We start from the raw sequence: 288,358 nt of genomic DNA on the forward strand, positions 1-288,358 counted from the left end.
AGAACTGCCCGACAGGGCTTTCTGGGGTGTGATCTTTGTGGAAGCAGATTGCCAGGTCTCTCTCTCACAGAGCAGCTGGGTGGGTTTGAACCACCAACCTTTCACTTAGCTGAAAGCTTAACCATTGTGCCACCAGGGCTCCTTAAAAACTCCCTACACTTCACTAATTTTATTTTTTAGAGGTGCTTATTGCTTAATAAGCACAGCTATTGAATATATTGGGGAAAACTTGTACTTTTCTCTGACACTTTACAAAACGTTATTAAGAAGCATTAAAGAAAAATCTGGGGCTTCCTGGGGGAGGGTAGTGTGTTCTTTTTTGGGACATCGAAGTTCCACGTTGGGAACCCTCCCAGACCTCCCCCTGTGTCTCTTCATTTCTATCCTTTTTGTTATAATAAAACTGTAATCACATATCTGGACACAGGCTCCACTCTATGGATTCTGGTTGGAGGCCCATGGGGCCTGTGCATCAGCCCTGCCTTCCAGACCCACTGGGAGGGCAGCCTCTCCCTCAGCTCAGGGTGGCCCCATTCTCCTGGTACACTTGAGTGGTGACCCCACCCCTTTCGCCCCACGTGGCTTAGTTCTCCTGGCCCACTGACACAGAAGCCTTGCCCCTTCAACTTTGGACGGTGGCTGTGTTAGCTGGTGTCAGAACAGAATTGGTAATAAATCGGTTTGGATCAATTAACACCACACACACACGCACACACACACACACACACACACATCTAAGCCCATGAACATGTGATATGAGTTCTTTCAGGATAATATCCCCTCAGGGAGATGGCAAGACCAACAGTGACCAGCATGTTTGCTACCCTGTACAGATCCAAGTCTCTCACCCTTTGGGTTGTCTTAAGATTATACACTTTGTAGTTGAAAAGAGAACATGAAAATGCCATGACTTGTAGCTTAAGAGGAAAAAAAAAAAAAAGCCCCTCTCTAGAATTCTAGGTAGGAATGTAATCCAGTCAAAATTCCAGGCCTGTGCACAAGGCTGTGACCCAAGGTTTCCACCAACTCGATACCAAGCTAGACACCTGAGCTCCTGGTCAGGAGGGCAGTGAGAAGAGGTTGGCACAGAAGGTGTCAGCTATGTATCTTTTGAATATCACTGACTGAATTTCCAAGTCAAGTTAGAAAGGATATTGGTTCATCTCTGGATTTTTGTGTTCTTTGTGCGTCTTCCCCTCTCCATTATGGATAACTGAGGTTTTAATATACAGTGGTGACATTCTAGTAGATGAAGGAAAGGGGCAGTCTCTGAGGGCCATCTGAACTTCTGCTTAGTATATTTACTCTTGCTGTTTTCCTTCCTCCTCATTTGTAATTCAGGAGGCTCTCTGAAAAGAGAGAGAGACAGCGAGGCTTCTCAGATGGATCGGAGGACCAAGAGCTGGGATACCAAGTTCTATGATAAGGTCTGCTATTGAATTTGCTCTGCTACCTTTAGGCAAATCATTCGATCACACTGTGCTTTGGTTTCTTCCTGTGCTTGTTAAGTGTAAATAACATGCATTGAATATTTTGTGATTACTATAGAGTGTTTTAGATGTGTGGGTGGTCTATTGTTCTAGGTTGGCTGCTCAGGTATAAGGCAAAAATCTGCTCGTTTGAGATGCTGGGCTTCTGGGAGTCAACTGACCTCAAGCCCTTCAGGCTGCAGCAGCATCTAGTTGCTTCTTGTTCATCTGATACATTTTGCAGTCTCTGAGTAGCAGTGCAGCAGGCTTACTCTATGGTTGGGGGGGGGGGGCATACCTTTTTTTTCTCCTTTGTCTTCAGAAATGAAATATGCCATTTTATGCACTACTACTATTTCTACCCCCCCACCCCTCCCACTTTGAAAAGGTGAAGGCTTTCTTTTGGCAGTGATACCAAGAGACAAGAGGCAGAGGTGACATAGTAAACAAACTGAGTTATTTGGACTTGTTACTATAATTCCTTCTTGATGATTTGAGCCCAAGACCACTAGAGGTTTGAAGCAGATTTAGTAAGGTGCAGGCTCTTTGGGGTTTTGGCAGGAAGCAGTCAGGGAGTATTTTTTTTTTTAGTCAGGGAGTATACAGAACTGGAAGGAGAGGACAAAGTACCTCTCTGCCCCACCCTTTTTTTGTTAGAGGCTATGTCACATTAGGTAACAAGATATCCATGTTAGTGAAATGTGCCAAGCTGAGATTCTTAGAAGCTAATAGAAATATTTGTGGATAAGGTACTATTTTGTTTCTCATCAGTGGATGACCTCACCACCGTTGCAGAAATGAAAAGCTCTGAAGTGCAATATGGCATGAACTGAGGGGTTTCTTCCTTTTGTTTTGAACTAAAATAAAATGTATTTACATTATTTCTGGTTCAGTTAAGTTAAAATCATTTTGTAAACAAACCAACCCAAGAAGGCGTTATTAAAGTTAAAAGGACGCGTGAAACATGTTACTCCTTAGTTGCAGCTTGAGTAGCAGCAGAAAGAACGTTAGACACAGTGTAACCCTTCAGTTTTGAGAGGTTGCTAGGTCTCCTCGGGCTATAAACGATCAAAGAAACATCCGGGTAAATACTGCTCCCAGAGCTTACTTCGCCTAAGAGTGTTGGTTCCAACTTTGGTCTGTGAGTTCAAAGAAAGAGCACCTAGAGACACTAATTTGGGGTCTTCATCCTTGGGCAGAGTCATCAATACATCAAAACATTACCTGCGGGTGCCCCAGCTGCAGTAGCTTTCAACAAAGGCAGAGCTTTCCTCGATGCCTCTTAGAAACATGTAGCCAGCAACTGGCCAGACTTGGGGGAACCGAGGTGGTGGTGGTAGCGATGATATTCTCTTTCCCTAGATTCCTGTCTGCTTTGCAGCTCCTGCGAAGCGAGGTGGAGGCCCTTGGGATAGGGTTCTGGCTTGTCAGCTCGTAGTCGTGCTCGTAACAGCTAAGAACTGGCATCGTTGGTCCATGGGAAGGACTTGGGTCTGAATCTTTGGATGCACGAAGGCGATGAGACCCACCCCAGTCAATCTGCTCCACAAAGTGCAAGTCCTTCCTGGGGGTGGAATGACGAGCCCACTGGCAAAGGCTAAGGCGAAGACAGACCTGAGGTCTTGCAAGCACTACCTTGGAAGGAGGGGAGGCTTCAGTTACCGCTTTCGGAAGTGAGCTCCCCTCCCCTAAAAAATTTACATGGTCTCCGCCATTACGTGGGGCCGCGCTAGAGACGGCCGGCGGGGGCGCGCGCCAGGCGAATGCGCGCTCCTTTTGTGCCACCTCCCAGCCGGCCTGCTGATTGGACCGAGGGAGCGCGCCCCGGCGAGAGCGCGCCCCAGCAGCTCGTACGTGCTCCGGGTGGAAACCGGCGCCGTGGGCGGCGGCGTTCCGCGGCGGAAAGGAAGGAGGCGGTGGGAAGGCCGTGCGCTGGCCGCTCCTCCCCGCCCCCCTGCCTCGGCCCTGGAGGGGCTGGATGGGCAAGTTGAGCGCGATGGCTCGAGCCTGGGCGGTGGCGGTGGTGGCCGGAGGCGGCGGCGCCTCCTCCTCCTCGCCCCGGCGCCGGCGGTGATCGGAGTGAGCGGCCGCGGCCCCCGATGAGACTGTTCGCGGGCTGGCTGTGCCTGAGCCTGGCGTCCGAGTGGCTGGCGCGGAGGATGTGGACGCTGCGGAGTCCGCTCCCCCGCTCCCTGTACGTGAACATGACGAGCGGCCCAGGCGGGCCGGCGGCGGCCGCGGGCAGGAAGGAGAACCACCAGGTACGGGAGCCGGGCCCGGCCGGGGTCGGCATCCGGCGGGGGAGCGGCGGCCCGGCCTTCCCGCGCTCGGCCCGGCCATTGTGCGGCGCAGCGCGGCAACAGCGCCGCGGGCCCTCGCCCCGCCGCCGGCGCCCGGAAACTTTTCCCCGCGACTTCCCCCCGGGCCCCGGCCCGCGACCCCCGGGCGCCCGGCCCGGCCCTGCGGCGCCTTTTGTTCCCCGGCGCGGGCGGAGGCCGGCTTCCCCTTCCCCCTCCGCGGGCCCGAGCGTGGGCGCCCGGAGCCCTGCATTGTTCCCGGGCCCCCGGCGGGGCTGGCAGAGGCCCCTCGGCGCCCGCTCCCGGCGGCAGGACGCGGAGAACTTCGGGGCCGGCGGATGGCGAGGGGCACCCGCCTGACAGCGAGGCCTGGGATGAGGACAGCCCTCATAGCCTAAGGGGCACAAAACGAAAAGCCGGCCCCTCTTTTTGTCTCGTTGAATCTCTGAACATACAAAGGGTTGTGAGAAATTGAAACGTGCGTCGTGAGCCGTTTAACTCTCCGGGCTTATTCGGGTGACATTTTCCCTAAGCGCTTACGTGTGTGAAAGGTCCTCACGCCCATCCTACTGAGCCTTCCCCTCCTACCCAAGAGAGATCTCCTTTAAACTTCGATTTAGGCATCTGACCAGAAAGATGCATAAAGAGGAAAATGATGTCAGCTGTTACAGGAAGGGCTTTTAAAACAACACCTGGCAGGACTGAATTCTTTTTAAGAGTTATAGTTGTGGGTCGTGAGCGATGCGATAGGATCGGTTACCATCTTATTATTAGCTCCAGTTTAGTGCCATTTCAAAGAAGGATGTGCAGGTCAGCAGTCGAATTAAGAGTGAAATATTTTGTGTTTGATCATACTGTAAGTTTGCGGTTAGCATTACATTCATTTAAAAGAGGCTTTTGGTCGCGGCCAGAAAGTTGACTCACAATAGCTTGCATTTATAGTACATTTTACCTATTCTGAGAACTCCCCATATAACCTTGTGCAGGGATCATTTTCATGGATTTCTTATTTTTCTTTGTTACTTTTCTTATTCGAGGTATTCAGAGAGTTTACGCCAGGTTGATTTTACGTGTTTTTTTTTTTTTAAGATAACATTTGTTTATTATTTATTTATTTATTATTATGCTTTAGATGAAGGTTTACAGAACAAACTAGCTTCTCGTTAAACAGTACCCATATTGTTTTATGACATTGATTACTAACTGCATGACATGTCAACACTCTTCCTTCTCGACCTTGATTGGATACCCTATTAGCAGCTTTCCTGTCCTCTCCTGCCCTCTAGTCCTTGCCCCTGGGCTGGCGTGCCCCTGTAGTCTCGTTTTGTTTTATGGGCTTGTCTAATCTTTGGCTGAAGGGTGAACCTCAGGAGTGATTTCATTACTGAGCTGAAACGGTGTCTGGGGTCCATAGTCTCAGGGTTTCTCCAGTCTCTGTCAGGCCAGTAACTCAGGTCTTTTTTTGTGAGTTGGAATTTTGTTCTACATTTCTCTCCAGCTCTGCCTGGGACCCTCTATTGTGATCTGTCAGAGCAGTCGATGGTGGTAGTTGGGCACGATCTAGTCGTACTGGACTCAGTCTAGTGGAGGCTGTGGTAGTTGTGGTCCATAAATCCTTGGGACTAATCTTTCCCTTGTGTCTTTAGTTTTCTTCACTCTCTGTTGCTCCCGAATGGGTGAGATCATTGGAGTATCTTAGATGGCTGCTCATAGGCTTTTAAGACTCCAGGCACTACTCACCAAAGTAGGATGTAGAACATTTTCTTTATAAACTATGTTATGCCAATTGAGCTAGACATTCCCCGAGACGATGGTCCCGACAGCCCTCAGTGATTTCATATGTTTTAATGAAAATAAAGAATTCTAGGAAGGAAGTAAAGCAGCTCATTCGGAAAAGTAACATACAGTTTTGATTAAGCAAATATTTGTAGTAGTGCTTTTTCGGTTTTAAAGGATATCCTAAATGTCTATAAGATTTTTGGTAAACCCCCAGCTATCACAATTTGTTAGGCGATCAACTCCTATGATATCATTAGGTGTGTACATGAAGTTCGTAGGCAATCTTAAATTGTAAAGCCACGTTGATTGATTTGGATTTATTACTTTTTTTTCCTAAATTTTATTTTGTTGTTGAGAATATACACAGCAAAACACACTAGTTCAGCAGTTTCTACATGTATAATTTAGTGATGTTGATTACATTCTATGAATTATGCAACCATTCTCACCTCCTTTTCTGAGTTGTTTCTGCCTCATTAACATAAACTTAATGCCCCCTAATGTTTCTGTCTAATCTTTGGAGTTGCTGTTGTCAGTTTGTTCCCCTGTGGATAGTTCTTAAAAGAGCATAATGCTCAAGGCAGACCTTTTTTACTAGTTAAGCCAAACTGTTGTTCAGTTTTAAGATGACTTCAGGGAATATTTTTGGTTTAAGGTTTAAAGATTATCTCAGGGCAATAGGTTCAGGGGCTCATCCACCCTCTGGCTCTAGAAAGTCTAGAGTCCATGGGAATTTGAAACTTCGTTTTACATTTTCCCCCTTTTGATCAGGATTCTTCTATGCAGTCTGATCAAAATGTTCAATATTGGTAGCCAGGCACCATCCAGTTCTGGTCTCATGGGAAGGGAAGCAGTTATTCATGGAGGTAATTAGCCAAACATTCCACACCCTCTTCCTGCTTCTCACTCTTGTTCCTCTGTTGCTCCAGGTGAATGGAGTTAAGTTGTTGTGCCTTGTTTGGCCACTTGTAAGCTCTTAAGACCCCAGGCACTACTTAACAAACAAGGAGGTAGAAGAGAAGCAGTAAACAGATTATTAGGCCAGTTAACTGGGGTATCCCATGAAACCATGACCCTAAACCTCCAGACAAAGGAACCAAATCCCATTTCGCTGTACCTAAACAGCCTCAGCAGCTACTCTTTTTGTTGTCGTCGTTGTTGTAAATATATCACACAACTTTTGCCAATTCAACTTTTAACAGGTGTATAACTTACAGCAATTATGATAATAAGCCGTGCAACTCTACCCTTAATGCCATTTTTCCCTCACTGTTAGTTGCTCCCCCCTATAACCACTAATGATAAATTTTGGTCTCCATTCATTTGCCTTTTCTTGTCTTTTTATATAAGTGAGCTCATACAGTATTTGTTCTTTAGTGATTGGCTTATTTCACTCAGCATAATGTCTTTAAGCTCCATCCATACTGTAGCATATATCAAGATTGCATTTCTCCTACTGGCTGAGTAGTATTCCCTTGTATGTATGTACCACATTTTGGTTATCCTTTCATCTGTCTATGGATATTTGATTATTTGCATCTTTTTCAGCTATTGTGAATAGTGCTGCAGTGAACATTGGTGCACAAGTCTCTTTTTGAGTCTTGCTTTCAAGTCTTTCGAGTGTATACCTAGAAGTGGAATTGCTGGGTCATGGGGTAGTTGTTTTCAGTTTTTTGAGGAATTGCCGCACTGTCTTACACAATACCTGTACCATTTTATATTCACACCAGCAATGGATAAGGGTTCCAATTTTCCCATAATCTCACCAGCATTTATTTTCTGTTATTATTTTTTAATTTTACCCATCCTGTTGTTAGGTGATGTCGAGTTGGTTCTGAAGCACAGCAACCCTATAGACAAGGTAGAACTGCCCCAAAGGGTTTCCAAAGAGTGGCTGGTGGATTTGAACTGCTGACCTTTTGTTTAGCAGCTGAGCTCTTAACCACTATGCCACTGGGGCTCCTTACCCATCTAGTGGGAGTGAAACAGTATCCCATTGTGGTTTGATTTGTGTTTCTCTGATGGCTAATGATGCTGAGCATCTTTTCATGTGCTTGGTGGCCATTTGAATGTCCTCTTTGGTGAAATGTCTATTCAAATCCTTTGCCCATTTTATGATTGGGTTATTTGTGTTTTTGTTAAGTTGTTGAAGTTATATGTATATATTGGTTATTAGATTCTTGGTTTCTGAAGATATTCTTCCAGTTGGTAGCTTGTCTTTTCACTTTTTTTGTAAAGTCTTTTGATGAACAAAAGTTTTTAATTTTTACAGGATCCCATTTATTTATTTTGTCTTTTGCTGTTTGTGCTTTTGTCTTTATATTAGGTAATCCAGTGTTAAAAGCTAGGCCTGACAGCGTTGCTCCTACTTTTTCTTTTAAAGAATTTTATGGTTTTAGTTTGCACATTTGGGCCCTTTATCCATTTTGAATTTGTTTTTGTGTATGGTATGAGGCATGGATCCTGTTTCATTTTTCTGCATGTGGAAATCCAATTTTCCCAACATCATTTATTTATTAAAGAGACTTTTTTCCGTATTGAATGGACTTAGTACCCTTGTCAAAAATCCTTTGACCATAGATGTGTGGGTTTATTTCTGTATTTTCAATTCTGTTCCTTTGGTCTATGTGTCTACTGTTATACCAGTACTAGGCTGTTTTGATTACTGCAGCTGTATAAAACCCACTGCCATTGAGTCGATTCCGACTTATAGCGACCCTATAGGACAGAGTAGAACTGCCCCATAGAGTTTCCAAGGAGTGCCTGGTGAATTCAAACTGCCGACCTTTTTGGCTCTTAACCACTACGCCACCAGGGTTTCCTGTGGCTGTATAGTATGTTTTAAAATCAAGAAGTGTGAGTTCTACTTTATTCTTTTCTTTCAATATTGTTTTAGCTTCTTGCTATTCCATATAAAGTTGAGAATTAGTTTTTCTATTTCTGTAAAGAAGGCTGTTGGGATTTTGATCAGAATTTCTTTGAATGTATAGATTGCTTTGGGTAGTATTGATATTTTAACAATATTAAGTCTTCCAGTCCATGAACATGGAACATCTTTCCATTTGTTCCAAGTTTTTTTTTTTTTTTAAATCTCTTTTAGCAGTGTTTTATAGCTTTCATTGTATAAGTCCTTCACATCCCTGGTTAGATTCATCCCTAGGTATTTTATTCTCTTAGTTGCTACTGTAGATGGAATTGTTTCCCTAATTTCTCTTTTAGGTTTCTCATTACTATTGAACAGAAATCCAGCTGATTTTTGTTTGTTGACCTCGTACCCTGCAACTTTGCTAAATTCGTCTATTTAGCTCTAGAAGTTTTCTTGTGAACTGTTTGGGTACTGTAGTTTATTCTTATCAGGAATAGTAAAGTTACTGTATTGATAACCGTGCCATCAAAATGATACATATCCGTATGGGATACGTGTAATGGTGTAGAATGATGAATTAGAAATGTTATGTTTAATAAACACTTAATAGAAATAAGGTCTTGGATAGGGAAAACAAAAAACAGCTTGTCTTGGAATTATGGTTACGTCTCTTAGTTGTAGGTGTTTGTTATAGCGCTTACTGTAATTACCTCTAATGGTAAATACTTTCAGTGCTCATAAAAGGACTGGATTTATTTTAAAATTTGAAAAACTGTTTAAGCAATTTGGCAGGTATGAAGAATTACGGCTGTAGCCTCAGAATCCTTCCTGAGGATACTTTCTCATTGTGTAGCTTTTTAACGTTGTCTGTCAGGGTTCTGTGGAAAACGAACACTGGCTTTGGATACTGTTCTGCTTCTGAGGTGCTTGTGTGTGTGTGCACATGTTTTAGCTGGTTGCATTAACAATTTGACAAATGTCTCCATTGTGAAGATTAATATGGTGCTTTCTGAATTTTTAGGGAGAATTGCCTCTTTTACTTAGAATAGTGAATCCAAACATTATTTTGAGATGAGTACATTCATGTTATGAAAATTAGTTGTCCATGAATAAAGATTAAAATGAACAAAAGAAAACTACGCATGGAAACCACAGTTAGATAAAGTAGGAGACTGTCCTCAGCGGGATTTGTTACTTGCTTTATGGTCGAGGACTCTGGTTTGCATTATAACTTTGTTACTTGTGAAGTAACTTTACCCCACCATTTTTTTTCCTCTTCAAATTAATAGTTTTATAGAAGGTTTTCTGGTGTTCATTTGGGTATGTGGATTCCTTAGCCAGCCACATCTGGTTCTTTTGGAGTTGCATGAAAGTTGGATTATGGATTCGATCGAACCATACGTAGTCCAAGTTTTCCTTCTGGTTATTTTATTAGGGAATTATGGTGGAGGGTTCTGTTAAAAGAGAAATTTTGGGCAACGTTTATTCATTAAAAATTGCTATTTAGTTAGTACAGCCTGGAGATGCAAGACCCCTTTGGAATAAACTAAACCCGTTGCTGTCCAGTCAATTCTAACTCATAGCGACCCTATAGGGTTTCCACGGCTGTAAATCTTTTACAGAAGCAGACTGCCACATCTTCCATGGAGCAGCTGGTGGGTTCGAACTGCCGATCTTTCACTTAGCAGCAGAGCGATTAACCACTACCCCACCAGGGCTCCTTTTCCTTTGGGCAGTAGCAGCTCTAAAACCACAGTAACAGCACCATTTTAATAAATTATCTCTCACTTTGGGCAGTCGAGAAGCAGGGGGCTTCTCTTGGAGCAGGGATATGGCCTGCAGGGCAAATTTAGCTTGCTGGCTTTTTGTACAGCCAGTGGACTAAGAATGGTTTTACATTTTAAATGGTTGTAAAACCAAAAACCAAAACAGTGTTTTGTAACATTTGCAAATGTCATATATGAAATTCAGATTTCTGAGTCCACAAGCACAGTTTTATTGGAATGCAGTCATGGACATTCATTTATGTGTCACCTGTGGCTTCTTTGGTGCAGCGGTGGCAAAGCTGAGTAGTTGGAATGGAGACTGTACGGCTGTAACCCTGAAGTATTTACTGTCTGGCCCTTTACAGAAAAAGTTTGCCAAACCTGTCTTAGAAGTTTTCCAAGAGGAAATTCTCAGCTTCTTTAATCAGCCACATAGGCTCATTGGGGAGAACTAGAGCAAGGCAGTGAGAAACTAGGAGATGTCACTTTTCAACATGAAAAACAGCTGTGAACTTAAAAAGAAACAACAAAAACCTTTGAATGAGGTCTTTCTGATGCATTCATTGCCCGTGTGGTTGAAGTTAATGCAGCTATTATGGAGCTTTTGAAATTCCCAGGGGTTCTTAGGCCCAGCTGACTAGGTTCTTGGTAATAACAGCCATTGAATGAGCAGCTTCTCAATTGATAGAGTGAAGGAAAAAAAAAAGTTATAGAACTTGCTGGAACCTAACCATGACCATTTCTCCAGGTGACGTGCTGCAAAGTTTATTCTAAGCACAACTAGCATTCATTACCAATCCGAAACCAAACCCGTTGCTGTCAGAGTTGATTCTGACTCAGCGACCCTGTAGGACAGAGTAGAACTGCCCCATAGGGGTTCCAAGGAGTGGCTGGTGGGTTCCAACTGCCGATCTTTTGGTTAGTAGCCGAGCTCTTAACCACTGCTCCACCAGGGCTGCAGCATTCAATAATACCCTAAATTATGAAGGTGTAACGTAAAATTATAAGTACATGTACATCAGTGACTTATTTTGGTTTCTCACCTTCTTATATAAGCTCAGAACTGTGCTGTGTCACAAGTGATGATGGCCTCAAGATAGAACTGAAAGGTTTTGGGTTTTTTTCCCTCCCAAAATGAAAAAAATACTTGGACATTTCTGCCAGAGGCCAAAGGTTATGCTTTGTGGGGGCGGCTGAAGTTAGGCCTGAGTTAATAATGCTCCAGGGCGGTCAGCCAGCTAGCCAGAGGACACTGATGGATTCGAGTGCTCCTCTGAACTGCCTTTGGGAGCCTGGAGGCCTTTGCAGCCGAATACCAAAGAGACTTTGGAACGGGCTACTTTCCTTCCTTATAACCTGTGTCGAAGCCCTGAACAAGTGTTTGCCTCCGTTTTACAGAACACTAGGATCTCTCTCCTGCTGGATATACCTGGGGCCTTTATACTCGCCTTTGAAAATGCCCTAGGAGACTCTGGTAACTTACAGTAAAAGGCTCTATTGTTTAGGCCCTCCGAGGATTTGTTAAAATTTTGGGATCATAAAATACCCATAGCGTTTTACGTATTTTGAAATGAGGATTGCCAGTGGATATTTATTTATTAATTACATCAAAGCTGAAGCAACTCGTCTGTATAAATCATTTCCTCATATAAACGAGAGGGTGCCTTGGCAATCTATACGTTGAGATCTCACATAAAGAGGTTGACTGTTGGGTTGGGTATGTATCATTTGTAGAAAAATGGTGAATGGTTTGAATTTTTGCTCTTGTGCAGTGCTTGGGGAGTCCCTGGGTGGTGCAAACGGTAAACACGCTCGGCTACTAACCAAAAGTTTGGCAGTTCAAGTCCACACAGAGGTGTCTCAGAAGAAAGGCCTGGTGGTCTATTTCTGAAAAATCAGCCATTGAAAACCCTGTGGAGCACTGTTCTACTCTGACACACACGGGGTTGCAAACGGACTCGACATCGGTGGGCGTGCTGTGCTTAGATGCCAGAGGGGGATTAACTTGATTGCACTGGAGAATCTTAGAATGTGATTTTTGAATCCTGAGCTGTCAAGGTCAGCGTTGGTGGGTCCGACCCACCCCCTGTACTATAGTAAAAAAAGGTTCTGTAGTCAGGTACTGCCAGCAGTGGAGCCTCTCTGACTTTTTTCCGTGGCGCTAACTGCCTCGGGACTTTGGTTACTCATCTCCTTTGAGAATAGCTGGGTGCTCAGGCACTTGTTGTTAGCCGGCGTTCAGTTGGCTCCAACTCATGGTGACCTTACGTATGACAGAATGAAAGGTTGCCTGGTACGTTGCTGTTCCTAGGCATTCCCCTGACCTGTAGTTCTGCTCAGACTGGCCGTTGTGGACCTTGGACAGGAAGGGAAAAAAAATGAACAATTAACTGAGTTTCTATTGTGTGTCAGGCACTTTATGTATATTATCCCCTTTAAACCTTATAACGATTCTCTGAGGTAGGTGGTGTTGGTTGTTTGCTGAGTCAATTCTGACTCATAGCTACCCTGTGTGACAGAGTAGAACTTCCCCCTAGGGTTTCCTAGCTGTAATCTTTACGGAGCAGATTGCCAGTCTTTTCTCCTGTGGAGCCACTGGTGGGTTCAAATCACTGACCTTGCGGTTAGCAGCCAGGTGCTTAACGTTGCGCCACCAGGCCGCCTGGAGTTAGGTGGTACCATCCCATTTTACAGACAAAAGATTGAGGCTAAAAGATGAAGAAATTTACTCAAGAGCACAGAGTTAATGGATGGCAGAGTTGGGTTTTAAACCGAGCTGTGGTTTCAAGGCTAGGCTTTCTCCACAACATCATGCTGCCCCTCCTAGGAAACCTGCTGTTGTCTGACTGTGAAAACAGAAAACTGCCCCTGCTCCGGTGGGCTCGCACATAGATGGTGCAGTTATGTGACCCTGTGCAAAACACTAGTTTAGACAAGGATGGGACAGCTACCTAAAGTCTGTCATTCATCTGTAGTTTTGTGCATGTTTTTTGTCAAGCTTAAAGTTGAAAAAATTTTTACCTAAAATCAGTAAGTTTTTTTTTTTTTTTTTTTAATAATAACCTTATAATTCTACCAGAGGAAGTTCTGATGCTCCAGTGGCAGAATTCTTACCTTCCATTTGGGAAACCTGGTTAGATTCCCAGCCAGTGTATCTCCTCCACAGCCACCATCTGTCAGTGGAGGCTTGCGTGTTGTGGAACTTCCAGACTAAGGCGGACTAGAAACAAAGGCCTGGGGATCTACTTATGAAAATCAGCTGGTTAAAACCCTATGGATCACAATGGTCTGATCCACGACCCATCATGGGGATGGTACAGAAACGGGCAGTGTTCTGTTCCATTGTGTGTGGGAGTCACCATGTGTCAGAGGATGACTTGATGGCAGCTAACAACAACAACAGCAACAATTCTACCAGTGTACAGAAATCCATCGTATTTTGGAAGAAAAGGCCATTATATTGTATAGGGCATGTTTAACTAGCAGAAGAACTTAAAAAGATAATTTCTGAGAAACTTTTAATTATAGCCCTCAATCTGATGAACAAATGTGATTTTGTAGGAAAATCACATTTCTACTCGGAAGAAGGGATTCATCAGTCAAGGCTATCTAAAGATTTAAGAGATGTTCATGGGGTTGATGAAGACATCTTTAAGACAATAATAACCTAATATTTTATTATTTTGATTAAACAGTACTGTCAGGTATACATTCAGAACTCCTACTGTCTCCCTGATTTGACTGTTTATTATTTTCTTAATTATTAGTATCTTTGCAGTCTTGTTATAGGTAGGGAGAACATTGCTGTTTAATTTTAAAGGTTATATTTAATTATTATATCCTATGGTGATGACTGAATGTAATAACTTTTTTTTAAAAAGTATTTTATTGTGTTTTTGAAAGTTTACATAGCTCTCAAAATTTTCACATAAATTGTTCAGTGACATTGATTACATTCTTCCCAATGTGTGAACATTCTCAGTGTTTCCATTCTAGTGGTTCTGTTTCCATTAATCTAGTTTCCCTGCCCCCTTACATTCTCATTTTTGTCTTTAAGGAATTGTTGACCATTTGGTACTCTGGTTTGATGAAAGTTTGTTCTTTTAAAAATTTCTATAGTTTTCTAGATTGAATAAAATTCTAATAAATTTTAAAGGGACATGCTAATAAGACCCTTTTCTAGAAACCGTGGTCTCCAGATGAGGAGTGCAGACCTAGAGTAGAGCCGGAACATAGTATTTCCAGTGTGACAATTTAATGAGCATTACTGGGGCCTTGTGATGCAGTGGTTAAATGTTCGGCTGCTAGCCAAAAGGTCAGCAGTTCGTATCCAACAGCTGCTCCTTGGAAATCCCACAGGGCAGTTCTACTTTGGCCTGTAGGGTCGCTATGAGTCAGAATCGACTTGACGGCAGTAGGTTTTTAATACTTTTTCTTGTCTGTGAACCTTGTCTCTGTAGTCTTTGCAGAGCACATGCCCTAAGAACTCACCTGCTCGGAAATGCACGTGAGCAGATAGACGGGCCACCTAGTACTGTGAGTTCATTACTGCTTTTCCTGTAAGCCGGACTGCCTGGAGAGGTGACTCCAGGATTGCCAAATGGCTGCAGGGCTTTGGGCATTGATTTTCTTTTAGTCAGTATCCCCTTCAGGGTGGAGTGGCAGTTCATTTAAGGAGCTGAATGTCCTGGCCAAAATCATAATCCCATTACTATTTCTTTCTCTTGGTTTCAGATTTTTCCCCCCTCTGGAATGTTTTCCCCCTCAGTGAGTTCATCTTTTAATTTTGACATTGGAAGTCCCTGTTGTTGTTGTATGCTGTCAAGTCAATTCTGACTCCTTTCAACCCTACAGGACAGAGTAGAATGGCCCCATAGGGTTTCCTAGGCTAGAATCTTTATGGGAGAAGATCACTAGGTCTTTTCTCTCTTGGAGTTGCTGGTGGGTTCAAACTGCTGACCTTTTGATTAGCAGCTGAGTGCTTTAACCATTGCACCACCAGAGTTCCTTCTTCTAAAGTCCTTACCTGATTCCAACTCATAGTGACCCTATAGAAAAGAGTAGAACTGCCCCATAGGGTTTCCAAGGAGTGGCTGGTGAATTGCCAACCTTTTGGCAGCAGGCGAGCTCTTAACCACTGTGTCAAATCCTTAGCAGCAGTAAAAAACAAAAACCGACAAAAACAACCAAACGGTTGCCGTGAAGTCTCTTCCCACTCATGATGACTCCACGTGTGTCAGAGTAGAATTGTGCTCCGTAGGGTTTTCAGTGGCTGATTTTTCGGACATAGGTTGCCAGGCCTTTCTTCCAAGGCACCTCTGGGTGAACTTGAACCTCCAGCCTTTCTGGCTAGCAGCCGAGCAGATTAACCATTTGCACTACCCAGAGACAAGCCCTTAGCATGCCACTGTCAAATCGGGATAGTTAGGAAACATAGTGGAGCGTCAGAGGACTGAAATTTTCAGGGCAAGCCCAGGCGGTGGATCTCAAGCAGGGGCAATTTTGCTCACAGATATTTGGCAATGTCTTGAGACATTTTTGATTGTCACAACTTGGGGAGGGAGTGCTGTTGGCATCTGGTGAGTAAAGTCCAGGCATGCTACTAAACATCCGGTGATGCACAGGACAGCCCCAAGTGGGGACTCAAAGGATTATCTGGTTCCAAATGTCATTAGTGCCACTGCTGAGAAGCCCTGGCCTATAGTAACTTAGTTACTCTCTGGAGCAGATTATTTTTTTCTAAACAGATCCAGTGTAGTTAGTTGGACAGAATAGCCCTGCTTTCTTTTCTAAAAAGGAATCATAGTATTTCTCAAAGAGATACACTAGATAGAGTTAAGTGAAAAGAAGCTTCTTGGAAAAAAGTTAAGACAACATGTAACTGGAACAGGGGCTTGAGCCAGCTGGAGCTGCCCAGGAACCCCAGGCTACCCGTTTGTTCAGAAGCCACAAAATGGTAAATGAAATATCAAATGTAACTTGGCCTGGCACAAAGTAGGTACTCAGTAAATGTCTCCCTTCATTGCTTGCTTGCTTGTGGTGACACAATTTTGTGGCAGGTGGGTAGCTTTAACCACTGTTTGCAGAATTGGGTTTAAGCAAGGCCTTGCAAAAGCTTGGAGTTTTAGAAATTGACAGAAACCCAGTGACAGCTGTCTCTGTGGTTAGTCTTATCTTCCTGCCAGGATTTTGCTAGAAACGCCAGATTCTGTCTGTTTAGACCTCCTGTGATTCTTGACAATGATTCACTCGGTGAACATTTGTTGAGGGTCTACTTTGTGAGGCTCAGGACTGGGTGCTGGTGGACATAGGGTAAATAAGTTGGTCATTGGAGCCCCTACCTTTATGAAGCTTTCAGCCTCGCTGGGAAGATAGACACTGAGAATGCAATATGTGCACTTATTTTATTCAACGGTTATAAATATTATCAAGGAGACCTGTATATGGAGCGTACACCAGCGCCAACTGCTGTTGAGTTGATTCCAACCCATGGCAATCCCATGTGTAGCAGAACAGAACCATACTCCATAGGGTTTTCATGACCTTTTGTAAGCACATTGCCAGGGCTCTCTTCTGAGGCACCTCTGGGTGGATTTGAACTGCCAACCTTTTGTTAGTAGCTGAGTGTTTAACTGTTTATGCTACCCAAAGACTCTATGGGGTGTATGAGAGGGTATTATACAGGGGGCCTAGCCTGGTCTGGAAGTTCAAGGACAATTTAACAGAGGAAATATGTAGGCTTGGGTCAAATGAACCAGGTGAACAGGGAGTGAGCTGGGGAGATGGGGAATATAGGGGCCAGAGCAAGCACCATGTGAGACAGGCTTAGGGAAGGAGCCTTCCAGAAAATGAAAGAAAGGTAGAGCACTGTGACAGAGTGAGTGACGAGGTGTTGTGGGGTAAGGAGTATATTGAAGTGAGGCTGCAGGTGCAGAATGGGCAAACCTCTTAAATCATGCTGAGCATTTTTTATATTATCCTAAGACTCTTCTGAAGGAGGATAGTGAATGATCAGATTTACATTTAAAAAATTACATTTTTTCCCAAGGCACAACAATTGGTCACTGTTCACCTGGAGCAACAGAGGAAGGAGAGTCAGGAATAGGAGGATGAAATGAGATGTGTGGCTAATTGCCTGTTTGAGCCACTGCCTCCTTTGCCATGATGAGATCAGAAGAACTGGATGGTGCCTGGCTACTATTACTGACCATTTTGATCAAAGATATTATAGAAGAATCCTAATGAGAAGGGAGAAAATGCAGAACAGAATTTCAGATTCTCATGGACTGCACACTTTCTGGAGCCGTGGAGGCTGAATGAACTCCTCAAAACTGTTGCCTCAAGATAACCTTTAAACCTTAAACCAGAAATATCCCCTGAAGTCTTCTTAAAACCAAACAGTAGTTTGGCTTAACTTGTAAAGAATGTCTGCTTGGGCATTGTGATCTTTTAAGATCCATCTAATGGCATCACATTGACAACAGCAGCTCGAAAGGTTAGACAGGACATGTTAATGGGGCGGGGGGGGGGGGGACATTTCAGCCAAGGAGGGCGAGTAATGGTTGCACAACTGAAAGAATGTAATCAATGTCACTGAATTGCACATGGAGGAACTTGAATTGCTGTATTTTCTATAACAACAACAACATATTTAAAAAATTACTTTAAATATTAAAAAAATAAAGCTCTGAAAGCAAAACACCTGGCATACAAATTCCATTTTTAAAATTATTCATGATGTGACCTTTAACTAATTATTTTAATCTCAGTAAGCCAGAGTTTTCCTGTGAGTAAAATGGAGCTGATGAATGAGATGATCCATGGAAAATTCTGTGTATAGTGAGATCATGATCCATAGTGCTGAATTCATGTCAACTTTTGATATTATGGTTTTAGTTATATAATTATGGCACCCTAAACCATTTCATTTTTTATAGGTAATTTTCTTTTGTACTTTATTTTAAGGAATAAAATAAATGGTACTTAAAAAATGAAAAATAACGTTTTTAAAGGAGGTTGCTAGGTCACTTAAATTTTCAAACCGCTTTTGATTTCTGGAAGATCAAACTAACACATCTGGATTTCTCCGTGTGTATGTGTTATTGAGGTATAAGTCACATACCATGAAATTCAGTTTTTTTTTTAAGTGTAGGATTCAGTTGTTTTTAGTATTTGCACCGAGTCGTACAGCCATCACCACTATCTAATTTCAGAACATTTCATCAACCCCCAAAGAAACCCCATTCCCATTAGCAGTCGCTCCCCATTCTCCCAGCCCCTGGCAACCACTAATCAGCTTTTCTGTCTCAGTGAGTTTGTCTCTTCTTGATATTTCATATAAATGGAATCATACCTGTGACCTGTTGTAACTGGCTTAGCATAATGGTTTCAAGGTTCGTCCATGTTATAGCATGTATCTGTACTTTTCCTTTTTATGACCGAATAATATTCTGTTGTGTGGCTCTAGCACACATAGTTTCACCATTTTTCAGTTGATGGACACTTGGGTTGTTTCCACTTTTTGGTAATAATGAATAACGCTGCTGTGGAGTTGACACTGTATCATGCAAATGGTCAGGAAGGCCGTGGATTTCAACCTTTATCTTTAAAGAAAAGGGCTTCTCTCCTTTTTGTTCTGTAGCACATTCTGTTCAGTAAGCAATTTCTTTTCTAAAAGACTTTTGTGTGGCAGTAAAGGCTCAACCACGTGTGTTAATGTTGACGAATTGAAAGAAATGCTGTTGAAAACTTGAGTCTTCCTGTTGGCACTTGAAAGCAATATTTGCAGTTAATGGTGCCAATTCTTGCTTAGTTCTGGAAGTCAGAGTCCATTGTCCTGGTTGTCCATTTACAAGTGGATGGCATGGAATTAGCTCCTCCATTTCGCTTGACTGTCTTCTTGTCCACATTAATAGAATATACTTGGTCGCCTATTACTGAGGTGTAGTGGCTTTCATCTTGAGTGGTCATGTCGGAGAATAAACAATAAGTGAAAATCAGAGTGGCCTCGGTATTGCAGTTCAGAATGTGATGAAATGTTCTGAAATCAGATAGGAGGTCACAAGTCTAATTAAAATTGGTTTATGACCTGCACTGGGGTGTGACTTCAGGCACAGTAAGTATTAAAGAATTAGTGAACGTTTAAGCAAGAGCATTTTCAGACCAAGGAAGAAGGCGTAGGCAGGGAACTAAGAAACTTCTTAGTTTGTCACATAAAGTGGGAAAAATAAAAATAGTTTTAAGTAAGGTCCAAGCAGTTTTGGTAACAATGTTTAAATGGTAAATTAGCACAAATCAATCAACAACTGAAAAGGTTTGGTTTATCAAGTTCAGGGTACAGGGTTTATAAAAAGAGGAGTTAATCTGAAATTTTAATGCACCTGTTTGTATTGGTTTATCACTGGTTCCTTTTAATGTTAGTGTCAGGAATGTTACCTAAGAGTTCATTTAACAAGTTTAGAGTGACTGGAAAATTGGGCTCACCAATTGTGCAAGCAGTTACGGGACACATTGCTGCTGATACATGGTCATATGTGTCAGGGGAAGCAAGTTACTTTTGGCCAGTAAACTCCTTATTGGGAAAAATTAGTTTCTTAGAAGATAATGGATCTGCGCTACAGTAACTAGTCTACAGTTTCATCACTGTACTTAGTAGACACAATATGTTATTTATCAGGCCATGTTAGAGGAATCTCATGGCAATTATATTATAAAATAAGCATAGGATTCTCACTGTCTGGCGGATACCATATTAAGGACTACCTATATTGTTACTAACCCTTATAATAACCCTACCAAAGTAGACAGACACTGGTGACATACCTAGTGTACGAATGAATGAAAAGAGGCTCAGAGATTAACTGACTTGTCCAAGGTCACACAGGGATGGCAGAGCTAAACTTGATCCCAGGGCTGGCTGATGCACCATTACAATCTACTTCCCCCTTCTCTGGTATGCTAGCGCCAAGGAAAACATTATGTTATGGAAGATTAAATTCCATCGGCAGTTAAAATTCTTGAATTTTGTTATTAAAAGTGTGTTCTGGCTCTTAGCATGTTGTTACTTGTCTTTTCATTGATTGCTGTGTGACTTTAAATTCTTTATCTGTCTTGAGCACATTTTGCCCATCTATGGCAATGTCCTAAGGAGCACTGATGGCTCAGCGGTTAAGCTCTCGGCTGCTAACTGAAAGGTGGTTGGTTCAAACCCACTAGGCACTCCATGGGAGAAAGATGTGGCAGTCTGCTAAAGATTCAGTCTGGAAACTCTATGACGCAGTTCTACTCTGTTCTATAGGGTTGCTACAAGTCAAAATCGACTGATGGCAATGGGTTTGGTAACAGTGTCATATAACGTGTTCGTGAAGCATACTTCGAACTTCCTGGAGGTCTTTATATGATCTGCACAAAGAAAGGCAGCTTAACCTGGTCAGTGGAGTTCAATTTTGTTGCTTACCCTGCCACTATTTGGTGGTTTTGAATTAAATCACTGGATTATGTAGCTCTTATCCTCTTATTTAAAAACAAGGCCAATGATACTAGCTACTTGCTTTCCGATGTCAAATCTCAGGGCCAACAGAATTTTTCTAGATCTTGGGGTGGGGTGGGTGGGGTGGGTGTGAGTGAACTGTTGGGCCGGAGTCAGAGCACATGGGTTGATGGCCCAATATTACTAAGCCACATCACCCTGCAGTCCTCTTCACTGTCCTTCCCAATGATGCTTGACTCACCTACCCTGAGGGTCATGAAGAGAATGAGATGAAAAATCGTCTATGAAGATGTATAAGAGATGATTATACACAGAACAAAGTACCATGTGATTATAATATTTGGAAATCTTAGATTGGTTTAGTCTTCCTTTTGGGTTTTTGCTTGCTTGCTGTTGGCCTTGTTAGATGACACTTCAGTTGTGTGTTTTTATTTTTCTTCTTTTTTTTTTTTAGTGGTACGTTTGCAACAGAGAGAAATTATGCGAATCACTCCAGGCTGTCTTTGTTCAGAGTTACCTCGATCATGGAACACAGGTCTTCTTAAACAACAGCATTGAGAAGTCAGGCTGGCTATTTATCCAATTATATCATTCCTTTGTGTCATCTGTTTTTAGCCTGTTTATGTCTAGAACATCTATCAATGGGTAAGTGACTCTTGGATATTGTTTTTTCTTTATCCTTAGATTAAAAAGAAAAATGAAAAAGAAAAGTTACCTTGTTCAAGATGTTGACCACCTCAGCTACAATAGAATGCTAGGCTGTCGGTAGCGGCCAATGACCCAGCCTCTGCCTTGAGACTTTGTAACCCCCAGCAAAAAAAAAAAAGTCACAAGAAATTGAAAAACAGCCTCATTAGCCTGTATTTCCGGGACAGTAGTCACTTAGGGTGGTGCTTCCCAGACTTTGATGTGCACAGGAATCACCTGGAGATATTGTTAAAATGCAGGTTCTGGTTCAGGAGAGTGGGGTGGGGGGTGACTCAGAGTCTGTATTTCCAGCACACTCCTTAGTGATGCTAAAGCTACTGGTACCAGACCACACTGAGGAGCAAGATGCTTGGAACCAAGCTCTCAGCGTAGTCAGGCTGAAGACTAAGATTCCCTTTGCCTTAAGCACACTTCCCAGGAGCAAGCTTTTTTTGGGGTGGGGAGAGTCTAATTAGCCCAACGGTGGGTGAAGACTTGTTTGGAGTGAAAGGTCCTGCACCCATTTTTACGTAATATCTAGACTCACAAAAAAAACCTGTTGCCGTCGATTCAGACTCATAGTGACTCTATATAGAGTTTTGTAAATTTTTTGCGGAGGTTCTCCCTCACATGAATCCTTAGGAAAAGCTTTAGGAGTATTTTCTATCCTTTCTTGGCTAAATTTTCAAACACCCCCAAGGCCCTAGAATCCAGAAACCCAAAGAGAAAGGCAGTAATGCTCAGTGCCCAAAAACGCTTGTTAAACCACTTAGAGTCGTTGGTTGGACCCACTTTTCCACTTTTTTTTTTTTCTCCCTTGAGGTTTGGAGCCAGCTTCTATTGAATGTCTGGATTCCCAGTGAATCATCTGGCCCTTAAGTATGTTTTTAGGCACCACGAGCCATTCCTTGAGGTTTCTTACTTGCTTTCCTTCATTGTTTATATGAAATTGCCTTAAGTTCGCTTTATCAAACAGTTGTTGTTTTTGTATTGGTAGTTGCATTTTTACAACTTGGTCTGACATTTTGTTCCTGAAGTGAGCTGCACTGAATTTCTGTTCTTTATTATTTATGCTTTCTTTGGAAAGCACTTGAGTCATCATAGCTATTATTCTTATCCTTTTTGGGATCCTGTACCTATTTGGGAAACGCTGGTGGCTTAGTGGTTAAGTGCTATGGCTGCTAACCAAAAGGTCAGCAGTTTGAATCCACCAGGCAGTTCTTGGAAACTCTGTGGGGCAGTTCTACTCTGTCTTATAGGGTCACTATGAGTCAGACTCGATGGCAATGGGTTTGGGTTTTTGGGGGGGTACCTATTTGAGGAGTTCCTAGGTGCAAACAGTTAATGTGCTGGGCTGCTAATCAAAAGGTTGGCGGTTTGAATCCACCCAGAGATGTCTTGGAGGAAATGCCTGCTGGTTTACTTCTGAAAAAAATTAGCCATTAAAAACCTTAAGGAGCACAGCTCTACTCTGACACACATAGGATTGCCATGAGTCGGAGTCGACACGATGGCAGCTGGTACTGGGACCTATTCGAAAGTGATAAAAGATAGGAATCGTCTCTTCAAAAAAGTACTTACATTCAATATTTTGCATATAATTTTGGGGCATTCAGCCTCTGACCTGTCTTCCCCACCTCTGTCCCTTTGGCCCTGGTTAAAATTTCTTGCTCCGAAATTTCATAGTTCAGTCAGAGAGGCAATGCAATTGGTTTTTGACTTCTCTTGTCTACAACTCTTCTGCTTTTTTTCTTTTTTTAGCACCTTGAACAAATAAAAACAAAACCTATTGCTGTTGAGCCATAGGCCCCTCCCAAAAAACCCACCTCTTGCCCTCTGTCTTATTCTCAGTTGAGAACTTAGTTTTGAATACTTACCATCCATGGCAATGGTAGATTATTATCAGGAGTGGTTGTGTTTTACAGAAATAATTACTGTGGAACCTTTTTGAGTTAAGATACTTATCACACCTCTTTTATGTTGGAAAGGGGAAGGCCAAGTAAGGAGAAACTTGATAGCTGTTTTCAGAGTTTATTTTATAAGGAAGAGGCACGCCCCCTCTATAATCTGTCCCTAATAGACTCAATCTAAAGAGAACGTAGATTGTGGCCAGAGAACCTAGGGCAGTTGTTTAACACTGAAAAGAACATATGGACATATCTAACTTTAAAAAAAAATTTATTGTGTTTTAAGTGAAAGTTTACAATTCAAGTCAGTCTCTCATACAAAAACTTATACATACCTTGCAATATAACCATAGCTGCTGTCCCTGTAACGTGACAGCACACTTCTCCTCTCCACCCTGTATTCCCCATGTTCATTCAGCCAGCTCCTGTCCACCTCTGCCTTCTCACCTCACCTCCAGGCAGGAGCTGCCCACATAGTCTCGTGTGTCTGCTGGAGCCAAGAAGCTCACTCTTCACCAGTATCATTTTCTGTCTTATAGTCCAGTCCAATGCCTGTCTGAAGAGTTGGCTTCGGGAATGGTTCCAGTGTCTTGGGCTAACAGAGGGTCCAGGAACCATGACCTCTGGGGTCCCTCCAGTCTCAAACAGACCATTAAGTCCTGTCTTTTTACGAGAATTTGAGGTCTGCATCCCACTGTTCTCCCACTCCATCAGGGATTCTCTTTTGTGTTCCCTGTCAGGGCAGTCATCGATGGTAGCCAGGCACCATCTACTTCTTCTGGTCTCAGGCTGATGGAGTCTCTGGTTTATGTGGACATCACTAACTTTGAGGGCTAAAGACAAGTGAGAGAGCCATACCTCTCCGTTGTGTGTGTTTACCAGAAACCTTGTATTGGAATAAGTCAGTATCTTGGTATGCTGGGTGGGGCAATTGTTCATTATGTGGGACTGTCCCACACACTTCAGGAAGTTTAATTTTTTGGCCTTGCTAACCAGATGCCTGTAGCCAACTCCCTAGTCACTGTGACTATCCAAAACCCTTCTATCTACTCCCAGTGCCCTCTAGAGGGCAAAACCGGACCTGGCCGAGAAACACTGGGCTTGATGAATTTTGGTTTATTTTCTGACAGTTTTAATCTTTTGAGCCTCTGTTGCCTGTGATATTTGGATATTGGACGTTGCTTCTCTCTGGTGCCTTAAATGTAGACCAGTTAGATGACCTCTTGAGCTCTGGCCTTAGATGACCTTCAGCTCTTGAATTTTCTGATTACCATGTCAGGGTTCTTCACACCCCAAAGAGATGGCTAAGGAAGCATGTTATTTCATAGCTGAGAAAGTGTAAGCAAAGTAACAATTTTGTAGCTTACTCTTGGTCGTGTGGCAAGCCAGCATCTGTGTTTGCAACATGCATCCCACAAGCCAGGCTGCCTCTAACCTCTCACTGCTCCTGCTCCTTACTTCTACTCTTACTCCTGTGTAGCTGTGTCAGTAAGTTGTCCTTTTTTCTCAAATGGGCTTTCTTTGGATTGTTTTTTCTGTGGATGATATGAACAGTTGAAGACTAAAAACATCTTCTTTTATGAGCTGTGGTTTCTCTGGTAAGCAGTGGTAGAGGACGGCATCGTGTTTATCAGTCTCTGGATTCTTCTTTCCTACCACCCTCCCCCTCAGTTTTTAGCATTTCTGGAGACAGAAGATTTACTATAAATATGTCATGAGGCTTGGTTAAACTCTCATATGGCCTTAATAGGAAAAGGGGAAGGAGAGTTTGTTACAGGAATCAGAGCTCCTCATGAACTCCATCAATTCCCCCCCGCCCCCCGCCCCGAATCTGGTCTTACCAGGGTTACATGTTGCCTGTATCTTCCCAGTCACTAGGTAGGAAACATATCGTACCTTATGGTTCTTTCCAGAAAATAGCAATACAGTACATATTTCTGTCTCACTTCTTAGTGATTTTCAAACTGTCTTCCAGAGTCTAAGGAGGCAATGCCTCAGCAGTTGTTTTGGCTGCAAAGAAAGGCCTAGACGTGGGCTGGCAGTGGCTCCGGGGCCCTGAACCTCATTTCAAAAGACCAGCTCCCCTTTTATCATTGCATTTAGAGAAAGGCTCTGCTGCCTAAAAGGAGTTTGAGAATCCCCACCCTGGACAAACTAGGATTTACGAGCTAGAAAGCAAGTCCTAAACAGGAAAAAAAAAAAAAGTGTTTTATTTCCCAGGATGATGCTTCCATGAGACTTGGTTTGAGTGATAGGAGCTTTTCTGGGCCTTCTTTTTGATCTCCATTTTAATTCCTCTCAATCTCTTTTTTCAAAGGCATTACTATGGTTTTGATAGTTTTTGTTAAACATCTTTAGAGCTAATAGCACCCAGCCGATTGTATAACATGTAGACTGTGACAAACTATACAAGTATGACTCTGTTTCTTTAAAGTAAATTAGCTAATACCGCAAGGGCCACTCTTTGCTTCTTTTCTCTAGTTTCTCTTAAAAATCTAATATACTAAAACTATTTTTCTCATCTATTGTTTAGTTTTATATTCCAAGTGGATTTTTTTTCCTGTGTTCATTTTTCTGCCTAGTGTTGCGGTCTGCTTCTGTCAGCCAGGCTGTCATCTTTTTTTCACTGATACATGTTTTCTATTACCCTTTCCATCTTTCCTTTCTATTTTGACTTAAGTTCTTCTGCCTTCACATTTATGGTTTAATATCTTAGACATTTCGTCTTCCTTTCCCTTCCCTTCTCCTCTTATTCTTTTTCCCTTTCTGTCTTTTATTCCCCTCCCTCCACCACCCCTTTTGGTTCATTATTTGCAACCCCAAAGACAGTGATGTCTGGAAGTATCTTCCTATATTACTGATTTTGCTTTTTCATCATCAGTAAAAATGATACCAGTTCAAAAGGCTGTTGGTGCTGAGTCACTACGCGCCTTGTGTTTGTGTAAGTTAATTTATGTGGACACTCCCATTTTTGTCTTTTTTGTTGTTTCAGGTTGCTAGGAAGAGGATCGATGTTTGTGTTTTCACCAGATCAATTTCAGAGACTGCTTAAAATTCATCCGGACTGGAAAACCCATAGACTTCTTGACTTAGGTGCTGGAGATGGAGAAGTCACAAAAATCATGAGCCCTCATTTTGAAGAAATTTATGCCACTGAGCTATCTGAAACAATGATCTGGCAGCTTCAGAAAAAAAAGTACAGGTATAATTTTAGACATGGTTTGGGGTGCATTTCTTGGTTTTAGGTGTATTTCTTCTTGAAACTATATAAAGTATATGAATCACTTCCATGATTAGGAATTAAAGGAAATCTTCCCGTATCACATTTAAGTGAAAATTTAGAGAGAAATAATCTTTCCTTGGCAATATTGTTCTGGAGTAGAGCTGTTGGCACTGTAGGAGGAAAAGGACTAGTGAGAGAGCTTGGAAAAGGGAGATGAGGTGCGGTGGCTTGGTCCCTCTTCGTAGTCTAGCGTTCTTCAGTCTTGGTTTTAAGACCCTATGGTACTTGAGAGACTGAGGAAAAAGGCTCTTCTTTATTTAGTATGGCTACTATTGACTGGGAGAAGAAGGTGCTGAGTATAGAATGGGGAAGTGGGGCTGGAATCTGCCTCCTTCTTTGTAATTGGAAGCCCAGCCTAGCCTTAGAGAGAAAGGAGAAGAATTTTGCAGTCACTCACTTTTCTATCCACAGACATTTCCCCTTATAAAGACTAACCCTTTGGAGCAGAATTGTATTAAGTGTTGGCAAAACATGGAAATTTTTAGCCTGGGGAAGGGAAGACTAAGTGGGAGGTGGAAGGAAAGATTACTGTAAGCAGATATTTGATGGGATTTTATATGGAAGGAAGGAGTAGGTGTAGTCTCCAGTATAATCAGGCACAGGTAGGTCCCAGAAGCTGAGTTTCAGGTAAGAAAAGAAGCTTGAATCATCCAGCTCCTTGTCACTGTCAGTGTTTAAACAGTTGTTAGGGATGTTACAGGAGAAGACTTATGTTGGTGTGAGGTTGAACTATGTGGTTCGTAAGGTCCCATTTAGCCCCAGTACTCTGTCTCAGGTTAGATCCTGGTGAGTCTGTGTGGTAGTCCTTGAAATGTATTCCTTTGATTAGAAATTAATTCACCATTTCAAAGCTTGAAATGCTTTGACTTTTGTTATAACAGTGTCTTTAAATCACGCCATTCTTAACTCTGACCCTTGAAATGGGTCTGGGGAGGAAGGTGTTGGAGACATGTCTTCAAATGACTCCCTCTACACCCCCTTCTTTTCATTGTTTGCTAGTAGAGCCCTTCTAGAGACTAAATGTCTAAGTGGAATTTTCAGTGATACTCCAGATGTTTGAATTTGTCATTTAAATGTATCTAGAGCTTTTTTTTTTAGAGCTTACGTGAAAAGTAGCCTAGTAAATTTATTTACCATATAAAAATGTGTAGTTCGATTTTTTTCTGACATGTAGTATGTACAAAATTCTTTTGCGATTTGACTTAGATGAGAAATTTATACTGGTGGCTTGTCTTCCACTAGAATGAAGTAAAAGCTTATTCATAAAAGTGGCAAATTTTGTAACCATTGATGTGGTTTGAGATTTTAATGAGGAAGCATCTTATTAACCAGCCCTAGTGGTGCAACGGTTAAGTGCTCAGCTGCTAACCGAAAGCTTGGCGGTTCAAACCCACCCAGTGGCTCCGTGGAAGAAAGACCTGGTGATATGCCCCTATGAAGATTGCAGCCTAGAAACCCCCCAGGCGGTCCTGCTCTGCCACCGAGGTCGCTGTGCGTTAAAACAGTGTCTTTATTGTTGGGGTTCAGGGCTGGCAGCAAGGCGCACTTTCAACTTAATTCCACTTTTTTTGCGGGGGGGGGGCTTCTTTTTGAAGGTCACTGTTTTTCTTAGTATCTGGGTCCATGAGAAACTGGCTTTTCAATAAAGGCTCTGGATGGCATAAGGTGACGAAACAGAAAATGACCGGATTTTTCCTCTGTATTGTAAGATGTCATTGAAACCAGAAAACGCTACTGTAAAATTTAAGTGTATGGTTTTGATTTTTAAAACAAAATAATAACTTTTCTTTATATTGTTGGCACTTTGGTTTTTATTCAGGATCTAGGAAAATAATGATCGTCTTGTCATTTCTCTAAGGAAAAAATATTTTAAATTCTGCTGGGAAGAGAACTATTTGTTTTCTTGAATGCCCTGCTTTTGGGGTTAGAAATGCTGTTTTTGGAAAAGTGATAGATATAGGAAAGGGTTATACAATTCTTGATTTTTGCAGTAATGAACAATTCCATAATTTGAATACCAGTATAATTAAAAAAAAAATTCTCTTTTGGCAGGGAAAAATTTGGTAGCATATTTACCTTTCTTGGAGCCCTGGCGGCTCAGTGATTAAGAGCTCAGCTGCTAACCACAAGTCAGCAGTTTGAATCCACCAGCTGCTCCTTAGAAACCTTTTGGGGGTGTTCTACTCTGTCCTGCAGGGTTGCTAGGAGTTGAATCGACAGGACGGCAGTGGGTTTGGTTTTTTACCTTCCATAGTCTGCTTAATGTTACAAAGTTAATGTTAAATTTAGTTTACAGTATCTGAGTGGTGGTTAGTAATGGGGGAGGAAACAAATGTGCTGGCAAGATGCTGAGTGGAAGTGGGAATGAGTTTGAAATTAAATCCCAACAGACAGATTACATACAAATCATCACAAAATAGTTGTATATATATACTTTGGTACCAGAGAATAAAAATCTTTAATGTACTTTTGAAAGGATTTTATCCATTACCTGTATAGGTTTGGAATTTTTCTTAAAAGAAAATATTATAGTTAAGAATTCTATTTGTTATGTTAATACCTTCATTTTCTTTTTTTATCTTTTATCATCTTTTAAAAAATAATTTTTTTTTTTGTTGTTGGAAATATATACAGCAGGGCATATACCAATTCAACAATTTTTACATGTACAATTCAGTGATTTCGATTATAGTCTTCAAGTTTTGCAACAATTTTCACCCTCCTTTGCTGAAGTGTTCCTCATCCATTAACATAAAGTCACTGCCCCCTAAGTTTCTTATCTAATCTTTCAAGTTGCTGTTGTCAATTTGATCTCAATAGACAGTTCTGAAAAGAGCGCAATGCTCAAGGCAGATATTCCTTATTAGTTAAGAAGAAGACTTCTGGGGATATTTTTGGTTTAAGGTTTAAAGGTTATCTCAGAACAATAGTTTAAGCTGTTCATCCATCCTCCATGGCTCCAGAATATCTGAATTCCATGAGAATTTGAAATTCTGTTCTGCATTTCCCCCCTTTTGATCAGGATTCTTCTGTAGAATCTTTGATCAAAATGTTCAGTAACGGTAGCCAGGCACCATCCAATTTTGTTTTCTCGTTTTAATGAAAAGGTATTGGAGACTGGAGGGCAAATTGCCATTTACTCTTAAGCCACTATGTTGGAAGCATTTATTCGAAGACTGATAGTCATGTTCATTCTCAACTTATATGGAGAGATTGACCTCAACAACATACTTGGAGAGTTTCCAAGTTGTAATTTTTACCCTGAGAGTGATTTGCAGTGTGACCTTGAACAAGTTGCCTCTTTTATTTTTCTCATAAAAAAAGGAAAATTCTAACAACTTGTTAGAATTTCTGGGTTAGTAGGCAGTGTAAGTGGGGCTAGTAAATTTGTCTTCTTCACTAGAACTGGATTTATACATAAAAGTCACAAAATAGAAGTAAAGATGAGGTTTGTTGGGCTTCTATAGGTATAAATTTCACTGTTCTAGCACGAAAGCCATAATTTTCTTACAGGAGCATATATTTTTATCTTTTAAAATTACCAACATGGAGACTACCTATCTTCAACTAATTATGAGGTGTATTTACTGGGATTATTCTATATTAAATCTGATACACGTTTGGCTGCTGCTTCATTGCAGAAAGACCTAAGTTTTTTTGTTTTGTTTTATTTTTCAATCACGTACACATTCCCCGCCTCGCCCCAGTTTATGATTTTAAATTGGCCATTTAAGGAGCCCTAGTGGTGCAGTGGTTAAAGCGCTCAGCTGCTAAAACCAGTGTCGGCAGTTTGAACCCACCAGATGCTCCAGCGCTGTGTGGGAGAAAAGACCTGGCGATTTGCTCCATAAAAATTTCAGCCTTGGCAACCCTGTGGGACAGTTCTCTCCTGTATCCTACAAGGTTGCTAAGAGTTGGAATTGACAACGACTATGACAATGCTTGACTTATTTCAAGCAATATTTAGTGCCATAAAACGCCTGTACAACAAAGACACCTGACTAGTCCCCTGAAGTTTGTTACAGTGTTGTTTTGTAGGAGGATTGTTTTAGTTTAAAAAAAATCTAGATTGAAGAATGTTTTGTTTTCGTGTTTATTCTGCTGTTCAAAAATGCTATAAGATATCATTATGCTAATGAGTTTTCAAAAGAGCTGTCGTCATGGTTTTAGAATTTTCCAGGATGCCTCCACTGTGTCTGCTCAGCTTTTCAAAGACTTGTTTACCAAAGAGCCTTTTTCATGTTTCTTTTTTCGCCTGTATCTATCATAACATGTCTCACCTACCACATTCCCATTTATAACCAAGCAGGAGTCAGTAATTTATAGAATTGTCTTAGTGGTGTAGTTAACAAAGAGTCTGTTATAAGAATTTCCCCTTTCTGCGGAAAAACGTTGTAAGGACTAGAAATTTTTTTTTTTTTCTCCTCACTTTTATGTGATTGAAAGCAGAGGGTGGTGTTTTAACCATGGCCTTCATCCACAATTTAATATGCTATCTTATGCCTTATCTTTTCCTATATAGTTCTTCAGATATGGAGATTCCAGAGTGTGAAATAGTATCTCTCTAGGGAGAGGAGATATATTCAAAAGGCCATAGGTTGTAAATGGGAATTACCCTACACCACCCCCAGCCATTCTTTAGAATAGGAAGGGCCTAGGACTGGAAAAGGAGCCCTGGTGGCGCCGTGGTCAAAGTGCTAGGCTGCTAACCGAAAGGTCGGCAGTTCCAACCCACCAGCTGCTCTATGGGAGAAAAGACCTGACAATTTGCTCCCATAAAGATTTCAGACTGGGAAGCCCTGTGGGGCAGTTCTACTCTGTCCTATAGGGTTGCTATGAGTCGGAATCGACTTGATGGCACAGAACAACAAGACTAGAAAACATGAATATTTGATGTATTAATAAATTTCAATGAATGTTAAAAAGCAGGACTCTTTACAGTTCATTAACTTATGTTCAGGAATTGGATGCTCTAGTTTAAAAACTAATTTTATCACCTTGTATCTTCACATTTCTTAATATAAGAATGACAGGTTTTAGAAGGGAAATTTTATATGCTTTGAGATTTGGAAATAGGTGAAATGCTTGGTATAGGAAATAACGGTTGTTACATGGTTGTTAATATGGTCTCTTGCCTGACCATATTATTACTGCAAATATAAATAATAAATGAAGATTTGCATTTGTTTTCGCTTAGGAGGCAAAATTAGAGTCTTAAATGGTGCCTCAATTCTTTTCAAAGTTGTCTTTAAGGGGGGTGGTATTAACCCAGCTCTTCCTGATTTTTTCAGAGTGCTTGGTATAAATGAATGGCAGAATACAGGGTTCCAGTATGATGTCATCAGCTGCTTGAATTTGCTGGACCGCTGTGATCAGCCTTTGACTTTGTTAAAAGATATCAGAAGTGTCTTGGAGCCAACTAGAGGCAGGGTCATCCTTGCCCTGGTCTTGCCCTTTCATCCCTATGTGGAAAACGGTAAGTGTGGCCAGCGGACTGTTACCCTGGATAGATGTTATTGGTATTTATGCTTTTATGCTGTGCACAATGAAGCATTTTCTGGTATTTCTTAGACTAGCCTGGAATTAAAAATAATACAGTTAGCTCTTGTAAAATATCACCTAGGTTAATGTTCATTTTAATGAGAATTTTATAGAACTCAAGCACTCCTCTGGCAGTGGTAAAAGTTAATACTCAGCCGAGTCTTCCTGCTTGAGATTGAAAGCCTAAAATGAGTCTGTATTCTCTGGTTTTTAATAGAGCCTGAGCCATTTATTTATTGGCTTGGAAGCTAAGTCAGGCAATAAATGTTGCCTTTTAATCTGCTCATATATACTTGCCGAATATTGTAGCTGTTTTCTCTTGCATTTTACATCGCTTGTCCCAGATTCTAAAAATGATAAATGCTGTTATCTGTTTTTTCCCCTTTTAAAGACCATTTGCATTCCAACATGTAGCATTTCTTTGTGTGACATTTGCTTTTTCGATTGCATGGTCTTTCTCTTCAGCAGTGTTGAATGGAGATTGTATTAGAAGAAATAGTTTGATTTCATATCACTTCATATTTACTCTGACTTCTGGCTGGAGTCACATTGATTCATAGTTTTAGCTTTTGTGGTTTGTATTTCAGGTCATGTTGAAAGTTATGACTAAACCTCGACTTTGCGTTTTCCTGAGTTAATATACATTAGGGTAAATGTTATTATATAAGTAATACAGGTTCATATTTTAAAATCTTTACTTTTTCTATTTTACCACCTAGTTCAGGCTTGGGTTCAAAACCTCAAAGAGCTTGCAGATATTTTAAAGAAATCTATTAATATTTTGCACGTGTCATAGCTATGAACTCTCTTGTGAAACTGTTTTAAGGACTAATGCCTGCCTATAACCATGGAGTTTTGTGTGGATTTTTGTTGTGGTTCACTTGCTCCTCAATTTCTTCTTGTTTATTTTTTTTTTTTCTTCATGTCGTAGTCCGTCTAGGTTGAATGTCTTAACATTTACCGAATGGTTTTAGATTTGTGTTGGCAGGAGAGTGGGGAATTCTGTAGACATGGGATGGTGGAACAGAGGAGGACGGAGCAGACATCCCATCCCTCATCTCACTTGTCTTCCCCACTTTTACTTTCCTATTTGAATTATTTGTCACTGTTGTGTCAGTGTCCACACGTTGTGGTATTATGCTGCACAGCGGAAAACTTAGTAAGTAGTGTCTTCAGTGATAATTCGGTGCCCTGACCTTACTTCAGTGCTGTTCCCAGCGTAAGTAAGCCTTGGTCCCATCTCTCCCCATTTTGCAGTCACAAGTCCTCAGCTTGTAAGGTCCTGCTTCCTGTGTCCTGTTGGGCCACCACATGATAGAGCTTTAATGCTACTTCCTGGCCTAGCAGGAGGTGGAAGAGCAGGAGAAAGAAACATCCATCTGAGCATGACTTTTATTTCCTTGTGTTTCTGGCCCTAAAATTGGAGAAGTCAAATTGGACAAGAGGGCAGTTTTCACTATGGGTTGAAAACAAGTTCCTCCTGGATTGTGGACAGACAGAGTGTTGCTTGTTGAATGGAAGGAATCTGACATGTGTCACACTGCAAATCTGAGACAAGAAGCCTTGTTGCTGTTGGTGACCTTCAGTGACCCGTCAATTTTGCAGACTGCTCTGCGACACACTGTTATTGTTTCCTTTCTCCAAGTCGCTAATTAGGTCCTGATGATTTCCATGTGAAACTGTGAGAGGACTGTGAAGTGCAGGGTGATCTTGCTGTGTGAGTTCATGAATACTGGGCTGTTTTGAGGATATTTGAGTGTGCTTCGCATACTTGGCTCCATTTATTCTTTAACAAAAAGCAATTGTAGGTGAATTGATTGCTTGTGTAATTTTTTGTGTCTGTCTTGAAGTTGGACCACAGCTATTTTGTTACTTAGGTTAATTTGGGGGGGGGGGGAAGAAACAACAAAATGTAAAATGTATAATTCTAGTTTCGGTTTGTTTAGTTAACTCACCCCATTTTGGTTAAGTGTTGTCAAATCTGGCTAGAGTTGTTTCAAGCTCCAAAAAAAGGAAAAAGTCTCCAGTCAAAAAAAGAATTACACGCAGTGAAACCCGTGACAGCCAGAAATTGGAGGGACTGCCTTGGTTTTCCAGGTCTTGCAGGTGTTCCGCCTTTGACAGGGTGGACTCTCCCCCATTTTTCTATTGCTCATTTTAGTGGAAAATATTTGCATTTTCCTTCTCTGACAGGTTCCGGCCTTACACAGATTCTGGCCTTTGCAGATTTTACCATATCATAGAACTGAAAGTTAAATAATGTGTTTAATTTTTCAAAATTATAATTTTTAGCAAAAACCAGCTCATGGTAAAAATAGTTAAAGCAGCTTGCAAGAGGGAATGAAACAATGAAAGTTTCTCATCACCCCAGTCCCCCAATCTTGTTGAGGTTTCTTGAATATTCTTCCAAAGGTAGAGTCTATGCAAAGAGAAGTATGTGTGTACATAAAAATGGTTCATACGAAATGGAAGCTCATTATAAATACTTTTGGTGTCTCTTTGCACTTAAGTACAGCTAGGAAATTGTTCCTTATCAGCACATACATAGCAGCGTCATACGGATATGAGCAATGGTGTGCTGGAGCTGGAGCTCTGGTGGTGCAGTGGTTAAGAGCTCCAGCTGCTAACCAAAAGGTTGGTAGTTCGAATCCGCCAGCTACTCCGTGGAAACCCTGTGGGGCAGTTCTACTCTGTCCTACAGGGTCGTTAAGAGTTGGAATTGACTACAGCGGATTTGGTTTTTGGTTATTTATTTTGTGCTGGAGCTGGATTGTACTAGTTCATGAGAGCTGATTGTTGAGTTCACAGGAATTTAGTAGACTGGTTCGTAAACAGCTATTATTAAAATTGGCCGTTTACATCATGGAAATTGACAAATGCTACACATAGCCTCCCCTTTCCCCAGTGGGTTGTTAAACATTTACCAGGACACATTGGATGTCTGGAAATCTTACCTGAGGAGGCCCCTACTGTTGGACTTTTATATACCAGCAGTTTGCTTTATAAAGAATACTGAAACGAGCAACCTCGTGCAAGTCTGTGTGTGTATCCAGATGCTTTCTGCTTCAAGAAACAGAAGGAGCAACTAGAAGTAGCTTTTAAAAATTAAGGATTTATTTATTCAAATATAAAAAAGTGGCTCCAAGGTTAGTTAATCAGTGATACAGCTGTTCCAATAAGGTCTAGAGCTTGTTTTCTTCTCTTTATCTTCAGTGTGTTGACATTTCTGTTCATAATTACGTGACTGATAGTGCCAAGCTTCATATGCAGATATGACAACATTTTGAAAAGAAAAGGATCACTTTCTCCCATACATCCTTTCTTTATTGGTGAGGGAAACCTTTTCCAGAAGGCTCCCCAGCACCCTGCACCTAGGTCCCACTGATAAGGATGGGGCAGGGTTTATAAAGGTGAAACTGCTGGTTAAAGAGGAAGTTTTCCAAATAGCCTGTTTTCCTAACACCATTTATGGAATAATCTGCCTTTCCCCCAGTTATTTGAAGTGCCACCTTTATCACAGGCAAAAGTCCTGTATGTGTTTGATTCTGTTCTGTTAGATTTGTTTCTATGTGTGTGCCAACACCAAATTGAATTACTGTAGCTTTATCATACATTTTAATATTATAGCACTTGTTAGTTGCCGTTGAGTTGATTCCGACTCATAGCAACACTTCGTGTGCAGAGGAGAACTGCCCATAGGGTTTTCAAGGCTGTGACCTGGTCCCCTTTACTCACTTTAGATTATTCCTGGCTTATTTATTTAATGGATCAACTTTAGCATCGGCTTTTTTAGTTCCCCTACATTAAAGTTTTTCAGGGAGTATTAGCCAATAATAGCATGTGTCTTTCCATTTTTAAATTCCTTATATTCTTTAATAATGTAACATTTTCTTCATAAAGGTCCTGAACAATTTTTGTTAGGTTTATTCTAATGGTTATGTGTGTGTGTGAGAGAGAACTATCGTAAACAGGAGTTTTTCTTTCATCATATTTTTGAGTGGTTATTATGAATTTTTTTTTTTTTATTATGTATACGTATAAAAGCAATAGATTTTTGGGCGTGCGTGTACCGATTTTGTAGCCATTTACCTTACTGAATTATTTTAGTGTTTCCAGTGGTTTCTTTACCGATTCTTCTGGGTTTTCTGGATATGCAGTTATGTCATCTGCAAATAGTTTTCCATTTTTTGACTTTTTTTTTGTTGTTCAAGTGCATTTGTAGTTACTTCCAGAGAATATTCAAAAATAGTGAACATTTTTGTCGTGTTCCTGACTTTAATGAAAACGTTTCTACTTTAAATTAAACATGCTGTCTTTTGGGTTGAGGTACATTTTTTTTTATCCTATTTTATTAAGAGCTAAAAAATTGGTAATCAATATTGAGTTTTGTCAGGTGTGTTTTCAGCATCTTTAGAGATGGTCATTCATATTGTTTTTCGCCTCTGACTTATTAATAGTAATTTTCTAATTACTTATGTATCTGGACTTGAGACAGCATAGTCTTTTAACGCACTGCTAGAAATGGTTATAAAAATCCTAGATAAAAATACTAGTATCAATATTATTGATAAATAATACTTGGTCTTTACCTGATCTTTACCATGTTTTGGTATCAATGTTCTGCTGGCTTTGTAAAAAATAATTTGGATTTTTTTTTTTCCCCTCTATGCCCTGGAGCAATTTAAATAGCCCTGGAGTTACCTGTTCTTTGAACTTAGGTAGAATCCTCCTGTGAAACCATCCAGGCCGGTGCTTTCTGGAAGGTAGCTCTTTGGCAACATCCTCACTTTCTTCCAGGGTCATTGGTCTGGTTGAATTAGACGTGTTTATTTTAAAGCTCCCATCAGTCTAAATAGAAATAAGCAGGACTGTGTAGTGGAAAAAGCCCGGGCTTTCAGCTCTGACTTGCGTTTGAAATAAAGGTCAGCATTTACAGCCTGGGTTACTTGGGCCTCTCATTAATCTTAGTGTTTTAATCTGTAAAAACGGGGCTAATACCTGTCTTGGCAGTTGTTGAGAGGATTAAATAAGCTAATGCATAGGACAGTGCCTAACCCCTGTCTGCCTCAGTATTGGTATTTGATAAGTGTTAGTTTTGTTTCTTTCTTCCCTATTCTGTTACTTTGTTTTTATTTGTGGCTTATTGATCACACTTGCTCCTAGTTCTTCTGATTGAAGTATTTATCAGTGTCTTTTAGATCTGCCTGAAACTCTTAATAACAACAATCCGAATTTCAAGTCTTCATTCTGCATTTAACTTTATCTCAAAATCTGTGCATTCTCCATCAGCTTCTGTGACTTCACACTACAGAAACTTAACCATATGTCTCTTAGCCGAGGGTTTCCGATTCTCTCAAGTCTTATGTAGGAGTGAAATGAGAAATTACTTACCCTGAAAATCCCGTTATGTCTTTTGGTATGTGGTTTAAATGCTCTTGCCTGGAAGGTAACGTGTGTAGATACCAGAAGCATGTCTGTCTGTCCATTCCCCTCTTGTAGTAGTTTCAGCATTATTCCCTTTTTATTATCATGAGAAACTTAAATCTGAACTGGAAGCTATCCTGTTTAATCTTTTCCAGTAGAAATTTCTCTGGGTGCTCAGATAGCAGGAAAATTAATACTGTTAGGGAGTCAACAAACAGACCTTATGGAGAGGGGCGAGGGTGGATGGCTGGCCTCATTGCAAGATCTGTAGGGGGTGACGTGTGCCTCACTTCTCAGTTGAAATGCTGAGCAATATTTTTCTATAGCAACGTTGTTCATTTGCAGTCGTGTGAAGCATCTGAGGGTCCACTGTGTACCAGGAATGCTAAGCAGTGGAAATACAACGATAAATGAGAAAAGTGCTTCTGTCTTAACATTCTTACAAAATAGTGCGGAAGGTAGATGTGAACAGATAACAGCAGAACAGTGTGATAAAAAACATGACCAAGAGTGTGGGTTTAGGGGGCGCTAGGGGAGGTTTCATATAGGAGGTGACATTTGAGCTGGGTCTGTAGTCTGTAAAGCGTTTTTTACCAGGCAGAGTGGGACAGCCTGTGCAGAAGCGTGAAGGCGTGAACAAGGTGGGGTTGGGGTAGGGCAGGTTCAGTGTGGCCCACGGATAGGGTGCAAAAGAAACGTTGAATTGTGTAATAGTATTGCACTCAATAAACACGGTTAGCTAGGTGGATGGATAAAAGAATGAACATATGTACGTCAGGCACTTTACGTATAATCTGGGAGAATAGGACGTCTTTCTTTGAGAAGTTGCATTCCAAATTTCAGTTTAAAAATCAACCTTTGAACACTGGAAAGGCTTATTCTGAATCAAATACTGGTTTATCTTAGGGATTTTGTCTCCTAGTTAGTTACACAAAAAAGAGTGTATTTTCAGCTCTGGAGCTGAGCACCAAAATGTAATGACTCCAGAAACGTGAAGCAAATGTTCTAATTAGTTAAACACTTCTGTTCACCGAGATGGAGTTAGTGTTTGCCTTTTTTTTTGCCATCTAGTTTAGAAGTTCATTTATGTCGTCCAAGCCAGTGTTCCCCAAAGTGGGGTGGGGGCGTATACTGCAGGGACTACACAAGACAATTTATTTTGGAATATAGGAAGAAAATATTAGCATTTAGGTTTATATTGCTTTTTATGCCATTGTTTAATTTCTGTTTTTGTGTCTAAGATACACATACGTGTACACACATATGTATGTACATGCAAACACATTTACACACATATACATACATATTCACGTGCACACCCACACATACGCACATAAAATGAGGTTACATGCTCCCTCTGTTTCCACTTTTTACTGGCCTGTGTGTTCAGAAAAGTTGGAGATCACTGAGTTAAGCCATCAATGCAAAAAACTTTCCAATGAATAGAGAGCCTTTTAAAATGCTACCTTATTTAATAGCGGTTTGAAAGAAACACTTTAATGAAATAGATGTTACAGGTTGTAATTCATGTTTAATAGTGAATGTACGCTTGTGGGTACTTTAGATTTTTTACACTGACGTAGCTTTCAAAGAGCAACCCGTATCATGTTTTCTTAGTGAAATGCTAAAGAATTCCATGCGTACCCTTGCCCTACCCAGTGCTGTGGAGTCGATTCCGACCCTTGCCCTACCCACCCCTAAACTGGCCACAAATTAGTACTGTGCATTTCACACGGCCTTCCTGGTGCTGGTATTTGGTACCACACTGACATCTAGAGTCAGCCGTGGTTTATTTCTTCTGAGGCTTTCTCTGTTTACCCTTCAGTCAAGGTCTACTTTGGATTTTCTGTATTTTTGCTATTGTATTCTCTCTCCTATCATAGTCTCACTCCTTGCTGATAGCGTGATGTGAGTTATTTTGCATACCTTGCCAGGAAAGTGTGCTCTGTGCTGTTGCCCCATGGCAATATCAGAGGAAAGAATTTTTCGCCCTGGTTTAATTTGGCCACTTAAATCAGTCTTTACTCCGTCCCTCTCTCCCACCTCCCTCCCTGCTTCCTTTCTGTTCTCTTCCCTTCTTTCCTTTCGTCCTTCCACCCAGCCTAATCCAATTTTCCCACTACTTCCACAGTCCAAAAAGATAGTTCTTCCACTCAAGGCTGAGGCACGTGTTGTGACTTTGAATCTTCTTCAGGGTAACGGTCATCACAGGCCTCATATGTTGCACGAAACATAGGATCTATATTATAAAAATTGAAGTTTTTGAAGATGGTGGCTGCTTAGATTTTTTCCTGGTGAATTCTGGAAGTATTTTTCAGTTCTATTTTGTTGGGTTTTAATATTTTTTGATAATTGCCGATTAGTCATAGTTTTCTATACTCAGGCATCCTTTTTCGCAGCCAGTTGCCCAAAAGTCCTGATTGGTGTATGTCCGTTAACAGTGCCATGGTTTTTGGAGTTGGACTTTCAGTGGCTTAGTTGAACATTAAAATATTTCTGTTGTCTTTCCTGATTTTAAAGTGCTCTTCCATTTTCGTAAGTGTTGCTGTCTTTCTCCTGCAAGGGTCAATACAAGCCACGTTTACGGTGATGTAACCATACAACACCATGCTCCAAGTAACATATAAACAACCGCTTTGTCCTACATTCCGGGTCTGAATTACCCTTCCAGTAATCTTAATGACCAGGTTTTCACTTTCCCTATAGTTAATGCAGAATGTGAAAACTGAAAAAAATAATCTTCTTGTTCCCATGTCATTGTCAAAGCCCTGGCTTAGGAATTTACAATTCTACTTCTAAGCCTGTCTTTAGGTCACTTACCCTTGCCTCCTTGCTGAAAAAGGTGCTGCAGCCTCAAGAAAAAAGTATGAACCAGCAGTTATAACTATACAGGATGGCATCTTATGCGATTAGACCATTTTCTTTGTTTTTACGTATACATTAGAGGATAGAATGACTACTTGGACAATATTCTCTCCTGGGGGAATAATTTTTTAAAAAGCTGGATTAAAAAAAATCTCATATGAGAATCCTGTGGCATTTGCTCTCGTGGCTGCTTTTAAGAGGAAAACACATACACTAGCATATAAATTTGTTATTTTGTATAGTTCTGAATTTAAATCTGAGCAATTTGATCATGCCTAGTGGAAACAGACTGTCCTATTCCCTTGAAAACACTATCTAGTTTGAAAGACCTGTTTATATGACTTTAAAGGAACACTGTCAGAATGTGTTTTAGATTATGCAAATATTTATGCAAATAGTAAAAAAATTTTTTTTACATATTTTATAAAAATTTTATCTTAAAAACGATAGTAAATACTTTTTTCTATCACTCCAATGCCAGACACTGAAGAAACTCATTTCCTGTTTTCATTAGCTGGGTCTTTTCTAATGTGAATTATTTTTCCCTTATTGGAAATAAGCACTTTTCCTATCTGATTTGATGCACAAATGTTTGTGACATCTACTTAATGCCTGCTACTGCATGCAAAATGCTCCACAAAGTAGCTTTTTATCCATGAAAGCATCCTCATCTATATTGAAAACATTGCCTGTGTCCAGTGTGTTTCCGAGAGGTCCCCATGCGCTGTGTTTTTTTAGTCAAACATCCGTTATACCTGCATTGCATCATTTTGCTGTTGTTACACTTACAGGCTGGTGGCTTCTTTCCACGTATCTCTTATGGTATAATTCTTGTGCAATGTCCTGAAAAATCCGCCGAGCACTCATCTTCTATAAATCAAAACGAGAAAAAACAATCTTTTAGGGCTGGAAGTGATGATGGTGCAGCATTATCCGAGCTTGTTCTTTCTTTACTGCCACCAGCCTTAGAAACTAACCTCCCCCACCTCCAGCCCCGCACCTCCACCTACAGTTAACGCTTGTCTTTTGTGAGTGGTACATTCACTAGAATTTATGGTTGAGAACCATCAAATTTAAATCACAGTTTATCACTTGAAGGTTACATTGAGTTTTTCAGCAATAGGATATGTTGTTATCTGTGGTTGAAAGTTACCATGATGACCATGGTATGTTTCTTAAAATATTTCTGCTTTGAAACCATTACAACTGGCCATAGTTTTAAAATATTTTACAGGTATTGGGCTGTACCTTTTGTGACTCTTCTTCCGTTTCTTGGCTCCTTAAGGTGTTAGATTTTGACTGCCAAAAAAGGAAAGTTTTATAACATTTTATGCACTCAAGACAATTGTGGCAGATACCTCATGCCATAATAAGATTAAATACTTAAATGATATACAGTAAGAGTTAATTTTCATATCATTTCTGAGGTGCTTTTATTCCACTGATAAAATAATTTAACAACCATACTGGTGTTGACTGTAAGATTTGAAGTGATCCTAATAGAACGCGTGCGTAGCAGAAGATACTGTTTCTCAGTAAGTTTAGGCCTTTTCGGATATTTGAAGCGAGTTTCTAGTCTCTTTGTCAAAGCCCTTTTTGCTGCCAAAGACTCTTCTTAGGGCTGTCATATGATAACACATAACTCCCTCCCAATCCCCAGCAGAAAGATAGCATGTAATACGGTTATAACAAAAAGTGTCTCCTATTCTTCTATCCTTCTGCTTGGCTTTAAAGAGAAGATACTGCAGATCATGTATTTTGCTTAATAATTATTTTGTGATAAAAAAGTATGCTTTCTTCTGCAGCCCTCTCCTGCAGGTAGTGTGCCTACAAATCCAAAGGAAGTTGTGAATTAGATGAGCTCTTTTATGAGGCTCACAGTGTCTGCAGAGAGAGAAATTATTTCCTTATGGTAATATTCAAGGCTATAGGCCATCCAGAGCAAGGGATTTGACTTACTGTGGAGAGGATTATGAAGATCACACCCACAGCAGTGACATAGATGCAGAGCAGCGACAAGACCACTATCAGCGTGTTCCGTAGCTCCTTGCTGAGAAGCTTCGTTTCTTTATTAATTACAAAAACAGAAAGAGCCGTAGTCACTATTGAAACATATTCTTGTAAATATATATATGTAAAGTACAATTGTAACTACATGTTAGAGGTGACATAGCCGGTATCTTGATTCAAAAGACACTCAAGTATATCATAGTTAAAACCAGCTCATCAGCTCCTGAAATGTGCTATACCAAAAATGTGACTTATTTTTAAAAATAAAAGTATTTAAAAATTCAGTGAACCATTTGTCATAATGCTAAGAATCACTGTTTCTATGGAGAGTATTACTTAAGGTTAGATAAACATTTTAAGACTGTTCAAGGGCATTTAACATTTCTTTTAATAGAAACGGTGTGCAGGTGTCACCAAGAGGCCATTTCTGGAGTTAAGATCTTTCCACATGTATTTGTTAATAGAATGCTGACATTTGTACTCTTGGAACTGTGTTGAATGCACAGCGAATAGGGTCTCAGTGCTCAGGGCATGGTTAAAAGTGCACATTCTTCTTTACAGTAAAGTTTTGGAAACAGAACGATCAAATCCATCCTCACATCCTGAATTTCTCCCTCGTTGCAGGAAGTGCCCTGTGATGGGGTCCAGATTAATTAACATGTCATGCCTTCAGGTACCCAATTATTTGAAGTATAAAATACAGTTAGATTTATGATTATTGTCTAAATAATCTGTACTTTTCAACAGAATATCTCAGAGATGGTCATCCTGGGATGTTCTAAAACTAACAAATTGGCCATATCTATAAAACTTTAAGAGAAGTTCCTAGTGCTAAATTAGGAGCTCTGTAGAACAGCAGGAAATTGCCAGGCCTGTCTTAGCAATACTGTAATTCTTGCTCCTAAAAAGGAATCCCTGTTTTATATAAATTTGCAGTTTTGAGATGGCCATCTCTTTAAAAGCCATTTTTCTTCTCGCTAAATTTTTTTTTAAAGAAGACTAACGCAGCCTGAAACATACAAATTTGCAGAGTTGTTTTGTGTTTGTTATAATGCCGGTAACCGTAACCAGGTGCCGCTGAGTCAGCCTTGGCTTACGGCAGCCCCATGTGTGTCAGGGCAGGGTTTCAATGGCTGTGACCTTTCAGAAGTAGATCACCAGGCCTTTCTTCTGAGGATCCTCTGGGTGGATTCAAACCTCCAGCCTCTTTGTTGATAGCTGAGCACTTAACCGTTTGCACCACACAGGGGCTTCAGGCACTATTAAAGGTACTTTGTGTATTAAGTCATTTATAGTTTATCTTACAGGTTAGACGAAACTAAGACAAGTTAAATGACATTCAAATATCCAAAGCCCAACCCTATTAAAAGAACAACCCTAATAATTGAAAACAGGAATTATAATACAAGATGATCTTGTATATCCCCAAAGTCCTATTTTAAAACCGAATGACTGGGTTTGGTTTTGAGTTCATGATTTAATGATCTCAGTGCTCATCATTACCAGAGTCCTTTTTAAGGCAAGAGATCCACATAAAGCAAGGGGCTCCTGCCCTTCTTTTCCTTCCCCTGGAATGATGTGAAGCTTTGCCTCTAAAATTTCTTTATTTCAGACTACGCAAGGGAATGAGTTGGGGCATGACTGGTAGGACTTAGCTAGAATATTCCCTTCCACAGCCTTTTGATGTCCTCACTTGAGTGAGGACAGTCTTGGGTTGTAGCAAATCCCAGGAAGCCAGAGCCACCTTGACCCTTTTTTATTCCCTGCCATCCAGACAGAACGGCAAGGGTCAGGGGTTCTCCAGTGACTCCCAAGCTTGTGTTTATTCTCCATAATGCATCCTTTTCTGGGTCCAATCATTGGTTACTTCTCCAGTACATCATTCTAGGGATACAGTGCCAGACCAGCTCCTGAGAAAAACCCCAAACCAAACCTGACTCATAGCAACCCTGTAGGATGGAGTAGAACTGACCCACAGGGTTTCCCTTTGGACTTGGTCGATTCATTACACCAAGTCACTGTAATATATGAAAAGGAAGATCACAGCCTTCACTAGTAAAGTCTGGACGCTGAGAGAGAATATAGCACCCGACATAACACTGACTTTGTGTCTGTGGAGGGAGATGATGGGGGTGGAGTAGGGAAATGGAGTTGGAGTAGGAGCAGTTCTGTCATCTAAACCTCAGGTAGACCTGTCCCCAGCTCATGCCTTTCACTGACTAGGGTAGTAAGCCAGGAAATTTATCTCATAATTTCTGCATGTAAGTGGTGTAATGAATTTAAAGGTCTCAGCAAAATGGGATGTACTGAAATAAAGCTTTAACCGACTGACCTCTCACCACCAATAGGGTACCTCCTCCGGTTTGCTTGGCTTTCGGTTCCACTGACCTTGGAAATGCTATTCCACAGATGTAAATTGCACTGTCATTCAAAGTCACCCTGTTTACAGTGAGGGAAACTTGGTTCTGTGCCAGGGACTCTCTGACCATGAACTTGTCAGTCTCACGGTGGCATCCATGTGAGCACAGGTTCTCTGACTGGTGAGCACCATAGCGGAACCACAGACTAATTGGTGGCTCTGTAGAGCATCCGGCCGGGGAGAAGGTACACTCGATGGTAATGGCCTCATAAGTGTAGTCCACTTCGAGATGAGATGGTTGTGTGACAGAGACAGTACAGGCGCCCTCAGCACCTGCGGGAGAGAACAGGTGAGCGCCGTTTAGCTGGCTTTGCACTTCAGTTTGCCTAGGCTTCTGTCTTACCTGCATTTTCAGGGCAGGATCTCAGCCATTCCTTTCTTTTTCTTAGCTTACTTCCAGCACTAACAAGGACTTTAAAACTAGACACCAGTGGTCCTGGTGTTTCCTGACCTTAGCCTGCTGGTTTGCAGTGCTGTCTGGTGATGAGGCGGGTCCCGTGAAAGCAGACCTGGAGCCACAGGTTTGGGAGCCAGTGTGAACTTCGGCTACTTACAAGCTTTCCTTAGATCTTGTGCGAGTCTCTTAGTCTCTCAGAGCCAGTGTCCTCGTCTGTACCCCTTGCCTCACTGGAGTGTTGTATTCAGCGTGATAGTGTTTATCAAAGCTCCTGACACAAATGTTCCTGCCTTGATAGAGCCACCAGAGCGGCAGGGATATTTTGCCCTGTGGGGTTGGGATCGCCAAGAAGTCAGAGCAATTCACAATTGGTCTTTTGTGAGCCTGGTGTCTCTACAGGAGACCTGAGGCAAGAGGTGCACCTGTGGAAACACAGTTCTGACTTAGCCTGCCACGGCTTTGATTACTGAGCAGAGGCCTAAGGAACTGGCCACGCCATGCTGAGCAAGTTTTATTTCTACCTGGCACTCATACACTGCTTTGCATTCCCTTGTGGCTTTTATCTTATTTGGTTAATGGTATTGTGTTAAAGAGCACAGACTTGTGTTCGAATCCGAGCTCTGTGATCTTAACTTCTCTGTGTCTCAGTTTCCTCATTAGCAAAATGCAGATAGTATTATCCACATCAAGGTCCCTGGGTGGCAAAAATGGTTTGCACTCAGCTGCTAATCTAAAAGTTGGCGGTTCGAACCCACCCAGTGGCACTGCAGGATAAAGTCCTGGTGGTCTGCTTTCATAAAGATTATAGCCAAGAAAACCCTATGGAGCAATTCTGCTGTGTAACACATGGGGCTATGAGTCAGAATTGACTCGATGGCAACGGGTTTGGTCTTTGGTTAAGTGATAGTGAGCCTGGCCACCACTACTGAACATTCAAATCAAAGATTCTGTAGAAGAATCCTGACCAAAACGGGGGAAATGCAGAACAGAATTTGAAATTCTTATAGACTCTAAGACTTTATGGAGCCGTGGCGGGTGGATGGAAACCCTGGTGGCATAGTGGTTAAGTGCTACGGGTGCTAACCAAAGGGTCGGCAGTTCGAATCTGCCAGGCGCTCCTTGGAAACTCTATGGGGCAGTTCTACTCTGTCCTATAGGGTCGCTGTGAGTTGGAATCGACTCGAGGGCACTGGGTTTGGTTTTTTGGTTTTGGAGGGTAAACCCCTGAAACTATTGCCCTGAGATAATCTTTAAACCTTAAACCAAAAGTTTCCGATTAAATCTTCTTAAAACTGAGCAACAGTTTAACTTAACTAGTGAAAAAGGTCTGTTTTGAGCATTATGCTTTTTCAAGAACTATCTATATGGGATCATATTGAGAACAGCAACTCAGAAGATTAGATAGGAACCTTAGGGGGCAGTGAGTTTGTGTTAATGAGGGAAGGAACAACTCAGAAATGAAGGGTGAGAATGGTTGCACGACTTGAATATAATCAATGCCACTAAATTGTACATGTAGGAATAGTTGAATTGGTATATGTTTTGCTGTGTATATTCTCAACAACAACAAAATAAATACAATTTAAAGAAAAGTTAGAGGTTTCTTCTGCTGGCGCTGCCACTACCCCTGTTCCCAGTGGCATATGCTCCTGTTAGAGGTAATTGCTGGCCTCCCTTAGCGAGGTGGTAGCTGAGTTGGGACTAGACGCCTAGTCCGGGGCTCTTGCACCCTGCCGTGCGGCTTCCCAAGATATGGAGGTTGAGTTCACCACCTTGGCCTTCTAATCCTTGGCCTGTGAAGCCGGAAGGCCATTCAGGTGTTTATTAACAGGGAGGACCTGCCTTTTTTCATGACGCAATAATGCTCATTATCTGTGGGAACATTTGAAATGGAATGGATTCTGCCAGCAGGTGACAAAGTTAAGGAACAGTGTCTCCATCACAAATCCTCTTTCAGATAACGATCTTAAAAGGGAAGCTGACTTTCAACACTTTCTTCTGAGAAGAGCACAGGGTAAAAGAAATATTCGCGGCTTTGGGGTTTCATATCTGTACTTTTTTGCGACTTCTGCATACTTAGCCTGAGTGTGGGAGAAAACCATCTGGGAGGGTTTCCTAGGGAACTGCTTGTCCCCTGCCCACACTGGTTAGGCAACACATTAGCAAAATAGGGAAGCTTGGATAAAGTCTTACACCACTGCCTGCTCTTGCGAAGAATTTCTTTTAAGAGGTCTCATGGGATTTTTTTTTTTTTAACTAAAAACACTGTACTCTCTGAAACAAAGTTGAAAGGTTTTATCTGTTTGGTGGAGGGAAAAATAGCATTTTACTATTTGTAAAAGCCAAGTTAGTAAGCAGAGAACTACTTTTTTGATACTTAAAAAAAAAATTTATTATGGAAAATTTCAAACATAGAAGGAGCTGGAATAATACAGTGAAGCCCATGCCATTTACCCAGCTTCAACCCAATCTTGGGTCCTCTTTCTCCCAAGAACTCCCCCACTCCCCGATTACTTCAGGGCGAAGTCCAGATACCTTTTTATCTACACATCTTTCAGAAAGTATCTCTAGAAGAATGCTTCTTTCAAATGACACCAGTTAAAATAGTTTATCTTCAAAAAAGTAATACATACAGATTAGAAAAATAGAATACTATCGAAAGTAGAGGCAAGAAATCACCCATAATCCTACCACCCAAAATAACCACTGTTAACATTTTGGTGTATTTCTTTATAGATTCGAGAAAATTTTTACCCCTTTCTCTGCCCTATCACCCAAACTCTCTGGGCAAATCTGATATTGTTAGACTGTGATATAGGATGTGCTTTCCCTTCCATAGAGAAAAAAGGGGTATAGGTGGAATATTTTCACATATATTATGGGATGGTTAGTCTCTATGAAAGGAGCCATGTTTTTTTTTTTCTTTTTTAAAGGCCTGACGATCAACTGCTTTTCATTTATAGAGATTTGCCTTCTCAGAAACATTGTTCTTTGAAAATATTCAGCCAATATTGTTCACTGCCTAGTATGTGCAGAGCCAGTTTGCCTGTCTGGGAAAGTAATTTGTTGACTTGGTTACGTGTGATTTTAGGAGTATCTCACCCCTTTGCCTGGTGAAGTGCTCTTTTCTAAAGCAGCCTAATAAAAAGCAGCCTAATAGCAAGGGGAATTTTCAAGGTTAACACAAAACTTTTTGTCACCCATTCTGTAAAAACCTTATTTTTCTGGGGAAAAAAGAAACACTGCCTTAGACAATTTCTAGTATGTTGTACATCTAAAAATTCATCTGTAGGAGCTTAAGGTATACATGCATTAGGCGAAAAACAGCGATACATTTAAATAAAATGGAGGATTAAAAAGAAGAAGCTTACCGACATAAAATAGAATCAGATTGATTTCCAGACCAAGTATTATCTTGCCTCTGCTGGCGGTCTCCATTTCGTTCCGTGTGTGTGCATGTGGGAGCGTGCATTTGAAATGAGAGGTGGTTTTTGTGTGTTTGTGCTTTTTTCTAGAAAGGAAGGAAGAACTGAAGAGAGGAACTCTTATTAAGGAACCATAATCAGGAACTTTTCGAAATTGTGTAAAGCTTGTTTATAGCTCAGCTTCACCATTTAAAGTTGAGATTTTAACCAGGAGCACATTTCCAAGTGTTCACGGGATTTTTTTTTTTTTTGGATTTGACAAATCCTCGTAGATGTTAGATGTTTTGAGTGAGATTTTGATATACACGAAGTGCACTTTCCCAGCCAAGAGTATTATTTGACAGATAATTGGCACTGTAAATTTCCAGAGCAGTTCAGCCCGTCATCCTCGGGGGCACCTATGGTGTGCCAAGTGCGGGTGGGCCAGTAACTGCTGGAAATCGAGCAGAAGCACAAGGAAGTGTCTTCATGTAGAGACCAGAGAAAACGGATTAAACGAGACATCGTGGTACAGCGAAGACATAAGTTGTGTACCATGAACTAGTTGTGTCCTAGTTTTGAGATTGAGAACCTCTTTTTAACATGTGGGCCGACTTTTCTGCCCCTACCCCACACCCACCAAGAGGCTTTGTTGGTGAGGTTCTTTTTTGCAAGCAGCAGGAACTGACTCAGGTAGACTTGAGCAAGAAGGAATGTATTGAAACGAGTTCAAGTAGCTCAGAGTCACTGGCAGGACTGGAGAATCGTGTCTGGCATCCTCAGCCAGGAAGAATGGCCCAAGTCACGCTATAAAACTCCACTGAAGAGCAGGCACACTGTTGCCACCAAGCATCAGATGCCAAACACTGTCATGGACCAGGCACCACCATCAGCATCCCTCAGCTCTGTCCTAGCAGCTTGGTCTCCCCGCTACTGCTCCATCCCTCAGAGCAACCTTGACAGCCTACTTCTCTTGGTCATCAACTCCTCATTCCAGGTCTGGGGCTGTCATGGATTGAATTGTGTCCCCCAAAAGTATGTGTCAACTTGGTTAGGCTGTGATTCCCAGTATTGTGTGGTTGTCCTCCATTTTGTGATTTTCCTATGTGTTATAAATCATAATCTCTGCCTGTGGTTAAAGAGGATTAGGGTGGGATTTCATACCCTTGGCTCAAGTCACATCTCTGTTCCAATGTAAAGGGAGTTTCCCCAGGGTGTGGCTTGCACCACCCTTTGTCTTACAAGAGATGAAAGAAGGCAAGCAGAGAGCTGGGGACCTCATACCACCAAGAAAGCAGTGCCAGGAGCAGCGTGCTTCCTTTGGACTGGGGGTTCTTGCATGGAGAAGCTCCTACTTCAGGGGAAGATTGTCGGGAAGGACCTTCCTCCAGAGCCGACAGAGAGAGAGAGCCTTCCTCTGAAGCCGATGCCCAGAATTTGGACTTCTAGCTTACTAGACTGAGGAAATAAATTTCTCTTTGTTAAAGCCACCCACTTGTGGTATTTCTGCCTAGATGACTAAGACGGGCTGAGGCCACGTGCCACACGGCTCTTACTGCAAGGAGGCTGGCAGAGCTTCTCCCCAGGCTTAATCTACCACCAAGTCTCCAGGCCGGAGATTCCCCACACACACAGGAAGAGGGTTCAAGTGCTAGGCCACCAAAAGTCTTTCCACTGTAGTGTTTGTATCTTTGGCAGCTGTTGATTATCTATTTCTCACAAGTTATTCTTAGTCTGAATTTTGTGGCAATTTCAAGTATATGTGTAGTTTTTACATCCCCATGGCATCTAAAAGTGTGCGAGAATTTTGTATATGTTACCATCTTTGTGGAGTCCCTGAGTAGTGCAGAGAGTTAAGCGCTTGACTACTGGCTGAGAGGTTGGCAGTTTGAGCCTGCTCAGAGGTGCTTTGGCAGACAGGCATGGTGATCTGTTTCTGAAAGGTCACAGCCTTCAAAACCCTATGGAGTAATTCGATTCTGAACACACAGGGTGGCCACGAGTTGGAATTGAGTCAGTGGCAACTAAGGACAACACTTACCTTTGTGTTTGTGTACTGTAGTCGATGCTTGATTTGTATGTGAATTTTGAAGACCTTACCTACTCCTGCCCACCCCACCCTGGTTTGAGAACTACTGATACAGACTTTAGTCACTATTCTAAGGAATGTTAGGTTGACTCATCCATTCTAGTGTTCTGCCTCTGGTCCTGGAGCTTTGCTTTTCTGAAGTTGTTCTGAAAAGTTAGGGAGTGGATCAACTTCCCTTGAAAAACACACTGGGGATCTACATTTATGAATGAAAATGCTTCATGAACCTGGCCCTATTTTCAGACTGATAAACCTCCTTAGGTAAAAAGTTGCATAAGTTGACCACAGCGGTGGTACTTTATTGCATATGTCCTAAAACCCTCTTTCAAGTTTTATCTATTACTCTCTGCTTTGATATCCCCATAATTAGTGATGAGTTGTTTGAACCCATTGACCATTACATCCCAGCCAATCTGAGCGTAATACCTGAGACTAAGAGAAGGTGAGTGTTGGTTCGGGTCCATTAATATGCCTGGGATTATAGTTCTGGTCTGACACTCAGTACTCTTGCACGTTTGGGCAAGTTTTAGCCCTTCTCAGTCTGTATCTTTTTGCCCACCTACCTCACGGGGTACCTGTGAGATAGAAAGGAGACAATTCATAAAATCACCCACTGTGTCTCCCTCCTCAAATAACTTGTTTGTTCAAGAATTTAACTTAATGTTCTTATTTGTTTTAGTAGGTGGCAAGTGGGAGAAACCATCAGAAATTTTGGAAATCAAGGGACAGAATTGGGAAGAACAAGTGAATAGTCTGCCGGAAGTTTTCAGAAAAGCTGGCTTTGTTATCGAAGCTTTCACCAGACTGCCGTACCTGTGTGAAGGCGACATGTACAATGACTACTATGTTCTGGATGATGCTGTCTTTGTTCTCAAACCAGTATAAACACATGGAGTCCGAAGTCTTCAGAGTCCGCCCCAAGAATATACCCTCCAGAAGAGGGTCTATGTTCACGATTATGTGAAGGGGAGGGCCTTTGGGGACTGCCATTCTAAGTATCATGTAGGAATTTAAAAAGCCAAAATACTAATTATTTCTTTGTAGTGTGTAAAAGGAATGTTTTTAAAAAAACAAAAACCCAACTCTTTGAAGATTTTTATCAGCTCTTTACTCAGCAATGCAGGTCACACTCCAATTATGATGGAAGATATTTTTTATACTTAATTGCAGTAGGGACTCATTCCCAGACAAAGCAATAGTCATGACTTCACATGGAACCAGCACATGGATTGTGTTCAGCAAAATGAAGACTGGCAATAAAGCTGTCCATTCAGTTCCAAACATTGGTTATGAGGTATTGCCACTGATACTCTTCCATGTTTAGAAATTCTTTCTCTCTGTCGTTATTCAAGAAACTGTTTTTAATCATGCTAATAAACTTTTTCTGAGATGACTTTGGCATCATGTTTGAGTTAATACAAGGCTCCCCTAGCATTTTCAGTTGCTTGGGCTTCAGGAGTGTCCAAATAGTAGCAGATAACTTGAATACTGGGGTCAGGCGTTTCCTTGCTCCGAGCCCCTGATAGATCCATGGAAAGTCCCCATCAAGGCACCGCACACAAGTGCTCATTGCCCGGTGAAGCTTGGGAGAAGAAGGCTTCAGACAGGGGGAATTATTGCAAAATGTGAACACTGAGGCAGTCTGGACACCCTAAAAAGAACAACCCTATTCAGATCTAGTACTTCAGGTTCCACCCACATTCCCCAATTCGTGTTGCTTTGAGAAATGCAAGCCACTGGGTTCTGACTTCGTGATAGCTTATGTCCTACACACTCAGAACTTTCTTTTTCTGGACAATCTCAGGTTCTCCGAATTGAAACATTCCGTTGTGTCTGCCAACAAAATGCAGCCTAAAAATGTTTTAATTCAACTTCTTACTCTGCACTTGTATACCTCTTTCCTAGAACTTGGCTCTTCCCGAGATCCTTAACTGAGTTTACCATTTGCCAAGAACACGGTTTGATGAAGACCATGTCAGACTCATGCATTCTAGAATCCGTGAGTGCCTCCAGCCAGATACCCAGAAATGTTGCAATGAGAGGAACTCATTAGCAAGATCAATAACCATTATGGATATTCCAAAGAGCAGAGCACTTAAATCCCGAATCTGAAATCTCAGTAATAACAGAGACACCGATTCGAGATTGTGGTTATTAACAATATGTTATTCTCACAACTTTATTTCTTTTCTTCATCCAGGTGTTTCATTAAAGTGTTCTCATTTATATGCTCTTGGAAGTCATCAACACGTTTACTGCAACACCTGGGTATAAAGGAGAATTAAAGCCGCGAGAAGAATTTATTATTCACTAGGAACAGCATTTCCACGTCCTCACACCAATATCTTCCACTGTTATTGTGTAGTCATGATAAGAGTTGGGTTAATGTGATTTATGCAAAATTGTTATTGGTGTGTTCTAATGCTTTTTTTCAGGAATTCAAATAAGTGAAGTGCAAATACTTAGCACCCTAGATTGTAAAAATAGAACGAGGAAATGAGTAAACTTAATGTAGTTCTTGTACAGTTGAGTTTTGCTTCTTTATAAAGCTGTCTGTTGTAATCAGGGGTTGCATTTAGACTGTCGAATGAGAGTGATGGATGTTCAAAGAGGCAGGTTGCCCCAATGTGTCTCCTAAATTTCAAATTGAAAATGAATTTGATGGTGGATTTAAGAAAAACAAAACCACTCATACTTTACCCAGAAATGCAGAGAAAGCACATCTATGAATTTCAGAGATAAAAATGGTTTCTCCAGAAAATCTGAGGTCCTCTGAAGGCCAGCTTAGTAAAAGGGCCATTTTATGGTGAAAATGAAATGAGCAGATCTACTCCCATTTCATTTCTGGTCTTGAAAAGCTTGATGGTATGTCAATATTCCACTAGATGGCAGTGTTGCTTACTGAGTGTCAATGGCTTTTCTTCCCCCTAAATGGAATCATGTTTATTTTTTCCAAAGTGCAATAAAGCTGCCTTCTTGTCTGCACCATTCCTTGTGTAAGTGCTTCGTATCAAGTTGAGATTGTGCTGGAGAACAGCTCTATTTGTGGTCAAAATAAGCTAACCAGTTGACCTCAGAGGTCACGGAGAAAAGAAATATAAGCCGCACCTGTGATTCATAGCTCCTTGCACCTGCAGTTGTAAACCCCTTGGGTGCTTAGAATGCTTATTTCATAAAAGTGAAGGAACGAAGGTACGATACCCTTAGTCATTTCTCCCTTTTGCAGAGCAGTTAAGAGCAATACGGTATTTTCTGCCATTCTATGGGACATGTTAGGAGCCCTGGTGGTGCAGTGGTTAAGTGCTTGGCTGTTAACCGAAAGATTGGCAGTTCGAACCCACCAGCCTCTTTGCAGAAGATGGAGAAGTCGGCTTCCGTAAGAGTAACTAAAAGCCAAGCCAGATCTGTTGCTATCAAGTCAATTCTGACTCATGGTGACCCTGTAGGACAGAGTAGAACTGCCCCATAGCATTTTCAAGCCAACTGCTGTATCTTTCTCCCTCAGAGCAGCTGGTGGGTTTGAACTGCCAACCTTTTGGTTAGCAGCTAAGTGCTTTAACCACTAGGCCACCAGGGCCTTGGAAGCCCTACAGGGCAGCTCTACTGTGTCCTATAGTGTTGCTGTCAACTTGATGGCAATAGGTTTGGTTTTTTGGTGTTTTAATGAAGCACGATGCAAAACATGAGAATTGGCACCACTTGGTTACCGTTAAGGTCTACCATCAACCTTTTTCTCTAAAAAACTACAGCATATTCGGGCTTCCAGTAGCTAACGTGATCCACCAGGTTTGCAGATGCCTAAGTATCCAAAGGAGCCCTGGTGGCACAGTGATTAAGAGCTTGGCTGTTAACCAAAAGGTTGGCAGTTCAAATCCACCAGCTGCTCCTTAGAAACCTCATGGGACAGTTATACTCTGTTCCGTAAGGTCACTATGAGTTGGAATAGATGGTAATGGGTAATCATCCAGAGGAGTCCCTGGATGGCGGTTCGAACCCACCTAGAGGCACCTGAAAAAACAGGCCTGGCGATCTGTTTCCGAAAGGTCACAACCTTGAAATCCCTGCAGAGTATAGTTCTACTCTGCACACATGGGGTCACCATGAGCCGGAATCGACTCGACGGCAACTAATAACAAGAAGTATCGAAAAATGACCTTCTATCCAACGGACCCATATTACAGCTGGAAAACTGCACTGAATTAGGGTGGTTCTTGCTGAGTTGTACTGTCTAGGAATCCACTGAGCATAAAATCGGGCCCATCATTGATTCACCCCAATCAGGATGCTCACATACTTAACCTCTTCTCAAAGACACAACATCATAGATTGGCAGAAGGGAGTTCACACTGTACCCATGCTAAGAAACATTTGTGATCTAGATGAAAAAAATGCACCCAGAATCATTAAGGAAATATTACTGCAATATAAAATTGAACAGCCTGCCTTTTTGCAACTAGCAGATGATAAGACAGTCAATAGCGAGGTAACAGTGAATAGCACAGTAATGACAGAGGAATTTCACATATATCACAGCTATCCGCACAGGCAGTTGATCATGCTTTGCTGCTTTTATCAGTTTTTCTAACTGTGTTCTTTGTCTTCTGTGTAGGAATTGATTCTAACTTATCACTTGTTTTTAAGAATTAATTTTGAAAATAAAGTTTATTTTGGAGTAATTTTAGATCTATAGGAATCTTGCAAAGATAGTACAGAGAACTCCTTGATATTCTGTGCCCGCTACTATCTACCATCCGTTGCCGTCGAGTCGATTCTAGTCATAGCGACCCTATAGGACACAATAGAGCTGCCCCACAGGGTTTCCAGGGAGCAGCCGGTGGGTTCCAACCGCCGACATTTTGGTTAGCAGCCTGAGTTCTTAACCCCTGCCCCACCAGAGCTCTATCCTTTACCTAGTTGCCCATAGTGTTAACGTCTTACATAACCATGGTGTGTTTGTCAAAACTAAACATTGATAACGTTGTTATTAACTAAACTCCAGACTTTATTGGGGTTTAGTTTTTTCCACTAATGATCTTTTTTTTCTGTTCCACAAACCAGTTCAGGATACCACATTGCATTTTGTTGCCTGCATTTTAAATCATTAATCTTCACTAAAATATAGTACCATCATTTGTTTTTATGTACAACTTGTACAGCATTGGGCTTCGTTTACTAGTAAATTGTGCCTTGTAGCTTGCTATGCTTGTTGGTATCACTGAGATGGAGTCAGTTTTCACTGATATGAAAATACTTCTTTGTAGTATGGAATTGTATATTTTTGAAGAATTAGGAGAATATTATTACATAATTAGTACTTATGATTTCCTTTTGTATTTTGGAGTCAGGACGCTGTATTTTCATGAATTAAATAATGACAAGTTTTCCTTACAAAAGCACTTTAAAATTTCTTTCAATACATGTAAAATGAAAAATAAAGATCCCACCCTTCTCCAAAAAATATCATGTAAAATTGGGATGTCTTATACTTCTGGAAAATAACTAAGAACAAATTGTTGATAGGTGTCATCCAGTCAGTTCTGACTCAGAGACCGTTATATACAATAGAACAAAACACTGCCTGGTCCTGCACCATCCTCACAGTCGTTGCTATGCTTGAGCCCATCATTGCAGCCACCGTGTCAATCCATCTCGTCGACGGTCTTCCTCTTTTTCGCTGACCCTCTACCTTACTAAGCATGATGTTCTCCAGGGACTGGTCCCTCCTGATAACATGTCCAACGTACGTTTCACCATCCTCCCTTCTATGCCCAAATGTTGTTTTCTTATATCCAGTTTAGGAGTCAACACAGGATATTGATTTTAAATGCCTTTGAATCCTGAACTCTTCTTCAAATGGTAGAGTTGAGGTGGTTGAGGATACGTTGACAATCTTCTTTATATTCAGCAAGAACAAAACGGCTTTTCCTCTACTTGATTTTGCCACCTCCATTTTATTATCTATTACTTATAAGGTGGCTGTGGCTGTGATCATAAACTCCGACTGGTTTTTTCATTACAAGTGACATGTTCATTGCATAAAAGGTAGAAAATACAGACAGGCAAAAAGCAGAAAATGAAAATAACCTTTACTCAGCCCATAATTCCATGAGCACCACTATTACTGACCAAAGAGTCTAAACATCCATTATAAAAATGGAACATCTTAAAAATCTTTACTATGGATAGTTCCAAGCACATAAAAAAGAAAGGAAGGTAATAATAAACCCTCCTTGTCCGGCTTCAACACTTATCAACACGTGACCAATCTTGTTTCATCCACACTTCTGCCACTCCTTGGTCTCCACTAGCTCCAAGCAAATCCCAGACATATTTCATTTTTGTAAATATATATCCATAAGCGTTAAGGACTCTTAAAAGATAGGCACATTACAATTATCACACCTAAAAAACCTAACCGTTGAATAGCCAGTGACCACATTTCTCCAACTGTCTTATAATTTTTTAAAAATTGTGGTGTACATATATGTGAGAGCCCTGATGGCAGTGGTTAAGAGCTATGGCTGCTAACCAAAAGGTCAGCAGTGTGAATCCACCAGCCGCTCCTTGGAAACCCTATGGGGCATTTCTACCCTGTCGTATAGGGTCACTATAAGTCGGAATTGATTTGATGGCAACAGGGTGTACATTATATATATATATATATACACACACACACACACACACACCTTGTTGCCATCAAATCGATTCTGGCTCATATATATATACCTATGTTTATATATAGATATAAAACGTTTGCCATTTCCACATTTTTATTTTTTATTGTGCTTTAGGTAAAAGTTTACAGCTCGAGTTAATTTCTCATACAAAAACTTATACATGTTTTGTGACAGCTGCAATCCCCACAATGTGACAGCACACTCCCCCTTTCCACCCTGGGTTCCCTGTGTCCATTCAACCAGTTCCTGTCTCTTCTCATCTTCTCATTCTGCCTCGGACAGGAGCTGTCCATCTGGTCTCCTGTGTTGGATTGAACTAAGAAAAATAACACTCACGTGTGTTATTTTTTGTTTTATGGTCCCGTCTAATCTTTGTCTGAAGAGTGGGCTTTGGGAATGGTTTCAGTTCTGGGCTAACAGAACATCTGGGGGCATAGTTTCAGGGGTTCCTCCAGTCTCTGTCAGATCATTAAGTCTGGTCTTTTTATGTGAATTTGAGCTCTGCTCCACACTTTTCTCCCCATCTGTCCAAGACTGTCTATTGTGTTCCCTGTCAGGGCGGTCATTGGTGGTAGCTGGGTACCACCTAGTTCTTCTGGTCTCAGGCCAGTGGAGTCTCTGGTTTATTTGGTCCTTTAGTCTCATGGGCTAATATTTTCCTCCTGTCTCTAGTATTATTCATTCTCCTTTGCTCCAAGTGGGATGGGACCAATTGATGCATCTTAGATGGCCACTGGAAAGCTTTTAAGACCCCAGACACCACTCACCAAAGTGGGATGCAGAACATTTTCTTAATAAACTTTGTTATGCCAGTTGACCTAGATGTCCCCGAAACCATGGCCTCCAGGGCCCGGCCTCAGCTACTCTGCTACCTCAAAGTGTTTGGATGTAAAAATATGCAATGCTTCATGAATGTGTGTGCCATCCTTGTGCAGGGGCCATGCTTATCTTCTCTGTATCCTTCCAATTTTAGTACACACTCTGCCACAGTGAGCACCATTTCCACATTCTTTACATGTACTGTTCAGTGACATTAATTACTTTTATCTTATTCAACCATTCCCACTATCCATTTCCAAATTTTTCCATCACCCTGAACAGAAGCTCAGCGCTCCCTCAACGACTCCCTCTTTCTCCCTCCCTCACTGGTAAAATTTGGTCCCTATATATTTGCATATTCTAGATAGTTCACATAAGTGGGATCATACAATATTTGTCCTTTTGTGACTGACTTCACTCAGCAATTTTTTTTAATAGTTTGAAACCGGATCCAAATAAGGTTCCTAGATTGCAGTTGGTTGCTGTGTCTTTCGCGCTTTTTATTCTCACTGCCTGGCTGCTGGATCCCAAAGAGGCGAGAGGGGGTGAGTTTTTGTCTGCGTCTGGCACGCTTCGAGCCTAGTGAAGAAGCCTCAGGCGGAACGGTGACCCCTACCGCTCCCTGTGCTTCAGTTTCCCCAGTGGCCGCCGCAGGGAAGGCCAGGTCGCGGAGCTGGAGGCAGGTGCTGGCGCCCGAGCCAGCGGTGGGTGGGGGCGCCCGGGCTGTGTTCCTGCCTCCTCGCCCCGCGCGCTGCGCCCGGCTCGTTGCGGCGGACCCGGCACCACAGGTGAGGCGCGCGCGGGTGCAAAGCGCAGGGGACACGGGCCGGCGCAGCTCAGCTTTCTGGGGCGCGGCCTTGGGGCTCGCCGCTGGGCCTCCCCAGGGAAGCGAGAGGCACAAACTCTGTATGAAGGTGGGGGTAGCAGCAGAGAGAGGTAGGATAGTGGGCGGAGGGTGGATACCCTCGTGGGGTGCTCGTGGGGGCGTCCTGGCGCGCGGGGTTTGGGAGGGCTGATGAGACTTTGAGGAAACGGATCCGGACCTACTTAGTAACAACCATGACGACAACTTTGTAATAATAATAAAAGCAATAGCAAAAATATAGCATCCGTGATGATAATAATAATAATAGCTACTATTCATTGCGTTCTTACGCGTGCCAGCGCTGGGCACAGTTCTTTATGTGTTTTACACATAAGTAAAGTAGTTTTTTGCGGGGGAGGGTACCTACCTCAGCTGTTGGCGAGGAAGAAACAGGAAAACGCAAGTAAAGCAAACAGGACTGAGGAAACATTGGATAGATTTCCCCAGCCCCCAGTGCCGTCGATTTAGCAGCTCTAAAAACATTTACACAGTTTTTTGAGGAGAGCCCTACCGCCATGCCCATTGTACAGAGAAGGAAAAGCAAGCCCAGAGAGGTTAAGGAATTTGCCCAACAGCACACAGTGGACCAAGCTGGGGCTCCTAGGAGAGAGGACAGGAGGGGTCCCGTTGACATCTGGAGTTCTAGGAGCCGGGCTGCTGAGCAGAGGGGCTGGAGAACAAAACCTGTAGCGGCTTGGAATCATTTAGGTCTGGGTTTGCCACCTGGCTCTGCCGCTTATTAGCTGTGTGACCTTGGACAGGTCACTTGACCTCTTAGTACCCATTTCCTCATCTGTGAAACAGAGACAATGGTAATATCTGCCTCAAAGTTTCTGCCCAAAGGAAGTGAGACAATGCATGTAAAGTGGCATATACTTAAAGTCAAAAAGCCGGTTGCTGTGGAGTTCACCCTAACTCCTGGCGACCCCATGTGTATCAGAGTAGGACTGAGCTCATAGGGTTTTCAAGGGTTTTCAGTGGCTGAGTTTTTCCGAAGTAGATAGATCACCAGGCCTTTTTTTCTGAGGCACCTCCGGGTGGACTCAAACCTCCAGTTTTTCTCTTAGCAGCTGCGTGTGTTAACCATTTGCATCACCCCGGAACTCCAGCGTATACTTTGTTCCCATTAAATGGTAGCTGTGATTAGGATTACCAGGGAGTCAGGCAGCCTGCTTTGGAACCTGCCATCTGCTTGCTGTGTGACTCTCCATGTCCACTCTACTCAACTGTGAAGTGAAGGAAAGTCAGCCTTCAGGGCTGATGGGAAAAGCAGAGAAAAGGGAGGGTCTGGCATGATGGTGGGCACAACGAAGATGCTCAGTGACACCGGTTTCTTCCTCTCTCTCCTTTCTTCCCTCCTCTTCTGGTTGAATCCAGAGCCTTCCATTTTGCTAATAAGAAACCTGAAGCCCAGAGAGAGGGAGGGGGATGCCAGCACCCAGAGACTCATAGGGGCAGAGCTCAGGCCTCCAGACCTCTCGGCCAGAAAGTTGTCACGCTCTTGACTTCTGCAGCCCTTGGGAGCAGGACCATTCCTCCATCAAACGTTTAACATAAAACCCAAATCCACTTAAATCAACCTGGTATTCTGCAAGCCAGACAAGTTAGCCTATTTTGCATTGACAGTAATGAAAATGGTGTCTTTTGTTTTTTGGTGGAAAATCTCCAAGTAAATATCTTTATGTGCATACGTATGTGTCAGTGATGTTGTTAGGTGCTGTCGAGTAGGTTCTGACTCATAGTGACCCTATGCATAGCAGAACGAAACACTGCCTGGGCCCGCATCATCCCCACAATCGTTGCTATGTTTGAGCCCATTGTTGTAGCCACTGTGTCGTTCCATCTCGTTGAGGGTCTTCCTCTTTTTTTGCTGACTCTCTACCTTACCAAGCATGATGTCCTTCCCCCCCAGGGACAGGTCCCTCCTGATAACCTGTCCAAAGTACATGAGACTTCATCTAGCCATCCTTGCTTCTAAGATACAGACCTTAAATGGTGTTGCTTTACAAACAATAAAACTTCATGTAATTGAGAATTGTTGGGATGTGTATGGGATGGGATGTACCAGCATCGAGGGAGCCTCCCGGCAAGTTTTATAGAAGATGAAATGTCTCTCATCCACCGAGTAACCAGCTCATCTAGGTTTGCTTGGGACTTTCTGTGTCCCAAGTTCTGTGTCCCTCAGTCCCAGGCAACGCGGACTGTTTAGTCACCCGACTGATTGATTCGAACTCTCATGGTTTCTTTGGAAACCATGTTCACTTCAGGCCTCTGCTACTGGTTCTTGCCCCTGGCCTCATGTTGGAATCTCCTGGGGCCAGTGTCTGAGTCCTACCACAGCTCAATTAATTGGGCATCCCCGAATGTTTTAAAGGCCTCTCAGGTGCGGTTTGTGATTGGCTATTAACCTCAAGGTTGGTGGTTTGAACCCACCCAGAGGTTTCATGGAACAGGCCTGGTGATCAGCTTCTATAAAGGTTAAACCCATTGCCACTGAGTCGATTCCGACTCATAGTGACCCTATAGGATAGAGTAGAACTGCCCCATAGGAATTTAAAAGCTGTAATCTTTATGGGAGCAGACTGCCACATCTTTCTGCCATGGAGCAGCTGGTTGGTTCCAACTGCCGACCTTTTGGTTAGCAGCTAAGTGCTAACCTGCACCACCAGGGCGCCTTCTGTAAAGATTACAGCCAAGAAAACCCTATGAAGGACTTCTCTGTAGCGTGGGTTGCCAAGAGTCAGAATCAACTTGATGGCAACGGGTTTGCTTTTTTTTGGTTTTCAGGCGCTTCTGGAGTACATGGATAGTGCAAACTATTAACGCGCTGGGCTACTAACCATAAAGGTTGGCAGTTCGAGTCCACCGAGAGGTACCTTGGAAGAAAGGTCATTGAAAAACTTCCTAAAAATCAGCCATTGAAAACCGTATGGAGCACAGTTCTATTCTGATACCTGTGGGGTCACTGTGAGTCAGAACAGTTGTCAGATGCTTTTATGTGCAGCCAGGGCTGAGAACCATGAAGCTGTGTGAGCTGCTTCCTTTACCATTGCTTCACATTGATTCGTTCCTGTTAAAACCCCTGCTGAAAATTTGCATTTCCACCCCGGATATACTGAATCAGAATCCACATTTTAACAAGATCCCCCAGGTGATTATGTATGATACATTTTGAGAACCACTGCTATAGGGTTGCCATAAGTAGGAATCGAATTGGTCCCTAACCAGCAGCATTAGTGTTGCCTGGGGACTTGTTAGAAATGCAAATTCTCAGCAGGGGTTTGAACCAGAAGGAACTGGTTCCAAGCCCTGTCCCACACCGACAGCCTGCACAGTGAGGGAAAGAAGAGACCCCTGGGCTGCCAGGTTCAATATGTAGACCTTTTGTGGTGGTGGTTGCCGTTTTCATTTTAGGCTCCACCAAAGGAGTCCTTGGCTGCTTGATTTCCACCAGTCTGCAGGGGTGAGCCTTTTGGAGGGGAAGAGGTGGGGCCCATGGAGAAAGCTATCAACCCCCAAACCACCACGGCCCAACCCAGTCTTTTCAGTCCTTTTGGCCAGTCTCCTAAGAGAGTGACCCCGCACTGGCGATGGCTGGGGTTTCACTGGAACTAAGGCATTCTGTCCAGCAGAAAGCAGGGCGTTTGTTTCAGTAATCGTAAACCTCTCCGTAGAGTTAACAGGGAGACTGTAGCAATAAGCACAAAGAGGCCGCATTGTCTGTGAAACCGGAGAATTGTGAACAAGGCCAATGCCCCGGGCCAGCTGACCAAAGGGAAGGGAAGAAAAAGGGCCGAAGTTTCCCCAAAGCCAAAGACCTAAACCCAGGAAGAGCTATCATCGTCGTCTAACAAGCCAGCTTGGGGTGGGGCTGGAGGGGCTCAGTGCATCTACAGAGCACTCCGGGATCTGGGTTTGCTCCAAACCTGTTAGAATGGGTGGCTCTTTGTGTCTGGAGGCTTCAGATTTTCAGTTTGTTTTTGCCCTGGCAGTAAAATGAGCAGAGCTGTATCCAAAGTTGGTTGTGGGATTTCCCCTGGGAGAAAAAGAATCTATTTGCATAACGAGTTAGACAATACTAGGGAGATCCATGTTTAAGAATGCTGGGACCCCCCCATAAAATAATTTCCAGAAACCAAACAAGTGCATTATGGGGTTCCCTTCAAGTTCCTGTTAATACCGAAAGAGGGTGATATCAGGTAACGGGTGTGGGTCTGCTAAAACAGCAAAGCATAATTGCCAGTCATCATCTGACTTGACCCACCAGCACCTTTTGACCTGGCTGATGGGTCCCTCCTCCCTTTCCTCCACTTAACCCCAAGAACACCACCAAAAACCAAACTCATTGCTGTCGAGTTTATTCCAACTCATGGCAACCCCAAGTGTTACAGAGTAGAACTGCTCTCTAGGGTTTTCTCAGCTGTAGTCTTTATTGAAGTAGCCCTGGTGGCTCAGTGGTTAAGTGCTCGGCTGCTATCTGAAAGGTCGACAGTTCAAACCCACCAGCCTCTCTGAGGGAGAAAGATGTGACAGTTGACTTCTGTAAAGGTTACAGACTTGAAAACTCTATAGGGAAGTTCTGCCCTGTCCTGTGGGGTTGCTATGAGTCAGAATCGACTAGATGGCAACTTTTTTTTTTTTTTAATCTTTACTGAAGCAGATTGCCAGGCTTTTCTTCTATGGCGCCACTGGGTGGATTCAACCACCAGCCTTTGGGTTAGTAGAGAAGTGCAAACTGTTTGTGCCATCCAGGGACCTCTAAGGACACACCACTGGCTTCTGGTTTTCCTTCTAGCCCACCGGCCACTCCTTCTGCTTCCCTTTCCTGATGCCAACTTATCCACCCAGCCTCTTTTATTAAAAACGATCTCTTATTTTCCTGTATCTTTAAAAAAAAAACTGCTACGGAAAATTTCAAACACATACAAAAGAAGACATAGAAGTGTAATGAACACCCATGTACCCAACACCCAGCTTCAGTAATTGTCAACCCATAGCCAGTCTTGTTTCATTTATCCCCCCATCCATTTACACCCTCCTGTATTATTTTGTGGAAACCCTGGTGGCGTAATGGTTAAGAGCTACAGCTGCTAACCAAAAGGTTGGCAGTTCAAATCCACCAGTCACTCCTTGGAAACGATATGGGGCAGTTTTACTCTGTCCTGTACGGTCGCTATGAGTTGGAACCAACTCGACGGCAATGGTTTTGGTTTTTTTAGGGGGTATTATTTTGAAGAAAATCCCAAGCATCACATCATTTCTTCTGTAAAAACGTAGATAAATATGTAGTTCTAAAACAGGGGTCGTCAAACTTTTTCTGTAAAGGGCTAGACAGTGAATCTTTTCAGCTTTCTGGGCCACACGGCCTATGGCGCAGCTACTCAGTGCTGCTATCGTAGCACAAAAGCAGTCATGGACGCTATGTGAATGAATGGGTGTTGATGTGTTCTAATAAAACTTCATGTACACTAAAATTCAAATTTCATTTATGAAATTTTCGCGTGTCATAAAATATTACTCTTCGGATTCTTTCAACCATTTTAAAATGTAAAAACCATTTTAGCTTGTGAGTCACACAGTAACAGGCAGTGGTTCTATTTGGCTTGTGGGCAGGGATGGATTGCCCAATAAGCAGGGTATGGACGGGCTTACTTGTGCTTACTTACTAATCTTGTAGTACACAATTTCACCTGTTTTTCATATCAAAGATGTACTGAAACCCGCATGAAATGGTGCACCACAGATTAGTAAGTAAACACAGTTAAGCCCATGTATACCTTGGTTACTGTAAGCCTGTGCATGCCTTGCTTACTGGTTAATCTGCCTTGCTTGTGGGTCATAGCTCGCCGACCACTCCCCTAAAAGATAAAGACTTCTTTAAAAATATTGCCACAATTCCATTATGAAACTTTAAAACATTAATAATAATTCTTTAAAGTCATCAAATTTTTAACCCACCAAACCCACCGCTATCGTTTGGATTCGACTCATAGTGACCCTATAGGACAGAGTAGAACTGCTCCACAGGATTTCTGTCATGGATTGAATTGTATTCCCTCAAAATATGTGTCAGTTTGGTTAGGCCAAGATTCCCAGTATTGTGTGGCTGTCCTCCATTTTGTGACTGTTAATTTTATGTTAAAGAGGATTAGGGTGGGATTGTAACACCCTTACTAAGACCACATCCCCAATCCAGTATAAAGGGTGTTTCCCTGGGGTGTGGCCTGTACCACCTTTTATCTCACAAGAGATAAAAGGCAAGGGAAGCAAGAAGAGAGTGGGGACCTCATACCACCAGGAAAGCAGGCAATCAAGATGGATTGTTAATTGCTGGTGATTGGAATGTGAACTCATAGTGACCCTATGGAATCGACTCAATGGCAGTGGGGTTTTTTTGAATGTGAAAGTTGGAAACAAAGAAGGATTGGCAGTTGGAAAATATGGCCTTGGTGATAGAAATGACACCGGAGATAGCATCATAGAATTTTGCAAGACCAATGACTTATTCATCGCAAGTACCTTTTTTCAACAACGTAAACAGCGACTATACATGTGGGCCTCACCAGATGGAATATGTAAGAATCAAATTGACTATGTCTGTGGAGGGAGATAATGGAGAAGCTCAATATCACTCAGAACAAGGCCAGGGGCCAACTGTGCAACAGGTCATCAATTGCTCATATGCAAATACAAGCTGAAGCTGAAAAAAATTGGAACAAGCCCATGAGAGCCAAAATACAGCCTTGAGTATATTCCACCTGAATTTAGAGACCATCACAAAAATAGATTTGACACATTGAACACTAATGACTGAAGACCAGACGAGTTGTGGGATGACAGGAAGGACATCACAACATGAAGAAAGCAAAAGGTCAGTAAAAAGACAGGAAAGAAAAGGCCAAAATGGATGTCAGAAGAGACTCTGAAACTTGCTCTTGAATGTCGAGAAAGCTAAAGTGAACAGAAGGAATGATGAAGTAAAAGAGCTGAACATAAGATTTCAAAGGGCAGCTCCAGAAGACAAAGTATTATAATGACATGTGCAAAGACCTGGAGTTAAAAGCCGAAAAGGAAGAACACACTCAGCATTTCTCAAGCTGAAAAAACTGAAGAAAAAACTCAAGCCTTCAGTTGCGGTATTGAAGGATTTTATGGGGAGAATATTGAACGACTTAGGAAGCATCAAAAGAAGATGGAAGGAATACTCAGAGTCTCTGTATCAAAAAGAATTGGTGGATGTTCAACCATTTCAGGAGGTACCGTATGAACAGAAACCGATGGTACTGAAGGAGGAAGTCCAGGCTGCACTGAAGCCATTGGTGAAAAACAAGGCTCCAGGAATTGATGGAATACCAATTGAGATGTTTCAGTAAATGGATGCAACACTGGAAGTGTTCACTTGTCTATGCCAAGAAATTTGGGAGACAGCTTCCTGGCCATCTGACTGGACAAGATCCATATTTGTGCCCATTCCAAAGAAAGGTGATTCAACAGAATGTGGAAATTATTAAACAATATCATTTATATCACATGCAAGTAAAATTTTGCTGAAGATCATTCAAAAGCGGTTGCAGCAATATATCAATAGGGAACTACCAGAAATTCAAGCCCGATTCAGAAGAGAACATGGAACGAGGAATATCATTGCTGATGTGAGAGGGATCTTGGCTGAAAGCAGAGAATACCAGAAAGATGTTCACCTGTGTTTTATTGACTATGCAAAGGCATTCGACTGTGGATCATAACAAATTATAGATAACATTTCGAAGAATAAGAATTCCAGAACACTTAAGTGTGCTTGTGAGGAACCTGTACATAGACCAAGAAGCAGTCTTTTGAACAGAACAAGGGGATACTGTGTGATTAAAGTCAGGAAGGGTGTGCTTCAGGGTTCTGTCCTTTCACCATACTTATTCAATCTGTATGGTGAGCAAATAATCAGAAGAAGAATGCGGCATCAGTGTTGGAGGAAGACTCATTAACGACCTCACATACTTTGGACATGTTATCAGGAGGGACCGGTCCCTGGAGAAGGACAGAATGCTTGGTAAAGTAGAAGGTCAGTGAAAAAGAGGAAGACCCTCAGCAAAATGGATTGACACAGTGGCTGCAACCATGGGCTCGAGCATAACATGGACTATGAGGCAGTGTTTCATTTGGTTGTACGTAGGGTTGCCATGAGTCAGAACTGACTTGATGGCACCTAACAACAACTACAACAAGGCTTATTTGAGTAAACCAAATAAGGCCCTTATACTACAATTGGTTGATAGATCTCTTCAGTTGTTTTCTTTTAATTTCATAGGGTTTTTTTCCCCCCTGTCTCTCTCCAGTACATTTTTTGAAGAAGCCAGGTTGTTCTTAAGAGTTTGTTTTTCATGATCTTGATTTTGCTGGCTGCATCTGTTCTATCCAGCGTCTTAAAAATGTAGTGCCCTGGGTCTCGGTCCTTAAAACTCACCTAGTTTCACCCTGTACTGATTTTCTTGGTTATTTCATCTAGCATACGGGTTTAAATATATCCTGAGTGCTATATGAGTCGGAATTGACTCGAGGGCACTGGTTTTTTTTATATATATATCTATATATCCATCTCTCTCCAGTTTGGATCTCTCCCCTATACTGCAGACCCAAATATCAAACTGCTTTCTCACTATCTCTGCTCTGATGTTTATTTAATAGGCACCTCGAACTTAGCATGTACAAAACTGAGCTCTGGGGCTTCTCCCTGAAATCTGTATCTCCCATGTTTCTCCTCATCTCCCATCGTTCTAGGTGATCAGGCCCAAGTCCTTGGAGTCATCTATGATTTCTATCTCCTTTTTATTCCCCACATCTCCAACCACTTCTCACCACTATTTATGGTCTGAGGCCAAGGTATTATCTCTTACCTAGATTGGTCATTCTGCTTCAGCCAATGCCCCCTTCAAGGTATTTTCAACCCAGCAATCAGTGAAATTGGTACAGTTAAAATAAAAGTTAAAGCATGCCACTCTTTTGCTCAAAATCCTTTGGTGGCTCCCCTTTCCCTCCAAGTAAAAATTAAATCCTTACAATGGCCTTAAAGGCCCTACTCGCTTTGGCTCCGTACCTCTCCCACATCATCTCGTACTGCTCTCTCTGCACTTGCCCTGCTCCCACCATACTGGTCTTCTTGTGATTTATTGAACATTCATACTACTCTCCTCTTTCTGGAACATTCTTTCCCCAGATATTCCCATGATTCATTCCTTCACTTCCTCAGGTCTCTACTTAAATGTCATCGTGCCAGGTCTTCCCTGACTACCCTGTCTGCAACAGTACCCACTCCCTTCTGTGACTCTCTTTTTCCTGCCCTGCTTTATTTTTACTAATATTAACTTATTTTATCCTCCTATTCTATGATGCAGGTATGATTATTAATTGAAGCACAGAGAGACTAAGTAACTTGCCCAATGTCACATAGCTAGTATAAGTAGCAGAGAGATGGAATTCAAACCAGGTAGTCTGACTCCATAAACCAAACCACTTGCCATTGAGTTAAATCAGACTCACGGTGACACCGTTTGTGTCGGAGTAGAACTGTGCCACATAGGGTTTTCAGTGGCTGTGATCTTTCGGAAGTAGATCATCAGGTTTTTCTTCTGGGATCCCTCTAGGTGGATTCAAACCACCAACTTTTTGGTTAGTAGCTGAGCACTTAATTGTTTGCACCAGTCCATGCTTTTACCTTTTCTTTTCAAAATAAACTTTTGTGAGATATAATTTACACACAATAAAATGCACTCATTTTAAGAATGCAGTTTGGTGAGATTTGTATAACCACCAACACATTTAAGATACAGAAGTTTCTGTCATTCTAACAAGTTCCCTTGTGCCCCTTTGTACTAAACTGCCCCCAACCCACCCCAGTAGAGTCCAGGCAACTTCTTATTTGTTTTCCATTACTGTAGAGTATTTTCCAGAATAAGAGTTTCATACAAATAGAATCATGCAATATGTACTTCTTTTGTTACTGGCTTCTCTTGCTTGGCATAAAGTTTTTAAGGTTCATCCATGTTGTTGCGTATGTCAATAATTTATTTCTTTTACTACGCACATAATGTGTCTTTCTTCTTTGGGTGTTTAAAAAAAAAAACCTTTGTATTTTGAAGTAATTTTAATTCACAGGAAGTTGCCAAAAAATGTACAGAGTGTTCCTATATACTCTTCATCCACTTTCCCCCAGTGGTTACATCTTGCATAACTTAGTACAGTATCAACACCAGGACATTGACATTGGTACAACTCACAGAGTTTATTAAGATTTCACCAGCTTTATCTGCACTTCTTTGTGTGTGTATGTATATATAGTTAAAAAAAATTTTTTTTTGTCGTATCTCTAGATTTGTGTAATCACTACCTCAATCAAGATATAGAACCCCTTAATAGTCATTCCTCCCTTTGTCCCTGGAGACCACTACTCCATTCCCATCTCTATAATTTCATTATTTCCAGAATGTTATATAAGTGAAATCATACATTAGGTAACCTTTTGCGATTGGCTTTTTTTCACTCAGCATAATTCTCTTGAGGTCCATCCAAGCTGTTTCATGTATCAATAGTTTCTTCCTTTTTATTACTGAGTAACATTCCATGTATGTTATGCTGTACCACAGTTTAACCGTTCACCCACCGAAGGACATTTAGATTGTTTTCAGTTTTTGGCTGTTATGAATAAAACTACTATAACATTTGTGGATAGCTGTTTATGTTTTTATTTCTCTGGGATAAACACTCAAGAGTGCAATTACAAACACATGTTTTGTTTTATGAGAAACCACTCAATTACTTTTACAGAGTGACTGTACCATTTATATTCCTACTAGCAATGTGTGAGTGATTCGGTTTCTCGGATTCTCTCCAATACTTGGTTTTATTGCTATTTTTTTTATCCTTGCCATTCTGATAGGTCTATAATGATATTGTAATTTTTAATTTTCCTAATGACCAACAAAAACTTTATGGATCACAATGGCCCAATACTCAATCCATAACGGGGTGACACAGGGCTGGGCAGTGTTTCATTTTGTTTTGTGTGGGGTCTCTATGAGTCAGAGGTTGACTTGATGCCAGCTAACAAGAACAACAACAAATGATGTTGAATATCTTTTCATGTGATTATTTTCCATCTGTATACCCATTTGATGAAATGTCTGTTGATGTCTTTTGCCCATTTTCTGATTGGATTGTTTGGGGTTTTATTATGGTTCATTTTTGAGAGTTCTTTATATATTCTAGATACATGTCCTTTGTTAGACTTTTTTTCATTGGTTTTCAGCAATTTGACTATGATGGGCCTTGCCCTGGTTTTATTAATGTTTCTTTTGCTTGGGGTTTGCTGAGCTTCTTGAATCTGTGGGTTGATAATTTTATTAAACTTAAAAAAAATTTGGCCATTATTTCTTCAAATAATTTTTTTTCTGCCACTCTTTCCTTTCGTGGGACTCCAGTTATGCTTATGTTACATAGCTTGATATTGTACCCAAGCTCTCTTCACTTTTTTGTCTTTTTCTCCTGTGTTTTTATTTTGAACATTTTCTATTGCTATGACTTCAAGTTCACTGATCTTCCTTTATACAATGTCGAATCTGCTGTTAATCATATATAGCATATTTTTTAATTTCGGATATTGTATTTTTCATCTTTAGAAGTTCCTTTTGGTTCTTTTTTGTATTTTCCACATTTTTCATTAACATACTCATGCTTTTCTCTACCTTCTTGAATGTAGAGTATGTTTATAATAGCCATCCTTGCCTGCTAAGTCAACCATCTGTGTCATTTCTGGGTCTGTTTCTGCTGATTTGTTTTTTCTCCTGGTAATAAGTCATATTTTCCTGATAATTTTTGATTGGATGCTGGACATTTTGGATTTTACATTGCTGGTTGCTGGATTATATGATATTCTCTTAAATATTGTTGGGGTTTGTTCTGGGATATAATTAAGTTACTTGGAATCAGTTTGATCCCTTCAAGGCTTGTTTTTAGGCTTTGTTAGGGAGGATCCAGAGCAGACTGTAGTCCAGGGCTAATTTGTTATTGAGGCAATACTCTTCTGAGGACTATCCCTGATAGGAATAATTTTCAGCACTGTGTGACCTCAAGGAATTGTTCTGTCTACTGGCGGTTCTTTCTCCAGCCTCAGGTGATTTCATACATACATGGGCCATTCAGCCAAAGACTTAAAGGTACCCTTCTGCCAGTCCCCAGAACTCCTTCCCTGTGCAGTTCCGTCCTCTCCAAATGTTCTTCTCTATGGGTTCTAGCTACCTTGACTCCCAACTCTGTCTCTTCAACTCAGCAAGATTCCAGGCTCTGGTTGGATTCCCTTCATTGTGCTGTGGCCTGGAAACTCCAGGCAGTGGTAAGCTGGAGCAATTGTAGGGCTCAGTTTACTTGTTTCCCGTCTCTCAAGGCTCTCAGTCTTGTGCTACCTATTGTCCAATGTCCCAGACCTTTGTTTAATATCCTTTTGTAGGTTTTCTAATAAGGCAGGAGAGTTTATCCATGGCCAATTCCTCCATCATGACATTTTTTTGTGAAGTTTCAGTTTGAATCTTTTTTCCATTGGCTTATTTGTCTTCTTCTTGTTGAATTCTAAGACTTCTTTTCACATTCTGATACAAGTCCCTTGTCAAATACAACAGAGTCTATGCTTTTAACCACTTCTTTTTGCTAGACTGAGAAGAATAGGGTGCGGAGGGGGATGTACACAGGCCATTGTAGTCACCTAGGAAAGACATGATTGTGTATTAGACTAGTATAGGGGTTTAGCTGGAACAAGGTAAAAATATCTAAAGAACAAGAACAAAAACAAACAAAAAATCCTTAAGGAATGCTGGGTCTATTAGTCTTCCGAATGTTCTTAAATAGTTTTTTTTTTTTTTTTTAAATACAAACCTGAATCACTTCTCTGCTTGTATTAACCACAGGAGAATATCCCAGGACCCTAGGATGTACTCCCTTTTCCTGTTCCTTTTTCTGAGCCATGCAGTGGCGAATTGGAGAGTTCCAAATTCCAGGCAGGGTAAGTCCTAAGGGAGAGATCACCCTACGTGTTTTCTGCACGTTAGAAAATGAAGTGTGTTTGGTATAGCTCAATTTATGTGCATGACGTTTTAGAGTGCTTTGGTGTGTGTGTGTGTATGAAGGATTTTCAGGATTATTCTAAAAGAGTTTTTGAAACCAAGGTTTTCTCACACTGGGTATATGTGGACACAGGTATGGTTAAAATTCACTAAAAATTTCCATCATGAGTGACTCTTTTGGGCTCTTTTACTAACTCATATTTGTATTTTTCAAGGTCACATAATTCAATTCTAGTTACACATTCAATGGCTTTCTTACAGATTTGCATCCATTGTTGCAAAAAATGGCAGTAAGTATTCCATTTTCTTTTAATCAAAATCCCTTCTACTGGAGCATGCCAACTTTTGGCTGTTATAGTTGACGTTATCGCTTTGCCTTTTAGGAAGAAATAATAGAGGGAAGCTACCTGAATGGTAATGAACCCACTCTGTCCCCACTTGCTTCTTCCAAGAATTTCAAACAGAATGTGGCTGTGATCTCTCTGGAATGATTCCTTTTTAAGTTGTCTTTTCATTTTATTCCCATTGTAGCATTACTGGATCTCATACAGTTTCAAAGGTAACCCATTCTAGAGGGGAGGGGAGGAGAGGAGATGGGATAGATTTTTAATAAAAATTATTAATGGAAGTTTCTTAGGTGTACAAAGTGATGCATGCTCATTACAAAAATGTCAATCGATGCCCAAGTGTTTTCAAGTAGACACATTTGTTCCAGGCATATTTATTCTTCCTCTGTACTAGCAGAAGAACTAACATTGATCAAGGTCTTACTATGACAGGTGTGTTTGTTCTAAGTGCTTTACCCATATAAACTCATTTAATCCTCACAAGTACCCCTTGAGGTAGGTCCTGCTGTTATCCCATTGCATAGATTAATGAAAGTGAGGCACAGGGAAGTGAATCATTTGCTCAAGTTCACAGAGCTAAGAAGTGGTGGATGTGGCGTGTGCGCTGAGCAGCCTGGCTGCAGGGCCCACTTCCTTCACTGTCATCCTGTACGCTGCCTGCTGCACACTGACTGTGTTAGGCCCTGGGGACATGGGCAGGGAGATAGAGACTGCTGTGGGAAGACAGATGTTGACAAGTAATTCTAATATGAAGAGCTCCATGAAGAAATGGGGGCCATGACAGGGGTACCCCATTATGTTAAAATAAAAGATTGCCATAAATACTCTTCTCCCCAAAATAGCCCCAATTGGTAGTTTTGGGTATATCCTTTCAGCTAAAGATTTTATTTTTTCCTTTACTTATATACAACAAAAATGGGATTATAAAAGAAAAGGAAACAAAAAACCCAAACCTCGTGCTGTCGAGTTGATTCTGACTCATAGCAACCCTACAGCAATCTTACAGGACACAGTAGAACTACCTCATAGGATTTCCAATTAGTGGTTGTTGGATTCAAACTGCCAACCTTTTGGTTAGCAGCCAAGCTCTTGACTACTGTACCACCAGGGCCCCAAAAGACAATTAAACCTGTTGCCATCAAGTTGATTCTGACTCATAGCAACCCTATAGGACAGAGTAGAACTGCCCCATAGGGTTTCCAGGGAGCTCCTGGTGGATTTGAACTGCTGACTGTTTCGTTAGCAGCCATGGTTCTTAACCACCACGCCACCAAGTTTTCTAAAAGGCAATTAGCGGGCATTTATTTACTGCGTCAGACAGCATTCTAATCACGTTACATGTGTGTGAACTAATTTAATTTTCACAATTATTATCCATATTACATAGAAAGGAAACTGAAGCACAGAGAATTTAAGCAAATATGCCTAAGGTCACACAACTAAGTGGTAGAGCCAGGATTCAAATCCAGGTTTTGAGGCCACACTTCTAATGGTGCCTATACCAGTCTCTCGTGGTATATACATGGCGCCTGATTTTTAAACTTAATATAGTACAGACATCTTTCCAAATCAATATGTTTGGATTTAAGTGGGTTGTTTGGAGAATTAGAATATTGCAGACAGCTCGGAAATTGATCACTGTCTTTGAGAGAATGGGATCCAGGCGGAGTCCTAAGATTAGAACTTCCCATGGTGTGGCCAGCATAACAAATAAACTGCTTTGAAGCACAAAGCTCCTGGTATCCCTGGCCCATTCCTTTTATCCTCTCTGGAGTTCCCTGGGCACTCAGCTAGCACAGCACTGCTTGTAGGGTAACCTGTAGTCACAACCTTCACCCGTTTGTCTTCGGTGGAAGATCCCATGTGTGGACAGCAGACCTGCCCCGCAGAGTCCTGGCCTATCTGAATTCGAGGAATGTCGCCTTCACCCTCGCCAGCCTGCAGGTGAGTACTTGAGCCGTGTAGGTATGTTCCCCAATCAGTGCTCGGGGATTGCAAACTCAGGGGCCAGGTAAGTTGGAGAAGTGGGCAGAAATATACTTCACTTTCAGAATCACAGAGGCTCACCTCTGCTTTCAGTGACATCATTTCGCTAACTTGAAATCAGTCATGGTGGGAATATTTACACCATGAGAATTGGTAAATGCTACAGATGCATAGTGGTAAGAACTCAGCTGCTAACCAAAAGGTCAGCAGTTCAAATCCACCAGCTGCTCCTTGGAAACCCTATGGGGCAGTTCTAGTCTGTCCTGTAGGGTCGCTATGAGTCAGAATCGACTCGATGGCAACAGGCTTTTTTTTTTTTTTTCGACAGATCAGAACCGGGCAGTGTTTCATTCCGCTGTACATAGGGTCTCGATGAGTCGGAACTGACTCGACGGCACTTAATAACAGATCAGGGCTTAATTTATTGCTTTTTTGGTGGTCTAGATTTAAGAAAGTGTTAATGATGCAGACTAAACTTAAAAGCATGCTATGCCTGCAGCCATTACATTGTGAATAGCATGGAAAACCGAGGAGCTGTTCTTTCAGCATTCACAGACTGTTAGCTGAGTGGCACACTATTAGTCAATGTCACTGAGTTGCAGATGTGGAAGTTCTGTTGACCAATGTTGGTGTGTATATTTTCACCACGATAAAAAAAAGGGCTATTATCTGATTGAGCCAAGAAGTCACTCCCATCGTTGAGAAACTAGTGAAGTTCTGACATACGTCGTTATTTCAGTTTCTTCTCACTCTTTAATGTAAACAGAAATATCAATCAACATTCACGTCAGAACTACAGTCAGAGCACTGCTTGTTAGCCATTTACCAGGACACCACTAGTTGGAGGTGACTGAAGACCTCATGTGGAAACCCTGGTGGCATAGTGGTTAAAAGCGACGGCTGCTAACGGGAAGGTTGGCAGTTTGAATCCACCAGGTGCTCCTTGGAAAACTGTATGGGGCAGTTCTACTCTGTCTTATAGGGTCACTATGAGTTGGAATCCACTCGACAGCGATGGGTTTGGTCTTTTGATTGATGGCTTTATGGCATCTGTGTTCTTTCTCCTGTACATCCGTCTGTGGCAACCGGAAGAAAGGCAATTCCTTGCCTTTCCTCTTTAGCCATGGCGTTTTTGATGAGATATGCATACTTTGATCTGAGATACACTACCTCACTTTATGTATGTATATATGTATATATGTATATATAAACTCCTGGCAAGTCCATATGTGTCAGAGTAGAACTGCTTGTGGCCCTTTGCAAATGGATTACCAGGCCTTTCCTCCGAGGTGCCTCTGGGTGGTCTTGAACTGCCAACATTTTTGTTAGAAGCCAAGCACTTAGCCATTTATACCACCTCGGGGACTACACACACACACATTTTTTCATTCAATATCTGTTTATTTAGTATCTACTTTTGGAGCCCTGGTGGCACCATGGTTAAGAGCTCAGCTGCTAACCAAAAGGTGGGCAGTTCGAATCCACCAGCTGCTCCTTGGAAACCCTATGGGGCAGTTCTACTCCACCACATAGGGTCACTGTGAGTTGGCAATGTTTTTTGTGCTAGGAACAGTTCTAGACACTGGTGACTCAGTGGAGGACAAGGCAGCCATGCTTACCACCTGCACGAACTAGATTCATTCTAGTGGGGAGACGTTAAGTAAATAATTATTCAACCCCTTTATGATAGAGAATAATGGCTGATGCTTATCGAGCACTTACTGTGGGTCAGGCACTATTGTAAACACTCTACACACTCATTTAATCCTCCTAACAACCCTACATGGAAAGTCCTATTATTGTCTCTTTCAGATGAGGAAAATAGGCCCAGAGGTGGTGTTGCAGATTTAGTGAGTAAAAATATAGGACACTCAGTTAAATTTGAATTGTACATAAACAAGGGATAGATTTGCTTTTTTTAGTGTAAGTATGTCCCATGTAATGTTTTGGACGTGCTTATACTAAAAAATTATTTGTTGTTTATCTGAAATTCAAATTTAACTGGGCATCCTATGTTTTATCCAGCAACCCTAGTTAAGTAACTTGCTCAACGACACAGTCAGTAAGTGGCAAGGCAGAGATTTACACATGGTACTCTGATTCTGGAAGAAAGGCTTGGTGATGTACTTCTAAAAAAAATCACCCAGTGAAAACCCTATGTATCACTATGGCCTGATACCATTGTGCATGGGGCTTTCATGAGTTGGGGCCAACCTGATGGCAGCTAACAAGAAATCTGGTTCCAAGACTTGTTGACCTGGCAGAGACTGGAGAAATATGGCCCCCGGACAGCCTTTCAGCTCAGTAATGAAGTCATTCCTGAGGTTCACCCTTCAGCTAAAGATTGGACAGGCCCATAAAACAAAACAGACTAAAGGGGCATACCAGCCCAGGGGCAAGGACTAGAAGGGAGGAGGGAACAGGAAAGCTGGTAATATGGAACCCTAGATTGAGAAGGGAGAGTGTTGACTTGTCGTGGGGTTGTTAACCAGTGTCATAAAACAATTTGTGTACTAAATGTTTAATGAGAAACTAGTTTGTTCTGTGAACCTTCATCTAAAGTACAATAAAAAAACGAAAAAAAGAATCACTATTAAAAAAAAAAAAAAGTCTGGTTCCAGAGCCCACGTCTTGCCCCTGACACCACACTATTCTACCTTCCTAGAGCACCTCATTTAAGGGAGATTTAGAAAAGAATTCCCTAGATACCAGAGAGGTGTGTTTGTCCATTCTGCCTGAATTTTGCTCCTGTGCTGGTAGCGTGGAGCATGGGAAGAGTTTTATCCAGCACCCATTTGGTGTACTGAGCTTTCTGGGAAGATGCCAGCTGCTCTGGTCTAAAAACTCAATCATCTACAGAGATCAGATAGGCGGAGTAATGAGGAAATCAGGCTGGCTGGGAGCTGGGGAGTGATTCCAGGGATCAACTGCCCCTTGGCCCTTCTGATTATCATCAGGTGGGGATGCATGCCCAGAGTTGCTATCATATCTTTGCATTTTCCAACAGAAGTTGGACATCCGGATTCTTGTGTGGAATCCTCTGACTTTTAAATATTGGCAGCTAATGAAACATTTTGGAGCTACCCGTGCCCTACCTGTTGCCGTCAGGTTGATTTTGACTCATAGTGACCCCACAGGGCAGAGTAGAACTGCCCCGTAGAGTTTCCAAGGAGTGCCTGGTGGATTCGAACTGTCAAGATCTTGGTTAGCAGCCAAAGCTCTCAACCACTACTCCACCAGGGTTTCCATTTTGGAGCTAGCCAGAAGGAATTTATCTGCAGGGTGCCTGTTTGTAGTCTCTGCTGTGAAGTAGGTGCAATGGCTGGGCCGCTGGCCATGGTGCTGACCATGAGCTCCCAGCCTGTTCTGACCAACTGTCCTGACTGCACATCCAGGCAGCCATGGAAAATCACCTGGAGCAGCGTTTGTACCAGCCCCAGAAGCTACTGGAGGACCTGAGGGAAACAGATGCCCAGCAGTTCCGTACCGCCATGAAATGCCTCTTAGAAGACAAGAAGGACCGCTTGGTGAGATGTTCTTGGCACCTTGGGAGTAGGGTAGTCCAGGGCTTGTGGTTGTTTGTTGAATTGAATAAGTTTGACTCAGACTTGGCCCTTCTATATCTCTCCCTCCTTTTTTCTCCCCCCTCAACCCCCTTGGAAGCTTCAGGTCCTTGGTTCTCACCTACTTCAAAGCTCAAATGAAGAGCCTTATGGTTCATGTTCTTATGGGTATTAAGAAGTGAGGGGGAACTGAGGACCTTCCAGTAATTTGGTTCATAAACATCCATGAACAATAAGTTTGCACCAGTGGGCACTGGGTTCAGAGATGAAAGACTGTCTGCCCTTAAGGGGCTTACAGTCTGGAGAGGAGATAAAAAACAGAAGGAGATCAGTTTTACAAAATGAAATTAGCGACATAAAAAAGCCTGTGGATCCAAAAGGTTCTCAGGACCTGGAAGGGTGAAGTTCGGTGTTTTTTTTGTCGGAGACAGTGTAATGTGGAGCGGTGTTTTCCAAAAGGGGTTGAAACATATGAACATTTTGATAATTATGTGTTTATTTTAATGTCAATTATTTAAATATAATGAACACCTCAAACCTGCGAGTTTGGTAGGGATGAGTTATTTTCCTTTGAAGTAAATTTAAGTTAAAAAACAGTTCGTAAAGGAAAATGTGATGTAAATAATAGTGAAGGCAGTGCAAAGATGTGGCAAAAATGGGCATGGTGGGCTGTGAGAAAGAGGTCAATTAATGTGTATTGAGGGCTTATTACATGTCAGGTATTATTCAAGGGAGTGATCAGCAAACTTTTTCTGTGAAGGACTAAACCCGTCACTGTCAAGTTGATTCCAACTCATAGTGATATTCTAGGACAGAGTAGAACTGCTCCACAGGGTTTCCAAGGCTGTAATCTTTACTGAGGAGCCCTGGTGGCACAGTGGTTAAGAGCTCAGCTCCTAATCAAAAGGTCGGCAATTTGAATCCACCACCTGCTCTTTGGAAACCCTATGGGGCAGTTCTACTCTGTGCTACAGGGTCATTATGAGTCAAAATCTTCTAGGCGGCAATGGGCAATATTTACTGAAGTGGATCGCCACATCTTTCTCTTGCAGAGCAGCTGGTGGGTTCGAACTGCTGACCTTTTGTTTAGCAGCTGAGTGCTTAACCACTATGCCACCAGGGCTTCTTGTAAAGGACTAGATAATAAATATTTGAAGCTTTATGGGCCACACTGTCTCTGCTGCACTCACTTGCTTAGAGCTGGCATTGTAGCTCTAAAGCAGTCATAGATGATAGATAAACAAATGGGCACAGCCATGTTCTAGTGTCTTAGTTACTTAGTGCTGCTGTAACAGGAATACAAGTGGGTGGCTTTAAGAAACAGAAGCTTACTCTCTCACAGTTTAGGAGGCTGGAAGTTTGAATTCAGGGTGCCAGCTCTAGGGGAAGTCTTTCTATGTTGGCTCTGGGGAAGGTCGTTGTCTCCTTTCAACACCTGTGGGCCCAGTGTTCCCTGGAGATCTCCATGTGTCTTGGCATTAGTCTTCCCCTGGGTCTAGAATGTTCTCAGTGCAGGGACCCTGGGTCCAAAGGATGTACTCTGCTCCTGCCTCTTGGTGGTAAGAGGTCCCCTGATCTCTGCTTGTTTGTTTAATCTCTTTTATATCTCAAGAAATTGAAGATACAACTTAATCTTATAGATTGTATCCTGCTTCATTAACATAACTCCCTCTAATCCTGCCTCATTAACATCATGGAGGTTAGAATTTACAACGCAGAGGATAATTACATCGGATCACAAAACCAGAGGTCAGATGAGAAGATTGCAGAGAGAGTGAGCTTTGCCAGAACATTCACTTATATACTGGATGAAGGCCACACCCTCAAGGAAACTCCTTTTCCAACAAATCGGCTGCTCACATTAGATCACAAAATGAAAGATGATTACATAGTGTCTGCCAAACTACTGAAAACCATAGCCTAACTAAGTTGACACATAACATTAATCACCACATCTGTGATATTGAAATATATAGCATGTAATATTTGCTGAGTATTTACTAGGTACTGGGCATTTTACGTTTATTATCTTAATGAATTCTTACATATATCTAAGAGGTAGGCACTAGTTGTATCTCCATTTTACAGAGGAGAAACCTGAGACTTAAAAAGGATAAATAATGTATGCAAGCACACAGAGATAATAAGTGGAGGGCCTGGGATTTGAACCTAGGAATGTCTGATCCTAAGACTATTGGGTTTAACCTATAGGTTTAACAGTTGTGAGAATTAAATGAGATGGTGCATGCTTGCTCCATGCTTGGCATGGTGCCTTGTGTGTAGTCAATGCTCAGTAAAGTAGTAGCTGTCATTTTTCGAGGGTGTGTTGGGTAAAGGTCAGAGGGATTGGTCAGATTGGAACTTAACCTTGTCAGCATTCCTGGGTTCTGTGGTCTAAATGAACCACTCACTTACTCATGCTAACAAGCTCTTTTTTCAGTAACTTCTAGGTACCACGTACTCCATAGGCACATGGCTTGGGCCTCGAGAACTTTTTTGCTTAATTCTGGCTACACATTAGAATCAACCGGCTGTTTAGGTTCCACCCCAGACTAATTAAATCAGAATCTAGGGGTGTGGTGCTGGGAATCAGTATTTTTAAAAAGCTCCCCAGGTGGTTCTTTTTTTTTGTGTGTGCTTTAGGTGAAAGTTTACAGCTCAGGTTAATTTCTCACTCAAAAACTTATACACATACTGTCTTGTGACATTAGTTACAATGCCCACAATATGACAGCATGCTCCCCATTTCCATCCCAGGTTCCCTGTGTTCATTCGTCCAGTTTGTGTCCCTTCCTGCCTTCTCATCTTGCTTTTGGACAGTAGTTACCCATTTGGTCTCATATATTTGATTCAACTAAGGAGCACGTTTCTCAAGTGTGTTATTTTTTTGTTTTGTAGACCTGTCTAATTTTTGTCTGAAAAGTGGGCTTTGGGAATGGTTTCAGTTCTGGGTTAGCAGAATGTCCAGGGGCCATAGTTTCAGGGGGTTCCTCCAGTCTCTGTCAGACCACTAAGTCTGGTCTTTTTTCTTGAATTTGAATTTTGTTCTACATCTTTCTCCCACTTTTTCTGGGACTCTCTGTTGTGATCCTTGTCAGAGTGGTTGTTGGTGGTAGCCAGGCACCATCTAGTTCTTCTGGTCTCAGGCAGGTGGAGTCTCTGGTTCATGTGGCCCTTTAGTTCTTTGGGTCCCCAGGTGATACTGACAGGTAGCCAGGAGTGAGAACCACTGGTTTGCAGACAAGGCAGGCCCATACACATCTTAATGCATCGTAGAACTTCATTCCAAATGCTCCAGGAGCACATAGTAGAGGGAGATTTGTTTTGACCGAGGTTGGAGGGGATGAGAGAAGATTTCACTGAGGAGCCGATGATTGAACTTGGCCGTAAAGGATGAGCTAGATTTCTCTAAGGAGTCCCTGGGTGACAGAAATGGCTAAGCATTCAACTACTAACTGAAAGGTTGGTGGTTTGAAGCCACCCAGAAGTGCCTTGGAAGAAAGCCTTGATGATCTGCTTCTGAAAGATCACAGTCATGGAAAACCCTATGGAATGCAGTTCTACTCTGACACACGTGGCGTTGCTATGAGTTGGAATTGACTCAATGGTCTGGGGTTTTCTGGTCTTGGATTTCTCTAGAAGGAGATGGGAAGCGCATTCCAGCTACAACAAGGCCTGAAGGGTAATAGTTGTAGAGTGTCTGGACGGTGAGAAGTCACCTAGTGTGAGTGGAACAGGTGAAGGGTTTGACTTTGTAGGCTGCGGAGAGTTCTAGAAGGTTTGACATAGGAGTGTGATGTTGGCTAGTGGTTCTAGATTTCTCCACTGCTGCAAAGTGTGGTCTCGTTCAAGGGCTTCCAAATTGAGAGGCAGCTCTCAAGACAACCCTGGTGTCTTTCATTCCTTCAGGAGCTGGAGGACATTGTCATTGACTTGGGAGAGATTCGGGAACAAGCCTTGCAGAGCCCTGGTGTGAACCGCAGCCTGTTTCTTGTCACACTGGAGAGATGTTTCCAGGTGCTGAATGCCTTAGAGTGTGTGAAGATCCTGGGCAGGGTGCTGAGGGGTTCCTCAGGCAGCTTTCTCCAGCCAGACATCACACAGAGGCTTCCCCGGGACCTTCGTGAAGACGCTTTTAAGAACCTGTGAGTACTTCCTTTCAGCCCCTCTTAACTTCACTGCCTACCCCTCAGCAGCTGTTATGAGAACTCAAGGAGGAAATATATGGCAGAGGGGAGAAGGCAGAGGGGGACAGGTTCAGATGTGAAGGCTGGAGCAGAAGCTTAAAATTTGTATTCAGATATGGTCTGATTAAAACAATTCCTCCCAAATTTCAATCCTTCTTGTACCATTTTCACAATTTTAGCCATATCTGAACCCTGGTAGTGCAATGGTTAAGGCTTCAACCGCTGACTGAAAGGCCATTTGAACCCACCAGTGGCTTCGTGGAAGAAAAGACCTGGTGATCTGCTTCCATAAAGATTACACCCCAGGAAACCCAATGGGGCTGTTCTATTCTGTCCTAATAGGGTTACTATGAGTCAGAATCTACTTGACAGCACACAACAACATCAACATACACCACCTGTACTATTGCTGCTTTTCTTTATATTGACTCATTCTTTTTACTTAAAATATTTATTTAAAAAGTAAACTTGGTATCATTACTGTAAATGGGAAGCCAATGTCATTTGTAACCATAAAAGTAAATACAATGAAAACAAACATGTCACTAAATCCTAGCTAGATATGTTGCCTGCTTGAGGCTCTGAGCCTAGGACCTATTTCCTTACTTAAAGAAGGAGACTTGTTGTTGTTAGCTGATGTTGATTAGACTGCGACTCATAGTGACTTTATGTATAACAGAACAAAATGTTGTCTGGTCCTGCACCATCTTCATGGTCGTAGCTATGTTTGAGTCCATTGTTTTCACCACTGTGTCAATCCATCTCACTGAGGGGTTCCTTCAACTCCACAGATTCTCCACTTTACCAACCATGATGTCCTTTTTAAGTGATTGCTCTTTCCTAATGACCTGCCCAAAGTAAGCGAACCAGAGTCTCACCATTCTAGCTTCTAAGGAGCATTCTGGTTGTATTTCTTCTAAGACTGATGTGTTTGTTCTCCTGGCAGTCCACAGTAGATTCAATATTCTTCCCCAATACCACAACTGGGAGGAGATTAGCATGTGTTAAAAATCTACTGGAGTCCCTGGGTGGTGCAGATGGTTAGTGTTCTCGGTTACAAACCAAAAGGTTGGCAGTTTGAGTCCACCCAGAGGTGACTAGGGAGAAAGACCTATTGATTTACTTCTGAAAAATCAGCCACTGAAAGCCCTATGGAGCGCAGTTCTACTCTGACACGATGGGGTCACCATGAGTTGGAATGCACCAGATGGTAACTGGTTCTGGTCTAGTAAAGGCCTACTATCACTAAACTGAGACTTCCTGCTTGAAGGAAAGCAGAAGGGTTGACAGAGCACTGAAAAAAGGAGTAATTTTTTCCTTTTGGGATGGTAGGCTAATTAATGTTTGTTAGCACTTAGCTTTATGTAAAATTACACTTTGGGGATCACCTAATTAGATGACTGTATCTAGGATGGATGTCAGAGGAGACTCTGAAACTTGCTCTCGAATGTTGAGCAGCTAAAGCAAAAGGAAGAATTGATGAAGTGAAAGAACTGAACAGAAGATTTCAAAGGGCGGCCTGAGAAGACAAAGTAAAGTATTATAATGACATGTGCAAAGAGCTGGAGATGGAAAACCAAAAGGGAAGAACACGCTCAGTGTTTCTCAAGCTGAAAGAACTGAAGAAAAAAAATTCAAGCCTCGAGTTGCAATAGTGAAGGATTCCATGGGGAAAATATCAAATGAAGGAGGAAGCATCAAAAGAAGATGGAAGGAATACACAGAGTCATTATACCAAAAAGAGTTAGTCGATGTTCAACCATTTCAAGAGGTGGCATATGATCAGGAACTGATGGTACTGAAGGAAGAAGTCCAAGCTGCTCTGAAGGCATTGATGAAAAACAAGGCTCCAGGAATTGATGGAATATCAATTGAGATGTTTCAACAAACAGATGCAGCGCTGGAGGTGCTCGCTCGTCTATGGCAAGAAATATGGAAGACAGCTTCCTGGCCAACTGACTGGAAGAGATCCACATTTATGCCTATTCCCAAGAAACGTGAGCCTATTGAATGTGGAAATTATAGAACAATGTCATTAATATCACACGCAAGCAAAATTTTGCTGAAGGTCATTCAAAAACAGCTGCAGTGGTATATTGACAGGGAACTGCCAGAAATTCAGGCCGGTTTCAGAAGAGGACGTGGAACCAGGAATATTGTTGCTGATGTCAGATGGATCCTGGTTGAAAGCAGAGAATACCAGAAAGATGTTTACCTGTGTTTTATTGACTATGCAAAGGCATTCGAGTGTGTGGATCATAACACGTTATGGATAACATTGCGAAGAATGGGAATTCCAGAACACTTAGTTGTGCTCATGAGGAATCTTTACATAGATCAAGAGGCAGTTGTTCGGACAGAACAAGGGGATACTGATTAGTTTAAAGTCATGAAAGATGTGTGTCAGGGTTGTATTCTTTCACCATACCTATTCAACCTGTATGCTGAGCAAAAAATACGAGAAGCTGGACTATATGAAGAAAAATGGGGCATCAGGATTGGAGGAAGACTCATTAACAACCTGCGTTATGCAGATGGTACAACCTTGCTTGCTGAAAGTGAAGAGGACTTGAAGCACTTACTAATGAAGATCAAAGACCACAGCCTTCAGCATGGATTGCGCCTCAACATAAAGAACAAAAATCCTCACAATTGGACCAATGAGCAACACCATGATAAATGGAGAAAAGATTGAAGTTGTCCAGGATTTCATTTTACTTGGATCCACAATCAACAGCCATGGAAGCAGCAGTCAAGAAATCAAAAGACGCATTGCATTGGGCAAATCTGCTGCAAAGGGCCTCTTTAAAGTGTTGAAGAGCAAAGATGTCACCCTGAAGACTAAGGTGTGCCTGACACAAGCCATGACATTTTCAATTGCATCATATGCATGTGAAAGCTGGACAATGAGTAAGGAAGACTGAAGAACTGATGTCTTTGAATTGTGGTGTTGGCGAAGAATATTGAATATACCATGGACTGCCAAAAGAATGAACAAACCTGTCTTGGAAGGAGTCCAACCAGAATGCTCCTTAGAAGCAAGGATGGCGAGACAGCATCTTACATACTTTGGACATGTTGTCAGGAGGGATCAGTCCCTGGAGAAGGATATCATGCTTGGCAAGGTACAGGGTCAGTGGAAAAGAGGAAGACTCTCAGCAAGGTGGATTGACACAGTGCCTGCGACAATGGACTCAAGCATAGCAATGATTGTAAGGATGGCGCAGGACTGGGTGGTGTTTCATCCTGTTGTGCATAGGGTTGCTATGAGTCTGAACCAACTCAATGGCACCTAACAACAACAACATCTAGGAATCGAAGGGCTCTAAACAGCTCCCTCCTTTTACTAATTGTATCTCTTTAATCTAACCCTAACCCAATGCCATCAAGTCAATTCTGACTCATAGCAACCCTATAGGACAGAGTAGAGCTGCCCCATAGGATTTCCACGGAGTGGCTGGTGGATTAGAACTGCTGACCTTCTGGTTAGCAGCCATAGCTCTTAACCACTGCACCACCAGGGCCCCTGTAGCTCTTTAGGGCCTTAAAAATGATTTAGGAGAAGGAAAAGACCAACAGGATGACAGTGACTTGGAAGATTCTATCATCTCTCTTTATAGCCAAAGGACCACAGGAGAAACAGACATCTGACCTTATTTTGTCTCCAGGATGTCCTTTTTTTTTTTTTCGATCAAGATACATATCACATGAAACCCCTTTGCTCTGTAGGTCATTGCATAAACCTTCTTAATTTCAGCACTTTTCTCCCACCCCATTCACTCAGATTATGGGAGTGGAAGTGGAGTGAACATCATTGAGGGAAGCAGTTTATTGACCATGGTGCATCTGGTTGCAAGTGACAGCAAACCCATTCCTACCGGAAACGGCTGAATCATGTAATCAAATAGTTTAGGTGTAAGGCTGAAATCAGGCACAGCTGGATCCAGAGGCTCCATTTATGCCATCGGGAACATCTTTGGCTCTTTATCTCTCAGCTCTGCCCTCCTCTGGGTTGGCCTCACTCCCTGGCAGGCAGATGTGGTGGCACCGGCAGTTCCAGGCTTACCGCCTTAGAGTGCCAAGGCTAAGGGAGTCAACGAGCCTCTCTTTCCAACAGTTCCAAAAAAAGCCCTAGACCTGATTCTCATTGGTTCAGACTGGGTCCTGTGCCCACCCTTGAGCCAATCACTGTTGCTAAGGGTATCTAATATGCTGAATGGCTTAGATGTGGGTCACAATCAAACGTGGACCAAGAATGGGAGTAGGGCGGTTTACCCAAGAAAAATTGAGGAGTTGTTGTGAGAGAAGAGGGGTGGATACTGGGCAGGCAAACCCCACAGATGTTCACTACAACAACCAGTGTTATTCAGACCCTGAATAAGAACCAGGGGATAGGTCCGAGTCTTGCAGACACAAAGACAATAGAAAAATACAGATGTAACATTGTCTGACTCCAGATTTCCAGCTCTTGAGTAAAAAAAAAAAAAAAATTTTTTTCTGAAATATATCCTACTTCCAATGAAGCCATCCTAATGTATATCCTTCACAGATGAAGAAACTGAGGCCCAAAGGGGGACCGCATCCCTGAGGTGACCCCATGGGACTTGAATTAATCTTCACTCAGCCCAGGTCTCCCAAATCCCAGTTTTGGCTTCTTTCCACCCCACCCTGCCATGCCTCTTCTTGTGAGAATGATGTCATTAACCCCCTACCCACTTCCCAAATGAGGAAACTGAGGCCTGGGATGCTGAAAAAACTTGCCTTAAGTCAGACTACTAGGGGATGATAACCAAAAAACCAAACCTGTGCCATTGAGTTGATTCTGACTCATAGCGACCCTCTAGGACAGAGTAGAACTACCTCATAGGGTTTCCAAGGAGTAGCTGGTAGATTTGAACTGCTGACCTTTTGGTTAGCAGGTGAACTCTTAACCACTTCCCCAAAAGGGGCAGATAAATTTCTTCAAAAAATTTAAAAATATGAAGTTTAAGGAAAATCTTGCCCATTTGCAAAATCCTGACTCTATCATTGCCTGGTGGCATATTGGATAAGCGCTATGGCTGCTAACCAAAAGGTTGACAACTCGAATCCAGCAGCCACTCGTTGGAATCCCTATGGGGCAGTTGTACTCTGTCCTGTAGGATCATTACGAGTCAGAATCGACTCTATGACAATGGGTTTGTGTTTTTTTTTGTTGTTGTTGTTCACCTACTTTCGCTCTTACCAAAAAAGAAAAAAAAATTAGAGAAGAAAGTTTGCCTGTTCCCCAGTGAGGTGGGTAAGTGGTGGTAGGGATAAAGTTTAAGTTTAGAAAAGGTTGGCGAATTGGTTATTTGGTGAATTGTTTCTACCGGTGGATGGAGTATGGGTGAGGAAAAGCTTCTAGGATGAGGAGACTCAATTGAGTTTTGAAGGGTGAGCTGGGGGGTCATCAGGACCAAATGCTGCTGGAAGATGAAGTCATATTTGGACCAAATGAGCCCTCTGGACACGGCAACAAGGAGATCATTGGTGACTTGGGTCACAAGGAGTAGTATGGTGATGGGGAAACCAGATTGCAGTGGTGTAAAAAGTGACCAAGAGGTGAGACACTGGAGACAATATGTGAGGACCACACTCTGGAAGGTTTTTGGCTGTGAAGAGAAAGAGAGAAAAATGGGAATACAGCTCCAGATAGCAATGAAGTGGGGGTGCATTGGCTGTTTTGACCCTCCCTTCCTTTAAGCAGGGCCCACCTGTTTCCTCCTGAATTGACACCTGTGTTTGTGTCATTCAGATCTGCGGTGTTCAAAGATCTCTACGACCAAACCTCGGCTCATACCCAGCGAGCTCTCTACTCCTGGATGACTGGGATTTTGCAGACATCTTCCAACGCCACCAGTGAGCCCCTCTTCAAGATAGGATTACTCTTTGGGGAAGTCCATCCTCTAAAGAAGGGTTTCATCTCTGAAAACAGGGGTTTGATCTCTTTGTCTCTTATGATTTTTAGTCCCTACTTCCAAAAAGGGGTTGAGGTGGCTTATGGGATAAACACAAAGCCCATTTTATCAACACTCTTTTTACATGTTGATGTCTCTGAAATAAGGGATGCGTCTGTATCTTACAATCAATGGTGTGTCCTAGTTTCTTATTAGAATGTAGATAATGATGATATCCTAGATTCGATGAGAATCTTTAGCGTTACAGGTTTAACATCTGTATAAGTTAAGATGGGACAAGATAATTTTATTAGAAAATCCAGACAATAAAGCACAAAATTTAGGTCTGAGCTTCTTAAACACTCAAAGCAGACTTAGGTCAGGATTAATGTATGTCACAGATGTTTATTAAAAGCCTATTATGTGCCAGCTACTGAGGATACCTTGGTGGCACGATGGTTAAGTGCTTGGCTGCTAGCTGAAAGGTTGGTGGTTCAAATCCACCAGCTACTCCTCGTTTATGAACACCAAAATTTGAATTTCATATAGTAATTTTCATGGCACAAAATATTCTTTTGATTTTCCCTTCAACCATTAAGAAATATGTTTGGAATTGAATTGTGTCTCCCAGAAATGTGTGTGGTAAATCCTAACCCCTATAGTGGTTATGGAAACCCTGGTGGCGTAGTGGTTAAGTGCTACGGCTGCCAACCAAAGGGTCGGCAGTTGGAATCCGCCAGGCGCTCCTTGGAAACTCTACGGGGCAGTTCTACTCTGTCCTGTAGGGTCGCTATGAGTCGGAATTGACTTGATGGCACTGGGTTTGGTTTTGGTATAGCGGTTATAATCCCATTTGGGCAGGGACCGATTACATAATGAGCAAGGTGTGTAGGGGCTTACTTGTGTTTACTTACTAATCTACAGTGCACAATTTCACCAGTCATTTGCCACATCAAAGTACCCTCCATACCATGGTTACTGGTTAATCTGCCCCAGCATTTGGGAATGGGTTTTCTTTGTCATGTTAATGAGGCAATATTAGTGTAGGGTGTGTCTTAAGTCAATCTCTTTTGAGATACACAGTAAAACCAAAACAAAACTTGTTGCTGTCCAGTTGATTCCGACTCATAGCGACTCTACAGGACAGAGTAGAACAGCCCCATAGGGTTTCCAAGGAGTGCCTGGTGGATTCGAAGTGTCAACTTTTGGTTAGCAGCTGTAGCTCTTAACCACTACGACACCAGGGTTTCCAGATACACGGCGTTCCCCTTTATCTGTGGGGGATATGTTCGAAGTCCTCCAGTGGATGCCTGAAACCTCGGATAGTACCGAACCATATATATGTACTATGTTTTTTTCCTACACATACATACCTATGATAAAGTTTAATTTATAAATTAGACACAGTAAGAGATTAACAATAACTAATAATAAAATAGAACAATTATTAAGTAAAATAAATGTTACTTGAACACAAGCACTGTGATACGGAGACAGCTGATTTGATAACCGAGGAGGCTGCTAAGTGACTGATGGGTGGGTAGCGTATACAGGATGGATATGCTGGACCAAGGGATGATTCACTTCCGGGTGGGACAGACCAGGAAGGTGCAAGATTCATCATGCTACTGAGAATGGTGCACAATTTAAAACTTATGAATTACTTATTTCTGGAATTTTCCATTTAAAATTCCATTTAATATGGTAACTGAGACAGTGGAAAGTGGAACCATAGAAAAGAGGGGGACTACTGTATAAAGGAGAGCCCTGGAGGCACAGTGGTTAACAGCTTGGCTGCTAATCAAAAGGTTGGCAGTTGGAATACACCAGCTGCTCCTTGGAAATCCTATGGGGCTGTTCTACTCTGTCCTATAGGGTTGCTGTGAGTTGGAATTGACTCAATGGCAACGGGTTACTGTATAAAAGGAGCAGGTTAAGCAAGCAAGCACAAACAGAGGAAAAAGATACACGCCACATGATTACGAAGGAACCTAGGAATAGAAGCTGAACAGAGGCATAGACCTTCCCCCAGAGAAGAGAGACAGAGAACTTTCCCCTGGAGCTGGTGCCCTAAATTCAGACTTCCATCCTCCTAAAATGTAAGAAAATAAATTTTTGTTCATTAAAGCCACCCACCTGTGGTATTTCTGTTCTAGCAGCACTAGATAACTAAGACAAAATATAAAAACCATTCTGAGCTTGCAGGCCATACAAAAAGAGGTGGTGGGCCAGGTTTGGCCAAGGGCTATAGTTTGCTGAGCCCTGAATCAGGGAAGACTTCCCTGAGGAGGTAACATTTAAAGTGAGACCCAATTTTAGCCTCCATGTGAGGCTCTGGAGGAAGGATTTTGCACGTAGAGGGACCAGCAAGTGCAAAGACCCTGAGGTAGGAGTGTGTTGGGGAAACATGAAGCCAGAGTGATTGGAGTGTAAGAAGTGCCAATCAGTCCTTTTCCTAGAATTAAGCTCTGAGATTTGTACATCAGGAATGTTAAACAGCATAATAATCAATATCTTAAACACATAGCGGAACTTTCTCTGCCTGATGCATAATTATGGCTCCCCAGAATCAGCCTTAGTTTCACACTGTGTCACGCTGAGGTGGTCACTCAACCTGTCGACACTTTCCTGAGTGCTTATTGTCAGAGTTTAATTAGGGGTCTTTCCTTCTCAGATTCCTGTGTGACACGTTTCGTTCTTAAAGTTAATTATATTTGGAGCGTAAAAAATTTTTTCCATTAAAAAAAAATTGTACTTTAGATGAAGGTTTACAGGACAAACTAGCTTCTCATTAGACAATTAGTACACGTATTGTTTTGTGACATTGGTTGCCAACCCCATGATGTGTCAACACTCTCCCCTTCTCGACCTTGGGTTCCCCATAACTAGCTTTCCTGTCCCCTCCTGCCTTCTCATCCTTGCCCCTGGGCTGGTGTGCTCATTTAGTCTTGTTTTGTTTTATGGGCTTGTCTAATCTTTGGCTGAAGGGTGAACCTCAGGAGTGGCTTCATTACTGAGCTAAAAGTGTGGGGGTTAAAAAAAATTTTTTTTTCATGAAATTTCTTGAGGTAGCTCGAGATACTTTGAATGTTGATAATATCCCAAGTTAGGGGATTATTGGTCTGCAGAGATACAGTTCATGCTTAATATTTAATTAAAAGTGAGCAACTCAGCTTGGTTCTTGGTGAATTTAGTGGTTCAGAACTGAGCTAGTAACTGCGTGTATAATCCAAAAGTCTGCTCTCTGAGTCCCCCACCCCCTGTTTTATTCGTTTCCTGTTGTAGCTGCTGGAACAAATTTCCACAAACTTGGTGGCTTAAAACCACAGAAATTTATTCTCTCACAGTTCTGGAGGCCAGCCACACTGTTGAGCAAAAAGCTTTAGGTGCCAGTTATCTGTCATTGCCTACGTGTAACATAGTGTCTCACACGTAGGAGGCACTCAATAAATGGTTGTTGAATGAATTTTTTTACCGTCCAAATAGAATTAACTTTAGTCTAAAAATAAAACATGTTACTGAGGAATCTGAGAAGTCTGAAATAAGCATCGCTGAGCTGAGTTAAGGTGTTGGCTGGGCTCCTTCCAGAGGCTCTAGGGAAGGATCTGTTTTTTGTCTCTCTTCCAGCTTCTGGCAGTTGCCAGCATTTCTTGGCTTGTGGCTGCATCACACCCTATCTCTGCCTCTGTGGTCACGATGCCTTCTTTTCTTCCATCTGTGGTCAAACCTGTACCCGCCTTCCCCTTAAGAGGATTTGGAGAAGAGAACACTTGGGATATCTGTGGAAAATGATGAGTAGTTCCGTTTGGCTCAAGTATAGTAAGATGTTGATAATTAATAAGGATGACAATGATTATTATTGACAGTAATAAAAGAGAGTCAAACATATTTCCAGTTGTCAGGTTATTATTTAGGAACGAATTGAACTAAAATATAAAACTCTTTTTTGTGATCCCAAGTAGTAAAAATGAATCTGCATTTCTAAACAAGTTCCTAAATGATGCTGGTATTGGTGATCTAGGGACCACACTACTGAGCAGAGAGCTTCAGGTAGTGGGTATCTAGTGACTGCCTACGCGTAACATACCGTCTCACAGGTAGGGGGCCCTCAATAAATGGTTGTCGGATAAATTAATGAATACAAGAAGGAGGTCCCGACATCAAAGATGCTTTTGAGTATCACGTGCCAGTGTAAAAGCTTTTAAACTTCTGTTTGTTATTTTTTGTAGGTGACTCTGTTTCATGGGTCAGTGCAGAAAACTTATGGATTTTGGGCAGATACATGGTTCACCTGTCATTTGAAGAAATTATGAAAATTAGTCCTACAGAAGTAAGTTGGAAAAGTACATTAATTTATCTCTTATAGGGTAACCTCTAATGTTCATTCAGTCAAGGTCACCTGGAAATTGTACACCTGCCTCAGCCGAATGTATCTTGAGCTTCTAAAGAAAACTCTTGGAACAAAGTCATAGGATTGTGTTCTGGTATAGAAGAGCTAAGAAAAGAAAAAGAATTGTGAGTAACTAAGATAGCTCTGATGTGAACAAACATGGTATAAAGGGAACATTGGCTAGGCATCAGAAATCATTTAAGGGTATTTTTGTACCAAAGAAAGGCCAAGGACAATAGCTATAGAGCTTACGGTCCTTGGAAGCAAGAACCCAAAGCAAAAACAACAAAGATTAATAGCTACTTCTATTTACAGCTACTTCTATTAATAGCTACTACAACTTGCTCAATGACTGGATGTTAACTCTAGAGTTTACAGTGGAGAAATATAGGCACATGTTCTAAGGTTACTTAGCTTATGGGTCATTGTGTCTCTTTCCTTCTCCTGATGTTGACTCAATGACACTAAAATCTCTTGGGTGTCATGATTCTGGAATGCAGCCTCCAAAGAATGCTGCCAATAGGGAGCATTCATAAAGAGTTCTGGACTTACCTATAAGTTTTTATCATGTATGCCCTGACTTTCTCCTGGCCAGTGGCAGAAGGGTTTGCATCAAATGATTGACTCGTTCACGCAAGGACCAGTTGATGCTGCAATGTTTGGTTAGTATGAAACCAGAGGCTGAACTAGCTTTCTCTCTTTTACCTAGGAGGCTGGGGTCATTTCAGGTGTCTCTCAAATTTTAAAACCCTCAGTTCTAGGATTAAACTCCCATTTGACTCTCCCATTATTGTATGATATTCAGGAAGTAGACAGAGGTATATTCTTAGGAAGCTGGGCCCCCTTAAGAAGAAGTTCTAAGATCAAGAAGCCACTTGCAACTTTTCATCCTCGTCTAAAAATATAAACGAGAGAGATGAAGTCACAGAATATCAACACTGAGAGTACAGTCTACAGGGAGAGGCCACTTTATGAGCCTCCCGGAGCACAGAATTGTAGTGCATCAAAATATATAATGCAAAATCTGTTAGAAATACGAGGAAAAAATGGACATGAACCCTCTCTAGTAGCAGAGAACTTCAACTTCAATATAGAGAATCTAAAGAATATATTTAATGAAGTGGGCTGTATATGTGTATGTATCTATACACACACACACACCACATAGGTATAAAGCCTTGTATCTTACAAAGAGAACACATTTTCTTTTCTGTCACCTGAGGGCCATTTGTAAACTCACTCATCTATGAAAGAAAATCTGGTTCTCCAAAGCAGAAATTTTGTTGACCACCATCTCTGACCTCAATATAACACATTCAGAAATAAGTATGCAAATATTAGCATTGAAAAAGTTCGACTGTGCTAATATTAAAAAAAAAAAAAAACTTTCCTAATAACTGTGGGGTTGAAGAGGAAACCGTAACGGCAGTTACAGACCATTAAGAAATCGAGGACCATGAGAACTGGGGTTACCTAAGAATCTGGGACCGGGTACAGCACTGAGCAGCAGGGTGGGGCCTCATGGGGCTGTGCCAGCCCTCCTCACTGATCTTCTCACCCCTGCCCCCCAGATTGGGCTGTTTATCAGCTATGACAACGCCACCAAGCAGTTGGACACAGTTTACGACATCACCCCCCGGTTGGCCCAGGCGTTTCTGGATAGGATCAGCTCCTCCAATTTCGACATGAGGAATACCTCTACCATCCACAGGCAAGGGCATGGGCTCTGGGTCCTCCGAGCTGTTTCCCAAGAGGAGATCGAAGCACCAGCTTCCTCTGAGTAGCCGAAGACCCTGGGAGGGGAGTGAGATGGCGGGCACATCTCTTTGAACATTTCCACACCTCGCTGCGCAAGTGGGAAACCCTGGTGGCCCAGTAGTTATGTGCTATGGCTGTTAACCAAAAGGTCGGCAGTTCGAATCCACCAGGCGCTCCTTGGAAACCCTATGGGGCAGTTCTACTCTGTCCTGTAGGGTCACTATGAGTCGGGATTGACTCGGCGGCAGTGGGTTTGGTTTTTGGTTTCTGTACATGTGATAGGAGACATTCCCTTTGAAGGGGTTAGGAAGATGGGAAGGGAACCAAGGCTTTCTGAGCATCTCCTGTATGCCAGGCATGTTAGACAACCTAACCAAGTGCCCCAAACACGGAAACAGAATGTGTCACATACCTGGTACTTGCTACATTGCAGGGCAATTTTTTTTTTTAATTTTAAAAATTATTTATTTATTTTTGTTGTTGAAAATATACACAACAGAACGTACACCAATTCAACAGTTTCTACATGTAGAATTCAGTGACATTGATTATATTCTTCAAGTTGTGCAACCATTTTCACCCTCCTTTTCTGAATTATCCCTCCTTCATTAACATAAACTCACTGTCCAGAGCAAATGCTTATTTCCATTACATTGAGTCAAGTCTCGTAATTGTACCAACAGTCTCTTCAAGGCCATCCAGGCTCTTACTATCAAACGCATCCAAATTTCTCTAGCCTCTACCCATTACCCAATTCCAAAACCACTCCCACATTTTAGGTATTTGTTAGAGCAGCACCCCCACTTTCTGGTACCAAATAGATTATGGCCCCCAGATATATGAACTCAGATAGGGAGTTCCTCAGATGGCGTCAGGCTCTCAGATGAGGAGCCCGTACATGAGATTAACTGTAGAATTTAGAGATTGTAACATGATTGCTGGGAGCCATTTCCAGCAGGGAAGGGCCAGGAGCTGTGTACTGGTGACCCCGGAAAAAAGTTGGCTCCGTGGATGCCATCTGTTGCTGTTGAGTGGATTCTGATTCATAGCGACCCTATAGGACAGAGTAGAACTGCCCCATAGGGTTTCCAAGGAGCAGCTGGTGGATTCAAACTGCTGACCTTTTGGTTAACAGCCAAGCTCTTAACCACTGCGCCACCAGGGCTTCATGAATGTCAAGCAGGGTTTTAATGTCAGGGGTGGGGATGGATGTGTGGTGGGCACTGTCCAGCCATCTTCTCTCCAACTCTCACCTCAACCTACTGTCACAGTGCTTCCTCTGACATCACCATATTACCTTAAATGTTTTCAGTGGACAGCTTTTAGGGAATATACTCATATGAAACTATTATACCTTGTTTCCCCATCCCTTGTAATTTTCATCCATTAACATTGGTCACATTTTTCCATCGTTGCAAAAAAAAAAGCCAAGGGGTTAGGAACATGGGCTTGGAGTCACACTTCCTGGATTTAATCCTGGCTGTGCCACTTGAAAGTTGTGTGATCTTGTGCCTTCATTTCCCCACCTATAAAATGGGAGAGAATAATCTGCCTGTCTCGATAAGGACTTGACGCATGGTAAGTGCTCAAGAAATATTAGTTATTCCTAGTTATTCCTACTGATACTCAGCCTTCACTTCCCCCAAGTCTTCTCAGGGTTAGACATATTCCTTTTTTTTTTTTTTTTTTTATCAGACACACTTTCAAATTCTTTCCTTGACCTTGTTACTGTCCTGTGGACATGTCTGAGCATGTCAGTGTCTTTCTGAGAAGGTGGAGCCAGGTCTGAACATGGCCAACCAGGTGGTCCAGCGATGCTGAGTCAAGTTCACATTAAATCAACGAGCCTCCATCAACGAATGAGTGCTTAGTGTCCATCAGGCATTATGCTGACCAGTTGGTATGCCTCTTCTCAAGATAATCCTCATTCCTTCATTCATTGTATTCATTATGATGTACTGTGATGAACAAGGCAAACTTCCCTTTTATAAAAGGTTCAGAGAGGCAGGGCCACCCTGTACAGTAGTGCAGGATGTGCACTGCACAATTGTGTATGACAACCTTGAAGAGAATTTAAGTAACTTGCTAGAGGTCAGACATCTCATAGAACTGGGCTTCGAATTCCAGGCAGCCTAAATCTACGCTCTTAAATGCTGGGTACCTTGCTTCCAGCTAGACCAGGCTTCAAATCCCATCTCTGCCTCTACTTCTTCCTCCTGTCTATTATTTTTATTTCCTTCTGAAGTCTTTGCATCATCTGGGAGGGTAGGCAGTAAAGGCATCCTGGAAATAAATCTTTGTTTCAGAGATTCCCTCAGGGTGAACTCATTATCCATAAGTGGAAAATGGGGTGTTTTCTGTGACTAACTCAGCACCATTCTTCCCTCCTGCCCTTTATCATCCCAGGAGGACAGGTGGATAATAAGATGGATCTAGATTTAAGTCCCAGGCCCGTGACTTGCCTTGGACAAGTCACTTGATCTCTCTGAGTCTTAGTTTGCCCTTCTGTGAAATGTGGCTAATGAGAGCCCCTATGTGGTAGGGTTATTTTGATAAGATAACCTAGGTAAACGGCTCAGCAAATGGTTAGCTGCAGTGGTCATGATCCTCACTGGCTCTGACTTGAGGTAGGGGGAGTGTGGTTGTGGCCCCCAACTCCGAGTCCTCCACCAGCATCCCTTGTCTTCTCACACAGGTTGGGGCTGCTGGTTTGTTTCTACGATGACCTTGACTTTCTGGACACCGCTGTGGCCCGAGTCCTCCTTCACCAGATGGTCAAGTGCAGCCACCTGAGGGGCTTCCAGGCCGGCATTCAGAAGGTGCAGATGGGCTGCCTGGCCCTGGGGCTTCTGCCTTGGTTCCACTAGCCAGAGAAACGGGGACAACAGCCTTGTCTGGTCTTTGAGAGAAAATGCATGGGGTTGATCAAGCCTAGGTCCGTCTGCAGCAGGCGGTATCTTGAGCACTGGGATGAGCTTAAAATGAGAGAAATGACAAAAAAAAAGCATAGGGAAAAATTTGCAGAGATAAAAAATTCAGCCAGAGCAGCTGTCTCAATGCTAATGTGTGTCAAGGTCACCTGGAATCTTAAGAGCAGCTGCTGATTGGCAGCTCTGCACTTCCAACAAGCTTCCAGGTGAGGGGGAAGCTGCTGGTCCAGCGATCATTCTTTGAACAGCAAAGAGATAAAGTAGTGGTTCTCAGCCCTGGATATACAGTGAAGCCTGTGAGAGCTGGAGCTGGCCCGGACTGCCTTGTTTTTCTGGGTCTCGCAAGTTTTCCGCCTTTGTCAGGTGCAGTCACCACTCTTCTATTGCTCTCTATTTGGTGAAAAATACTTGCGTTTTCCTTCTCTGACAGGTTTCTGTCTTACACAGGTTCCAGCTTTCACAGGTTTTACTGTACATAAGTCACGCCCGCGCCCGTGTTCCATCCCCCCAGAGAGTCTGATGTTAACTGGTGTGGGAGGTGGCCTGGCTACGGAGTCCCTGGGTGGTGGGAAAGGTTACCGTGCTCAGCTGTTAATGGAAAGGTGGGTGGTTCGAGTCCATCCAGAGGTACCTCAGAAGACAGGCCTGGTGACCTACTTCCAAAAAACCAGCCCTTGAAAATCCTATGGAGCACAGCTCTACTCTGACACACATGGGTCCCCATGAGTCAGCACGGACTCAAGAGAAACTGGGTTTTGGTGGTCTGGGTGCGGTAAGTTTTAAAAGCTCCACAGGTGATTCCAATACAGCCAGGGTTCAGAACACTGGTTAGAGGATATTTATTGAGTTCTCGAGCAGCGTTCTGGACAAATCTCCAAAGGCGGACTCTCTCTCATTTTCCCTCCCCCATCCCATCTCTCTCTTTTTTCTTCTTCCAAAGTCTCAGTTCTACCCCCCTGCCCCACTTCCTTTTGGTACCTTCTCATTTCTTTTCTACTGAAAGCATGACATGAGAGCACTATTAAGGAAAATTTTTGATGAAGCCATCAGTAACTGCACAGTAGTTTTTCACCCACAACCATGAAGTCCCCAATCACACTTGACATCTGATATGGCAGCCATCTACCTTGGCCAGTGTTCATTTCTGTTTTCAAGAAAAAGAACCCCTCTCAAGCAAAAATAAGAAAATAAGTATATTTTAAGGCTACAAGGGTAGCTATGGCAGCCCTGAACAAGAAGAAAGTCAGAGACAATTAGATATGAGAGAGCCCTTTGGGATAATTTAGTCCAGTGGTCCTGGGACTGGAGGGTGCATCGGAATCACCTGGCGTGTTGCTAGTTGGCTCCGACTCGTGGCGGCTTTATGTATAACAGAACGAAATGCTGCCACCAGCTGTCTGTCAGTGTGTTGTATTGTGGTGGCTTGTGTGTTGCTGTGATGCTGGGAGCTACGCCACTGGTATTTCAAATACTTATTGCAGTGCCACTCATGGTGGACAGGTTTCAGCAGAGCTTCCAGACTAAGACTAGGAAGAAAGGCCTGGTGATCTGCTTCCCAAAATTAGCTGATGAAAACCCTGTGGATCACCTGGAAAACTAAAAAACCAAACCCATTGCCGTCGAGTCAATTCTTACTCATAGTGACCCTATAGGACAGAGTAAAACTGCCCCATAGGGTTTCCAAGGAGCACCTGGAGGGCTTGTTAAAACTCAGATTACTGGGCCCCATCTGCCTGTCTGGAGTGAGGCCCGAGAATCTGCATTTCTAACAAGTTCCCAGGTGCCGCTGATGCTGCTGGTCTGAGGACCACACTTTGAGAAGAACTGCTCTAGTCCACCCCTTTGTTTTACAGTTATGAAAACAGATCTAGGGAAGGGGAGTTGCTGAATTTAGACAATCAGGCAGGTACTGGGACAGTTGTTTCTTCTACTTCTCTCTGCTGCCCCCCTGTGGCCATTTCAATATTGCCTGGAACAGTTGTGTGCATACGTCTGAATACATTGTGTATGATTCACATAAATTCAGGCTTTGAAACATGTACCGTTCTTGTATTCTGGGCAGAGGTCATGTTAGAATAGACAAATTTATAACTTTCTCTACCGGAAGCAGTTGGAAACACACTTGACTAGGCAGGTGTATTACAATAAAATAACTAGTAAGTTGGTCACAGAAACATGTAAACGTGTACACCAAACCAAAAACTCATTGCCATCAAGTCGATTCTGACTCATAGCGACCCTATAGGACAGAGTAGAACTGCCCCGTAGGGTTTCCAAGGAGCGGCTGGTGGATTTGAACTGCCGACCTTTTGGTTAGCAGCCGAGCTCTTAACCGCTGCACCACCAGGGCTCCAAAACGTGTATAAGACGTAATTTTAAGTGAAAAATATAGAACCATTCATTTTACCACTATGCAAAAATTATATATTCTACTTATATAGGCATAAAAAGTCTTGCTAATCATAGCTATGAGGTAGGATTTTCAGGAGACTTACTTTCTTGTACTGTTGAGAAGGATTTTTACACAGATTATATATTATCATGAAAAAAAAAACGTCACGGGATATTTCCTGAAAGAGAAACAACCACATATATGGATATAAAGTTCAAGGTCATGAAAGGAAAATAGTGTGGTAGAGTTAAGAGGGAAGCAAACAAAATTTCATTCTGCTGTGCTTTAAAGTCGATTTAATAACAAATTAACATTTAAATGAAGCAGAAAGTGAATTTGCAGCACATGAAGCCAAGGCTAGAGAAGGTGTTTTCATGGGGCGGCTCAGTGTCTGGATGAGGCGAAAATCCTTCTTCCTTCTTGTCTGTGGGCCCAGAGCCTTGGATGGGGGCAGGCTTGGGGGAGGGTGTTGTAGAATCCTCATACCCTGGGATGGAATCGGGGAGCAACTGCCTTGGTTTCTGTCAGCCTTCATTCTCAGCTTGCTCCCCTTCCAGCTCAAAGCCGACCTCCTGGACATTGCCACCAAGAACCAGACCCTCAATGAGACGCTGGGTTCTTTGTCGGATGCCGTTGTGGGGTTGACCTGTGATCAGCTGGAATCCCTCTCCCCTATGGCTGTGCACCGCGCCATCTCCACCCTCAACCAGGTCTCAGGCTGGGCCAAGAGCCAGGTCATCATCTTGTCTTCGAAGTACTTGGCCCATGAGAAGGTCAGTTGGAGCTGTAAACTCTTCTTTTTCTTCTTCTTCTTCTTTTTTTTTTTAAGAGCTAAATAGAGAATTTATTGTGCGCACCTTTCCATTAGGTTGCATGGGGAACCTCTGGTTTTCCACATATGACGCAGAAAAACCAAAACAAACCCATCAGGGCTCCCTAACTATCATACAGGAAAGTCATATTTATGCTTACGAGCCTTACAAAAATCAAGGGAAAAAAGACAAAAGTTTACAAAACTAACACATTCAGGAAGCACCACCTAATAGAATGCTCAACTTATACAACAGTGACCCTGCATATCCAGACTGCGGAACTTCACGCATTTGTGAACTCTTCTTTAGTGTCCTGAGACCACAGTCCCAGCTGTCCCCACACAGCAAGGGCAACCAGTGAGTGGGAGGATTGTGATAAGGACTACCTGGGTTTGAATCCTCACTTTGCCGTTGATAGCTATGTGTAACTGGAAAATTTGCTTACCTTCTCTTTGCCTCACTTTTCCTGTCTGTAAAATGGGTTAACAGGAGCAGCTACTCCATAGGGCTGGTGCAAGGATTAGGTGAGTTGGTACCCATAAAGAGCTGGGACAGAATCCGTCGTAGAGAATGAGCTCAGTAGGCGTTAGCCATCACTGAGCTGTTGATCAATCCCTAGGTGGGATCTATCCTACGATTTTCTTCCTTGTTGAGGCTGTGAGCAAATCTCTCATCCTGAGGTCACAGCCTCGGGCTATAGGAAGGAACTGTCACCACATAAGGTCCTGTCTGGAGGAGGCAGGAGCCTTAGTCCATGCTCTACTGCTCCACCGGGTAGGAAACGGGCCTTCCTACTGGGAAATTAATCTCCTTGTACCTCACTCAGTTGAAAGGGCTCTAGGCCCCTGAGATGTGAACCCTTAACACCTCGGAGTCCTGCTCTTTCAGTTCACACTCAGAGCTGCTTCTCAGGATGTAAACTGGTTCATGAGGATTGGATTGGGACCATTTCCAATGTGACCTTGTTGGGTGCCATCAAGGAGTTTTTGACTCATGGCAACTCCATGTGACAGAGTAGAACTGCCCCACAGGGTTTTCTTGGCTGTAATCTTTTTTGCTTTTTTTTAACCCCAAAGAGACAAAAAATCAGATTTAATTTAAAGAAAAAAAAAATCCAAAATTCTCTGCAAAAAGAGGTCTGCATTTCCATGATTACATTTCCTGGAAGGGTTGGAGAAAAAGAAGAATGTCATTTAGCTTAAGAATTTGCGAGTGATCTGCAAATCATTTCAGGAGTGGAAGACTTTGGGCATTTCTGAAAATGAAAGATTTATGCAGGTTTCTCTTTTGAATATATTCTACAGTAAAGAGGCAATGGTACAAAGTCTCTGCTTTTCCACACAGGAAAAATCTTTTGTTTCAGCCAACTCTCAGTGGAGGGCCAACTGGTACACCATCTCCCGCAACAAAGAGCATTGGGATATTCTGTTTCGTTGATTTACGTATCTCTTCATATATTTCTTCATCAGTTTCTTCCCCATCTCCCAATATCTCATTTAAATGTTGATCACGAGCATGTAATCTTCCTCGAAGCCCTCGGTTGTTTCACATTTTCATATAAATTGCACTTATCCAGGCTGAGGCTGATGAGATCCAGGGGCATCTCTACTGTGTTGGTAGTTGTTGCTGGTCTACGTCGTCTGCCATGTTTCAAACCCTCTTGGCTATAATCTTATTTATTTATTTATTGTATTTTAGATGAAGGTTTACAGAACAAATTAGCCTCTCATTAAAGAGTTAGTACACATTTTGTTTTATGACATTGGTTAACAATCCCATGACAGGTCAACGCTCTTCCTTCTCAGCCTTGGGTTCCCTGTTACCAGCTTTCCTGTCCCCTCCTGCCTTCTAGTCCTTGCCCCAGGCCTGGTGCGCCCTTTTAGTCTTGTTTTGTTCCATGGGCCAGACCAATCTTTGGCTGAAGGGTGAACCTCAGGAGTGACTTCATTACTGAGCTGAAAGGGTGTCCAGGGAGCATACTCTCAGGGTTTCTCCAGTCTCTGTCAGGCCAGCAAGGCTGGTCTTTCTTTTTGAGTTAGAATTTTGTTCTACATCTCTCTCCAGCTCTGTCCAGGACCCTCTATTGTGATCCCTGTCAGAGCGGTCAGGGGTGGTAGCTGCACACCATCTATTTTTACTGGACTCAGTCTGGTGGAGGCCATGGTAGATGTGGTCCATTAGTCCTTTGGGCTAATGTTTCCCTTGTATCTTTAGCTTTCTTCGTTATTCCTTGCTCCCGAAGGGGTGAGACCAGTGGAGTATCCTAGATGGCCGCTCACAGGCTTTTAAGACCCCAGACGCTACTCATCAAAGTAGAATGTAGAATATTTTCTTTATAAGCTGTGTTATTGGCTGTAATCTTTATGGAAGCAGATGGCCAGGTCTTTCTTCTGCGGAGCTGCTGGGTGTGTTGGAACCGCCAATCTTTTGGTTAGCAGCCGAGAGCTTGGCCCTTACTGTGTGCCAGGTTCTATTCTAAGAGCTTTCACCATTTATCATTCTCAGCAAGCCTATGAGGTCAGCACTGTAATAATCTTCGTTTCCGTGGTCACTCACATGAGGCTCATAGTGCATAAGGGAATTGCTAAGGCTATGTTAAGCGTTATAGGTGAGATTGAACCCAGGCTCTCTGACGTCAGAAGCTGCTTGCTTAACTCCCCTGCTGTACTCTTTCCAGCCTGACCACGGTCCACCCTTCTCACTTTCTGACTCAGGGCCAAGATTTGTCCCTTCTAGCCTCATGGTGCCTTTATTTTGAAGGCTTAGTGACCTTTTACTGTTTTTGGACTTTGATTGGGGCCACCCGGGGCCACCTTGACAAATATCTGTGAATTTGATTCTGGGGAGCTGAGGTAGACTCGTTCTTTCCCTCCCAGAAGACCCTGGACATAGTGGTTTGCCTCTTCCTGAGCAGCCAGAGTAGGCAACCTTTACTAAGAAGCCAAGAGCTCGAAAGGTCTTGCCTTCTTTGGGGACAGTACGAGACTCTTCGTTCTATAGGGAATAAGTAAAGGAAACCACTCAAATGTCTTTTTGTAGAACCAAGACCTATCCTTCATTATGTGGAAAACTATTAAGCATCTTCTTGCTAAAGGAGGAAAAACAGCCAAGTGTACTCCCTGATAGGGCTCTCAACTACAGTCATATTTGTCATGAAAAATCAGACTTGTATCCTGAAACATTTCAACTCAGAGCTTCTACGTGGAGATAGACGTGAGAGCTCTGCCAAGTCACCTGCGTGTCAGGTGAGATAAATGAGAAAGGTAGGGTGTCTCAAGGTTCTGGAGAAGGGTGGTAGGTGAACTGAGAACCCATGATCCGTCTGAAGGACTGGCTTCTGCTCAAAAAACCAAAAATCATGCCAGTTGCCACTGAGTCAATTCTCACTCATGGCAACCCCATGTTGTCGGAGTAGAACTGCACTCGTAGGGGTTTCAATGTCTGTGACCTTTCAGAAGCAGAATGCTAGGCCTTTCTTCCAAGGGCCTTTCTTCCAAGGCACCTCTAGGGGGATTCAAATCACCAACCTTTCATTCAGTTACCAGCTGGGCACTTAACCATTGCACTATCCAGGGACTCCTTAAAACAAAACAAAACCCAAACTTGTTGTCGTCAAGTCGATTCTGACTCACAGCGACCCTGTAGGACAGAGTAGAACTGTCCCATAGGATTTCCAAGGCTGAGCCTTTACAGCTGGAAACCCTGGTGACATAGTGGTTAAGTGCCGCGGCTGCTAACCAAAGGGTCGGCAGTTCAAATCCGCCAGGTGGTCGTTGGAAACTCTCTGGGGCAATCCTACTCTGTCCTGTAGAATTGTCAGAATTGACTTGACAGCACTGGGTTTGGTTTTGGGTTTAACCTTTACAGAGGAAACCCTGATGGTGTATAGGTTAAGTGCTATGGCTGCTAACCAAGAGGTCAGCAATACAAATCTGCCAGACGCTCCTTGAAAACTCTGTGGGGAAGTTCGACTCTGTCCTATAGGGTCGCTATGAGTCGGAATCAACTAGACGGCAGTGGGTAACCTTTATAGAAGCAGACTGCCACATCTTTCTCCCTTGGCGTGGCTGGTTAGGTTGAACCACTGACCTTCTGGTTAGCAGCTGTGTGTTTAATCACTGTGCCACAGGGCTCCTTAGGGACTCCTTCTTGTGTTGTTATGTGCCATCAAGTTGGTTCTGACTCATAGCAACCCTATGTACAACAGAACAAAACATTGCCCGATCCTCTGCCATCCTCATAATTATTATGCTTGCAGCCACTGTGTCAATTCATTTCATTGAGAGTCTTCCTCTTTTTCACCGATCCTGTACCAAGCATGATGTCTTTCTCCAGGGACTCATCCCTCCTGATAAAAAATATCCAAAGTATGTGAGATGAAGTCTCACCATCCTCGTTTCTAAGGAGCATTCTGGCCATACTTCTTCCAAGATAGATTTGTTCATTCTTCTGGCAGTCCATGGTATATTTAATATTCTTCACCAACACCATAATTCAAAGGCATCGATTCTTCTTTGGTCTTCCTTATTCATTGTCCAGCTTTTGCATGCATATGAGTTGATTGAAATTACCATGGCTTGGGTCGGGTGCATCTTAGTCCTCAATGGGACATCTTTGCTTTTAACACTTGAAGAGGTCTTTTGCAGCAGATGTGCCCAATGCGATGTGTCATTTGATTTCTTGACTGCTGCTTTCATGGGCTTTGTGGATCCAAGTAGAATGAAATTCTTGACAACTTCAGTATTTCCTGTTTCATCGTGGTGTTGCTCACTGGTCCAGTTGTGAGGATTTTGTTTTCTTTATGTTAAGGTGTAATCCATACTGAAGGCTGTGATCTATGTCAGTAAGTGCTTCTGAAATCAGACAACCAAACCTTTTGCCGTTGAGTTGTCTCCGACTCACAGTGACCCTGGAGGACAGAGCAGAACTGCCCCAGGGTTTCCAAGGAGCAGCTGGTGGCTTTGAACTGCTGACATTTTGGTTAGCAGCCTAACTCTTTTTTGTTTTTTATTGTGCTTTAGGTGAAAGTTTACAACTTAAGTTCATTTCTCATACAAAAATTTATATATATATTGTTACGTGATACCAGTTGCAATCCCTATAAGGTGACAGCACACTCCCCCTTCCCACCCTAGGTTTCCTAGCTCCATCCAACCAGCTCCTTTCTGCCTTCTCATCCTGCCTCTGGACAGAAGCCGTCCATTTAGTCTCCTGTATCTGCTTGAACTAAGAAGCACTCTCTTCACGAGTATTATTTTCTGTTTTGTAGTCCAGGCTAATCTTTGTCTGAAGAGTGGGCTTCGGGAATGGTTTTAGTTCCGGTTTAACAGAGCACCCGGGGGCCATGGCTTTAGGGGTTCCTCCAGTCTCAGTCAGACCATTAAGTCTGGTCTTTTTACGTGAATGTGAGTTCTGTTCCACGCTTTTCTCCTGCTCCATCAGGGACTCTCTGTTGTGTTCCCTGTCAGGGCAGTCATTGGTGGTAGCCGGGTAACATTTAGTTCTCCTGGTCTCAGGCTCATGGTGTCTCTGGTTTACGTGGCCCTTTTTCTCTTGGGCTAATACTTTCCTGGTGTCTTTGGTGTTCTTCATTCTCCTTTGCTCCAGGTGGGTTGGGACCAATTGATGCGTCTTAAATAAGCACTCACAAGCTTTTAAGACCCCGGATGCCACTCACCAAAGTGGGATGCAGAACATTTTCTTAATGAACTTTGTTATGCCAATTGACGTAGATGTCCCCTGAAACCATGGTCCCCAGACCCCAGCCCCAGCTACTGTGTCCCTTGAAGTGTTTGGTTGTGTTCAGGAAACTTCTTAGCTTTTGATTTAGCCAGTTGTGCACTTCTGTATTGTGTGTTGTCCTTCCCTTCACCTAAGATGATTCTTGTCTACTATCTCCTTAGTGAATTCCTCTCTCCCTCCTTCCCACCCTCGATACCATCAAAGAATGTTTTCTTCTGTGTTTAAACCTTTTCTTGAGTTCTCATAATACTGGTCTCATACAATATTTGTCCTTTGGCGACTGACTAATTTCACTTAGCATGATGCCTTCCAGATTCATCCATGTTATGAGATGTTTCATGGAGGCATCATTATTCTTTATCACTGCATATTATTCCATTGTGTGTATGTACCGTAATTTATCCATTTGTCTGTTGTTTCCATTTTTTTGCTGTTGTAAACAGTGCTAGCAGCCTAACTTTTAAGCACTGTGCCACCAGGACCCCAAACTGCTCCTTAAAAAAAAAAAGCTCTTGCCAATTACTGGCAGGTGGGAATGTGGGCCCCGTATTGTGTGATCTTTAGTTTTTTTTTTTTTAAATAATCTTAAATATGGATTTTTATGGGAAATACTCCATTTTTTGTTTTTTATTGTGGTAAAAAAATATATGTATAACAAAACATTTGCCAAGTCAACATTTTTTTACATGTACAATTCAGTGACACTGGTTAAGTTCACCCTGTTGAGCAAACATCACCACTATTCATTTTCAAATTATTCCACCACCATTAACAGAAACTCACTGCCCCTTTAGCAATGACTCTTCCTCTCTGCCTTCCTCCCACCCTTGGTAACCACTAATAAGCTTTGGTCTCTATACACTTGCCTGTAAGTGTATAAGTGGGATCATATAATATTTGTTCATTTGTGATTGGCATATTTCACTCAGGATAAAGTTTTCAGGGTTTATCCATGTCATAGTATATATCAGAATTCGTTTCTCTTTATTCCGTTGTAAGCATATGCCACTGTTTATCCATTCATCTGTTGATGGACATTTAGGTTGTTTCCGGGAAATCCTTCAATTTTTAAATACTGCCAATTAGTTCAAATTAAACAAACAAACAAAAAAAATCCCACATCTCCTGGCCAGGTGTATCATTGCCTTTTTTTTTTAAAGGCTTTTTTCCTCTTGTGGTGAAAATATACACAACAAAGCATTGGCCATTTTAACACTTTCTACATGTACAATGTACAACAGTGACACCAGTTGGGTTCTTCATGTTGTGCAACCATTATCTCTATCCTTTTCCAAATTATTCCCCAAGCATTAACATTAACTCGATGCCTTCCAAACAAAAACACCCCCTTTCCCCCTCCTTCCCACCGCTTGTGACCACTAATAAAATTTGGTTTCTGTATATTTGCATATTTCATGAGTGAGATCACACAGTGTTTGTCTTTTTGTGGCTGTTTGTCTTTTATTTTGCTCAGCATGATGACTTCCAGGTTCATCCATGTTGTGGCATGCATTAGGACTTCATTTCTCTTCCTGGCTGAGTAGTATTCCATCCTGTGTATCTACGACATTCTGTTTATCCATTCATCTGTTGATGGACATTTTGGTTGTTTCCACGTTTTTGCTATTGTGAAAAGTGCTGCAGATGGACATTGGTGGGCAGGTTTCTGTTTGCATTCCTGCCTTCACTTTTTCTCGGTATATAACCAGGACTGGGATTGCAGGGTCATATGCCAGTTCTATGTCCGACTTTTGAGGGAACTGCCAAACTGTTGTCACCACTTTTTGATATTGGTGCCGTGGCCTGGGATAGCATAATAACCCCCCAGCAGAGTGTTTACCCCACTTCTCAGTCTTGGGTATTTACCTCTCTTTCCCGGTAGAAGGAAGGAAGGTCTGTGAGGACAGCACCTGTCTTGCTCACTCTTGTGCCCCCAGCACCCAGCCTGCTCAATACGTGGCAGACACTGGGCTTAACAAAGGTCTGAGAGGGGAAAGCCCAGAGCAGAGTCTTACCCTTGCTCCGGTCCTCTCCCAGGTGCTATCCTTCTACAACGTCAGCCAGATGGGCGTGCTGCTGGCTGGGGTCAGCACCCAGGCCTTGTACAGCATGGACCGCAAGGACCTCGTGCAGTTCATGAGAAGCACTGCGTCCCAGCACCTGTCCCATCTGTCGCCTGCCCAGCAGCAGGGAGTCCTCAGCAAGGTGAGAAGACGCCTTGTTCTCAGGCACGTGGCTCGCTGAGGACACGGTTTTTGGGGTTTTGTGAGTGGGCTGTAACTTTGGGCCGTTAAGTCAGTACCAGGATTATCTCAGCCTTCAGGCTGTACAGGGTTGTTCTGAACCTGTAGATTGTCATCTCCTGATGGTCTCCTTCCTGCCTTCCCAGAAAGAGCCCTTCAGGCCAGACTACATTTCTTCCAGGCCCCACCCCTTTCCCTAACCAGGCTAATCTGGATGTTCTCAGAGTACTTCTGGAAGCCCCTTCCATGGTGCAAAGTCACGCCGACATTCCTCCTTCTCACTCGGCAGTGGATCTCACTTGGCAGTGGGTCTTCGAGCCATCCTACTCTCTCACACCCGTTATGTTCAATTGCAAAATCTGCTAAGAAGCCAAACCTAGGGTTTTGGCGGAAACCACCAACAGCTCACAGAGAGCAGTAGTACATACAGTTACGATAGAGAGTTTGGGTCTGGGAATCAGACAGGCATGGGCTTGAATCTCACTTACCGGTTTTCAACCAATTACTCTTTAAGCCTCAGTTTTCTTATCTGTAAAATGGGAATAACTATAGCCTCTCCATCATAGGGTTGCTGAGTGGATCTGATGGATTTTGTTGCCTGCGAAGTGCTGGGCACAGTGCCTGGCTCTTACCCAAAGCTCAATGCAGCTTTTACAGGGCTTTCATTGTTTCTTCTCAGTTTTGGCAGATGACCGAAGCAGGAGATGCTGCCTCAGCCCTTGGAGATATACGAGGGGTTTTCTTTAAGGAAGTGTCTCTGTTCGATTTGTGGAGGGAACCTGGATTCAACTCTACAGTTCTAAAGGAAAAGGAGCTGCGAAGGAGTCAGGTATGACCTTGATTCCCATAGATCGCTCCTATATTTCTGACTTCCTGGCTTCTTGGGGGAGTCCCTGGGTGGTACAAACTCTCGATGCACTCAGCTGCTAGCTGAAAGTTTGGTGGTTTGAATTTACCCAGAGGTGCCTTGGAAGAAATGCCTGATGATCTACTTCTGAAAAATAAGCCGTTGAAAACCCTATGGAATGCAGGTTCTACTCAAACACGTAGGGTTGCCTTGAGTCAGAATTGACTCAGTGGCAACTTTTTTTTTTTCTTATCTTCCTGAGAATGTCAATTTTAAGGTTAATTTGGTAAAAGAAACTTACTTCTGTGTGATTAAATCCAGGAGGCAGACTAGCATGGTGTTCAAATGTTAGACAAGACGAGAGCATGGATTCCGGCTTTGCTATTTATTAGCTTTGGGGGACCTACTTTTAGCTGCACTCTATTCATTGAGGTATTACAAAGCCCTGCTCAGGTTCAAGCATACGGAGCATAAACTCTATATCCCTTGATGGGGGCAGTGACAAGGTTCTGGACGAGCATGTTAGGCAGGAAATACGGTTGCCGCCATTTTGGAAAATACATTCTTCCATAGATGACTTCAAGATGTGTTTTCTCTGTAACTGAATTGATGGAGTTGCCATTTCCTGAAATGGGGAAGACTGTTGGAGGACCCCAGAACTTGACCTTATGCCTGAGGAAATCTCTGGGGCCACACAGAAACACCCAGAAGTCACCTCTTCTGCTAGTTCTTTTGCCTGGGTCTTTATGATGCTTAAGGACCTCCTCAGTCAGCTGCCACGTCACAGATGCCTCTGCCTCACTCTAGCTCATAATTTATTCCGCTTGGGGAATTATTTTCAAAGTTTCAGAGTCCATAAAATAGACGGATGTTGTATTTGATCGCGCCTGTAAGTTAGGTATTCTGTAAAATTACATTCGTTAAAACAAATGACTCCCCTGACTACTATGTATTGTTCTCCTAGAGCGCTCATCTGGGAGGATTTGAGGGGAGCGCGGGCTGTGAGCCGGAGTTACTTTACTGATGGTATTTTCTAGTACGTTCTGGTCTATTCATCCATCTCTTCTGCTCTTGCTTTCTGGGATGTTGTGTATTCAGGAACCAGTGGGTGGAGATGTAAATAGAGGCTACGGACAGTCCCAAACTGGTCGAGGGCTTAAAGCACAGGAGACAAACCTCCAGCCTTGCTGCCCAATACCTTTGCTCCTCCTTCACCTCTCAGAGTATGAGGGTCACCAGGGGTGTAAGTGCATGGGCTCTGGAATCACATGGATACTGGTTCAAATCTCAGCTCTGCCACTTAGCAGTTGTATTTTCCTGGATAGGTAACAAGGAGCCCTGGTGGCACAGTGGTTAAGCACTTGGTTGCTAACTGGAAAGTCGGCGGTCTGAACTCACCAGTTACGGCGAGGAAGAAAGATGCGGCAGTCTGCTTCTGTAAAGATTACAGCCTTGGAAACCATATGGGGCCGTTCTACTCTGTCCTGTAAGGGTTGCTATGAGTCAGAATCGAATCAATGGCAGTGGGTTTTGGTTTGGGTAAATAACAAATGGGCCCTGGAGACACAGTGATTAAGCACTCAGCTGCTAATTGAAAGGTCAGCAGTTCAAACCCACCATGGGAGAAAGATGTGGCAGTCTGCTTCCGTAAAGATCACAGCCTTGGAAACCCTATGGGGCAGCTCTGTGAGTCAAAATTGCATTGAATCGAATCGACTTGATGGCAACGGGTTTGGTTTTTGATGTTGGGTAAGTAACATAACCTGTTAGGCCTCTGTTTTCCCATCTGTAAAATGGGCTCGTAGCATCCTTTCCTCAAGGGCCTCATAGTGTTGGACACACAGTGAGTGCCACATCCACTCTGGTAACTATTCTCTTTCCTTAGGCTTTGTTCCTGTATGAGCTTCTGTCAAAGACAACAAGAAGGCCCGATGAGCTCCTGAGGTAGGAGAATGTAACTGGGGCTGAAGAGCCCTTGGGAGCCTTATGCCAGAGAAGTCTCATTTCCCAGGAGGGAGAGCTGGACAGTTATGTCTGTAGCCTGTTTCATATGAAACCTGCCTTCTCTTGCTCCTTCTTTGCTCTCTTCCCTAACCCTTCTTCTTTCTCCCAGGTCTGCTGTTTTGTTTTCCAGCGCAGGGCAGCTGGTCAAAGGTGTGCAGTGCTCACACATTGAGACCATGAGCTCGGACACCTTCCTGGCCCATTTCCAATATTTTGAGAACAACCTCTCCTTGCTATCACCATATCAGGTACTGTTAAACATTCTGCCGCTTCAGATTTCTCTGTCTACCCAGGTGCTGGGCTGGGTTGACTGTGGCATCTAAAGATACTTATGCCACTTGTCCAGATGCAACTAATGATTTGGGACCAAATGTTGAGGCAGGTCTTCTCCAGTTTATTTTTTTAAAGGTCTTAATACCCGTATTGCTGCAGTCAACGTTCCCACAGGTTGATCATTCCACACTCAGATTTGAACGTTAAAATGCATTTGTAGGACTTACTATTTTGCATGTTCATTATTATGTCCTCCTGGGACGGAATGTAATCCCTCCTCTAACATTCCTGTCCTTTCTAGAGGTAGCCCTGAACGTGAGCAATACTCTAAGAGAATTTTCTTTTTCGTTTAAAACTTCATTTACCAAACTGTTACAAATCCCAAAAAACCATTGCCATTGAGTCGATTCCTACTCGTGGTGACCCTATAGGACAGAGTAGAACTGCCCCATAGGGCAGCTCTCAAGGAGTGGCTGGTGGATTCGAACTGCCCACCTTTTCGGTTAGCAGCTGACCTCTTAACCACTAGGCCACCAGGATTTTCCCAAACTGTTATAGAGACTCTTTAACCCTTAGGGAGACCAGAGGCAGTAATTGACTTTTCATAGTATCTAAGCAAGTAAAAAGATCCCTGTGGTGCAGTTTGTGCTCGACTACTAACCTCAAGGCTGGTGGTTCGAATCTACCAGTGGCAGAAAAAAGACCTGGCGATCTGCTTCTGTAAAGATTAAAGATCCATTGTTGTTGAGCCAATTCCGACTCATAGTGACGCTATAGGACAGAGTAGAACTGCCCTATAGGGTTTCCAAGGCTGCAGTCTTTACAGAAGCAGACTGCTACATCTTTCTCCTTCAAAGCAGCTAGTGAGTTCAAACGAATGACCTTCTGGTTAGCAGGCAACCGCTTAACCATTGCGCCACCAGGGCTCCTTTTCGTAAAGATTACAGCCAAGAAAACCCTATGGAACATGGGGCACTTGGGATCACCAAGCATTGGAACCCACTTGATGGCAACGAGTTAAGGAAAGAGCATTTGGGCTTTGAGTGTAAACTCCTGGCTCTACAGAATCCTGAGAGTGAGCAAGTGAATATACCAGGTGTCTTCCCAACTCCATTCTAGCTCAGAATTAGAAGTTTCCCACTAGTGAATTCTCTCCCCAGAGGCAGGAAGTGTAAAGCTTGTTGTATTATACTGTGGGCTCATTAGGGGAATATGCAGTTTTAATGAAGCCCTGTCACTGTCTGTTATATCAGTGGTTCTCAAGAGTAAGCCCACATCAGCATCACCTGGAAGGCTTATTAAAACACAGATTGTCTCCCTCCCTCCCCCATCTCAGAGTTTCTTTATAGTAGATCTGGGGTGAGGCCTGAGAACTTGCATTTCTAACCAGTTCCCTGGTGAGAACCATTGCATGCTAATAAAAGCCCTGGCCAGACAGGGAAGGTGATACTGGATTAACTGGAAGGAGGTCAGACCCGCTTTGAGGAAGACCTACATGTTTGAGTATGAAGAGTTGCCCCGCCCCTGCAATGAACCCAGACTCTCTGCAGTTCTTGGAACCTTTCAAATACCAGTTAATTAGAACAATTGCATTTATTTTCATTTTTGCTGAAAATGCATAATCATAAAAAAAAGCAACAATACAGGTAAAGTAACATTTCTCGTAAGCCTGCCCAAAGGCAGTAGTTCTCAATGGAGCAGGAGGCAGTTTTGTCCTCCAGGGACATTTGAAAAAGCCTGGAGACATTTTTGGTTGTCACAAGGGCAGAAGAGGGGGCAGGGGAGGGGAAGATGCTGTTGACATCTGGTGGGTGGAGGCCAGGGATGCTGCTAAACATCCTACAATGCACGGGACAGCCCCCCAAAATAAAGAATTATCTAGTCCAATATTATCAGTAGTGCTGAGGTTGAGAAACCCTGGGTTAGAGGTAACTACAGTGAAAAGCTTGTTTATTGACTTTGAGACCCTTTTTTAATATATAAATCAGATTTTTATGTAATTTAAAAAACATAATTAAGCTTACACATACTGGTCTGTTTCACTTTGTATATAAAAAGAAGCCCTGCTGGCGCAGTGATTAAGTGCTCGGCTGGTAATCGAAAAATTGGCAGTTTGAACTCACCAGCTGCTCCGCGGGAGAAAGATGTGGCAGTCTGCTTTAGTAAAGATGACAGCCTCGGAAACCCTATGGGGCAGTTTTACTGTGTCCTGTAGGGTCTCTGTGAGTCAGAATTGACTCGACGGCAAAGCATTTAGTTTTTTTTTTTAATATATATGAAAAAGGGCATGTATATCATTCCATATTAATTTATGTAAATCTACCTTATTAAACCGAAATAGTTGCATAGTATTCCATTGTATGTTTAAACCATTGTTTATTTAACCGATCCCTATTGAGGGACATTAAAGTTATACCTCACTTTCTTGCAGTTATAAACTGTGAGGTACATCCTCAGATGTAAATTTTGCCTCTGTTTATTTTGTCAGTTTCCTCATCCATAAAATGGGCACAATAACGGTACCTACATCATAGGATGTTACGTTAAAGAAATGAACGTGTATAAAGCACTTAGAACAGTGCCTGGCACACGAAAAGCACTATTTGTGATGATTTGGGACCAAATATTGAGCCAGGTTTATAATAATGATACAGTAATAATAGGAGCCCTGGTGGCCAGTGGTTAAATGCTCAGCTGCCCGCCAAAAGGTCGGCTGTTTGAATTCAGCAGCTGCTCCATGGGAGGAAGATGTGGCAGTCTGCTTCCCTAAAGATCTACAGCCTTGGAAACCCCGTGGGGCAGCTCTACTTTGTCCTATAGGGTCGCTATGAGTCAGAATTGACTTGATGATAATGGGTTTTGGAGAGTAATAAAAATTATTTGTAACCATAATTATTATTGAACTCAATTCCTAGAACTGCTTCATTCTTTCAGGTTAATTGCTTGGCGTGGAAATACTGGCAAGTTTCCAGGTCTTCTATGCCGCCATTTCTTTTGGCCACACTCCCGTAAGTGAACATCGATCCCACTTTCTGGCTCAGTAGTAAAACTGGTGGGAATCACTCAAGTCAAAGTGATTCTCTCCTCTTGGGTCTTCATAAGGAATCAGAGGTTGAGCAGAGGATGTCTTAAGACAGTTAATTTCTTGAGGACCAGGATTTAGACTCTGAGCCCCACATAGACATTTCAGAAGACCCTCTTGCTTTTTTTTTTTCCTGGAACTTAAAAACCAAAGCAAAAGCAGCTAAGTCTGAATGAGTGCCAGCGAAGCAAGTCCTGTCTGGGCTGGCCTCAGCTGTGTCCATGATCCAGGGAAACCAGGGTGGATGTGAGCAGTGGGCATTTCTCCTGGATACTCAGACTCCAGGCCTATGGGGAAGCCCTGCTTTTCAAACACTGCCTGGACACTGTTTCTCTCCTTTTCTCCTTCTTCATTTCTTTCTCCTGCCTCCTCCTGTTCTTGTCTTCATTCTTTCAATCAGATGAGAGCTTACTCTGTGCTAATTCTCAGAGATAACAAAATTTTTTCCAGTTTAAGAGGTTACGATCTCATGTGGGAAAAATAGATGAGCAGGAAGCCAATTATAATATCAAGTTGATATTTGGTTGAAAATGACAGAATCTTAACTCAAACTGCCTTAGATGATAGGAGGGAATTTTTGGTTCAGATAACTGGAAAGTTCAAGGGTGGACTTCAGGCATAGCTGGATCCAGGGGTTCAAATGATGTCATTTGTCTCCCTGTCTCTTGCCCTAGTTTTCCACTGTTGACTTCACTCTTAGGCAAGTTCTTTCTCTCTGGTGCCCCCTGGCAGTTCATCTTCCTAGATTCATATTCAAGGAAAAGGGAAAGACTTTCTTCCCATCATTCTTAATAAAAGTAATGAGTTCAATGTTTCTTGGCCTAATTTGAGCCACTTTGCTCCCCTCAAACCAATCACTGGAGTTGGGAGGATGGGTAGCTTTGACTGACTTGTGTTGCACCCCCGTCTGTATTGCACCCCTGCAGCTGGGCATGGAATTGGCTCCACCCTCTTAGACTTAAAGTGAAGGGGGTGGTTCTTCTTGAAAATCAGCTGTAATGGACACTGGGCACAGAGGAGGGACTATCTCCTTCAGACTGGAGAGTCAGGGGAGACTGAACTAAAGCTCGAGAGAGTTTAAGGTGGGTACTCCAGGCAGCTCACAAGAGACATCTCATTCAGTGGTGGATGAGGAAAGCAGAGCACTCAGGGGAACACACAGCGTGTGCATGCAGAGTAGCTGGGAGAGGGTAGGCCAGAGAAATAAGGGCAGCCCGATCACGAAGGGCCTCTTGTGGTACTCTGAGCTGTTTCACCTGCACTCTGGGTATAGCCATCAGATGTATGTTTCAGAAAGATCTTTGCCCCTGTCTGTGTAGAGGAGGGAATGCAGGGGGCCTGGCTGGAACAAGGGAGACAGCGGTAGCTTATTTTAGTAACCCAGACGTTGGTGTGGTTGGCTTCTTCCACTCATCCATGTCTCAGCTGCCTTAGAAGGGGCTCCCCTGTTACTGCCATCATTGTTCTCTATTACAGAACCATTTTATTTTCCTCTTTATGTTTATCACTAGCTGAAATGTTTCATTCATTGGTTTGTGTGTTTTCTTTCCCCCACTAGAATGTAAGCACCATGAAGGCAGGGGCCACTCATGCCTTGTTCATTGCCGTACCTGGTGTCTAATATAGCACTTGACATGCAGTAGATAAGGAGCCCTGGTGGCGCAGTGGCTAAAGCAATCGACTGCTAACTGAAAGGTCAGCAGTTTGAAACCACCAGCAGCTCAGGGGGAGAAAGATGTGGCAGTCTGTTTCCGTAGAGATTTATAGCTTCGGAAACCCTATGGGGTTGCTATGAGTCGTAGATATTTGTTGAATGAATGAAGAAATAAATAAGACAGTGGGAGTGGAGAGGTGAGAACAGACTTGAATGATATTAAGGAGATAGCAATGATAGATTTAGGAATAACCTAGGCTAGCACAGAGAAGGAGTCCCTGGATGGTATGAACTGTTTATGTGCTCGGCTGCTAACCAAAAGGTTGGAGGTTTGAGCATATCCAGTGGTGCCTCGGAAGATAGGCCTGGCAATCTATTTCCAAGAAATCAGCCAATCTAAACTCTGTGGAGTACTGCTCTACTCTGACACACGTGGGTTATTATGAGTTGAAACCGACTCAGCAACAGGTGGTGGTGAGGAGAGAGGAGGAAGAACATGTACCTGTTTGAGGGAAGGTGTCGAGTTTGGCTTTGGAATATTCAAATGGTGATGACGAGCAGGCTCATAGTTTTAGGGAGTGTTTCTCAACATTTATTTTTAAAACAGCTTTATTGAGATATAATTCACATACCATGAAACGTATCCATTTATAGTGTACAATTCAATGGTTTTCAGTATATTCAAAAATATGTGCAACGATAACGACAGTCAATTTTAGAGCATTTTCATTATCACAAAGGGAAACCCCATGTCCCGTAGTCATCAGTCCCCTGCCAGCCCCACCGCACTACCCTCAGCAACCACTGATCTACTTTCTGATTCTATAGATCGGCCTATTCCAGACATTTCATAGAAATGGAATCATATAATAAGTGGTCTTCTGTGTTTGGCTTCTTTCACTTAGTATAGTGTTTTCAAGGTTCATCCATGTTGTAGCGTGTGTTAGAATTTCATTCCTTCTTATGGCAGAATAATATCCCATTGTATGGATACAGCAATATAGGACATTTTGTTTATCCATTTGTCTCAAGTTCTTTAACTATAATCACCCCCTAAGGAGAAAAATTTAATTTCTCACAGCAAGAGAAATTATAAACTAAAGAGTAAGAGTTTGTCAAGTACAATTGAGCTTTACAGGGTCAAAATCATTGTAATATATATATATATATTTTTAATTTTTATCCCCAAGAACCAGTTTTCTCCCCATGAGAGAAGGGATTGCCTCTGTTGGTAATACATGGATGGTCAGGAGCTTAGGAGAGTGTTCTGGGCAGGAGATGATGGAGTTTGGAGTCTTTGCTCTTGTTTTTCTCTACTGTCTCCCCATCTTTCTTCCTTAATTTCTATTTTAGTCTCTCTCCTCTTTGTGTCTTTCTTTTCCATTTTTTCCTTTCCTCTCTCCTCTTCTTACCCCAACCGGTACACCAGTCAACATAAGTTTGTGGAGAACCAATTCTCTGATCAGTGGTGCTGGGACATAGAAAAGAAGCATGACGGGAAATTTGTTTCCTGCCATAGAAGGAGCAGCGTGGGTGGGATTAACCACCAAAAAGAGGCACAAAAATTGCCGGGGAGAGTTTATGTTAATGGGGGAGGAACAACTCAGAAAAAGAGGTGAGAATGGTTGCACAACTCAGAGAATGTAATCAGTGCTACTGAGTTGTGTAGAAACTGTTGAATTGGTGTATGTTTTGCTGTGTATATTCTCAACAACAACAACAACCAAAAATGAACTATATATATACATAAACCACTGGGGAGAAAAACATTTAAATAACAGCCTTGTGATAAGCTCTGGGCACGTGGGCCCGGAGTTCAGCGGCGAATACAGAGCAGCCAACTTTTCCCTCCTCCTGTACTCCCCATCTCTCTCCAGGGCCCGCTACTTGGCTTCAGTCCCAGCTTCCCAGTGTGTGCCCTTTGTGATCAGCCTGGGCAAAAGTCAATTGGACTCCTTGGTTTTAGATTCTCACAAAAAGAATTTGGTCCTCAGGAAAGTGCAGCAGTGCCTGGTAAGGACACTTTTCCTGGGTGAGACTTTCTCTGCTGTTCCTTCCCCTCTGGTGTCTGTGGACAGACATCATGGGGAACCCTCAAAGGGATCTGGCAGGGGTCTTGCCTGCTGTGATGGCTAGAGGTCTGACTAGGGAATTTCAGAGCTGGCTGGGACTATTTTGGCCCTTGGTTGTGGAGACTCCCAATTCCAGAAGAGAAAAGGCCAATCTAGAGGATAGGAAAGAGCTCTGTACTCAGAGTCTGGAGTCTAGACTTGGATTCTAGAATGCCTCTGCCAGTGATTAGTTATGTGGTTTTGGGACAAGTCATTTCTCCTCCCTGAGCCTCAGTCTCCTCATCAATAAGATGGGTGTAGGATTATTGAGGGGACGAAATAGGCAAGGCATTGCTTAATGCAAAGGCCCAGTGGTCAGACCCTGGAGCCAGATAGTCTGGGTGTGAATCCCAGCATTGCCACTAGCTGGTAGTTTCTTTAAAAAGCAGATAATATTAGTACCTACCTCTTCTGGTTGGAAACCCTGGTGGCTTAGTGGTTAAGTGCTACAGCTGCTAACCAAAAGGTTGGCAGTTCGAGTCCGCCAGGCACTCCTTGGAGACCTTATGGGGTAGTTCTACTCTGTCCTGTAGGGTTGCTATGAGTTGGAATCGACTCGACGGCAACCAGCTTGGGCTATTCTGGTTTCTTTGAGGATGAATGTGTTAAGACCTGCAAACGTTTATAACAGTATGTGGCACATAGTAAGCCTTCAGTAAATGTTAGTGATTTTTGTCATTTTGAAAGGCTGTCGAGTGCTCTGCAAAGTTTGAGGTGCTGTTTTTATTACTGTTGTAGAATTATTATAATGGTTGATGAAATCTGAAATATCCCCAGAGCAATAACAACAATGACAACAATGGCTCACATTTATTGAGTGTCTATGATGTGCCAAGACTTACCCATAACTGCTCCCCACTGGGGTTTTCCAAACTTCTGAGGCTTGCATCCAGGAATAAAATCAGGCCGGTGCCACCTATTACCAGTCCACCGCAGGGCAGCCAACTGAGATCCCAGAATCTTTACAAGGTTTGCGATTGGGAAGTCCTTTTGAAGGGATCATGATCTTGAGCCCTGCTCTATCCTCTCATCAGCTTCACTTGTCGGTTTCAGAACGACTCCACTGCCGACGAGTACGCCGTGGACATGCTGGGGAGCCTGCTCTGCCACTTGCCGGCAGCCATCATGGAGCACGGGATCACGCCCAGGGCCTGGGCTACCGCCCTGCACGGCCTCAGAGACTGTGCAGACCTCAGCCCGGAGCAGAAGGCTGTGGTGCGGCGCAGGCTCCTGGAGCAGCACGGGTGAGTGTCAGGCGTGGCAGCGGGGGTGTGGGTGTGGTGGGTGAAAGGGCACCTGACCCCTTAGATACTTAGGTTTCTTCTTTTGGCCTCAGATTCCCTGTAAAGTAAGAGCAATAGTAGGTATTCTGTAGGCCTCACACAAGACACCAGGACACTTGGCATAATGGACTGGAGTTTTGAAAAGATGGCACCTTACAAATGTAACATGGTGCTATTATTATTTTTTTAATTTAATAATGATGATGGTGATGCAAGCAATGGAGGCACTGTCAGCTCTGGGTGAGGGAGAGCTTCCTGGAAGAAGACAGGATGGTTCTGTCCCATGCAGGGTTTTCTGAGCTTAGGTTGGATATTTGAGTAGGACAGACAACAAATGTTTGAGTGATTACTGTGTCCCAGGCACCTGTCACCAAACCTGCTGCATGGATTCTGACTCATGGTGACCCTCTAGGACAGAGTAGAAATGCCCCATAGGATTTCCAAGTCTGTAATCTTTATGGAAGCAGACTGCCACTTCTGTGGACCTGGGTTCGAACCACTGACCTTTCAGTTAGCAGCCGAGCCCTTAACCACCAGGTGTCCTGTGTCCCAGGTGCTGAACTCTTAGTGTTTAAGGGTGTGGACTTCAGAGCAGGACTCCTTGAGTTAAAATTTTGTTTCTATCACTCACTGGCTCTTAAGAAATTTTTAATTTTTTTGTACTTTTAATTTTTGCATCTGTAGAATGGGGACAGTAATCGTCCCCATAGGGTTGTTGTGATGATTAAATGAGTGAATACATGTAAAGATTGTGGAACAGTGCCTGGCACACAGTGCTGAGTATGTGATAACTATTGTTATCATTAGTAGTGCTGAAGAGACAGCGGTTATAAAGGTGGGTATGGTTTCTGTCCTCATAGAACTTAGAATTTAGTGGCTAATGTTTTTAATCAAAGAATGGGGGAGGGGGGCAGTATCTCTTTGGCCAGGGCTGGTTCTCCTCTATTCTAGACAGAGTCTGTCCCTGCTAACTGGGCAGACCACCCTTAGAGATGTCACCAAATATAGCGTGATGCACTTCACTTTGGACATTGGAGACCTGTATTAAAAAAAAAAGTGGCTACTGGGTCAATGTTGTTATTTTCCTGTCAAGTTCAAGAGGAAATCTTGACTTACTTCAAGAAAAGTCTGTTTTGCTAATTTAAAAGAAATGTATCTCTACAATTCTATTGAGGAAGGGGAGGAAGAAAACACTGTGATGTAAATAACAAAAAAGCAATTCAAACTTAAAAAAGTGGGGATTTATTGAGTTTAGAAATGGAGTGCAATGGGGATTTATTGAGTTTAGAAATGGAGCGCAATGGAATACTCCAGGGGTGGACTTCAGGAATGGCTGGATTCAGGGGCTCCAATTATATCAGCAGGAATACGTTCCATTTCTCAGCTCTGTATTGGTGTGGACTTAATTTTCTCCACTTTGTGACAGGAATTGCCCCCCAAATCCTCCTTACTGCTAGAAATCTCAGGGGGGAAAAAAAACAGCTTCTCTGGTAATGCCCTCAAAATTTCCATGGATGATTCTGTTTGGCCAGCTTGCATCATATGCCCATTTTCTTGGTCAGAGAGATGGGGCCACGCAACAGCCTCTTCAGGTATAAGTATGATCTGTTCCTGAAAGAAAAGGATGCTGGTGGACGAGGGGAACAGATATTTATTAAAACTTTATTTTTCACCTTACCGCTTATTATCTTTTCTTAGACTCCCTCAGAACTGGACAGCTGAGACCACGAAGGACTTGGGACCTTTTCTGGTGCTTTTTTCAGGAGATGAATTAAGCTCTATCACCACAAAGGTACCTCTTAAGAAAGCAGAAGGAATTTGAAGGGGACAGGAAGTAGTCTCCTTCCATGGGTGGAGGCTGGGGAAGTAGTAAATATTTGCTGCACAATAATCGAATCTATCACAAAGCGCATCCACACACTCTCAATACCTCTACTTGTACCCACGAGACACTCGTTCTCACATATGCTTAGCAAGGCCTTACACATGGAACGTCACCCAGACTCACATATGCCCTGTACACGTTCTTACGTCCAGTCATAATAAAATCATTTCCTGGGTGTCCAAACATAGAGTCATAAACACTGGATGTGTAAATTATATATATTGATCTAATCTTCCTGAATTAACTTTTTAAACTGAAAAAGCCTTGCATCAACATGGTGAAGTCTCAAAAAGTGTAGAATAAATGAAAACTGAGTTGCAGAAGAATCTATATGGCAAGATACTAGTTAAAGTTTAAACATATGCTAAACAATTCTATATTTTGTTTATACGTTCATACCTAGAAAAGAGAAATTTCATAGCATACGTGAGAATGGTTAATGCCAAATTCCTGGTTACTTCTGGGGAAGGAGGGAGGCAAAAGGTAAGGGAGGGACCGATAGAGTCTTCGGTTGTATTTGTGATGTGTTATTTCTTAAGCTGAGTGGTGGGCATATGGGTGTTTTGTTGTATTATTCTTTATACCTTTTTATGCCTGAAATGTTTGACGAAATAAGCAATGCATGTTCCCAGTTAAAACAAATCCCAACTCAACCAAAGGATATATGATGAAAAGCAAGCCTCCCTTCTACCTGACACTTCTAGTTCCCCAGCCTCCCTCCTCAGGTACAATTGCTGTTCCCACTTTTTTCTGCATTCTTTCAGAAAAACCCTACCCAATGCCTATACACACTATCACTTTTAAAAATACAAAATGGAAAATACCATTCAGTCTGCTACGGGTGTTGCTTTTACAAGTTAAGTACTTATCTTAGAGCAGTTGCTTTCAACCTTAGCTGCACATTAAAGACAGTCCCCAAAGGACAGATATTTTAGGCTCTCGCTAAAATGAAATACCTAGGATAGGCATAAAGAGATCAGAGTTTAACACTGGTTGCCGGAGGCAGGAGAGATGGGAGGAAAGGGAGGAATCATTGTTTAGGTAGCATTGAGTTTTTGTTTATGTGTTCCCCACATTTTTTTTTTCTGGGTGATTTGCATTTTTCCCCAGAAAAATGGCCAATGGATATTGGAGATGGTTGCACAACCTGACTGATGTTAATTGGTCTCACTGAAATTGTATACGTGAAAATTGTTGAAATGGCGAATGTTGTGATATTTGTATTTTTACAACAATAAAAAAAATCAACTGGAAAGATTTAAAATGGACTGACACAGAACAAGCCAGAATCTCTAGAGGTGGGATCTGGGTGACTGTAAAATCCCTGGGTGATTCTTATGTACAGCCAGGGTTGAACTACTGGCTTAGACTGTGACTCTAATTCTGAAGATTAGCTCTAGAATAGAAAGAGGAACTCTAATCCGAGTGGTGCTTTTCCCTTTGAGGGAACTGGGCCACAGTGGCATGTAGATAGATGCATGAGAAGGCTTGCTTAATTGTCTGAGTTCATGGACAGGTCTTCCAACAATACCCTAAATCTTGACAAAGTGCCTTAGTTATAAATGAGAAATACTCACTTTCTCCAAAGCAACCAGAGCCTCTCATTGCTGGTTCAGAAATCCTCCTTCTCCTTTTAATGAAAATATAAAATTAAAAGCAGTACCAAACCAAAAAAGGGGTAGGCATACCTACATTTTTGGTAGATAGTATCAGATTGTCTTGCAAACAGTCCCACAGAAAAATGAGTGTGATCATTTACTACATCTTGGCAAGCATTGGGTATTATTACTTTGTTTTATTTTTGACAATCTGATGGATGGAAAATGATGTATCTTTATGTTATGTAGCATTGATTGGATTACTGTTGAAGGTTATTATAGGATTCTGTAGATACCAGGTTAGTTGGGCTAGGGATAAAATTTATAGGAGAAACTTCTGTAAAGAAAACAAAGCAGTAAACAGTGTTACAGTTTAAACACTTTAAACTCTGATTAAACTAGTGTGGCCATGTGCTTTAATTATTATTTGTTCTTCCTCTTTCATCCCCTTTCCCCCACATAGTTCCCTGATATCTTTCAACAAACAGCTTCCAAGATGACCAGGACCCTGCCCCCCAAAGAATTCCTCTGGGCTGTCTTTGAATCTGTTCGAAACAGCAGTGATGAGAACCCCAGCTCTGACCCCAGCTCTGGTGAGTGTTTCTGAGGAGGAATATCCCTGGGGGCGTTTGATCAAAGAAGTGTCACAGTTCATCGTGGGTTCACCTTTGGTGATCATCTCTCTGAGCATTTGCCTCAGCCTCGTCTGTAGCCTCTAGGTGGGCACTATGGTTTCTTCTGTTTCCTCCGTGAAGGAAACTAAAGTTTAGAGAGATTAAAGGACTCCGCCAAAGTCACAGGGCTAGTTAAGTGGCAGATCTTTGATTTATACTGGTGGTGTATTGCACCAGCTCGTGATGCCCTTGGAGGCCAAGCAGTCCAGTTGCAACATTGTAACCCCCCTGTGGTGTGCATGTGGATATGCGGAAGTTAGGCTTGCCACACGCCTCGGGGAGGGGAAGCTCTGTGCCGGCGCATATTCCAAGTTTTCTTATGTTGTCTGGGTATTAATTACTGCTGTCCTTGTAGTAATTGATGAATTAGCAGAAATTACTATTTGGTTTTATTTTTGTTAATTTTACTGTGTGTGTATGTGTGTGCATTCACTCAACAAATATTTGCTGCCAGGCTCTATTCTAATCAGTGATAAGATCAAGTCCCTGATGTTCTATTAAGCCATTTTTTTCCTCTCTAATTCTGTTGTCAAAACAAAACCTATTGCTGTTTTTTTTTTTTTTTTTTTTTTGTAGAGTCCATTCCTACTCACAGAGACCATATAGGACAGAGTAGAACTGCCCCATAGGGTTTTCAAGACTGTAATCTTTGTGGAAGCAGGCTGTCACATCTTTCTCTTGAGGAGCGGCTGGTGGGTTTGAACCACTGACATCTCGGTTAGCATCTGAGTGCTTAACCATTGTACTACCAGGGTATCACTGAATCCTATTTTCACTGGGGGTGGGGTGGAGAGTTTATAAGCTATCGGTCTTTTCTCCTCTTGAAGTGGATTGTGATATAGATGTTCGAGGACCACCCCTGGTACCCTTGATTTGGCCCTGTCTCACTTCTTGATTGGAGCCAAGCGAATTTCCATTAAAGGTGCAACAAGAAGGGAGTGGCCACAGGGCTTGCGAAATGCCCTGGCCCCAGGTAGTGCAGGTCAGTCTGCGAGCATGTTTTGCACTTAGCTGCTAAGACAAGAAATCTAGAATTTCTTTTAACACAAAGAGCCTTTTTTTTTTTTCCCCCAGGTTGGGCAAATCTAGGCCAGCAGAGGCAATATTTTACTTGCATGTTGATGGGTAACTGGTTTGGTCAGGTAAGGCTCAACTTATGCAAAGACCATAAAGAATGGGCTTCCCCTGTTGCTCAGGAAATGGGCTCCTCCCTCCTGGGACAGGAAGGCCACAGCCCCCCACGATAATATTTCTTGTATTGTGCTTTAAGTGAAAGTTTACAGCTCAAGTTAGTTTCTCATACAAAAATTTATACACACATTGTTATGTGACCCTACTTGCTATCCCTGTACTGTGAGAGCACACTCCTTTCCACTCTGGATTCCCATGTCCATTCAACCGGCTTCTGTCCCTCTCTGCCTTCTCATTTCACCTCTGGACAGGAGCTGCCTGTTTAGTCTCATGTATCTACTTGAATTAAGAAGCACACTCTTCGTGAGTATCATTTTTGTCTTATAGTCCAGCCTAATCATTGTCTGAATAGATTGCTTCGGGAATGGTTGTAGCACTGGGTTAACAGAGAGTCTGGGGGCCATGTCTTCTGGGGTTCCTCTAATCTCAGATCATTAAGTCTGGTCTTTTTACTTGAATTTGAGTTCTGCACCCCATTTTTCTTCTGCTCTGTCAGGGACTCTCTGTTGTGTTCTCTGTCAGGACGGTCATTGGTGGTGGCTGGGCACCACCTAGTTCTTCTGGTGTCAGGCTAATGGAGTCTCTGGTTCACTTGGCCCTTATTGTCTCTTGGGCTAATATTTTCCTTGTGTCTTTGGTGTTCTTCATTCTCCTTTGCTCCAGATGGGTTGGGACCAATTGATGCATCTTAGATGGCTGCTCTCTAGTTTTTAAGCCCCCTGACCCCTACTATAATTTTGATGGAAGGCAAATCATCCTACAAATTGGATAGGAGTGATCCTTCCTCATAATCCTGGACTCCTTAATGCTGGGTTGCAAACTCAAATGCGTAGGTGGGGCCAGACAGGTAACATAAATAGTAAGAATGGCTAATATTTATTGAGTGCTTACTGTATGACTGGCACTGTTCTATGTGCTTTATTTATATTAACATATATAGTCCTAACAACAATCCTATGAGGTAATGTATCCCCATTTTATAGATGAGGAAACTGAGGTACAGAGGGGTTAAATAGCTTTGGATTTAAACCTAAATCCAGAACTGTTCACCACCAGCTTCTACTGCCCTCAAGGGGTTCAAAGTCCAGTTATAATTTTGCAAAGATTCTACTGTGTGCATGTGGGTATGCAAAAAGTTAGAATTTCCACTATTTTGTTACCAGAAAAATTAGCAAGAAATGACAGAAGTGGGATTCAAACTGGCCCCTGCGTCTGCTATACTGCCTCTCATGAGTAAATACAACTGGAGAAGAATATGGTCTCTATTTGCCTGAAGCAACAGAGGAAGAAGGAGAGTCAGGAATAGGAGGAGGATATGGAATGTGTGGCTAATTTTCTCCATGAACGACTGTCTCCTTTGCTATGAGACCAGATGGTGCCTGGCTACTGTTACTGAACATTTTGATAAAAGATTCTATAGAAAAATCCTGACCAAAAGGGGGGAAATGTAGAACAGAATTTAAAATTCTTATGGACTCCAGACTTTCTGGAGCCATGGAGGCTAAATGAACCCCTGAAACTATTGCCCTGACATAATCTTTAAGACTTAAACTAAAAATATCCCCTGAGAGAGAGAGAGAGACCCATTGCCATCTAGTAGTTTCTGACTCATAACGACCCTATGGGACAGAGTAGAACTGTCCCATAGGGTTTCCAAGAAATAGCTGGCTAGTGGATTCAAACTGCCGACCTTTTGGTTGGCAGCTGAGCTCTTAATCACTGCTCCACCAGGGTTCCTCTACTTCTGAAAACCAAACAATAGTTTAGTTTAACTACTAAAGAACGTCTTACAAAGAATGTCTGCCTTGAGCATTGTGCTCTTTTAAGATCTTTCTATATGGGATCAAATTGACAACAGCCACTAGACGGATTAGATAGGAACCTTAGAGAACAGTGAGTTTATGTTAATGAGGGAGGAAGAATTCAGAAAAGGAGGATGAGAATGGTTGCACAACGAGAAGAATGTAATCAATGTCGTTGAATTGTACATGTAGAAACCGTTGAATTGGTGTATGTTTTGTTGTGTATATTTTCAACAACCACCAAATAAATCAAAAAAGAAAAAGAAATAGACTAAAATTCCCTGAAATTCTCTGTCCTCCGTTCCTAACCTGCTTCTCCGCATTCTTCAGGTTGCCATGGAGTTGCTGCTCCCTCTACGGATGACATCCTCAAGTTGGCCGAAGCCAATGCCTGCTGGACCCCCGACGCCCTGCTCTGCATGGGGGAGGACACGTTCATTAGGAATGTGGAGCTTCTGGGCACGATCAAGGGTTTCAGCCGGCCTCAACTGATAGCCCTGAAGGAGAAGGCAATACAGGTAGAGCCCACGTCAGAGGGGGAAGCATTAAACAGAGGGGAAAACCAACAGCTGCAGCTTTTCTGTGCATAGATAGAGCCCTCCTCAAGGGGTGTTCCCTATGTTAAAATTTCACCGCATCAGCTTAGTGGTATACTTGTGATTTCCTCATCTGAGAAATGGGGAAGTTTCTAGCTCCCCCTTCTTAGCACTGTGTCGGGGAACGATGGATCTTGGTGCATAGTGAATGCTCAGTGAATCAGATTCTGTGTGTGTTTCTGGTGCCTCTGACCGTAGTGGTTCCAGGGACTGTGCCCTTTTTCCCTCCACTCGGATAAGCTGAACTGCTGCTTGCCTCAGGCCTTCTGAGAATCTGCTGCAGATTCACCTGGAAATGTAGCAAAAAGGAGTAAAAAGAGGACTAGAAGTAGTTTGCCAGCTTTAAAAAGGTCATTTTCGTGGCCTGTTTTGGGTCCTAGCTGTTAGGATAGTTGTGGAATGTCTCATTACCCCTGTGGGGTTAAAAAAAAAATTAAATTCCTTAAAATTATATTTATAGTTGTATTTTTCAAAAAAGGTATAAGTAGTCCGGATTTATTGGAGAAAAGTCAGAAAATAATAAAGAAGAAAATCAGTCATAATCCTTTATCCAGAGATAAGTATTGTTAATATTTTGGTATATAGCTTCCCAGACTTCTGTTTATAGGTGTGAAATATATTTATGTATTTCACATATAATTATATATGTGCATACACATACACACATATATACATAAAACAAAATATGGTATCATATTCACTTACTATTTTATAACTTGCTTTCCATACCCAACAGTATGGAGTGGGTATTTTTCCATATCAGAAAAATAAATATCTATTACTATTTTTAAATAGCCATATATTTCAATTTATGGCTGGATCTTATTTATTTAGCCAATTGTTAGATTTTTAGGTTGTTTGTATCTTTTTTCATGCTACAAGGAATGTATTTCCACCTGTATCATTGGGCACTTGTCTCATTATTTCCTTAGGCCAAATTCCCAGAGGTAGAATTTATGGGTCAAAGAGCATAAAAATTTAAAAAGCTTTTAGTGCATATAGCCAAACTGCCCTCTAAAAAACAGTTCATATTCTCAGTAGCATCAAATGAGGGTATTCTTTACCTCATGTCTTTCCAGCACATAAACAATAACTGTTTTTACTCCTTGCCAAAACGATGGGCCAACTTGGTATTCTTTGATTGTTTTTAATTTACATTTCTGTAATTTGACTGAGAATGAACCTTTTCCCGTATATTTATTTCTGCTTTCGTAAATTTCCTGTTCCTGTCTTTTGTCTATTTTTCAATAAAAGTAGTCATGTTTTTCTTATGGATTTATAAGAGAGCTTCATATATTAAGGAGATTTACTCTATGTCTGTTTTAAGTGTTGTCACTAATGTTTAGTCTGAGCTGGCTTTTTTTTTCACCTGAAGGTTTGGGATGTGCCATTTTACTGGAGACAGCACCATATTGTCTCCCTGGGACGCATTGCTCTGGCTCTTAATGAGAGTGAGTTGGAGCAGCTGGACCTCAGCTCCATTGACACAGTGGCTTCCCTAAGCCAGCAGACAGAATGGACCTCAGGACAGGTAGGTGGATGTTGCTATATCTGTAAATTATTCTATTTCTCTTAATTTAGTTTGTTTTCTTTGGCATCCTTGAATATATAAATAATATTTGTAACAGCCGCTTTAAAATCCTGGCTGCTAATTCCATCATCTCCGTCATTACTGAGTGTTTCTATTGATTGATTTTTATCCTAGTTATGGGTCACATCTTTCTGCTTATTTGAAAGCTTGGTAATTTTGATTGAATGTTGGCCATTGTGAATTTTATGTTGTTGAATGCTGGATTTAGTTGTATTCCTTTAAAGAATATTGAGCTTTGTTCTGGCATACACTTAAGTTATATTCGATTCAGTTTGATCCTTTTGAGGCTTTCTTTTAAGCTTTATTAGGACAGGTTCAGAGTAGCCTTTATTCTGTGGTCAATTTACGCCATTACTAAGACGTGATTTTTCTGAGGACTCTACTTAATTCCCCATGTGTTTTAAGAGCTGTCCACTCTGGCTGGTGGGATTGTGAACTATTCCCAGCTCCATGTGATCTCTGGGAATTGGTCAGTCTACTGCTTTCTGATGGCTCTTTCCCTTTCTATGTGGAGTTTCATCCCTTGAGTGCAATCAGTACCCAGACAAAGACTTGAGAAGACATCTCTGCAGTTATCCAGAGCTCTCTCTTTGTGCAGTTTTCTCCTCCTTAGTACCTTCCCCCACAAATTCTAGGGGGCCCGGCCTCTTTGAACTTGGCTGTTTGTATCCTCAACTCAGCTGGACCATTGGACTTGCTGGGGTTCCCTTCCCTGCCCTGTGGCTTCAAAAGTGTCTTTAGACAATAGAGCTAGGGCAATTTTTTAGGGCTTATCTTGTTTGTTTTCCTTCTTTCAGAATCACAGTCCCTGTTGTCCAATGTTTGAATACAGTTGTTCCATATATTATGTTCAGCTTCCTAGTTGTTTATAGTGGGAGGGAAATTGCTGTGACCGTTCATCCTTCATGCTTAAGCAGGAGTTCTCCCCGGAATTTTAATTGTTTCCATTGCGAGAGAAGTTTAAGGTGTGTAATACCGTTATCTTTGTTTTCAGGCAGCTATCCCTCAGTCATCATTTTCAGCACTAGGCTTACATACTGTCAGGTTAGCATTCACACACACACACACACACACACACACAAAGTGGCTTTTTTATCATTAGTTCTTGAAAAAGTCCAACACTGACTCCATTCATATACTTGCCCACCACGGAACAATCACTCTGGCCAGAGGCAGATGTGTTGGTAGGCCAGGCATGCATCAGGGAGTGGAGTCTGTCTTAGCATGAACACATGAACTGTGAGTGGAGAATTGTTTGGTAGTCTGAATAAAGGAGTCCTCGTGGTGCAATCGTTAAGTGTGTGGTTGTTAACCAAAAGGTCAGTGGTTCAAACCCACCAGTGGCTCTGTAGGAGAAAAGACCTGGTGATCTGCTCCCATAAAGATTATAGCCTAGAAAACCCTATATAGGAGTTCTATTCCATCATATAGGGTTGCTGTGAGTTGGAATTGACTCGGCAACACACAACAATAACCCAAAACCAAAAAACCATCTGAACAATGGCACCCCAGAGATTAGATATGTCCATGACCTAATCCTCAGAACATGTGGGTATGTTACTTTATATGGAGAAGGGAATTTGCAGATGTAATTAATTGAGGGATCTTGAGATGGGGAGGTTTTCCTGGATTACTGGGTTATATGATGAACCCAATGTAGTCACAAGGGTCCTTATAAGAGGGAGATAGGAGGGTCACAGATACAGAAGATGATGAAATTATGGAAGGAGTGAGAGAAAGAGATTTGAAGATTCTGTGTCACTGGATTTAAAGATGGAGGATGGACCATGAGCCAAGGAATATAGGTGGCTTCTGGAAGCTAGAAAAGGCAAGGAAACATATTCTCCCCTAGGGCATCTAGAAGGAATGTAGCCCTGCTGACCCATTTTAGGACTTCTGACCCCCAGAACTGTAAGATAATGAATTTGTGCCGCTAACTGTGCAATTGTTACAGCAGCAATAGGAAACAAATACAGAGGGGTCCCCCAAAGGAAAAACATGGTGTTATTATCAAACAAGGAAGAATGAGTGCTGGGCAGGCAAAACCAGTACATGTCCCCTACTCTGATGAGATTTTTGTAATCGGGGTTGCCATGTCACATAACTTTGAGTGGTATCATTCAAGTAATAGTGTGAATGGTGTCCCTGGAGTTGGGCAACATGGAAGTTTTGGTCATGAGGAATGTCTTAGTTTCCAAGTGCTGCGATAACAGAAATACCACATGTGAGTGGCTTTAAAGAACAGAAATTTATTTTCTCACAGCTCTGGAGAATAAAAGTCCAAATCAGGGTCTTGGCTATGTCAATTCCTTCCTTGTAGGTAGTCCCAGGCAGTCCTTTGTTCCTTGGTTTATAGACAGTCCTTACGAGGTGTCTGTCTCTACCTCTGCTCCACCCTCTGCCCCCATGTGTGTGTCTCTGTGCCTAAACTGCTCTTTTGATAACTCAGAAGTGATTAGATTTAGAACTCACTCTATTTGGGAATGATCTAATTAACATAATAAAGAAAACCCTATTTGTAAACAGGATTATATCCAGAGGTATAGGGATTAAGATTCCAGCACATACTTTGGGTGGGTGAGGTGGAGAGGGGCCCAATTTAATCCATAACAAGGAGCAAATGAGCTAATACGTGTAAAACATTTTGAACAATGCCTGGGACTTAGTACTCAATAAAAATTGTTGTTTTCATTGTTGTTGCCCTAGTTGTCCTTGTCATCATCATCATCATCATATCACACTCCCTCTCTCTGGGGTAGTTTCCTCATTTGTACAATGAGAGGGTTAAATCCAGGAGTTTGAGGTTGCTTCCACCCTAACATTTTATCATCTTGCGGTTCTGTGACTCGAAGACTGGCTTTGAGTAGCTTGAGAAGTTCCACATCACACTTCTGATGCTAAAATCATCCTATTTGCAGTCTGGGAGAAAACAGAAAAACACACCCAACTCAGAAACTACAGTATCTCTTTCCCTTTGCACCGATTTTAATTCCCATGGTTGGCACTGCGATTTATCAATATGTTTGAAGAGGATATGAAAACCTAACATTTGCATATATCATTTGCAGTCGGTTCCTCAACTTTAGCTCCCAATCAAACCCTGAAATGCATGTTTCTAGATTAATAGTCAGAACTGGAGGAACTATATTAACAGCTCAGCTTAAAAACCAATGTAAGAAAAAAAAAAAAAAAACTCTTACAGAAGCCAGAGGGATGAACAGAAAGATGAAAATCTTATGGCTATTCATTTCTCAGTGGTTAATATTGCTTAAAAGTGTTGATATTAATTGTCTTGGCATCATTACATAGATGCTGGTCCAGTTATTCAAGGGAATAAAATTTGACTCATCACCTTGCAGGCTGAGCTTGCATCTTCCAGGTTTCAGTAGTGAGGACAATTTAATACCACATTTTCAAAGTAATTTTATTTGAATTGTGTTTTTACACTTATGTTTTCAAATGGGCATGCATTATAGCTGGGAAGTACAAATTGCTAAAAGCCAACTAGTGATACCTCATTGCGAACATTTAATAAGAAAAATACAAAAGCTAACTTGAATCTCCATTTTTTACTTCATATCTTAACTTCTTTACTGGCTATGAGTATAAGCTCTGGAGTCAGATGGCCTGGGTTTTAATCCTAGGACTGTTATTTACTAGCTGTGTGACATTGGCCTAGCCACTTAACCTCTCTGTGCCTTAGTTTCCTCATCTGTGAAATAAGGGTAATAATACTTATCGCATAGGGTTGTTGTGAGGATTAAATGGGGTAGTACATGTAAAGTGCTTCAAACAGTTCTGGCACACAGTAGGTATTCAGTAAATCTTAGCTATTATTATTTTTGGAGTCCCTGGGTGGTGCAAATAGTTAACACCCTCAGCTACTAACCAAAAGTTTAGTGGTTCGAGTCCACCCGGAGCAGCCTTGGAAGAAAGGCCTAGTGATCATCTTCTGAAAACTAGCCATTGAAAACCCTATGGAGCACAGCCTTGCTCTGACACACACGAGGTTGCCATGAGTTGGAATCAACCCGACGGCAACTGGAAAATTATTATTTTGGATGCACATTCTTGTTTGGTCAAAGGTATTTAAGTCCAAGTGTGGTGCTACTGAAAATACCTACAGTAGTTGTGAGTTTTGTAATCACTGAGGGCAGCTGAATGAAGACATTGACCAATCTGATTTGTGGAAATATAGGCTATCTCCTTGAAGCCAACCGATCACACAAAGGCAGTGATATGATGCCATTTCAAAGGAGTGTATGTTACCTATGACTTCTATAGATCATTCACTCACACACTTAAAAGTCCTCATTGGACAACTGCTGTGTGCCAGGAATGGTCCTAGGTCCCGGGGAGACAATGGTTAACTAGCTGGATGTGGTCTTTGTCTTTGCAGAGTCTACTTGGGGAGACCCCCCCCCCAAAAAAAATCAGTGATCACAGTTAAAAATGAAAAAAACATTGTAGTAAGTGATAAGCAGAAAATGGACAAGGTGCTCATGGGGATAGCAGGGAGGGAGGGCTCTTGAGATGGAGGAATCTGGGCTGTCTTCTCTGATGAGGTAGCATTTAAACAGACCTGAGGGATGAGAAAGCAACAGCTACATGAAAAGTGGACTCCCCCTGCAACATTTCACAATCTTTCCCAAATTTATCCTTCCCTTGACCCTGTAGTCATCCATATAATGTGATAGGGATGGAAAAAGATTAATGGGAGATGTATCCCTGCGACCTTCATTCCCATTCAGGAGATGTTTGTCCGCGGGTATCTCCTCCTCATCTTTGCCTTGTGAGCCTTGTCCTCTTGTAATCTTCTGCACCTCCCCCTATGATCACTGAAGGATCAGACTTTATTGTGGAGCTCATTGTTGCTGTAGTTAGTTGCAATTGAGTTGGCTTCAACTCGTGGTGACCTCATGTATAACAGAATGAAATGTTGCCCAGTCCTGCACCATCTCCATGATCTTTGAGATGTTTGAGCCCATTGTTGAGGCTATTGTGTCGTTCTGTCTCATTGAGGGTCTTCCTTGTTTTGGATGACTCTCTGCTTAATCATACGTAATGAAACGTTTATGTAAATCAGATTGGTCAAGATCTTTATTAAGTTGCCCTCAGTGATTACCAAACTCACAACTACTGTGAGGATTTTCAGTGGCACCACACTTTGACTTAAATGTCTTTGATGAAACAGGAATCTGCATCCAAAAATAATAGTTATTGATTATATAGTTCATCACGAAGGAGTTTGCTTGGATCTCTCCTCAGGTCCAACATAGGTAGGTCAGATGATTTTTTTTTTTAATAACAATATTTTATTGTGTTTTTGGTGAAAGTTTATACAGTAGTTTAGGTTCCCAGTCAACAATTTCTACACAAGTTGTTCAGTAACATTGGTTACATTCTGCACAATATCTGAACATTCTCATTATTTCCATTCTGGTTGTTCTGTTTCCACTAATCTAGTTTACCTGCCCCCTTACATTCTCATCTTTGTTTTAAAGTAATTGTTGACCATTTGAATTTTTAAAGGAACACATTACTTACGGGTGATATACATTATTTTTTTGAGCCAATTTGTTATTTAGCTACAAGGTGACCTCTGGGGTTAGTTTCAGTTCAAGGTTTGAAGGGTATCTCAGGGCAATATCTTGGGGAATCCTCCAGTCACAATGAGTCCAGTAGGTCTGGTTTTTTTTTTCTTTCTTTCTTTTTTTAGGGATTTGAAGTCTGTCCCACATTTTCTTCCCATTCTATCGGGGTCCCTCTATTGTGGCCCTGATCAGAATGGCTGGTAGTAGAGGCTGGGCACCGTCTAGTTCTTTGGGTCTCAGGACAGATGAAGCCATGGTTCATGTAGACTGTTTGCCCTATAAAAAACCAAAATAACCCATTGCTGTCAAGTCGATTCTGTCTCATAGAGACCCTAGAGGACAGAGTAGAACTGCCCCATAGAGTTTCCAAGGAGTGGCTGCTGGATTTGAACTGCCAACCTTTTAGTTAGCAGCCATAGCACTTAACCACTGTGCCACCAGGGTTTCCACTTGTCCTATAAAGACTAGTTTATTCTTTGAGTCTTTGGCTTCCCTCTTTCTCTTTTGCTGCAGATGACTAGAGACCAATAGTTGTATCTTAGATGGTTGCTTGCAAGCTTTTAAGACCCTAGATACTACTCATCAAACTAGGATGTAGAACATAATTTTATGAACTATCTTGTGCCAATTGACCGAAATGTCCCATGAGACTATGGTCCTAATCCTTCAAACCCAGAAATCCAGTTTCGTGAGGTGTTTGGTTATGTCTAAGAAGTGTCCGTAACTGTGTCCCCTATGTGGTTTATTATATGTATGAATATATATGCATAGAGTCACATAGGTGCATATACATATGCATACACCTATATACACAACTATACACATATGTGCCTACATACATATATAGCTGCATATAATATTTTTCATTGTTTTTGCTATTGTTTCAAAATTATGTGTGCCATATCAATTACCAACAGGTCCTTTTTTCTTGTGTACTTTTTAGTGACCTTGTTTACCTTTGTCAAGCTGTGTATATGTCACCCTTATTTGGTGTTACCTTTCCCATCACCAAGAAAATAACAAGTGTCTGCTATCTAGAGAGTGGTTCTCCCTCTCCCTCTATCCCTGATAACCACTAATGAACATTAGTTTCTGTATATTTACTTGTGCATGTCATTTGGTCAGATGAATCTTAAAGGTATTAGTCAGGGCTCATTTAGTTACAAGTGGCAGAAAACCCAACTAAATCTGGCTTGAGCAAGAAAAAAAAAGAATATATATATATATATATATATATATATATACACATAGACTGCTATAACTAAGAAATTTAAAGTAGAGTTGAAGTATGGCCGGATCCAAGGGCTTCAACAATATTGTTAAGAATCTGTCTTTAACCATATTCTGATTCTGCTTTTCTTTGTTCTGGTTTCACCCAGAGGCAGGCTCTCCCTACAGTGGTTTCTAGCAGATTCAGGTGTATATCGCTCCAAGTTCAAGTCCAGAGTCAAGAATTATTTTCTTTCCTAATTGCTCCAGCCAAAGTCCTGGTTGGCTTTTACTGGATCACATGCCTAATCCAGAACCAATCACTGCAGGTGGACTAAATGATGACCTGATTGGCCAGCACTGGGTCACATGATCACCCCCCTGGATCTCAAGATGCAGTTAGCACCAACTGACCCAAAGGAAGTAGGGGTGCAGGAGGGGTGGCGCCCAGGGAAAGTCATGAACATTGAATGGGTACTATGCCAGAATTACAGGAATTCTACATATCAGCCCTCCTAACTCAAAGGTCACTTGAGAAATCCCTATGTGGTTAACACCGAAACATTTTAGGTACTACTCCTTGGCATTGAAGAGTGAAGGGCAAATGCATTTCTGTGGGATCTTAGAGGAAGAAAAATTAATTTTGGGTGAAATGGTCAGAGAAGAGTTCATGAAGAAGGCGACATTTGAATTGAACCAAAAAAATAAAAGAGTGGTTGAGTTTTAACAGCTGGGATGCAGGAAAGGCAATTCAGGTGGAGGGGCTCATTTGATCAAAGGCATGGAGGCAGGAAATACAAGGGTCTACTGGAAAGTGGTAGAAAAGATGCTAGAAGTATTCGGATCCTGAGTAGAAGAACTTATGCCCAAACTCTGTGAAAGTAATAAGAGTGACTGAAGGAAATAAACCAGTAGACACTGACACAGGCCACAAGTTTCTTTAATATTGGCAAAGGATATAAGAGCTTCACGGTCTAAAGACACCTCCATAGAGCAGAGAACATACTCAGTTGAAGGAGCACCTTGAGGACGTTAAGCTGGATGCAATGGCCACAGTGTTTGGAGTGGGGAGGGCGTCCAGAAGGGATAGGATGGGGGACTAGTCAGGAAGCTGTTATCCTCTCAGGACTTGGAGTCTTGCTCATCCCAGGATAGTTCATCTTCTGTTCTTCCTCATCTTTATAGGCTAAATCCATTCTGCAAGGATTCCTGGAAGATTCAGGCTATGCTATCCAGGATCTGAAGAGCTTTCACTTAGTAGGACTTGGTGCAACCCTGTGTGCTATGAATATCACTGAAATCCCGCTTATAAAGATCTCAGAATTCAGGTAACCAAAGCACTAGTGTGCGAAGTAGAAAATGATCGATTGATTCTTTCATGCATTCAGCAAGATGCTCTTCACTTCCTGATGCTTTGTCACCTTTCTGGGCTGGATTAGGGAGTGGGGTTAGCTGGATCCTTTCTCAATGCTGAGCCCACCTTTTGCATGTCTTATTTTGGCTGGAGAGTCCCCCAGGCTCACACTATACCCCTCCCTCTTAACCAGAGTGGTGGTGGCCAGGATCGGGACCCTGTTCTGCAGCACCCATGTTTTGGCTGAGTTTAAGAGGAAGGCAGAAGTCGTTTTTGGGGATCCCACTGAGTGGACCAGCTCCATCTTGCAGGAGCTCGGGACTATTGCAGGTAGGAGGCACCCTGAGCATGCTTCTCTCTCTTTCCAGCCTTAAATCTGGCAACAGACAGTAAAAGAATTCTTGACCATATATAGTGAACCTGCACAAAGTAACAGTAGCACCTAGATTTCATGACTCAAAGTTGCTGAGGATGGGGTCTGCAAGCCCCCCTGGTGATTCTCGTGCACACTAAGGTTCAAAAAACACTGGCTTAGAATGTGATTTAATTGGCCCTTATATACCATCTGAAACTGTGTAAAGTGAAGCTCCTTCTGGGCATACACTTCATGGTAGGAGGCTAATCAAGGCTAATGTGACCCACATTTTTTTTTTTTTTCTGAGTTGATTAAGGAGCTTGCCTTCCCAGTGTGATTTTCAGGGTCTTTTGTAAGGAAGATGCTTGCCTGGAACTCGCAGGTCTGTGCATTATGCAACACCATTAATAAAACAAGAGGCGTTCTGATGGCTTGCACTAAACCCTCGTGAATCATTTCTCTCCCCAGCTGGATTAACTAAGGAAGAACTCCAAATGCTCGACAAAGACTTGATGCCGTATTTCCAGCCATCAGCAGTAAAATGCCTTCCTGATGAGATATTCAAAGTAGGTGCTCAGTTCTTCAAGGAGAAATGGGGGCTTGACCCCGTTTAGAATCACACGGGAAGCAGACGACAGGCCTCCGGTTCTAGGAACCTGCGAACAGGGCTTGGCTTCTGCTGATAGGGCCAGAGGAGATCTGAATGCTGACAGCGGACAGGTCACAAGATAATTTTAGGTAGTTCAGGGTGAATTTTTCTTCTTAAATTTTTCATTTATGTTTTAATTGTATTTATTTTTATGGTTGCTTTCGGTTTATAGCAAGTGGTACTCATTTTCTATTTATGGCTGTGTGACAGGTTCAGAATCCTTATCAGATATGTTTTGGGATTCAGAATTTTTCACATTTTAGAAAATCAGTCTGTGCATATACTGTGTGTAACTTAACACCCCAGCAGAGTCTGAGAAAGCACCTTGTAAGCAAACACATTAATATTTCTGCAGAGAAATCTATGACAAGTCACACTAATTGGAATAAATAGAGACTATAAATAGCCTCAAATCAATTCAGGTCAGGCTTTAATGGCAAATAAGTTTGCCTTAAACTTTGGAAAAACTTTCAGTTTGCAGGCTTTTTGGATATCAGAATCGCTGATGGCAGATTGTGGACCTGCGTAACATTTCCTTTTAAAATAATTAAAAAATTTTTAGGTGGTTTAAAGAAGAATGTTAAGAAAACCACATTAGGACATGTGATAAGCCAATATGGTAAAAAAAAAAAAAAAAAATAGAGACAGTGAAATTGCATCGAGCAAAGTTTGGAAAGTGGGGTATCTAATGAGAGGTCCTCACTTCCTGTACCTGTATGAGGACTAATAGAGTGTTTGGTGGGAAGGCCTGCTCCGATGAAAAGGGAGTGACCCAGGCATCCTTGCTTACTGTGTAACTTGGAAACACATTCTGTCTGCCACAACTGGATAAGGCCACCAAACTCCCATGATGCCACATAACTGGTTCATTTCAAGACAGCAGACCTTGAACCATTTCAGCACCTGGGACAGTTCCCAGCACCAAAAAAACAAACCCAGTGCCATTGAGTTGATTCCGACTCATAGCCATCCAGTTGATTCCACTCATAGTGACCCTAGAGGACAGAGTAGAACTGCCCCATAGGGTTTCCAAGGCTGTAAATCTTCACCAAAGCCACATCTTTCTCCCATGGAATGGCTGGTGGGTTCGAACCACTGACCCATACAGTTAGCAGCTGAGTGCTTTAACCACTGTACACCAGGGCTTCTTACCCAGCACAGAACAGGGGAAATAAATAGTAATCTTCAAGGTCATTGAAAGGAGCTGCAGTGATGTAATGGTTAAGTGTTTGGCTGCTAACTGAAAGGTCAGTGCTTCAAACCTACCAGCTGCTCTGCAGGAGAAAAGACCTAGTGATGTGCTCCTGGAAACCCTATGTGGCAGTTCTACTCTGCCCTATAGGGTAAGTATGAGTCAGAATTGACTGGATGGCACACCACAACAACAACAGCAACAACAACGACAAGGCCATTGAGTAAATGCTGCATCTCTTTGGGAAGCCTCTCTCTCTGCATGGGACAGGCAGCCTGGCCCTGGATGCTGGCACTTTGCTAAGCACTTTTCTTGGTCTCTTCTGCAGAGCAGTCTGCTTCCTTATTCAGGTACTTATTATCTATTGCAGAAATTCCTATTGACCACGTCGTGGCTGATTCCAGGTGAGGTGTTGGAGATAACACTGGTGAAGGGACCTGGAAGGTGACATAAAGAAGTGAAGTGGGCTGGGTAGGGCCTGAGATGAATGAGACAGCCCTTTATCAATAGGACGGCTACTTCTTAGTTCCAGCACATTAATGCTGTGTGATGAGGTGGGCCCAGTATTGCTGGATCTTCTATTTCTTTGAAGAAGCCATAAATCTTGATTTTCACGTGAAATCTCCTGATAATTAAATGTTAGCCAAACCAATTTGAATTAATTTTTTTAAAAACAATGCACATCAAACATAGTAGGTCTATAGATTCAGTCTGGCCTGTGGGTCGTGAGTCAACAACATCTGAAAAAGAGATAATTTTTATAATACAGATTCCACATTAATGGTAGATGTAAGCCAAAGGCACACCAATGGTGTGTGTGTGTGTGTGTGTGGTCAGAGGGGAGGAGGTAGTGTTGAATTTTGAGGGAAAGGTTAGCTAGGTGGAGAGGGAGGAACAGTGTTCCAGGCAGAGAACTTGAAGGCCTCATGGCCATGTTCAGGAGTTCGAGTTATGTCCTCGGGGCCAGGGCAGGGAAGGACTCTAAGCAGGGGAATGACATGGTCCCAGGAAAGCATCTACCTGAACAGGAGAAAAGAGGCTGAATGAGAGAAAAGGAAGAATTGTGGGAACTTAACCACCTTTCCCAGACTCTTTGGGGCCCTAGAAAATAAGCTGGATGGCTTTAGAGGCCCCTGCACAAAAGCAGAGTCCTATCCCATCTCATTCCAGTCCCACTGGAGCTACTCACCAAGTCCTTTGAGCTGGACATGACTTCAGAAAATTCTCCATTCTGAGCTCTCAAAGACATAGTATGCATGGCTGTGTCCCCACTTCCCATGTCTAGGGCAGACATAACCAATGGATTGCTGCACTTTTCCTCTGTTGAGCCCTAGTAGGTCTTATGAGCATGGTGTTCAGGCAGTCATACCAAAGGATCAGAATCCGCATAGGAGATTGTGCCATTTTGCATCTACCATACAAGCCCAGAGAGGCTGTGTAACTTGTCTAAGGCCACACAGCTAGTATGTGGTAGAGCTGGGGGTCAGATTCAACTCTTTGACTTTAGGTCTGTGCTTTCCCCTCCACATCAGTGTTTCCTCAGGCTGGGACATGAAGCACTGGAGTGGTACCTTGCCTTGCATTAAATGACATTAAATCACACAGTGAGAAAATGATGACTTCCCTTTTAGCTCTCCTTTAATACTTCTGGAGCCCTGGTGGCACATGTTTAAGCGTTTGGCTGCTAACCAGAAGGTTGACAGTTTGAATCTACCAGCCACTCCTTGGAAACCCTATGGGGTAGTTCTACTCTGTCCTCAAGGGTCGCTATGAGTCAGAATTGACTGGACAGCAAAGGCTTTGGATTTTGGGTTAATACTTCTGATTACCTCAAGAAGGAAGTCTTAGTTTGGAGCTGAAATATCTTTAACACCCCTGTAATAGTTTTTACATCCCTCTTCTTTTTTTTTTTTTTTTTAAATTAAAGAGAGCTCTGGCCTCAAGTTCAGACTTGGCTGGCAGCTAGAATTTAAGTGTTGTTTTATTTTTAATGAGTGTGCTGATTTTCTATTTTTGACATTTCCATGAAAACTTGCCCAATTTAAAATAAGTTTATTTTAGTAGTGGAAAGAATGGACTGATCATAAGGAAAAATACTAGCCGAGCACAAATGGTATGTGGTGTGGCAAAATTGTGTGGGCCCTAGGAGGATGACCGAGGTCCGGGAACCCCCGGGGCGCGGCCTCTATGAGGACGTCATTCCCTTTCCCTCCTGCAGGAGCTGTCGCCAGAGCAGATCGCCTCCTTGGGCCCCGAGAATGCGGCGGCAGTGACCGACGCCCAGCGCCGGCAGCTCAGCATGCTGCAGCGGCAGAGCCTCCAGCTGGCGCTAGATGGCGCCAAGACCCGCTCCTGGCTGGACGCGCCCCTGAGCGCCAGCCCCACCCGGGCCCCCACCTCGCGTTCTCCCCTAGGTAAGCCTAGCTGTCCCCTGCCTGTCCCCATCCCGACCCCCCTTCCCTGTCCCTAGGTTGGCTCTGCCGCGCTTGAGGCGGGAAGATTACTAGGATTCAGGGCGGGGTCTTTGAATTGGGAATTCTTCACTCAGGGAAAAAATTCCCAAGTCCCTACCAAACTTACATAAATAATTCTCAACTCTGGCTGCCCTTTAAAGTCACCTAGGGAGCTTTTGAAAAACTGCAAATTCCCTGGGCTTGTCATAAGGTATTTACTTATCTATTCCAGAACCTCTGGGTACCAAATTCATTTCATCCTTCTCACTGCCCAGGGGCAGCCAATGTTTCCAGCTTCTTGTGTGTTTGTTGGGAGGTATCTTATGCATATGAAAGCAAACCAAATATAGATGATCTACCTGCTTTTACAAGAGCCTGTTCTACACCTTGCTCTGCATCTTGCAGTTTCACCTGACAACACACCCTGTAGACGGTTCCCTATCCATACGTCGGAGCTGTACCATTGTTGGTTTTATGGCTATATTAACCAGATATTTAACCAGATCTATGTAGATGGACATTTCCATTTCTATTTCTTTGCTGTTACAAACAATGCTGCAGCAATTAACTGTGTGTAATTTATATATGTTTGAGTATGTCTGTAGGATAAACACTTCCAAGTGGCACCCCGGGCTTGGAGGGTATGTGTATCTATGATTTTGATGGATATTGCCAGGTCCCTTCCATGGAGGGTGTACCAGTTTTTCCTTGAACCAGCAGGGCCAGAAGGTGATGAGGGCCCTTTAAAAAGCTGTTCTCTGCAAGGTTCTCAGCCAGCCAAGATCCTAGATGCCTCCTCCTTCCATGTACCCCACAGACCTCAGTGGGGCTGAGGTTGGGCCAGCCCTTCCTGTGGGCCAGGCCATTTATTCTCCTGTTTCTTAAACTAGCTTAATTACCAGAATTATCTGGGGGGTGGGTGGGGGGCATTGATGATTAAAATTCAGAGTCCTGGGCCCTGTCCCAGAATCTCCAGGGGAGGGACCTGGAATTTGCATTTTTGACAAGCTCCCCAGGTGACTTATGACTAAGGCATATCTGGTACTCACATTCACACCCAAAAACCCATTGCCATCAAGTCTATTCTGACTCATAGAGACCCTAAAGGACAAGATAGAACAGCCCCATAGGATTTCCAAGGAGTGGCTGGTGGATTCGGACTGCTGACCTCTCAGCAGCCGTAGCTCTCAACTACTGAGCCATCAAGGCTCCTGATTCACACTATCTCACTTAATTCTCACAACCCCCCTTATTGGGGTTATTATTCTCATTTAAGGGGCAAGGAACTCAAGGTTCAGTGAGACTGTGTCCCAGAGAGAGACTCAAGGAGTGGGGCATGGTGCATCCACCCTCTGCAGGCTGCTGAGACCTCACAGGCACTCTTGCCTTGTGTTTTGTTTTAGGAGTGGCCATCTGCTGGGGTCTTTGGCTTGGCTGCCCTCTGCTGGCTCTAATGCCCAAGCCCCTGTGGTGAGCGGTGTGAGCATTTCGCCCTTCCGGTGCCCTGTGCAGCTGGCTAAGGCCTGTCAAGACAGAGGGCCCACCAGACTGTGGGAGACCCCTGCCTGGACCCAGAGCCTCAAACAGGACAGGGGGGCCCTGGGGCCCTGATATTTCAAAGGCACCCCAAGGAAAAAGTAATTATTAAAAATGATCTGGCAAGTTCTGAAGCTGGCCTGTGTCCTGAGCAGGGGGCCAGTCTCTGCCCTGCTGCAGGCTTTTCCCCTCCCCTGCTTGGAGACAGAAACTGTGGGGAGGGAAATAGGGTGCCAGTTTTCTGCCAGTAGAGTGAAGACTTTACACAGCAGTTACTGCCCCCCTTCTGAGAGAGGGGGTGCAGGAAAAAGGCACCATTTCAGCCAGGGCCAGATCTGGGTCCTACACTGGCTTGATTTCACTTCCCTGGAGCTACGGGCTGCATTGGATTTTTCCTTCTTAGATATTTAGCAGAGCTGACGTAAATGAATCCCTCAGCTATAGCCGATATCCCTGATTGCTGGGACTAATTGATGTTTTGGTGGGCATTGCATTGCTGGGAAATTAAAACATTTAACATGGCTCAACGTTAAATCAATTTTTAAATACATTTTCCAGATGCCTTCCATTTCCTGTGAAGTTATCAGTTAAGCTTTCAAAGTGTCCCTTTTTTGGGGGGGAGTGGAGGTGGTGGCTCTTTCCCTTCTTTTTTAAGTTACTCTGAGCTTTGGGAGGTTTGAAATAATAGTAATAAAAAGATAGATTGTGTAAGTCAGTCACCCATTTGATTATACCACCGCAGAGCCAATCCCAACCCATTGACCCCATCCTTTTGGAGGCTGGGGTGAAGTCACTTCTGGAAATCCCCAGGATGCCTGTGGCCTTAGGCTCAGGAGGTCAGAGCTCAGACAGGTGGCCAGCAGTGATGCTCTGCTACCTCCCAGGTGTCCCACGTTCTCGAAGGCAGCAATAAAGCCACTTGGCATGATATTCCTCGGGTGGCTCCTCAGATATCCTGGGTGCTTCTTTCCTGCCACCAGGAAGTCCTGCGTTCTCTTCCAAGTCACACATCGTGGCTGACGTCTCATCTGGAGATGAGAAGAAAAGCCTGCTTGAGTTTCCAAAAAACGTGTAGTGTTCTGTAAGAGCTGGGCAGGTTTTACACAGCGGCATCCGTAGGTGTAGAGACTGGTGTGTTTTCAGATGTCACATGGGGTTATTACAGAAAATAAAGGGATCGAGTACGAAAGGCAGGGTCTTGTAAGTGCTATTCAGGGCCTGATTTGGCTCTTTTTCATCCTGGTGGGGAAGTGGCAACTAGTGTTTTTTCCCAAGCACGGATCATTTATTTCGTTACAAACAACACCAGCTGGCCCCCCATTGAGCTGGGCTGGTCCAGCTGCTTGGAGGGGTGCTGGATGAGAACCTGCCAACACAGATTCCCATCGGAATGGCCTTGCATCTCACCCAGCGTCCTTGATTTATACCAGCTTTGGGTATCCTGGGCAACTGAAGGGAAATCAGAGAAATAGCCTTCCTTCAGGTCAGGCTTCAAACTGCCAACTTCATGTCACTTTTGCATTTCACCTTCACTCCTGACCTCCTGTTTCTGCCGTAATTCCTGGTTCATTCTGCCATCTTGGGAGGCCATCTCTGCATCAAGCTCTGCCCTAAGGGCTTTGTTTGTATCGTTAGCTCATTTCATCATCAAGATGACCCTGCCAGTAGGTGCTGCGGTGATTCTCATTGTCCAGATGAGGGGACTAAGCCCAGGCGCTAGTCTAAGGCCTCACAGATGGTAAGGATTTAAATCTTACCTTCTTTATGTCATGGTCCCTGGGCGGCACAAACAATTTGCCCTCGACTAGGATCTTTAGTAACCTAAAGGTTGGTGGCTCGAACCTACCCAGCAGTGCCTTGCAAGAAAGGCCTGGCATTCTGCTTCCGTAAAAATTAGAGCCAAGAAAACCCTGGGAGCAGTTCTACTCTGCAACACATGGGGTCGCCATGAGTCGAAATGGACTCAATGGCAATGGGTTTGGTTTTTGGTTTCCTTTATCTCTTCACAATGCTACCTCCTGGATGGGTGCCCTTCAGCTTCTCTAACAAGTTAGATCAGAGAGAGATTTTATAAATCCCTCTCTTTCCCCTCTGGCGGGAGGCCAGCTTGCCTCACAGCACACATAATTGGTGATTGCCTCAGGCACAAAGACAAATCGAGCTTATGCCCTGCAGGACCCCTGAGGTCTCAGGTTGAAATGCACAGTCCTTTGCACGTAGGAAAGCAGCAGGTCACGCTGGCAGGTGTGGCTCCTGTCTACCTCTCAAGGTCAGCCCTGCCACTGAATTCCCACCCTTTGTCTTTGACCACTTCCCCCAGCTGTATGGAGGGATCAGGGTCCCCTGCATGCAGGTTACAGTGTCTGGCCACGGTTCTGATTGGTGGGCGTCTGTTCTGATTGGCCAGGGACCTGTGCCATAAAAAAAAAAAACAAAAAACTTTTTTTTTTTAATGGTTATTAAATATTTTGAAAGTCATCCCAGCTAGATCCTTGTGCTGGAACGCCCGCCTTCAGGCCCACTGCAGCCCCTGGCTTAATGAGGGCTGGAGGTTTACCTGGAACTTTGGTCTACCATCCAGTGGTCATTAGAATTAAGTTATTCCCTCTAGTCCCGGTACCCGGGGATCCAGTCACAGCTGCTGAGGATGGGCTGTCCTGCCAAGGAAAGGTTTCTGTGTCTTGGGATATGTGTGTGTGCTTACCTGGCTTTAGTGAATAAATGGTGTTATGGAAGAGAGTTACAACACAGTAAACAACTTAATATTAACTATTAGGCATTCTTTGTCCTTAACAGTTCTTGGTCCTTAAAAGTTCTTTGTCCATCTCTGCCTCCTAAAGGGCCTTTAAAAATATCTATATTGCTTCATATATATCTATATACCTGTTGCTGTCGAATTGATTTCAATTTATGGTGACCCCATGTGTTTCAGAGTAGAATGGCACTCTATAGGATTTTCAATGGCTATGGTGGTTTGAACTCACCCAGTGGTACTGCAGAAGAAAAGGCCTGGCAATCCATTTCTGTTAAGATTATAGCCAACAAAACCCTATGGAGCAGTTCTGCTCTGTAACACATAGGGCCTTCATGAGGCAGAATCAGCTTGATGGCAACTAACAACAACAACAGCACGACCTTTTGCAAGTAGATCATCAGGCCTTTCTTCCGAGATGCCTCTGGGTGGATTTGAACCACCAACCCTTCTGTTAGTAACCAAATACTTAACTATTTGCACCACCCAGGGACATATAAATATATTTGAAAAATTTATATGTATACAGATGTATGTCAATATTAAAAAGGTAAGCAGTGCAGAATTTGCAGGCCACACAGTGTTTCCTTAAGGACATCTACAAAGTGTATGTCAGGAAGTGGTCTTGACATGAGTACTTGCTCCAAAAGTCCATGAGAGACATCCAGCAGTTCCTGGATTCTTCTGTCGCCACAGGCAGCTCATGTTATACTTTTCTGCCACCTTTGGCCCAACCGCTGATTATTTCAGAAGAGTCAGGGCCATGTCTGATCATTGGAGACATCTACGATTCACCAATCGGTGGAGACTTTATTTACTTTCACTTTCATCCTGGCTTTTTATGAGCCAGACTGGATATATGGAAATGAAATGTAGAGGGAGAGGGTAGTGGGGTCTGTTGTTGCCCCGGACGACCCTGGCTCTGGGGACTTCCCTCTAGTGTTTGAGACCTCCTGACACATCCCCCTATGGGGTGGCCTGGATGATGGCTCCCAGCTATTCATCTTATTCCCTTGGTTAGGATTGTACATCCAAGTCTTTTTCCAGGTGACCTTGGAGTGCACTTCAGTAGGTAGCACCCATTCCACTCCCAACTGACCTCAGGCTTGTTCATTGGAATGTGAGCAGACTCAACCTTAGCAGCAGTTCTAAATGTGCTTGTGTGATCTGGCTTGCCCTCTCGTGTTCCTGCACTCAGCTATCAGAACAGCATGTCAGGTAACTGTTTCTCCATGTGAAGAGACACGTGGAGCAGACCTGAACCCATCTGGCAGCTTGGAGCCAAGCTGAGCTCAGCCAAGCCTGGTAGAGCCACGGTCAAACTGAAGAGTCATAAGCAAGAAAAACATATTTGTTATGGGAAGCCATTGAAATTTTGGGATTATTTTTTTTTTTGTTACTGCAGCAAAAGCTGACTTACACACCCTGTCTTCAACATGCATTTCTTGCACAGTGCTGGTCCCATTCTATTGATAGAAAGATGTTACACCATAGTCCTTGCTTCATCCTCCCCATTATTTTCGATGTATGCTATGCCCATTTATCAATATCTTCTGTCTCCAAAGTGTGCTATGCCAGTTGATAACCTAATGATGGCCCCAAACTTCTGTCCTACCCCACCCGCAAAACCAGGGATCATAGTACTCAGGTACCAGAGGAAAGCTGGGGTCATAGCTTATGCTCATAACATAGTGGCTCACCTACTTTGCCACACCAGACTTTGTATCTAACGACTGACCAAACTCCTTCATCTGAAGCACTCCCTGTTCCAGCAATCATTCCCTCCAACTCTACAGCTTAGCTGCACTCCTTGGTACAATCAAGGTCCTGTCACTTTGTGTCTCCCAGGAGGATTTTCAAGTCAAGTGATAGCACATGGAATAGACACACTGGCCCCATCTTCAGGGGAGAGCATCCCAGATGAAGGAGCCAGTTGGCTCTCCCCCAGGTGTGTGGTCACCTCCCCACTCATGCACATCCCAGGATTCAGTCTCCCTCTTATTATCTTTTGACTTGGCGTTCATCAGGATTGACTTCTTTCTTAGGCTTCCTTTCATGGTGGCCACCATCAACCTGAGGCTTATTGCCTCACATTTCAGCAATATTGAGAGAGAGAGAGGGAAAGAAGGAGAGAGAGAAATTGATCTTTTCTAGCCACTTTAGGAAACATCCTGGATAACCTCTGATTGGGCCTGTTTGAGGCAAGTGCCTATCTCTGATATGACCACTGTGGCCAGAACAATTAAGTACAACAATTAACCAAGCCTAGGTCAGGAGCCTACTCTGAATCTTACCCAGATCACAATGACTGAACAGAAAAGGGCTGATTCCAGAAGAGTTTATTCCAACTCATAGTGATCCTATAGGACAGAGATGAACTGTTCCATAGGGTTTCCAAGGAGTGACTGGTGGATTTGAACTGCTGAACTTCTGGTTAGCAGTCATAGCTCTTAACCACTGTGCCACCAGGGCTCCATTACCATAATATAGTGCATAGAATTCTAAGACGGTCCCTAAGATCCCTGCTCCCTTCCCATAAATGCAGGAAGAGCCTGTGGATGTGATGGGATTTCACTCCATGATTAGGTTACTAATCATTTGACTTTGAGTTAATCAGAAGAGAGATTATCTGGGTGGGCCTGACCTAATCAGGTGAGCCCACAAAAGGCACTGGGCTCATCCTGTGGTCAGAGATAATTAGAGTTTTAAGAGGGCCTGTGGAGGGGGCCACATGGCAAGGAACTGAGAGTGGCCTTTAGGAAGTTTAAGACGCCCTGGTCGATAGCACAAAAACAGATACTTAGTCATATAAAAGAAAGTGGTTAAGTGCTACGGCTGCTAACCAAAGGGTCGGCAGCTCGAATCCGCCAGGTGCTCCTTGGAAACTCTGTGGGGCAGTTCTACTCTGGCCTATAGGGTCGCTAGGAGTCGGAATCGACTAGACGGCACTGGGTTAGTCATATAATCACAAGGAACTGAAGTATGCTAACAACAGTGATCTTGGAAGAGGACTCTGAGCCTTAGATGAGGTTGCATCCTGGCCGACATCTTGGTTTCAGCTCAGTGAGACCTTGAACAGAGAGCCCAAATGATCTGTGCTTGGACTACTACAGTTCTGCTACAGAACTGTGAGATAATAAATTTGTGTTGTTTTAAGCTGCTAAATTTCTGGCGGTGTTACACAGCAATAGAAAACGAATACATAGAATAGAGGGTAAATGAGTTCTGGGTAGACAAAAGTGGCTGACGTATACAAGTGGCTGAGAGACAGGCAGCATCTTTGGTTGAAGTATACTAGCACTGGGATTTAAGGTTAGCCTGGAAAGCACGTCCGTGTCTCTGACTCCACCCTGACAAGAAGTGTCCTTGGGTGGGCATCCTGTTCCATTTCAGCCCCTTCCTCTAGAATCTTTAGATTTTTACTACAGAGGAGGCCAGGTGTATTTATTTATATTTTGCCTGGGTAGTCAGCATTTGTCATTTATAGTGACTTAGCATCAATTCCTGCTTCCTCACAATACTGTGAATTTCGCTTGGGAAACCACTCCTTGGGAACTCTCACTCATGTGGATTAGGTGGGGTTAGCCTCACCTTCATCTCCAGCGGTGGGCTCTGATTCACTTAAGCCAATCAGCATTCCCCAAGCCACAGTGGTTGATTCAGGGATGGGCCAATGAGAACTCTGGATTTTTATTCAACTGTAGGATTAGAGAGAGAGAGCCTCTCTTTTCTTCTGGATGTGAACTAGCCAACCATCTTCCAACCATGAGAGGGGAGGCTGTATGAAGGAATGGGATTAAGAAATGGCATGAGAAGAATGGAATTAAGAAACGGAGTGATGGAAATTGGGTCCTGGTAAAAGATTTGGAGCTGGAGCCCTGGATCAAACCATACCTACAGATCCATTCCTAGACCATTTGGTCACATGAACAAATTTAGGTTGGATTTTCTGATACTTAAATTGGGTAGATTGGCTTCCCTTCCTTGTTTATTTTCCTTCATGTTTGGATGCCCACAATGTGTTTTTTATTGTGCCAAAAAACCCAAAACCAAACCTGTTGCCATAGAGTCAATTCCCACTCATAGTGACCTTATAGAACAGAGTAGAACATAGTGACCTTATAGAACAGAGTAGAACTGCCCCATGGGTTTCCAAGGAGTGGCTGGTGGATTTGAACTGTTGACCTTTTTGGTTAGCAGCCTGCTGATCACGTATTTCCCATTTTCTTTATCACCAGAACAAACGGGGTATGAGCATCTTCGCTTCACGAGGTCCCTACCAACCCTAAGCGTCTCCCTCAATCTGGCCCACATGTGCTGTAGTCTCCCACATGAGTGTCTGAAGGGTAACAAGGATCTGGTTTCTGAAAACTTTCTTTAAACAGACGACAAAATAGCAAACTAGTGTGCAGGCTTCGTTCGCCTCGAGCCCTTGACTCGTTCTGGAGATACTTCTAATTGGAGGTGGAAGCCTTGCTCCTCCCATCCTCCTGGGGCTCCTTGTTGAGAATTTGGCCGCAGGGGGCTGAGTCATACCTGAATGACTCCAGGTTACCCAAGTTTGGACTCAGGTCTGCTAGTCCAATGGAGCTGATGGTTTCTGTCCCCTGCAGGCAGCCAATATCATCTTCTGCTTTCCTTCTTCTCAGTTTAACATCCTAAGAGTTCCGGGATGCAGAAGGGGGCTCTTTAGTTCTCTTGTGTCCTCTGAGTTTTTTTCTGCACAGCATCTGGGTCTCATCAAGTCTGATTTTTCTGAATGGAATCCAGCAGCACCTTGTCAAGTGACTTGATGGAAAGGCCTTTCTGCTCTTTGTACGTATACAGGGCTCTTTTCTCCTTGCTGGTAATAGTTGGAGCCCTGGTGGCGCAGTGATTGAGTGTTGGGCTGCTAACCGGAAGGTTGGCAGTTTGAATCTACTAGCTACTCCTTGAAAACACTATGGGGCAGTTCTACTGTATCCTACAGGGTCGCTATGAGTCAGAATCGACTCAATGGCAATGGGTTTGTTTGTTTTTGGTATATAGTCAGGAATTTAACATTTGTGTCTGTCCAGACTAGTCACTAGTGGGATAATGACACCCGCACTAGTCTTGTTACATGTTTAGCTATAGAAATGGAAGAACCAAAGCTTGGAGACAATATGTGGTCACGTTGTTACTGTTAACCTCCAACCTTTGGTTAGTAGCTGAAGGCAAAGCGTTTGTGTCACCAGGAACCCTAACATACTGCCAGAGACCACCTTTTCCCTTCCAGGGAAGACTTCTATTTTAAAAGCTATTTTATGTCTACTCATGCCGGTTCAGATATCAGCTTCCAAAAGGCTACAGTGTCTGCTCGTTCCCAGTCAAGAATCTTTTTGACTTCTGTACTTTTTAAAGCCGCCTGGCTTTTTGTTGGTGTTTTGGGTACTTTCTGTTGGTACCTCCAGAGCCACTCTCTGCTCCTCTCAACTCTGCTCTGCCCCGGGAGCCTGATAGGCTCTCCTGCCTCTGGCTTCCAGTTGGGATTGGCCAATGAGGGCCCAGCAGGAGACTGGAGGGTGGGAGGAGATAGAGGTCGGGGTGTTTATCCCCTGGCTCCCTCCTTGCTGAGGATGGCCGTGGTTCCTTTCCTCCTTCAAGGCCACAGCTCCTGTTGGGAGGCTCATTCTTATAGCTACAGCTCTCTCTGGGTTCCGGGAACCTCTCTCCCTCTCTCTTTTAGGCCTGGGTGGTGAGGGCTCTTGCTGTTGATAATTCCAGGATACTTCACATTCCTTGTTTTCTCTTGACCCTGCTCACACCTTTGTAAATAGTCTCTTCATTCAGCTCTCCTCAGTGACCCCATCTGGATCTGCCATCTATTTCCTGCCAGGGCCCACCGGCTGATCAATTTATAATACCCAGTATAAAAGACTGCACACCCCTCCCCCACCAAACTGAATCCCAGAGAAGTTTCTCCATTGTCCCTCTTTTTGATGGTCTACCTCCAGCATTGGCCTGAATCAGGTCAATTAAGGCTCCCCTGTTTTATCTGAATGGGAGCCCTGGTGACACAGTGGTTAAGTGCTCAGCTGCTAACTAAAAGGCTGACAGTTCCAAGCCACCGGTGGCCTCACAGGAGAAAAGACCTGGCGATCTGCTCCCATAAAGATTACAGCCTAGGAAACCCTATGGGGCAGTTCTGCTCTGTCCTGTAGGGTCACTATGAGTCAGAATCAGCTCAACAGCACACAGCAGTGAGAACCATTTTATCTGGTCGGGGTTCTCATTGGTGTAATGAGAATGCATACCTCTTACTTCTGGGTTGGGCATAGCTGGCCACTGCACTGTAGTTGATGACCCTGGACATAACTTGCAAATTAATGTGGCTTTGGCTGAGCCTGCCCAGCCTGTGAGGGGCCCCCAGTTCCATGGCCAAGGAAAACCAAGGCCTCACTAGGATTTCTGTGAATTCCTGGGGAATTACTGCCTCTGGGCTCTTCCTGATTGCATGCTGTCTTAGTTTCTTGCTATAACACCACCACACATGGGTGGCTTTAACAAACAGAAATTGATTTTCTCACAGTTTAGGAGGCTAGAAGTACGAATTCAGGGCACCAGCTCTAGGGGAAGGCTTTCTCTATCTGTTGACTCTGGTGGAAGGTCCTTGTATATCTTTAGCTTCTGTTCCTCGGTTCCTTGGCAATCTTCCTGTGGCATGTATCTTCCGTGCCATTTGTGCTTGTGTCTTTGTGCCTAATCTGCTCCTTTTATATCTCAAAGGTGATTGGCTTAAGACACATCCTACACTAATACGGTCTCATGAACATAACAAAGTCCTGTTTCCAAATGGGATTACATCCACAGGTGTAGGCATTTAGGATTTACAACACATATTTTTAGGGGACATAATTCAGTCCGTAGCACATGCTATTTATGTACCTCATTGCCTGAGATGTGAGTCTCCTCAAAGAATCCATTTATAGAAAAGCACTGGCAGGTAATTATGGTAGACAGCTACTAAGGTGTCACCCAAAGAGCCTTACCTCCTGGTATCCATGCCCTTGTGTAATCCCTTTCCACAAAGTTATGGACTTGCATGTGGGCTGAATGTAATGACATGCTTTTAATGAGTAGGACACAGCAAAAGTGATGGGATGTCATTTCTGAGATGAGATCACAAAAGATTGGTAACTGTCTTGCTGGCATACACTCTCTCTTGTCCCTTGCTTTGTTGTTCTCATGAATCAAGCTGCTATATTGTGAGCCACCCCATGGAGGGGCCCACATGGCAAGGAACTGAGGGCAGCCTCTGGTAACAGCTTGTGAAGAATGAATCCTGTCAACAATGATGTGAATGAGCATAGAAGCAGATCCTTCCCCAGTTGAGCCTTGTGATGAAACGTGGCCGACACCTTGATTGCAGCCTGTGAGAGACCCTGAAACAGAGGGTCCAGTTCATCTTGCTCAAACTCCTGACTCACAGAAACTAAGATAATAAACGTACGTCTGTGTGTGGTAAATGTATAAAACAAAACGTTTACCATTTCAACTTTTTTTACATGTACAATTCCGTGATATTAATTACGTTTGTCATATTTTGCAACCATTACTATTATCTCTTTCCAGATTTTTCCATCACCCTTAACAGAAGCTCAGTGCCCTCTAAGCACTTGTTACCAGAGTAAGGTTCTTGCCTCTCACGGGTCAAGAATGAGCAGGTAAGGCACATAGAGTTTTCCACATGAGCAAAGCTTTATTGAAGAAGCTTGCAAGCGGAGATGAGGAGGGCCTAGAGCAACGCATACCCCTGTCTCACAAAACAAAAGACAGGCCTGGGTTTTTAAAAGTTCTTTGGCAGGAAAAGATTCATGTTTATTCATAGACACAGGCAGGGATATGTTAACTGAGGTGCCTGTGCAGCAGCTTTCCAAGATGGCTTTTGTCCTGGAGGCCTCTGGGATTCATAGCAGGACTTATTATGGGGTGTCACGCCTGTGCAGTCTCTCACTCCCCAGGATTCGATTCCCCGGCTGGGGCTGTAGCCCCTCACTGCTCCTGGTGGAAGGTCACACAGCGGTCACAGGTGGATGTCCTGAGCATGTCCCTGGGGCTGGTTTTCTCCAGCTACTTCTGAAAGGCAACTTCCAAGAAGTTTGTGGACTATTTTTAGATACTCTGCCCCATTGTTCTGGGGAATAGCTTTGTTTCTGCCCTGGCCCATTTTTTGTTACTTTGTTTGCAGATTTGGGGGCCCCTCTGTTCCCTGCCTTACTAAGTCTTTAGGTTCCACACTCAACCCCCTTTTACCTCCCTGATAGTGTGGTCTATTTCTCTTTTACTTGCTTATCCTCTAACAAAGACAGGGAGCAAAGGTCCTGAGATCAGAGAGTGCCTGTTTGAGAAATAGTGAAGAGACTGGTGTGGTTAGAAGAGAAACAAATAAAAGAAATAGACTATACTATCAGGGAGGTAATAGGGGGTTGAGTGTGGAGCCTAGACACTTAGTAAGACAAGGAACAGAGAGGCCCCCAAATCTGCAAACAAAGTAACAAGAAATAGGCCAGGGCACAGAAACAAAGCCATTCCCCAGAACAGTGGGGCAGGGTATCTAAAAATAGCCTGTAAACTTCTTCAAAGTTGCCTTTCAGAAGCAGCTGGAGAAAACCAGGCCCAGGGCCATGCACAGAACATCCACCTGTGACGGCTGTGTGACCTTCCACCAGGAGCAGTGAGGGGCTACAGCCCCAGTTGGGGAATCGAACCCAGAGAGCGGGAGACTGCGCAGGTGTGATGCCCCGTAATAAGTCCTGGTACGAATCTCAGAGGCCTCCAGGACAGGAGCCATCTTGGAAGGCTGCCGGTGTGGGCACCTCAGTTAACATATCCCCGCCTGTGCCTATGAATAAACATGAATCTTTTTCCGGCCTCGGGCCTGTCTTTTGTTCTGTGAGATGAGGGTAAGTGTTGCTCTAGGCCCTCCTCATCGCCTCTTGCAAGCCTCTTCAATAAACCTTTGCTTGTGTGGAAAACCGTGTGCCTTAACTGCTCATTCTTGACCAGTGAGAGGCAAGAACCTTATTCTGGTAACATAACCACACCAGTCTCTTCGCTATTTCTCAAACAGGCACCCTCCAATCTCAGGGCCTTTGCTCCCTGTCTTACAGTGACTCTCCTTTCCCTCCTCCTTCCGGCCCTTGGTAACCACTAATAAACTTTGGTTGCTACACATTTGTCTACTGTAGATATTTCATATAAGTGGAATCATTCAATATTTGTCCTTTTGTGACTGATTTATTTCACTCAGCATAACGTTCTCGAGGTTCATCCATATTGTAGCATGTATCAGGACTTCATTCCCTCTTTGTGACTGAATATCCCATTGTGTGTATATACCAAATTTTGAATATCCATTCATCTGTTGATGGACGTTTCATTTGTTTCCACCTTTTCATTTGTCAATAGTGCTGCGATGAACATTTTTCTACCTGTGTCTGCTTGAGTTCCTGCTTTCAATGCTTTTGGGGATATACCCAGGAGTGGAATTACTAGATCATACGGTAATTCTATGTTGAACCTTTTGAGGAAACACCAAACTCTTTTCCACAGCGTCTGTACCATTTTACATTCCCACCAGCAATGGGTGAGTGTTAATGTGCATGGTTTTAAGCTGCTAAATTCTGGGGTAATTTGTTACGTAGAAATAGATACTGATGACTATGATGGGGAGGCCAAAGTGGGATTTACATTGCACAGCTCACAACAAACAGCTAACATATCCATCAGGCATTTCTGTTCACGCTTAGCTCTCTCAATGCTGAGGGTCCTCTCTTGCTCTTGCGCTCTCTCAATACCACTCTTCAGTCTTGCGATGTCCAGCTTCATTAGCTATCTTCTTCTCTTGGGTTTTCAATTCTTCCTACCCCTTTTTTGCAGAGAATTTTAGTTCTTTCTGACCTATACTCCCAAACTCGTTTACAAACACCTCAAGGTGTTCAGCAGAACAAAGTCTTCTCTGTCAACACAGCCCACCTTCCTTAGGGAGCAGTGAAGGTTATAGATAAAATATCTGTTACGTAAGTCTCTTGGCTTCTTCTTGCAATAGTGCCACTCAACAGCTTAAAGCTATTGAAAAATGCATGCAAACAAATTTTAATCTAAGAAAGAAAATGCCCTTATAACATTTTTCAAATCAAGTTATCATGTCATATGTGAAGGAGAAATACATTCCACTGGAGAGACGCTTTTAAATCCTATGCTTTTTGACATTTCAACTAGTCTTTTAGATAAGAAGGCTGCTACAGAAATATAGTGAGCCACGTTGTTGGAAAAAATATAAGATAGAAAAGAATTCAAGAACACATATCCATTGAAATTGATGAAATAATTTTAGAGGCTGAGGCTGTGAAGTCTTAGCAGTAAAACTGTCAAGATACTGTAGAGCTTCCGTTTTGCAGATTTGGGTTTGGCTGGTTCATGCAGGAAAATCCTGGGAGAGCTAAGACTTTGTTAAACACCCGCTACATACCCAGCAAGAAAGATAAATATAGGTGTTTGATCAGTTTTTTAAATACATGATCCAATAAGTTGGCAAAAATGTAGTGAAGTAATTGTTACTGTTTGTTGCCCTCAAATAAGCTCCGGCTCATGGCAACCCCATGCACAGCAGAATGAAACAATGCCAGGTCCTGTGCCATCTTCATGACATTAGTATACTCGAGTTCATTTATATGTCCAGCGTGTGTTTTGTGTACTTTCCAACCTAGAGGGCTCACCTGCCAGCACTGTATTAGACAATGTTCTGTTGTGATCCATATCGTTTTCACTGACTAATTTTCAGAAGTAGATCACCAGGCCTTTCTTCCTAGTCTGTCTTAGTCTGGGAGCTGAAATCTCTCTGCCACGGATGGCTCTGCTGGTGTATGAAATATTGATGGCATAGCTTCTAGCATCACAGCAACATACAAGCCACCATAGTATGACCAGCTGATAGATGAGTGGTAGAAAGTAATTGTAGAAAGGGCTAAAAAAAAAATAAAAAAAAAAGTAGCGGGAAAAACTTCAAGAGTAAGGAGTTCTACAAAATACACAATCTGGTCACTTCCGATTACTCCATCCTAGGTGAGTCATCATCATCTCTTGGCTGGATTTCTCCAATAACTACCTAGCTGTTCTCCCTGTCTCAGACTTTCAGACTTTGCTCCCTTAGGGTCTATTTTCAATCCAACAACCAGAGCGATCCATTAAAAAAAGTGTCAGATCATGACCCGCCTTTGCTCAAAGCTTTCCAATGGTTTTCCATGTTACTTAGAGTCAATGCTAAAGTTCTAAAATCACCTACAAGATCTGACACACCGCACCCCACCCCTGACTCCTCCAAGCTCACCTCCTACGTCCTCCAGCCACACTGACCTCCTCATTGTCCCTGTCATCTACCAGACATGCTCTGGCCTCAGGTGCTGTGACTGCTGTTCTGTCTCCCTGGAAGGCATTCCACTAGATACCCTCATAATTTACTCACTTACATCCTTTAGGTCTTTGCTCCCATGTCACTTCATGGCCACCTCCCAGACTACCCCCTACCAAAGCTCATTCCTGTTTTTCTTCCCTGCTTTAGGAGTCCCTGTGGGTGGTGAAAATGGTTAACACATTTGGCTACTAACCAAAAGTTTGGAGGTTTGAGTCCACCCAGAGATGCCTTGGAAGAAAGTCCTGGTGATCTTCTTCCTAAAAAGTCAGCTATTAAAAAGCTTATGGACAACAGAAAACCCCTGAGGGAGCAGGAGAGCAGTGGGATGCAGACTCCAAATTCTCGTGAAAAGACCAGACTTAATGGTCTGACTGGGACTAGAAGGACCCTGGAGGTCACGGTCCTCAGACCTTCTGTTGGCCCAAGACGGGAACCATTCCCAAAGCCAACTCTTCAGACAGGGATTGGACTGGACAATGGGATAGAAAATGATAGTGGTGAGGAGTGAGGTTCTTGGATCAAGTAGACGCATGAGACTATGTGGGCGGCTTCTTTCTGGATGGGAGATGGGATGGCAGAGGGGGTGAGAAGCTGGCGGAATGGACACGAAAAGAGATAGTGGAGGGAAGGAGTGTGCTATCTCATTGGGGGAGAACAATTAGGAGTATATAGCAAGGTGTGTATAAATTTTTGTATGAGAGACTGACTTGATTTACAAACTTTCACTTAAAACACAATAAAAAAAAAAAAAAAGCCCTATGGAGCACAGTTCTACTCTGACACACATGGGTCGCCATAAGTTGGAATCAACTGGATGGCAATGGGTGAGGGTGGCGGTTCTCTGCTCTATTTTTTCTGCAGCACATCTAAAATGTTACTCAGTTTACTTATTTTTTGGTTCGTTGCCTGTCTTCCCATCTGTACCCCACAATGTAAGTGCTATGAGGCTGAGACTTTTGTCTGTTTTGTTCATCGCTCTTTCCTCAGGACTTAGGACAGAGTCTATCACATTGTAGGTGCTCAACAAATATTTGTTGAAGGAATGAATGAAAAGCTATCATGTGTTCAAGAAGCCATTGTATTTTGCATAGGAAAATGCCAATTAAGGAGATACCAGCATTCTACAAATAGTGTAGGAAAGTGTCACACAAGTTGCTGAATTTATTTAAGGGTACTTTTTAAATTGTGGGGCCCTGGTCATGCAGTAGTTAATGTTTGGCTGCCAGCCAAAAGGCTGGCAGTTTGAATCCACCAGCTGTTCCTTGGAAATCCTATGGGGCAGCTCTACTCTGCCCAGCAGGGTTCGCTATGAGTTAGAATTGACTCGACAGCAATATGGATTTCTTTTGGTTTTTAAATTGCAGACTTTTAAGGCTAACTTTTAAAAATAAGGACAATTATTCCCTTATTTGTGCAATTTTCCCCACTGATTTTTCACTTTACCTTAGAGACAATTTCCTAGAGAATTACAAAACATCGTTTAATAAATGAATCTTTGCTGCTCATCTCCTTGGAATAGCCTGTATGGAGTTGCCCATGTGAGAAGCAGCCAAACCCCAAGTCAACATCTGCAGTTAGGAGCAACTGCCCTGTGACCTTCCATTCGGAGCTTCTATTGGTAACACTGCTACTTTTCTCAGTTGGCAGCGTCTCGATATATATGACACGTGTCTTCTAATCACATGGGCCTCTCATAGAACATAACAGTCTATTTCTTTGAGATTCTATTAGGTGCCCCTCAGGTGAGTTTCCCATACACCGTGTGGCCTATATTTTGAATCAAACCATCACAGACATACCCTCCAACCTTGGCGAAAATCTGTCAGGCCCTTTCATATGACAGTGTAAGAAATTTAATGATACTGAGGTTCTTTGGTGCTCTTCCGGGCACCAGATTGTTTTGTACTTCAGTTGTAATGCGACATTTTCTTCATCTCTGAAATTGTATTATGTATCATACAAGACGATCTGTATATGTCAAGGGTTGAATATTTTGGCAACCATTTGTACTTTGATTTCCAGGTAAAATATGAACCAGAAAGAATAGGTCTGGGACTTGCAAATATATGGGACTGGAAGTCCAGAGTTTAAAATAATGGGTGAAACCTGAGGACAGCTCTGGAGAAAAGTCCACTTTCACCTACAAGTGGCGTGTGAATTACTTAGCCGGGAGGGTAACAGGTGGGTGATGGCCAGGCTATAGCTGGCACCTATGGTTCCTTTAGGTTGATTATGAAGAGGTGTCCCATCAGGGCAGGTAAACTTTTAAAAAGTTCCCTCTCTGTGTGGGGTGGATGAAATACAAAAAGGCGCTTCTTGAGAGGCAGTGGTGGCTTGGTGGTAGAATTCTCGCCTCCCACGCAGAAGGCCCAGGTTTGATTCCTGGCCAATGCACCTAAGCACAGCCATCACCTGTGTGTCAGTGGAGGCTTGCATGTTGCTATGGTGCTGATAGGTTTCAGTGGAGGTTCCAGACTAAGACAGGCTAGGAAGAAAGGCCTGGCAATCTACTTCCAAAAATCAATCCGTGGGTACCCTCTGGATTACAGCGGTCTCATCTGCAGCCGATCACATGGATGGTGCAGGATTGAGCAGCAGTTTGTTCCATTAAGCATGGGGTCACTGTGAGCCAGAAGCCAACTTGATGGTAGCTAATAACAACAACCCTGGAAGCCCTGGTGGCATAGTGGCTAAGTGCTACAGCCACTAACCAAAAAGCCAGCGGTTTGAATCTACCAGGATCTCCTTGGAAGCTCTATGGGGGCAGTTCTACTCTGTCCTGTATGGTTGCTGTGAGTTGGCATCGACTCGACAGCAGTGGTTTTTTTTTTTTGAACAAAACTCTGTGCTCTAGGCTTAAACCCTTTGGGCCAGGCCAGGTGGCTTAACTAGTGATCAGAGCATGAACTGGATTTCTCTCCCCACTTACTTCCTTGGCCAGGGGCCTTTGTGCAGTGCACAAACAGCGTAGCTGTACTTGGAGGCCCTGGAGGTACCCGCTATTCCCCTTCGTTACAACACTCAGCAACTCAGACAGCTGAGAGAAGCATTTTAAAACGTAAATGAAGTGGAAGCAAATCTGTGTATAATGTATAAATTTCATCCTCAATGAGAGAAGTTACATGGGACTGGTAATGCCTAACTGAATCAGGGTCTAGAAGCTTTACTTCTCTGAGAGTCTGGTTCCTTTCTTAGAGAAATAATGACATTTTTTAACTGATTGAATGGGGGCTTGAGTGACATTGCAGGAGCACTTGAATTTGTGTGTGTATATCCTAATGCTGGTTTGGAAATTGATACTTGAATACGTGTAAGAGGGGTCAACTTAGTTTAAAATACTTCCTTTTATTCTTTTTGGTTTGTTGTAACTGATTTATCCCTAAATAGTTCAAAGCCTTTTTGTTTTAGCTATGGGAATAATGTTTTTCCTCTTTTCACAGTTGTAATATTTCTGCTAACAGTACAGGAAGATAAAAAAGATAAGAACCTGCAGGGTTCTTTGAACACAAAATGGTATCCTGAATTGGGTACTCAATAGAGTGAGGGGACAGACCTCTAAATCTGGATTTTATGATTTTAGGTTTGTTTGTTTAACGGATTTCTTTGCTTAAACTTCAGGTGGATGTGTGATAATTTTAAAGAGCAGAGATGAGCGAATGCTATTTAGAAGTCTTTTCGAAGGCTTTTAAAATTTTATCTCAGGTTTGGTTAAGCTTATTTTTCACACACTTACTTGAAGGCAGGAGTATTTTTTCCTCTCCTTCCACACCTCAGAAAGACGGAGTGGTTTTTTACTTATAAATTCTTTGACCTTGGAGAAGGAGGGGCTGCGGTTTTCCAGAAGGTTTGGGAACGCAGGTAAGGGTAGGGAGACAGACCCTAATTACCACGGGGAGCAGGGAACCATACAGAGGAGTCGCTGGTTTAGGATTAGTGGCTTAAGAGTGGATTATTTTATCTACCTCTTGGTCTTTTGAGAATGAAGTCAGATAATGGATGTAAAGGGCTTAGAAGTGTTCAATCAATGATAGCTATTGTTATTCTTAGTGGTGCTTCTGGGCTTACTGGACTTTTGAGGACATTTATACAAAGAATTGCCGTTGTTAGCTGCAATGGTGTGGGCCCTTGACTCGTGGCAACCCCATGCACAACGGAACGAAAGGCTGTGCAGTCCTGCATCCCCATGATCGGTTGCAGATTGGACTGCTGTGATTCAAAGGTTTTCATTGGCTGATTTTTGGAAGCAGATCACCAGGCCTTTCTTCCTAGTCTGTCCTACTCTGGAAGCTCCACTGGAACCTGTTCAGCATCACAGCAACATACAAGCCTTCAGTGACGGAATCGTGTGGCTATGCATGAGGACCATTGGCTGGGAATTAAATCCGAATCTCCAGCATGGAAGGTGAAAAGTCTAGCACTGAACCATTAATGTTCCATTGCCAAGCATTAAAAAACAAACAAAAAAACTAAACTCATTGCCATCAAGTCAATTCCAACTCATAGTGACCCTATAGGACAGACTAGAACTGCCTCATAGGGTTTCCAAGCAGCGGCTGGTACATTTGACCTGCCAACCTTTTGGTTAGCAGTCAAACGGTTAACCATTGTGCCACCAGGGCTCCCTGCCAAGGGTTAAAAAAAAATCCAAACCAAACCCTTTGCTCTTGAGTAGATTCCGATTCATAGTGACCCTATAGGACAGAGTAGAACTGCCCCATAGGGTTTCCAAGGCTGTAATCTTTACAGAAGCAGACTGCCACATCTTTCTCCTTCAGAGGCTGGTGGGTTCGAACTGCTGTCCTTTTGGTTAGCGGCCGAGATCTTAGCCACTGTGCTACCTGGGCTCCCTGCTGAGATTTAGGGGACAAAAAATGCATGGTCAGCCAACTGGCCTAGTGAACTTCTCAGGACGTAACCTGAGGAAGGTGGGAGTGCCCTGGCGTTGGCTGGCTTGGTGGAAAACTCGTGCTGTTCTCCTGAGAGCCCCAGGATAGGAAATGACATTTGCTGCAAGACCTGGAAGCTATTGCTACTGCTTACCATTGTGGGGCAATAGGCTTGGAATACAGACACCTCTGTCAGTGGAGATACTTTTATAGCGTTGTGTCTACCTGGCTTTTCATATGACTTGCATTGTACCTTTGCAGCTTTAATGACTTTTGAAGCATATTTTTCCCTCTCAAAGCATGTACAAGTCCAGCCACAGAGTGCTTCAATGGTAGCGTTACCCTAATTAACTTTTTAAGTTGCAGTTTAATTTTTAATTATAACTTCTTATTTCAAACTTGTTCAAGACCCTTAAGAAGTTGACAACAGTACAGAGTTCCTGTACACCCTTCATCCAACTTGCCCGATGATACCTTAAAAAAAAAAAAAAACCAAACCCAGTGCCGTCGAGTCGATTCTGACTCATAGCGACCCTATAGGACACAGAACTGCCTCATAGAGTTTCCAAGGAGCGCCTGACAGATTCGAACTGCCGACCCTTTGATTAGCAGCTGTAGCACTTAACCAGCATGCCACCAGGGTTTCCCAGTGATACCTTACATAACCATAATACACTGTCAAAACTAGGACATTGCTGAGCTGTAATTCATCCCTCAACTAATTTAATTAGAGGAGTTATCCAGAATCAACTACTGCAACCCTTGGAATTCTTAGCCCAAGAAGTTGTAAATTTGGCTCTACAAAAACAGTCAATAGCTTATATTTTAGAAAGTTCCATGGTGGCATCCCCTTGTTGTAAGAGGACCAACATAATTTTCGTATTATGGTGACTCTCCCATGAGAACCACAGGTGTGGAGCCAGAATGCCTTGTTGAAGGACATTTTTATCTTTTATATGTCTGAGCAAATGCACTAAATCACCATGTTGGGAATCAGAATCTTGGTCATGCCAGTTCCATCTGTGAGCCTTTCTGTTAGTTTCTGATGTTTGCCAGTTCTCCCTGGTGTTCCTTTGCATGTAGATGGCCCTCATATGTCTTCAGTCTTCTCCTGTGTGTATCTCTGTGTCTATTCTGGTCTTTTTATAACTCAGAAATGATTAGGTTTAGGATCTACCCTACACTGGTATGACCTCAATTGATTGATTGTTTATATCACATTTGATTATATCTTGCAAAGTGATTACATTATGGAATGTGATTACATCAAATTGCATTACCTTATGGAAGGAAATCTGCTCTCTCCAAGGCTAACTGTTTTATTCACATGTAATTATTCTATGACAGCATCTAGATTAGTGTTTGGCCAAACCACTGGAAACCGTAGCCTAGCCAAGTGGACACAAAATTAATCATTATACTTGTCATCATCTTAATCCTGGCCACCATCATATGTCAGTTGTATATGGCAACAGCCTCTCTCCTGATTCTCCCCTTCCTCTTTTGCCATCTGCCTGGTCTGTTTTTCCAACAAAATCCAGAGAAACCTTGAACACATGCATATCTGGTAAAGCTACTCCCCCTCATTAATGCTTTCAGAGGCTTCCTTACAGTTAGCATAAAAACCAAAACTCTTACCATTGCCTACAAGGCCCTGCATGAGCTTGTCTCTGCCAACCTCTCCAGTCTTATCTTACTCATCCTCAATCCCAGTACCCCAGGCATGCTGACCTTTTTCTCATCTCCTTGCCTGCATTCCCTCCTTCCTTCCCCATGGTCTTCACTCATGCTGTTCCCTCTACTTAAAATACTTTTCCTCCCATGTTGCACCAGGGAAATTCTTATTTATCTTTCAGATCTCACCTTAAATACCACATCTCTAACCTTCCAAATTAAAGTAGGTCTCCTACACTCATTTAGAGCAGCATATTTTTCTTCAGAACACTTTTCATAATATGTAATTATGTATTTGTTTGTGTGATTATTTCTTTAACATCGACATCTTACTAGACTGTAAGCTCCAGGTGGTCAGGGACTGTGTTTTTATTGTTCACTATTGTATTTTCAGGAGTCCCTGGGTGGCGCTGAACTGTTAACTGAAAGGTTGGTGGTTTGAACCCATTCATAGGTACCTCAGAAGAAAGGCCCAGTGATCTACTTCCAAAAGGTTACAGCCTGGAAAACCGTATAGAGTATAGTTCTACTCTGCAACACATAGGGTCACCATGAGTCAGAATCAATTTGACGGCAACTTTTTTTTTTTTTTAAATTCTATTTCCAGGGCCCCACACAGTGCCTGACATATAAATAGGCACTCAATAAGTATTCGTTGAAAGAAAGAGTGAATATATTACTCACAGGATTGCTGAGAACTCTGGCTTTTGGAAGCATAGTGTTAATTTTCATTTACTTTTTTTTTTTTAATAACCCCAAACCAAACCAAATCTGTTACTGTTGAATCGACTCTGACTCATAGCCACCCTATAGGACAGAGTAGAACTGCCCTGTAGGGCTTCCAAGGCTATAAATCTTTTTTTTTTTTTTTTTTTAATAATTTTTGTTGTGCTTTAAGTGAAAGTTTATAAATCAAGTCAGCCTCTCACACAAAAACCCATATACTCCTTCCTACCCACTCCCAATTACTCTCCCCCTAATAAGACAGCCTGCTCTCTCCCTCTACTCTCTCTTTTTGTGTCCTTTTCACCAGCTTCTAACCCCCTCCACCCTCTCATCTCCTCTCCAGGCAGGAGATGCCAACATAGTCTCAAGTGTCCACCTGATCCAAGAAGCTCACTCCTCACCAGCAACCCTCTCCAACCCATTGTCCAGTCCAATCCACGTCTGAAGAGTTGGCTTTGGGAATGGTTCCTGTCCTGGGCCAACAGAAGGTCTGGGGGCCATGACCACCAGGGTCCTTCCAGTCTCAGTCTGACCATTAAGTCTGTTCTTAGGAGAATTTGGGGTCTGCATCCCACTGCTCTCCTCCTCCCTTAGGGGTTCTCTGTTGTGTTCCCTGTCAGGGCAGTCATCGGTTGTAGCCGGGCACCATCTAGTTCTTCTGGTCTCAGTATGATGTAGTCGCTGGTTCATGTGGGCCTTTCTGTCTCTTGGGCTCTTAATCACCTTGTGTCCTTGGTGTTCTTTGTTCTCCTTTGATCCAGGTAGGTTGAGACCAATTGATGCATCTTAGATGGCTGCTTGCTAGCGTTTAAGACCCCAGATGCCACTCTTCAAAGTGGGATGCAGAATGTTTTCTTAATAGATCTTATTATGCCAATTGACTTAGATGTCCGCTGAAACCATGGTCGCCAGACCCCTGTCCCTGCTCCGCTGACCTTCATTCAGTTTATTCAGGAAACTTCTTTGCTTTTGGTTTAGTCCAATTGTGCTGACCTCCCCTGTACTGTGTGCTGTCTTTTCCTTCACCTAAAGTAGTTCTTATCTACTATCTAATTAGTGAATACCGCTCTCCTACCCTCCCTCCATCCCCCCCTCATAACCACAAAAGAACATTTTCTTCTCAGTTTAAACTATTTCTCAAGTTCTTATAATAGTGGTCTTATACAATATTTGTCTTTTTGCAACTAATTTCACTCAGCATAATCCAAGGCTATAAATCTTTATGGAAGCAGACTGCCACATCTTTTTCCCATGGAGCAGGTGGTCGGTTTGAACTGCCGACCTTTCAGTTAGCAGCTGAGTGCTTTTATTTTTAAAAACATGAACATACGTAGACAAAAATTATAAAGGAAATACACCAAATCACTGATCAAAGTTCTCTAGCTAGTAGGATGGGAATGTGACATTACTTTTTTTTTTTAATTTATTTTGTTGTTACCGTTGAGAATATACACAGCAAAACATACAAGAATTCAACAGTTTCTACATGTACGATTCAGTGACATTGATTACACTCTTCACATTGTACAACCATTCTCATCCTGCTTTTCTGAGTTGTTCCTGCCTATTGCCGTAAACTCACTGCCCCCTAAGGTTCCTATCTAATCTTTCTGGTTGCTGTTGTCAACTTGAATACATACAGATAGTTCTTAAAAGAACATAATGCTCAAGGCAGACTTTTTTTTTTTAATAAGTTCCGCTAGACTATTGTTTGGTTTTAAGAAGACTTCAGGGGATATTTTTGGTTTAAGGTTTAAAGATTATCGTTTACTTTCTTCCAGAGCAACCGTTTTAGAATTATGATTTCACCTAGGAGGTAGAAGAGTTTGAAGCAAAGACAGGCAACAGGTGCCGTGTAATGAATGGATGTCCATCCACCCCAAAGTCCCTGAGTTGTGATATGGCATTGCCCCTGAGTTTGCCAGTGAACTTGACCACAAAGACGCTGAGTGCATTGTGAGCACAAGTAGCCATTGAGTAGTAAGCAGCAACGTCAATCTAAAATGCACAGGATATTCTTAGATGCTTATTTTTATAATCGGTTTTATTATGGAGTTGCTAAAATGGGCCTAAACCATATGTCACTTGATGGAGAAGTCTGAACACTGAGTACATGAAACAGAACATTGGCATGGCAGAGACATTGAAAAAGCACCTGAGTGACTTTGGAGGTACAGCACTAGTATTTTTTTTTTTTTGCAACTCAAAAGAAAAGTCTTGGCTTAAAGCCTTACAATGAGAAGCACAATCAAGCAAACAGATAAAAAATTGTTTCTTTGTTCAAGGTCAGTTTTAGAATCACTGTGAAAGATACATGTAATAATAGAAAAGCTGGTGGAGCCTGGAGCTATAGAAATGGTTGAAATTATTGTGGGTCAAAAGGAGGCAGCCAAGTTGAAAAAGGTGCCCTTATTGAGTGACACCATCAAATGGGTTCGAATGAGGTACTTGAACAATTGGTGGAGAGACCCAGGGTCAGCCAATCCTGTAGGTTTTAATGAAATGAGAAATGTCAGTGACTTGGGCACGTTGCTATCTTTAAAATAATGACGTCTATGTTTTATGAAGACATATTAATTTGCAAAGGGCTTAATGGTATAATAGCTGGTGAAGGAATTTTCAGTGAGGTATAATTTCCCCCCTTTTACTAGCAAGTATTGATTTTTGCCACGGGGTTCCAGAAACTTGTTGTGTCTGTGTTCCTGAAGTTTTCTGATCCTGAGAGAGAGAATTGAACATGACATATGGTTCAGTGACCCTTGACAGAGGCCAAATTTTTAGAAATTGGAAGATCAATACAACAGTGTTTTACTAATAATAATTGTGCAGGGGATTTTTCATTTATTTTTTTTTTGGTGCAAGTGATTTGTTGATTGATCAGGACAATTACACAACATCTTTAATGTTTTGTTTTTCAAGGGGGTGTAATTACATGCACAGAGCATTGGTGGTTCAGTGATGGAATCCTTGCTTTCTGTGCAGGAGACCTGGGCTGGATTCCTGGCCAGTGCACCTAATGCACAGCCGCCAGCTGTCAGTCACTGGAGGCCTGTGTGTTGCTATGATGCTGAGCAGGTTTCAGCGAAGCTTCCAGACTAAGATAGACTAGAAAGAAGAGCCTAATGATCTGCTTCTGAAAATCAGCCAGTGAAAACCCTGTGGATCACAGTGTGTGCAAGGGTTTACATTCAGCATTATTTGTAATAGCAAAAGACTGGGAGCCAACGCAACGTCAATCCATGTTGTTGTTGTTAGGTGCCGTCGAGTCGGTTCCGACTCATAGCGACCCTATGCACAACAGAACGAAACACTGCCCTGTCCTGAGCCATCCTTACAATTGTTGTTATGCTCGAGCTCATTGTTGCAGCCACTGTGTCAGTCCACCTTGTTGAGGGTCTTCCTCTTTTCCACTGACCCTGTACTCTGCCAAGCATGATGTCCTTCCCCAGGGACTGATCCCTCCTGACAACATGTCCAAAGTATGTAAGACGCAGTCTCGCCATCCTTGCCTCTAAGGAGCATTCTGGCTGCACTTCTTTCAAGACAGATTTGTTTGTTCTTTTGGCAGTCCACGGTGTATTTTCAATGTTCTTCACCAGCACCACAATTCAAAGGCGTCAACTCTTCTTCGGTCTTCCTTATTCATTGTCCAGCTTTCACATGCATATGACGCAATTGAAAATATCATGGCTTGGGTCAGGCATACCTGAGTCTTCAGGGTGACATTTTTGCTCTTCAACACTTTGAAGAGGTCTTTTGCAGCAGATTTACCCAATGCAATACGTCTTTTGATTTCTTGACTGCTGCTTCTATGGCTGTTGATTGTGGATCCAAGTAAAATGAAATCCTTGACAATGTCAATCTTTTCTCTGTTTATCATGATGTTGCTCATTGGTCCAGTTGTGAGGATTTTTGTTTTCTTTAAGTTGAGATGCAATCCATACTAAAGGCTGTGGTCTTTGATCTTCATTAGTAAGTACTTCAAGTCCTCTTCACTTTCAGCAAGCAAGGTTGTGTCACCTGCATAACGCAAGTTGTTAATGAGTCTTCCTCCAATCCTGTTGCCCCATTCTTCTTCATATAGTCCAGCTTCTCGGATTATTTGCTCAGCATACAGATTAAATAGGTATGGTGAAAGGGTACAACCCTGAGGCACACTTTTCCTGTCTTTAAACCAATCAGTATCCCCTTGTTCTGTCCCAACAACCACCTCTTGATCTATGTAAAGGTTCCTCATGAGCACAATTAAGTGTTCTGGAATTCCCATTCTTCACAATGTTATCCATAGTTTGTTATGATCCACATAGTCGAGTGCCTTTTCATAGTCAATAAAACACAGGTAAACATCCTTCTAGCATTCTCTGCTTTTAGCCAGGATCCATCTGACATCAGCAACAATATCCCTGGTTCCACATCCTCTTCTGAACCCAGCCCGAATTTCTGGCAGTTCCCTGTCGATATACTGCTGCAGCCAGTTTTGAATGATTTTCAGCAAAATTTTGCTTGTGTGTGATATTAATGATATTTTTCTATAATTTCCACATTCGGTTGGATCACCTTTCTTGGGAATAGGCATAAATATGGATCTCTTCCAATCAGTTGGCCAGGAAGCTGTCTTCCATATTTCTTGGCATAGATAAGTGAGCACCTCCAGCGCTGCATCTGTTTTGTGAAACATCTCAATTGATATTCCCTCAATTCCTGGAGCTTTGTTTTTCACCAGTGCCTTCAGAGCAGCTTGGACTTCTTCCTTCAGTACCATCGGTTCCTGATCATATGCCACCTCTTGAAATGGTTGAATATCGACTAATTCTTTTTGGTATAATGACTCTGTGTATTCCTTCCATCTTCTTTTGATGCTTCCTGCGTTCTTTAATATTTTCCCCATGGGATCTTTCACTATTGCAACTCGAGGCTTGAATTTTTTCTTCAGTTCTTTCAGCTTGAGAAACGCCGAGCGTGTTCTTCCCTTTTGGGTTTCCATCTCCAGCTCTTTGCACATGTCATTATAATACTTTGCTTTGTCTTCTCGAGACGCCCTTTGAAATCTTCTGTTCAGTTCTTTTGCTTCCTCAATTCTTCCTTTTGCTTTAGCTGCTCGATGCTCAAGAGCAGGTTTCAGACATCTATCTTGGTCTTTTCTCTCTCTTGTCTTTTCAGTGACCTCTTGCTTTCTTCATGGATGATGTCCTTGATGTCATTCCACAACTCATCTGGTCTTTGGTCACTAGTGTTCAATGTGTCAAATCTATTCTTCAGATGGTCTCTAAATTCAGGTGGGATATACTCAAGGTCATATTTCGGCTCTTGTGGGCTTGCTCTGATTTTCTTCAGTTTCAGCTTGAACTTGCATTTGATCAATTGATGGTCTGTTCCACAGTCGGCCTCTGGCCTTGTTCTGACTGATGATATTGAACTTTTCTATTGTCTCTTTCCACAGATGTAGTCAACTTGATTTCTTTGTGTTCTATCTGGCGAGGTCCATGTGTATAGTTGCCATTTATGTTGGTGAAAGAAGGTATTCGCAATGAAGAAATCGTTGGTCTTGCAAAATTCTCTCATTCTCCGGCATTGTTTCAATCCCCAAGGCCACATTTTCCAACTACTGATCCTTCTTCTTTGTTTCCAACTTTCGCATTCCAATCGCCAGTAATTATCAATCCATAGGAGGCTGAATAAATGAGATCTGCTATGTGTCAGTTGGCAGGTGCCCCCCTGTGTAAGGAGTTTCCTGCATACTACATCTGTTTAGGTTAGATATTAAGTATGTTTAATTTAAAAATACATACTGAGTTAGAAATACCGTTTTTCTGTGAGTTGTCATGACTTGACTCATGACATTAAAAAAGGTTTTTTTTTTTTTTATTGTGTTTTTGGTGAAGGTTTACACAGCACTTTAGGTTCCCATTCAAAAACTCCTACACAAGTTGTTCAGTGATGTTGGTAATATTCTTCGTAACATGTGAACATTCTCATTATTTCTGTTCTGATCATTCCGTTTCTATTAATCTAGTTTCCCTGCCCCCTTACATTTTCAACTTTGTTTTAAAGTTGTTGTTGACTGTTTGGTCTCATACAGATGATTTTTTAAAGGAGCACAGAACTTATGGGTGATAGTCATTTGAGCCAATTTGTTATTTAGCTACAAGGTGATCCCAGGGGATAGTTTTGGTTCAAGGTTTGAAGAGTGTCTCAGGGTGATAGTCTCAGGGAGTCCTCCAAGTCTCAACCAGTCCAGTAGGTCTGGTTGGTTTTTAGAAATTTCAGGTTCTATTCCACATTTTTCTTTCATCCTATCAGGTATCTAGCGTGGCCCTGATGAGAATGGTTGGTGGTGATAGCCAGGAACCATCTAGGCTCATCACACATTAATAAATGTTTTAATTCTGCTATTAGTTGAACTCTGTCAGACTCAGCAAGTTAACGAGCTGTGTCAGAAATGATATGTTTCCTAATTTTCCGAGTGGGTCTTAGGAAGAATGTAACAGCTGTGAGGGAGAAGGACCAGTGGAGAATTTGTTCTGTCTGAAGCCAGGAGCAAGGTGGGAGAGGAGGGACTGGGAGGATGCAGGATGGGACCACTTTAAGATTCTGAGCTCTGTCACAGACAGGGCTGGTGGAGTTGATGTTCTATACCCATTGTGTTCAGACGGTGTTCTGAGAACTCGTTACTACTTCTTTGACTCCCCTAGTGATAGAAAACTTGATGAGGTGTATTGGTTAGAGTACAAGCTAAGCTGTTGTAACAACCAACCAATAACCAACGAGCTAACTTGGTTCTGACTCATGGCAATCCCATGTGTGTCAGAGTAGAACTGTGCTCCGTAGGGTTTTTGATGGCTGATTTTTCAGCAGTAGATCACCAGGCTTTTATTCTGAGGCACTTTTGGGCAGCCTTGAACCCCCAAACTTTCTGTTAGCAGCCAAATGCATTAACTGTTTGCACCACCCAGGGATTCCACTATAACAAAAAAATCCCCCAAATACAATGGCTCGAAAACATGATTAAAGCTTCTCTCTCATGTTATAGTCCAGGTTGGCCCAGAGTATAGTAGGCAATTTCATTTCAAGAGCTCATCTAGAGACTTGAGTTCCTTTTGTCTTATTGCTTTGCCATCCCCTGGGGTTTTGTTCTTTTTCGTGTGATTGAAACTGACTCACTAGCATCACATCCATATTCTAGCTTGTAGGATGGGCAAAAGAGAGGAAATCAAGGACCAGCAATTTCTTTTTAAGGAAATTGATAAAGAGGCCAGCATATCATTTCCACTCATATTTCCATTGGTGAGAATTTAGCTACATGACCACACCTAGCTGCAAGGGAAGCTGGGAAGTGAACTCTGGTAGGGCGGTCACATACCCTGCTAAACCCCTGTTGTTGTTAGCTGCTGTTGAGTTGATCTCCACCTCACAGCAACCCTGTGTACAACAGGAACAGACCATTGTGATCCATAGGATTTTCACTGGTTGATTTTTTGGAAGTAGATCATTAGGCCTTTCTTCCTAGTCTGTCTTAGTCTAGAAGCTCTTCTGGAACCTCTTTAGCATCATAGCAACATGTAAGCCTCCACTGACAGATAGGTGGTAACTGTGCTTGAGGTGCATTGGCTGGGAATTGAACCTGGGTCTCCTGAATAAAAAAAAAAAAAATTTTTTTTTTTTTTTTGGTGAGAATTCTACCACTGAACCACCACTGCCCCGCTTGCTAGAACCCTATGGCATCTGTATCTCTCCCAACCCCACAGCACCTTCCTACAGAATAGATGTTGATGGTGGGAATAGATGTTGGAGGACAGTTAGTCATCTCTGCCACACAGGTTCAGAACCCATTAGGATTATGGTCCAAGAAGAGGCAATAGTTCTGCATCTGTCCTCGTCATATACATTTCAAGCATCCTTAACTGGGACAAGGAGGGGGCAATAGTAGGGGAGAGAAAGTAGCACCACTTTTCTCTTTGGCCCTTCAAATAGACCACTTTTCTTTCTTTAAGAATCTGGTATTAAGGATGCCCAGCTATCTAACTTGGAAGCCATTCAGTCATTCAACAGATAATTAATTGAGCACCTGCTATGTGCCAGGCATTGCCCAGATGCTGGGTAAAGAGAAGTCCTCATGGAGCTTCCAGGAGAGTGGAGGACATAGATATTAGAAGAAGGATCCCACAGCTAGATACCTAATTACAAATTATGATAAGTGCTGTGAAGGAAAAAGTAGAGGATTTTGTGAAGAGTATGAAATGTGAATCTAATTTCTATTAGTGAGTGAGGGAGGTCTTGGAGGAAGTGATATTTAAAAAAAACTAGTGTCACTGAGATCAAAAAGATGTGTTTGGAGTTGGTGAGTGAGGGAAGGGAAAGAGGAATAGAGGGATGATGGTTTGTGAAGCTCTTCTATAAAGACCTTGTTATAATAAAAAATTTTTCGAAAGGAGCAGGGGTGGGTGGATTATCCAATAGACAAGGTAAGCACAGTGCTTACCTTGCTTACCAGATCATCTGTAGTGAACAATTTGACATTTTTTCACCACATCAAAGATTCTGCTTCTAGGTATGACTGGCATCTGTCTCTCTCCCAACCCCACAGCACCTTCCTATGGAATCAAAACCTCTTTTCAAGTTTACAGTCCCTGACAAGGATGGGGGAAACCCTGGTGCTATAGTGGTTAAGTGCTATGGTTGCTAACCAAAAGGTCAGCAGTTCAAATCCACCAGGCCCTCCTTGGAAACACTATGGGGCAGTTCTACTCTGTCTTATGGGGTCACTATGAGTCAAAATCAACTCCACAGCAATGGTTGGGACAAGGATGGATTCCCCAGTGAGCAAGGTAGGCATGGGTTTACTTGTACTTTCTTCCTCATCTGTAGTGAATGATTTCACAGAAGCCTGTGTGAAACTATTCATTACCGTTAGGAAGTAAGCACAAGTAAGCCTGTGCTTACCTTCCTTATTGAGTAATCTGCCCCTCGGTTGGAGCATAGTGGGTGAGGGAGAAAAAAAAAAATTACGCACACACATGCACACACACAAAAAATAGTGAGTGAGGGAGAGAAAAGTGAAATATGTCGCTAAAGAGGGAGGCAGGGAAAGTTCTCTTAGAGCCTTGTAGGCCATGTGTATCTGTTGGCTATTGCTGCATGTCAAACTACCTCAAAATATAGTGGCTCAAAACGACAGCCACTTATATGTTCATGATTCTTCAGGTCAGCAATTTAGGTTGCACTCAGTTCTTCTGGTCTAGGCTGAGCCTCCTTATGCATCTGCAGTCAGCTGTGGGTCAGCTGGTGCCTCTGCCTCTGGAGGTAGGTTGACTATTGGCTGGGGCACGTTGCCTCTCCTCCATGTGGTCTCGCATCCTCCATTAGGCCAGCCAGGCTTGTTCACGTGGTGGCATGGCTCTAAGAGAAACTGGAAAAATGCAAGTCCTCTTGGAACTTAGGCTCATAACTGGCAAACCAGTGTTTCTGCCACATTCTTTTGGCCAAAGCAAGTCACATGGCCAGCCCAGATTCAAAAGGTGAGGAAATAGACTGCAACTTTTTTTTTTTTTAATAATTTTTATTGAGCTTTAAGTGAACGTTTACAAATCAAGTCAGTCTTCTGTCACATATAAGCTTATGTACACCTTACTCCATACTCCCACTTACTCTCCCTCTAATGAGCCAGCCCTTCCAGTCTCTCCTTTTGTGACAATTTTGCCAGTTTCTAACCCTCTCTACCCTCCTATCTCCCCTCCAGACAGGAGATGACAACATAGTCTCAAGTGTCTACCTGATACGAGTAGCTCACTCTTCATCAGCATCTCTCTCCAACCCGTTGTCCAGTCCTTTTCATGTCTGATGAGTTGTCTTCGGGAATGGTTCCTGTCCTGGGCCAACAGAAGGTTTGGGGACCATGACTGCTGGGATTCCTGTAGTCTCAGTCAGACCATTAAGTCTGGTCTTTTTATGAGAATTTGGGATCTGCATCCCACTATTCTCCTTCTCCCTCAGGGGATCTCTGTTGTGCTCCCTGTCAGGGCAGTCATCGGTTGTGGCCGGGCACCATCTAGTTCTTCTGGTCTCAGGGTGATGTAAGTCTCTGGTTCCTGTGGCCCTTTCTGTCTCTTGGGCTCATAGTTATTGTGTGACCTTGGTGTTCCTCATTCTCCTTTGATCCAGGTGGGTTGAGACCAATTGATGCATCTTAGATGGCCGCTTGTTAGCATTTAAGTCCCCAGACGCCACATTTCAAAGTGGGATGCAGAATGCTTTCATAATAGTATTATTTTGGCAATTGACTTAGAAGTCCCCTGAAGCCATAGTCCCCAAACCCCCGCCTTTGCTCCGCTGACCTTTGAAGCATTCAGTTTATCCCGGAAACTTCTTTGCTTTTGGTCCAGTCCAGTTGAGCTGACCTTCCGTGTATTGAGTATTGTCCTTCCCTTCACCTAAAGTCGTTCTTATCTACTAACTAATCAGTAAATAACCCTCTCCCCCCCTCCCTCCCTCCCCCCCTCATAACCACAAAAGTATGTGTTCTTCTCAGGTTTACTATTTCTCAAGATCTTATAATAGTGGTCTTATACGATATTTGTCCTTTTGCTTCTGACTAATTTCACTCAGCATAATGCCTTCGAAGTTCCTCCATGTTGTGAAATGTTTCACAGATTCGTCACTGTTCTTTATCGATGCGTAGTATTCCATTGTGTGAATATACCACAATTTATTTAACCATTCATCCGTTGATGGACACCTTGGTTGCTTCCAGCTTTTTGCTATTGTAAACAGAGCTGCAATAAACATGGGTGTGCATGTATCTGTTTGTGTGAAGGCTCTTATTTCTCTAGGGTATATTCCGAGGGGTGGGATTTCTGGGTTGTACGGTAGTTCTAACTTTTTAAGAAAACGCCAGGTAGATTTCCAAAGTGGTTGTACCATTTTACATTCCCACCAGCAGTGTATAAGAGTTCCAATCTCTCCGCAGCCTCCCCAACATTTATTATTTTGTGTTTTTTGGATTAATGCCAGCCTTGTTGGAGTGAGATGGAATCTCATCATAGTTTTAATTTGCATTTCTCTAATGGCTAATGATCGAGAGCATTTTCTCATGTGTCTGTTAGCTGCCTGCATATCTTCTTTAGTGAAGTAGACTGCAACTCTTGATGGGAGAATGTGCAAAGGCACATTATAAAGGGTGGTATCAGTAAGGGGTGAACAGTTGAGGGTATTTTTTCACCCAAGTATGGAATTTGTGTGATTGGAAGGCACAGAAGATTTTTAAGCAGGAAGTGGCAATGATAGGGCATATGACCAAGGTGGTTTGTGCTGCATTGTGATGGAAGCTTTCAAGAGTTTATGTCTTCCCTCCTGTATGGATTGAATTGTGTCCCCTCAAAATATGTGTTGGAATCCTAACCCCTATATCTATTGTTATGGATTGAATTGTGTGTGCCCTCAAAATATGTCTGGAATCCTAACCCCTCTACCTGTCATTATGGATTGAATTGTGTCCCCCCAAAATATGTGTTGGAATTCTAACTCCTATATACCTCTGGATGTAATCCTGTTTGGAAATAGGGTTTTCTTTGTTATGTTAATGAGGTCATATCAACGGAGGATGTGTCCTAAACCTAAGCACTTCTGAGTTATAAAAAGAGCAGATTAGACACAGACCCATGCACAAACTGGGGAAAACAGATGCCACGTGAGAGTCGTCTGCAAGCCAAGGAGCCAAAGATCTCCCAGGGTTACCAATAAGGAAGGAATCGACACAGCTGAAACCCTGATTTGGACTTTCAGCCTCTAGATTTGTGAGAAAATAACTTTCTATTCTTTAAAGCCACCTTCTTGTGGTGCTTCTGTTACAGCAGCACACTGAAGCTAAGACACTTCCCCATCTTGGTTGCGAGCTCTTTGGGTGCAAGGTCTGTGGTGTTCTTTCCAGGGCTGAACGTAGCGCCCATCTGCCAAACCAACCCCCTTGGCTGGAACGAGAGTTGAAAGCTTCCTGTTTTCAGCACCTCTAGGTTTTCCAGTGAGGTGCTGTTGAGTGGGTTTCCGCACAGACAGCTTAGCTTGTTTGGAGTTGCAAAGCTAATACCCCCACCACAAGCTGAGCTGCGAAGAATCCCAGACTTGCCTAAATTATAATTTGTTTGTTGGGCCTTGAGGGGGTCTGGAAAGCCTGTTCCAACTTCTCTCTGTCTCTCACACACACACATATACTCCCTCGCAACATAATTTGCCCAAATTGGCTTTTCTCTTCTGAGAGTCTTTTACGGCAGTATTTTGCTAAGTACGATGTGCTGGCGGTTAACCTATTGTCTCTCAGTGAACTCGCCATTCTGTATTCTGCTTTGTGATGCTGGGGCTGCGGCTGTTTTGTTCTGTCAGTAGGAAGACTGAAAAGAAGGAGGAGGGAGAAGGCACCTTCCTCATTTGCTTGCTCCTCCATTGAGCATCCCCCCAGCAATGATTCTTTACGTTGGCAGGGGCAGTTAATTATGGTAGCAGTTATTCCCACTTCTAGTTTTTTCTCCTACACTCCCAAAACTAGCCTCGTGAGCTCTTCGGAGAGACCAGCACTGTCAGGGCATGAGTCTAAGCTCCAAAGAATTCTTCCTCCAAACTTCTAGGTTCTAGGCTCTTCCCTTTTTTCCTCCAGGGTTGTAACAGCTTCACACAGGTTACTCTTTCTGTGTTAACTCAAGGGTTCCTTTTTTTTTTTTTTATTGCTCCCATACTGTTTTAAAAATTCTTAGGAAATAAACTTGTGTAGGCTCTGTTGTTGGACTGCCCGCCGTGTGATCTCATATTCTCCACTAGGTTAGCTCAGGCTTGCTAGTTCAGGCTTGCTCACGTGGTAGCTTGACTGTTACATATGATGTAGAAGATAATTTTCAGTGGTACCAAATTATTTTTTAAAAATTTGAATGGTTATCTATTTAGTATACTACGTACTAGGAAAAAATATATAACTAACACATCAAACTCATTACTTATTGGATATTATTGCTTAAGATTTTGTGGTGCAGTGAATTACTTAACATAGCCCTTCTAGCCATAGTTTTTGTAACTCCCACCAAATGACAGGGTGGGACTATGCAAAGGAGGTACATGTGGCCCACCAAGGGGTTTGGATAGCTTGCTAATAATGTAAATAAACTGCATGGCACCTCTGTGGGAGTGGAGCCATGCAAATAAGATGTATGGAACCCTAATGAAGGGACTGGTCAGTTTTGCCATCCTGTTAGGCTTATAATGAGCCATCCCAGAGGTGGGAAGGGAGGATCTCAACATCAACAAGAAAGAAGAGTCAGGAGTGGAGTGCATCCTTTGGACTAGGTATCCCTGCCTTGAGAAGCTCCTGGAACCAGGAGACCAAGAGAGAGAGCTGTATCACCAAAGACAGCAAGAAGTGGAGGCAGAGAAATGGCATCAGGGGAGGCAGGAGACCAGCAGGAGACCAGCAGAAGATGGTGTAGTGGGCTTCCAGGCCCACAGAGTGACAAAGCTGAGCGCCTTTGGGCAGGAGGCTTGCTGTTAGAGTGGGGTGCCTCCGGGAACTTGGTGGGGGTAAGTTTGCTGACCCGTGGAGCTAGAGCTGAATGTCTTTGGGGTGAGGTTTACTGGGAGAGTGGATTGCCTCTGGGCACTTACCAGCAGAGCTAAAAGAGCTTTGTAACACTTGCTGGAGCAGGGCAGAGGCCAGACCAAGTGGCCGAGGGCAAGAGAGAGACCAGGCTGCAGGCATGGCTGAGAAGAGGCTGTCCTAATGCAAGAACGCTGTACCCTGAGCATTCCTGAACCTGAATTGTAACCTGTTACTTCTCTAATAAACCCTATAATTGTGAGTATAGTCTGTGAGTTCTGTGGGGCCATTACAACAAATTATTGAACCCAGCAGAGAAGTAAAGAGTGCTGTGGAAGGGATGGTTGGTGTCAGAATTGGTAAAGAGGTTTGGCGAGAGGAGGTATGTCTGAGCTCTTGTCTCACTGCAATCAGCCTTGGGTTGTTGATGTTGATTTTTCTTCCTTTTTTTTTTTTTTGTGTGTGTGAAGTTAGACTAGGTCAGATGCTGCCCCTGCCGCACTATTTTTACAGATTAAAAAAGTAATAATAAAGAATGAGCTGACTTGGAAAAATTTGGAAATGGTGAGTGGTGGTGATGGTTGGATAACATCATGAGTAAAAAATGTTGAGATGGCAAATGCTTTGTTTTATGTATGTATATATATATACACACACACATATATATATTTACCACACGCAGACACACACACATACACAAACCCAGAAAATAATGGGACAAATGATACGTAGCCAAAATGGTGAAAGTGTTGTGAATTGAAAATTTGAAAACACTGAATCAAGGCATGTCCACCCAGCCCATTGCCCTAATAAAAGTGTCCTTTTAGCAGGAAAAAATCAACTTTGTTCCAAAGGAGAATCAAGATGGAAAGATTAGAAAAGCCTGAAGTCTGATTTTTCCGTACCTCCCCATTCTTCCAGGTCCACATGTGATGTCAACCAGGGTTCCAAAGGTAGCCTTTGGAACTTTCCTGAGCATCTGAGGTCCAGCCAACAGCTGACTGTCTTTTGGATATGGAGAAGAATGAGCTTTACATGTTCAGACCAACTAACAGCTGACATGGTTGACTACCATTTTGAAAGGCATTCCCTTAGTTCTGTAGAAGCACAACTGCTCAAAAGAAGCCAGTGAAATCACTAAAGTTGGGGGCCCAGAACCCTGTATTCCCTCATCATTAAAATGTTGGCCTCTGAGCCCTTTTTCTGGCAGAAATCTGGAAGTCAAATGCTATACCCGGGAAGATTTGTGTGGCAAGGCCAGCAGAGAGAGGGCTTGGGGAAGCTTGGAGAGCCACTCGAATGTCTTACCTGTAGCTGAGAAGGAGCAAGCTATAACGACACCCTTTTCTGAGAAGTCTAATGCCATCTCTTCTTGCTGTAGTGACAAGGAGTTAAGACAATTATTTTTGTTCCGAGAAACCCTGGATGGGGAGACAGTCAACTCACACAGTGTGGAGGGGGGACTCATCCCTCAAATAAGAAACGTCTCAAGTAGGTGCGGCAGTGGCCAGACCTAATGAGGCTACTCCAATGAAAACTATGCACCAGAAATGTGACTTTTGGACTATGTGAAAATGAGTAGAAAAGAAGTGCAGCCCACTAAGTGGAGACTTGGTATGAGACTGGTGTCCCTGGAAACACTTTAGCAAATGCAAACTTGGGGACACAGCCCTCCGTGACTGACGCTCAGTATCATGGGCTTTAATTTTGTTTCACTTCTGAGAGAAGAGTTGACATAGGTGAGCTACAGATGGAAAAGAAGTGGGTATGGAGAACTAGTTCACTTATACCTGAATGTGACAACAAAAACTTTTCAGTTTAGACATTCAGTTCCTCACAGAGACTTCTTAATCTTTAGAGAGATTCTGATGTGCTAAAATTTTCTGGTTGAATGTTTTCCTTTAGGAAACAATCCTTTAGGAACAGGGGTTCAGAGTTAGAGGCAAAAGCAATTCAGAACCACAATTTTTCTAAGATAGCTAACAGTTCCACTTGAAATGATCAATATAATATGGAAAAAATGATTCCTTGCTTTCTGCACTTATTCTCATCTTTTTGGAATCGTTTCTACACAGTGTCTTAAAAAGGACCGGCCTTGATATTTATTGATAGGTCTTCCTGAATGTCTCACCACCAAAACTTTTTTTTTAAATTGTTGTTTTCTAAGTCATGGAAGTTTGCTAAGTGCAGGGATGGAGTACATCAGGGCAAACCTCTCATTCTTGATTTCTGAATTATTTTTGATTTTTTCCGCCTTGTATCTAATCAGTCCCCAAGCCTCACACACTGGGACCATTTATTTATTCAACAGATATTTATGGAGCATCCAATATGTGTAACCTTCTCCCTCAACCTAGACATATTGAGGTATGGTGTCTTAATGGAGGTGAATGTGGCATTAAGTTTGCAGTATCCATGGTGAGGCACCATTCATTCCTTCCAAGTTTAAGAACAGGCCAAATTGGGCTGTTAAATGGAGAAGTAGTGGGGATAATCTCCCCCTTCTCTAAATAGGTCTTGTATAATGGATTTTAATCTCTAAAGGTCCTGTTTTAATTTATACTGTAGGGCCTTATTAAACATTTTAACCAAGGGCAAGGGAATGCATCGGATCCCATTTTGTCAAGCCAATTGTAAGTGCCAAAGACTTCATTTAATTTTAATTTATAACACTTTTGATCAGAGCATCCACACTCACCTGGGATATTTTAGGGCAATGGGAGCTAAGACTATGGTAAATTTAAGCAAGGCAATATTTCTGATGGGCGTGGTCCTATGGATTGAATGTGTCTGCCTTAAAGGTATGTTGAAGCTAATTCTTGTACCAGTGAACGTGGCCTTGTTTGGGTGTAGAGTCTTTCTTTGAAGATATGATCAGTTCGGTTAACGAGGTAATCAGAAGTAGGGTGGGTCCTAATATCTTCGGAGTGGTGTCTTATAAAAGGGGAGAACAGACACAGAGGTGCTATGTGAAGATGAATCTAAAATCCGAGGAATGACAAGAAATGCCTGAGGCTATCAGAAGCTGCAAGACGCAACGAACGACCTTCTCCTAGAGCAGACAGAGAATGTGTGGCTCTGATCACACCCTGAATTCATACTTCTAGCCTCCAGAACTGTGAGACAGCAAGTTTCTGTTCTTCAAAGCCACCCAGTTTGTGGTATTTTATTATGGCAACCTCAGGAAACTAGGTGCGATGGTATCTCACTGTAGTTTTAATTTGCGTCTTTCTAATGGCTAATGATCAAGAGCATTTCTTCATGTGTTTGTTAGCTGCCCGAATGTCTTCTTTGGAGAAGTATCTGTTCATATCCTTTACCCATTTTTCAGTTGGATTGTCTTTTTACTGTTGAGGTATTGAAGTTTTCTATATATTTTAGAGATTAACCCCTTTTCAGATATGTCATAGCCAAAATTTTTTTCCAGTCTGTAGATTCTATTTTGGAGAAGTCTTTTGATGAATGAGCATACCTGTTTAATTTTTAAAACGTCCCATTCATCTAGTTTATCTTCTACTGTTTGTGAATTTTCAGTTATGGTTGGTATACTACTTATGCCAGGTGTTAGGGCCCTAGGGTTGTCCCTATTTTTTCTTCCATGATCTTTATATCTCTAGGTTTTATATTTGTCTTCGATTTATTTTCAGTTGGTTTTTGTGTATGGTGTAAGGTATGGGTCCTGCTTCATTTTTCTACAGATAGTTATCCAGTTTTGCCAGCACCATTTATTAAAGAGACTGTCTCTTCCCCATTTAATGGGCTTTGGCCTTTTGTCAAAGATCAGTGGTGAATAGGTGGATGGATTTACTTCTGGGCTCTCAATTCTGTTCATTGGTCTAGGTGTCTGTTGTACCAGGACCAGGCTGTTTTGGCTACTGTGACTGTGTAGTAGATTCTGAGATCAGGAAGTGTGAGACCTACTTTGTTCCTCTTCTTCAATAATGCTTTACTTATCCATGACCTCTTTCTTTTCCACATAAATCTCGTGATTAGTTTTTCCATGTCGTTAAAGAATGCTGTTGGAATTTGGATTGGGATTGCATTGTATGTATGGATTGCTTTGGGTAGTGTTGACATTTTCACAATGTCAAGTCTTCCTACCCATTAGCATGGTATGTTTTTCCATTTATATAGGTCTTTTTTGGTTTCTTGCAGTAGTGTTTCGTAGTTTTCTCTTTATAAGTCTTTTACATCCCTGGTTAGATTTATTCCTAAGTATTTTGCTTTTAGTGGGAGCCCTGGTGGTGCAGTGGTTAAGAGCTTGGCTGCTAACCAAAAGGTCAGCAGTTCAAATCCACCAGCTGTTCCTTGGAAGCCCTATGGAGCAGTTGTACTCTGTCCTATAGGGTCACTATGGGTCATAATTGACTTGCTGGCAATGTGTGTGTGTGTTTAATTGTAAATGGTGTTGTTTTCCTGACTTCCTTTCTAAGTTCTTTTTGTTGGTGTAGAGGAATCCAACTGATTTTTGTATGCTGATCTTGTATCCTGCCACTCCGCTGAATCCTTTCATTAGTTCCAATAGCTTTCTTATGGAGGCTTTGGGATTTTCTATGTATAGAATTATATCATCTGTGAATAGGGGTAGTTATACTTTTTCCTTGCCAGTTTGAATGCCCTTTATTTCCTTTTCTTGTCTAATTGCTCTAGCTGGGACTTCCAGTACAATATTGAATAGGTATCCTTGTCTTGTTCCCATTTTCAAGGGGAATGTTTTCAATCTCTCTCTGTTGAGAATAATGTTGGCTGTTGGTTTTGTGTAAATGCTCTTTATCGTACTGAGGAATTTCCCTTTTATTCCTACTCTGCTGAGAGTTTTTAATCAGAAATGGGTGTTGGACTTTATCAAATGCCTTTTATGTGTGGATTGAGATAATCATGTGGTTCTTTTATTTATGTGGTGGATTACATTGATTTTCTAATGTTGAACTATCCTTGCATACCTGGTATGAATACCACTTGGTAATGATGTATTATTTTTTGGTACGTTGTTGTGAGGTATTATTTGTTCTGGCATGTTTTTGAATTCCATTGGCTAGAATTTAGTTGAGAATTTTTGTGGCTATATTCATGAGGGATATTGGCCTGTAATTTTCTTTTTTGGTGGTGTCTTTGTCTGGCTTTGGTATCAGGGTTATGCTGGCTTCATAGAATGAATTAGGTAGAATTCCTTCTTTTCTATGCTCTGAAATAGTTTGAGTAGTATTGGTGTGGGCTCTTCTCTGAATGTTTGGTAGAATTCATCTGGGCCAGGGCTTATTTTAGTTGGGAGTTTTTTTTTTTTTTTTAATTACCTTATCAATTTCTTTTATTATGGGTATGTTCAGACTTTCTATTTCAGTTTGTGTTAGTTTTGGTAGGTAGTGTGTTTCTAGAAACCTGTCCATTTCCTCCAGGTTTTCGAATTTGTTAAGGTACAATTTTTTCTAGTATTCTGTTATGATCCTTCTTATTTCAGTTGGTTCTATCATAATGCCACTCATTTCTTATTTGGGTTATTTGTCTCTTCTGTTTTTGTCAATTTGGCCAGTGGTTTGTCAATTCTATTGATCCTGTCAAAGAATCTTGCTGATTCTCTCAATTGTTTTTCTGTTTTGTTTCATTTCTTTCTGCTCTAATCTTTATTTCCTTTCTTCTGGTGACTGTGGGCTTCTTTTGCTACTCTCTTTCTATTTGTTTGAGTTGTAGAGCTAGTGCTTTGATTTTGGCCCTTTCTTCTTTTTTGATGTGTGCGTTTATAGCTATAAGTTGCCCTCCGAGTACTGCTTTTTCTGTGTCCCAAAGGTTTTGGTATGTTGTGTTTTCATTCTCATTTAATTCTAGGAATTTTTTTATTTCATCAGTTACCCAGTGGTTTTTTAAGCAAGGTGTTGTTCAGTTTCCATATGTTTAATTTTTTTCCCCCTGCTCTTCCTGTTACTGATTTCTAGTTTTATAGTGTTCTGGTCAGAGAAAATGCTTTGTGTTATTTCAGTGTTTTTTGAATTTATTGAAGTTTGTTTTGTGGACTAAAATGTGGTCTATTCTGGAAAATGTTCCATGTGCACTGGAAAAGAATGTGTGCTTTGCTGCTAATGGGTGGAGATCTCTATCTCTTGATCTGGTTGCCTGAACATCTCACTACAATTCCATTTGTTTATCCCCACTTTAAGTCCTTGTTCCAATAGACCTTATAAGCGTTGGTGGACTAGGGTCCATGTTTAATAGCAGAATTTCTTAACCTGGGATAGGTGAGGGGCAAGGGGGCAGAGATAGGGACCTATGGGTGAATGTCAAGGGTTCTATGAATCAAACACATACATACACATACATATATATATATATATACTTTTTTCTTCCTGTTACTTTAGAAAAATCATGTCTATGAAAAAATTTTAGGGTCAAATTATATAATTAAGGCATTGTTCCATTCCTAATGATTGTGCTGTAGAATGGGATACTTGTTCAATGAGATTATATACAAAGTTTATGATCTTCATATGTCAATGCCTAGATTAATTTCTCATTGATAGAAATTAAAGAAGATATCCCTTGCCATAATGCTTAAGGAAATCTGTCTTTGTTTACAGGAAGTTTAGCTAAGTTGGGAGTATCAAGAAAAAAAGGTTGAGGCAACTCATGTGTCCTTTGGTTTCATTTTCATCACTGTACTTAATGGGACATTAGAGCTACAGCAGGAGTCCCTGGGTGGCACAGATGGTTAAGGGCTAGACTACTAGCTGAAAGGTTGGCACTTTGAACCCACCCACAGAGGCCTTTGAAGACAGATCTGGAGATTTGCTTCAGAAAAGTCCCAGCCTTGAAAATCCAGTCATGTGCACTTCTGCTCTGCACATTTGGGGTCACCATGAGTCAGAATCAAGTCCATGGCAACTAACAACAACAGCGATACAATGGTTCTTGGAAGGCAAATTACTTGTCAATGGATGCATAAAACCAACAAAGCTGAAGGAGCACCTTCCATCTCAGCATCCCAATAAATCATCCTGCCGTGTGGGTGTGCTTCCTGAAAAGGAGGTTGTATTTGTAAAGGATGGAACTTCACTTGAACTTACCTTTTGCCCTAACCCCAAAGCCACATCTTGAAAAATCCTACAACTTAGCTTCTCACATTCCCCAACAATGGAGTATCCGTACAATAGGGGATGTCTTGGGGAAGACCTGTGCTCTAGCAATGATCAAGCTGGTTTATGGTTTGGAGTAGAGAAGCCAATAAAACAGTGCCTGTGTCAACTAGGAAACCCTGGTGGTGTAGTGGTTAAGAGCTACAGCTGCTAATCAAAACGTCGGCAGTTCGAATCCACCAGGTGTTCCTTGGAAGCTATGGGGCAGTTCTACTCTGTCTTACAGGATTGCTATGAGTGGTAATCGACTTGACGGCAGTGGGTTTGGTTTTCAATCAACTAATCTCACCTACTCTGAAACACGAACACTTCTTGATATTTTGAAGCAGGAATTGCAGCTATTCCTCTTTCCTTCTGCTTGCAACTGCAGGAAACTCCTGACTCCTTTCAGTGTAGAGTAGCTACTCTTCATTTGAATGCATACTCTTGACTCCATTAGAAGAAACATTTTCAGTTGGTGGGTCCTTTTGGAACCACAGTAGCTGAAAAATTATATTTTTCAGGCACAACTTCTACTGGAGAAAATATTCAGGCATGGAAGGGAGCATCTGGCATGCGTGACAACACATATGGCCTCCTTGCTTGGGTGGAGACTGCACGCTTCATTACTCTCTACGTTGGCATAGTAGACTCAGCCAAATCCCGGAAGAAGTCTTGTCTAGCGCCATGAAACCTGGCCTTTTCAGGAGTTTTTGTCACAAAACGGAGCAGAATATTATGTTCTTCTTGTTTACACATAAATATGCTGCCTTTCTGGAAAACAAGTCCCCAAGATATTGAACATTGGGCAGAATTGTCACCTTTTTGAGGGAATGAAAAGTCCCCTGGCAGAACAATTTGGCAGGGAACTCTTTCACTGCCAAACTTACTTGAAGGATATTATTGGCCATCTGAATGAAGCAAATATTTTCATTCAAGGTCCTTCAGTTACCATTATGAATGTTGCAGAAAAACCGTAAGCTCTTGGCCGAGCAGTTACTGCCGGTGGACAACTCTCAAACTTTACAAGGCTGAAAGACGTGTTTCTGAAGACTGGAGTTGGGAATGACAAAGCCTTGTTAATTTCTTGGTGTGCCAAAATCTGAAGACATCTAGAAACACTGAAGAACTCATTTGAAGGTTACTTATACTCAAGCCATCTTAGAATTTATACATGGATTCACAAATTCAGCCTCATTTAACTTAAAAGCAAAACAGGTGATATGAATTCAACTTAAAAAATCTTGAAAGATTTGGTGTTGGTATATTGTTGTGTGGCATTGAGCTGCCCCATAATGTTTCCCAGGCTGAAATCATTACAGGAGCAGATTGCCAGGTCTTTTCTCCTGCAGAGCCGCTGGTGGATTTAAACCGCTCACCTTTAGGTTAGCACTTAATAGTTGCACTACCAGGGCTCCTTGTTTACTGACATAGCCACACTCTTACTTGGCAAAGTGAGAAATGGGAATGTTAATTCTGTCTTTTGCTGAGTTTTTGGGTGTCAGGGCTTTTTGACCTTTGGTGCCATTTAAATGGAAATTTGAAATTGATTTGATATTGAAACCAGAGACTACTGCATAATCTTATTTAAACCAAGCAATCACAACATTAATTTTTTTTGTTAATTTTATTTTTATTTGGAATTTGAGATCGACTTCCCCTACCACTCAAATACGCCTTGAATCTTAAAATAAGTTACAAAAAAAATGAAACCAAGACTTTTTTTTTAAAGATTGTTTTTAACTTCTATTCATGTGCAGGAAATATATTTTCAACGTAGAAACATTTAAATGCAAAAGTTTTGGTGTTGTATTTCTGTGTATTTTTCGGAGAAGGAAGGGCATAACTTTCTCCAGGCTTTCAAAGAAGATAATGATGTGCATAAAGGAAAGAACTGTAGCACGATACAACCAGGTTGGCTGCTCTGAACTCTGTTCCACCTGGTTCCAATTACTCCCAATCATTGGTTTAGACTGTTGAATTCTCAGTAGGCCTTTGCACCCTAGCCAGCTACCCATTAAAACAAAACAAAACAAAACCCAGGAGGATTAATCAGCCTGTTCCCTGGTCCTTAAGTCAATCTGTACAGCAGTTGAAGTTATTCAAGAATTTCCCAAAGGTAAACAGATTTCTATTTAAATATTATTGCTCTTATTAGGATCAGTTGTTTTCATTATAAATGTGCTGAGAAGTTCTTTTCTAATCTAGTTTATAAATTATGCTTATTACTTTCAGATGTTGAAAATAATTTTTTTTGTTGTTCTCAGTGTCCTTTTTTCTTTAGGCCTCTGCTTACTCCATTCTTTTGTGATGAGCCATGATTTGATTATAACCTTCACTGGCTTTCTCAATGGCCACCCTTTCCTGTATGCCCTCTGAGTCCCTGCTGTTACAAATCCTGGTTCTCCTACTGCTCTGAGTGTTTCTTGTTTGACTCACTTACTGGATATTATGGACTGAATTGTGCACTCCAAAAAATGTATGGTTTAAATGGGAAAGCATACCATGCTCATGGATAGGTAGACTCAACATTCTGAGAATGACAGTTCTACCCAAAGGGATTTACAAATACAATGCAATCCCAATCCAAATACCAACAACATTCTTTAAAGAGATGGAAAAACTGATCATTAACTTTATATGGAAAGGAAAGAAGCCCTGGATAAGTAAAGCAGTATTGAAGAAGAGGAATAAAGTAGGAGCACTCTCACTACCTGACCTCAGAACCTACTGTACAGCTACAGTAGTCAAAACAGCCTGGTACTGGTACAAAGACAGATACATTGACCAATGGAACAGAATTGAGAACCCAGATGTAAATCAGTCAACCTCTGGTTACCTGATCTTTGACAAGGGCCCAAAGTCCATCAGATGGGGAAAAGATAGTCTTTTTAACAAATGGAGCTAGCAAAACTGGATGTCTATCTGCAAAAAAATGAAACAGGACCCATACCTCATACCATATACAAAAACTAATTCAAAATGGATCAAAGAGCTAAATATAAAGCCCAAAACTATAGGGTTTGTAGAAGAAAAAATAGGATCAACACTAGAGGCCCTGATACACAGCATTAACAGGATACAAACCATAACCAACAACACATAAACTCCAGAAGATAAGCTAGATAACTGGAATCTTCTAAAAATTAAACACTTACGGTCATCAAAAAACTTCACCAAAAGAGTAAAAAGAGAACGTACAGACTGGGAAAAAAAAATTTTGGGCTATTTCAAATTTGATAAAGGTCTAACTCTAAAAATCTATGGGAAAATCCAACACTTCTACTACAACAAAACTAATCCAATTGAAAAATGGGCAAAGGAAAGGAACAGACACTTCACCAAAGACATTCAAGCGGCCAACAAATACATGAGGAAATGCTCGGGATCACTAGCCATTAGAGAAATGCAAATCAAAACCACAATGAGATACCATCTCACTCCAGCATTACTGGCACAAATTAAAAAAACAGGAAATAAAAAATGTTGGAGAGGCTGCAAGGAAATCGGAATTCTTATGCACTGCTGGTGGAAATTCAAAATGATACAACCATTTTGGAAAACGCTATGGCCCTTCCTTAGAAAGCTAGAAATAGAAATACCATATGATGTAGCAATCCCACTCCTAGGAATATATCCTAGAGAAATAAGAGTTGTCACACGAATAGACAGATGCACACTCATGTTCATTGCAGCACTGTTTACAATAGCAAAAAGATAGAAACAACCTAGGTTCCCATCAACAGATGAATGGATAAACAAACTGTGGTACAAACACACAATGGAGTATTACACAATGATAAAGAACAATGATGAATCTGTGAAGCATCTCATAATGTGGATGGATCTGGAGAGCATTATGCTGAGTGAAATAAGTCAATCACAGAAGGACAAGTATATGAGACCACTACTGTAAAAACTCATGAAAAGGTTTACACAAAAAAGAAACAATTTTTGATCGTTACGAGGGAGGGAAGGGGTGGGGATGGAAAAACACTAAATAGACAATAGATAAGTGGTAACTTTGGTGAAGGGTAAGACAGTATACAATACTGGGGAGCCGGTATAACTTGTCCAAGGCAAGGTCATGGAAGCTCCATAGCTGCATCCAAACTCCCTGAGGGATCGAATTGCTGGGCTGAGGGCTGTGGGGACCATGGTCTTGGGAAACATCTAGCTCAGTTAGCATAACATAGCTTACAAAAAAAAAAAAAATTCTACATTCTACTTTGGTGACTAGTATCTGGGATCTTAAAAGTCTGTGAGAGGCCATCCGAGATACTCCAGTGGTCTCACCCCTTTGGGAGCAAGGAAGAATGAAGAAAACTAAAGACACAAAGGAAAGATTAGTCCAAAGGACTAATGGACCACATCTACCATGGTGTCCACCAGACTGAGTTCAGTACAACTAGATGGTGCCCAGCTACCACTACCACTGACTGCTCTGACAGGGATCACAATAGAGGGTCTGGGACAGAGCTGGAGAAAAGTGTAAAACAGAATTCTTACAAAAAAAAGACCAGGCTTAATGGCCTGACAGAGACTGGAGAAACCCTGAGAGTACGGCCCCCAGACACCCTTTTGGCTTAGTAATGAAGTTCACTCTTCAGCCAAAGATAGGCCCATAAAACAAAATGAGACTAAAGGGGCACAACAGCCCAGGGGCAAGGACTAGAAGGCAGGAGGGGACAGGAAAGCTGGTAATAGGGAACCCAAGGTTGAGAGTATTGACATGTTGTGGGGTTGTTAACCAATGTTATAAAAACAATATGTGTTCTGTTTAAAGAGAAACTAGTTTGTTCTTTAAACCTTCATCTAAAGTACAATAAAAAAAATATGTGTAGTAAATCCTAACTCTTATACACAAGGAGCCCTTGGTTCAGTAGTTAAGTGCTCAGCTGCTAACAGAAAGGCCAGCAGTTCAAACCCAACAGCTGCTCTGCGGGAGAAAGATGTGGCAGTCTGCTTCTGTAAAGATTATAACCTTGGGAATCCTGTGGGGCAGTTCTACTCTGTTCTATAGGGTTCGCTATGAATTGTAATAAACTGGAAGGCAATGGTCCTGGTATGCTGTGGTTGTAATCTCATTTAGGAATAAGACTCTTTTTGTTATGCTAATGAGGCAATTTCAGTGTAGGGTGTGTTTTAAACCTACCACGTTTGAGATATAAAAAGAGCCGACTAGGCACAGAACCAAGCATGGATGGGGGAAACATAGCTGCCACAGGAAGATCCCCAGGAATACCAAGAAGAATGCTAGAAAAGTTGAGAAAAGGATTCTCCCCCGCCCAGAGCAGACAGAAAAAGCCTTCAGAGGCTGTGCCCTGAATTTGGACTTCTAGCCTCCAAAACTGTGAGAAAATAAATTTGTTAAAATCACCTAGTTTTGGTATTTCTGTTATACTAGCACTCGGTAACTAAGACACTGGGTTATTCTTTTTCATCCCACACTAATTCATGAATAGCCTTCAAGGTCCAGCACTAAACCTTTTGCTTTTCTCTCTCTACACATGTTCCTGCTGAGGAGTCTGCTCCCAAGTTTCTACCACCAGCAAACCCCACCCCCTCCTAGCCTACTGCTTTCTCTACTACAGTTTGGTTTCCTGAGGTATGGTAGGTACTTTTAGCTGCTATGTAGTTTATTTTAATAATTACATGTTTATTCTGTTGTTACCATCCATCTAAGACAAGGAATACTGGTATCTGAATTACATTGATGTTATAAAATTTCCTAATTGACAACGGCAACTCGAAAGGTTAGATAGGAACATTAGGGGGCAGTGAGTTTATGTTAATGAAGGAGGAACGACTCAGAAAAGGAGGGTGAGAATGGTTGTGCAACTCAAGGAATGTGGTCAATGTCCCTGAGTTATACACGTAGAAACTGTTGAATTGGTGTATGTTTTGCTGTGTGTATTCTCAACAGCAACAACAAAATAAAAAACATAGACACTCTATATCGTGACTAGGAATGGATATAATGAATAAGGGTCCCAAAGAGGAAGCAAACAAAACAAAACAAAAGTCCGTTAACGGATGAATAAAGATATTTCTTGTATTAAAAAAATGCACTTATATTAAAAAGTGAGTTGACTTAATGTAGGGGTTTGGTAAACTTTTCTGTAAAGAGCCAGATTGTTGTTGTTGTTAGGTGCTGTCGAGTCAGTTCTGACTCATAGTGAACCTATGTACCACAGAGTGAAACACTGCTCCGTCCTGCACCATGCTCACAGTCAAAAGAGCCAGATAGTAAATATTTTTGGCTTTGAGGGTCACCTGGTCTCTGTCACAATTACTTGATTCTGCCATTGTGGTGCAAAAGTAGCCATAGATAATATGTAAACAGACTGGTGTAGCTGGCTGGATTTAGCCTGGGGGCCATAGTTTGCTGACCCCTGATTCAAATGAAGTTATTACTAAAATGGAGTTCCTGGGTGGGGCAAGCAGTTAGCAAAGTTGGTTGCTAACTGAAAGGCTGGTGGCTCAGCTTCACCCAGTGGTGCCTTGGAAGAAAGGCCTGACGATCTACTTCTGAAAACTCAGCCATTGAAAACCCTACAGAGCACAGTTCTACTCTGACACACATGGATGGGGTTGCCATGAGATAGAGTCGACTTGGTGGCCACTGGTATTATTAAAACAAGAGTTCAAATAGTACGTGAATATGGCAAAAAAAAAAAAATCATAAAACTGGAACTTGAAAGCCTGAAGAATGAGAAACTGTGGTTTACATAATCACTTTGTTCAGTATACGTTCTTTTGTGCCTGCTACTCTGATAAGTGCTGGAAACACACAGCCCGTATCTTGAAAGAGATTGGATTAGACAGAGAGACAGACAACAAAGACAAAAAAGAATTACAGTGGGTTGTGAAGGTAGCCTTGGAGGTACCACCAGGCTATTTTGTGTGTGTGCATGTGTACGCACGTGTGTGTGTACAAAGAATAGGGAGCTGGATTGATCATGAAGAGGCTGCTCTTTCCCACTGTGCCCAGGAGACTCACCTACACATTATTACACACTTTACAGATGAGGATACTGAGGTTCAGAGAGGTTAAAGAGTTGCCGAGGGTCACAGAGCTGGCAAGTAGGAGAAGTAAGAGTTGAACCAGATAGCCGCACTCTAAGACCCACGTGCTTATTCACAGTGCTACCGCTTGCCCCTATTTTTTTTAATTTTTATTGTGCTTTAAGTGAAAGTTTACAAATCAAGTCAGTCTCTCACACCAAAACCCATATACACCTTGCTACACACTCCCAATTACTCCCCCCCTAATGAAACAGCCTGCTCTCTCCCTCCACTCTCTCTCTTCGTGTCCATTTCCCCAGCTTCTAACCCCCTCCACCCTCTCATCTCCCCTCCAGGCAGGAGATGCCAACATAGTCTCAAGGGTCCACCTGATCCAAGAAGTTCACTTCTCACCAGCAACCCTCTCCAACCCATTGTCCATTCCAATCCATGTCTGAAGAGTTGGCTTTGGGAATGGTTCCTGTCCTGGGCCAACAGAAGGTCTGGGGGCCATGACCACTGGGGTCCTTTTAGTCTCAGACCATTAAGTCTGTTCTTAGGAGAATTTGGGGTCTGCATCCCACTGCTCTTCTGCTCCCTCAGGGGTTCTCTGTTGTGTTCCCTGTCAGGGCAGTCATCGGTTGTAGCCGGGCACCATCTAGTTCTTCTGGGCTCAGGATGATGTCGTCTCTGGTTCATGTGGCCCTTTCTGTCTCTCGGGCTCATAATCACCTTGTGTCCTTGGTGTTCTTCATTCTCCTTTGATCCAGGTGGGTTGAGACCAGTTATGCATCTCAGATGGCTGCTTGCTAGCCTTTAAGACCCCAGATGCCACTCTTCAAAGTGGGATGCAGAATGTTTTCTTAATAGATCTTATTATGCCAATTGACTTAGATGTCCCCTGAAACCATGGTTCCCAGACCCCTGCCCCTGCTCCACTGACCTTCGAAGCATTCAGTTTATTCAGGAAACTTCTTTGCTTTTGGTTTAGTCCAATTGTACTGACCTCCCCTGTACTGTGTGCTGTCTTTCTCTTCACCTAAAGTAGTTCTTTTTTTTTTTTTAAAGAGTTTTTATTGTGCTTTAAGTAAAAGTTTACAAATCAAGTCAGTCTCTCACATATAAACTTATATACACCATACTACATACTCCCATTTACTCTCCCCCTAATGAGTCAGCCCGCCCCCTCCTTCCAGTCTCTCCTTTCGTGACTGTTTTGCCAGTTTCTAACCCTCTCTACCCTCCCATCTCCCCTCCAGACAGGAGATGCCAAGACAGTCTCAAGTATCCACCTGATACAAGTAGCTCACTCCTCATCAGCATCTCTCTGCAACCCATTGTCCACGGGTCCGTTTTTTTTTTTTTATGGTAGTTCTATTTCTAACTTTTTAAGGAAACGCCAGATAGATTTCCAAAGTGGTTGTACCATTTTACATTCCCATCAGCAGTGTATAAGAGTTCCGGTCTCTCCGCAGCCTCTCCAACATTTATTATTTTCTGTTTTTTGGATTAATGCCAGCCTTGTTGGAGTGAGATGGAATCTCATCGTAGTTTTAATTTGCATTTCTCTAATCCCTTGCCCCTATTTTTACCTTAATTAAGGAATTGGTTTGTCTCCTTAGGACGATTCAGTATATCGGAAACCAGCCCAATCTTTGAAGAGTTGTATGACCTACACACATGCCCTTGACGCCTTCCCTCTCACAATTCCCTTGAAAGGATGACTTGAGCAGTGTAGACAGGAGAACCTGCTCTCTTCACCTGCACCAGGGAGTGGACTGAAGGTCTACTTACCACCTGAAATCTTTAGGTTTCTGTAAAGGTGGCAGGTAACTGTTATGGACTGAATTGTGTTCCCCAGAAAGATATGTTTATGGTCCTAACTCCTGTGCCCATGAATGGGACTTTGAGGACATAGAGCCTGTCTTTGAAGTTATCAGTTAAGTCATATCAGAGTAGAGAGGGTCCTAGTCCTAATCTCTTCTGAGTGGTGTCTTAAAAAAGGCGAGAACGGACATAGGGTCTCACACAGGGAGAAGGTGCTGTGTGAGAATCTGTCTACAAGCCAAGGAACATCAAGAAACACCTGGAGCATAGCCCTGCTGAAGACGTGAATTTGAACTTTCAGCCTCCGTAACTTCAACTAGGAAACCTTGGTGGCATAGTGGTTAAGAGCTACAGCTGCTAACCAAAATGTCAGGAGTTCGATTTAGCCAGGCGCTCCTTGGAAACTCTATGGGGCAGTTCTCCTCTGCCCTATAGGGTCGCTATGAGTTGGAATTGACTTGATGGCAGTGGGTTTGGTTTTTTGGGGGCTTACCTTCAAGCAAATAAATTTCTGGGCTTTACAGCCATCTACTTTGTGGCATGTTCTTATAGCAGCCCCAGGAAATGTGGACAGCTACCCATCTGCCCAGACAGCAAAGAGCTGAGAAACATTTGCCTGTTAATAGGACAGCCCATTCCCAATAATAATAATGACTAATAATAACAATAATGATCCATTTATATGTGATTCAGTGTATGTGAGACAGTTTTCTAAGCGCTTTGCGAGCATCAACACATTGAATCCTTATAACGACCCTCTGAGATGGGCACCATTAATCAGAGTGTAAGGCATTACAGGAGTCCTTGGGTGGTCCAGATGGAGAAGTTGGAGATTTGAGTTTAGCCAGAGGCACCTTGGAAGAAAGGCCTGGTGATCTACTTCAGAAAAATCAGCCACTGAAAACCGTATGGAGCACACTTCTACTCTGATGTACATGAGGCTGACAAGAGTTGGAAATGACTTGACGGGAACTGGTTTTTAAGGCCCTGAGAGATTCAGACTCTGTCCAAGGTTAAACATCATTCAAAAAAAAAAGAACCCAAAACCCACTGCCATCACGTGGATTCCGACTCGCAGTGATACTATAGACTTACAGTGACCCTACAGGACAGAGTAGAACTGCTCTATAGAGTTTCCAAGGCTATAAATCTTTATGGAAGCAGACTGCCACATCTATCTCCTATGGAGTGGCTGGTGGGTTTGAACCACCAACCTTTCAGTTAGCAGTTGAGCACTTTAACCACTGGGCCACCAGGGTTCCTGTCCAAGGTTACGTAACTTTATTAGTGGAGCCAGGACTCGAACTCAGGTATTCTGGGAGTCTATATTCTTCACCCTGGTGGTGTAGTGGTTAAGAGCTACGGCTGCTAACCAAAAGGTCAGCAGTTTGAATCCGCCATGCACTTGTTGGAAACCCTATGGGGCAGTTCTACTCTGTCCTATAGGGTTGCTATGAATCAGAATCAACTTGACAGCAGCAGGCTTGTTTTTTTGGTTTTATGTTCTTCACCGCTGTGTTAACAACTGCTTTGCATGCAGAGCCGCCTGGCCCATCCTGCAGTGCCCGCCTGCAACACCCTGCATTGACAAACATGGTTTGAATTAACCTCACATGAATGTCTCGCATGGGGGCTCCCCCAGAGTCTGAGGAGGTGAGACTCTGGTTGCGCCCAGGGCTTCTTGTCCATCTGAGCAGAGAATCAGGGTCTCCGTCCGGCAGGGTAGGCACGTGACCAACTCCTGCTGCCACCCTGGTAATTGGTTTTCTGTGTTCATTTCAGTAATGAACAATATTAAAGGAGGCTGGAGATGCAATGGAGATACAAGCATTGTGGAAGGAACAAAGCGATCTTAATGTGTGAGACTCAGTTCTGGGGAAGATAAGGGAGATGATAATCAAGTATTAAAAGAGGAGATTATGCAGCCCTTGTACCACCCATCATTGCTCACGTCCGGCGTTGGTGGTAGGACTCCCAGTTTATTTACATCTCCAATCAGGTTTCACTGATAGGAGTCAAAGGAAATCCAGGGAAGAAATGTAACTGTGTGATATACTTCCTACAGAAAGTGCAAACACTATACAGACGCTCCGACTAAATCTGTCATCCCAGAAATGGTCCAGCTGCCAAATGCTTAAGTCTGCACTTTCTAGACCTTCTGAGACCACCTGTCTCTCCTGTTCTGTACCTGATTGCTCCTTCTCAGCCTCTTCTTATTCCCTCACCCCTTACCTTTGTTTCCCAAAGTTCTGTTTTCCACCTTCTTGCCTTCTTTCTCCATATTGGCCTGGACAAGTTCATCTGTTCTGTGGCTTTAACTACTGTCTGGCTGTGTGACTTCCAAACTATACCTTTGTAGGCTCCAGTCACTTGATTTTCCCTTTTCAGTTATTTGAAATCTTTTTGAATGAGCACTACACTTCCATAAGTAAAAATCCAGGCAGTATTCCTGACAGGGAACACAACAGAGAATCCCTGATGGAGCAGGAGAGTAGTGGGATGCAGACCTCAAATTCTGGTAAAAGGACCAGACTTAATGGTCTGACTGAGACTAGAAGGACGCCGGAGCTCATGGTCCCCGGACCCTCTGTTAGCCCAAGACTGGAGCCATTCCTGGAGCCAACACTTCAGACAAGGGTTGGACTGGACTATAAGACAAAAAATGATACTATGAGGTGTGAGCTTTTTGGCTGAAGTAGACACATGAGATTGTGTGGGCAGCTCCTGACTGGAGGCGAGATGAGATGGACACAGGGAATACAGGATGGAGGAGTGTGCTGTCTCATTAGGGAGTGAGCATCTAGGAGTACACAGCAAATTGTGTATAAGTTTTTGTATGACAGACTGACTTGATTTGTAAACTTTCACTTAAAGCACACACACACACACAAAACCCAGGCAGTATATAAAGGTTGTTGTTGTTAGGTGCGGTCTAGTTAATTCTGACACTTAGTGACCCTACAGGACAGAGCAGAAGTGCCCTATAGGGTTTCCAAGGCTCTAAATCTTTATGGAAGCAGACTGCCACATCTTTCTCCCACAGAGCAGCTGGTGGGTTCAAACTGCTGAACTTTTAGTTAGCAGCCGAGCACTTTAACCACTGCACCACCAGAACCCCTTGCCCTGTGTACAACAGAACGAAACACTGCCTGGTCCTGCACCATCCTCACAATCATTGCTATGTTGGAGCCCATGGTTGCAGTCACTGTGTCAATCCATCTCATTGAGGGTCTTCTTTTTCGATGATCCTCTACCACGCATGACGTCCTTCTCCAGGGACTGGTCCCTCCTAGTATAAAGGAAGGTCAGTAAAATTTCTCCCTTCCATATCTTGTTCCCATCTTCCTAGGAGACTGTTGTTCTTAGTTTCTTATGAATCCTTCCAGAGATTCTTTACATATGTTCAGGAAAATACAAATACAAATGATAATTTTTCCTTCTTTTCTCTCAAAGGTACCATGTTGCTGTTGTTAGTTGCTGATGAGTCAGTTCTGACTCATGGTGACCCCGTGTATATCAGAGTAGAACTGCTCCATAGGGTATCAGAAGCCGATTGCCAGCCCTGTCTTCTGAGGCACCTCTGGGTATGTTTGAACTGCCAGTGTTTTAGCTAGCAGTCAAGCGCTTCACCATCTTCACCACCCAGGGACTCCCATATTATATTCTGCAGTTTGCTTTTTTCACTTTAGACATTTTCATAACAGTATATAACTTCTTTTTTTGAAAAAAATTTACAATCACACAGTGTTTCATTGTATGGACGTCTCATAATGTATTAACTGGACCCCTACTGGTAGACATTTCAGTTGTTTCTAGTCCCTTACATTTCAAAAACTGTTGTAGTGAATATAATTTTACACATTTAATATAATTTCACATGTTTTTGTATATAATTTCATATATCCTTAGGCTGAATTCCCCAAAGTAAAATTTTCGGGACAAAAGGCATATGCATTTGTAGTTTTTCTAGAGAGTGCCAAATTGCCCTCCAGAGCGATGATATAAAATTACATCCTTGCCTACAATGTAGGAGAGTGCCTGCTTCCCTACAGCCCTTATCAACAAAATACATTATCAACCTTTTGGATTCTTCCCACTCTGAGAGGTGAGCAATGGTATTCAGAGCAGTTAATTGGCATTTCTCATATTATGGGTGGGGTTGAACATCTTTTTATATATTGAAGAGCTGTTATTTATCCTTTCCTGTGAACTGATCATATATTTTGCCCCTTTTTCCGTCTGGGTTATTTCTTAGGACTGAGCTTCAGATCTTCATGTCCAACATTCTACTTGGATACCCTAGATGCACCTCAAACTTATCAATATCCCAAAAAGTATTCATCATTGCCTCTTTCCTTGCCCCAACCCGGGTCTCCCTTGTATTTTCTTATCCTGGGTAAGGAGATCCAACCCAGAAATCTCAAAGCCATTCTAGATTCCTCTGTCCTCCTCAGTTGGCCAAGCAGCACCATAAAAACACCTGCCCCAGGTCCTCGACTAGGAGAGGTGAGTTTGGAAATAAATCTACTTGGCAGCTACAGAGAGAGGCAATAGTGAAGAGGAAACTACATGCCGAGCCACAGAACAGGAAGACTGTGAAACTTGGCAATTACTACTCCGAAGTGGTGGGTCACCTAAAGATGAATTGGAAGGAATTCTGAAGAATATTCCTTACACCAGCAGTCTTACATGCACAAAATGAACCCCAAATGGGCACAGCTAGCCCGGGTAAGAGTTCTAACTAATTCTGAGAGAGGAAGAGGGAAGGGAGAGAAGGGCCTCGAAAGAAAGGGAGGAGGGAAGAGAGGGAGAGAGATCCTAGGCTGTAGGTCTCCATGGTTCCAGGTCCCTCTCTCCCTTCTGGGCTCCTTCAGCAACTGAATAGCTGAACAGAGAAAATGTGCCACCTCAGAGCCAAGGAGAAGGGCCAGTTGGAGCCCACGTAGATGAAAGGAAAGAACCCTCCTTCCCACCTTACGTTTTAACAATATTGAACCCGAGTAAATCCCTGCTTTATTTCTCCTGTGTTGAGACTCAACTCCTCAGTGTCATGTTTAAAAGAAATAGAAATCAACTCCAAAAGCCTTGAGAAGTGATGCAACATTTTAGTGAATTTTTGAAGAGGCACAGAGGTAGAAAACTTTGGAAAATCTCTTTGCCTCTCTCCAAGTCCGGCACCCTGCAGCACCTGCCCTTAAATGTCTCTTTCCCATGTCTCCAGCCCACCCTACTCTTTCTCCTTCCTCTTACCTTCTGGACCTATTCTTCTAAGTAGTGCCACGCTCTCTTCTTCTAGAAATCAATGTATTATCTCTGCAACTTCTACTATTTTTCCCCTCCTCTCAGTAATTCTGTCCACACAAGAAAGAGCCGTGGGAGAAGTCCAAAAACAGAATCCTCCTTGGAAGGCAATAAAGTGACACAGGCTAGAAATACTTTACAGTTTAATGCATTTGTCCTTGTCACAATATGAATCATTGGGTGCTTGATGATCTGGTAGAACTTGCCTATAGTACCTCCCTCCCCCAGTTCTGAAGTCCTTGTTCAAGAAGCAGTCTTTGAAATTTTTCTTTTCCATCATCTGCTCAGGTCTTCTATTTCTTCTTTGTGATTTTAAAAATTTCTTAGACTATTAGGCATTGTGTCATAATAGTCAATTTTTTGGAGTTAAGTTACAGATAGAATCCTTTGAAAATTTAATCAAAATCTATTTTGTATCTGTCTCATTCCTAAATGTCATATATATATTTTAATTACTATATTAGACTGTGAAGACTTAAAAAAGTCAACATCTTTTTTTCTAATTCATGATTCTCTACTTTTAATTCCTATCTCTTGCTTTATTTCATTTGTTCCTTTAATAGGTTTATGAGTTGAATGCTAGGTTCATTTACTTTTAACTTTTCTTGTTTATTAAAAAAACACAAAAACCACTAAGGTTATAAAATTTCCTCTGGATATGCCTTTGGCTGCATTTTGTATGTTTTTATATGCAGAATTCTCATTTTTGTTATCTTAAAGATAGCCTAAAAATTCAGATTATTTTCCTCTTCTACCCAAGATATATTTTCAAAATTATAGCTGTGTAAACTTGATTGCAATAGTGGTGGTAGTTGACTGCATTTGGTAGTCTCCCAGAGGGGAGTTCTGATGGATAAATTGTTCTTGATCTCATTACATTTCCATGAATTTTTAGTATCCTAGCCATATTTGTTGTTGTTGTTAGGTGCTGTCAATTTATTAATTTCTAGTTTATTCTGGCCAGAGACCATGGATTATATGATTATTTAGATTTAAACTATTTTATTGCTCACTGGAGTTTATTATATACTCCATCTTATTTATTTATTTATTTTTAGAGTGTTATTTTGAGTTGTATTTTATTCAGCTGGCATACCTCTTTCATTAATTCGTTTATTTGACAGTTAATACATATGTAGTATGACAAAGTACTGGGAGGTGCCGTGGATACAGATGTGAACAAGACAGACATGGTTGCTGGCCTGATGGAGCTTAGACTCTAGTCGGGGAGAGACAGAGAGGAAGGAAGGGAGAAAGGAAGGAAAAAAATAATAAAAATTCATGGTAAGTTTTACAAAGGAAACAAATAGAGTGTTAAAATAGAGAATAAAAGAGAGATAGTATGGCCTCCTTTGAGGAAGTCCTGGGTAGCACAAAACCCTGGGTTAAGCACTTGACTACTAACTGAAAGGTTGGTAGTTTGAACCTACCCAGAGGCACCTTGGAAGAAAGACTTGGCAATCTGCTTCCCTAAGGCCACATCCCTGAAAACCCTGTGAGCACAGTTCTATTCTGCACACATGGGGTTGCTATGAATCTAAGTGGACTCCACAGTAATGGGTTTGGTTTCTTTGGACTCCCTTGACTGGGTTTTTCAGAAATATCCTCTGGGTGACATAGCTCTTAATCCTTGCCATTTTGCATATACAATTCTTTGGTCATATTACTTTTAACTCAGAGGTCGGTAAAAGATCGTGGCATTTTCTTCCACCCTTTAGTATTGAGAAGGAAAGTCTGATGATGTTCTGTTTTTCTTCATTCGAGGGTAACTGTTTTTCTTTTAGAAACCTTTAGAATGTTTTCTTTATCTTTTTAGTTAAATTGTGTATATCTTGTTTCCAAACGGTGACAGTAGTCAATGGGATTATAGATGATTTTAATTTTCTGTTCCCTTGGCTGCATTCATAATTAACAAAAAAATCTGATGAATATTATTACTTGAATATTGGAAGACAAAAACACAACATGCAAGACTTTAACAAAGATTGTGCCTTTTCCAGCTTTAAGCCCACATATTTCTCCGGTGCTGGATTATGGAATGGACCAGTCAGGCAGCTATCTGACATGCTGGTTTATAACAGATATTACCTATGGCTTAGAGGGTCAGCGAAAAAGAGGGAGACCCCTCAACGAGATGGACTGACACAGTGGCTGCAACTATGGGCTCAAGCATAACAATGATCGTAACGATGGCACAGGACCCGGCAATGTTTTGTTCTGTTGTACATAGGGTTGCTGTGAGTCAGAACTGACTTGATGGCACCTAACAACGACAACAAATATGGCTAGAATGCTAAAAATTCATGGAAACGTAATGAGATTGAGAGCATTTTATCCATCAGAACTCCTTTCTGGGGGACTACCAAATGCAACTGGAAAGAATCCAACACTTGTTAGATCTTTGGGCTAGGGGACAGAAACCACTCCGCCCTTCACAGAAGGGAACATGATCTTGTAGTAACAGGTGGTTGCTAATTGGCCTTGTAAGGGGCCCTGTTGACTTCAGGGCTTGGTTTTCCTGATTGTAGCTTGGAATTGGACCAGAGCTGAATTGCTCTACCCTTTCCTAATGGTGGGCCCAGACCGTCTATAGATAAATGTTGAAAAAATACTTAAACTAATAAAAGTTTGAAGGGCTACACATTATTATGCTCCTTAAGGGACTTAGTCTAGCTCTGTGTCTCTTTCCTTCCTCCAAGATAGGGAGTTAGAGACCTGCTTTGTGCTTGTCCAAATAAACTGCCATGTGGCCCTAAAGGGTATATGGATTTATTGCCGTACATTTTTTCCCTCAATGTATCCTTTTCTAGGGACGTAAAGACTTCTGACCCAAGCAGGACAGCAGCACTCTGTTAGGAAAAGGAGTATTCCTGCCAGTGAGAAGAAGCACCTGCTAGGAGAGAGGAAGGTATGGCCCCTGGCCTGGTCTCCTCATGCTGGGAACAGTCATGCTCTTGATTGATTTCTCCAGAATTCTGGGAGAGGGGACTGTGTGTTTTGTTATTATAGGAACAGGTCTTGGCTCACATAGTTGCTTTTAATTAATTTCAGTTATACAAGTAATAGATGCTTTCATTCTCTTTGTAAAAATAATTAAACATTAAAGAGTCTTTGATCAATACTTTCAATCTGGTTCTCAAGATCAGGGGCTGTCAAACTAGAGCCCACAGGTCCAATTCAGCTAACCATCTGTTTTTGTAAATAAAGTTTTATTGGAATGGCCCATTCATTTACATATTGTACATGGCTGCATTTGTGCTCCAGTGGAAGAGAGGAGTAATCGCTGAGTAATCATGACAGAGACCATAAGGCCCACAAAGCCTTAAGTATTTACTATCTGGCCTTTTGATAGAAGTTTGCTGACTCCTGTTCTAGATCAGAAATGAACACTGCTAACAGTTTGGTGTGAAAATTTTCAGCCTGTAATAGAAGTGTGTTATTTGGTGTATGTGTTTTACATTAATATCTTTTTGTACCTCTTTTTTTTTTTTTTCATGCACCATTAAGTCTTGGAGATTTGTCCATGTTGGTAGACATAGATTCTACCTCATTGTTTTAACTGCTGCATACTATTTCCAAATATGAAGATAATGAAGTTTATTCCATGATTCTACTAGTGGACATATTGGTTGTTTCCAGGTGTTTTTTTTGGCTACTATATACAATGCTACAGCAAATATCTTTATACATACCTCCTTACACACATGTGTGAATGATTCTCTATGGTTGATACCAAGACTGGAATTGCTGGGCCCTGAAGTAGGTAAGCTTTAAAATTTAGTTCTGCTTGTTGAACAGGCTATTCATTTACATGATTCAAAAATCAGAAATGATATGCAAGGTATACTTTGCAAAGTCTCACCTCCAACTCTATCTCAATTAATATTGCTCCCCCCATCCCTATGAAACAAAAAAAACCCAAACCCGTTGCCATTGAGTCAATGCCAACCAACTCTTAGTGACCCCATCCCTATAGGTAGTAGTTTCTTATACTACTTATATATATACTTTCTGAGTTTATTTATGAACATAGAGCAAATAAAAATTCCTATTTTTATTCTTTCATACACAAAAGGTAGCATACTATGTATATTCTTCTTTACCTCACTTTTGTTTTCATTTGACAATATACCTTGGAGATCTTTCCATATCTCAAAATCTTCTCACATATGTACAGAGAGTATACACATTCTTTTTTTTTTAAAAACATACTATTTAATTTGTTATTAAATTTCTTTAAGTGGATGTACCATAGTTTAAACTATGGTATAGTTTATAGAGGATCACATTTAAAAAAATCTTTTGCTACTTCAGACAAGACATGCACATTTTGCATTTCGATAGACATTGTCATCTTGCCGTTAAAAGGGGCTGTGCAGTTTTCATGCCCACCTGGGTACATTTTAAAGGAGCCAAAATTGAGCAGACACTTGCTTGCACCTTATGCTCTAGCAAGATCAAACTGCTCATAGTTTCCAGAATGCAGTGTGCTCTGTTGTATGTCCTTGCTGTTCTCTTTATTGAAACCACCCTTTCTACAACTTGTCTATCTGATTCTAACATCTTCTAAGCTCTCTCAAGAATCTGTGAAGGTGTCTCCAACCCCTCTGGTTAGAGCCGATCATTCCTCTCCTGTATTATCCTGGAAGCTTGCCCACATCTCTATTATTGTGCTTGTCAAATCATTCATCAATTATTTCTATACTAATTCATTGTGGACTTCTTGGAGGAAGAGACCATATCTTCTTAGTTTGGTGAGCAGTACCTGTGGTCTCAAAAGCTTGAAAGTGGCTATCCGAGATACAGTAATTTGTCTCTATTCAGTAGAAGCAGCAGAGAAAGAAGGAGACTCAGAAATTGGAGAAGAAACTGAATGGCAGATCTGCCTTCATGAACTACTGCTTCCTTAGCCATGAGACCAGAAGAGCTGGAGGGTGACTGGCTACCATTACTGAATGTTTTGATCAAGGAATCAAGTGGAAAAATGTGAAACAGAATTTAAAATTCTTACAGAATTCAGACTTACTGGATCCGTTGAGGCTGAAGGAACCCCTGAATCTATTGCTCTGAGAAAATCTACAAACTATAATCCAAAATTACCCCCTGGATTCATCTTTAAACTAAACAATTATTTAGCTAAACTAGTAAAGAATGCTTACCATGAGAATTGCACTCTTAAAGAATTTTCTGTACGAGATCAAACTGTCAACAGTAAATCTAAAGCCTAGGTGAGAACTTTAGGGGGTAGTGAGGCTAAGTCAATGGTGGTGAAACAATGTGGGTAGAGACAGCGAGGATGGCGACACAATGTGAAGAATGTAACCAGTGTTATGGAATTGTACATGTGGAAATTTACGAATGGGTATATGTTCTGCTGTGTGTATTTTCACCAAAATTAAAGTTAAGAGACCATATCTTTATTCATCTTTGTAGTTCTCAAACCTGAGACAATGTCTGTGTCTGAATAGCTGCTCGATAAAGACTGGATGAATGAATAAATTAACAAATAAACGATCACAAAAAACAAAACCAAACAAAAAACTTAGATGAAACAACCAAATTGAATTTGGACAAAGAATCCATGGGTCTGCTTATCCGCTACTAGTCTGCCAATCATGCAGATGAGCTTATCTGTGTCTGCTGATGGAATTTCTATGTAATTTGCATGCTACAGGGGGAGGCTGCCAATTCACAGAGGATTCTTCTAGGCATTTGTCTTTCATTATAGAACATAAGCTTGCATTTGCATCAGCCACTTAGAGGAGGTTGTAGCTTTGGAAACAAACATCTGCTTGATGCTGGGTAAATAATATTTAGAGTCTGGTGTTTTATGCCTGTCTATGTGATTAATCTGAATTCCATATAATTTAGTATTTGGCCATGCAGGACTCATAGAAATCATTCCAATAACCCAAGTTATAGCTACAAAAATCACATCTGGCATTTCCTACCATTGGCCTCAGGTACCAGGAGTTGCTTTCTGGTTGGGGGTGACATCTGTCTTCAAATCCTATCCTGGATAACCCTTTTGTAGAAAATTCATGGAGTAATGGGAAAATATGAATGTTCTTTGTTGGCCTTTGCTAATTGGTTCTACTCTTTCCGGGAGAAGGAAGTGGTTAAGAAACATGGCAAATGAGTCCTGAGTCCCTGGATGACTAGGTGAAAGGTTGGTGATTCAAACACACCCAGAAGCACCTCAGAAGACAGGCTTGGTGATCTGCTTCTGGGAGGTCACAGCCTTGAAAATCTTACAAAGCATTCCAACTCTACATACATGGGGTCGCCATGAGTGAGGGAATGACTTGACAGTAGCTAACAACAACAACAATTTTATAAATAAACTGGGTTGGGGGAAGGAGCCCTGGTGGCACAGTGGTTAATTGCTCAGCTGCTAACCAAAAGGTTGGAGATTAGGACCCATCAGCCTCTCTTCAGGAGAAAGATGTGGTAGTCTGCTTCCATAAAGATTTACAGCCTTGGAAACCCTGTTGGGCAGTTCTACTCTGTCCTATAGGGTCGGTATGAGTTGAATCAACTCTAGGGCAATGGGTTTGGGTTAGGAGGACTTGTCCTGGGCTCCCAGCTAGGAGGTGGCAGGGCTGGGAGTTAAAGTTGACTATGTTGAAGCCTGTGTCCTTCCCAGTCTGTTACCTTGCCTTCCCAGAGGAGGTGGCCAATGGAGATTGACATAGCTCTGATTTTCTGCGGATAGTGCTGTGTGGAATGATCGTGAACTCTGCCTTCCTTGCTTCCAAATGACATAACCGAACATATAGGCATCCTTGCCCATGGGGGTCTTAAGAACATCATCCAAATGCTTTGTGTGGAAAGATGAAGGGTATGGTGAAAAGCCTACTGCTGGTGGCCTGGGCATACAATGTGATAGACGTGTGGCCAAGAGTGCGGAATATTTGCTAAACTGATTATGCCACCTAACTCCATTAGAATTAGAATAAAATTTTATTAGAACAACAACAGCATGGACATACACACACACAAACAGAACAACTGGGCCACTGGGTTTCAATAGAATCTCCTACGCAGCTTTAAAGAAATATGGATGTCTTGGCCTTCCCCACCCACAGATATTATTTTTTTTTAATTGAGGTGAAATTCACATAACATAAAAATTAACCCTTTTAAAGTGGACAATTCAGTGGTATCTAGTGTATTCCCAATGTTGCTCAACCATCACCTCTCTAGTTTCCAAACATTTTCAATCAGCACAAGCAGAAACCCATTCCAATTAAGCAGTCGCTCCCAATTTCCCCCTCCCTCCAGCCCATGGCAACCACCAATCTGTATTTTGTTTGTATGAATTTACCTATTCTGGACATTTCATATAAATGGAATCATACAATATGTGACCTTTTCTGTCTGGCTTCCTTCACTTAGCATCATGTTTTGAGGTTTATCCATGCTGTAGCATGTATCAATATTTCATTCCTTTTTATGGCTGAATAATATTCCATGGTATGTATATACCACAATTTGTTTATCTATTCATCCCAGCTGCTGTGGAAATGCTTTGGCCGTACCTCAAAAAGTTAAACATAGAATTAGCATGTGACCCAGCAATTTCACTCCTAGGTGTATACCCAAAAGAATTGAAAACAGGTACTCAGACGAATACATGTACGCACATATTCATAGTAGCGTTATTCGTTATAGCCAAAAGGTGGAAACAGCTTGTGATGGATTGAACTGTGCCTCCTAGAAATATATATGGAAGTCCTAACCCCTGTACCTGTCAATGTGACCTGTTTAGAAATAGGGGTTTTCTTTTGTTACATTAATGAAGACATATCCCAGCAGAGTGGGTCCTAAACCTGATCCCTTCTGAGTGGTGTCTTATAAAAAGACCAGAATAGACACAGTGACACACACACAGGGGGAAGTCAGATACCACATGAAGATCCCTCTACAAGCCAAGAAACGCTAAGGAGCTCCCGGGGCTAATGAGAAGGAAGGCTCCTCCCCTAGAGCCGATGCCATGGTTTGGACTTCCAGCCTTCAAAACTGTGAGACGACACATTCTTGTTCTTTAAAGCCACCCACTTGTGTTATTTTTTGTTACGGCAGCACTAGGTAACTAAAACACAACTCATAGGTATTTTTAAGCAAGGTTTCTATGCTAATCTGATGCACAGTCAGACTTTGGAATCCATAATCTAGTTCATGGATCATTTAAGTCATCAGACCTTGAATAAAGATTCCTTTCTTTGGGACACATTTTTTCTTTTATCACATCAAATCTCTTTCTCATTTATTTTTCTCTCACAGTCAAAAATTCTTAAAAGCTTTTTTCCACTAAACCATCTGCTGGAGTAATCTCCCACTAGGTTTCAAATGCCAATCCTTTTCCCAGTAGCAATTTTTTTGGAGGGGGGGGAGAGGGGAGAATGAATTACATTTCTTGCCTAAGAAAGAAAATACTTTAAAAATAACAACATCCATCATGGACTAGTTGCTGTTGCTTATATATTTTAAAGTGATAGCTTCATTAGACACGTGTTCTGTGTGTTGCTGCAGGCTTCCCTCACCAGGTGGGTTCTGGCCTCGAGTATAAGAAGTGTGGCTTGGTTACAGTGCCAGGATACTCTGGTGGGCAGTGGTAAAAGTATTGGCTTAAAGCATTGTAGGATGTTTCATTGACTTCCTTATGCCCACAGGCTTTATGGAAGCAAGCCATACAATGTTTCAAGCCAAGCCTGAAGATTTATATGAGTTGTACCCTTGTGACATGTCCTCTCCCAGTTCAAAACTTCCCCCATTACCAAAACCAAACAAACAAAATAAATCTGTTGCCATCAATTCGATCCTGACTTATAGCGGCCCTATAGGACAGAGTAGAAGTGCCCCATAGTACTTCCAAGGACCGCCTGGTGGATTATGAACTGCTTACCTTTTGGTTAGCAGCCGTAGCACTTAACCACTACACCACCAGGGTTTTCCCTATTACCATTACCTTAAAAATTCACATCCTGTGATAGGAAGCAGGAGTGTTATCAAGAGACATGGAAAGAATAAACCTAAAAATGCTTCCTTTGCCTCCATTTAGAGATGGTTTTCCTTAAAAGCCTCACTAATGATGTTCTAATCTAAGCCTTTGAAATTCATTGGCTATGGCAGATGGCTAGCTGTCTGCCAAAAATTCATGCTCCCCTTTCTGCAGTGTGGAATAGCAGCTGGGAGGCAGCTTCCCAGCCACGGGCCATATTACCCAGCTTCCCTTGCATCAGTGTGTGGTCATGTGATTAGTTCTTGCCAATAGAACATGAGCAGAGGGATGTGTATCATTTCTGGGTTAGGGTTTATTAAGAAGTGGGTACTGTCTCCATTTCTCTTTCTTTCTCTGACAACTGAGTGCAGATAATTCCATAACCTTGGTGGGGAATGAAACCACATGATGCAAACAGCCTGGGCCCTTGAATCACTGCATGGGAGAAAGTTGCCAGAAATACCCTCTCTGTGCTTTTTATACAAGTGAGAAATAAACTCTTGTGATAAACTACCAGAATTTGGGGTTTGCTTATCACAGACTTGGTGTAGTGCAATGACTTGCTTTTATATGGCCTTTCTCGCCATGATCTTGTAACTATGCAAATAAGGTAATTGTGGCCCACAAAGGGGATTGGTCAGTTTTGCCACTCTGCTATGCTTAAAATGAACCACCTCAGAGGTGGAGAGGATCTCACCACCACCAAGAAAGAAAAGCCAAGAGTGGAGTTCGTCCTTTGGACCCGGGACCCCTGCACTGAGAAGTTCCTAGAACCAGGAGACCGAGAGAGAGAACTGTAACACCAAAGATGGCGAGAAGGGGTGGCAGAGAAACAGCGGCAGCAGAGACAGGAGACGGCGCGGTAGGCTTCCTGTCCCACAGCGCGAGAAAGCTTAGTGCCTTGGGGCAGGAGGCTTACTGGCAGAGTGGGGTGCCTCTGGGCACTTACTGGCAGAGTTAAAAGAGCTTTATAACACTTGCCGTACCTGGGCAGAGGCTGAAGGCGAGAGAGAGGACTGCCTGTGGGCATGGCTGAGAAGAAGCTGTCATGATGGAAGAACTGTATCCCGAGCATTCCTGAACCTGAATTGTAACCTGCTACTTCCCTAATAAACCCCATAATCATGAGTATCGCCTGTGAGTTCTGCATGGCCATTGCAGTGAATTATCGAACCCAGCAGAGAAGCAGAAAGCGCCATGGGAAGGACAGATGGTGTCAGAATTGGCAAAAAGGGCTGGCCAGTAGAGGCATGCCTGACCTCCGCCTCACAGGAATCAGTCTTGGGCTGTTGATCTTGATTCTCCTTCCTCCTTGTGAAGTCAGAGGAGGTCAGATGCCACCCCATGCCATTTTTACACTAGAATTACCCTCATTAACCATATATCAGCCAATCAGCAGGGTATTGCAGGTCTTCATCTGTTTTAAGGCACTTGACGTCCTAACACAGGGTTGCTGATAAGGACAATGGCTTCTTCTGATGTCCAACATGGACCATATGGGATAGACAAAGAATTTGTGTCCATTGACATACATTTTAGTGAGAAAAGGGAATGATAGGTGTCACCAGTTAATGGTATGGGTAGAAAAAAAAATTTTTTTTTTAAGAATAAGAGAGGCCTGTAAAAAAGCATTTGGCTGCTAATCAAAAGGTTGGCAGTTCAAATCCACCAGGCTCTTCTTAGAAAGCCTGTGGGGCAGTTCTACTCTGTCCTATATGGTCACTATGAGTCAGAACCGACTCAACAGCAAGGGGTACAGGTATGGCTTTTTAAGCTGGGGGAGTATTTCTTATGCCAGTCCTGTGTGAATATCCCCCTTTAACGCCCCCTATAGTCGGCTTTGCATCCTGCACAGCACTAGCCAGAGACGGCTCTGGCAGCAGTAAGTGAAGAGGATCACTGTGCAAATAACACGTTTCAGTATCAATAGCAATAAATATCCTTGAAAGTCTACCATGGGCCAGGCAGCAGGCTAGATACAGTGAGGGCAAAGGAAACCTGCCAAATTATATGCCTTCAGAGTGCTCACAAAGCAGTCAGGGTGACAAAACATAATAATAGGAAATATTAAAGAACAGAGGCCAAGTATAAAATGAGTGGTGAGAAGGGAGCTGACACAGGCCTTTAGGAAGGGGCAACCACTCTTGGGCATGTGACAGGCATCCCAGGCAGAGAGAATCCCTGTTCTGCAGCTTACATCTGGGTGGAATGCAAATAGGAATAAACAAGGTCCCTGCAGCACCATTTGCTTCAATTTTTTAAAAATCATTTTTAAAATTTGGGCTAACCTAAGCAAGTGGGTCTTGTATGTAAATGTTGTTTGATGTCTGAGTAGCGACTGCAATACAAATGGCAAACCCATGTTTTAAAATTCTTCTGGCAGGATTGTCATTATGCAATTCTGATGAGAGCCAGGACCATGCTTAAAAAATGGATACAAGTTTTTTTTGGAATAAAAATAGATATTTAAAAATCAACAGTTAGAATGGACACTGGCCTTAGAGATAAAGCAGGGGCTCCTGGCGGTACCTGGTGTTAACCCTTTACTTGCTGGATCATGGGTAGAATGGGGAGACTTCTTGGGACAAAGGCTTTTTCCACTGATACAGAAGTATTTCATTATTTTAACAACCCATACAGCTAAACTGGCTAAATATTGACCCAGCATAGAATTATTATAAAAAACTGAAAATACTACCGAGAAAGCGGGCTCTCACTCTAACCCCACCTCGCAGAGATAACTACTACTAACAGTTTTGGGGTATGCCCTTCCAGACTTTAACACATTTTCTTGCATACAAGGTCGCCCTATGCATTCCGTACTGGAAGTTGTCCTTTCTCCCCTTCTCAATTAACAGTATATTGTGAACATTATGCTTTGGGAGCACATAAAGAATTACCTTATGCTCTCATTTTTTTCTTTTATCTTCTAATTAGAAGGTTTGGGCCTAAATCAATACCATTAGTGGAGTGTTTTTATGCACCACTAAGCTGCATCCTTATACTCATGCAGCATTTTAAATATACACTGTTTTGGGGGCTGCTGAGTCCTCTCCTGCAGCTACTCTTCCTCCCATTATCTCCCCTGGCCATTTTTCCAGTCTCTCTCCCTCCCTCTCCTGTGGGGCTCACTCTGGTCTTGACCTCCTGAGTGCACTCCAACCTTAGGAAGGGTACATGGTGCATCGTTAATTTCTTAATAAGGTCTCTTGTATCTCTCTCCCTTCCTGCTCTCCTGGGCTTAGTTTTCTCTCTTCAACACCCTGTTAGATGCTGGAAATATCTTCAGTGGCCTCCTTTACCTACTTCTCCTTAGGTTAACCTCATGGCATTTCACATCAGGAGTTAGATTGTGGGAGACTTTAAATCCCAGATTGCGTTGTTTGGGTTCCGAGCTGCAGGAAGGCGAACAGGTGAGTGATAAGCACAAAACAGTGTTTGAGGAGGTCAGTGGGGGCAGGAAGAGGGAAAGTAGAAGGTAAGATGCATGGTAGCATGATTTAAACCTGATTTGTGGGTCGTGCAGCCGTGGAGCTGTCCAAGGTGCTACTCAGTGAGTGCTGACCGTCACTGGCTAAAGCCCTGTTGCCATCGGGTTAATTCCAACTCATAGCGACCCTACAGGACAGAGTAGAACTGTCGCACAGGGTTTCCAAGGAGCGGCTGGTGGATTCGAACAGCTGACCTTTTGGTTAGCAGCTGGAGCTCTTAACCACTGTGTCACCAGGGCTCCCATCACTGGATATGCAATGTATTATAGTAAAACCTGTGAAAGTCAGAACCTGTGTAAGGCAGAAACCTGTCAGAGAAGGAAAGCACAAATATTTTCCACCGAGACAAGTGATAGAAAAGTGGTAAGACCGTAAGCTGTCAAAGGCAGAAGACTTCTGAGACCCAGGAAAGCAAGGCAGTCCCATTGAGTTCCGGCTGTCAAAGGCTTCAGTGTAGTTTGAATGTTTTTGTCTAAAACAGCAGCAGCGTGAACCACACAGGGCCCACGGGATGGAAGGTTTTCTTTTCTGGTTGTGTTATCTTTACATAAGGAGAATCAGAACAAATAACTGACCAGTATAGGAGGATGTTGAGTCTTAGGTCTGGACATATCCTCTTGAATGCCTTGCAGTCACTTCATTCAGCATGTCATCAAATCAGGTCCTCTTCCACATTTTCTCCATCTTAATAAATGACACCATCATCCCTGAAAGTTGAGAATCAGTCTTGATTCCATCTTCTCTCTCACTTGCCATATATGATCGCTCACTAAGTTTTGTTGCATCTACCAAAAACATACCTAGACACCATCCTCTTTGCTTTCCACTGCCAATATGGTGGCCTGAGTACTACTCTCTCCTACCTGGACCACTGCAATGGACTATACCTCCTCTTCTTGTTCTCTTGCTTCTTTCCATCTATCTCCACACAGCCATCAGAATAACCTTAAAAAAAAAAACCCACAAATATGATCAGGTCACTCCTTTGTTTAAACCCTCTAGTGACTTCCCATTACCTTCAAAATAAAAAAATGAACAGACTCCTTAAGGTCATCTATCAGACCCAGTATAATATAGCATCTGCCTGCCTTGCTTTATCTTACACCATTCTCTTCATGCTGAATTGTGGCTCAGAACCTTTGCCCATGCTGTTACCTCTGCCTGGAATCATTGCCCTCACTCAGCTAGCGCCTGCTTCAGTTCTTGTCTCAAATGTCACTTACTCTAGGAAGTCTTATAGGAGGCCCCACACTAGTTTAGATCTACCTATTATATGTTCCCAAAATACTCTATACCTTCCCAATATCCAGTGAACTAATTCAAAGTCTGTTTTCCCATCTAGATTTCATTTGGTGAGGGTGGAGCCTGCATTTTTCTTGTTGACCTTTGTATCCACTATAACCAAGCCTGGCACAGAGCATGTATTCAGTAAACAATTGAGTAAATAATCAGGATTCCAAGGACCCAGACTAAAAGCAGACTGAGTTGAATACCTTAAGGCCCAGGTTCCTGATTGTCCACAAGGCAGAAGTGACCTGAGAAGCAAGGGTTTCAAGTCTACAGCAGCTTCATACTACAGAGAAAAGGCCAACAGATGTTCTGACTACCTCTAGATCCCCCTGGTAGGCTGGTGAGCTGTGTCAGATGGGGCTGCCAGCCAGGACCTGCCATGTCAGGAGACCTTGGGGGAAGGAGCAGATCTCAAGTTGCAGCAGATGGGAAGTACCGTCTTTAGTCTTTAACATTTAAGGAAAAGAACTGGGAATAGACATTCAGCTCAGTGGCAGTTATGATGCATTTAAATAAGCCTTGCAAATCACTTACAGACATGCATATGCCTCCAAAATTCTTCATTGTCTATGGATTTTGTGGGACCTTCCTTTGTGTCCTCAATGCTTAGTGCAGAATGTGGCACGGAATGGGCCCTCATTGCAGGTGAGCTACCTGCTGAAGGAATGTACATACTGAGACATACTGGCACTCAGCTGGCTATATGTAGTTGTTTATCTTTCCAGTGAGAGCTCACTCCCCTAAATGCAGAGGCTGTGTCTTTTGCCTCTTTGTATCCCTTGCCTTCACTCAGTTTCTTGTTCCACCCAAGCCAATGTTGGGGCAGCAAGTTAGATGCCACCTGCCCCGTTATATTTTCCTGGAGAACCAAGGTTTCTGAGTTAGGACAGTAGGGCTTGGGTATTTCGGTTGGCTTCCATTTGAAAATGGGAACAAGAATATCTACCTTATAGGATTGTGTCTTAGTTACCTAGTGCTGCCCAGCCTAAGACAGGTTGTTGTAAAGGATGAAATGAAATTATATATGTAATTATATATGTAAAATTTTCCAGCCCATGTCTGACACACATGGTAGGTATTCAGAAAATTATATATTTGAAAAGAGAGTATACCTTGCCATGGTGGTTATGGTCCTGGTGGTTGTGGTTACAGTTATGGTCATAGAGCTCAGGGCTTAAATCTTGGCTTTGCCACTTTCTAGCTCTGTGAACTTGGATAACTTATTTAATTTTTCTGAGCCTCTGTGTCATCACGGGAAAAATAGGCTAAAAAACAGTGTTTGGCTCACAGAGTTGATGTAGGATTAAATGCTATAATAGGTGTAAAATGTCTGGCCATAGTAAGTGCTCATTAAAAGATAGTACCTGCTATCATCATGATCATTTTTCTTGGATAAAACCAAAAAACCAAACCCATTGCCATCGAGTTGATTCCGACTTATAGCAACCCTATTGGACAGAGTAGAACTGCCCCATATGGTTTCCAAGGAACAGCTGGTGGATTCCAACTGCCGGCCTTTTGGTTAGCAGCCATAGCTCATGGTAGCTCTAAACCACTGTGCCACCAGGGCTCGTTTTATTGGGTTGGGATGATAAACAGAGTTTTCTGGCCATCTGAAAACTGTCTGGAAAAATTTGGTATTGGATGGATATATATGCAGATACTCCTTATCTTTCCAGTTGCTCAAGCTAAAAAACTTGGAGGTGTCTTGTTTTTCTCACACCCCACATTCAGTCCATCAGGTACTACTGTTGGCTCTAGCTGTTTGTTTTTTTTTTTTTTAAATCACCTCCTCTGCTACCACTCTTGTCTGTGCCATTGTTGCTTCTCTCCTGGATTCTGCTACAACCTCCTGGCTGGTCCCCCTGCTTCCATCCTTGTCCCCTACAATCTGGTCACGATACAGCAGCCAGAGGGATCCTGGTAAAAACACAAGTCAGTTCAAGGCTCTTCCCTGCTCCAAACCCTCCAGTGGTTCTCCCTCTCCCCAGTCCCCTAGCATAAAAGCCAGGCATTCAAATGACCTGTGAGGTCCCATGTGATCTGTCCTCCTCCCTGATTCCTTTCTCTCCGTACGTCCTACTGCTCTCTTCCTCATTCATTCCATTCCAGCCACACTGGTTTACCTGCTGTTTCGTGAACACACCAGCACATTCTTACTTTGGGGAACTTTTGCTGGCTGTTCCACCTTTACGGAAATGCTCTTCCCCTAGATCTCTGCAAGGCTTCATTCCTTCCCTACTTAAAGTCTCTACTCAAATGTCACTGTCTCTATGAGATCTTCCTTGACCATCCTGTTTAAATATGAACAGGCAACTCCTTCCCAATTTCCTATGCCCCTTACCCCACTGTGGTTTTTTCTATCTTTTCTTAGCATTTAAGTAGTCTACATATCATATACTTTAGTTATTAATTATGTTTATTGATTATTGTCAGTCTCCTGCTACTAGAATATCAGCTCCATAAGGGCAGGGGTCTTTGTTTTGTTCATTGCTGTACTTCCAGTGCCTGGCACATAGTGAGAATTCATTAAGTATTTGTTAAAGGAAAGAAGGAAAACAAAGGGAAGAAGCAACTTCAAAGACCTAGGTAACTTATAAATGAAAAATCACAAGGCCTGCAAAGCATTTAAACATTTAAAATTCAACAAAATATTAGTGAACAGAATCCAAGAGTGTATTAAAAGAGTCATACACGATGACCAAGTGGAATTTATTCCAAGAATGCAGGGATGGTTCAACATTAGAAAATCAATCAAAGTAATACACCACATCAATAGAACAAAGAAAAAGAACCACACGATCATCTGTATGGATACAGAAAAAAACATTTGATAAAATCCAACACCCTTTCTTGATGAAAACCCTCAAGAAGATTGGAATAAAAGGGAAGTTCCTCAATATTATTCAGGCCATATACGAAAAGCAAACAACCAACATTATATTTAATGGAGAAATATTTAGAGCTTTCCTCTTGAAATTGGGAACAAGACAAGGATGCCCACTCTCACCACTTCTGTTGCATATTGTATTGGAAGTTCTAGCCAGAGCAAAGGATAAGAAAAATAAATACAAGATCTCTAGATTGGAAAAGAAGAAATAAATTTATCTCTATTCTTGGATGACATGATCCTATACATAGAAAATTCCAAAGAGCCTGCAAGAAAGGTTCTAGAGCTAATAGAGAAATTTAGCAATGTTGCAGGGTACAAGTTCAGCAAACAAAAATAAGTTGGGTTTCTATACACCAGCAACGAGAAACCTGAAAGGGGAATTAGGGAAACGATTTCATTTGCAACAGCACCTAAGAGATTAAAATATTCAGGCATAAATTTAACCAGGGATGTGAAAGACTTATACAATGAAAATTTATAAAACACTGCTGAAAGAGATTGAAGAAGACTTAAGTAAATGGAGAGATGCTTCATGTTCATGGATTAGAAAACAATATTTTTAAGATGTCAATACTACTTGTCTTAGTCACCTAGTGCTGCTATAAGAGAAATTATACAAGTGGATGGCTTTAACAAAGAGAAGTTTATTTTCTCACAGTCCAGTAGACTAGAAGTCGGAATTCAGGTGCCAGCTCCAGGGGAAGGCTTTCTCTCTCGGTTATCTCTGGAGGAAGGGCCTTGTCATCATTCTTCTCGGTCTGGGAGCATCTTAACATAGGAATCTCAGGTCCAAAGGGCGTAATCTGAGCTCTGCTCCCAGAGCTGCTTTCTTGGTGGTATGAGGTTCCCAACTCTCTGCTTGCTTCCCTTTCCTGTTTATCTCTTGAGAGATAAAAGGTGGTGCAGTCCATACCCCAGGGAGACTCCCTTTACACTGAATCAGGGAGGTCACATGGTAAGGGTGTAACAACCCCAACCTAATCCTCTTTAACATAAAATTACAATCATAAAATGGAGGACAACCACAGATCACTGGGAATTGTGACTTAACCAAGTTGATACATGAATTTTTGGGGAACACAGTTTAATCCATGACACTGTTACTGGAATAAGGTTCTTGTCTCTCTCTGGTCAAGAATGAGCAGGTAAGGCACGTAGTTTTCCACACGAGAAAAGCTTTATTGAAGAGGCTTGCAAGCGGAGAAGAGGAGGGCCTAGAGCAATGCATACCTTCATCTCATGGAACAAAAGATAGCCCGAGTTTTTAAAAGTTCTTGGGCAGGAAAAGATTCATGTTTATTCACAGGCACAGGTGGAAATATGTTAACAAAGGTGCGCATGCAGCAGCTTTCCAAGATGGCTCCTGTCCTGGAGGCCTCTGGGACTAGTAGCAGGACTTATTATGGGGTGTCACGCCTGTGCAGTCTCTCGCTCCCCAGGTTCAATTCCCTGGCTGGGGCTGTAGCCCCTCACTGCCCTTGGTGGAAGGACACACAGCGGTCACAGGTGGATGTTCTGTGCATGTCCCTGGCCTGGTTTTCTCCAGCTGCTTCTGAAAGGCAACTTTAAAGAAGTTTGTGGGCTATTTTTAGATACTCTGCCCCTTCTTCTGGGGAATGGCTTTATTTCTGCACGTTGGCCCATTTCTTGTTATTTTGTTTACAGATTTGGGGGCTCCTCTGTTCCTTGTGTTACTAAGCCTCTAGGTTCCACACTCAACCCCCTATTACCTCCCTGATAGTATAGTCTATTTCTCTTTTACTTGTTTCTCCTCTAACCGCACCAGTCTCTTCACTATTTCTCAAACAGACACCCTCCAATCTCAGGGCCTTTGCTCCCTGTCTTAACACTACTCAAAGTGACCTATACATTCAACGCAATCCCAATCAAAATTCCAACAGCCTTCTTTACAGAAATGGAAAAATCAATCCTCAATTTACATGAAATGGCAAGAGGACCCAAATAGGTAAAGCACTGTTGAAAGAGAAAAACAAAGTAGGAGGACTCCCACTTCCTGATTTTAAAACATATCGTACAGTTACTGTAATCAAAACCAGAAATTTGGAAGATATCTACCTGGCCAACTGACTGGAAGAGATGCATATATGTACTTATTCCAAACAAAGATGATTCAAGGAATGTGGAAATTATGGAACAATATTATTAATATCACATGCAAGTAAAATTTATGCTGAAGATAATTCAAAAATGGTTACAGCAGTACATCAACAAGGAACTGCTAGAAATTCAAGCTGGATTCAGAAGAGCATGAAGAACGAAGGATATCATTGTTGATGTCAGATGGATCTTGGCTGAAAGCAGAGAATATCAGAAAGATGTTTACCTGTGTTGTATTGACTATGCAAAGGCATTTGACTGTGTGAATCATAACAAATTATGGATAACATTGTGAAGAATGGGACATCAAGAACACCTAGTTGTGCTCATGGGAAACCTGTGCATAAACCAAGAGGCAGTGGTTCAAATAGAACAAGGGGTTACTGCATGGTTTAAAATGAAGAAAGGTGTGCGTCAGGATTGTGTTCTTTCCCCATACTTATTCAACCTGTATGCTGAACAAATACTCTGAGAGGCTGGACTATATGAAGAACAGGGCATCAGGATTGGTGGAAGACTCATTAACAAACTGTGTTATGCAGAAGACACAACCTTGTTTGCTGAAAGTGAAGAGGATTTGGAGCTCTTCCTGATACAGATCAAAGACTACAGCCTTCAGTATGGGTTACAACTCCATTAAGAAAACAAAAATCCTTACAACTGGACCAATAAGCAACATCATGACAAATGGAGAGAATATTGAAGCTGTCAAGGATTTCATTTTACTTGGATCCTCAATCAACGACCATGGAGGCAGCAGTTAAGAAAGTAAAAGACAGATTGCACCGGGCAAATTCTCTGCAAAAGACCTCCTTAAGGTGTTAAAAAGCAAAGATATTACCTAGAGGACTAAGGTGTGCCTGACCTAAGCATGGCATTTTCAATTGCCTCTTATACATGTTAAAGCTGGACAAAGAATAAAGGAGACTAAAGAAGAATTGAAGCCTTTGAATTACAGTGTTGATGAAGAATATTGAATATGCTGTGGACTGCCAGAAGAATGAGCAAACCTGTCTTGGAGGAAGTACAGCCAGGATACTCCTTAGAAGCAAGGATGGTGAGACTTTGTCTCAAGTACTTTGGACAAGTTATCAGGAGGGACCAGTCCCTGAAGAAAGACATTATACTTGGTAAAATAGAGGGTCAATGAAAAAGAGGAAGACCCTCAACGAGATGGATGACACAGTGGCTACAACAATGGGTTCAAAAGTAGCAATGACTGTGAGGATGGCACAGGACCAGGCACTGTTTTGTTCTGTTGTACACAGGGTTGCTATGAGTCAGGACCGACTCAACGGCACCTAACAACAGCAATGGGTATAAATACACACATACACCAATGGAATAGAATTGAGAGTCCAGAAATAAACCCACCCATCTATGGTCAATTGATTTGTGACAAGGGTGCTAAGTCGATTCAATGGGGAAAGACGAGTCTCTTCAATAAATGGTGTTGGGAAAATTGGATTTCCACATGTAGAAAAATGAAACATGCCTCAAACCATATGCAAAAACAAATTCAAAATGGATTAAAGACCTACATGTGATAACTAGTACCACAAAATTCTTAGAAGATGATGTAGGGACAACACTATCAGGCCTAGCCTTTAACAATGGTTTAAAAAACCCATTGCCATGGAGTTGATTCCCATTCATAGTGACCTTATAGGACAGAGTAGAACTGCCCCATGGGGTTTCCAAGGAGCAGCTGGTGGATTCAAACCACGAACCTTTTGGTTTGCAGCCAAGCTCTTAACCACTGTGCAACCCAGGCTCTGACAATGGATTATCTACTATAATAAGAAAAGCACAAATAGCAAAAGACAAAATAAATAAATGAGGCCTCATAAAAATTAAAAACTTTTTACAACAAAAGACTTTACAAAAAAAGTGAAATGACAAGCTACTGACTGGGAGACTATCTTTAGAAACCACGTATCTGATAAGAATCTAATAATACATACATAAAACTTCAATAACTTAACAAAAAGACAAATAACCCAATTATAAAATGGGCAAAGGACTTGAAAAGACATTTCACCAAAGAAGACGTTCAAATGGCCACCAAACACATGAAAAGATGCTCAGTGTCATTAGCCAGCAGAGATATATAAATCAAAACCACAATGAGATACCATTTCACTCCCACTAGGAAGGCTAAGATTGAAAAAAAAAAAATCAGAAAATAACAAATGTTGGCAAAGATGCGGGAAAATTGGAACCCTTATCCATTGCTAGGGAATTGCAAAATGGTATAGCTGTTGTGGAAAACAGTTTGTCATTTCCTCAAAAAAATAAAAATAAAAATAGACATACCATATGACCCAGATATTCCACTCCTAAGTTTATACCCAAAAGACTTGAAAGCAGAGAGAGACTCAAACAGATTCTTGTACACAATGTTCATTGCAGCACTATTCATAACAGCCAAAAGGTGGAAACAACCTAAATGCCCATCAATAGATGAATGGATAAACAAAATGTGGTATGTACATACAATGGAATATCACTCAGCCAGCAGGAGAAATGAAGTCTTGATATATGAGTTGTGCTTGAAGACGTTATGCTGAGTGAAATAAGTCAATCACAAAAAGACAAATACCGTATGACCTCACTTATATAAAAAGACAAGAAAAGGCAAATGTATAGAGACCAAAGTTTATTAGTGGTTACCAGGGGTGGAAGGGACTGGGAAAAGGGGATTTATTGCTTATAAGGCCCTGAGTTTCAGTTTGTGAAGATGGCAAAATTGCATTGATTAAGGGTAGGATTGTAGAGCTAATTAATGTAATTGCTGTCAATAAACTGTGCTCCAATAAAAAATTGAATTGGCAAAAGTTGTGTGATATATTTACACCAATGACAAAAAAAAAAAGAGCAGCTGGTGAGGCTGCTATGTACAACCAAACACCTCATGGGATTTAGTTCCTTAGTTTGGAGGTTTAGGGTCATGGTTTCAGGGGACATCCCAGTTAATTGGTCTAATAATGTGTTCAGTGCTTCTGTTCCACCTCCTAGTTCATTGCATAGTGCGTGGGGTCTTAAAAGCTTGCAAGTGGCCATTCTAGGTACAACAAATGATCTTTATTCACCAGGAACTACAAAGGACGAAGAAGCACCAGGGATAGGATGATGAAATGGAATGTGTGGCCAACTGCCTCCATGAACAACTGCCTCTATTGCCATGAGACCAGGAGAACTGGATGGCGCCCAGCTACCATTACTAAACATTTGATCAAAGATTCTATATTAGAATCCTGATCAAAAGTGGGAAAACGTAGGCCAGAATTTAACATTCTAGTGGACTCCAGACTTTCTGGAGCCATGGAGGGTTGATGAACCCATGAAACTACTGCCCTTTAATCTTTGAACTGCAAACCAAAAATATCCCTGAAGTCTTAAAGCCAAACAATTGTTTAACTAAAAGAATGTTGTACATAGGGTCACTGTGAGTCAGAATGGACTTGAAGGCACCTAACAACAACGCAAGAAAAGAACGTCTGCTTTGAGCATTGTGCTCTTTCAAGATCTATCTACATGGGATCCAGTTGACAACATCAACTCAAAAACTTAGACAGGAAACTTAGAAATTGTTGAATGGGAACTTAAGCTTATTAATATAAATGCGTTTATGTTAACGGGGGAGGAACAACTCAGAAAAGAGGGTGAGAATAGTTGCACAACTCAGAGAATGCAATCCATGTCACTGACTTGTACATGTAGAAACTGTTGAATTGGTGTATGTTTCTGCTGTGTATATTCTCAACAATCACAAAAATTAAATAAATTATAAAAATTAAAATAATTTGATACCAACTTAAAAATCTGGATTTATTTTTCAGATTACAACCAAATTTAAAAATTCTGTTGAAGAATGAAATGATCCGGTGACATTGGACTTGCATTTCCTCTTGGAAACTACGGGTAGGATGAGGAAAAGGATGCCCTCTTTAGACTAGCCATGCCCTATCCAGTATGCCAAAGTGTCAACCCATCTCATTACCTCACTTAAATTGCCTTCCTGGCCCGTGTAGGAGGTCCCTGGGTATAGCAAACCATTTGCACTTGGCTACTAATCAAAAGGTTGGAAGTTCAAACCCACCCAGCAGTGCCATGCAGGAAAGGTCTGTCAATCTGCTTCCATAAAAATTAAAGCCAAGAAAATCCTATAGAGCAGTTCTACTCTGTCATACATGGAGTCTCCATGAGTTGGAATCAACCCTGAACACATTAAGAACTTTTGTGAATACATGAAATAAAACATTACTGTGCTGGGAACATTGATCAGAAGGGTGGTGTTTAAGTAGCATTGTTAATTGGATTTCTGCAATGAGACATTCAGCTGGTTGGGGTTTATCTGATGAAACGCAGGCTGTGATGGCAGCTCCCAGCAATGACTCAGGGTGACTTCATGGTCTGGGCACTGAGCAGCCTTCTGGCCAGCAGGCTGGGGAGGGGAGGGAGGACTGGAGAGGTCACTGGGAGCCTTTGTGGACCAAACTTCTTATCCATGAGCTGTATGGAGTACACCATCTCTCAGATTGATGCACAATTTTAATGAATGTCATGTTTGAGATAAAGGCGTCTATCTGGACTTGCACAAAGCCCTGAAAATACTCCTACAGACTGTGTTTTATCTTAAGTACTGCAGTGTGTGGCATCCAGCATTACCATCGATATCATCTATTGAGAACTCTTTCCCAGGTTCTTTATTAAGGTTTAATTAAATTTTATGTGTTATCAATTAGGATTAATCTACATTTACTCTGAATTAGAGGGAGCCAATTATAAATAACACCACTTCTCATTTATTCCTGAATACAAAATGAAGGTTTCTAAACCTACTATCCACTCCTGACGAAATATGCACTTTAAAGAGCTTTATGCCCAGGAAGCTGAAAGTTCTATTAAAAAAAAAAAGCAAAGAGATGAGAATTTGTATAGCAAGATGTTATGTATAGAAAATGGGGTAGTAATGGAAAGAAGAGGTAGCCCAAACTGGGCTTTCAAGAAATTTGCATATTCTATTTCCACACTTTTAGAAAATATGTGGACATGTAGCCACAAATGGAGCCCTGGTGGTGCAGTGGTTAAGAGCTTGGATGCTAATCAAAAGGTCAGCAGTTTGAATCCACCAGCCGCTCCTTGGAAACCCTATGGGGCAGTTCTACTCTATCCTGTAGGGTCACTGTGAGTCAGAATCGACTTGACGGCAATAGGTTATAGGTTTTTTGATAGCCACACATAAAGGTCCCTAAGTGGTGCAAACGGTTTGTGTTCGACTGCTAACCTAAAGGTTGGCAATTCAAACCTCTCCAGCACCACCACAGAAGGAAGGCCTGGCTATCTGCTTCTGTAAAAACTACAGCCAAGAAAACCCTATGGAGCAGTTCTACTCCATACATATATTAAACAAACAAACACATTGCTGTCGAGTCGATTTTGACTCATAGCGACCCTGTAGGACAGAGTAGAACTGCCCCATAGGGTTTCCAAGGAGTGGCTGATGGATTCCAACTGCTGACCTTTTGGTTAACAGCCGAGCTCTTAACCATTGTACCACCAGGGCAGAACTACAATATGACCCAGAGACTCCAGACACTCCTCTCACCACCCTGTGTTTCCGTGTCCATTCAGCCAGCTTCTGCCCCCTCGGCCTTTACATCTCCCCTCCAGACATAGTCTCATATGTCTACTTGATCCAAGAAGCCCACTCCTCACCAGTATCATTTTCTGTCTTATAGTTCAGTCCAATCCCTGTCTGAAGAATGATTCCTGTCTTGGGCTAACAGGAGGTCTAGGGCCCATGACCTCTGGGGTCCCTCCAGTCTCAGTCAGACCATTAAGTCTGGTCTTAAGAGAATTTGAGGTCTACATCCCACTGCTCTCCTGCTCCTTCAGAGATTCTCTGTTGTGCTCCCTGGCATGGCGGTTGTAGGTTGTAGCCAGGCACCATCTAGTTCTTCTGGCCTCAGGCTGGTGTAGTCTCTGATGAATGGTCCATTCTGACTCTTGGGCTTATACTTACCTTGTGTCTTTGGTGTTCTTCATTCTCCTTTGCTCCAGGTGGGTTGAGGCCAATTGTCGCATCTTAGATGGCCACTTGCTAGCGGCCAGACACCACTCTCCAAAATGGGATGCAGAATGTTTTCTTGATAGTTTTTATTATGCCAATTGACCTAGATGTCCCCTGAAACCATGGTCCTCAAACTCAAATAGGGAATTATTGAATAAATTATATTATTTTCCTATTTTAGAGTTTTATGAAGCTATTGAAAAAACAGATACATGGAGGATATCCAAGATCTATTAAGTAAAAAAAGGAAGTTTGTATAGCTATAGCCTGATTCCATTTTTGAAAAACAGAAAAGAGTCTATTTATGTGACTTTTGTGTGTGAGTGTTTACATGAGCCCAGGAACAGCTTGGAAAGATGCACACCTAACACCAAACAAACTAAAAACCAAAAAACCAAACCTGTTGCCGCTGAGTTGATTCCCACTCATAACAACCCTATAGGATGGAGTAGAACTGCCTCATAGGGTTTCCAAGGCTGTAATCTTTACAGAAGCAGACTTGCACATTTCTCCTACAGAGTGGCTGGTGGTTTTGAACTGCTGATGTTTTGCTTAGCAGCCAAGCACTTTAACCAATGCACCACCAGGGCTCCTAGTTGACGTTATTTACTTTGTAGGGAAGGGGGCTTGTGAGCATGGATTGCTATTGTAGTTTGAAAGGAAACAAAGAAATTGTACCTGTTTCTCTGAAACAAATAACAACAGTGGACAAGTACAAGGTGACATCCTAACTCCTGGGACAAACATATGAGGACCTGCATGTCTTGTCAAAGTCCATTACATATCTGCAGGTCTATTTCATGGAAAGTTGGCAAGCTCCCCTATGGGCCAGTCCCGAGTAATGAATGACTCAGGGGCTGGGCAGTAATGATAGTAATTATAGCCACTGTTATGCAGTCATCTTTTTTTCATTCACATATATCTTGAGCACCTACAGTGTGCCAGGCACTGTACTAGGCTCTGAACATATTTTGGACAGCAACAACAACATGGGCCTCACAGTTTAAAGTGGAAGACAGATGTGAAACTGAAAAAAGCAAACAAATAAATATTTGATAACAAATAGTGATGGGTACTCTGAAGAAAATGAACAGGGCAGGGTGCTTATTTATTGTTTTCAGTTACTGCTGAGTCGGCTCTAACTCATGGCAACCCTATGTACAGCAGAACAAAACGCCACCCAGTCCGGTGCTGTCCTCATGTGCTGTCCTCATGATGGATGGCATGCTTGAGGACAATGTTCTGTTCTGCTTCATGTGGTTTTCATTGACTAATTCTTGGAAGCAGATTGCCAGGCCTTTCTTCCTAGTCTGTCTTAGCCTTGTACAGTGCTCTAAGAAGGACTGAATAGGGGGACCCACTTGGGGTTTGTTAGTCAGGGAAGGGATTCCTGAGAAGGTGACATTTGAGCTGAGACTTGAAAGAGGAGAAGGAGCTGCTTATCACGGTGTGCTACACACTGTGCTGAGCACTTTATATGGATTCCGTTGTTTAGCCTTTCCAACAAATAGAATTACTGTTCCAACTTAAGAGATGAGAAAACTGAGGCTGAGCAATTAAATAAATTTCTCAGGGGTACAGATTCGAACCAAGGTCTATTCTGATTCCAAATACTTCTGATTACCACTTTGGATTGCTAAAATATTAAGAGAAGGTTCACGTTACCTGCTGCCATCATGTAATTGTAGGCTGGAGGAGTGGACTCATCAAATTAAGGTGTCTGTAGGCTATTTGAGCATGTTCTTACACTCCAACACTGAACACCTGGCTCACGCCTTTCAATTGCTATTACGAGGATTTAGATTTCTTGACATTTCTTGGTGTGGCTGATGGGGGGATAGGACGAGGATGGGTGGAGACTCTGACAGTAGCCTCTTCCTCCCTAGTGGAATGTTTTGGTGAAACCCAGGGTTTCTGTATCTGAGCAACCTACCCTAGTAGCCTCAGACTGACATATGGTTCTGAAACAGAGAAAGGAGCCTCTCTTCTCCCATAGATGCTTTATCTGACAGTAACTGTGTGTTCATCCCTTGTTATTCTCACCTGATGGGAGGAAGAGAACAGGAGCTTGACTGGGAAGAACTATGAAGACCTGACCTTCCTATTGGGTAGTTGGAGGCCAGGCCTGACCTGAGGTACCACATAAGATAAGCAACTGTATAATTCACATCTCAATTGTATAAATAAAAATTTGGGAAACGATTTTAATTAATTTTTGATTTGTATTATTGCCAGGAAAACCAGTATTTTGTTCACGTAAATACTGTGTTCCGTATGTTTGAATCCAGTTGGAAATAGTAAATTCTGGATAGGAAGTAAAATTCTTGTTGTTGTTGGGTGCTGTCGAGTCGGTTCTGACTCACAGTGACCCCATGTACAACAGAATGAAACATGGGCCAATACTATGCCACCCTCATAATCATTGCTATGTTTGAGCCCATTGTTTCAGCCGCTGTGTTGGTCCACCTCGTTGAGGATCTTCTTTTGTGCTGACCCTTTACTTTACCAAGCATGATGTCATTTACCAACCATGACATCAGGAAGGACTGGTCCCTCCTGATAACTTGTCCAAAGTACGTGAGGCGAAGTCTCGTCATTCTTGCTTCTAAGGAGCATTCCGGCTGTATTTCTTCTAAGACAGATATGTTAATTCATCTAGCAGTCCATGGTGTATTCAATATTCTTCAATCACACCATAGTTCAAGGGCATCAACTCTTCTTCAGTCTTCCTTATTCATTTGTCCAGCTTTTGCACGCACATGAGGTGATTGAAAATGCTATGGTTTGGATCTGGCACACCTTAGTCCTCAAAGTGACACTTTGCTTTTTAACACTTTAAAGAGATCTTTTGCAGCAGATTTGAGTCAATTCTATTGACTGAAAAATATACAAAATGATATAGCTAAAAATATATAGTGCTATCAGCGAACACAAATTGGCAGGGCTACAATAGCAGTGAATTTAATTAAAATGGTAGAAAAAAAAAACCCAATTCTACTTTTATCAGCTGTGTGGTCTGGTGACTTTTTCTTCGGAAAACGGATTGCAGGGAAACTGGTCTCTGGACTGTGAAGTCGGCTCTGCCACGAGGGGGCGGTATCATCCACTGTTTGACCTTGTTTATGCTGGGCCTTCCATCTGAATTATGGGCACATTGGAGGTATGGCAGGGGGGTGGGGGGAGGCATGCATCTTACAAGTTAGCAAATACGGTACCTGCACTTTGTAGGTTCTCTTGCTTACGGTGGGAGGATGAGGTTGAGTCCTGGTTGTCAAAAAGTCTTTGCTGTTCAGTAGATCTGAGCCTGTGGTTTCCATTGGTTGGGTGAAGGCTCCTGTTGTTGGTTAATGTTGTCTGTAGGTACTATAGAACCCTGGTGGCCTAGTGGTTAAGAGCTACCGCTGCTAATGAAAAGATTGGCAGTTCCAACCCCCCAGGTGCTCCTTGGAAATCCTATGGGGCAGTTCTACTCTGTCCTATAGGGTCTCTATGAGCTGGAATCAACGCAACGGTTAGGTGCTATAGGTCCCGGGGCAGCACAAATGGTTTGTGCTCATCTACTCTCCAAAAGGTTAGAGATTAGAACCCATTCAGTGGCACAGTGGAAGAAAGGCCCGGCAATCTGCTTCCATAAAGATTACAGCCAAGAAAACCCTATGAGCACTTCTACTCTGTAGCACATGGGGTCACCATGAGTCAGAATCCACAAAGGGAACTTTTTTTTTTTTAAATAGGCACTATGGAAACCCTGGTGGCGTAGTGGTTAAGTGCTACGACTGCTAACCAAAGGGTTGGCAGTTCGAATCTGCCAGGCGCTCCTTTGAAACTCTATGGGGCAGTTCTACTCTGTCCTATAGGGTTGCTATGAGTCGGAATCCACTCGACGGCACTGGGTTTGGTTTGGTTTTTTTATGCTGATGCTTAATATTCAAGCAGTGAAATGGTCTAAAGGGCAGATGACTTTCAACTCTGCTCCTTTTCCCTTTTTATTTTACTGTTAGTTTATTTTCTGAGACCTAAGTTGGAATTTGATATTACTCCACAGGATGGCCAGGGTCGTGGCCATGATCAGTCAGTTCATTCACCTCGCGAGTGTTTATTGGTGCTAGGTCCTGTGCTAGAGTCCCTGGGTGGTCCACAGAGTTAACACTCAGCTGCTAACCTGAAGGTTGGAGGTTGGAGTCCACTCGGGCACCTTAGAAGAAAGGCCTGGCAATCTACTTCCCCAAAATCAGCCATTGAAAACCCTATGGAGCACAGTTCTACTCTGACACACATGGGGTCACCATGAGTGAGAATCAACTTGATGGCAACTGTTTTTTTTGGCTCCATGCTGGGTACGTCATTGTCGTTGCCTTCGTAGTCTGTGTTTTTTCCATTAGTACCAAACCCAAACCAAACCAAACCCACTGCGGTCAAGTTGATTCCAACTCATAGCGACCCTATAGTACAGAGTAGAACTGCCCCATAGAGTTTCCAAGGAGCACCTCGCAGATTTGAACTGGTGACCTTTTGGTTAGCAGCCGTAGCACTCGACTGTTATGCCACCAGGGTTTCGCCATTAATACCAGCTATTACTATATGGGAAATGGGAAAAAGACACAATCTCCCAAATAATTATTGGGTCAAAGGAGAAATAAAAAATACAATTGAAGCCATTTAGAGAATAATGAGAATGTGAATAATACATATGAAACCTTAGAGGATATAGCCAAAGTCCTTAAATTGCTTTTTATTGTTGAAAATAAAAATAAATGAAGTTAGCTTTAAAAATCAAGAAGTATGAAAATTAACAACAACAACAAAATTCTCAAGGAAATCGAGAAAAAGAAATCTTTAAAACAACAAGGCAGAAATCAATAGATTAGAAAACAGAAAAGCCCAAGAAGTGATAAATGCATTCAAGAGGTGGCCCTTGGAAGAAAACTAATAATATAGATAAACCTCTGGCAAATTGAAGGGAGAGGGAGAAAAAACCGAAACGGATAACATTATCAGTGATCAGGGGCTCTAAAAAACATCTGAGAGATTAAAAAAAACAAAGATGTTATCATGTAACATTTATAAAGACATTTAAAAATCTTCATGATGCTGATGAGTTTTCTCGGCAAATTACCAAAATTGACTCATGAAAAACTAATGTCTAAATAGAAAAACATTTATATAAGAAGAAAAAAAAAACTTAACAAAGTTTTACTAAATGGTAGCTCTAAAAATAGCCTTCTTGAATAAAGATTTTTCTAATGTGTTTTTGTCTTTTTTCAAACTTTCTAGTAACAGATTATTCCTGCATGCTACTAACAGCTCCAGATTACAGAAAAGCGTGGAAAACTTCATTTTATGAGGATAGGACAACCCTGAAATCCAATCTTGGAGAATATAGTGAAAAAAAAAAAAGGAGAGCAGAAGACCAAGGTGCTGGATGAAAAACTATAAATAAAATAATAGACAATTCAATAATACATTAATAGAATCATTCACCATGACCAAATAGATTTAGCCCAGGAATACAAAGGCTTCTTTACCCCTTCAGATCATTTTATTTAACAAGGAATAAAATAAAACCCTATAGATTAGTTGAGGCATTCTTTTGGAATCCCTCCTGAATTCTAGCCCCTCCTTCCCTCCCTCCTTCCACCCCCTACCCCTTGCAAAAACCAGGGATAACAACTATTTTGAAGTTGGTATTTATCCTTCCAATCTATGTTTTGTATTTCTATAACTATTTGGCTACATATTGGGTTGTATGCCCTTAAAATTTTGTAACTGGTTTTATTCTAAAAGTATCCCTCTGGAACATGCTTTGGTTCTTCCAGAATCCTGTTTTTGAGATTTCTAGATGTTGATACGAGTATAGATAGCTCACATGCACCAATGCACCATACTATATGCACTATTTTTTTACACACGGACATTTAGGTTATTTCCTTTTGACCTCTGTAATCCTTTTGATTAGTTTGTTTCCTGGGTGGTACATGCTCGCTGCCAAACAAAAGATTAGTGGTCTGAATCCACCAAGAACTGCCTTGTTGTTGTTGTTAGGTGCCACCGAGTTGGTTCCCACTCATAGCGACTCTATGCACAACAGAATGAAACCCTGTCTGGTCCTGCGCCATTCTCATAATTGTTGCTATGCTTGAGCACATTATTGCAGCCACTGTGACCATCCATCTCGTTAAGGGTCTTCCTCTTTTTCACTGACCCTCTACTTTACCAAGCATGATGTCCTTCTCCAAGGACTGATCCCTCCAGACAACATGTCCAAAGTATGAGATGTAGTCTTGCCATCCTTGCTTCTAAAGAGCGTTCAGTTGTATTTCTTCTAAGACAGACATGTTCATTCTTTTGGCAGCCCATGGCATATTCCATATTCTCCACCAACACCACAATTCGAAGGCATCAATTCTTCTTCCATCTTCTTTATTCATTGTCTAGGTTTTGCATGCATATGAAGCAATTGAAAACACTGTGGCTTGGGTCAGGCACACCTTCGTCTTCAAGGTGGCATCTTTGCTTTGTAACACTTTAAAGAGGCCTTTTGCAATTGATTTGCCCAATGCAATGCAATATATCATTTGATTTCTTGACTGATGCTTCCATGGGTGTTGATTGTGAATCCAAGTAAAATGAAATCCTTGACTACCTCAATCTTTTCTCCATTTATTATGATGTTGCTTATTGGTCCGGTTGTGAGGATTTTTGTTCTCTTTATGTTGAGGTGTAATCCATACTGAAGGCTGTGGTGTTTGATTTTCATCAGTAAGTGCTTCAAGTCCTCTTCCCTTTCCGCAAGCAAGGTTGTGTCATCTGTATAATGTAGGTTGTTAATGAGTCCCTCTCCAATACTGATGCCCTGTTCTTCTTCATATAGTCCAGCTTCTCAGATTATTTGCTCAGCATACAGATTGAGTAGGTATGGTGAAAGGATACAACCCTGACACACACTTTTCCTGACTTTAAACCAAGCAGTATCCCCTTGTTCTGTTCAAACGACTGCCTCTTGATCCATGTACAGATTCCTCAAGGGCACAACTAAGTGTTCAGGAATTCCCGTTCTCTGTAATGTTATCCATAATTTGTTATGATCCACATAGTCAAATGCCTTAGCATAGTCAATAAAACACAGGTAAACATCTTTCTGGTATTCTCTGCTTTTAGCCATGATCCGTCTGACATCAGCAAGGACATCCCTGGTTCCACGTTCTCTTCTGAATCCAGCCTGCATTCCTGGCAGTTCCCTGTCTATATACTGCTGCAGCCACTTTTGAATGATCTTCAGCAAAATTTTGTTTGCACGTTATATTAATGATATTGTTTGATAATTGCTGCATTTGGTTAGATCTTCTTTCTTTGGGAACAGGCATACATATAGATCTCTTCCAGCTCGTTGGCCAGGTAGCTGTCTTCCATATTTCTTGGCATAGACACGTGAGCACCTCCAGCGCTGCTTCTGTTTGCTGAAATATCTCAATTGATATTCCATCAGTTCCTGGAGCCTGGTTTTTCACCAATGCCTTCAGAGCAGCTTGGACTTCTTCCTTCAGCACCATTGATTTCTGATCATATGCTGCCTCCTGAAATGGCTGAACGTTGACCAATTCTTTTTGGTATAGTGACTCTGTGTATTCCTTCCATCTTCTTTTGATGCTTCCTGCATCATTTAATATTTTCCCCGTAGAATCCTTCAGTATTGCAACCTGAGGTTTGATTTTTTTTCTTCAGTTCTTTCAGCTTGAGAAATGCTGAGTGTGTTCTTCCTTTTTGGTTTTCTATCTCCAGGTCTTTGCTCATGACATCATAATACTTTGTCTTCTCGAGCTGCCCTTTGAAATCTTCATGATTTCTTCCTTTCACTTTAGCTACTCTACATTCAAGAGCAAGTTTCAGAGCCTCTTCTGACATCCATTTAGGTCTTTTCTTTCTCTCCTGTCTTTTTAATGACCTCTTGCTTTCTTCATGTATGATGTCCTTGATGTCATTCTACAACTTGTCTGGTCTTTGGTCATTAGTGTTCAACGTGTCAAATCTATTCTAGAGATGGTCTCTAAATTCAGGTGGGACGTACTCAAGGTTGTACTTTGGCTCTTGTAGGCTTGTTCTAATTTTCTTCAGTTTCAACTTGAACTTGCATGTGAGTAATTAATGGTCTGATCCACAGTCAGCCCCTGGCCTTGTTCTGACTGATAATATTGAATTTTTCTATAGTCTCTTTGCACAGATGTAGTCAGTTTGATTCCTGTGCATTCCATCTGGCGAGGTCCACGTGTATAGTCCTGTTTTTATGTTGGTGAAAAAAGGCATTTGCAATGATGAAGTCCTTGGTCTTGCAAAATTCAGTCACGCAGTCTTTGGTGTCGTTTCTATCACCAAGCCATATTTTCCAACTACCCACCCTTCTTCTTTGTTTCCAACTTTCACATTTCAATCATCAGTAATTATCAGTGTATTCTGATTGCATGTTCGATGAATTTCAGACTGCAGAAGTTGGTAACAATCTTCAATTTCTTCATCTTTGGCCTTAGCGATTGGTGTGTAAATTTGAATAATAGTTGTATTGACTGGTCTTCTTTGTAGGCATATGGATATTATCGTATCACTGACAGCATTGTACTTGAGGATAGATCTTGAAATGTCCTTTTTGACAATGAGTGCAATGCCATTCCTCTTGAAGTTGTCATTCCCCGCGTAGTAGGCCATATAATTGTCCGATTCAAAATAGCCAATACCAGTCCATTTTAGCTCACGAATGCCTAGGATAATGATCTTTATGTGTTCCATTTCATTTTTGACTATTTCCAATTTTCCTAGATTCATACTTCATACACTCTAGGTTCTGATTATTAATGGATGTTTGCAGCTGCTTCTTCTCATTTTGAGTTGCGCCACATCAGCAAATGAAGATTGACCCCATCCATGTCATTAAGGTCGGCTCTACTTTGAGGAGGCAGCTCTTCCCCAGTGGTATTTTGAGTGCCTTCCAACCTGAGGGGCTCATCTTCTGCACTACATCAGACAATGTCCCGCTGCTATTCATAAGGTTCTCACTGGCTAATGCTTCTCAGAAGCAGACCACCGGGTCCTTTTTCCTAGTCCGTCTTAGTCTCGAAGCTCAGCTGAAACCTGTCCACCATTGGTGTCCCTGCTGGTATTTAAATACTGGTGGTATAGCATCCAGCATCACAGCAACACACAAGCCCCCAAAGTAAGACAAACTGACAGATATGGAGGAAGAGCTCCCTAGGAAGGAAAAACCTTGATTGGTAGCTATTGTAGACAATGCTAAAAAGCACATTGTATACATTTCTCCACTTTTGTATGTGATACATGTTGTTGTGATTTACCCTCCCATCAGCAGGAGGTGAGATCCCTTGGGTTCCCACATCTTTGCTACCTCTTATGTGGGACGGGATTTTATTCCTGATAAATTTGCATTGCCATGATAACTAGCGAGGTAGAGGAGCCCTTTAAGAGCTTGGCTGCTCACCAAAAGGTCGGCAGTTTGAATCCACCAGGTGCTCCTTGGAAAGCCTGTGAGGCAGTTCTGCTCTGTCCTATAGGGTCACTATGAGTCAGAATTGCCTCAATGGCAACAGGTTTGGGTTTTTTTTTTTTTTGTAGTGAGGTAGAGACTTTTTCACTGTTATTTGGCCAGAAGTGTTTCCTTATCTCTGAATTGTCTATTGATAGCCTTTGCCTATTTACAACAGATTTAAAAAATTCTTTTCCTATTGATTTGTAGGATTTCTTTATATATTCTGAATGCTAATCCAGCTCTGTTTAATAACAGGAAATCTATTCATATATTACAGAAATAGGTAAAAAAATTTTCCCTTATGATTATGTCAATAGATACCACAAAGACATTCAATAGAATCTGAAATTCATTCTTGATAAAAAGCTGTTTGAAAATTAGTGTTCCAAACAATAAAAACTCACTGAAATTTGAACACAAGGTTTATTCTGAGAAGTTATTCTGTATGTGTATAGCAAAACCAAACCAAACCCACCGCTGTTGAGACACAGTGACCTTATAGGACTTTATAGGACAGAGTAGAGCTGTCCCATACGTAGTAAATCTTTGTGGAAGCTGACTCCCACATCTTTCTTCTGTAGAGCAGCTGGTGGATTCAAACTGCTGACCTTTTGGTTAACAGCCAAGCTCTTTAACTGCTGCACCACCAGGGCTCCTATGTGCATACAGACCATTTTGATTTCAGAAAAAGCAAATGGCTCCAAGAACGTAGGTACAGTGGGGCTTGTAAAGAGAAGGGGAGGGAGAAATATAGAAGATCAACCACTGGATAATCTTAGCATGATTGATTGAACCCTGCCCTCCCCCTTTACTGAGATCAGCTGATGTCAGGCTACTTCTGGCTTGGCTGCTAATAATTTGGCCTTCACCCACCTGCAGTCATGAGACTTTCTGAGATTGAAATTAGGAGGTAATGATTTGATGACTATCCTTTTCTAGCAGGTAAGACTGAAGAAGAATTGATACCTTTGAATTTCAGTGTTGGCGAAGGATATTGACTATACCAAGAACAAATCTGTCTTGGAAGAAATACAGCCAGAATGCTCCTTAGAAACGAGGATGGGGAGATCATCTCATGTACTTTGGACATGTTATCAGGAGGGACCAGTCCTGGAGAAGGACATCATGCTTGGTAAAACAGAAGGTCAGAGAAAAAGAGGAAGATGTCCTCTTTGGATGAGATGGACTGACACAGTGGTTGCAACAATGGGCTCAAACATAGCATCGATTGTGAGGATGGCGCAGCGCTGGGCAGTGTTTCGTTCTGTTGTACATAGGGTTGCTGTGGCTTGGAGCCGATTCAAAGGCATCTAACAACAACAACATAGAGTAGTTTCTGGCAGGCTTTGCAGTTTGGATCAGGCTCTTTATGGTTAATACTTGGTTTTGTGGAAAAGAAAAACCTTAAAATTAAAGTAAGATGTCTGTTATTAATTTTCCTCTGCAACATTGGGGGCAGAGGGATGATAAAAGTGTCCATGTCAAACTGAGCGTGTACAGCAGACTTGTTGACAAGGCGTCGGATGTATTCCCAGCACAGACAAGGATGCTCACTGCCTTAGTTTCATAGGGCTGCTATGACAACTTACCACAGACTCAGTGTCTTAACACTACAAAAATGTTCTCCTTCTCAGTTCTAGAGGCTGCATATATACAGACCCACTGCCGTTGCATCTATTCCGACTCATAGCAACCCGATAGGACAGAGTAGAACTGTCCCATAGGGTCTCCAAGGCTGTAATCTTTACAGAAGCAGGCTGTCATATCTTTCTCCCATGGAGCTGCTGGTGGGTTCAGAACTGCTGACCTTTTGGTTAGCAGCCAGGCTCTTAACCACTGTGCTACCAGAGTTCCTTGTTCTAGAGGCCAGAAGTCCTAAATCAAGGTGTTGGCAGGGACGCATCCGTTTTGGAGGCTCTAGGAGGGATACTTCCTTGCCTCTTCCAGCTTCTGGGAGCCCAAGGTGTTCCTTGGCTTGTGGCGACCTAACTCCCATCTCTGCCTCCTCTTGACTTGGCCTTCCCCTGGTTCTCTGTGTAGCTTCTCTCCTTTCTCCTCCTCTTACGAGAATGCCAGTCATGGATTTAGGGCCTACCCTAATCCAGTATGATCTCATCTCAAAATCTTTTAATTAGACCTGCAAATATCTTATTTCCAAATAAAATCAGAGACAGGGGACACTCGACACTCTTCAACCCACTATGTTCACCATCACTAGTATTATATAAACTTGTGAAATTTCTGACTAGTGACCATATGGCACAAAACAAAAATAAGAGCTACAACTATGAGAAAGAAAAAGACCAACAGGATTCCCAAGGAGCAGCTGCTGGATTTGAACTGCCAACCTTTTGGTTAGCAGCCCAGCTCTTAATCACTGTGCCACCAGGTCTCCAAGGAATCATTATTAATAGGTAATATGATCATATGCTAAGAGCTATAACAATTCCCACTGGACAGGTCAGTAAAGCTGTTACATATGAAATAAGCATCAAAAAATCAATAACCAATAAGGAAATGTTATTAGAAGTCTTTGGTTAGCAGCCGTAGCTCTTAACCACTATGCTACCAGGGTTTCCTATTTGCAATAGCAACACACAATAAAGTAACCAGACTATTTGTAACATGAAAGGTATACGAAGAAAACTATAAAAATTTACTGAGCGATAGAGATAAAGAGATATATCAATTGCCTGAATGGGAACCTAAATAGTTTAGAGATTTAAATTCTTCCAGAATTAGCTAACAGACTTCGCATGTAGAATTTGTGTTTTTTTTTATTTTGTAACTTAATAAAATAATTCTATGGCTCAATTAGAATAATTTGAGAAAGGATCATACTGGGAGACTTGAATCATCAGATATACTGACTTATTACAAAGCTCTAACAATTAAAACAGAGCGTTATGGCTTAAAAATTCAGAACCAAGTAAATGGAACAGATACATAACCAGATATTATTTTAACAATCAGCAGAGATGGTAAGTGGAAAATAAATAATGCAAACGTAATATTTTTAAAAAATCAGGGAGGAAGTAGAAGTTGGGGCAAAAGAACAAGTAAGACCAGAAGAGGTTGTGGATACAGGGGCCAGCCAGTTAGAGGAATCTACAATGCCTGACTTTGACCCTATTTTCCCTTTGGGTCTATTCCTGTTGGCTTTGAGGCAAGGCTGTAAGACTGTTAGACTCCTTCTGGCCTTCCCCATCCTTATTTCCCCTCCTGCTGACTATGTAGTTTCCATGAGTACCCTCAATGGAAAGGCTTTATGAAGCAGAAACCACGCTTGGGGGTTTTGTAGAACTCATACACATCAAGACTTTATAGCTAGCTAGGAAATCGAAACGTGGCACAAACGGTTAATGCCTTCAGCTGCTAACCCAAAGGTTGGAGGTTCAAGTCCACCCAGAGGTGCCTTGGAAGAAAAGCCTGGCAATCTACTTCCGAAAAAGCAGCCATAGAAAACTCTATGGAGCACAGTTTTATTCTGACACACTTTGGGTCGCCATGAGTTGGAATGGACTCCACAAACTGGTCTCTATAAACAATGTTCATACTTCTCAAGGAATGATGCTTAGGTTGAATGTTCTTTGAGTGAGTCCCCTGGCTCTTTCTTTCGGGTCATAGAACTGGTCTTGGAGGCACCAGGCACACCAGGGTCCTGTTTATTGTAGTCTAGTCCGGACCCTACCCCTCCTCTCAGCAACAGAGCAGGTTAAGAGCAGGGTTGGCAGGGGTCTTGTCAGGCTAACTATGGGATTGGGAGGCATCTGGGAGGTGGAAGGAACCTGAGTGTCTCGTTTCATGATCCAGAACAGGACTTTACTGTGTGAGTGGGGTGAATGGTGTGCAAATGGCAGGAAGAGCAGGAGAATGAGTTATTAGAAAACACTCCCAGTATAATCTATGAGTTAGAACACGAATCGACAAACTTCTTATAAAAAAGGTCAGATAGTAAATATTTTAGGCTTTATGGGCCATATGATCTCTGTTGCAACCACTCAACTCTGCCCTTGTGTGTGAAAGCAGCTGTAGGTGACAGATAAACAAATGATCCTTGGTGTGTTCCAATAAAACTTTATTTACAAAATCAAGTGGCAGGTGGGATTTGGCCCATGGGTCATACTTTGCAGATTCCTGGCTTTGTGCATGGCTTTGTAGTTAGATGGGTCCCTGGGTGGTGCAAATAATTAAGCACTCAGCTACTAACTGAAAGGTTGGCAGTTCAAACCTACCCAAAGCTGCCTTAGGAGAAAGGCCTGGCACACATGGAGTCACCATGAGTCAGGATTGACTTGACGGCAACCGGTTGGTTTTTTGGTTTGTAGTTAGACAGCCTTGTCTCCACCACTTCCTTATATGACCTGGGCAAACGACTTCTTGAGATTCAGTATCCTGATGTTTAAAGTGGCGGTAACAATAGGTCTAGCTCATGAGGGTTGTTGTACACAGTAAACGCTCAATTAGTGTTAGTGGCTGTTGTTGCTTTGTTGTCGGCCCTATCATCGTGATTATTAGTTCTTGTGAGGATCAGAAGGAACTTAAGAAGTTCGCTCCAGGACAAACATTAGAACTTGATCCCCCCATTCTGGCTTAAAATTAAAATGAGAACACAGATTCTGCTGAACACTTGTGTCAGAAGGCAGGAGTCTTCAGCGTTTCCAAACTCCGTAACATCTCCTGGTAGGTCTTTGGATAAACTTCACATTGAAGCTCAGTTCCTGAAGGATCCTTGTTCACGTTTCTATCTTCAAATTGGATACTGAACTGGAGATTTTCATGGAACTCAGACACATCCCGACTTTATGGTTGTTTAGGAGAGCAAGTCACAGTCCCCATAAATAACATTCTGTCTTGTCAAGTGTCCACAGCATGACCAGGCCATTTTTCTGCACGTTGGCTAAATTTCTTTCTCGATAGGCAGTCATTTGTTGCTGGGCATTTACCAAGGGACATTTTTCCTCCTACTCCTCTCTGCTTTGTCAAAACATCCCCAAGTCCCTGCTCTGGGAACTACCTCTGTGGTCACATAGAACTGTTTATCACCGTCAGGAGCCAACACGAACAATATGGTTTTTGAAAGCTGGCTTTTATTTGAACAAAGAGCCCGTGGCATTAAGATGTCCAATTAAAAAAAAAAATTTTTTTTTTTCAGAGCAGATGAATCAGGGTCTGAAATATATCTTGCAGCCATTGACTTATCGGCATCCCCACCCTCTTGATTGAGACTGTCACCATCTCACTCCTGATTTACTGCAACCACCCCCTCCCGATCCATTTCTCCACACAGCAGCCAGAGTGATCTTGGAAGACTAGGTTATATTGTTGTTGTTAGCTGCTGTCAAATTGGCCCCCAACTCATAGCGACCCCTGACTCCTGGGGACTCCGAGTACAATGCAATTGGACTGTTGAGATCCATAGGGTTGTCATTGGCTGGCTTTTGCAGGTAGATCGCCAGGCCTTTCTTCCTACTCTGTCTTAGTCTAGGAGCTCCACTGAAACCTGTTCAGCATCATAGTGACACGCAAGCCTTCACTGGCAGATGGATGGTGGCTGTGCCTGAGGTGCACTGGCTGGGAATTGAACCTCAGGTCTCCCACATGGAAGGCGAGAATTCTACCACTGCACCACCAGTACCTCCGGGATTAGATTAGAACTTTTTAATGGCTTCCCATCCATCTTAGACTAAAATCCACACTTCTTACTGTGGTCCATGAGTCCTTGTGTGATTGGGCTCCTGCCCATATCTCCACCTCATTGTCAGGCCTGGCCCATTAAGTACCAACCACACTGGTCACCTTCATATTTCTCAAATGCACTAAGTGCTCTCCTGCCTCAGGGCTTTGCACGTGCTGTTCCCTCTGTGACAATGCTTGTATTAGCTTCCCATCGCTGCTGTAACAAGTTGCCATGAGTTTTGTGGCTTAAAACAACACAAATATGTTCTCTTACAGCTCTGGAGGTCAGAAGTCCAAAATGGGTCTCAAAGGGCTAAAATCTAGAGGCTCTGGGTGAGAGTCCATTTCCAGAAGTAGTGACTGCCCACAGTCCTTGGCTCGCAACCCTGCATCACTCTGGCCTCTGCTTCCATCTTCACATCTCCTTTTCTGATTCTCCTGCCCTTCTCTTTCCCTTATAAATATCCCTGTACACTGAGCCCACCTAGGTAATCCAGGGTCGCCTCTCTACCTCAAGATCTTTAACGTAATCACGTCTGCAAAGTTGCTTCTGCCATGGAAGGGAACGTCTTCACAGGTGTGCACACCTTTGGGGGAACATTATTGTGCTTAGCACAGTGCTCTCTTGACAAGGTTGATTCTCTTCCATCTTCTGGTCTTGTTCAGCCAAGTGAGTCTTAGTAGGCTTTCCCTGTTATTCTCTCCTACAACACCCTGTTCCTTTTCTCTATAGCAAATGCCTCCATAAATATATCCCTATTATTTAAATGTTTGCTTTGGCCATTCCGTTCCCTAAAGCCGAAGGTATTCTTATTGCCGCAGACCTTAGCAGCCTGCACCTTATACACTCAGGATCCTCTAACCGGAGGAGCTTCCTTCTCCCCACACATAGCCCGATCCTGCCCTGCTCTGGCCTCAGCTGAAATCATGGAGAAGAGATGGGTGGAGATGATCTTGGCTTACCCCACTGCTAGTCTTGTTACCAGGTCCCTGTGTCCAGCTTGGAAGACATGCCAGGGATAGAGACCCCTGAGCTCTCTAGAGGGGCACTGAGTCATGGGGTAAAGTCTCCCCCATAAGCCTTATGGACATGACTCTTCCCACCAAGTATAGAGTCAATGGACCTTATCCTTGTTGGACCCAGCACATGGTCTGTTTGGTTGGAATGCTCTCATGCCCTCAAATTTACTATATTAACCACAGCTCCACAAGAACCTTTTCCAACAGAAGGCTCTCCGTTTAAGGTTGGGTTCCCCCAGAAACAGACCCTGAGATGAGGATTCACGGAAAGGTGATTTATTAGGAAGTCTTCTCAGAACACTCAGGAGAGTGGAGAAGTGGGACCAGGAAGGCAAGAGCCTAAGCAAGAATGTGGTATCAAGTTAAGCCTCACAAAATGTATGTGTGGTTCAGTCCCAGAGGAGAGCTCTGGAGACGGTATCACGTGCTCATCTACAACACTAAACGCAGTTGCAATTCTTCATTTTTGTGGGCCTTTTACAACTTCATGTCTGTCTCCTCTGCTTGACTGCAAACTCTGTGAGGGTTGGGACCATGTCTTTGTCACCTAGCATCTCCAAGCCTGGCACAGAGTTAAAGATGGATAAACACAGGTGTAGGTTACTCCTCACATCAAGGCAAGGAATTTGGCGTGTTTATTTTAAGCCTTTGATTTATGATTCCAATTTATGGCGACCTCATGTATGTCAGAGTAGAATGGTGCTCCATAGGGTTTTCAATGGCTGATTTTTTTGGAAGTGGATAGCCAGGTCTTTCTTCCAAGCTGCCTTGGGGTGGACTTGAATCTCCAGCCTTTTGGTTAGCAGCTGAGCACGTTAACAGTTTGCACTACCCAGGGACATAAACTGTGCTGTTGTAAGCTGCCCTTGAGTCGGCTCCTGATGCACAACGGGATCAGATCATTGTGATCCATAGGGTTTCACTGGCTGGTTTTTGGAAGTAGATTGCCAGGTCTTTCTTCCTAGTCCATCTTAGTCTGAAGCTCTGCTGAAACCTGTTCCGCAATATACCAACATGCACTGATGGGTGGTGGCTGCACGTGAGGTGAGTTGGTTAGGAATCTAACTTGACCCAACGCTAATTGGTTAACGGCTGCTCTCTCCCCTGCCAAAACCTGTTACCAAACCAAACCCATTGCCATGGAGTTGATTCTGACTCATAGCGACCCTATAAAAAAAAAATAAATTTTTTTTTTTTTTTTTTTATAGGACAGGGTAAAACTGCCCCATAGGGTTTCCAAGGAGCTCCTGGTGAATTTGAACTGCTGACCTCTCAGTTTCCAACCCAACTTTTAACCACTGCCAGCAGCCCGGGAGCAGTCCTCTAACAACAAGAGGCAGGTACTGGCTTTGGCAGTGAACATACACCTGGAGGTTGTGTGCGTGAAAATGGTAGAGATCAGGAGGCATGTGGGCAAGAACACCTGCTACACCCCCCTACTGCCATTGGACCCAGTGCTGTATTCAACTCTATTTACCTGTCTTCAAACCTATGCCAGGCTCGGGGGATGCCAGGTGACAAAGACATGGTCTTAGCGGTCACGGAGCTTACAGTTGAGTAAGAGAGACAGCCATTAAGTTTTTAAAAAACCCCACAAAACTGAGGGATGGCAACTGTGTTTAGTGCTGTGGATGAGGATGTGATAGTGTCCAAAGAGAATAGACCCAGTCTGGAGGGTGGGGTAGGAGGGGAGTAGTTAAGGCTCAACTACTAATTGAAAGGTTGGCAGTTGGAAAACACCCAGTGGTGCCTCAGAAGAAAGGCCTGGCAATTTGCTTCCAAAAGGTCACAGCCATGAAAATTCTATGGAGCACAGATCTCTCTGATATACACGGGGTTGCCATGAGTTGGAATTGACTCAATGGCAATGGATTTGGTTTTCTGGGGGGCCAGTGGATAAGCATGAGGAGTCCTGGTGGTGCAGTTGTTAAGCACTTGAGTGCTAACCGAAAGGCTGACAGTTTGAAGCCACAAGCCGCTCTGTGGGAGAAAGATATGGCAGTCTGCTTCCATAAAGATTACAGCCTTGGAAACCCTATGGTGCAGTTCTACTCTGTCCTATAGAGCTGGAATTGACTCAACAGAAATGGGTTTGGTTTTTTCGGTTTGGGTGAGTGTGAAGGCTTCCCTGAACAAGTGATGCTGAGCCAAGAGCTGAAGTATGAGTAAGACTGAACCAGGCAAAAAGGGGAAGAAATAACGTTATAAACAAAGGGAGCATGTACAAGGGCCCTGAGGCAGGAATGGGCAGGCAGAGCTGAAAGACGATTGGGTGGCTGGAGTTCAGAGAGCAAGGGGCATAGAGGTGAGAGATGACTTTATGGCTTGTGAGAGATATTTCTTTCCAGCTTGCCACCTGGTTTCTTTTTGATCCTGCCCAGCTTCTTTCAGACCCAGGTCTGTGGAGCATTGTACGGTGTGTTCCCTGGAAGCAGAAGGGAAATGGGGGCATAGAGAAGATGTTAGGTGGGACAGTCTATTTCCAACTGTTCATCTTCTCCCCACTGAAGCTTATAGTTGAAATTAATACATAAATTTACAGCCACAAGTCAGTTGTGATAAATAATCCCAGAAGTGTTCCGATTATTTACATTTTTATGGAATCTTGCCTGAGCAAACCCAGAGAGCTCACCAGGCACTTGAAGAATTATGTCTTGTTCAAAACCAATTTAATAGCAATGGAAAATAAAGCCATCTGTGGGAACTTGTAGAGCAGGGTAGTAATTCTCTGCCAGATGAGCAATATACAAAAAACACCATATCAGCCCGAGCACATGGAGCACTCACTCACTCAGTTCAAGGAACAGTAACAACAGCAACTTAAATGAACTGTCTGAGGACATCACATACCGACTCCATGAAAATTCTGGTCATGTAGGAAAGTGAGAAGGGCCCCTCAGGATCACCCCATACACAGCGGGGCTGACTGATTTTGTTAAAGGGAAGAATGATCACCAAGAAAGATCACCTAGTGCGGGAGGTGGGTCAAGGGCATGGGCTTGGGGTCGAAGTGTTGGGTTTTGCAACTGGGGTCTGTCACTTACTTTCTAGCTGTGTAACATTGGAAAAGTCACCAACCTCATTACGTTTCTCATTTTCCTAATGTATAAAATGGGGTAATACGTATTTGTGCTTTTTTTTTTCTCTCTCCCAGCCCAGCATCCTTTTTCTCTCACCTAATAGCATCCTGGATTTCTTTTCTTTCTTTCTTTTCAAATTTATTACCCATTTTTAAAAAGTTTTATTGAGGTATAACTTACCTACATGAAAACTCACCCATTTCAAATGTAAAGTTTGATGAGTTTTAGCACATTTATGTAATTATGCAATTATTTCCCAGATCTGATTTTAGAACACTTCCGTCACCCCCAAGGGTGCCCTCACTCTCCTTGATAGTCAGTTCCTGCCTCCACCCCCAGCTCCAGGCAACCACTGATCTGTTTTCTATCCCTACAGTTTGGCTTTTCTAGAAATTTCATATAGATGGACTCAAAATATGCAGTCTTAGGTACCTGGCTTCTTTCACATAGCATATTGTTTTCGAGATTTATCCATGTTGTTGCTTGTGTCAATAGTTTGTTCCTTTTTATTGCTGTCTGGATACACTGCATTTTGTTTATCCATTTACCAGTTGACAAATATTTGGGTTGTCAGGTTTAGGGCTATCGTAAATAATGCAGATACAAGCATTTGCATAGATGTCTTGGTGTAGACATGTTTTTTCACTTCTCTTGGGTAGATTTTTGGGTAGATACCTAGAGGTGGAAGTGCTGGGTTGTATGGTAAAGAGCCCTGGTGGTGAAATGGTTAAGTGCTTGGCTGCTAATTGAAAAGTCAGCTGTTTGAACCCACCAGCTGCTCTTCCGGAGAAAAGACCTGATGATCTGCTCCCCTAAAGATTTCAGCCTAGGAAACCGCATAGAGCAGTTGTACTCTGTCCTAGAGGGTTGTTACGAGTCAGAATCAACTTGACAGCACATAACAACATGGTAAGTGTATATTTAACTTCTTAAAAAACTTCCAAACTATTTTTCCAAAGTAGTTGTACCATTTTCCATTTCTACCATCAATATCAACATACGAAGACTTCGGTTACTCCATATCCTTACTCACACTTAGTATTGTCTGTCTTTGTGATTTAACCATTCTGATGGGTGTGTAGTGGTAACTCATTATGGTTTAAATCTATTTTTTTGTAATAGCTAATGGTGTCGCGTACCTTTTAATATGCCTATTTGTTAAAAAAAAAAAATTGGGTGATTTGTCTTACTATTGTGTTGTAAGAATAGAAGAATACATTCTTTATGTATTCTGGATACAAGGCCTTTAGATGTTTTTCAAATGTTATCTGCTAGCCTGTGGCTTGTCTTTTCATTTTTCTTAACGGTGTCTTTTAAAGAGCAAATGTTTCATATTTTGCTGAAGTCTAATTTGTTATTTTGTTCTTTTATGGATTTTACTTCTAGTGGTGGATCTTAGGAAATGTTTGTCTAGTCCTAGGTCCCAAAAGTTTTCTCCTAGAAGTTCTATAGCCTTAGCACTTATATTTAGTTTTATGATCCATTTTGAGTTAATTTTTATGTCTGGCGTGACTGAGGGTCTAAGTTCATGTTTTTAACATGTGAATATCCAATTGTTCTGGCACAATTTGTTGGAAGGTTATTCTTTCCTTGTTGAACTACTTTGGCCCTTTGTTGAAAATCCTCTGGCCATTTATGTGTGAGTTTATTTCTAGGCTCTCTTAGTTTTCTTTGGAGGAATAGCATCTCTCCCACTGATGCAGGTTCATGGGATGGTTGAAGATAATGAAGACCTCCTCGCACTCAGGCAAGGAGGGGTACTCTGAACCTTTCTGTCCAGAATCGAATCCTAAGGAGAGAGGTAAAGTGACTGAGCATGGGTGGAGTTAAACGTAATTATAATTGTTTTTTCCTATCCGGGTTCTTGGAGCTCTGGTGGCACAGTGGTTAAGAGCTCTACTGCGAACCAGAAGGTTGGCAGTTACAATATACCAGCTGCTCCTTGGAAACCCTATAGGGCAGCTCTACTCTGTCCTGTACTGTTTCTATGAGTCAGAATTGACTTGACAGCAATGGGTATCCACTCTCTCTCTGCAACAAGACTATCTATAACAACAGCTAACACTTATGTAGCCTTAAGTGCCCAGCACTGTGTTAAACACTTTAATTATATTAATTCATTTAATACTTACAACTAAACTATCATAAACTATCAGGGATATACTGCTATTGTCCCCGTTTTACAGATGGAAAAACCAAACCACACGGAAACTAAGAAATGAGAAACCCAACCAGAAACCAGAAAGTAGTAGGGCTGGGATGTGAACCTAGGAAGTCTGTTGCCAGAGCCCATGCTTTTAAGCAGCAGGCTATACTGTCTTGGTTGTGATTCCTCGTCAGTCTCTGGAGATGCCTTGATCCCTACTTGCTCCCAGATCTAGCTCTAGTTTAGAGCCTGCCTTACAGTGTCTGGTCCCCATTTTCTTGCAGAAAATTCCCTGTGGCTTAAGTTATCCAAAGCTAATTTCTGTTTCTTGCAACCAAAATACTCTAAATGATAAACCCAGTTCATGAGATCATTGTGAGAATTTCAGGAGGACGATGCTTCTAAAGCACTAAGCACAGTACCTAGCACAAAGCACATCAACAGGTGTTAGAGATGATGATGATGAAGATGATGATGACAATATAAAACTCTGACTTGTCAAGCCCCAAACCTAAGGGCCTAAACTCAGGGATGAAAGGGAAGAGAGGAGTTACCTTACTTGCACCTGCCCTGGCCGGAGGGTCCTTTTGACGGTTATATTAGTGATCTATTGCTGCATAACAAATTATCCCAAAATTTAGCAGCTTAACACAATGAACATTTACTATCTCACAGTGCCTGTGGATCTTGTGTGCACCTTAGTTGGGTGCCTCTGGCTCAGGTTCTCTCATGAAGTCACAGTCAAGCTGTTGGCCGGGGCTGTGGTCTCATCTGAAGGCTAGGCTGGGGGATGTGTGTGTGTGTGTGGATCCACTTCCAGACTCATGTATGTAGTTGTTGGCAGGTCTCAGCCCATCACCACATGGGCTTCTCCACAGGACAATCAATTGACATGGCAGATGACTTTCTCCAGGATGAGTGACCCAAAAGAGTGCAAGAAGGCGTACCCAAGGCAAAAGCCACAGTCTTTTTATAAACGATTCTCAGAAGTGACACCCCATAACTTCTGCCATTCTGTTCATTAGAAGTGAGTCAGTGAGTCCAGCCCACACTCAAGGGGTGAGCATCCTGCAAGGGCATGAACACTGGGAGGTGGGGGATTGCTGCGGGCCCTCTAAGAAGCTGTCCATCACAGTAACAGTCACGTAGGTGGGAATCAGAGTTAAGATGAGGATATGTGGCCCAAGGTAGCCAGGAGAAGAAAGAGGTTGAAGGTGAGTTTGAGTAAAAGTTCTTCGAGAAATGTCTTTTCTATTTAAGCCTAAACCATTTCTTAGAGTCTTCTCGGAGAAGATGACAGATAACTGAGACGTTATTTCAGTTGAGATAGATTAAGGTAGATTTCAGGGTTTTCCATGAGAGGGAGAATAAGCTAGTCTGAATTCAGGTGCTCTTTCACTTATTTCTTCATTCAACATCTACTGAACACCTGCCACTCTCTAGAGATCCCAAAGTAGATAAGACACATATTCTGGCCTCAAGGAACTAAAAATCCTAATAAGGGTGAAAGACAAAAGATCAAATAATTGCAGTATAACATGGTTTAAGTGCTGTAACAGAACTATGTGCACAGAGAATGGAATAACCAAAGTCTGCCTGGAAAGTTCAATGAAAGTTTCAGAGGACATTAAGGCTGGGTCTTGCAGGATGCATAGGAGTTCACCAGGGAAGTGGAACTGGGTGAAGACATGAGAGGAGGAGGAGGAGGGCACGAGAGGCAGAAATAGCCTGTGCAAAGGCCTGGTATGTTTAGGGAAGTGTGGAGAGTTGAACTGAGGTTGAACTGAGGGTCCAAGTGGGTGGTGTGACTGAAGATGAATTTGGAGAGGTATTTTGAAGGGCCTTATATATCTTGCAGACTAGGGAGTTGCTGGAGGATATATGTTCTGGGGCAACACTGGCAAATGTGCATTTGAAAAGCTCTCAGCAGCTGTGGGGGTCTTCTTCAATAGCTACCATTTTATAAAAGATTTATTATCTTCTGGGCCTTGTGCTAAGTACTTCCTATGAACTCTTTCATTTCATCCCCATTCTGGCTTTGAAACCCTGGGCAACTAAGCTAACGTCTCTGTGCCTCAGTTTCTTTACCTGCAAAATGGGAATAATGATGGTGCCTGCCTCATAGTGTTATTATGAGTGTTAAATGAATTACTAGCCCTTAGGAAAATGCCTGGTACAGCTTGTTTGTTAAATATATAAATAACCACTCCCTATGATAGATCCCCGGGTGGTGCACATGGTTGATGCTCTCAGCTGCTCACCAAAAGGTTGGTGGCTTGAGTTCACTCATAGGTATTTCGGAAGAAAATTCTGGCTATCTGCTTCCATAAAGATCATAACCAAGAAAAACCAGTGGAGTCTGTAACACATGGGGTCACCATGTGTTGGAATCGACTTGATGGCAAAGGGTTTGGCTTTGGTTTTTGAATGATGTGTCCACTCAAAGGCACTTAGGAAGAAAGGCCTGGCTATCTACTTTTGAAGAATTAGCCACTGAAAACACTATGGAACACAGTTCTACTCTGACACACACTAGGCTGTCATGAGTCAGAATTGACTTGAAGGCAAACGTTTTTGTTTTTTATTGAACTTTAGGTGAAGGTTTCTCATCAGTTAGTATGCACATTGTTGTATGACATTGGTTAACAACCCCATGACACGTCAACACTCACCCTTCTCAACCCTGGGTTCCCTATTACCATCTTTCCTGTTCCCTTTTGCCTTCCAGTCCCTGGCCCAGGGTTGGTGCGCCCCTTTAGTGTTATTTTGTTCCATGAGCCTGTTCAATCTTTGGCTGGATGTTTTTGTTTTTTATTTACTCTTCATGTTCATTTCATTTCCTTATCATTTATCATTGAATTAGTGTTTGCGGTACAGGATCTGGCCTGCTTAATCAGGGAACTTGATAATTTTGTTTATTTTGACTTTAAATTCACCAATTATTTTTGAGTATCAGAGCCAAAACGAGTTGCCATCAAGCAACCCTGGTTTCACTATGATGTAGGTGGAATTCAGGTGTTCATTTTACCGATGAGAAGACTTAGGCTTAGAAAGAGTAAGCACCTTGCCCAGAGTCAACTGGCAGAGCCACTGCTGATTCTAGTTTTGAACCACTGTCATCTTGGACCTTTGAAATGGGCTCAGGAACTAGTCTGAGTTGCAGTGAGTTTGGGCATGTGTCTCCTGAAGGGAGAGACCCTGACCAGTCTCTGATTGGGGGAGCAGGGTCTATCAAGAGAAGCTTTTGGGACTACCTGGCTGCCAGGCTTGTCTGGCACCAGAACTCACGCTCTGATTCATCACAACCCATTGCCTGGGATGAGCAGTTGGGAGTTTTTCAGGTGCCAAGGTGGGAATAGACCACAGAAGTGAGTATATATGTGAGTACACAGTGTGAATTTGGAGAAAACCAGCTGCTGTTCAGCTGATTCTGACTCATGGCAGCCCCAGGATGTCAGAGTAGAACTGTGATCCACAGGGTTTTCGATGGCTAATTTTTTGGAAGTAGATTGCCAGGCATTTCTTCTTAGGTGCAGCTGGTTAGCAGCTGAGCTCATTAACCCTCTGCACCACCCAGGGACTCCTACATTTGGAGAAAGCAGGAATTCTACTGCAGCTGAAGTCCAGGGTACCTGGTAGGGATGAGGCAGGTAAGGAAGCTGAGCCAGAGTTTGCTGGGACTTGTGGATCCTGTCTGGCCTTTGTGTTGAAGGTCACAGGGAGACACTGGAGATTTTTCAGGCAGGATCACTTCGTCAGTGTCAAGCCACAAAAATCTATGCTGGTCAATTTGGGCAGAAAAATAAATATACTGGAAGGATATGGGGGTGTGATGGTTAAGATTGTGTGTCCACTTGGCTGGGCCATGATTCTCGGTGTTTATATGTGATCCCATGATGGGATCTGCTATAAGTAGTCATTTAGTTCAAAGCAAGATTCCTTGGGTGTGTGACCTGCATCTGAATACGAGTGGACACTCTGGCTTTTGCCTGCTCTGGATCCCTGTTTCAATAGAATACACCAGCTCATTGGCATTGGAGATCCAGGAGTTCGGCTTAGCTTTCAGCTTGCTCCCAGTTGTCTAGGGCGTGAGCCAAATCCCACCTGCCACTTGTTACTGTAAATAAAGTTTTATTGTAACACAGTCACACCCATTTGTCTGTCGTTGTTAGCTGCCGCTAATTCGGTTCTGACTCGTAGAGACCTTGTGTACAACAGAACGGAACACTTCCCGGTCCTGCGCCATCCTCACAATAGTTGCTATACTTAAGTCCATTGTTGTAGCCACTGCGTCAATCCATTTCGTTGAGGGTCTTCCTCTTTTTCACTGACCCTCTACTTTACCAAGCAAGATGTCCTTCTCTATGAACTAGTCCCTCCTGATAACATGTTCAAATTATGTGAGACAAAGTCTCGCTATCCTCGCTTCTAAGGAGCATTCTGGCTAGACTTCCTCCAAGGCAGATTTGTTCTTCTGGCAGTCCATGGTATACTCAATATTGTTCACCAACACCATAATTCAAAGGCATCAATTCTTCTTCGGTATTTTTTGTTCATTGTCCAGCTTTCACATGCAAATGAAGTGATTGAAAACGCCATGGCTTAAGCCAGGTGCACTTTAGTCCTTAAAGGGACATCTTGGCTTTTTAATACTTTAAAGAGGTCTTTTGCAGCGGATTTGCCCAATGCAATGCATTGTTTGATTTCTTGACTGTGGCTTCCTAAGCTTGATTGTGGATCTAAGTAAAATAAAATCCTTGACAACTTCAACCTTTTCTCCATTTATTGTGATGTTGCTTATTGGTCCAGTTGTGAGGATCTTTGTTTTCTTTATGTTGAGGTTTAATCCACACTGAAGGCTGTGGTCTTTGATGTTCATAAGTAAGTGCTCCAAGTCCTCTTCACTTTCAGCAAGCATTGTTGTCTCATTTGCATAAGGTAGGTTGCTAATGAGTCTTCCTCCAATCCAGATGCTGAATTCTTCATCATATAGTCCAGCTTCTCTGATTATTTGCTCAGCATACAGATTACATAAATGTGGTGAAAGGATGCAATCCTGACGTGCACGTTTCTTGACTTTAAACCATGCAGTATCGCCTTGATCTGTTCGAGCCACTGTTTCTTGGTCTATGTACAGTTTCTGCACGGGCACAATAAAGTGCTCTGGAATTCCTATTCTTTGCAATGTTATCCATAATTTGCTATGATTCACACAATTGAGCACCTTTGTATAGTCAATAAAACACAGATAAACGTCTTTCCGGTACTCTCTGCTTTCAGCCAGGATCCATCTGACATCAGTAATGACAGCCCTCATTCCAAGTCCTCTTCTGAATCCGGCTTGAATTTTTGGCAGTTCCCTGTTGATGTACGGCTGCAGTCACTTTTGAAAGATCTTCAGCAGAATTTTACTTGCATGTGGTATTAATGATACGGTTTGATAATTTCTGTATGCATGTGGATCACCTTTCTTTGCAACACCCGTTTGCTTCCATATTGTTTATGGCTGTTTTCCTGGTATGATGGCAGCTGCAAAAGGTACTGAATGGCCCTCAAAGTTTAAAATATTTGCTGTGTGGCCCTTTGCAGAAAATGTTAGCTGACCCCTACTCTAGCTATGGAAGAGGAAATGACGACCTTGCCCCAGGAGTGCTTCCCAGTGGTGAAAGAAACCCTCAATGGCCTGAAGTGAAAGCCATCACTTCAGAGAAGGAGCAGCTAGTCCAGACATCCAGGAGTCATTCTGACACCTCCTTTCCCTCACCCTACTCCCACTCCACACTCATCACTAACCCCTGTTGTCTTTTCCTCCACCGTATTCCTCGATTCTGTTCACTTCTCTCCACCTCCAGCAGCATCATTGCCTCATCTCTTGCCTGGACCATTACAGCCACCTCCTTGGTACCCTGCTTTTTTTTTTTTTTTAATACTGACATTTATTTACATTTCTGTCTGTCTTCATATGTAGGCAATTATTAACTTTAGGAAAAACAAAACATTATGACAAACCAAACCCAAACCCAGTGCCATCGAGTCAATTCTGACTGATAGCGACCCTATAGGACAGAGTAGAACTGCCCCATAGAGTTTCCAAGGAGTGCCTGGTAGATTTCAACTGCCGACCCTTTGGTTAAGCAGCCATAGCACTTAACCACTATGCCACCAGGGTTTCCAAACATTATGAAAGAAAGGGAAAAGGATTAGACTATACTAAATGGCTGAGCTATGGAGAGTCCTCACACTCTCATAATAGTGTAAATGTTGAAGAGGGTTCTAAGCAAAACTATTACAACATGTTCAAGTTATGATGAACCATACTTATGACCATCTGTGTTGTTTTTTGTATGTCTTATTGTTAGTAACATATACTACATACAATGTCGCAGTGTGTAATTTGCTGGTGTTATCATTCTTTGATGCGCACACAGATGTTCAGTGTTATGATTTACTGTTCAAAGCACTGCCATATGAAAACCAAAAAAATTAGAGGTATTCGACTTACGTCAGAACCAACTTACGACAGAGTTGTCTGAATGGAAGCCAGTCATAAGTCGGGGACTACCTGTATGTAACTATTTATTTATTTTTTAATTTTATTGTGCTTTAGGTGAAAGTTTACGACGCAAATTGATTTCTCATTCAAAAATTTATACGCAAACTGTCTCGTGACATTGATTGCAATCTGCGCTGTGTCAGCACTCTCCACCTTTCCCTTTACGCCACAGGTTCCCCATGTCACAGTCACTTTCTTCTACGTGTTTTTACCCTGATGCTGTTTCAACCCATCCCATTTCCACACAGCAGCCAAAGCGATCTTTACAAAATGCAGATCTGATAGACCACCCACCTGCTTAAAATCCCCCAGCGGCCTTTGTGGCTTGTAGAGCCATGACCAGAATTCACGGTCTGACCCCTGCCTGGCCTCTGGAGTCCTCCCACGCCAGTTCCCACCACCTGCTGCACTGCAGCCCCACTGGCTGGTGCCTGCTCCCTCCAGGACTGGACTTAATGCTCCCCCTTCCTTGCTTTCCCTTCTCATCCTTCAGGTGTCAGTGTGACCATCACATCCCCAGGGGAATCTCTCTTGAATTCCCTCATTAGGCAAATCCCCTCATTACAGGCTCTTGTGGCCCTGTGGACCCCACCCCCCAACATCTTGTCACAGTCTCAGTTATACATTTTTTGTCTGATCATTACTATTATTTATTGTCTTCTCCCTAGACAATAAGCTCCCTAAAGTCAGGAACTCATAACCTATATTTAGTTTTGCTCACCATGGTGTCTCCAAATCCTAGCATAATGCCTGACACGTAGTAAAAATCCATTGGCGTTGAGTTGCTTGACTCATGGAGACCCTATGTGTTACAGGGTAGAACTGTTCTAGAGGGTTTTTGGCTGTAATCTTATGTAAGCAGATCTCCAGGCCTTTCTCCTGTGGCACTGCTAGGTGAGTTCAAGCTGCCAACTTTTAGATTAATAGCTGATAGCAAACTGCTTGTGCCACCCAGAAACCCTTGGCACATCTAGACCCTCAATAAATAATTTATCAAATAAGTGAGAGAATGAATCCTATTTCGTCCCAGCCACCTCCAGGTGATAGGAGAAATTCCACTGTACAATTTGCTGAGGCTTTTTTTTAGGTGCCAGAGTCTCAATACCATCCCTTGAGAACTGCGTTTAACAGAATGAGTTGGCGGAGCCCAGCCAGGCTGGTGTTGATTGAATGCCACTTTAAGATGGCAGCTACTGAATTCCTTCCAGCCTGTGTCACCAGCCTCAGACAGGGTGCAAGCAGCAAGCTTTTCCCCAGGCTGTGTCCCAGATATCAGTCACACCAGGAGGGATGTTTGTCACATTTGCTCCCAGCTTCTCTGAGCCTGGTCTCCCTAGAACTCAATCAGTGAAGATGCTAATGCAGAAAGGCAGACAGGTGTCTTGGCATACCCCCACCCACTCCCTCTGCTATATGTTAAGTATTCCATGGGATCCAGCCACAGAATTGTATTTGTTTTTCTGCACCTAAGCTGCCCCTTGACACAGCCGGTGATTGCTTTTTTAAAACCATGAAGGGAGACTAGACCCTTTCATCCACTGATAAGGTGTCAGGTGACAGAGAGATCAGCATCCCAAAACATAAATCTGTAACTAATCCTTGGGAATCAATATTTTTCATTAAGAACCTGTGAGAGTTGGGCCATTATGGGGAAAATCTGTTTAGGTTGACACCTTGATGAAGTTATTCAGTTCAGGGGCTTAAGTCATTGAAAGGTAATAAAGAGCACAGAGCAATCTCGGGGCTGGTTAGGGGAGAAAACGATGGGAGTATTGAGCTTCAGTTCAGTGAAAAATGACCTTCTAATTTATTGGGGAAGGATGGGGTGCTGGCCTCTTGGGCAGTCTGGGCCGGACATCATCAACATGGTAGCCTCTCACTCTCAGTGCCTCCACTCATCTGTAGTCACTGCTGTTTATAAGCTGTCTGGCAGTAAAAATGGAGGGAGATATCTTAGGGGTCTTCGGATCTTTCTAACATTCTCTGGGTCCTCACTCTCATAATTCTTGTTCACATTTTAGACTTTCTCCTGTAGCTCACAGCAAGTGGGTACATTGAAGGATTCTAAACAGGTTAACAATGAGATTGAATTTACTTTCATAAAACTGCCTTTATGACCCATTAGGTCTGGAAGGACCTAGCCCACTACTTGAAAGAACCCAGTCCTGCTTGGACCCCACCATGGGAATATTCGAATCCCGAGAAAGGCATCAAAATTTCCCTTGTGGGTCCCATTTGTCCATATAGAATCATCTTGGATGGGCTCTTAGAAATACATTTTCTTGGTCTCTTACCACCCCCCACCCCCTTTTAAATCCCTGTCCGTGATCCAGGCTCCATCTTGTTGTAGTCTCTTGTGGTCAAGCCAGATAGGACCCATTTCTGGTTTTGCCCTGGGAACCCCATGGTGGATCCTCACCTTCTTTGGGTGGACCATCTGCAAGACAAACAAGCCTCCCTGTCTCCTGAATATTGCTCTCCTCTCAGCAAAACTCCCATGCATTTATAAATGCTCTCAGCCATGTTGTATGGAAACTTTGCTTTGACACCTTCTTGTAAGATCAAAAAAGTTCTAACATCAGAGTATCTTAGATTTGATGACATACAGTATTATTTCTGATTTAATGCAGCTGAACGATGTCCTTCCCCCTGGGACCGAGGGTGAGAAAGCATTAAAGAGATGAAGAGTCCAAAGAACGTCATTCTATTGAAAAGTCACAGTGGCAGCTGGACGGGATGTGTTTGGGCAGAAGAAACTGAAGGCAAGGAGTCCAGGTGAGGGTCTGAACTAAGAGGGTTGCGGTATCCATAGTGGGAAGGGGGTAGATTTGAGAAATAGTCCGGAGGTCAAACTGATAGGAGTTAATGATGACTTGGATTTGGAGGATGAGGAAGAGAAGATGAAAAGCAGATGGGACTGGAGCTCAACAGAGAATACGGGGCTGCAAGTACTTGGTGATGAGCAGGTAGTAAAAGTCTAAGACATGAATGGAATGACCTAGAAAAAGTGGGAGGAAGGAGAAGATAAAAAGAGCCAAGAAGGGAATTCAAGAATATCAAGAATTAAGGGGCAAGTAAGGAGACTGAGGAGCGTTTAGAGAGAGAGAAGGAAAAACAGAAGGGAGTGAAGTCATGGAGGCCAAGGAGGAAGAAGGAGGGAAGGGTCAACTATGCTGTAGGCTTCAGAGAGGCCAGTTAAGATCACAACACAAAGTACTCATCTGGCTTGGCAAATACTGTCACCTACGGTATACTTGGAGCCCTGGTGGCACAGTGGTTAAGAGTTACGCTTCTAACCAAAAGGTTGGCAGTTGGAATCCACTAGCTGCTTCTTGGAATTTGGGGCAGTTCTAGTCTGTCCTATAGGGTCAGAATTGACTCGACATTAATGGGTACGGTATACTCAGAATAGTCTCAGTGTGGTGTTGGAAGTCAGAGGGCAGTGGACTGATGAATGGTTGGCAACTTCTGGGGCTTCCTTCACATTCTGTCCTAGTGAACTGGGCTTCCTCCCAGTTGTGCCATTCCCACAGAGTACAATGTGAATGGTGCCCCCTGAAGGTCCTGGATAGAAGGGGAGAAAGTAGAGCTTCTGAGAGTAGACTACTTACTCTTTTGAGACGCTTGGCTGTCAAGAGGAAGGGAATAGGAGTACCACTTTTATTATTATTATTATTTTATTTTAAGTTTGAGAAGACTTAAACTATTGTTTTAGCACTGCAGGGAAGCACCATGTGATGGACTTTCATCTGGATAACTGCGAGGCCCTGACTCAGTCTTGGAGAGGGTCAAAGAAGGCTTCCCAGAAGAAGAGATATCTGAGACTAGAATAAACCAAACCCAAACCTATTGTTGTCAAGTTGATTTGGATTTATAGGAACCCTACAGGACAGAGTAGAACCGCACCATAGGGTTTCCGAGGAGGAGTTGGTGAATTCAAACTGCTGACCTCTTGGTTAGCAGCTATAACTCTTAACCACTGCGCCAACAGGGCTCTGAGACTAGAATAGCACATGAAATTTAGCCAAGCCAAAGGGTGGAAAAAAGAGTATTCTGGGAGGAGGGCACAGCCACTGCATAACCTCACAGGCCAGAAAAAGCACATCACGTTGGAGAAATGGTATAAGCCCAGGAGGCTGGATTGTAGAGTGAGGGGAGGGGGTGGCAAGCGGTGAGACTAGGGCAGATTTTCTCAGCCTCTGAAACTAGGGCAGGTTTTCTCAGCCTCAGTGTTGTTGACATTTGGGACCAGATAATTCTGAATTGTGGGGGCTGTCCTGTGCATTGCAGAGTATTTAGCAGCATCCCTGGCTTCTATCCACTAGAAGCCAGTAACACTCCTCCCTCCCAGTTATGACAATCAACAATGTTTCCAGACATTTCCAAACATCCCCTGGGGAGCAAAATCACCTTTGATTGAGATCCACTGGACTAGAAAGTCAAGCAGGGACCCTGTCATAAAGGGTCTTATAAGCCATGATGAGGAGTTCGGGCTTTATCCTGGAGACAACGCACAGCATTGAATGACAATAGGGTCAGGGGATTGACACAATCAGATGTGTGTTTTAGAAGATCACTTTGTGTGCAATGGACCAGAGGTGGGGCAAGACTGAAAGCAGGAAGATGGCTTAAGAGGCTGTAATCCTAGTGAGGGAAGAGGGTGGTATGGGCCAGCGAAGGCAGTGGGATTAGGGAGTTGGATGAGGAAGACTCTCATCCTTGAGTAGCTAGGTTAGACTTTTCCTTAGGCTGACCAACCTTAGCCTCCCTCTCCCCCTGTTTCTGTACGCTCCCTGCACTTGGCAGCGGTTCTCATACTTGCAGGTGGAGCAGCACCATCTGGAGAGCTAACAGAGAACATAGCAGCCCAGGCCCATTGAACTGGGATAGGACCTGAGACTTGGCATTTCTACCAGCTTCCCCAGGTGATTCCGATACGCACCACAATCTGAGCACCACTGACTTGGGGGTGTTCATAGCTACAAGTAAGAGATACTCTATTGACCTCAGTCCCACCTGACACACAGATTCTGGGATAATTGCCCTTCACCTAATCCCTGCCTTTTCTAGAGAAAGGTGATCAGGAATCATACTGGAGACATCTGTGCCCAGGGCTCCCTCCTGTCATACAGTTGGGAACAATAGGTGAGGCCCTGGATGTGAAACTGCATTTCTGTGTCCTTACTGGCAGCTCTTGTGGCTCCAGAGGATGCCTTGAGGGTGGAAGTTGGCCATGGACCCCTGTGGTTTCTCTTACACCTGAGAGATTCGTAGATGATTCCAAGCCTGGTTTCTGCCTCAGGTGCATTCATGTACCTAAACATAGAGGGAAGCCTAGACAATAATAATAACAATAAGTAACAGTAGTGATAAGAACACAATTAATAGCTTCCATTTATGTGGGGCTTACAACGTGCCAAGGGGACATTGGTGGTTCGGTGATAGAATTCTCGCCTTCCGTGCGGGAGACCCAGGATGGATTCCTGGCCAGTGCACTTCATGTGCAGCCACCATCTGTCTGTAGGTGGAGGCTTGTGTGTTACTATGATGCAGAACATGTTTCAGCAGAGCTTCCAGACTAAGATGGACTAGGAAGAAAGGCCTGGCAATCTACTTCTGAAAATCGGTCAATGAAAACCCCATGAATCCCAGTGGGCCTAACCCACAACAAGTCATGAGGATGGCACAGGACCAGGCAGCATTTCTTTCTGCTGTTCATGGGGTTGCACATTGGGGAGTAGGAGGGTGATTTGACAATAGCTAATGACAACAATGTGCCAGGCATTGTGCTAAAACCATCAAATACATTATGTCATTAAATCTTGGCCATAGTTACTAACTTTATCCCCATATTAGCAATAAGGAAATACAGGCTCAGAGGGGTTAAGTAACTTGTCCTAGGTCAGATAGCTAGTAAAAGGCAGGGTTAGAAACTCAGATCTGCCTGACTTGAGTTTGAGCTCCTAACCACCATAAAGCTATTACATGTTTTGCAAATTCAGCCCAGCAGCCACCCCAACAACCTGAGAGAATTTGAGGATCCTTGCCTGGTCCCTGGAGCCCTGGTGGCACAGTGGTTAAGCGCTTGACTATGAACCAAAAGGTCAGCAGTTTGAATCCAACAGCTGCTCCTTGGAAACTCTATGGGGTAGTTCTACTTTGTCCAGTAGGGTTGCTATGAGTCAGAATTGACTCAACGGCAAAGATTTTTTTGGGGGGGGCGGGGTTTTGTCTAGTCTCTGGGTATATCAGAATTATGTTTGGCTATGAGTGACAGAAAGGAACCCCGGTGGTGAAATGGTTAGGCACTTTTCTACCAACATAAAGGTTGAGGTTTATATCCACCAGCTGTTCCTTGGGAGAAAGGTGTGTCAGTCTGCTTCCATGAAGATTACAGCCTTGGAAACCCTTTGAGGCAGTTTACTCTGGTAGCTCACAGAGACTCATAGCAACCCTACAGGACAGAGTAGAACTGCCCCATAGGGTTTCCAAGGAGCAGCTGGTGGATTCAAACTGCTGACCTTTTGGTTAGCAGCTGTAGCACTTAACCACTGCACTATACGGTTGCTGTGAGTAGGTATCAACTGGACAGCAACAGGTTTGGTTTTTTGTTATGAGTGACAGAAAACCCCAATTGGAAGTGGTTTATGCAAAAAAAAAAAAAAAGCGGTTTATGCAAAATTGAAGTTGATTTTTCTTCTCTAAAAAAGAAGTTCGACAGTATGTATTTCAGGGCTGGTAGCGGGTCCATTCTATCTTGATGCTCTGCCATCATCAATCTACGGCGATTGCCTCATAATCCAAAATGGCAGCTCAAACTGAGCCATCACGCCGGCATTCCAGCCTCCAGGAAGGAGCAAGGGTCAACAAAGTTGCTGCCTTTCCTTGAAGTCATACCTAACATTTTGTTTATATCTCATTAGCCAGGAATTAGTCACATGATGATAAGGGAATTTGAGACATGTATTTTTATTTTTTTCCCCTGAGTGGCCATGTGTCCAACAGAAAATGAAGGTTCTATTACTAAAAAAAAAAAAAAAAAAAAAATTACTAAGGTAGGGGAAAAAAGATGGGTGCAGCTGGTGGTCTCTACCACTGGAACACTGGGAAGGGCCTGGGCTAGATAAGGCTTTTAGGGAGGTGACCACATAATATATATCCCAAATGAGACATTTTTGGGGAGCAAAAGGAAGCATTTAAAATAATTATAGATGTCAATTGATTTAGAGCAGGCATAAACTGAGACTAGGCCAGGAGAACTGGAATGTAAGATCACCCTTACTTCAGGACTCAGCCTTCAACATTAGAAAAAAGACTGGGTCTTTCCGTTTATAAACCCAACAAACCCCTAATTCCATCTCGACGGAATGGATGCGTTCACCCTTCTACTGGCCCTCAGCGGCCCTCAGCATATATATTTTGACTGAGGTTTCCAGTAAATAAGGCCCCTCATGGTGCATTGGTTAAGTGCTTGGCTGCTAACCAAAATGTCGGTGGTTCTAATCCACCAGCTGCTCTGTGGGAGAAAGATGTGACAATCTGCTTCCGTAAAGATTTACAGCCTTGGAAACCCTATGGGGCAGTTCTACTCTGTCCTTTAGGGTCACTAGGAGTCGGAATTGACTTGGCGCCAATGGGTTTGGTTTTCTTGGTTTTTCCTGTAAATGCCAACTCCAGGTGACATCTCTGCCTCAGGTATCTGTCCTTGAAGAGCAGCAACCAGTCAGCTTTACTGTGTGGCAGCTATTTCATTCCAACCCTGGTGGTGTAGCGGTTAAGTGCTATGGCTGCTAACCAAAAGGTCGGCAGTTCAAATCTACCAGGTACTCCTTGGAAACCCTATGGGGCAGTTCTACTCTGTCCTATTGGGTCACTGTGAGTCGGAATAGACTCGACGACAATGGGTTTTATGAGGTAGTGCTTTTATTAATCCCACTTTGCAGTGAGTCTACTGAGGCTTAGAGTGTTTAGGAAGCTTTCCCAAAGTCACTCAACAAATAAGTGGCAGAAGATGGATTTGAACTGGCCTCTGGTGAATCCTGAGCACTGCTCTTGTAACCACTACATCACACTTCGACCCCTTCACTTGCCATTCATTACTGCTATCTTCTTGGGTTTTTCATCCCTGGTTCCATATGTTGGGCTTCCTTCTCGTTTGGACAACTCATTTGGACCGTCCAGATGATCTTCCTTAGTTACTCAAACCATTTTCCTTGGCCTCACCTCCTCCCCTTTCTTGTTCCACTCTCAGCTCTGCACACCATCTTGGTTTTTATTTTCTGGCACTGCCTATGACCCATCATGTACCTTACACCAACTGGACCATCTCTGTGATTTTCTGCACAGTGGGGAGAGATGTAGATGAGACAGAAAGGGTACGAGATACAGATAGAGAGGAGTTTGCTGTTGGAGTAGTGGGTACTTCAAGCTTTTCCTTCTGTTGACCAAATTTTCTCGGAAAAGGTAGACGGAAGGTCTTAGGAACTGGGCTTGAAGATATGAAAGTGGGAGCTGACCGAGCACACTTAAAGGTGGGCCTTGCAGGGTGAGTGCCCCTGCAGAGGCTGGAGGGCTTGCATACAGAGTTGCACCAGTCCCCAGCGTAGTGACATTTCCCCAAGCTGGGTCCAGCCTCCCCAGGAATGGCAAGAAGATGCAGTTGAGGGGAGGCTTGGGTTATACTCCTCCACGTGTTATTCTGACGCACGTGTTAGGGTTAGCTATTTTCCCATCTCTCTCCCTGACTAGTCGGTGGGGACAACAAGTTCTGCATCTTATTGATTCTTGTATCCACAGGGCCAGACACAGAACACTTGGGTGGTGCTTAACAGACATGTGTGTTTGATTTGTTTCCTCCCAGCTCTAAATCCTGATAGTCTTGTCTTCATTCAGCTCATCTCAACCTTTTGAATGCTGGGCATCTCTTTCATGAGTCACCCTCCATGCCCCCAAAGACTCACTTTAAAAACATATAATCTTTTTAAACCAATGGTTTGTGTTGGGCTGCTAACCAGAAGACTGGAAATTCAAATCCACCCAGCTGTGCCTCGGAAGAAAGGGCTGGCCACCTGCTTCCGTAAGATTAAAACAACAACAACCACAAACTCATTGCCATCAAATCGATTCTGCCTCATAGTGACCCTACAGGGTAGAGTAAAACTGCACCGTAGGATTTCCAAGGCAATAATCTTTATGGAAGCAGACTACCACATCTTCCTCCCACAGAGCAGCTACTGCCGACCTCTTGGTTAGCAACCCAGCGCTCAACCTCTGTGTCACCAGGGCTCCTCTATAAGATTACAGCCATTGAAAACCCTGTGGAACTCATTTCTATTCTGAAACACAAGGGGTCACCGTCAGCCGAAAGCGACTTCACAGCCACGAGTTTGGTTTTTGGTTTTACTTATTAATAATCATTAATTCATTAAAAAATTATATATTCAATAAAACAATAAATCACTGTATACATAACAGTGCATATAACAATATATATAAATGTGGTATGTAAAAATAATATGTACCCCATTTACCTCCTTACTTAACCACTTGGTTGAGGTTTTTGCCAGCTGGTGGCGCAGTGGTTAAGCATTCCATTGCTAACCAAAAGGTAGGCAGTGCAAATCCACCAGCCACTCCTTGGGGACACTATGAGGCAGTTCTACTCTGTCCTATAGGGTCGCTGTGAGTCGGAATTAACTCCAGCAATGAGTTCAGCTTTTTTGGTTTGTGTGATGTTATGTAGCTGAATGTCCACTTTTCATTAACTATCTGACCCACTGGAAATAGCTCGCGGGTTCCCTTCTCCCTCCCTCCAGGTGGCCGCATGGAGGAGTGGTTAAGTCCCTGGCCTCAAATCCTGGCACTGCCACCTATTTGCTGTAACCTTGGACACTTACTTAACCTCAGTTTCCCCATCTTTAAAATGAGGAGAATACTAAAAACCCATCTCCTGGGGATTGCTGGAGGGTTTTTCAGAAACAGCCTAGAACATAATTGACACGTGATGAGCGTTGCCCTGTCACCCAGGTCGGGGGGAAGTCCTCTGAGGCCCCTGGCCCAGCTAACCCCGCGGGAGGGCATTGCCTTCTCATTTTGCTCCCTGCGACGACGTCCAAAGGCAGCAGGTTTTCTGAGTGAGAACAAACGCTTGCCTGCTGCTCACCAGTTCTGTGTGTATTGATTAGCGTCACAGGGGTGGGAATGGGGGGTATGTTCCAGAAACACTCACTTTGATTCCTCAAAGACCTCCCTGCCCCCGTCCTGCTAGGAAACTAATTGGGAGTTGATTCTGATAAATAAATGTGCTGCCACCGCTGGAGGAACTGACCCCGCGGGCAGATGGCTGGAGCGTGAGAAACGCTCTGTCGTGGCCCTCTGAGGGGCCCATCAATAAGAGCTCGGAGAGGGAAGCGTTTCTCCTGCAGGTATGAATTATGGATGCCGTTTAGGGTAATGCGGATCTATCTCAAAGGTTCCGCTCAGTTTATGTGCTAGTAAAAGCCGGCAATTTGCTTGTATTCCAGCTATAATTTGCGCTGCATTAAGGGACCCTCCTTTCCATAATGGATGTGCGGTTGGACGCAGGCACAGTCGCGGCTGGAGGGCAAGGCCTGCAGGGCCAGACGCTGAGCGCAGCCAGGTGCGGTCCCCCACGCAGCAAATCACAGGGCCTCAGACCCTTGGCTGCAGGTGCAGACGGATACGTCTTCTCTTTCCCAAGGTCCTGGGAAGGAGCAGCACTAAAGCCCATAACCCTTCAGTAAGTCGCCCATCAAATGCAGGTGATGTACGTCCTGAAAGAAGCGCAAAAGGAAACTGATGGGCGGACAATCTGGACCGGAAGACCCAGAAGTCTTGCCTGAGAGGCAGCAGAGGAGGCGGTTGAACACACATTCCGGAGCTGGATGTGAATTCTGGCTTTGCCATTTACTAGCTGTGTGTCCCTTTGCAAATTACCCAGCCTCTCTGTGCCTCGGTTTGCTCATCTGTAAAATGGCAGTAATAGTAAAAACAACAACAACAAAACCCAAACCCACTGCCATGGAGTCTATTCCGATTCACGGCAACCCCATGTGTTACGGAGTAGACCTGCGCTCCATAGGGTTGTCTTTGCCATAATCTTAACAGAAGCGGATCACCACGCCTTTCTTCCGTGGTGCCACTGGATGGGTTGAACCGCCAACCTTTTAGATAGTAGTTGAGCTGACCAGTTATGTGCTGAAGCAGAGCAAACTCAGGAGAACTGTTTTATTTCAGCAATTGCATGAGCTGGTTATTAAATGCAGCCATCATTAAAAACGGAATTTTATAAGATTGTAGTTAAATAAATTATGTTAAAGCCAAAGGTAATAACGACTCAACACTCGTCAATTTATAATTATTTGACTCCATTTTAAGGCTATTTATGTCTATTGTATCTGCATGGTGGGAATGATACATCATGGTGTGCATCTCTTGCCAACTCCACCGTTCATAACATCACCATTGATAGCTTGAAATTGGCCATGGTAGGAGTATTTACACCAGGGAAATTGGCAAATGCTACAAGTCAGGGCTTTTCCCCTGGGAGCTGGCTGTTAAACTTTTAACAGCACACCAGTAGTGCTGACCTAATAAAGTTGTTTTGGATGAAATAGTTAATATGTGTACAAAATGCTTAGAACAAGGCCTGGCACATTATAAACAGAAAAACCAAACCCAGTGCCATTGAGTCAATTCTGACTCATAGTGACCCTATAGGACAGGGTAGAACTGCCGCATAGAGTTTCCAAAGAGCGCCTGGAGGATTCAAACTGCCCACCCTTTGGTTAGCGGCGGTAGTACTTAACCACTACACCACCAGGGTTTCCATTATAAACACCACATAAAAATTCGCTATTATTTTTCCAAAGATTTTTCAGCAATTTTTTAGTGCACATTGGATGGTCACTGTGTTTGAAAGAAACCCTCTGAGGAAACACAACCCTTTTTTCCTTCCCAGCCACCTGTGATCCAACAACCCAAGGAAAGATCTGTTATTCTCCCCTGAGGCAAGGGCAAACTCAAATTTTGGAGAAAAATAAGATTTGAGGTTTGCATATTTTCCTTGGCTTTTCAGAGTACTTTCCTTCTGTGGGGGACAAATATAGTAGTAGGTTGCCTTTGGTGAGGGGTGGAATTCTGGCTCTATGACCTATTAATTTTATAAGTTGTCTGACCTGTTCAAGCCTTTATCTTCTCAGCTGTAAAACAGGAGTAATAACATAGGTTTGGGTTGCAAAGGTGATATGAGGGCCAGCATGGTCTCTGGAAGCTGATTGCCTGGGTTCAGGTTCTACCTCTAGCAGTTGCTGGCCCTGAGACCTTGGGAAATGGTCCTAATATCTGTAAATCTTAGTTTCCTCATTTTTAAAATCAAGGTAATAAAACTTGTATTGCTTTGCTGTTATAAGATAAAATGGCATAATGTACTTACGGATTTTGGCCCATTTCATATATGGTCCATATATATGTATGTACACATACACACACACACACATACAATTCTGACTCATGGCGACCCCATGTGTTTCAGAGTAGAGCTGTGCTCCATAAAGTTTTCATGACTATGACCCTTTGGAAGCAGATCGCCAGGCCTTTCTTCCTAGGTGCCTTTGGGTGGATTCCAACAGCCAACCTTTCAGTTCGCAGCTGAGCGCTTCACGGTGCCACCCAGGGACTCCTACCTGTATATGTTGTTCTTGTTGTTAGGAGCCTTCGAGTTGATTCTGACTCATAGTGACCCTATGTACAACCACGTCTGTCAGTTTGTCATACTGTGGTGGCTTGCGTGTTGCTGTGATGCTGGAAGCTATGTCACCGATGTTTCAAATACCAGCAGGGTCACCCATGGTGGACAAGTTTCAGCAGAGCTTTCAGGCTAAAGACAGACTAGGAAGAAGGACCTGGTGATCTACTAAAAAAAACAAAATTGGCCAGTGAAAACCTTATGAATAGCTCTGGAACCTTATATAAACCCAAAAAAGCCCATTTCCGTTGGGTTGATCCCAACTCATAGTGACCCTATGGGACAGAGTAGAACTGCACCATAGAGTTTCCAAGGAGCTATGGTGGATTCGAACTGCTGACCCTTTGGTTAGCAGATGAGCCCTTAACCACTATGCCACCAGGGCTCCAGGGAACCTTATATAGTAAGTGCTTAATAAATACGAGTAGTGACCGACCATAGCTGTTCTCTGGCAGTAATGTCTCTCCCCTCCTCTGATAACCTGAATGATTTATGCTGATCTGATGGCAGATAACCCTGGTGGCATAGTGGTTAAGTGCTATGGCTGCTCACCCAAAGGTCGGCAGTTTGAATCCACCAGGCGCTCCTTGGAAACTCTATGGGGCAGTTCTACTCTGTCCTATAGAGTCGTTATCAGTTGGAATCGACTCGATGGCACTGGGTTTGGTTTGGTTTATCTGGCTGGCTGGCTGAGGAAGAGTTCCCCTTCCTTCTCTCTTGTATAGGGTTGCTATGAGTCAGACTCGACTGCACGGCAATGGGTGTTTGGTTCTCTCTTGCATGTGTGTCCTTCCCGAAACTAGACCTGCCGAAGGGGCCATGACCTTCCCAAAGCTAGGATGCGTCCTCTTGGATGGAGTGTAGCAAAGCAAGAAACTGCTGCGCAAACCTCCAGATAAACCTCCCAGAGCTGTTGTGAGGATTACATAAGGTAACAAATGTGCAGCAGGGCGATTCATTGCATGATAATACGGTGGACTAGCCTGTTGAGGGATGAACTATGTCTTGTTTTCTAAGCTGGAGGATCATCAGAAAAGGGTGTGATGTTCTTTCATTTCTCTTGCCCAGGAAGACAAATGTGTCTTAGTCTCTCTCTGGGTAGCACAAATGGTTAAAGCGCTCTGCTGCTAACCGAAAGGTTGTCAGTTTGAGTCCACCCAGAGGTGCCTTGGAAGAAAGGCCTGGTGATCTACTTCCAAACGATCGGCCACTGAAAACCCTGTGGAGCACAGTTCTACTCTGATAACACGGGGTTGCTATAAGTCGGCGTCGACTTGACAGCTACTGTATGCGTGTGTCCTTAAGGTTTGAGTTTGTCCTCACTTCTAGGGAAGAGCTGAAAGTTCTTCCTTAGGCTGTTGGATCTCAGGAGTCTGGGAAGGAAGAAAGGTTGTGGTTCGTCAAACACAGTGCCTGAAAGGCTGACTCTGGAGAGTGGGGCACTAAGGCAGGGGCCTGGGGAGTCATCAGGAGGGTATGCCGAGGTCAGGCTCTGAGGGGTGGGTGGCCAGTGGTGTCCCCTCTACTCCCTGCCCTTAGCAGTGGTGGGAAGCAGAGGAGATGGAGTCATTGGGTGCCTCGTGGGAGGCCAACTACAGAATGTGACCGGGGGCTTCCCAGGACACTTGTAAGTCCCTAGGGGCTCATGAATGACCATAGAAAGAAGAAGGTGGGCTCGAAGAATGGTGGGGGAAAAAAAACAAAAAACCAAACCCAATGCTGTCAAGTCGATTCCGACTCATAGTGACCTATAGGACAAAGTAGAATTGCCCCATGGGGTTTCCAAGGCTGTAATCTTTGTGGAAGCAGGCTGCCACACCTCTCTCCTGAGGAGCAGCTGCTAGGTTTGAACTGCGGACCTTTCAGTCTGCAGCTGAGCACTTAACCACTGCACCATCAGAGCTCCTTAATAAATGACTGATAACTCATCTTCTTGATAACCTCTTTTTTCTTTGATGGGGTGGGGAGGTTTGAGCTGGATTACATTTGGTTTAGACAAATAAAGAAACAGTACTTTCACCTCGAGAGCAATTGATATTTGTGACTTTTATAAGGTGCCTGGCTCATAATAGAGACTCGATAAATGGTTGTTCCCTCTGCTCTTCTCTTTACACTTTGTCTTATTTAACCACAAATCTGAGCCCCATAGTAGCTGAGACCTATGGCTTTAGAGCCAAGTAGACCCAAGTTTAAATCCTCAATCCATCCCTTACTTGGCTGTGTGAACCTTGGGTAAATTACTTAAATGTCATGAACCTCAGTTACACCAGCTATAGAATGAGAATTAAAAACTAGTGCTGTTTGTGAAAATGACTTAGCCCAATGCCTCAAGCATAAATTGTTATGTGCCATCGAGTCGATTCTGACTTGTGGTGACTCTCTACGACAGAGTAGAACTGCCCCGTAGGGTTTGCTAGGCTGTAATCTTTACAGGAGCAGATCACCAGGTCTTTTCTCCTGTGGAGCCACTGGGCGGGTTCAAACCACCGACCTTTCTGTTAGGAGCCAAGTGATTAAATGTCACGCCTCCAGGGCTCCTTCAAACATAAGTATGTACTACAAGGTACAAACTGTACATTTACATAGTAAAAAAGACACCATGATATACAGTGAGGCAGTAAGCCTGACCAAGCAGTAAATGGTGGCTGTTGTTATTGTATGCCCTATGAGTTAAATAAACAAACAAAAAACCCATGCCTTTCAGTTGATTCCAATTCATAGTGACCCTACAGGACAGAGTATAACTGGCCCACAGAATTTCCAAAGAGCACGTGGTGGATTCGAACTGCTAGCCTTTTGGTTAGCATCCTTAGCTCTTAACCACCATGCCACCAGGGCTTCCCTATGAGTTAAGGAGGGCAAAATAAACTCCATTAAACAAAGAAAGAAATAGAGGCACAGAGAGACCAGATGCTTCCCTGAGGTCTGGAAAGAACTCATCAACCCAATACTCAGCTCTCTTGTTGTCTAAGCCAGAAGGGTATGCTCTGTTCCCAGTACCTCTCAGAGCCAGGATTCTACCAATCTGAGTATTCTGTGTTTGAAAAAGCTTTTTAAAGCGATAAATATAGACTGGACGTTCTGAGAAATTTGCTGGATGAGGGCTTTTGTCGAAGTAGACAACTTCAGTTGGCCTTGGCTCCCTTTCCAGACAGCCCTGTTCCATGAATCCATACCTTCAGTTCACTCTGCGGTTTCCACTTGAATATTCCAGAACCACTTTAGGCTAGAAGCGGAGAAGAGGGTGGGGAAGATGGGACGCCAACCTTTGGCGAAACACAGACAGGTCAGAGCCGCCAATGAATCTGATGGGGCTGCTGTTATTAAAATTTAAGTGGTATATTTATTGAGTTATTTTTAGAGCCAGTTTTCCGATTATAAAAGCATTATGTGGCAATTATGAAAAGTTTGGAAGTCAAAGATCCCATCTTTTTTTTTTTTAATTTGAAAGTAGGCAGTTCAGTAAAATCCCTATTTCCTAAATCCCATTGGCTCGTGAAAACCATGAACACTTTATAGAATTTATGGCTTTTCCAATTAATTAATCAGTAAATCAATTAACCAGAAAATCTTTATTGAGTGCCTTTTATGCGCTCAGGCTGGTCCTGGGACTGCGGTGAGACAAGAAAATGAAAAGCTCCGAACTAATAAAGGCCTCACAGTCCCAGAGGGGAGACCAATCCAATGACAACACAATTAGCGATTAAGGATCTGATCACTAGGGGTAGCAGGGGTTGGGACAGACAATAAATGCAGTATCAACAGGGAGACAAATAAGCCTCAAGGCGACAGGAAAGGCTTGTTGAAAAATCCAGCTGGGAAATGTCCTGTTTCTTAGGCCAAAACAGAAGGAAAGGTGACCTCATCGGCCTTCATAAGCATCCCCTCTGGCTCCATCCATCTACCTGCCCACCTGTCTATCTATCCACCCACCCACCGTGCATCCACCCACTCACCCACCCACCCACCTACCTATCCACCCACCCAACCACCCACCCACTCCATCCAGTTAAATTTTCTTTTTATTATACTCTTTAACAAACAGCTTTTCAAGCTACAATTGTCACAAGATAAACTGCACATATTTAAATTGTACAGTTTGATAAGTTTTGACATACGTATACACCAGTGAAACCATCGCCACAATCAAGATAAAGAACATGTCCGTCAACCTCAAAAATTTCCTAATGCTCCTTTGTAAACCTTCCCACCCACCCTTCCCCACTCCCACCCCCAATCACTGATCTGCCTTCTCTGTCAATATATATTAGTTTGCATTTCCTACAATTAAAAAAATGATAATACAGTGTACACTGGTTTCTCTCTGGCTCCTTTTACTTGGTATAATTATGTTGAGGTTTATCACGTTGTAATATATGTCAGTATTTCTCTCTTTCTATTGCTGGGTAGTATTCCATTATATGTACCATAGTTTAATTCACTGTTGATGGACATTTGGGTTGTTTATAATTTTTGACTATTAAAAATATGAATATTCATATGCAAGTCTTTCTATGGACATATACTTTCATTTGTTCTTGGCTAGATCGTATGGTACCCATTACCCATTGCCTTTGAGTCGATTCTGACTTACAGCGACCCTATAGGACAGGATAGAACTGCCCCCATAGGGCTTCCAAGGAGTGCCTGGTGGATTCAAACTACTTCACGTTTTGGTTAGCAGCCATTGCTTTTAACCACTATGCCACAGGGTTTTCTGATCATATGGTAGTACATATTTAACTTTTCAAGAAGCTGACAAACTGTTTTCCAAAATGATTCTACCATTTTACATTCCTATCGGAAGCATATGAGAGTCCTAATTTCTCCATATCCTTGTCAACACTTGATATCATCTGTGTTTTAAATTTTAACCATTCTAGTAAGTATTTTTTTTTTTTTTAGTAGGTATAGTACTGGTATGTGATTTTAATTTACATTTCCCTAATGACTAATGAGAAAACCCTGGTGGTGCAGTGGTTAAGAGCTACGGCTTAACCAAAAGGTCACCAGTTCGAATCCACCAGGCAGATTTTACTGTCCTACTCTGTCTCCTATAGGATCGCTATGAGTCAAAATCGACTTGACGGAAACAGGTTTGGTCTTTTTTACGGGTAATGACTAATGATGGAGCATTTTTTTCATGAGCTAATTTGCCATCTGTATATCTTCTTTGGTGAAGCATGTGCTCAAATATTTTGCACATTTTTTAATTGGCTTGTTTGTTTTCTTATTATTGAGCTTTGAGAGTACTTTACATATTCTGAATACAAGTCGTTTGCCATCTATATGATTTATCAGATATATGACTGTCTCAGTCTGTGGCTCGTTTTGGATTCTCTTAAGAGTGTCTTTTGAAGACGAGTTTTAATTTTGATGAAATCCAATTTATTTGTTCTATTATGGATCATACTTTTGATGATGTATCTAAAAAAAAAAAAACCTTTGCCTAGACAAAGTCACAAAGGCATTCTCTTATGTTTACTCTAGAAGTTTTATAATGTTAGGTTTTATGTTTGGATCTATGATCAATTTTGAGTTATTTTTTCACATGATGTGAAGTATGAATAAAGGTTTCTTCCCCCATATAGATATCTAATTGTTCCAGCGCCCTTTGTTAAAGGGACTATCCTTTCTCCACTGAATTGCCTCTGTACCTTTGTCAAAAAATCATTAGTCCATATAAATGGAGGTCTATTTTTTCTGTTCCATTGGCCTGTTTGTCTGTCTTTATGCCAATATCACACTGTTCTGATTGCTTTAATCAAGTGGTGTTAGTCTTTCAAATATATTCTTCATTTTCAAAGGTGTTTTGGCTATTCCAGAGACCTAGTGGTGCAGTAGCTAAGAGATTGGTTGCTAACCAAAAGTCTGGCAGTTTAAATCTACCAGCCACTCCCTGGGAACCGTATGGGGCAGTTCTGTTCTGTCCTATAGGGTTGCTTTGAGACAGAATCAACGTGACAGCAATGGATTTGGTTTTTTTTGTGTGTGGGTGGCTATTCCAGGTTATTTGCATTTCCATATAAATTTTAGAATTAGTTTGTCAATTTCTACAACAAAGTCTGGATTTTGAGTGCATTGAATCTATAGATGGAAGTGGGGAAAATTTACATCATCATAACAACATTGAGCCTTCTGAACCAGGAATGCAGTAAGTATATCTCTCCATTTATTTAGGTCTCCTTACTGATGCTTTATAATTTTCAGCATACAACTCTTTCACATATTTTGTCAGATTTATCTGTAAATATTTGGTATTTTTGATGCTATTGTGGATGGTATCATTTTACTAATTTTAATTTCCTATATTTTATATAGATATTTAATTGATTTTTGTATATTAAATTGTTACCTGCAACTTGCCAAACTCATTTACTGATTCTAGTGGCTTTTTTGTTGGTTCCATCATATTTTCTACATAGACAATCATATCATCTGCACTTAAGACAGTTTCGCTTCTTCCTTTTCTATCTGGATGCCTACAATGTTGATTACCAGTGGTGAGATAGAGTAACCTTATCTTAGGGGAAAAGCATTCATTCTTTCATCATGATGTACACTGTAGGTTATTGTAGAAGAGGGTCCCTTCTAGTCCTGCTTTGCTGAGAGTTTTTATTAGGAATGAACATTGTTGGGTTTTGTCAAATGATTTTTTTTGCATCTATTGAGATGATTATATATATGTGTATTTATATATATAGTAATGCTATATATAACATATAAAACACACTACAGATATATATTTTTGTTTGGTGGCGTTGGGTAGGTTCCAACTCAGAGCAAATCTGTGTGCAACAGAACAAAACACTGCCTGGTCCTGCACCATCCTCATAATCATTGTTACACTTGAGCCCATTGTTGCAGCCCCTGTGTCAATCCATCTTGTTGAGGGTTTTCCTCTCTTTCGTTGGCCCTCATTTTACCAGGCATGATGCCTTTCTCCAGGGACCGGTCCCTACTGATAACATGTCCAAAGTACATGAGACCAAGACTCACCATCCTTGCTTCTAAGGAGCATTCTGGCTGTACTTCTTCCAAGACAGTGTTATATATATATATATATAAACCAAATCAAACCCACTGCCATCGAGTTGATTCAGACTCATAGCATCCCTATAGGACAGAGTAGAACTGCACCATAGAGTTTCCAAGGAGCGCCTGGTAGATTCAAACTGCTGACCTTTTGGTTAGCAGCTGTAGCACTTAACCACTACGCCACCAGGGTTTCCTATAAAAAGATGAAGTTATATAGTTAATATGGTGATACATAGTAAATTACTTGATTTATTGCTGAATGTTAAACCAACCTTGCATTCCTGTGACAAACTTTACTGGTATGATGTCTTATTCTTTTTATATATTGTTAAATTTGATTTGCTAAACTTTTGTTTAGAAATTTTGCATTTATAATCTTGAGGGATATTGGTCTGCAGTTTTATTTTCTTATAATATCTTTGCCTGATTTTGATAGCAGAGTAATGTTTACCTCATAGAATTAGTTGGGAAGTATTCCCTCCTTTTCAATTTTTGAGAAGAGTTTGTGCAGAATTGGTATTATTTCTTCCTCAAATGCTCGGTACAGTTCATCAGTGAAGCCATCCGTACATCCAGTTTTTATCCACAGAGTATAGCTCTACAGTTTTTGGAATCAGACTGCCTTGGTTTGAATCCCAGTTCCAAAACTCACCAAGCATGTGAGCTTGGGAAAGTCTCTAAACCTCCATCTTCAAAAAGGAGGACTAACAATGCAGTGGTACCTACATCACAAGGTTGTTGTGAGGGTTAAATGAGATGGTGTGCGTATTCAATAAATGTTACTTATTATTGTTATTATCACCACGTCCCAATGGCTTCTGGACAAGACTGAGCAGGAGAGCAGGATGGAAAAACACTTAGAGGCAGGGCACGGACTGGCTTTCTTTCCAGACATGACCTTACTCACCCAGGCCTTCTTCTCTTCCCTTTGTCACTAAGGTCATATGAAAGAAAACTGGACCCACCAACTCATTCAGTCTGTGACCAAGGTAATTAACTTCTACTAGCCTTACTTTTGGAAACCCTGGTGGTGTAGTGGTTGAGTTTGGCTGCTAACCAATAAGTTTGCAGTTCAAATCCACCAGGCACTCCTTGGAAATCCTATGGGGCAGTTCTACTCTGTCCTATAAGGTTGCTATGAGTTGGGACTGACTTGAAGGCAATGCGCTTTTTTTTTTTTTTTGATTTTATTTATTTATTTATTTCCCAGTCCTTTTCACTTAAAATCAATTCTTTCTTTAAGAAGTGCTGGGAATTCCAATTCTGCTCCCACAGATACTTTGTTCATCAAGGCTGAGTTCAAGGAGTCTGGTGGGATAATACCGTAAAGACTTAACTGAAAGTTTCCCAGTATGCATTGTTTTATTTTTGTACATGCAATCCCTTTGTTTGCCTTGCGTGGCATCGACTATAAGTTTTCTATCTGTTGTCCTTTACCACTGAACCTCAAAATAATAATACTTCAAATTTTAGTTGCACATATTACCACTCAACTGAAAGATTACATTTTCCACCTTTTTTTTACAGCTTGATGTAATCATGCCGATGAGATGTGAGCTGAAGTTTTCTTGGATGAGGTAGCTTTTTTTTTCTTTTCTTTTTTTTTTTTATTAACTTTTATTAAGCTTCAAGTGAACGTTTACAAATCCAATCAGTCTGTCACATATAAGTTTACATACATCTCACTCCCTACTCCCACTTGCTCTCCCCCTCTTGAGTCAGCCCTTTCAGTCTCTCCTTTCGTGACAATTTTGCTGGCTTCTCTCTCTCTCTATCCTCCCATCCCCCCTCCAGACAAGAGTTGCCAGCACAATCTCAAGTGTCCACCTGATATAATTAGTTCACTCTTCATCAGCGTCTCTCTCCCACCCGCTGACCAGTCCCTTTCATGTCTGATGAGTTGTCTGTGGGGATGGTTCCTGTCCTGTGCCAACAGAAGGTCTGGGGACCATGGCCGCCGGGATTCCTCCAGTCTCAGTCAGACCATTAAGTTTGGTCTTTTTATGAGAATTTGGGCTCTGTATCCCACTGATCTCCTGCTCCCTCAGGGGTCCTCTGTTGTGCTCCCTGTCAGGGCAGTCATCGATTGTGGCCGGGCACCAACTAGTTCTTCTGGTCTCAGGATGATGTAGGTCTCTGGTTCATGTGGCCCTTTCTGTCTCTTGGGCTCTTAGTTGTCGTGTGGCCTTGGTGTTCTTCATTTTCCTTTGCTCCAGGTGGGTTGAGACCAATTGATGCATCTTAGATGGCCGCTTGTTAGCATTTAAGACCCCAGACGCCACATTTCTAAGTGGGATGCAGAATGATTTCATAATAGAATTATTTTGCCAGTTGACTTAGAAGTCCCTGCAAACCATGTTCCCCAGACCCCCGCCCTTGCTCCGCTGACCTTTGAAGCCTTCATTTTATCCCGGAAACTTCTTTGCTTTTGGTCCGGTCCAATTGAGCTGACCTTCCATGTATTGAGTGTTGTCTTTCCCTTCACCTAAAGCATTTCTTATCTACTGATTAATCAATAAAAAACCCTCTCCCACCCTCCCTCCCTCCCCCCCTCGTAACCACAAAAGTATGTGTTCTTCTCAGGTTTACTATTACTCAAGATCTTATAATAGTGGTCTTATACAATATTTGTCCTTTTGCCTCTGACTAATTTCGCTCAGCATAATGCCTTCCAGGTTCCTCCATGTTATGAAATGTTTCACAGATTCCTCACTGTTCTTTATCGATGCGTAGTATTTCATTGTGTGAATATACCACAATTTATTTACCCATTCATCCGTTGATGGACACCTTGGTTGCTTCCAGCTTTTTGCTATTGTAAACAGAGCTGCAATAAACATGGGTGTGCATATATCTGTTTGTATGAAGGCTCTTGTATCTCTAGGGTATATTCCCAGGAGTGGGATTTCTGGGTTGTATGGTAGTTCTATTTCTAACTGTTTAAGATAACGCCAGATAGATTTCCAAAGTGGTTGTACCATTTTACATTCCCACCAGCAGTGTATAAGAGTTCCAATCTCTCTGCAGCCTCTCCAACATTTATTATTTTGTGTTTTCTGGATTAATGCCAGCCTTGCTGGTGTGAGATGGAATCTCATCGTAGTTTTAATTTGCATTTCTCTAATGGCTAATGATCAGGAGCATTTTCTCATGTATCTGTTGGCTGCCTGAATATCGTCTTTAGTGAAATGTGTGTTCATATCCTTTGCCCACTTTTTGATTGGGTTGTTTGTCTTTTTGTGGTTGAGTTTTGACAGAATCATGTAGATTTTAGAGATCAGGCGCTGGTCGGAGATGTCATAGCTGAAAATTCTTTCCCAGTCTGTAGGTGGTCTTTTTACTCTTTTGGTGAAGTCTTTAGATGAGCATAGGTGTTTGATTTTTAGAAGCTCCCAATTATCGGGTTTCTCTTCATCATTTTTGGTAACGTTTTGTATTCTGTTTATGCCTTGTATTAGGGCTCCTAGGGTTGTCCCAATTTTTTCTTCCATGATCTTTATCGTTTTAGTCTTTATGTTTAGGTCTTTGATCCACTTGGAGTTAGTTTTTGTGCATGGTGTAAGGTATGGGTCCTGTTTCATTTTTTTGCAAATGAATATCCAGTTATGCCAGCGCCATTTGTTAAAAAGGCTTTCTTTTCCCCAATTAATTGACACTGGTCCTTTGTCAAATATCAGCTGCTCATACGTGGATGGATCTATGTCTGGGTTCTCAATTCTGTTCCATTGGTCTATGTGCCTGTTGTTGTACCAGTACCAGGCTGTTTTGACTACTGTGGCTGTATAATAGCTTCTGAAATCAGGTAAAGTGAGGCCTCCCACTTTCTTCTTCTTTTTCAGTAGTGCTTTGCTTATCCGGGGCTTCTTTCCCTTCCATGTGAAATTGGTGATTTGTTTCTCTATCCCCTTAAAATATGACATTGGAATTTGGATCGGAAGTGCGTTAAATGTATAGATGGCTTTGGGTAGAATAGACATTTTTACTATGTTAAGTCTTCCTATCCATGAGCAAGGTATGTTTTTCCACTTAAGTGTATCCTTTTGAATTTCTTGTAGTAGAGCTTTGTAGTTTTCTTTGTATAGGTCTTTTACATCCTTTGTAAGATTTATTCCTAAGTATCTTATCTTCTTGGGGGCTACTGTGAATGGTATTGATTTGGTTATTTCCTCTTTGGTGTTCTTTTTGTTGATGTAGAAGAATCCAAGTGATTTTTGTATGTTTATTTTATAACCTGAGACTCTGCCAAACTCTTCTATTAGTTTCAGTAGTTTTCTGGAGGATTCCTTAGGGTTTTCTGTGTATATAATCATGTCATCTGCAAATAGTGATAACTTTACTTCCTCCTTGCCAATCCGGATACCTTTTATTTCTTTGTCTAGCCTAATTGCCCTGGCTAGGACTTCCAGCACGATGTTGAATAAGAGCGGTGATAAAGGGCATCCTTGTCTGGTTCCCGTTCTCCAGGGAAATGCTTTCAGGTTCTCTCCATTTAGAGTGATATTGGCTGTTGACTTTGCATAGATGCCCTTTATTATGTTGAGGAATTTTCCTTCAATTCCTATTTTGGTAAGAGTTTTTATCATAAATGGGTGTTGGACTTTGTCAAATGCCTTTTCTGCATCAATTGATAAGATCATGTGGTTTTTGTCTTTTGTTTTATTTATGTGATAAAATATGATGGATTACATTAATGGTTTTTCTGATATTAAACCAGCCTTGCATACCTGGTATAAATCCCACTTGATCATGGTGAATTATTTTTTTGATGTGTTGTTGGATTCTATTGGCTAGAATTTTGTTGAGGATTTTTGCATCTATGTTCATGAGGGATATAGGTCTATAATTTTCTTTTTTTGTAATGTCTTTACCTGGTTTTGGTATCAGGGAGATGGTGGCTTCATAGAATGAGTTGGGTAGTATTCCGTCATTTTCTATGCTTTGGAATACCTTCAGAAGTAGTGGTGTTAACTCTTCTCTGAAAGTTTGGTAGAACTCTGCAGTGAAGCCGTCCGGGCCAGGACTTTTTTTTGTTGGGAGTTTTTTGATTACCGTTTCAATCTCTTTTTTTGTTATGGGTCTATTTAGTTGTTCTACTTCTGAATGTGTTAGTTTAGGTAGGTAGTGTTTTTCCAGGAATTCATCCATTTCTTCTAGGTTTTCAAATTTGTTAGAGTACAATTTTTCATAATAATCTGAAATGATTCTTTTAATTTCATTTGGTTCTGTTGTGATGTGGTCCTTCTCGTTTCTTATTCGGGTTATTTGTTTCCTTTCCTGTATTTCTTTAGTCAGTCTAGCCAATGCTTTATCAATTTTGTTAATTTTTTCAAAGAACCAGCTTTTGGCTTTGTTAATTCTTTCGATTGTTTTTCTGTTCTCTAATTCATTTAGTTCAGCTCTAATTTTTATTATTTGTTTTCTTCTGGTACCTGATGGATTCTTTTGTTGCTCAGTTTCTATTTGTTCAAGTTGTAGGGACAGTTCTCTGATTTTGGCTCTTTCTTCTTTTTGTATGTGTGCATTTATCGATAGAAATTGGCCTCTGAGCACTGCTTTTGCTGTGTCCCAGAGGTTTTGATAGGAAGTATTTTCATTCTCGTTGCTTTCTAAGAATTTCCTTATTCCCTCCTTAATGTCTTCTATAACCCAGTCTTTTTTCAGGAGGGTATTGTTCATTTTCCAAGTATTTGATTTCTTTTCCCTAGTTTTGCTGTTATTGATCTCTAGTTTTATTGCCTTGTGGTCTGAGAAGATGCTTTGTAATATTTCGATGTTTTGGACTCTGCAAAGGTTTGTTTTATGACCTGATATGTGGTCTATTCTAGAGAATGTTCCATGTGAGCTAGAAAAAAAAGTATATTTTGCAGCAGTTGGGTGGAGAGTTCTGTAGAAGTCAATGAGGTCAAGTTGGCTGATTGTTGTAATTAGATCTTCCGTGTCTCTATTGAGCTTCTTACTGGATGTCCTGTCCTTCTCTGAAAATGGTGTGTTGAAGTCTCCTACTATAATTGTGGAGGTATCTATCTCACTTTTCAATTCTGTTAAAATTTGATTTATGTATCTTGCAGCCCTGTCATTGGGTGCATAAATATTTAATATGGTTATATCTTCCTGATCAATTGTCCCTTTTATCATTATATAGTGTCCTTCTTTATCCTTTGTGGTGGATTTAAGTCTAAAGTCTATTTTGTCAGAAATTAATATTGCTACTCCTCTTCTTTTTTGCTTATTGTTTGCTTGATATATTTTTTTCCATCCTTTGAGTTTTAGTTTGTGTCTCTAAGTCTAAGGTGTGTCTCTTGTAGGCAGCATATAGATGGATCGTGTTTCTTTATCCAGTCTGTGACTCTCTATCTCTTTATTGGTGCATTTAGTCCATTTACATTCAGGGTAATTATAGATAAATAAGTTTTTAGTGCTGTCATTTTGATGCCTTTTTATGTGTATTGTTGACAATTTCATTTTTCCACATACTTTTTTGTGCTGAGGCGTTTTTCTTAGTAAATTGTGAGATCCTCATTTTCATAGTGCTTGACTTTATGTTAGTTGAGTCGTTACGTTTTTCTTGGCTATTATCTTGAGTTATAGAGTTGTTATACCTTTTTGTGGTTACCTTATTATTTACCCCTATTTTTCTAAGTAAAAACCTAACTCGTATTGTTCTATATCGCCTTGTATCACTCTCCATATGGCAGTTCAATGCCTCCTGTATTTAGTCCCTCTTTTTGATTATTGTGATCTTTTACCTATTGACTTCCATGATTCCCTGTTATGTGTATTTTTTTTTTAATTAATCTTAATTTTTTTGTTTTTGTGATTTCCCTATTTGAGTTGATATCAGGACGTTCTGTTTTGTGACCTTGTGTTGTGCTGATATCTGATATTATTGGTTCTCTGACCAAACAATATCCTTTAGTATTTCTTGTAGCTTTGGTTTGGTTTTTGCAAATTCTCTACACTTGTGTTTATCTGTAAATATCTTAATTTCGCCTTCATAGTTCAGAGAGAATTTTGCTGGATATATGATCCTTGGCTGGCAGTTTTTCTCCTTCAGTATTCTGTATATGTCGTCCCATTCCCTTCTTGCCTGCATGGTTTCTGCTGAGTAGTCTGAACTTATTCTTATTGATTCTCCCTTGAAGGAAACCTTTCTTTTCTCCCTGGCTGCTTTTAAAATTTTCTGTTTATCTTTGGTTTTGGCGAGTTTGATGATAATATGTCTTGGTGTTTTTCTTTTTGGATCAATCTTAAATGGGGTTCGATGAGCATCTTGGATAGATATCCTTTCATCTTTCATGATGTCAGGGACGTTTTCTGTCAGGAGTTCTTCAACGATTTTCTCTGTGTTTTCTGCCCCCCTCCCTGTTCTGGGACTCCAATCACCCGTAGGTTATCCTTCTTGATAGAGTCCCACATGATTCTTAGGGTTTCTTCATTTTTTTAAATTCTTTTATCTGATTTTTTTTCATCTATGTTGGTGTTGATTCCCTTGTCCTCCAGATGTCCCAGTCTGCATTCTAATTGCTCGAGTCTGCTCCTCTGACTTCCTATTGCGTTGTCTAATTCTGTAATTTTATTGTTAATCTTTTGGATTTCTACATGCTGTCTCTCTATGGATTCTTGCAACTTATTAATTTTTCCACTATGTTCTTGAATAATCTTTTTGAGTTCTTCAACAGTTTTATCAGTGTGTTCCTTGGCTTTTTCTGCAGTTTGCCTTATTTCATTTGTGATGTCTTGAAGCATTCTGTAAATTAGTTTTTTATATTCTGTATCTGATAATTCCAGGATTGTACCTTCATTTGGGAAAGATTTTGATTCTTTTGTTTGGGGGCTTGGAGAAGCTGTCATGGTCTGCTTCTTTAAGTGGTTTGATATGGATTGTTGTCTCCGAGCCATCACTGGGAAACTAGTTTTTCCAGGTAATCAGCTAAAAAAAAAATGCAGTCAGATCCCTATCAGAGTTCTCCCTCTGGCTCAGGCTATTCGGATGTTAATGGAGCCACCTGGGAAGGGTGGGGGAGGGATCAGAGAGCTAGGAGTGTAGCACCTCAGAATATAGCCAGAGTTGCTTGTCTTGCTTGCAATGACTATTATATCTGAGATTCCCGTGGGGCACATCGCCTATGTGTGCTGGCTGTGTGGAGATTGCCCCCGGGGGGTCTGGCCAGCTGGAGTCAAGGTCAGATCCTCCACTTCCAGCCCCACGCCCAGCGTCAAGGTTCCCCTACTGGGACGGTGCACTCTCGACTCCAAAATCAGTCGCTGCCTCCTGGGGACTTCTCGTCCCTCCAGCCGCGTTGCCTTGCCGCCCCCCGCAAACCAGTTGGGCCGCCTCCCGGGGTTAGTTCAGGTGGGTGGAGCAGCTCCCCGTGCTTGTGCCGTGACCAAGTGTCCCGGCTGGGACGCTGTGCTCCCCGCTCCAATACCAGTCGCTGCCTCCCGGGGACTTCTCCTACCGGCTGCGTCCCACGCCGCCCGTGCGACCCAACTGGGCCCCCTCCCGGGGTTAGTTCAGGGGGGTGGAGCAGCTCTCCGTGTTTATGCCGTACCTGCGTCCAGTCCAAATCCCGGTGGGATGGTTCCCTGGCTGGGACGCTGCTCTCCTGGTTCCAAGACCAGTCACTGCCTCCCGGGGACTTCTCCTACCGGCTGCGTCCCACGCCTCCCGCGGAACCGGCTGGTTCCCCTCCCGGGGTTAGTTCAGGGGGGTGGAGCAGCTCTCTGTGCTTGTGCCGTACCTGACTGGTACGCTGGCTCCAGGCTCTGGAAACAACCGCTGCTTCCCCGTATTAGTTCGTTCTCCGTCTCTAAATCTGTGTTTGTTGTTCAGGGTTCGTAGATTGTTATGTATGTGATCGATTCACTTGTTTTTCCGTGTCTTTGTTGTAAGAGGGATCCGAGGTAGCGTCTGCCTAGTCCGCCATCTTGGCTCCGCCTCCTAGCCTTACTTTTGATGATTTCCAGTTTTCCTAGATTCATACTTCGTACATTCCACGTTTCAGCTATTAATGGATGTTTGCAGCTGTTTCTTTTCATTTTGAGTAGTGCTAAAATGAGAAGAAAAGCAAAGATGTCACCTTGAAGACTAAGGTGCATCTGACCCAAGCCGTGGTGTTTTCAATCACCTCATATGCATGCGAAAGCTGGATGATGACTAAGGAAGACCAAAGTAGAATTGATGCCTTTGAATTATGTTGTTGGCAAAGAATATTGTGTATACCATGGACTGCCAAAAGAATAAACAAATTTGTCTTGGAAGAAGTACAACCAGAATGCTCCTTATAAGCAAAGATGGTGAGACTACGTTTCGCATACTTTGGACATGTTATCAGGATGAGTCAGTCCCTGGAGAAGGACATCATGCTTGGTAAAGCAGAGGGTCAGTGAAAAAGAAGACCCTCAACAAAATGGATTGACACAGTGGCTGCAAGAATGAGCTCAAGCATAACCACTATTGTGAGCATGGCGCAGGACCGGGAAGTGTTTCATTTTGTTGTACATAAGGTCGCTGTGGGTCAGAATCAACTTGATGGCGCCTAACAACAACAAACGACAAGCCTTGTTTTCTCATCCGTAAAGCAGGGATATTAATAATAGCAAGTATTTGTTGGCTGCTTGCTATATGCCAGATGCTTCTTGAACGCTATCCATGTATTCAACCATTTAATCTTCACAACATTTACGAGCTGGGTACTGTTGTGAACCCCTATTTTACTGATGGGAAACTTAAGGAGAGAAAGGTTAGTAACTTGCCTAAAGTCACACAGCTAATAAGTGGTAGACTAGGATACGAACCCAGGCAGTCCAGCTCTAGAGCCCACTTTCTATACATACCTTATAGCCCCCTTCCTTGAGGAGAAATGAGATAATTTAGGGCACATGGCAGATGTCATGTAGAATTTCATCTTAGAAAACTAGAAGAGAGATATTCAGGTTTATCATGCATAAACTCATTTAGTTTATTGCAGGGCAGACCTGGCGAGGCATGCAAGTAAGAGCTCCTAGCATTCATTTAGAACCGGAAAATGAGAATTAACAATTACAATGTTCAGGCTTTTACCTTTAAAAAGAAGTCTCGGGAGGAAGGGCTGACCATGACTCGAACTCAGCAGAGGTCCCTCGTAGCTTGGGTCCAAGGTTGGTGGCAGCGGCCAGAGTCTTAGCAGGCTTTCAGTGTATGCCTCTGCCTTCTCACAGTGAGTGAGCAGAAATTCAGGGTTTAAATCTGAAATTCTCACCTTGACCTCACACAATAAGGGCCAGTGTGACATCAAAGACTAGTATATTATGTCATTTCTCCAGAGTTAGTAGAGGAATGTCCCATTTTTTTCTTTCAAGTTTAGAGATTAGAGATGTTATTTAGGTTTATGTCTCAAGGATAGTTTACAAAGATTAACTATGCTACGTCTTCATTTATGACAGCATATCAGGTCAAAGACACCTTAAAGGTTGTTTACCACATTCTCCACACACTTCACATGCTTCTATGTTTTATGTTAAGTTCAGAAAATTTCTAAATAACTTTCTCCTGGCTTATAATTAGTGTTAGAGAGCCTCACAAAGGTACGCATACTTCTATTTCTAAATTCATATTATGAGTGATTAGACACATGTATCTGGAAAGCATTATAGTGATTTGTATCTTACAGGAGGCGAGAGTATTATCGAAACATACAGAAGAGCAAATGTGAATAACTCTTAATTTTTTTCCCCGCAAGTTCTGCAAAACTCTGAAAGGAATAATCATTTTTTCCAACACACTGATAATTTTTTTCTCTCTCAACTTCCTGCCCCAGCCGAGCTCTGATCCAGGGCTGCTCCAATTAGAAGAGGTTCTGTTTCAGCGGAGGGTTAAGTTCCAGCCTCAAAAGAAACCTGATTCTCAGGGCTGGAGGGCAATGTCAAGGTTCCCTAGCCCCTTGCTACTCAAAGTGTAGTCCTGGACCAGCAACACCAGTATCACCTGGGAGCTTGTTAGAAATGCACAATCTCAGGCTCCACTCCAGACCTACTGAATCAGAATGTGTATTTTAACAAGACCCCAGGTGATGTGTGTGCACGTTAAAGTTTAAGAATCACTGCCCCAAATCAATACTTTTTCTCTTCTGTTCTTCCAAGTGGCTGCTCAGTTGACGCGGTGATGGGGGCTCACCAGCACATCCCCTGACAGCTGGGATGCTGATATCGAGTACACGTGTATTTTCTCAGAGCAAAACCAAAAACCAAACCCACTGCTTTCAAGTCAATTCCAGCTCAGCTGGTGGATTCGAACCACTGACCCTTCAATTAGCACCTGAGCACTTTAATCATTGTGCCACCAGAGCTGCTTCTTCTCAGAGCAGGGGTGTAAAGTCAAAGACCTCCTGTGGACCAGGTGGGAACAGTGGCAACTGAAGAATGCATGCTCTGTCTAAAGTGGACAGCTGCTACTACCTCACTTCACCTCCCCCCCCCCGCCCCGCACTGCTGTTAAATAGGAATGAATGCAAGCCCAGAGTTCAGTCCTCCTGATATTGCAGGCAAAGCTGGAAATCTGGGTACTTAATCTGAAATCTCTTATTTGCTAAATGTTAAAGACTAATTCAAATGAATAAAATTATATTGAGGGCTAAACCAACATGTGTGCAGTCCATATTCCTTCAAGTAAATCAGATCGGTATTCTACGTGACAGTGCTTAGAAAGTTTGAAGGTTTTTGCAAAGCACACAAGGCTTTCCATCATTCGGAAACCCTGGTGGCGTAGCGGTTAAGAGTTTGGCTGCTAACCAAAAGGTCAGCAGTTTGAATCCACCAGGCTTTCCTTGGAAACCCTATGGGGGAGTTCTACTCTGTTCTGTAGGGTTGCTATGAATCTGAATCGACTCAACGGCAATAGGTTTCGGTTTTGGCATAATGTCAGCCACTCAACCACAAGTATTTAATTGCTTTTTTACCTTCTATACATTGGTGCACATCTGTTCTCTCTGCTTTGAGTATCTATTCCCTTCATTGCCCATCCAGATAACTTTGACTCATCTTTCAAGACCAAAATCAAGCTTCACCCTGTGAAGGTTTTCTGTTGCCCCCCTTCCATTAAAGTTGACCACTGTTTCCACCCTGCATACTTTGACCCTGTTCTGTTGAAATCGCTGTTCATATGCTTTTTTCCCCTATAAGTGCTCACATGTCAAGGATTTATCTTATTTAGCTTAGTATTTCCGTCATCTAATAAGTGTCTGATACATTGTAGATACTGAATTAGTTATCTATTGCAGCATAATTACCACAAAATTTAGTGGCTTAAAACAATAAACATTTACTACCTCACAGTTTCTGGGCATGGCTTAGCTGGGTGCCTCCAGCTCAAGCTCTCTCATGAGGCTGCAGACAGAGTATAGCCAGGGCTGTGGTCTCATGAGAAGGCTAAAATAGAGGAAAATTTACTTCTAAGCTCACACACATAATTGTTGGCAGAATTCAGTTATTTGTGGGCTGTTGGAACTGAAGGCCTCAGTTCCTTGCTGGCTGTTGGCCAGAAGACTTCCTCAGTTTCTTGCCACATGGGCCTCTCATAGGGCAGTTCACAAAATGGCAGCTGGCTTCTCTCAGAGCGAGCAAGTGAGAGAACCCTTGAGATGGAAGCCACAGTCTCTTTGTATTCTCACCTCAGAAAGGATATCTTACCTCCTCTGCTACATTCTATTGTTAGAAGCCAGCCACTAAACCCAGCCCACACTCAAAGGGAGGAGATTACGCAAGGGTGAGACTACCAGGAGGCAGGGATTATTGGGACCATTTTAGAAGCTGCCTACCAGAAGGATGACTTGACTTCCTCTCACGTAATATGGACATGTTATCAGGAGGGATCAGTCCTTGGGAAAGACATCATACTTGACAAAGTAGAGGGTCAGCAAAAAAGAAGAAGACCTTCAACAAGACGGATTGACACAGTGGCTGCAACAGTGGGCTCAAGCATAGCAATGATTATGAGAATGGCACAGGACTGGGCAGTGTTTCATTCCATTGCACATAGGTTTGCTATGAGTTGGAACTGACTCAGTGGCACCTAACAACTACCATGATGCTCAAGATATAGTGTCTTAGTCATCTGGTGCTGCTATAACAGAAATACCACAAGGGGATGGCTTTAACAAAGAGAAATTTATTTTTTCACAGTCTAGTAGGTTACAAGTCCAAATTCAGGGCATCAGCTCCATGGGAAGGCTTTCTCTCTATGTCAGCTCTGGAGGAAGGTCATTGTACTCAATCTTCCTTTCCCTGGTCAAGGAGCTTCTCAGGTGCAGGGACCCCGTGTCCAAAGGACACGCTCTGCTCCTGATGCTGCTTTCTTGGTGGTATGAGGTCCCCAACTCTCTGCTTGCTTCACTTTCCTTTTATCTCTTGAGAGATAAAAGGTGGCAGCAGGCCACATCCCAGGGAAACTGCCTTTACCTTGGATCAGGGAGTGACCTGAGTAAGGGTGGTGTTACGATCCCATCCTAATCACATAAAATCACAATCACAAAATGGAGACAATCACACAATACTGGGAATCATGGCCTAACCAAGTTGATACACACATTTTTTGGGTGGCATAATTCAATCCATGAGATATAGTATGCACCGTGCTTACTTGCTCAGCCTTGGTGAGCAGATTAAAAAAAAAAAAAAACCCAAACCTGCTGCCGATGAATCGATTCCAACTCATAGTGACCCTATAGGACAAAGTAGAACTGCCCCATAGGGTTTCCAAGGAGCACCTGGTGGATTCGAACTGCTGACTTTTTGGTTAGCAGCCATAGTTCTAGGTTCAAATCCCAGTCCTGCCACTCACTCTGAGCAAGTTTACTTAATTGTTTGCCTCAGTTTCCTTACCTATGGGATGGGCATTAAACACTTCCTTATTTACAGTACTGTTATGGGGACTGTGCTCAGCAAGGACCTACCTGGCTCTAAAAAGGTAGCTATAATTAATATTGTTATTAAGAAATAATTAAATGTACCATGGATAAGGGATTGAACATAGAAGAAATGGAATAAAAGACATAGAAATAGAAGAAAAACTCTTGGTAAGATTCCCAGGTCTTCTCTGAATTCCCTCCTCTGATCCAAGCTCTTTATAGGCAGATCTTTTCCTTTTCCTCACTACCAGTTAGCTTGAAATTTCCCCAGTATGACCCTTAGTCCCCCAAGGGACTGCCCCACCCTCCGTGTCTAGCAAGATTCCTTCACATTGTCCGATTCCTGTCCTTTTCCCACACCAAATTCTTTTAATCCTTGTCATTCCTCAAACCAGACTTCTCCCAACAGTTCCTTTGTTTGATTCCATTACTGAGTGGTTGAGTGTTGCTGGGAAGAGTGGCCTGATTATGCGATTTGGTTGAGTCCACTGCAAGTTAATATCAGCTTTTTTCAGCTGAGCCCTGACCCCTCCTGGTCATCTTTTTTAAAGCTGTGGGCAGTTGTCTATTTAAATACACATAGAAGCTCGTTTCTACCTTTCTCCCTTGCTTCCTGGCCTTATTGAGCAGATGGTCTCATCACCTATTTTATTGAAATAATAATAGTCAAAATTTATTTACCGCTTACTTGGTGCCAGGTACTGTTCTAAACCCCTTAAATGGATTATCCTAGTTAATTATCACAATAAGTCCTACAAAGTTGGTACTGGTATTATCCTTATTTTACATATAGGGAAAGTTAGGCTCAGAGAGATGAAATAATTGATGTGTCCAAGAGTGGAGCTGGGGTTTGAATCCATGTTAGTCTGATTCTCAAGTTTCAGCTCTTAACTTATTTTACTGAAAAGTAGTTTCAATTGTTTAGTCCACCAGCTACCTGTCTCTGCTTAATCAGTAGGCTGCAAGGAGCTCCCCTTAATTCCAACACTTCCCTGAATTTGTTTCCCCCAAGGACCTGAGAGGCCATGGTACTGAATGCTCCTCTTGACTTCAGCATTCCAGACCGCTGCTACTGTAATCTTTTCTGGAACTCTTCCCTGGCTTATGTGGCTGTGCACATTCCTGACTCCAACAACTCCAACAACTACTCAAGCTTCTCTTACTCACTCCTTGTCCTCATTCCTTCACTTAAATAATAGTCTTTTCTCAAGTTCTGTCTTGAGCCCTATTGTAGGCTACACATTTTCTCTAGGTGATCCATGTATACGTGTAACTTCATTTGTCAACTCTCCATGAATGACTACTGTACTTACGTTTTTACTCCCTGTTTTTATTTGAAGGTTATGATCTATATTTCCAGCCACTTGTGTTTTGGAGGTATTTCAAAATCAACTTGACTAAACTCAGCCCCCAATACTTTCTTTACCCATATACCATAGCTTGTGGTATAAACAGCTACCTACTTTGGGATTTTGATATGGAATTATTCCTCTGGAAAGACCTATGTCCCAGCTCAGTTTCTCATTGCTTCTTGGTTGGACTATTGCAATAATTCCCTGAAGGTCTCTCTGCTTGCATTATCTCTACTCATACCTATCTCCACAAAATAGACATTTATGTTTTCCCACTATATACTTAACAAACTCTAAATTTATTAAGCTAGCATTTCATGGCCCTCTTCATATTGCCCAAGCCCACTTGTCTAAATTTATTTATTATTAAAAATAATATCTGGTAATCACTAGCATAGAGAAAAGCTCTTCATTTTTGTAGATCTTTTTTGTAACGATACAATGTATGAAATTTTCCCTTTAACGGTTGATATAATGGATTACAGTGATCGGTGTGGTCATGTGAACCATCCTTAGGTGTATTGTTCTTTCGAGGAACTGATGGGCTTAATTTTCTAACACTTCATGAAAAATTATATATCTGTATTCATAAGTGGATTTGTGTATGGTTTTTGTTTTCTGTGTTTTCTTTATCAGGTTAAATAAAAAGATGGTTCTAATTTTTTAAAAAACAATAATATCAAGCACATATGGAGGCCTTAATATGTACCAGCCACTGTTCTAAGTGCTTCGTATGTGTAAACTTATTTAATATTGACAAAAACCTGTGTGAAGTAGGTTTCCCCTATCATTTAGC

General features: G+C 42.5%; 3 protein-coding genes, 1 non-coding gene and 1 pseudogene across 7 annotated transcripts; 2 read left to right on the forward strand and 3 right to left on the reverse strand.

The window, feature by feature from the left end:
- Positions 1–1,367: 1,367 nt before the first annotated feature.
- Positions 1,368–53,677, forward strand: METTL9 (methyltransferase 9, His-X-His N1(pi)-histidine). Of its 4 annotated transcripts, none has more exons than XM_023558831.2 (5): positions 1,368–1,427; positions 21,121–21,311; positions 26,253–26,462; positions 31,835–32,019; positions 51,372–53,677. In XM_023558831.2, exons 1-5 carry the CDS (start codon positions 1,383–1,385, stop codon positions 51,575–51,577), a joined length of 837 nt encoding a protein of 278 aa, XP_023414599.1. In that variant the 5' UTR covers positions 1,368–1,382; the 3' UTR covers positions 51,578–53,677. The 4 variants fall into 4 exon arrangements, with proteins under 4 accessions (XP_023414599.1, XP_064151762.1, XP_064151761.1 ...); XM_064295692.1 differs by lacking the exon at positions 1,368–1,427 and adding an exon at positions 3,472–3,730 and having other exon boundaries at positions 26,253–26,456; XM_064295691.1 differs by lacking the exon at positions 1,368–1,427 and adding an exon at positions 3,473–3,730 and having other exon boundaries at positions 51,375–53,677.
- Positions 32,981–48,695, reverse strand: IGSF6 (immunoglobulin superfamily member 6). The gene is made up of 6 exons (XM_003418897.4): positions 48,571–48,695; positions 44,716–45,075; positions 42,333–42,439; positions 41,622–41,672; positions 41,163–41,243; positions 32,981–40,064 (listed from the first exon to the last, which is right to left on the reverse strand). The coding sequence occupies exons 1-6, from the start codon at positions 48,635–48,637 to the stop codon at positions 40,023–40,025; spliced, it is 708 nt and encodes a 235-aa protein (XP_003418945.2). The 5' UTR covers positions 48,638–48,695; the 3' UTR covers positions 32,981–40,022.
- A 4,528-nt stretch (positions 53,678–58,205) lies between the features above and the next one.
- OTOA (otoancorin) lies at positions 58,206–145,726 on the forward strand. The gene is made up of 30 exons (XM_023558998.2): positions 58,206–58,257; positions 58,822–59,102; positions 71,945–72,098; positions 72,421–72,449; positions 72,543–72,573; positions 72,691–72,718; positions 74,363–74,450; positions 77,888–78,019; positions 81,965–82,200; positions 88,019–88,122; positions 92,390–92,490; positions 94,122–94,261; positions 97,004–97,127; positions 100,188–100,403; positions 108,222–108,389; positions 109,107–109,256; positions 111,160–111,218; positions 111,409–111,526; positions 114,486–114,559; positions 118,165–118,300; positions 119,452–119,642; positions 121,380–121,473; positions 123,628–123,757; positions 127,162–127,349; positions 128,803–128,958; positions 137,007–137,149; positions 137,369–137,505; positions 137,999–138,096; positions 141,590–141,785; positions 143,228–145,726. Exons 1-30 carry the CDS (start codon positions 58,206–58,208, stop codon positions 143,296–143,298), a joined length of 3,825 nt encoding a protein of 1,274 aa, XP_023414766.1. The 3' UTR covers positions 143,299–145,726.
- Positions 58,260–58,364, reverse strand: LOC111753061 (U6 spliceosomal RNA). Its single transcript, XR_002787918.1, has one exon. It is a non-coding gene; the product is annotated as a U6 spliceosomal RNA (small nuclear RNA).
- LOC100670367 (U6 snRNA-associated Sm-like protein LSm3) lies at positions 101,630–102,089 on the reverse strand (annotated as a pseudogene).
- Positions 145,727–288,358: the final 142,632 nt, after the last annotated feature.

This window comes from Loxodonta africana, chromosome 12, assembly GCF_030014295.1.
Source record: "Loxodonta africana isolate mLoxAfr1 chromosome 12, mLoxAfr1.hap2, whole genome shotgun sequence".
Lineage (NCBI taxonomy): Eukaryota > Metazoa > Chordata > Mammalia > Proboscidea > Elephantidae > Loxodonta > Loxodonta africana.

Coding starts and splice junctions, on each gene's coding strand:
- METTL9 (XM_064295690.1), top strand. CDS start 3,569: ATGAGACTGTTCGCGGGCTGGCTGTGCCTGAGCCTGGCGTCCGAGTGG. Junction 21,312..26,252: donor TCTAGAACATCTATCAATGG/GTAAGTGACTCT, acceptor TTGTTGTTTCAG/GTTGCTAGGAAGAGGATCGA. Junction 32,020..51,371: donor TCATCCCTATGTGGAAAACG/GTAAGTGTGGCC, acceptor TATTTGTTTTAG/TAGGTGGCAAGTGGGAGAAA.
- IGSF6 (XM_003418897.4), bottom strand. CDS start 48,637: ATGGAGACCGCCAGCAGAGGCAAGATAATACTTGGTCTGGAAATCAAT. Junction 45,076..48,570: donor TCTGATTCTATTTTATGTCG/GTAAGCTTCTTC, acceptor TCTCTCCCGCAG/GTGCTGAGGGCGCCTGTACT. Junction 41,244..41,621: donor CGGAAGAAGAGTCACAAAAG/GTACAGCCCAAT, acceptor TTTGATTTATAG/AAGATGAGTGCTCGGCGGAT.
- OTOA (XM_023558998.2), top strand. CDS start 58,206: ATGGCCTCCAGGGCCCGGCCTCAGCTACTCTGCTACCTCAAAGTGTTT. Junction 78,020..81,964: donor AAGACAAGAAGGACCGCTTG/GTGAGATGTTCT, acceptor TCATTCCTTCAG/GAGCTGGAGGACATTGTCAT. Junction 137,506..137,998: donor GGAGCTCGGGACTATTGCAG/GTAGGAGGCACC, acceptor TTCTCTCCCCAG/CTGGATTAACTAAGGAAGAA.